The sequence below is a fragment of the Bacillus rossius genome, chromosome 1 (genome assembly GCF_032445375.1).
Source record: "Bacillus rossius redtenbacheri isolate Brsri chromosome 1, Brsri_v3, whole genome shotgun sequence".
NCBI lineage: Eukaryota > Metazoa > Arthropoda > Insecta > Phasmatodea > Bacillidae > Bacillus > Bacillus rossius.
Window position 1 is genome coordinate 259,489,975 of NC_086330.1, and position 226,143 is coordinate 259,716,117.

Sequence of the window (226,143 nt, forward strand, 5' to 3'; positions counted from 1 at the left end):
TTTTTCCTAGCCTAAGTTAATTCTAAGTGTGTAGGGGAGGGTCCAGGTTAGGGGAGGACCTAGGTGTGTCTCAGGCCGAAGCCTATACACTCTACCATGCGGGTTTTTAACCATGCAGGACAAGGGCGCGTGCATCATGTGCTTATTGGGGTTTATTGGCCAGCCATGGCTGCGATTGGCGCCATGACTGACGCCCCATTGGTCGCCTAGCTTAAAAGCTAGCTAAGTGTGACCCAGGTAAAACCTGCATAGACACAGGGAAAACCCTGGGCCGGTTCATGCGGGGATCAATTAACATGCATTAAGCAAGCAGGTAACTACTGGACAAGAGGAAGAAGGGTCCAGGTAAGAAGAGTTGGAGGGGCTGAAAAATCAACCTTGGTGGAGTTGGGAGCTTGGGCCTTGCGGCCCGCATTTAAGTTGGGAGCTCCTGGGTTATTATTAGCCAGGGGCGCATGCGCCCCCAGGGGCGGGCGACTTTACGTCAGCCCAGCCACAGCTGCCCAGGCAGCCACAGTTAAGACAGAGTGGGCAGACGAGCCAGTAAACCGGCTCGAACTGCTGGCTCTCGGAGCGAAAGGCAGCCCGACGTTGCGCCATCTTCATCTTCCTTCTTCAGGTCAACAGCAGTACTTCTCAAGCCAGGGTGGGGGGAGGGACCCAACCTCGCCACCCAAAATCCCCGAGACGGTTGAAGGTCGCGCCGCTCGAGGCTACTGCTGCCACACCTACAGCAGCCCCAGCTGGAGGTTCCTGATGTCTTCCTTCAGAGTTCCAATGCATTTCAATTCCGTTGCGCGCGCAGCAGTTCACAGCTCCGCAAGTTCCAGCCCGCAGTTCGTCTACACTTCGCATTTTTTCAGCACCTCGAGCTCCCCTGCGGGCCTTCGCCGACGAAGCTGCTCCCTGCCACGCGCCGAGCTGCATTCAGGCTACCTTTCACACCGACAGCCGTAATAACGACTCCACAGGCCGGCCATTGGTCCGCGGACTGCTATTGGTTATTCACAGCCACCCCAGCGAGATTGCAACTCTCGGGCTGGGCTCCCGTATCCGCCACCCGCGGGACGCGGTCGGTAGCAGTTGGCGCTGCTAGGCCGCCCCCAGCACGCACACAAAACCAACACGCACTGCCAGCCTTCGGTTACCCAATAGGTCGCAGGGAACTCCCAGCCAACAGCCCGCGAGAGAGATGCGCACGCCCCGAGAGACGACCACCGACGCATCTGCGCGCAGCCGAGGCCAGACCCCAACACCGCGGTTGCGGACTGGCGAGAAAATTCCGCGCAGATCGACACTCGTATTCTGGCAGCTCCAGATTTAAAATTAAACATACTATTTTTAAGTATAATATTAAGAATTAATTAATAGGATTCTGAGACCATGTGCCTGACCACGTCCTGCGGTGCAAATAAGCAACATTGGACCAGCCAATGATTGACATGCCCAGGCTGGCAGCTCAATGTGTTGGATCCACCACTCCCCAGTACACTAGCTGAGCTGTAACCCAGCAACGAGGCCCGACAGACATAGACGCACGACACGGTAAGCCAATAGTGCCATCAGCTTTGTGCCGAGTACATTGGAGTGCGTGTCCGCGTAGCTTTGGCTACAAAATTTACCCATTATTTTTTAGAAAAGAGTATTTTTTTAATTTTATAAGTGAGCAGACTCACCAATGGTTTATAGGTGTTGGACCATGTGTCTGATCACGTCCTGCGGTGCAAATAAGCAACATTGGATTAGCCAATTATTGACATGCCCAGGCTGGCAGCACAACGTGTCGGCATACATGGCTGCGGCAACTGGGGCAACCTGGGTGCTGCGGACATATAATTATGTCATTTAATATACGCATATTTTAATTATTAAGTGAGCAGGCTCACAGTCGTTTAATAGGTGCCTGACCATGTGCCTGACCACGTCCTGCGGTGCAAATAAGCAACATTGGACTAGCCAATGATTGACATGCCCAGGCTGGCAGCACAATGTGTTGGGCATACATGGCCGTGGTAGCTGGGGCAACCTGGGTGCTGCGGCCATATAATTATAATTATAGTTGTAATTTGCATTTCTCTCTTTCAGCTAACCTGGCTGGCTGGCAGCCTGGCGGGAAACGACGAAAGTCGCCCCCTAAAAACTAGTCATGCCCAAACCAAAATGCGGACAGAAATGTCCAAGCGCCCGCCCTTGCTTAGTAGATATTTTCTACTCTTCCAACTCTTCTTCCTGAGCCATCCTTCTACTCCCGTAGCTAACCCGCATGTAATTAATGCATGAATTTTTGCATGCCACATGTAAGTGCCCAGGGTTTTCCCTGTGTCTATGCAGGTTTTACAAGGGCCCAACTTATCTAGTTTTAGTCTAGAATAGTCAGTGAGGGGAGTTAGTCATGGCGCCAATCGCTGCCATGGCTGGCCAATCCCCTCCTAGCACACGATGCATGCACCCTCTCCCGCATGGCTACCCCTGCATGATTAGAGCGTATAGGCTTCGGCCTGAGACGCACTTAGAGTCTGTCCCTAATCCAGACCCCTCCCAAACACACTTAGTTTTAATTTAGGTTAGGAAAAAAAAGAAAAAAAAAATCTCTCGTCGCTGTCTTCACTCATTAGGAGCTGTTGACAGTCCATCGGGCATTCGGCGAAGCTATGTTTAAATTCTACTTAACATTCTTGTTCGTGCGTCGTTACAGCGTCACTCGGTATACTATATATGGCCAGTCATATTAGTTACGTTCAGTTTGTGTGTCCCTGTTAGTCTGTCTATTTTTCCATGGTTAATTTTTCTTCGTCGAGTGTCTTGCTACCTTGTTCATACAAATTATATTTCAATGGCTTACCCCGTTTTCACGTATAAGATTGTGTGGGACTCAAGCGATGGCCAGCGACGCTTCAAGCCACACTTACACTTGCTAGATGATTAAGAGCCCTCTGCTCAGCCTAGCGGTCCGCTGTTTGTCGCTGTTAGCATTTTCTGTCAACTTGTTCTTCTGTGCCCGATGTCTTATGAATATTTAGTAAATTGCGACGCGTCGCCTATGCTTAACAGTTGTGTAGGCTCTTGCCCGCTAGCCATGTACTCCGCCCATAAATGCGTATATAGTCTTTAAGTACTGTTAGCTAAAACATATCAAGCTTGTATTTGTTCAAGACTTTATACGGAAGTTATTTTGTTGTAACATAACGTTTTAAGAATTACCGTATAAGAGCTTATAACAGTATTTGTTACACAGTTTATCTTAAAGTAATTTGTAAGCATTTGTTATTGTTATGTTAAAGCTGTTAAAAATTGTTTATAATAAAAGTCTATTTTTCCTAGTAAATACTTATCAGACTCCGCAATACTTAGGTACTATAACCTATTTGATTTCTTGTAGTGACATGTCTACTGGAGTTAGGCCGTGTGTCTAGTGCCTAGGCCTGGCTTCAAGTTCTGCGCAACTCTGCTGTTGCGGCAGTCTAAGCGTATTTGTGTTCTGATTTCATGGCATCGAGCGGTCCTACAAGCGGTGTTAGCTGGGTGTACCGGCTACACCGCGAGGAACTGGTTCGTTATTTGGAAGAAAACTCGCTCCTCGTCGAGCCCGGTGATGCGGTGGCGGACCTCCGCGCGCGCTTAGTTCGCTTCATGCGCCAGGTGGCCGAGCCGTCTAGCGGCGCTGGGGTGCACACCATTCCTGAAGTAAGTCCCGCCTCTGACCCATTCTCGCAAAAGCTGTATTTTTCCGTATTGAAATCCTTACCTACTCTTGAAGGCAGCGACCTTAAGGTTGTTTTAGAATTTTTTCTTCATGCTGAAAGACTTTGCAAATTTAGTCTAGTACCGATGGCATCCCTTATGAAAGGATTATTAACTAAGTGATCAGGCATTTACGTAAACCGACTAACAGATGCCATCATTCAGGGAACGGACTTTCACACTTTTAAGTCCTCCATTATTCGCACTGTGTGCCCACCTCGCGTCATGGACGCTTGCATACGCGAGTTATGTTTTCAGATTCCAACGACCAGATGAGTCAGTCACTCAATTTATTGATAGTGTCCTTGCATTCTCAGGTGTGTTGGAAGTGGGGCATAGCGAGGCGGATTTAGTCCAACTTGTGTTAGGAAATGTAGCACCGCGTGTGCTTAGTTTGTCAAGCATGCTCTCTCTCTCTCCCCCCCCCCCCCCCCACCACTTTAGAAACTCTACGTGCTTGGGGCAGCGAACTTGAGGCACGCCTGGCAGCCGCAAATAAATATTATAGTGAGTTTGCTATGCAAGCGCAAGTGACACACAGGGCCCACGGAAATCATAGTGAGGCGCGCCCCCATAAAGTATTTGCCGCACCGACGCGAAATCGTGAATTAGGGACTAGAGCCGTAGACAGTGGGACGGCTCCTGTGCACCGGAAAGAGGGAAAGAGGAACGAAAATTTCCCGCGACGAAGTATCCTGGGCTGTGATAAGTGTGAGGAACGCCCACGCTCCGACAGGCGTAACTTGCCAGGTGTAACAGAGCCTGCGGTGTGTGCGGCAGACAGTCGTGACGCGGCCGCGAGGCCCGCGCGCCTAGTACAGGCTGCCACAAATAATAAACACGCACGCTGCGCAAACTGTTGCCTGTTCGGTCATTCTGTAGATCACTGTGATAAACCACACGTTAACCTTAACGAGCGCAGGTGTTTTTCATGCAAGGATGTAGGGCATTACAGGAACAAGTGTCCGTCAAACTGGCATTGACAGGGCGGAAAAGGGGTCGCTTCTGTCGTTTTATTAAAAAATCCTCTTCATCTAACTATTTACATTATTTGCCACTCCAAATTCATGATCAGTTTTTCTCAGCCTTGGTCGATACTGGTGCCACGCGATCAGTAGTTAGTGATCGCTTTTTGCAGAATTTAGTAAATATGTTTCCTCGCTTATTTCCTCAGCGCAGGTTTATCGCCGACACACTTAATATTTGCGTCGCAAACGGTGAATGTTTGCAGTCTAAAGGTGGGTCTACACTATATAACAAAAACATGTTATATTTGTAACATGTTATACAACAAGTTATACAACTTGTTTCATAGCATGTTACATAACAAGTTAAATAATAAGTTATATAACAAGTAATACAACTTATTTCATAACATGTTACAAATTTTTAAATATGTATACCAGTGTGGACAAACGGCCAACATGTTATACAACAAGTTATTTAACTTCCTTTGATCTTTACCGACACTGCATGGGAAACATATAACTTGTTTTATAACACATATTTTGTTATAAAACATGGTGTTATATAACATTTTTCTTCACGTTTTCATAACAAGTTATATAACTTTGTTGTATAACTTGTAATATAATTTTCATTCTTTTCATTTTGTAACATGTTGTATAACTTTGTTATATAACATTTTATAACTTGTTTTGCTATACAGTGTAGACCCACCTTAATAAATCCGTGGTGATCCATTTCAAAATTAAACATTTCTCGTGGAGTTGGAAGTTCGCTGTAGTTCCGAATATCTCTCCCGAATTTATTATAGGACTGGATTTTTTAGGTAAAGGTGGGTCTACACTATATAACAAAAACATGTTATATTTGTAACATGTTATATAACAAGTTACACAACTTGTTTCATAACATGTTACATAACAAGTTAAATAATAAGTTATATAACAAGTAATACAACTTGTTTCATAACATGTTACATGTTTTTAAACATGCATACCAGTGTGGACAAACGGCCAGCATGTTATAAAACAAGTTATTTAACTTCCTTTGATCTTTACCGACACTGCATGGGAAACATATAACTTGTTTTATAACACTTATTTTGTTATAAAACATGGTGTTATATAACATTTTTCTTCATGTTTTCATAACAAGTTATATAACTTTGTTGTATAACTTGCAATATAATTTTCATTCTTTTCATTTTGTAACATGTTGTATAACTTTGTAATATAACATTTTATAACTTGTTTTGTTATACAGTGTAGACCCACCTTAAGACTCAATAGTGTTTTGGACCTCGGTCGTCATGAATTGCGCTTCGACTTTGCTCCCGACGTAAAAATTCCTTTACGGTTTGACACCTCGTGTAATTTTGTGGTCGAATGTCGGGATGTTAATGAGTCTACACGTCGTTCAACCATAAAAACCATAATCAATAAATTTTCAGATGTCATTACGTCAAAAATAGGTAACTGTGACATATTGCCGTACAGGTTCTACTTAAAGGACGAGACTCCTGTGCGCAGTAAATATTATAAAGTTTCTCCACCTAAACTACAAGCGATGCGCGATATTGTAAACAAGTTACTTATAGCTGGAGTCATTTCACCTTCAACTTCTAATTTCAGTACGCCTACGTTTTTGGCGCGTAAAAAAGATGGTATCAGTTGACGCATGGCACATAACTAAATCCCTTTAAATCAAAAGATTGCCTATGATGACGTATATCCTCTCCCGACTATAGAGTGCGCCTTACAACACCTAGGAAAAGCTAATTATTTTTCGGTAATTGACTTGAACCGGAGTGTTCACCAGTGCCTGCTAGACCCTGCTTGTCTTAAATATACCGCATTTTTCACGCCCTTCGGGCACTTTAAATTTAACAGCATTCCGATGGGTGTAAGTTTTGGTAGTAAAGCCATGAGTAGAATACTGGACCACATTCTTTCAGACCTCAAGTATAAATACGTTTTTAATTATATCGACGATATTATCATCTACAGTAATACTTTCCAAGATCATGTGCAGCACATTACTGAGGTTCTTTCACGCCTACGATCAGCTCATCTTACTGTAAACCCTAATAAGATTGAGTTTTGCCAAGCTTCAGTTAAATTTTTAGGTTTTGTGATTTCACAAGGAAATTTAATTATGGATCCAGAAAAAATCTCCCCTATAGTTCAGTTCCCCAGACCGACCAATCTTAAAGGCGTTCAAAGATTTTTAGGTATGATTGGCTACTTCTCGAGGTTCATTGAAAATTTTGCCGCTTTAAGCACACCCTTAAATTGCCTGCGCAAAAAGAATGTGCCTTTCACATGGGGCTCAGAACAAGAGAAATCTTTTGTCCTTAAAGCGTTGTATGACAGTTCCCCCCATTCTAATTTTGCCTGACTTTGAAAAAATATTTGCTGTTCAAGTCGACGCTTCGTCTATAGCTCTGGACGCAGTATTAGGACACTTAGAAAATGACAAAATCCGACCTATCGCATACGCCAGTCGCTCCCTTTCAGAATCCGAACGCCGCCTAGGGGTATACGAAAAAGAAGCCTTAGCATGTATGTTTGCATTAGAAAAATTTGAAAGTTATTTGGACTCACGTGAATTTGATCTCTTTACCGAGAATAGAGCTTTGAGTTGGTTATTTAACCACCCGCATCAGTTAGGAAAGTTAGGCAGATGGATTTTAAGATTATCCAGATTTCGTTTCACTATCCACCACGTTCAGGGAAAGGACAATATATTTGCAGATTCACTGTCCCGTATGTTTAGTCCTGAGGAATTTAAGCAGACAGAAACAGCGCCTATCCATCTAGAACAGATCGTTTCTTTTAAACTACATCCGGAATCATATTTCAATATTAGAGTGTCAGAGCCAGGATTCATTGTGTCAGGACATTCTCAAAGACCTTAAAGCAAATAAACCCGTGCCTTACATACAAGAACAAGGGTTAATTTATTTCACAGGTACAACAGGTAGAGCTCGTCGAGCTGTAGTACCCAAGCTATTGAGACCGATGGTGTTAGCATATTTTCATGCCTCTGTTTTGGGTTGTAATTTAGGTATTGATAAAACGTATCGACGTATTGCGACGCATTTATTTTGGCCAGAGCTTCATGCCGATGTGCGCCAATAGGTCCGCACTTGTGTTAACTGTCAAATTTCAAAACCCCCTCACAATTCCAAAATGGGATTATATGCAGCTGATCCTCCAGTGGCTCCTTGGCAGGTCATCCACATAGATATTTTTGGTCCGCTTACCCGATCAAAAAAAGGAAACATGTGTATTTTGGTGGTGATAGATATTTTTTCGAAATTTGTAATTCTGCTTCCCCTCAGAAACATGAAGGCCGATTCTATTATTAAAGCCTTATCTGATCATGTTTTTAAATTGTTTGGCCCCCCAAGTGTAGTAGTCTCAGATAATGCTCCATACTTTCAATCTGGTACTTACAAGAATTTTCTCTTTGAATGGGCAGTCAAACCCGTGTACAGTTCTCCTTACTTCCCTCAAGGTAACATGGTAGAACGTGTTAATAAGGTTTTGAAGGGCATTTTGATTTCTTTTTATCGCACTGATCAGACTCTATGGGACTTAGCATTCATAGATTATTTAATATTCAATAGGGTTGACCATACATTTTCACATATCCCTCTGAATGGTTAGAGTTGTTTTCATTCAGTGCATGCAGAATTTCCATAGATATTCAAAATTGGTTTGCATACGAATTACATGACATTGATTTGACATTGTCTTGGCATATGTTTGATAGGTAAGCAAGTTCTGTGCCGTTTCTCGAGTGAAATCTCTTATTTTATTAACTATATGTCTGTAAGCTAGGGTAAACGCTCATTTTTTAAGTATTAACGAAATTTTTATACAATAGTTTTAGTTGTAATTAGAATTTTTAAGTTTAAGATATTAATACTGTGTTTACTAAGAGAGATATGATTTTATGCTTACATTAACTTTTTTAAAATAAAATATGTTTTTATCAAAATATATTTACAAATAATTTTGACGGCACTTCACTTAGAAGGAAAAATATACGTTCCTAGAGGCAATTATTTCATATAAACGACTAACAGTAATTTTTTTTCAGGTTATTAAAATGTTTTCGCATTTCTACCGGCAAGGTTTAATTTTGGCAATAATCAGATTCGGCTTTAATTATTCATTTTTTTATTATTTATCTTTTTTTGTTAAATGACATCTTACGTCTCCAAGGAATCTATGTTTGAGAGACAATGTTTATAAGGTGTGACGGAAATGCACCTTAATAAATAATATAAATTATCCGCAAGAACCACGATAGCAAAGACTGCTTTATGTATTCTCTTTTTAAGTACAACTTGAGGGTTTCAATTTTTTTAAGGGCTAATTTCTGAATCCGACTCATGATGCCAGGCTTAATGAAACAAATCTCACAGGATGCGTACTGAGCTTAAGGATTAACTGCTTAAATTTTAAAACTGCTCCAGATTCATTAAAGAGATGAACTACGAATGGTTTGAACGAGCCAGTACCAATGCGTATTAAAATAAGTTTTATGGTTTCCTTTTTAATATAAATAATAAAATGTGATATTTCAAGAAAGTTTTTAAGTATAATAATTTTTGGTAAAATACTTTCATAGTGCTAGCAACATACAGACAGTATTAATCATAAAATTCCGACGTCACTGGTGAAGTCCCAATGAGTAGCGTTCCCGACGCGTAGAAGCACTCCAGTTCTGTGCCTAGAGCAGAGCACGGTATAGAGCTGTCTGCTCCCCATGGGGCATCGAGTCCACTGTCTCCCAAGATGCGCGCTTGCTGCGTCACTGCGACACACTCTGCTGCTGAGTGTTTGTTATCGTGATGATATTGCGGTAATCCAAAAGGACCGGACGAAATCTGTAAAGTCAATTGTTACGAATGTCATTTGTTTACGTGCGAGCCTGCAACCACAGCCAGGTAAGGGTGCAGAGTGCCACAGAAACTCCAACAGCACAACACGTTGGATTGCACAGTGAAGGAAGGAGCCCTAGTATTCGATACAACCAACCAGTTTATGTTTCTCAACCAAATCATTAGTTCACATTAATACATAGGTGATTAAGTGATCAGTATACATTTGAATGTTACATCGTATTAAATATTATTTGTTTATTTAAAATTATATATTGTATCTAATTTTACTGTCCTGGTTACAAAATCCTATCTTATTTGTTGCTTTAGTGTAGCCAACCGATTAGTAGCTAGGAGACCTTAATCACTCCTCATAAATAGCCGGTTGTCTCAGTTCTCATCAAATGCATTGTAAGCAATCTTTGCCACTTAGTTTGGTTTACCATCCTCCTTCAGGAAAGGACAGCAAATTTTTGGGTACGTGTTTTCATTTCATCTGCATCATCTATAAAACTGTAGTTAAAGAAACACTTTTAGTACAGTTGCAGTAAATTTAAAATATTTTACGTTGCAGTACTTTTTAAAATAAAGTATTTTATAATTTTATCAAAATAAACACTCATGCAAACAAGTATGAGCAGCATATTCATGCTGGGTTCAGGATAGACCAACCTAAGTCATTGTTTTCTTACTTGAAGTATTAAAAAATTGATTTAAATGTTAGGATTTTGAAAAGGATAAAAATAAATTAATATTACTTTTATGTTATTTTTTATTATCTGCTGTGTGTTTAATAGAGATAATGTATATATTTATAATTAAAATTGTTCTGAGGTGTTTCACTTCATACCAATATATACCACTCGGTTAATGGCGTGCTTGATAAAATTAGTCTTGATAGTTTCAACCATAACATGCTTATCAAAAAAAGGTGTTGTTTTAAGGAGAAAGTATTTATACTTTTTCCAAATATCTTTCATAAAGCATGAGTTTTTAAAACGGAAACATTGTATATATTATTTTTGCTTTATACTTTGTCGTTTTTTACAAAATACACTTCTGTCATTATGGAGTTATGCACATGAGTTAATTTTTAAGAACACTTTTATTATTAAACACATGAATTATAAACATATTAACGTATTACGAATGTCTTCTCCATATATCTAATTATAACCAGTGTCAACGTTATTATTTATTTAGTCGTTTAAAAACATAGTTGGTTTTTTGGCTCTAAAATTAATAATAAAAATAAAAAATTTAAATTTAAACAATGCTAATTAAAAATAATCTACTTAAAAATTCTGTTTGACTAGATTTTCCTAGTGTGACAAAAACATGCCACAGGTTTACACCACAAGTATATCAAAACATGATTATACAACTGCATAATAAAATAATAACATACATTATTTGTATCCAGTTTTATGATGATAATAAATATGTATAAATACATTTTAAATGTAGTATTGGGTGTTATTTTATTAATGAAATTATGCAATATTAAAAAAATTAAATTGAAATCTGTATTTATGCTAACTCTAATTCATACATGTCATTGAAGATGTGGATATAAGTTGAACCTTATTTGCTAAACATTCAGGGGCACTAAACACTATATTGCGTTACTTTATGTTATAACCTGGTCATTTTGCACGGTTCTTAGCTTTACCCGAGAAACACCACGAGGAGGTGACCGTACTTAGTTCCTCATATTTTTTCACTGGTCCTCTATTAAGACGTCATCTCTTGTAACCTTAAGAGCTCTGTTTTAATTTAAAATTAAGGTTAACTGAAATTTTGAAGAAGGTAAGTGAATTCGATTTTACCAAAGTTTTGGCTGTTGTGACGCTAAATATATGCAAGATCACTATCTGGATAGTATATCTAACATTAAACGGAAACTTTCTTAAACCGGTGAAACTATTGGGAAACTCTAAGATTATATATATGTGTGTGCGTGTGTGTGTTTTTTTTTAAGGTAGTTTCGTGTATTTAAGCAAGGTTCTGATTTTTAAATTGCGTTAGTTTTAACATAAAACTGTAACACACGTCACACAGTTTAAAAAAAAGTTTCCAAACACAGCAAAACTTTGTCTATAAATATAAGACATGTATTACAATAGACGTATGTCCGTAAAAATTACACTTAATCTCTAGATCCGTTACGGAGAAAGAATAGATATATTGGAAACCCTTTTTTAAAATGCCATAATTGTAAGGTAAACAAATGACCACTATTTATTAATTTGAGCTGTCTCTCTCTTTCGATCGTTTATCTGCTTGTCAACCTGACGTGTGAACGAATGTAGTTTATGCCCTTAAGTGGCAACTAATGTACTATTTTTGGTTTTCCTATATTTTCTCGACAAAATTTCGTCGGTTGCTCGTTTATTTTTGGTGTTAAAACTAATGAAAAAAATGTGTGTCATAAAGCTCTGCAGACACTCCTAAGAATTAATTTTGCTGTGAAAAGTGAACAGACCTCAACACAAACAAGATGATTAGATCTCCCATCAAGACTCGCAAAGATGCAACACCGCAAACGGACAGTCCAGACAAGTCTTCGACTCGCAATGATGCAACATTGAAATCCGACAGTCAATACAAGTCATTGCAACAAAACAACTCACTCCTTTATTCACCGGTAAGTTGTTCTAACGCTCCAAAAATGTATTGGGACTAACAAAAGATTAATTTTGCCAACAGTACACTGTAAAAAAAACTATACTCATACTCACTAGTAAATTGGATTATATGATTAATGAAGTTTCAGAACTGAAAAACGAAAAAAAGTGTTCTCTGCGCCATGATGTAGAGTGTAAATATTTTGGCGGCGTCAACGTATTATTGTGAATCATGTGACTCGAATAAGAGTATTATTGAAGTAAATGTGCCTCCTCCGATAAAATATGTTCAGCCGTGCGGCTGGCAGTCGGCAGGCTATCACGAGCGATACATTGCCCCGACAGGTAGCAACGACTCTGCTCACCCAACAGTTGTCCAGACAGCAGCACACCTCCCCTCCAAGACAGAGAGCAGTCACCGCCTGTGACCGGGTCAGCAAGAGTAGATGCCCAGGATCAGCCTTTACCTCGTAAGCGGTCTCAGCTCGACACAGTGACATTTTAAAAACCGTTGTAAAGCCTCTTAGAGGAACCAAGTTTTTTTTTGTATCCCGTTTTGACCTGACGTGAATGAAAAAGAAATAACAACTTATATATTTATTTATTTATTTGTAATTGTAACATGCCAACTAACAGGACAAAGCCTTTAATGGTTGGCACACAATTAGACAAAAATCACTCACAATAATTAACATAAATGAAAAACACAAAACAATACAATATAATACATATAAAAACAAAACACACATAACGAAGACAATAAAACAAAATTAAAACGTTACAATTTAGACAATACAGAACTAAAACACACATGATTATTAAGAACTAAGGAAAATAATTGAAGTCTTTATCAAATTTATTAAAATTGGTTATTAGCCTAAAGATAAGATCATTATTTCTATTAACTGTACATAAGTGTAAATTAAACGACTGTTAAAAGGGGGTACTCTTAAACCGGTGTTGTCAAGTATATATTTACAGTTCAATTTGTTAGTATAACAGTTTTTAATGAAAATAGAGTCAAGTAATTCTCTTCGACTTGAGAGAGATATCAGATTGGGTAGAGGAAGATGTTTTTGATTAATAATATTTATTAATTTATTCTGTATATTTTCTATTTTCATATTGTCGCACAGATTGATGTTGTTCCAAATTACTGAGAAGTATTCTAGTTTTGACCTAATTAATGCTAAATAAAGTGAGAGGATAGAATCAGTTTTTGTAGTATAACATGTGACATATTTAATTAAAGCTAATGTTCTTCGGGAACTAGAAATTAAATGTTGAACATGTTGGTGAAAGAACAATTTAGAATCTAGAATGATACCTAAATCTTTGAGAGAAGAGGATTTTTGAATTAAGGTGTTGCCTAATTTATAATCATATTTGATAGGAAGGTATTTTCTAGTAAAGGATATTATTTTTGTTTTGCTTTTGTTGAGGGTCACAAGATTTGCTTTACACCAGTTATTAATTTCATTAATGTCAGTTTGTAATAATAAACAGTCATTAAAAGAGAAAATTTTTCTACTTATTTTTAGATCATCTGCGAATAGAGTGCCAGAAGAATGGTTCAGAATTTGACAACACACAACATACTCAACCTTGAACAGCTTCAAGTCACGAAGATGCGTACGAGGCATGCTTCATATTAATCCTTTCACATTGCTGTTGCCGAACAAGATGTTGAACGTATCAACGACACAGTGTTCTGGCCCAACCGGAAGTCTTACTGCCCTTTCTACGAACAACTCCAGCCTGACCAAATCGACAATCATCGCGCAGCTCAACTCGACCACCCAGTCGCGGCAACGGAAACAAGTAAGAACGTAACTCCTGTAACCCTGGCGCCTCGGTACGAACTTCCTGCTAAGTTTATCGGAAAGCTGAAGAGACTCACAGCTAAATAAATGGCTGACGGCAAGATTGAACATAATCTTTACTAGCAGAATGTTCGTGGTCTGAGAACCAAATCATCCACTTTTTTTAACCAACTTATGTGCAAACAGCTATCGCTTTATATGCCTTACAGAAACAAGGTTAAAAGAACATTCATTAATTTCACATTATTATACTCCCATTTATACAGTTTACGGCAATGATCGCAACTTAGGAGATACGGGAATAAGTAAAGGTGGCGGAGTCTTTACCGCAATAGATATTAACATATTTCCGAAAACGTCAATGAGATATGATTTAATTATTGATGAAATCGAATCAATATGTGTTAATATATTTTTACCATCTGGTAACAAAATTTTTATTGGTAATATTTATTTACTCCCTAACATAAATCTGATAATCTTTAAAAACTATTTTCATTTCTGGAATCAAAATTATTTTTACATTTGAATAAAATAATACTTGTTAGAGACTTCAATGTTCCGTGAATTAAGTGGAATAATAGACATTTTCAGGACATTATCTATTACCACACAAAAATAAAACTCAATACCTTCTAGCATTCACTAAATTTTTTATCTTATACGACTGTAAAGAGGTAAAAGAGCATACAGCCTGAAAGTTTCAGCCTATATTTACCTCACCACGGTCATATAAATTGCTTATGCGTTGTGTGGCTATTATTAAAACTCTAGTAAATCGTTTAATCATATTATGAATCCTCATAAAATTAGTATTAATGACTTATTAATACAGTAGCATGTAAAAAATATTGTAATTTACTTGTAGGAATATAAATCATTAATTTCTATATATGATATTTTATGAGTACATGATTTCGAATGTGAATTTATAGTGAATTACTTTGAGTTAGTTTTTTTTTTTTTTAGTAGTAGTATTTTCAAACTGTTGTGTGTGATTGCTTATAAAGACGAGTCTACACTGCACTTTTTTTTGTTTGTGTCTTTGTTTTTATATTTCTTATAATTTTACAATATTTATGTTGTTTGTATTTGCATGTGTTTTATGTTTGTATAGCGCTAGCCTATTTTGGAATTACTTCTGTTGGTCGGCACTTAATAAATGTATAAATAAATATAAATAAATATATCCTGTACGTAGCATTTTGGTTGTGCTAATACACCGGAAATACACTTCCAAGGAGCATGTTTAAATCCCGGTACTGCTAACATAACGGGTTTCCATGGTTTCCAGTGACCAGTCTAGGCAAATGCTGTTGCTGACTTTTTCTAGGCCAGGGCGGATTTCCTCCTGAGGTACCTTGCTTGTGTTGATGAGTCGCTAGTGACATAGCTGTGGAAGATTATTCAAAGCCAAGAAATTATAAGTATTATATATACATTGTATATGTGTTGACTATTCTAAAGTTATATTTGCACCGATCCGATCATCATAAACGTTTAAATTAAAAATATAGGAGTATGTGTAAAAACTGTCTACCATGCAGAAATGCCAGTGAACATTGGTAAAGAAATGCATCTCTTTATTGCAGTGTTGTTTACAAATACAATGATTAATAGTGTACGCAAATGAGTGAAAATTAACTAAGTGACGGTACCTACACAACATATCATATGTATGGTGTCTCATGTACAAGAAAAAGAATGTGGCGAATAATGAGTTCGTAATGAATTGGTTGAGATATTTAACTAAGCAGTAGTAAGGCAAAATAAAATGCGTAGGGTAAAAAGAACCAGGTGATGAAGACATATTTGAATAAGAGATTTTATTACAAAAATTATTGTAAAGGTGCGAGTAAAAAATAATTAAGAATTTTTCAAATACCGTTTTTAAATTCTTCGTCCTGCGTAAATGTTTCGTTAAACAAATGATAATTCTTAGGAACTTAGATTCTAACAATTTTGTGAATACATAAGCTATCTCCACTTTAGTTTTGAAGAATGAGTGTAAATTTAAAAAAATGTATATTTGCTAATTATGGTAGCCATTGCAGTTGTGTTGGTGACTGGGTTAAACTTTTGACCTAGCATTGTATGATTGACAATGCTAATCATCAAAAAATAAGCGATGAATAAGGTGAGATGCTATACTAAATTCCATTACTTTAATTCCTCATATTCTAGTGTTATTAAAATTTTAAGTTGACAGAGCAGCATTTTTATCGAAATAATTTGTGAATCTTACTTTACTTCCGTATGCTGTAAGTATTAGTTTTGTATAAATGGAAACACTATTTAAGAGAAGAAGCTTGTTCTTAATTGTTGTAACAGTAATGGAAATAAAAAATCCGAATCATACATACCTCAAGAGTATAAAAAATGAAACCGGATTCTTTCAATAGAAACAACTTTTCCATATTAAAAAATATCATTAGAAGGATAAATAACATATAAATTAAAACAAATCTACTTTTAAGCAGCATTAAGATAGAAAAGGTTAGACTGAGTGCAAACTGCACAGCGCCTGAGGGTCGTTGCAGCAGTCGGTCGTCTAGCTCCCGGCTCAACGGACAGTCTGCTGGCTTCTAAGTCTCCTGACCTCGTCCAATGACACGCCCAGCTAGTGCTAGCTCCTCGTCCTAGGCTCTCATCCGTACAACAAGCGACACAGCTCCTCCAGTTGTGCAGGCCACTAGTTGCAGCAGTCTGCTGACCTCGCTCTGCAGGCCTCTGGGTCTCCTGACCTCGTCCAGTGACACGCCAGCTAGTGCTAGCTCATCGTCCTAGGCTCTCCTCCGTACAACAAGCGACACAGCTCCTCCAGTTGTGCAGGCCACTAGTTGCAGCAGTCTGCTGACCTCGCTCTGCAGGCCTCTGGGTCTCCTGACCTCGTCCAGTGACACGCCAGCTAGTGCTAGCTCATCGTCCTAGGCTCTCCTCCGTACAACAAGCGACACAGCTCCTCCAGTTGTGCAGGCCACTAGTTGCAGCAGTCTGCTGACCTCGCTCTGCAGGCCTCTGGGTCTCCTGACCTCGTCCAGTGACACGCCAGCTAGTGCTAGCTCATCGTCCTAGGCTCTCCTCCGTACAACAAGCGACACAGCTCCTCCAGTTGTGCAGGCCACTAGTTGCAGCAGTCTGCTGACCTCGCTCTGCAGGCCTCTGGGTCTCCTGACCTCGTCCAGTGACACGCCAGCTAGTGCTAGCTCATCGTCCTAGGCTCTCCTCCGTACAACAAGCGACACAGCTCCTCCAGTTGTGCAGGCCACTAGTTGCAGCAGTCTGCTGACCTCGCTCTGCAGACCTCTGGGTCTCCTGACCTCGTCCAGTGACACGCCAGCTAGTGCTAGCTCATCGTCCTAGGCTCTCCTCCGTACAACAAGCGACACAGCTCCTCCAGTTGTGCAGGCCACTAGTTGCAGCAGTCTGCTGACCTCGCTCTGCAGACCTCTGGGTCTCCTGACCTCGTCCAGTGACACGCCAGCTAGTGCTAGCTCCTCGTCCTAGGCTCTCCTCCGTACAACAAGCGACACAGCTCCTCCAGTTGTGCAGGCCACTAGTTGCAGCAGTCTGCTGACCTCGCTGTGCAGGCCTCTGGGTCTCCTGACCTCGTCCAGTGACACGCCAGCTAGTGCTAGCTCATTGCCCTAGGCTCTCCTCCGCACAACAAGCGACACAGCTCCTCCAGTTGTGCAGGCCACTAGTTGCAGCAGGAGGGGTGCCTAGCACTAGGTCATCCTCGAATAATCTAAATAAGGCTATAGATCTTACGAATATAATCCTTAACCTTATAGTTTCCCCTAAATGTTTTAACGATTTCGATTAAATATTAATTTTTGTCTATTTTCATATGTGTAAAACTGGTTTTTAATATAACATTAAACCATTTTAAACATTTTTTTATGTTCATGCTCTTCTTTAAAAACAATAGTAAATACAAGTACACCTTGATGTTTATATAAAAGGTACAATGTGTATAATGTAAAAGAGCATGTTAAAGTTTCGCTGCCATACAGAAACTTTATATCCGGCTTAACAAATGGACACAACTTTATATTCTGCCGTTAAGTATATCTATATTTATCGTGGACGTGTATGTTAATGTGTGGGGTTTTTTCAATAGTTTATGTTAACTGGTTGTCAAGTGGAGAGACATAAATTTTTAGCTGATAATAGCAAATATGCATGTGTTTGTTTTGTTTCAACAGCTTGAACTAAACATATTATGAAGAAGAGTAAAAATCTACATGTACTAAGAAATAATAAAATTTTATCTTTTAGTTGTTGCTATTTAGTTGCTTTCATACTTGGTTGATTTAATTATTATGATAATATTTTGTTATTTGTTAGAAGAATATAAAGACGGTGATGATGTGTTTGTTTTCATTTTCATTTCAAGTCTTAAGCTGCAAAAATTTCACACACCAACTCCCTTACATCTAACTGCCACAGTGTTTGTATTAATCTACGACATAATTTTTAATGAGTATTGTCGAGTGTTGATGTATTTATATTTTTATGAAGTGAGTAGTAAAAAAATTTTACACCACTTTATCTGTTTTGTGAATAATCGCTATCATATTTATGAAAATTTCTTAAGGAAAAATAATATATCACATATGTTAGTCTTTTATTGTCTGCTTAAAACAAAAACCAAACTAACAAAAAAAAATCTTTAAGAATCACCTGAGTAGTATGTTTTGGGGGCTCCGTGATCAGGGTTCAGGGTGTGGAGCCGGAACCGGTGTCCGCCATCTTGGATTGTGACGTCACGGCGGCCATCTTGGATGGTTTTGACCTTGACCTTTGACCTTGACCTTGACCCCGACGGCCATTTTGGATCCGCCATCTTGGATCCGCCATTTTGGATGACGTAATTTTGTGTTCTCGAAAATTCCGGTGATTTGTTTTCCGACATCTTGGATTATGATGTCACCGTTGCAATTTTCGTTACGGTCGCCATCTTTAACTTTTTTATTTATTATACGATTTTAATGAATTTTTTTTAAAGTATAAAAAAATAATAATAAAATTTTAATAAATAATTAATAAAAAAATCATACATTAACGACACGGAGTTCGGAGTCCTCGGTTCGAACCCGACGAGTGCAAAAAAAATAAAAATGGCGACCGATCTTTCCCTCACAGTGGGTGCTGGCAGACTGACTTACCATCAGTAACAAGGTATATATCGTAAACTGATATGACGTCATGACCGCCATCTTATCTTCGATGCTGGAAGCTATCATCATTGTGTCGTCGGCGAGAGTGCGCTGACGCCATGTTAGTTTAGTTCTTATCCGCTAGAGTGCAGTAATCATTTATTACTGTGACACCCGCCATCTTGAAGTTTGGACGCCATCTTGAAAATCCGTAATTATTTAGCTAGAAATTCGGGAAAAGTTCCAAAATTCATTAAATAAATCACTCATTAATTTACATATTGATTCGATCCACTCCTGTCCTCGGTTGGATACCCGATCGATGTAATAATGTTTAATTTTATGTAAAAAATAATAATAATTTCAATATACCATGTTCAACATTCTTAAAGAGACTTTAAAACCTCTACTACCATCATCCTATCAGACATCAAGACCAACATATTGGAAATTCATAATTTTTAAGCTAGAGATGCGGGAAAAAGTTCATTAAATAAATTTATAATCTATATACTGATTGATTAGATCGACTAACGTCCTTGGTTCGATCCCTGGCCGATAACAAGCAAGTAAGATGGTGGTAGAAGAGATTGATTACACATCATGGAAAGATCCAAACATATTGGTTGACCGGCTAAGACTTCTACATGGCTCGCTTTGTGCAGGAAACTATTCGTGCATCAAAGAAATATCCTTCATACTCAAAGAACTGAGGAAAGCTGGCTACATACAATAATGGCTTCTTTTACTTGTATTTGTGTAATGTTGAGAAGTAATTAAATATTGAAAGTAAAAATTTAATGTTTTTATTTCTTGTATTCTGATTTCCGACTAAGCCTGTGTGTTTCCGCTACCGTATGTGTGATCATTCCGTTTCCTGTGTGTACTGTGTGTATACGTTTCGTTTCCTGTGTGTACTGTGTGTACGTTTCGTTTCCTGTGTGTACTGTGTGTATGTTCTGTTTCCTGTGTGTACTGTGTGTACGTTCCGTTTCCTGTGTGTACTGTGTGTATACGTTTCGTTTCCTGTGTGTACTGTGTGTACGTTTCGTTTCCTGTGTGTACTGTGTGTACGTTCCGTTTCCTGTGTGTACTGTGTGTACGTTTCGTTTCCTGTGTGTACTGTGTGTACGAACCGTTTCCTGTGTGTACGTTCCGTTTCCTGTGTGTACTGTGTGATCATTACATTTATTGCACGTAAATTGCATGTATTGTGCGTACATTGCGTACATTACGTGTTGGAGCTGATGGAGCTGTTGGAGCACTTGAAGCTAATGGTCAAATTAAGCATAGGAGCAAAATGTAGATGGATCTGATGACGCGAATTGAAGCTCTTGGAGCCTGGCGTATATTGGAGAGATCGAAATTTTTTTTTTGATCAAATGATACTCTTTTTTAATTTGTAGATTTGACTCTAGTATTATTGTAAATGGTTCTTGATTTGACTAGCGTATTATTCCATACGGTGCATGTATATAAGCGAGTTCTAGACAGCAGGACGCTCAGTTTGTTACTGACGTCGGCGGTGTAAGGATCACGTAGTTTGTTTCTTCTGGTGCATAAGTCGTGTCAATTAGCTGTTCTTGAGACCTCGATGGCATCTTTACCGTCTTTAACGTCGAACTCGGAGGTTGTACCATCGTCTACGGGAACCTTGACGACAGCTACGATGGAGAAGGTGCAGATCCCGTTGGCAACGCCGACGTCAACATTGGAGGAGATTTCAACAGATGTGATACCACCATCATCCAAAGTTTCATCATCAGCAATGGATTCTTCAACTAATGAAGAGCGTACATTGCGTCAGTGCAAATACTGTGATGCATCATTTACTATCACCTCAAATGCTCGCAGACATGAAAGAAAATAGTTGTTCTAATAATGTTAAAAGAATACAATTTCAGTGCAATAAGTGCAAAAAAATAATTTCACGTCTTGATAGCTTACTACTTCATTATAAAAAATGCTCCGAGAAAGTTAAGTGTGAGTATAATGAACATGGTTCTTGTTTTGACTCATGTGTTGTACCGGCTGATGAGTCTATATAAGTGAGACCCTGGTGATATGGACTTCAGTCCGTCTCTGGCTGCGGTAATGAACGGATCGGATAGTTAGACTTGATTAATAGACCGGTATCTAGCTATTCTTGAGAACTCGATGGCATCATTACCACTATATACACCAACCTGGATCGAAGGTCTACCATCATCAGTGCAGAGCACGATGACAACGACGTCTACAGCTACACCTGCTCTCTCAGCACAGCAGGAGATTTCGACGCGTGCAACATCTTCCGCAGAGCAGACCTCAAAGGCTTCAGAAGTTAACATGTCAGCAGTGTTACAATGGTTGTCAACATGTTCAGTGGCATTGATGAAGGAAGGAGCATCCAGCGGTGTTCCATCATCCGACTGCACGTACTGTGAGAAGATCAAAAACTTGAAATTACGGGATTATGTAATACAAGATTGTAGTAATAACTCTGAACGCATTAAATATCAGTGCAACAGGTGTTTAGGCAAGTTTGTACAATATGGAAGATTAAAACGGCACCTCAGGAATTGTGATAGACTGGCTGTACATTCATCGGAATCAAGCTGTATATTTTGTAACAAAACATTGGCAAATATTCAAAGTGCACAACGATACGAAATATATCACTGCCCTTTTAATGAAGTCGATAATTCGTCTTTGTGTGAAAATTGTGGTGTACCAATATGTCGACCTGATAAACTGAATAGACATTTACGAACATGTAAAAGACTTGGTCCATACAACAAGAAGACTGTTTGAATCGAGAAATCCACAAAACTTTAGTAATTTGTCTGTGTATTTTTTGTACTTGTAGTAGTGTTTTGAATTTGTGTAATAAAAGTTTTTTTAAAAGAACTTGTGGTGTTTTTATTTTCTCAAACCTTACACTTTAGTGGTAATTTTTTAAAATATTAAAGTTGTTTTTTTTTATCGGCCAGGGATCGAACCAAGGACCTTAGTCGATCTAATCAATCAGTATATAGATTATAAATTTATTTAATGAACTTTTTCCCGCATCTCTAGCTTAAAAATTATGAATTTCCAATATGTTGGTCTTGATGTCTGATAGGATGATGGTAGTAGAGGTTTTAAAGTCTCTTTAAGAATGTTGAACATGGTATATTGAAATTATTATTATTTTTACATAAAATTAAACATTATTGCATCGATCGGGTATCGAACCGAGGACAGGAGTGGATCGAATCAATATGTAAATTAATGAGTGATATTTAATGAATTTTGGAACTTTTACCGAATTTCTAGCTAAATAATTACGGATTTTCAAGATGGCGTCCAAATTTCAAGATGGCGTGTTTCACAGTAATAAATTATTACTGCACTCTAGCGGATAAGAACTAAACTAACATGGCGTCAGCGCACTCTCGCCGACGACACAATGATGATAGCTTCCAGCATCGAAGATAAGATGGCGGTCATGACGTCATATCAGTTTACGATATATACCTTGTTACTGATGGTAAGTCAGTCTGCCAGCACCCACTGTAAGGGAAGGATCGGTCGCCATTTTTATTTTTTTTTTGCATTCGTCGGATTCGAACCGAGGACTCCGAACTCCGTGTCGTTAATGTATGATTTTTTTATTAATATTTTATTAAAATTTTATTATTATTTTTTTATACTTTAAAAAAAATTCATTAACATCGGATAATAAATAAAAAAGTTAAAGATGGCGACCGTAACGAAAATTGCAACGGTGACGTCATAATCCAAGATGTCGGAAAACAAATCACCGGAATTTTCGAGAAAACACAATTACGTCATCCAAAATTGCGGATCCAAGATGGCGGATCCAAAATGGCCGTCGGGGTCAAGGTCAAGGTCAAAGGTCAAGGTCACAACCATCCAAGATGGCCGCCGTGACGTCACAATCCAAGATGGCGGACACCAGCTCCGGCTCCACACCCTGAACCCTGATCTCGGAGCCCCCAAAACATACTACTCACTTGATGTTAAGGACTTTTATTTTTTATGAAACACAAAAATATTAGGTATATGCCTGTATTCATTTTTAATTATTTACCTGTGTTTATTCCATTCTTGCCAACCGCAATTACAGTTTTTAATGCCTCTGTTACTAAACCACGGTACTTACATGAAAACAAGCCTAAGAATTTCTAAAAATTTATCTATTCCGAAAATATCAAATTTGAACGATCACTCTTGAATACACCGACATAAAATATTACACGGATAGTTTTTATGTAGGTACCGGTACTTCATAAATTTTAGGAAGCATTGGAAATGTCGCAACATAAATTAAGTAACCTTTCTTTTTTAATTACCATCACCGCTTGCAATATCCTCACTTCCACCCCTCAAAAAACTAAACTGTGTACGTATATAATTTTCTGGCATAAATAAAAATATAATTAACTGAAAAGAAAAATACATGCTAAAGTTTATTTAAGCAGAACGATGAAAATAATGATGAGAGGAATTAAAACAGTTAAAAAAATATGTACAATTTTCCTAACAATATCGGTTCCTGAAGATACTTCAAAGTTAAAACAATCCATGTCAATTTATGACTGCAAATTAATTTTTTCATAATTATAAGCATACAGTCAGAAACATAAGGTAAGATATATCGAGTTAATTGTCTTATTCAAGAGGCCCAACCAAGTGGTTAATATAATGCACGCCATATATATTTTACAACATTATTCCAAATAAGTAATTCATAATAAATAATTATGAAAAATACCAATTTTGAGGATACGTTTCGACTGGTTTCAGAAAAATCACGTTAGGTACTATTACTCGGTTTTAGCTATAATTATGAGCCTAGTATTACGAACCAGGGGAACAGAGTTCTTTAGGAGAGCCTTAACACTTATTAATATTTTTTAATGCATGTATGTGTATACCTATCAGGAATATATTCCCCTTAATGTAAGAAAGTGCTCAGATCTCGCCCAAACACTACCCATATTAAAAGTGTTCCACTTACGCATTTAAAACAAAACACAGATTATTATAATTTTTTATTAAATTAGAAATATATTTATTTTATATTTTTTATATAGTTCTACCCTATTAATGGAAGATACTAATGTTATTGGTATAGAAATACAAATGCATATATACTAACATTACCTACTGCACATAGAATAATTGAATGTGACCATGTAAATTAATAAAAAAATATTGTATTTGCTAACTTTCAACTTAGGTGTATTGTCTTCTGGAAAATATTCTTTGAGAGACCTCACTCTCATCAGAAGTGTTACATAAAACAAAGATGTATTTTTAGATTAAATTACTTATGATTAACCTTAGTTTAATCAAAGGGATACATCCTGATATCCAAAACAGTTCAGAAATCAACCATGCTTATATAACAACTTAAATATGTTAAAACATTGTTTTTTCTATATCAAATGAATTAGTTATAAATATTTTCTCTTTAGGCATTTCATCACAATATTCAAACTAGAATAAATAACATTAAATAAAATTCATGTATATAATACATACATAAATATTATTAATGTGTTTAAAAGGTAGCCTTTTTGTATCAGGCATACCATAAAACGTTTTATTTTGCTAAGTTAAAAAATGCCACATTACAAATCTTTATTTAAATAAAGTATACTTACGTAAACGATTTGGTGTACATATTTTGTGCATATTTTTATTGTTATAACGACCAAAAATCATATCCATAAGGCAGACACAGATCCCCAAAATATCTTGTATATATTACTTGTTTGCAGTGAAAATTATTAATGAAATAATTTTTTATTGCCTAAATAACTTTTTTGCATTGAGCAAAGTTCTAACCAAGTACGGAAATCAATCTAATTAATCAATATATTAATTAATAATTTTTTTAATGAATTATGGAATTTTATCCGAATTTAGGTAGCTAAACAATTATAGAATTTCAAGATGGCGGATAATATAGCATCAGCGGCTTACTGAAGGATTGCAGATGGGAAATTAAAGCTTCTTTAGAGAGTTTTTGTCGATAATTTATTTAATAAGTATTTTTAGCATAAAATTATTGTTTTGCATCGAACAGCGATTGAAACAGGGATTACAATCGATCGAGTCAACCAATATATTTATGAGTAAATTATTGATGAATTTTTGGAATTTTCCCGACTTACAATCATTATATTTCTAGATTTTCAAGATGGCCATCAAGATGGTGGACACACTGGTAATAAATACTAATGAATTATGATCGGTTAAAAATATATCCAATAAGGTGGCAGTGCCCTGTAGAAGATGTGTGTAGGGGAAGGTGGGCGAATTCTGCGCACTTAACTTGGGACGTATCTAAGATACGTAAATTATGTATTCAGGTGAAATGTTTTTTAAGGGTGTTTGTTTGTATCATAATCTTCGTTCATTGTAATGATTCGAAGCGCTAACATAATAACCAAAAGTCATATTAATTTTAAAATGAAATGCTGCACTGCGCAGTATTACCAGACCCAGTCGGGTAATTCTGCGCTGTATACTGGGTAATTGTGCGCATCACTAATTATAGACATAACCAATAAAATATGAAAAAAATTCCCCAAATATTAGTGCATAATTAATTATTTTAAACTAAAACACCAAACAGATCAAAGTTAACTAACATATTGATAGTAATGTTTTAAAATTGGATGATTCAAATAAACGAAAATAAATTCAATTACCACCAAATATTAAACAATCAAATAGACACAAGAAACACACGAGTTGATGATAACAATGAAGACTCCGAAATTGAATATTTGGGTTATTATTTTTAATAAAAGACATAAAAACATCACTAATAAGTTTGAGTTAGCTTATAATTGATGTTAAAAAAAATTAAAAACTAAGGTGACACACATTTTGTTATTCTTTGACACATAAATCGCATTTGTAGTCTGTTGGTGAATCCCAGCCACTACATTCTTCTTGTGTCCACCCACCACACTTCACATACCTGTGCCACAATTCATTATCGCTGCCAAATTCGTCAAAAATTGAACACACATCTAGATTCAAAGGCTCAATGTTATCATTATTTCTGTCATTACATAAATCCTTCTCGTTTATTAATTCGGTCTCAGACTCACTCTCTGATAACGTTAGTTGTCTCTTGCATCTTTTGCGTGTTAGCTTCGTGTTTTTCTTGTCTGCTTTGTTAGGCCTAGACCTACTACTTGTTTGGATTTTAGCTTCCTTCTTCCTTTTATTATTTTCTCTTTTTTCTCAATCTCTTCAAGATTTTCTTTCATAGGTGTTCCAGTTAAGACTTCTGACATTTGTTTTCTTGATTTAGGCTCTTTTGGTTTATTTGTGCTAAGGGATGCAGCATTCTTTGAGGGATCAGGCAATGGTGAAATGTCTGCCACCTTCACTTGTTGGGCATTTCCTTCCATAGACCTACGTTCTTTTCCTGTCTGGCTAGGTGTACAGATAAAAGTTACATGAACACCATCACTTTTCTCGGAAGATGACATGTCTGAAATTTCTGCAACTTTTTTAGGTATCTGACTAGGTCCAGCATCCCTTGTTCTTTCGCTTCTGTTTGTGTTATTCTGCTCTTCGTTCTCTTCAGCCTAGCCGACTTAGATTTCAGTTTCTTTACCACAGGCTTAAAACTCCATGTTCAAATGTTTATCAGGGTTAATGGGTGAAATCCCAGATACTGAAAATCCAGAAATCCCCTTTTCCATAGTTTCAACTTTTAAATATGCTCGGTTAAACAATTCGGTGAGTTCATACTGGGAAATTTCCCTGCCTACTTCATTTTGGGAAGTAAGCCTACTTTTTGATTTCAAAAAAATGAGAACACTCTCTGTAGAAGGCTGCTTTTAGCGAACTGAAGAACGTTAAATCAAGAGTTTGAAGTCTGTGAGTTGTATGGGGTGGCAGAGATAAAAGGACGATGCCGTTTTCCCTACAGAAGTTTTAGATTATAACTGAAATGTGGCTAGAGTGATTGTCCAGGATCAACAGAATGGGATCAGCATGTTGTATGAAAGACATGCCATTAAATCACTAAAAATTACATTTACATTAATTGAAAGCAATATTTAAATGCATTGGGAACCTAAAACACGCACTATTTACCTGAAACAAATAAAACTAAACCTTATCAATTGAAAACATTGAGGGCAATTCTGCGCACTTGCGCATTATTGCACTACATCTTTGCGCAGAATTACCCCAAGCACAAACATATTTAAGGCTTGCAATAATAAAATTTTAAAGTGATCAGTTAAAGTTATTATAGTGCTCAACAGGAAGAATATATGGTCAACTATTGTTGCAAATATAATTTACTACTAGAAACACACAACTATTGTACCATACCTTTGTTTATTCTTCGCCGAAAATAACAACAATTTCGATCTGAACCTACACACTGTTGTCGTAACTCGACTAACTCAATCAATGGCGTCTCCTTCCTCGCACTAAGTCCTCAATGTCACCGCCGTGTGGCAGCATTATACAGACCGACGCAGTGTACGTCAATTACGAGAAACCTCCCTGCGCAGTAATACCCGCTGCGCAGAATTCGCCCACCTTCCCCTACTACACAACACTAGCATTCCTAGTAGCAAGTATTGAAAAATCAAAGATGGCGGTTCGATCTCGAACAGGAGATGCTATTATTCCTTCAAATTACATAACCACATTAGTGTATTAAATTTTATATATCTTATTTGACAATTGTCTCGATGTCAGTGCAGTTAAAGGGGTACGTTTTCCAACTTCAAGCTATTATAGTTTCAATCACAGTGTTTACAATGTATTTTGTATTAAAACAATTAAATTAAATATCTCGATAAGGACAATAACAACATTGGAAGTTAATGGAACATCGATCTTATGTGCATGAGACAGCGTTATGCTGATGCACTCTAAGAACAAACAAAGATGGAGGTATCCAAGATGGAGGCCTCCAACAGAACAAAAAAATAAAGATGGCTGACATTATGTCATACAATATGGCGGTCTCCAACAGACGAAAACAATATGATGGCTGTGACATCAGCCAAGATAAAAGACTCCAGCAAATGAAAAAAAATTTGGCGGTTGTGATGTCATGATCCAAGATGGCGGAATCCAGAAGACGAAAACATGATGGTGACTGTGATGTCATAATCCAAGATGGTGACCTTCGTTGCCTCCTCGTTAGACGACAGGTGCGGGCGAGGAACTGTTATAAACTGAAGGCTCCCAGGTCATCGGGTCGTATGTATAGCCTAAAAGAAGGGTTTTGGAAGGTAAGGGGTTATAAAATTGGACGGGAATGTCGAAAAGTAGAGGGGAAAGGGAGGAGTGACAATTTCTTGGAGAAAAAGAGATCTGGGTATTGGTGGGGTTTATTGCGATAAAAATTTATTTTTATTATTATTATTTTAGAGAAGGGGAGGGGGTAGGTGGTGGAGGGGAAAAATTCCAATAATAATAAAAATATTTTTTGGGAAAGGAAGAGGGGGTAGTATGGTTTGGAGGGTGGGTAAGGGGGTAGTTCATCTATGTTATGGTATTAGTGGTGGGGGACAGTCTGCCAGCAGCCGCCATTGGGAAAGGATCTGTCATAATTTTTATAGTTTGCCATCACCAGGTTCGAACCGAGGACTTTATTATGTAAGTGCATTTTTTACTAAAAGTTTATTAAAAATTGATTAATTTTTTTATTGTTTTCAAAATAATTTCCCATTGAAATCTGATAATAGGTAATTATGGATTTTCAATATGGCAGTCATGACATCATAATCCAAACTATTGGCTATAACTAAACATGCAATGATGACATCATACACATCCAAGATGAACAGGTATAACAAAAAGTGCAACGTTTATAGAATCGAGTATGGCGACCATAACTAAATGTGCAATGGGGCTGTCTTTATTCAACATGTAATTTTTATATCAAACTTTTATAATTTAATTTTTTTATGAATTTTAGAATTTTTCCCGATTTTTAGCATAAAAATACGGATGTTAAAGATGGTGGCCATAACGATAATCGCGACAGTTACATCGTAATTCAAAATGGCGGCCATGTTATCTTAATTGTCAAGGTCATGACCTCGATGGCTTATGGTGGCTTGCTTTTAGGACTCTTAAGCCGCTTTTAGGAACTTTGAAACCATTGGCATTTTTGAGGATTAAAACTGGAATTTTTCCCTCAAAATAGGAATTTTTGCTTCGAAATAGCCAAATTTCTAGGAATTTTGGCTATAACATGAAGAATGTTTGAGGAATTTTGAGGAAATTTGACACCAAAATGCACAAAGTGATGTCACAATCCAAGATGGCAGTCGGCACCACAGCACCACAGTTGAAGCCTGGGCTCGGTGAAAAAATTGTATACTACTCATAATCTAACTAAAAACTAAGTGTATTGGGGAGGGGTCAGGCCCTAGCCTCTACGCTTTACTCATACTGGGTTTAAGACATGCAGGAAGGGTAACATGCATCATGTGCTAGAAGGAGATTGGCTGGCCATGGCAGTGATTGGTGCCATGACTAACTCCCCTCACTTCTAAACTCTACACTAAAAACTAGGTGAGTTTAGCTCAGGTAAAACCTGCATAGACACAAGGAAAATCCTGGGCATTTACATGCGGGATGGAAAATTTCATGCATTAAATTCAAGCAGGCTGGTTTAGGGAACCAGTAGGATGTTTCAGGAAGAAGAGTTGGACAGAGTAGAAAGAGTCTACCAAGCAGGGTTGGACGTTTGGACTTTATGTCTGCATTGGCAGGGGCGCAACAACTAAATTTCCAAAGGGGGAGGGCAATACACCTTTTTATAAAGAATCATCGATCCCCCCTATTGAAGCGGGGGGTCCGGGGGTCCTCCCCTGGGAAAATTTGTATTTCAAGGTGGAAAATGGTGCTATTTAAGCAGTTTTATTATCTAAAAATTGATTACACAGCACTTTCTTTGCCCCCGTTTGCCCCCACTTCAAGGTTTCAGAGAGGGGGGGGGGCAAAATACCCTTGCCCCCCCTGTTTTTGCGCCCCTGCGCATTGGGTTTTGGGGAGCGCATTTGTGTTCGCTTATAAATTAATTTATATAAATATTAATTTAAAATGTTGTTCGTTTACATTAATAAATCGTGAGCCACGAGTTATTTAATTAATTTATTTGTCGCAAGTTGGTGTATCGGGCTACACTCAGGAGTTGACAGAGGTTCAGGTTGACCGAGATCGATTAGAGAAATTATCCAGTCCTTGATTGCGATGCCCTTACTCAACTTTTATGCTTTCGTCGGCTACGGAGTGTGTGAGGGTGTATTGTCGCGAGCTGGTGTGTTGGGCTACACTCAGAAGTGGATAGAGCTTCAGGTTGACCGAAGTCAGTTAGATAAATTATCCAGTCCTTCATCGCGATGAAAGATCTTGACCGTCTTTCAAGTATGTACTATATGTCTACAGAATTGAAATTTGACAGGGATTTTCTTTATATTACATACACAATACCTGAGCACAAGGTTTTCCTAAAATCAGCCTTCAAGGCGAGTTACGAGAGTGTTAAAGATATTAGGGCTTTAACCTCTCCCCAGGCAAATTTTCCACCATAACCCAACTTATTGGATCGGAAACACTCCAAACCAAAAACGAATACATTTTTTAAATTTTCGAAATTTATTAAAACCCTTCCCCCTCCGAGGGGAACAAGTTGAGCCCCGGGCACATTTATCAAAATAACCCGACCTCGGAAACACTCTTTAATACGAAAAAGCAATGATTTTTTTTTTTTAATTTTCCAAATTTTGGGTCCTTGACTTTAGCCCCCTCCCCCCCCCCCCACCCTCACACACACACACACCATAAAGGGGCAAAGTTTACTCAAGGCAAATTCCCACCATGCCCCAACCTCATAGATAAAAAAACATGGTTATGACCCCTAGCTCGAAATTAGTGTTTTTTTTTACACTGACCTCCACTCCCCCTTAACATTAAGGATTTAAGTTATCAAAATACTGTATTGTCAGAGTTCTTTATATGTATGCAAAATTTCAACTTAATCGGGCGTCGAAAAGTGGGTAAAAATTTACATTAATATGACTGCTAGCAAGCTTCCCACCAGGTAATATACAATAAATCATGCAATTTCAAATTTTGTAAACTTTTTGACACAAAATAAAACATGTTTTAAAAATATAAACATCAGCAGAATTTTTTGGAATGGCGATAAAGATGAGGTGTTTATAAGTGTGACGTCGTACCGACCATGGCCTTTAAGCCCGTGCTCCGCACCGCCAGTACCGTATCCTGTTTTCGGAGCGCGCCCCTTGCCCAGCCGGATTGAGTCAGGCGAGCGCCTCGAGCGTGACCCCAATAAACAAACCAAATTAACAGTCACCGCGGCCACTGGCCTTAATTAAAATGCCCGTGAATGTCGTAAAAAGGAGAAGTCCTTCTAAAACAATTCACAGTGGGACAACATGGTAGTAAATTTACAGTCGCCAACTTGATGTCACATTTTAAATAATTAAATACATTAAAACTATTGTTAAGCCTTAAGCACCCAATTACCAGGTGCTACATTTTAATTGGGCACCTGGAACATGTTTTAACTGGTAATATAGTAAATTAAGTTAATATAAGTTTTTTGACGCCGACTCACAAAGAAGAGAAAGTTTCTCTTCCTTGCGAGGCGGCCATGTCCGGCAGTCTCGAACCACTCCGTGCCGGGAACAGACGTGTGTCCGTGGGCAGCATTCAAGTTTCTTTCATTTTATTACTTTTTATTCTGTACTAAATCTTTAAATTTAAAACCTTTCGTTAATTCACCGCTGCCCACGTCGACTCGGCGCGTATTTTGCGGAGCCGGGCCTATCCCGACCGTCTTCAGTGTGATACCGCGATACGTATCGTAGCACAAAACGTACGGTACTGGCCGACTCCAGCGAAAGTGTTTTTACTTAAGGACACCGTGCATATGCCTGCCGGCTGCACACACGTAAGTGTTTCGCCGAATTTAGGAGCCCGCTCATAGAGCACCCCCTGCACCCGTTAATGTTCGGCGCTGGCCGTCTCCAGCGAGAATCGACCCGCGTCCCGCGAGACTGCCGCGGTAACCATTGATGTCGCGTAGCGTTATGTTTTTTCTGTGTTAATCGTGTAACAGCTAGACGTCGCCAAGTGTTGGTGAGAGTGTTTTGTAGCGGGACTTTATTAAAGGTAATTCTCACCAACTCGTGTGTACTAATTTTCCGGAGTCTCCCGTTCTCCACACGGCCGAGCGGCCTTCACAGTCAAGAGAGAACCATTCAGGGTAGACTCAAGCCGTGTACCTGGCGGGGCACGTGGGGGCAGAGTACCCACGACCCAACATCAACGGCCTAGCAGTCCGCTAGCCTGGCGCCCCTCCGGACAACAAGAGCACCGCGACGCCCGTAGCTCCCGTCAGGTACCCCCCGGGCCTTTCACATAGGTCGGGTGACGGCAAATGGCGCCCTTGCGTTGGGCATAACTACAGCCGAAAATCAGACAAAGGGTACAGAAGACGGCCATTTTGGACGCACGCAGTGAAATTTGGCGCACAGAGGAGCAGCGACAAAGGGACCACCCAGAAGCGCGCGTCAACGCCCGCACCGACCCTCGCCAACTTTCACTTTCACCCCCACCCCTCCCCTTTGGGCCTTCAGCGAACATCCTTGCCCGCACACCACCCCCCCCCCCCAACCACCTTCACATCCTCGCGCTCTCCGCTTTGTGCGGCTGTCCGGGCGCTCTCGGCCGCCGCTACACACGGCTATCCGCATCCCCCCTTCGCAGTGGCCAGTCTCGGCTCTCCCTTTTGTGCGGCTGTCCGGGCGCCTCTCGGCCAGCGGCCCGAATCAGCGCGCGCGCAAACCCCCCTCACCCCTCTCCATTCATCGGGAGTCTGTTTGTAAACAGAGCCACGTGCGCGCACGAAGCGACTGTCAACACCGACGCGCCGCGCGACGCAATGGCAGACAGACTCAAGATGAACACCTGTCGAGTCTGCTACTGGCCACAGGGCAGGGACCTGGTAACGGGGAAAGCGAACCCTCTACAGACATGTAAATGCGCACCGGATAACAACTTGCCGGCAATCAAGGTCGAAGCGCTCATAGAACCGTGGCACAACAACACGGAGACAGAATTACAGGCGCGAACACCACTGGTGGAACACACACCCCTACCGAGCCGTACCACCCCGGCCATCACCGCCCCCCCAACCACCCATGCCAGCGACTGGAGCTCGCACCCTGGCCATGCGATGCACGCGCTGGACATCACCTAGGCCAAGTGTGTGTGGCCTGGCCTGGAAGACCTGGCACGAGCCCTGCTGCCACGCGGAGTGACTCTGCCAGAGTTCGCCGGAGCCCCGCACGAGGACCCAGGGGAATTCCTGACGCAGTGCGAGGCGCGCCTGACCGGGTGCCGGACGCACCAATCGGAGTGGGTAGAGCGGGTCAGCGAGCAGCTGCGAGGGACAGCTGGGAGCTGGTGGAGCATGTGGGGTCGGTTTGCCATGCCATGGGGCGAGTTCACGGACACATTCCGACACCGGTTCGACACAGGATCGCCCCTCGTCGAGTGTTCCGCCTCATTCTATGGGGCTCGGCAGAAGGACAGCGAGGCAGTGGAGGCGTTCATCGCCACTAAACTCCAATTGTTTCGCCGCATCTCGCCCGGCACCCCCCTGTCCTGGGCACTGCCCATCATCACGGGCTTAGTGAGGGACGAGCTGCAGCCCTTCCTGCGTCGCTGCCACACCGGCGGTGTAGCGGAGTACGTGCAGGAAGCACGCGAGACGGAACGCAACTTCCCGAGAGCCTGCAAGCGCGGCCCGACCACGAGCACCCGAGGGGGTGACAGCCCACCAGAAGCCCGGCGGAACACCGCACTACGGGACTCATCCTCACACCAACACCGAGGACTACGAGCCATCGAGGCGCCGCCAACCTGGCGAGCGGAGCGACCGCGGGACGCCGGAGCACGTGAGCAAGTCCCCCTGTGTCGCTTGGGATGCCCACGTGGCGAACGTCACTGGCACAGCGAGTGCCCGCGGGGATTACGGGCGCCGCGACCCGCCACACCGCCGCGCCAGGAAACGCACGTGGTACCACCTCCACCACAGCGCACCAGCCCGGCCCAGTCGGGAAACGGCCCCCGGGGGGACTGGGATTAGAGCCCCCTCCCCCCGCACAGACCTTCAACCCCGCGCCTGGCGGGGTGCGCGCCCTCCCGACCTTGGGACAGCTGGGCCGCCCACGGGACAACCTGTTCCGCATCCCCGTGGAGGTCAACGGCCGGCCAGCTGCCGCGCTCGTCGACACGGGAGCGAGCGCCATGTTCGTACGCCCCGCGTTCGTGCCCGCAGGCGCGTTGCATCCGGGCAGCGGCGAGCTGCACCTGGCTACCACCACACACACCGGGCGGATGCTGGGGCATGCTGAGATCGTGGTGAGTACGCAGGAATTGAACAGTAGTGTGTCCGCAGTAGTCGTGCAAGACTTGTGTGAGGAGGTGGTGCTAGGACTCCCCTGGTTGGACCAGCAAGATGCGGTTTGGAGCTAGGACCCCCCCCCCCCCCGCCTCAACCTGGGAAGAGCTGAGAGGTACGTGGTGTACACGCTAGGACAGACGCCCCCCCTACAGGACGCGGTGCTGACCCTGGCGGACGTGCGCCACGACGTCCCCCCTTCCTACCAGGCTGAGGTAAACAAGGTCCTCGCCGCCCGACCCGAAGTGTTTGCCGTGGACGGAACCTTGAGGCGGACCACCGTCACCGAACACTGCATCCCCACCCTGACTGATGACACAGTGTTCGACCCGCCTCGCGGCTATGGGTTTCGCGAGCAGCGAATCATCCGGGAGCAGGTGGACGAGATGCTGCACGACGGAGTCATCGAGCCGTCCCACAGCCGGTACAATGCGTGCATTGTGCTGGCCAACAAGAAAGACGGGACAAGCCGATTCTGTGTGACTTCCGGCCGTTAAATGCCGTGACCGTCAGCGCCCCGCCCCCCCAGATTAGCGTCGAGGCCGCCGTAGCCGGCTTGGGAAGGGCCCAGGTCTTCAGCACCTTGGACCTGAAGTCCAGGTACTGGCAAGTGCCCATACGACGCGGGGACCGGGAGAAGACGGCGTTCACAGTGCCAGACGGACGAAGGTTCCAGTTCAGAGCCATGCCGTTCGGCCTAAAGTGCGCCCCGTCCACCTTCCAGTGCATGATGACCCGTGTGCTGGAGGGCTACATCGGGCAGTTCGCCCTAGCATACCTGGACGACGTCATAGTGTACTCAGACACCTGGGAGGACCACTGCTGCCATCTAGCCTTGGTGATGGAGCGGTTGGCCACAAACCACCTGACGGCCAACCCAGCCAAATGCCATCTCGGAGCCGCCGAGGTCGACTTCCTGGGCCACGTGGTCAACGCGGAGGGGAACCGCCCCCAACTAGGTCACCTCCAGCAGATCGCGATGGCAGAAGTCCCGCGCACCCGGAAGCAACTGCAGCGCTTCATCGGCCTGCTGAACTGGCTCCAGAACTATATTCCGAATTTTTCACAAGTCATCGCGCCTCTGACGGACCTGTTGTCGCCCCAAGTCCGCTACCACTGGGGCTTGCCCGCCCAGACGGCATTCGAGGCCATCTAGAGCGCGTTCACCCGGTGCCACACACTGGCCCGCATCGACCCCGAGCGCCCACTCGTCCTCCAGACGGACGCAAGCGCCCTGGGAACCGGAGCCGTGCTGTACCAGGTGAACGACCACGGAGAACGGCAAGTGGTGGACTACGCCAGCGCGAAGTTCGGCGCGGCGGAGAGGCGGTACCACAGCAACGAACAGGAGTGCTTGGCGGTGGTGTGGGCCGTGAAGAAATACCGTCCACACCTGGAGGGCAGGCATTTCACCCTCCGCACCGACAATCGCTGCCTCACCTGGCTCCACACCATGCAGGGGAGGAAGGGGAAGCTGATTCGCTGGGCGCTGCTCCTACAGTCGTTAGACTTTATGGTCGAGCACGTGCCAGGCGCGGAAAATCAGCTCCCCGACCTGCTCTAACGCGAGCCAGACGGCAGACGGGAGGTGCTGGACGAGGAGGAGTGGGACGAAATCCTGCCTCCATCTCACACCAGCACGACTGCCGACGGACACCCTACCTGCACCTGCCTCACGCTCGGCATAGAAGGGGCCGAAGAACCTCCCAGTACCGAGGCCGACCTGGAGCAGCACGTCCTCACGGCCCAGCGCCGCTCGCCGGACGCCGACCAGCGCCGCGAGACAGCGCGCGGAGGAGAGCACCCCGCCTGGCAGCTCCGGGGCGACCGGGTCATGACCAGACCGCCGGGGGAAAAGGACGAGTGGAAGACCTACGTCCCACCCGAAGCGCGCGAGGCAACACTGCGATTCTACCACGATCATGACCTCGCCGGACACCCGGGCTCGGACCAGACCCGGAGAGCCGTCTGCCGGTACTACCACTGGCCGGGGGTGAACCGGGATGTCCGGGTCTACGTCCGGGAGTGTGAGACCTGCCAGCGCCGCAAGGCCCGCCGAGGAGACGGTACACAACAACAGCAGCCTCGCCAGCCGTCAACACCGTTCCAGACGCTCGCGCTGGACGTGATGGGGCCGTACCCCCGCTCGCCACGGGGTAAGCGCTTCCTAGTGGTCGTTACCGACATGTTCACCCGCTGGACAGAAGCCTACCCCTGCGGCAACGCACGGGCGGCCACCATCATCGAAGTCCTGACGCGCGAGTTCCTCACTCGGTTCGGCTACCCGGAGTCCGTCTTGACGGACAACGGCAGCCAGTTCCTGGGGGCCCGGTGGAGAGGGTGGTGCCAACAGGCACACATCATCCACCACACCACACCCTCATACCACCCCAGGGCCAATCCGACCGAACGCAGGAATCAGGATCTGAAAACTCAACTGCGGCTGCGCCTAGGGGAGGACCACACCCAGTGGGACCGCCACGTCGCCGACGCACTGTTCTGCGTCCGGCGGCGCGTGAACGCGGCCACTGGGATGACCCCCGCCGAGATGATCCAGGGGCAAAACCTGCCGCTGCCCGGCGAGCTGGCAACACACGGCGTACCGCACCCAGGAGAGCAACCGGAGGAGCGCGACGAGCGACGAACCCAGGAGCACGACGCGGCACGCGCAAGACAAGCCCGCTACAGTCAGGGAATCACGCCCCAGACAGCGCGACCCCCGGCACAACTGCGGGCCGGTGATCGGGTGTACGCCCGAGCGTACCCCCTGTCGGCAGCGCCGCGCAATTACTGCGCCGGACTCGCTCCCCGCTGGGAGGGGCCTTACACCGTAACGCGGCACCTGGGAGCGACGTCCTACATGGTGGACTTGGGCGGCCGCCGCGTGCAGAAGATCCACCGGGACCACCTGCGAGTGGCGGCGACCCCCGGGGAACCACTCCCGACCGAACCCGAACATGGAGACACGGCAGACGGACCAGACATCCCCCTTGATGCACTCCCTCCTGGAGGACTGGAGCAACAGCGAGAGGAAGCCGAGGACACAGCTCCAGACGAGCCCGAGTACCTCACCGACGGGGAACTGGACGCGGACGCACCCCACGACCCCGGCGAGGCACCCTGTCCCGCAGAAACCGCGCCACGAAGGGAGGCCCCCTAGAGTGAGCCGCCCCCGCGGCATGAAGCACTTACGGAGACTCACACCACGCCGCGCCGGCGGAGAAGGGGCCAGCCCCGCCACGCCAGGTGCCGGGTGACAGAAGTCGCGTGGGACGACTCCGAAGACCCCGCCAGAGCGACCCCTGACCCCGAACCCATCATATCCGACCCAGACGAGGATGAAGAGGAATCGCCCCCGAGCCCGACCAGAGGTGGTTGGGGGCACGCGGCCTCCCTTGCCGACGCAACTTTCCGCATCACCGTCACACAACCGTGCGAGGAGGGGGCTGGACGTCCCCGTCGGACACGACGCAGACCAGCGAGGCGGCGGGAGTTCGTCCTGAACACCACCCCGGGGCGGAGCTCACCCAGCCCGGCGCTGATACCCGAGCGGGAACGCCAGCCCTACGGACGGCAAGGCCCGACGAGCCCCAAGGGGAGTAGCCCGCGAGAGCGCCCCCGACGGGAGCGCCGACCCCCGGCCCACCTGGCCGAGTATGTCCTGGGCAGTCTCGTCATGCCGCCCCACACATCACGCGCCGTGGCACTGCCTCCCGGCCCAGCTGCCCACGCAGCGACCGAGGCGGCGATCGCCTGCGCCAGCGCCTCATGCGCCGCGACGCCGCCTCCCGGCCCAGCTGCCCACGCAGCGACCGAGGCGGCGACCGCCTGCGCCAGCACCTCATGCGCCGCGGCGCCGCCTCCCGGCCCAGCTGCCCACGCAGCGACCGAGGCGGCGACCGCCTGCGCCAGCACCTCATGCGCCGCGGCGCCCCCTCCCGGCCTAGCTGCCCACGCAGCGACCGAGGCGGCGTCCGCCTGCGCCAGCACCTCATGCGCCACAGCGCCGCCTCCCGGCCCAGCTGCCCATGCAGCGACCGGGGCGGCGTCCGCCTGCGCCAGCACCTCATGCGCCGCGGCGCCGCCTCCCGGCCCAGCTGCCCACGCAGCGAACGAGGCGGCGTCCGCCTGTGCCAGCACCTCACGCGCCATCGGCGCTAAGGCGCCACGCGCTATGGGATCGCGTTTCGAAGGGTGCCGGCTGAGCTAGGGGGTCGTAGTACCGCGGGAGCGGGAACACGGGGCGGAGACAGGCTTCCACTGGGGGGGGGCATTTGACGTCGTACCGACCATGGCCTTTAAGCCCGTGCTCCGCACCGCCAGTACCGTATCCCGTTTTCGGAGCGCGCCCCTTGCCCAGCCGGATTGAGTCAGGCGAGCGCCTCGGGCGTGACCCCATTAGACAACAAACCAAATTAACAGTCACCGCGGCTCTGGCCTTAATTAAAATGCCCGTGAATGTCGGAATAGGAGAAGTCCCTCTAAATCAATTCACAGTGGGACAACATGGTAGTAAATTTACAGTCGCCAACTTGATGTCACATTTTAAATAATTAAATACATTAAAACTATTGTTAAGCCTTAAGCACCCAATTACCAGGTGCTACATTTTAATTGGGCACCTGGAACATGTTTTAACTGGTAATATAGTAAATTAAGTTAATATAAGTTTTTTGACGCCGACTCACAAAGAAGAGAAAGTTTCTCTTCCTTGCGAGGCGGCCATGTCCGGCAGTCTCGAACCACTCCGCGCCGGGAACAGACGTGTGTCCGTGGGCAGCATTCAAGTTTCTTTCATTTTTTACTTTTTATTCTGTACTAAATCTTTAAATTTAAAACCTTTCGTTAATTCACCGCTGCCCACGTCGACTCGGCGCGTATTTTGCGGAGCCGGGCCTATCCCGACCGTCTTCAGTGTGATACCGCGATACGTATCGTAGCACAAAACGTACGGTACTGGCCGACTCCAGCGAAAGTGTTTTTACTTAAGGACGCCGTGCATGTGCCTGCCGGCTGCACACACGTAAGTGTTTCGCCAAATTTAGGTTCCCGCTCATAGAGCACCACCTGCACCCGTTAATGTTCGGCGCTGGCCGTCTCCAGCGAGCATCGACCCGCGTCCCGCGAGACTGCCGCGGTAACCATTAATGTCGCGTAGCGTTATGTTTTTTCTGTGTTAATCGTGTAACGGCTAGACGTCGCCAAGTGTTGGTGAGAGTGTTTTGTAGCGGGACTATATTAAAGGTAATTCTCACCAACTCGTGTGTACTAATTTTCCGGAGTCTCCCGTCCTCCACACGGCCGAGCGGCCTTCACAGTCAAGAGAGAACCATTCAGGGTAGACTCAAGCCGTGTACCTGGCGGGGCACGCGGGGGCAGAGTACCCACGACCCAACATCAACGGCCTAGCAGTCCGCTAGCCTGGAGCCCCTCCGGACAACAAGAGCACCGCGACGCCCGTAGCTCCCGTCAGGTACCCCCCGGGCCTTTCACATAGGTCGGGTGACGGCAAGTGTTAGTCTTAACAAATATGTCGTATGACATGATAGTGAATGTATAGACATTATCTTTACTACAAAGCTGATAACTACACTATAATGCATCATTACATGAACAAATTTTCCTCCTGAAAAAAAATTTATCTTTCAAGATATTAGTGTATCTTGATAACTACCACCATATTCATGATTCTATTCCAATTCCAACTGTGCTACCTACTACTTCAAAAGTTAAATATTTTACTCTTGGAAAGAAACCAGTGTATGATGCAATGCATTTAGTCCAATTTAAAATGTTTGGGTACAAACAGCATAATGCAATAGCTTTATTATTTGTCGATTCTAACATCTGATTGCACCTTGCAGTGTATAAAGATTTGCAGTTTGAAGAGAATGTGTTTTAATAATACTGTAATCATCATAGTGTGTAATTTATATATTGGACCACTGAATTAATAATTACTGTGCTTGTTTTCGTGTATTATTAGTAGAGCTTTTCATTTATTTAAAAAAAGTAAACTATTTAGTGTTCTTTTTAAATTTGACGTCGTACCGACGCTACCTTCAGCTGGTTCTCACCCGATCAGTGACCCTCCCGTTCGGAGCGCGCCCCAGCCACATCCGGAACGAGTCAAGTGAGGGATTCGCCACCTGACCTACGTAACAATTAAAACATAAGATGCTAATTATCAGGATATTTGTCAGTGCCATTAAATGAAATCCAGGATCTCTTCAGTGTTAATGCTTGTAAACAACAGTCTTCCATGTGACTATATTTTCAAACAGTTAATTATTAGTGATAGAAATATTAAGCCCTCAGCAAACAGTTTCCAGGTACTAATTTTTAATTAAGTACCTGGAAGGATGTATTATAAAAATTATAACTTTAAGATAAAATAAAGGTGTTGGCGCGCGGCACAAGGGGGGGGGATGAGTCCTCCCTCCCCCGCGTGGCGGCCATCTTCGGCAGTCATCGAACACTCGCGGCCGGGGCGGACGTGTGTCCCGTGAGTAGCTTACATTTTAAGTGCACCGATAAGTCTTTATGTTCAGTAAGTAAATATATCACAACCTCGCTTTACCGCTGCTCACGTGTCCCCGGACCATTTTCGGCAGAGCCGGGCCTATCCCGACCGCCTTAACAAACACCCCGCGCAACCGCGTCACGGGTTAACTCATGGTACTGGCCGCCTCCGGTAACCATACCGACCCGCGAGACTGCCGCGGAGATTAGGGTAGTTTGAGTAACGTAATCATGTAGTGCTATGTAGTGATATGTCATAAACGTGTACCAGTGCTGTGTGTCAATTGTGCATAACGGCGCATTATTAAAATAATTCAACCAACTCGTGTGTAATTTCAGTGTCACATGTATAGGTATGCAGTCTCCTACACTGCCTAGGGCGCATCCTGTATCCACTCAGTAAGCCAATCACCACCGTAAGCCGACGTACCTAGCGGGGCACGCTGGGGCAGCGAACCCACGAACCTCCTCACGGTCTAGTTCTTCCAAGCTAGCCTGGCGCCCACCGGACAACGAATCTAAAGCTACGCCCTTAGCCCGCTAGGCATTCCCCGTAACTATACCATAGGGACGGGTGGAGGCATATTTCATGGGGAAAATGGGACATTTGGTGACCATATGTTAGTCTTGTACCAATTAATAATGCAGGATAATGGTAATGATCACTGCAACAATTCTGTAAAATAATAATACTAACTATTACAATAACAACATTTCTTAGACCCAGTTAATAATACACTTGTTTCGTGGTTGAACAACAGTTTTTTTTTTTCAGACAAAGTGGCACTTTGTTGGACAGGTGATACAACGAACATTAATGGCTGCTGCATTCAAGCAACTAAAATCTAAGCAAAAAACTTTGCAGGTTAATCAAATGGCTTTAGAATTTCAAAAGTAATAATGAAAGATAATTCTCGTGCTTTTTAATACCAATTTTTTAACTGAAATCACCTGTCAAAGCAGGTTAATTATTATTTTCAAAGGAGTGCCTATCTTTCTCACTCTCTCTATCTCTATCTATGTGTGTGTTTGTTTGCGTGTGTGTGTTTTTGTGTTTTTTTGTGTTGATGATGCTGCGGTAGATAATAAACAAATGTAAACATTAGCGTTCACATGTGCCTTTCTTCCGCGTGCGGCTAAAACGTTATTTTACAAAGCTTCCACTTGGAGCGCTAAAACTTGTCCTTCGTTATTAACATTGGACTTTCCGTTCTGTTCCTTCCATTTTCTATGCTTTTATTTATTGTGTGTTGAAAATGGATAAAAGCCATGCTGCGAATAAGCGCAAATTAAAAGATTTAAATTATAGCACCGACTCTAGTAAAAATGTAGCGGTTGAAGAGGTAATATTTAAAAGTGTGCAGTTTACTTTTTGCTATTTTATTGTAGTGATTTTTCAATATTTAATGTTGTTTGGTTTACCTTAACCTTAATTTGGTTTGGTTATGTCAGTGACATTTATAATACTCTAACATGGTTGTGAAATGTTGTTTTGTTTATGTCTGCGATATTATAAAAGCCTGTGTAATCGTGCGTGATTTGATCTGAGTAGCGTCTTCGGGGAAGTAAGATTAATAACGGAAAGTTTGGTTAGATTAAAGTTACATTGCATTAGCAACACACATGAATAGAAGTTGACTGTACACAAACATAAGAGCTGCTACATTGGAAAATTGTACATGCATATGAGAACAGCACGTACTCAGTGTACAGAAAGTTGTAGGCCTATCTGTTCATTGTTATTCGCAGTATATGCGGGAAAAAATGCTAAAAATCCGAAAATACTTTTATTCTATGCTCTTTCACTTCCTCTTTTCAAATCAACCGGCGGAGATAAGAAATTCCAAATACTTTAGGGGATAGCGAATTTTTTAATTTTCATCACAATACCTGTGTATTCATGCGGCGATCACAATTGTTTCTGCTTTATGAGTATCTATTATGTTTCTTATTGGACAATTTTGTCACGAGACAGTTCCGTGATTGGCTAGTATTCAAATGAACCAATACGTGAATATTTATTTATTTATTAATGTTCTGTCGGAGGTATTGCGACGTAGGTGAAAGACTACATCATTTCCTTAATGGCAAAGGAAATGTACCCGCCTCCGACTTAGGTGGGTTTTTAACATTTCTAATTTTAAAGTTATTTTTTATTTGGATATTGTTGCGCAAGTAATAAGTAACAAAAAAATTTTATGTGAGTTCTTAATGTTCATCATTTGTCCGGGTTTGTTAGGTCAGGTCAGTTACATTATAAATACTTTAAAACTAAAGAACCATTGAAATTAAATCATATTATTTTTATGTACGCTTAGTTTGAAAGTATTCATAATGTAACTGACCTGACCTAATCGACCATTTTAGTTCCTACTGTTCATCCTTTGTCCCGGTTTGTTTGGTCAGGTCAGTTACATTATAAATATTTTAAAACTAAACAGCCATTAAAATTAATTCACATTATTTTTTATGTCCGCTTAGTTTGAAAGTATTAATAATGTAACTGACCTGACCTAATCAACCATTTTATTTATTACGCATTCACAAACACACGGCAAAATAACAAAAATGGCGTCGGCCGAATGGTTGTATTGCAAAATTAAAAAATCCGATATCTCCTAAAGTATTTGGAATTTCTTATCTCCGCCGGTTTTAATGAAAAGAGGAAGTGAAAGAGCATATAATAAAAGTAATTTCAGATTTTTAGAATTTTTTTTTTGCAAATACCGTTACTCTACATGTTCAAAATTAAAAAATTTGATATCTCCTAAAGTATTTGGAATTTCTTATCTCCGCCGGTTGATTTGAAAAGAGGAAGTGAAAGAGCATAGAATAAAAGTATTTTCGGATTTTTAGCATTTTTTTTCGCATATACCGCTACTCTACATATTTACCCAAGTGCTGCTTTTTCATAAAAAATAATGGAAAATGGTGTTGTACCTAAAATATTCCCTGAATTTACCCGAAAAGGGGGTTTTGAAGTTCCACATGGATCCTAAAAAATAAAGGATCCACGGTAATTATTGGACGTTGCGGCTTTTTTAGAATGGAAAGAAAAAAATCGGAAAACTTAGTTTTCACACACTAAACACATACCAAAATTTGCCCCGAAGGAATGGTTTTGTAATTCCTACTTGTCTGAAAAAATTAAACTTGTACATCTTTCATTATGATACCTGTGCTTTTACGTTGCCGGGGCCATTCATTGTTTACCTGCGATAAATAGGAATACCTATATGTCTTCCATATTGTATAGATGTTCCTGAATTAACCCTGAATAGTATGTTATTTGTGCATAGTATCGCTTTAGAGTTTTTGTATAAGATTTGTTGAAAACATATATAACATAGGTCTGCAAGTAAAAAACTGCATAGGATTTAAACTTGGTAAGGAAAAAAAAGTAAAAAATTCCATCTCATCAATATTTTTTTTTGTTACAGTCAAGTTTTGGTTTTTATTTAGCATAAAATTCCTAATTAACTTAACATTTATAATTATTTATTATTGAAAAAATGCCCTTTGAACTAAGACTTCTCACTTTAATGGTTTAAGAGAATAGTGCTAGATGAGGTTGGTAAAGTGGTTTTTGCGTTAGGAGGAAGGTTACATGATCATTTCGAAACAAGTGAAATTAGTTTATAGTGAGTAATATTACTGTTGAGGTTGAGCATGTTTCGACATGTCATATGGGGTAATAGGAATAAATATAAACACTGTTTTTTGATTAGATCAGGTTTCAAAAAGTTAGTAAGCTCAGTATCTCCCTGGCCATTTGAAGCCACGCTCAGTTTATATCCAGCATTCAAACGCTAGGTACTGATTTATTTCTGAAATATGGCTCACCTAGGTTGTGTATTTCTCATTGCAGCTTCTGTTATGTCTGTGGTGAATACACTGATAAAGTAAACAAAGAAACATAAGTGAGTTTATGAAGAATGTTTGTTTTGCTTATTTCAAATTGAAACTGGGAGATAAAGACAAAGCATGGGCCCCACATAAGGTGTGCAGAAGATGCGAGGAAGATCTATGTGGGTAAATATTTACTTGGGCGGTATTTCCGAAAAAAAATGTTAAAAATCCGAAAATACCTTAATTTTATGCTCTTCAACTCCCTCCTTTCATTAAAAGTGGCGGAGGTAAGAAATTCCAAATACTTTAGGAGATATCGAATTTTTAAATTTCATCATATGTAGTTGAGCGGTATTTGCAAAAAAAAAAATGTTAAAAATCAGAAAATACCTTTATCATATGCTCTTCAACTTCCTCTTTTCATTAAAAGCGGCGGAGATAAGAAATTCCAAATACTTTAGGAGATATCGAATTTTTTAATTTTGCAATACAAGACCTGTGGAACCATTCGAGCGGCGCCATTTTTGTTATTTTGCCGTGTGTTCGTGAATACGTGAATCGTGAATGCGTAATTAATAAAATGGTTGATTAGGTCAGGTCAGTTACATTATTAATACTTTCAATCTAAGCCGACATTAAAAATTATTTTGTGAATTAATTTTAATGGCTGTTTAGTTTTAAAATATTTATAATGTAACTGACCTGACCAAACAAACCCGGACAGAGGGTGAACAGTAAACTAAAATGGTTGATTAGGTCAGGTCAGTTACATTATAAATACTTTCAAACTAAGGTGATATTAAAAATAATGTGAATTAATTTTAATTATTCTTTAGTTTTAAATTATTTATAATGTAACTGACCTTACCTAACAAACCCGTAACAAAGGATGTACAGTAACAACTCACGTAAATTTTTTTGTTACTTATTACTTACGCAACAATATCAAAATAACAAATAAGACTTTATAATTAGAAACGTTAAAAACTCACCTAAGTTGGAGGCGGTAATTAAACACCGTTTTAAACAATAATTGAACTAAATAATCACGTATTAGTTCATTTGAATTCTGGCCTATCACGAACAATCACGTGACATCATTATCCAATAAAAAAATAGATACTCGTACGTAAACAAGAAACAATGGTGCACGCACGCCACAGGAATGCGCTGGTTTTGTGCTGAAATTTAAAAATTCGATATCTCCTAAAGTATTTGGAATTTCTAATCTCCGCCGCTTTTAATGAAAAGAGGAAGTTGAAGAGCATATAATAAAGGTATTTTTTGGATTTTTAACATTTTTTTTCGCAAATACCGCTCAACTACATATGAAGAAATTTAAAAATTCGATATCTCCTAAAGTATTTGGAATTTCTAATCTCCGTCGCTTTTAATGAAAAGAGGAAGTTGAAGAGCATTAAATAAAGGTATTTTCGGATTTTTAACATTTTTTTTCGGAAATACCGCCCAAGTAAATATTAACCTCTATGTGATTTAAGGGTAAAAAAGCTGATTTCGTTTTGGCATTCCTATGATTATGGTGTGAACACACACAGCCGACTGCTACTTCTGTTCAGTAGATGTGAAATGATTTAATACAAGAAATAAAAATAAAATATATTTTCGTAACCTTGACTCGGCTATTCATCCAGTGTCCCATGGCTCTTAAATACCAGTTCCACAGCCAACTTTTAATTTAGACGACATCCAGAGTGAGCCAGAGGACTCAAACACATTAGCTTCCCAGGACGAATATTGCTCAGAGTTTCCTGTTGACAAGAGACCTTAACTTTTTTCTCTGAGTGAGCTCAACATTCTAATAGGAGACTTAGGTCTTTCAAAAGATGCACTTGAATTGCTAGAATCAAGACTAAAAAACAAAAACCTGCTATCATCTGGGACCTCATTTTCGTGGTATGGGCATAGAGAGAGAATGGCTCAGTTTTCTCTTAAGAGGAAATCTGGTTTATTGTAATGATGTCCATGTATTAATGAAGCACTTTGAAATAGAATATGATTCATAAGAATGGTGCATATTCATTGATTCTTCAAAAATTAGTCTCAAAGCAGTCTTGCAGCATAATTGAAATGCATTGCATGCCTTCCTATGAGTTACTCGATTCCTATGGAAGAAAACTATAATGACTTGGCTACTATTCTTGAGAATGAAAATCAAATATCAAGAGCATCAATAGATGGTTTGTGGAGATTTAAAAATACTAACCCTGTTGGTCAGCAGGAAGGTTGTACAAAATATACTTGCTTTATTTATTAAGGCATAGTAGAGCCAGACAGATGTACTGGACAAAAACTGACTGGCCACCACGAGACAGTTTAACCCCGTGACAAAAACATCATCATTACAACCTTTGTTCCAGCAGAAAAAAGTTTAGTACTATCTCTTCATGTTAAATTGAGGCTTATAAAGCAGTTTGTCAAATCTCTGCCAACAGATGGTGATTTTTTTCTTCTTCAGATATCTTTGTTCCAAGGTCCCGAAACTGTCTGAAGCCAAGTTTAAAAAGGGAGTTTTCATTGGCCCCGACATAAGAAGACTTTTATCTGTTCCCTTTTCTTTGGAAACAATGGGAGGAAAGGGAAAAAAAGCAGCATGGGACTCTTTCAAGAATGTAATGCACAAGTTTTTGAGAAATACTACGGACCCTGACTGAAAAACCATTGTACAATGCTTGCTGGCAGCGTATAAGGCTCAAGGTGCAATATAGCTTAAAATTCATCTCTTATACTCCCATATTGACTATTTTCCTGAAAACTTGGGAGCTTACAGTGAAGAACAGGGTTAAAGTTCACCAGGATGTTCGTGATATCGAGAGACATTACCAAGGAATATGGGATGTCAATATGTTAGCTGGCTACTTTTGAATGCTCAATCGAGAAACCAGAGAAGGAAATCTGAAACTAGTTTGTAGAAGCATGAAAGAGAAGAAGAAAATGTTTCAAAAGAAAAATGAGTAGACCTAAATTTTTTTATAAAATCAGAAACCATTTTTTGATTAGTTTTAAGAAAATATATTATCTTCTAATTTTCATCGTTAACCATTTATTATAGCATCCACGCTACATTAAAATTTTGTAATTAGTATTTACCAATGGTTGTTATTCACGTTTTGCTGAATCTCCCTAGATATTGTGACTGAAAATGGCTGCTTGCACATTAGTATGACCAAATGTAAACAGTGCTAGCAGTAAAAGTATTGGGAGTAGTCTACTTTGCGATTCCATAACAATACTGATGACATAACCAAGATGGCATCACTTACATCATTATCACCCCTGCATTCTTACAGCACAAGCACAAGAATATGGGGATTTTGGGCAGGGAACTGTAAACATGCTATTTTTCACACGTTTAATTTTTTGAATATTATACTTTTTATTAACGCAATATCTATGTTTAATTTTTTAAAAATTAATGCCTGTAGACGTTACATCTTATGTCGGTATTGTGAAGTATAACAGTGTGCCTTATTTATTAGCATTCTACATGATACTGAAAAATAAAAGTTGCGGGTGGAGTAGTAAAATATGAGATGTAAAATAACTATCGAAAAATAGACTAGACCATGTGGGACTTCATTCTACTTCACGAAGAAAACATTTCTTGATATGTGATACCGAAATAATTTTATTTTTAACCATCTCTCTTTCAAATAATAAATTTTCGTATTGCATAATAATAGACTAGACCGGGTGGGACTAGTCTACTTCATGATACCAAAAAAAAAAAAATATTTTCTCTACAAGTGATGCTTTCAACTTAAATACCGGTATCGCAAAATAGACTAGACCGGGTGAGACAGTAGTCTATCTACTTCATGATACAGTGAAAATATTATGGCAAATGTCTCGCTTTTACAAAAAGAAATACTGGTATCGCTAAACAACCTAGACCTGATAGAATTCAAGTCTACATTACAGTAACTTAAACATATAATTTACCTAAGTAAATACATAATAATTACTGCATCTATATTTTATTTCACCCACTTAAACCGTAAGAATGTACAGCTAGTAAATGCTTCAGCACAGCCTTGTTGATGACGTCATAAATATCCCTACCATATCATAATGTAAACGTGTGTGTATATAGCTATGTATGTGTATATATGTATGTATAATAAGCTGACCTACATGAGTCACCAATTGTGATAAATATCCAGACTAGGATGAGAAGTTTTGAAGTGAAACACTTTCCTCACTTAAACATAAAATACCAGCACTGCTTGGGGTCAAACCAGTCATACCTTTTAGGGTGCCAGTTCCACTAAGTTCATCTAACCTAATTAAAATTTGTTTTTGTTGGTTAAGTGCACGGAAAACAGTTACAAGTTTGGCAGCCTTCTCTGTTCCTAGCCAGTTCCTTACAGTACTATGAAACCTGAATGTGGAGAAAAGACGTTCAATACCAGCTGACAAAGCTACTGCACTGTGTAACTGATGTGCCAGGTTCAGAGTTGCATGATGAGTACTTTTCTCCAAAGCCATCCACCATACTAGAGGTTTAATCTCTTTTAGTGTTACAGGACTGAATAAGTACTCCTTGAAAGGTGAACTTTTTGCCTTGTACTTAATAATATCCGGAATGGCATCTGGGCGGTATGTTAAAGCATACTCCATTGCAGAGTGAAGTTGCTCCTCACTCAATCTCTCCCCTCGAAAACGTGGGTCTCTGAGGTTAGCTAGGAGATGGGCATCAGTCACAGCTAAGTTAAATCGCTTCATAAAGCAATTTAGTTCATTGGAGACACAATCCTTATCATTTTTGTAAAAATCCTGTAGATCAAGCCAAACTTCAACTGCTTCACCAATGGTGCATTCATCACGTTGCACCTTATCTAAAGAGACTGAAAGAGTTTTGAGTTTTTTAAGTTAGTCTTATGCATTTTGTTTCAATCCAATATTACTCACTTTTGCACTTATGTTTGGTTCTATGGCAGTTCGATTTTCAGTGTAGACTTTGGCAATGATGTGCCAATTGTTCAAATAAGACAATATATAATCAGCTGAAGAATTCCAGCGAACATCCGTAGGGAGAGCGAGAGCTGTTCCAACAGCCAGTTTGTACTTTGCAGCTGCAAAGTGGGTGTTTCTGAAATACTTTGCTATTTGCTTAACATGTTCCATAATGCTGTCTACTCGCAAGTCATGTGCTAGTAAATTGAGATGAGCTGAGCAACCGTATGTTATAACATCTCCTATGTCTTTTCTTGCCATCTACTCCCTCATTTTCGCCATGTTGGCAGCATTATCAGTAACGAAACTTCGAACTCGGCAGCCATACTGTTGACAGTTTTTAATTTATTTTTCTGCTATCTGTAACAGGTACTCATAAGTATGACTGTTATCTTCAGTGTCAATGGTTTCAGTTAGATGAGTGCATTGGTCCAGCACATCACTCATGGACACACACAATTGGATTATTGTGCACATTGCTCCAACCATCCAGAGCCATGCACACAGATTTTCCGGATAGTTTTTTCTTCACCTCCATCCATTTCTCAGAGTAAATTTCATCTAGAAGTTCATTTGAAACTTGCCTTCGGTTAGGGGGTTTGTAGCCAGGGCGAAGAAGTTGAACCATTTTTACAAACTCAAGATGTTCGAAATGCCTGAATGCTGAGTTTGTACCGAATATGAAGCGAGCTATTTGCAAATCTAGTTGTTTTTTAACTTTTACTGTGGTGCATATGGTAAATCTATCTAACAAGGTAGTAGATCCATGTGGTACATGTGTAGAGGAAGAAGCCTGAGATCCTTCAGTTGAATCCTCTTCACTACTTACTGTCGAGAAAGACAGATTACTTTCTAAACTTGATAAAATAGAACTTTTGCAACCAAGTGTTGATGTTCTCTCTCTATCTGTAACAAACAAAAAGTACCCCATTGTTGTAGTTTTCGCTTTTCGTACCCTATAATATCAACAAGGGTAGAGAATGGGAGCGGGAGTGGTTTACAGTGGGGGCAAATATTCAACTTTGTTACTCGAGAGGCACAGCATTACACACACAAATGAATTGTCAGAATAATACTGTGTGGGGTTAGGGACAATGTTGATACCAATGTGCATAGCCATAAATATAACTTGCTACAACATAGCATAGTTTTTGTTCCATATCCAATCAGCTTTCTCATGGACCAACTTTTGTTTGTTTAAGTTGGCTAGCATGTGACATACATTATTATTTTTAAAGGTTGCTTTTATTTGGGATTGTAGCAATTTCTATTTGTATAATAAGGATTTATCGCTTTACTGTCACTGGTATGGTTATTGTTATTTCAATTGTAACATGTCCTTGAACAAAACAAGCAGCTGTCAATATGTGCCCGCCCAGTTAGGATTAAATTTTTTTATTAATAAAAAGTGTCATTGTGTAAATTTTATTCTACACCTACTCAAAATTGCCTAGGCAACATTTAATTTCTAACGTAGCCTACATTAAACAAAAATTTAAAATACTTATTAGCGTACATGATATCCTGTTCATTTACTATATGAAAATTTTGTGCTCTGACAAAACTCTCACATTTGTATCACTGATCACAGTCTGACACTGTGACACACAAGACTGAATGTAATGTGTACTTTTGAAAACAATGTTTTTTTTAATAACGTGGCTATGGCAGTACGGTACATTAAAATGTTTTTAAAGATTAATTTTCTCTCATAAAATTCCACTGCAACTCAACATGACCTCAATTTGGATTGTTTATAATTAATATTATTATTAAACCTGGATAGTGGCTGGCTTCGGTAACTTTCATTGCTATGAAAACCATAAACAGCCAAAAAAAAAAAGTAAAACTGTTTATGAGAAAATCAACACTTAATTTTCATACTACAATAACCTATACAATTCTTACATAAACTATAACTAAAATACTTCCTTACCGACCTGAGCCTGAGATGGTCCAGGTTGATGGAAGCATGAAAGAGAGCTTGCGGGGGACTGCTCATCAGTACTACTGGTACTGGTAGACAAAATACAAAGGTCCATTTCTTATTCTTCTTGTCTCATTAAGTTGGTGTTATTTTCCAGGGCACTGTTTCTGTGGGTAGGTCTACATTTTGTTTCAATATGATGTTTCATTCTAGCAACTAGTCCAACCATGTCTTCTTTACACAACTTACATTTTGCCCTCATAGTTTTACCAGTACATACATCTTGTTTCAATAAAATGTTGCCATATTGGATCCTTTCTTCTACCAGTTGAACTCATTATTACACTATGTCAATATACTACTTTCTTTTATTTTCACTTTTGTTGACTCTATGAAGTAATAAAATGTATCACTAACTACTAGTTAAGTCATGCTCTAACTGCCACATAAACCAGGCTGCTCAACTGTCAACAATATGGACAAAAAAATTCCCTGCATTACAGTTACCACATTTCCCTCTCAATCAGGGTTGCTACAGTCCGGGAAAACCGGGCAAAGTCAGGGAATTCCATATTCAAAAATGTGTAGCAATATACGTACCTTACACCTGATGGAACTTCTGCTGAAACCATATGTGCAAAACATATTGTAGTTGTTTTGTTTAAAATTAATATTTAAAAAAAAGTTTAACCTTAAAAAAACTCTTTAAAACATGGCAAACTGTTTTAAACAAAAAAGTTTAAAACAATAAAAAAAAATTTTTTTTTCTTTTTTTTAACTGTTTTTTTCCCAACCCTGTGTGCTATGGACGTATCCCATTTTACTCAAATACAGCCATTGTAGTTATTAAGACCAGAAATTTTGTGTGCTTGATCCTGATGTTATTATTCTGTATACACATCACTGGCGAGTACTGAATGACTCACTCACATTTTTTTTAACATCCATTTCTTGACGGTACACAAGCACAAGCATTTTGAATTTTCGAAGTACCATTTATTCAAGGCGTGGAAATTGTCTTTTATAGTTATAATTGAGTAGCCCATATGCAAAAGCCGTTATCTCCATGTCAACAAAAATGTGGATAATAGAGAAAAACGTATAGGAAATGATACAGATATCTCATAACTGTCAATGTAATTGTGAAAAATCGAAAGAAAAAAAAAAGAAGAAAAAAATTAGTTTTTTAGCCAACAAATCTGTATAATATAGTATATATGAATAGTTTTTTATTTACAAATCAATTATGCACATGACAGGTTTTGCACCTGAAACATGAAAATAACAGGTTTTGGAAATGTTATATCAGCCATTTGCAATTTCATGTCAGTTACAAAACATGTTACATCCAATGACAAATTAACACTTCTATGAATATGACACTCACATAGTTGGAATTATACATTGTAATAACAAAAATAACTCAGACTTAAGATACTGTGTTACCAAATTAATATGTTGGCATAACAACACTGACATTAATATACAGCCATTATTTGAAAACATCACTCGGAAAGTGTTCTGTCCTATTAACAGACGTAGGTACACTTAAGATATTTCAGTACCGTCGTCGTACATCAACTCAAAATCATTCATCTCATCTTCATCTGCTTCATTCCTTGCTGTGGCTGGAACATTACCTGTAGTCTGCTGTTGAAACACAAGAGTATAAAATGTGAGCTTGGCATTTTCTTCCCACTTCTCTCCAAAGTGAAGTGACAGCAATGTGCGCACATCGTGTATTTTGGCATCCTTCAGTTGCACCCCTCTCACTACATCTGGGATCTGAGAATCCCTAAATGTTTTACCCTTTTTCAAATGGTTTTAGGTTCACCACTTTCAAAGTTATAAATTGGTTCCCCTTGAACCAAAATGCTTTTTCTAGAGTGGCTTCTAGTTAACACAAGCTTCTTGGTTTTTTGAAACTGGAAGTGCCATCTTCCTGTTGGTTTCAAAATCTCCTGTGAATATAACTTCCAGTCTTTAACTGCACAGTCCTCTCCAAGATTATTTACTTTACCGAACTTATGAAATACCTGGATATACTTTTCTGGATTTTCAATAACACTTTCATGTCTGAACTGTCGTTCCAAATTTCCAAATACCCTATCTGGGGGTAAAAAAGAATGGCCGACAACTGGAAACAGGAGGATGATATCTTTCAAATGTTTCAGTGCTTCCAAAAGCATCCAATGTGAGAGCATGCCGATCATAGATAGATTCTTATTTTGGCCTCCACAGCCATCGGAAAAGAGTCTGATTCTGGTGACCTCATCAAGATCCAGGTTGTTAAGCTTGTGATGTAATGCTGATGCTATTTCGTTTGAACCTTTCGCATAAGTATCTTCTGTCCACACATAAAAATATGTGTTTGTCGTGTTTTGAGAAGTGGTTGAAACACACTCGCACATAGTAAAATTAAAGAGATACATTTGTCTTTTGTAATATGCTGCTTGGTCAGGAAGTTTAGGCAGCACTAAATTCTTCTGACAATCGTAAGTGAGGACCAACTCACCATCGGTTTTCTCCCATAGGTGTTGATAAAAAGTATCTGTCCTTTTTTTGTGTGCCATTAACTCAATTTGAAGAGTATGTTTTGCTGCCTGGTCCCTTTCATCGTTTATTTAGTTCTCGAGACTCAAGCATGTGGAACATTTATCGGTGTATGGGGCATCAAAGCTTATATTAAAATTCTCATTAAAAACAGTTCGAAAAAACTCGTATTCAACTCGCAGGTTTTTATCTGTGTTTTTATGGAGGTACATTTCCCACATTTTCTTCACATTTAACTGGCTGCTAAAGTACTGACGTACACTGTTTTTCCCCCTGCAATAATGGGACTGTATGGGCTCAAATGTTTTTATGAAATCTTTCACTGCAGTCCTTTTCAGTTCATACTTTTCAACCTGGCGGGCTCCTCCACGAGTTTCAGGAGTAACACCGAGGTGAAGATATTTCTGACACAGTCTTTGGACGCGATCACGACTCTCATTTAAAACGCTTGAAAATGCTTTTCTACAAACTTTTACATGTTTAATAATGCCTTGCCTTTGTCTTGGTAATATATAACATGTGCTTACTTGTCGTCTTGATTGTCCTTCGGGTACATGACTTCTTTTGGCTGACGAGACTGTCACATGCTGCAGGATGTAAGATTTCTTTGATTCCAGATCTGGATTTGCATAGTACTTTTGGTGGATTCTTCGTACGTCCTGCATTGACAGCTGATGACACTGAAAACGTCTCTTTATCCCATGTCCGCAGGAAGGCATAACAGGAAATCCCTTTGGGCGATGTCTGAAAAGAAAACATACCCATTGCTGTGCAGAATTATATGTATTGCCGATACTTATTTTCAATGTCTATATTTGTCGTAACAAAAATTAGCCACCATACTACATGCAGGACATAAAATTATAGCAAATGTTAGGCTGATATTAAATCACCTTCTAACTTACCTAGCCTTCTTTGCAACATTTCGTTTCCAGGTCTCCGGCCTACACAATCGTCTCTCGTCTCACAACTCACAGATTACATTAAGATTTTGGCTCCAAAAATTTTGTTGAACAGCTGTTTCATACAATGTTGTTTATCATTACCAAATACAAAGCAATAGCCAACAAAATGATGTGAAATATCATTTTATATGCAATTTAATGTGCATGTACAAGGAAACCACCCTGGTTATAACAGGTATTGCAAATGGAAACATGTTCCAGTTATCATGGTGGTCATGGATATAGCGGCTATTGGTATTGACATTTCCAATTATTGTTTTTAACAGGTTTTGTATCTGATGTGAGTCACTTAACAGGTTTTGTATCTGATGTGAGTCACTTAACAGGTTTTGCAACTGACCTCACTTTTCTCTTCAATATTTTGATGGGTTTTAGCGTGGTTTCACACTCGTTCTTCACACCATTATGAAGCCAATGAAAAGACGAATCCATAGATACTATAAACTCATTTTCGATAATTTTTGGATTTAGCGGGTTTTGCATATGCGCTACTCAATTGAAGAACTGTAAAATCAGCTATAGGCAATCTCTCTCTACACTTAGTTTATAACCTATCAATGAAAATGTTTAGAAAAAATGTCCAAGATTAACTATGTATATTTATTTTACATGTAGGGATCAGAATTGCATGGTCTATAAATAATATTATTTTGGGAAGGTTTTAAAACAAAGTTAGTTGTCTAAATTAAAGGAAAAGTGACACACTGTATCAAATTTTTGTGTTGTATTGGTGCCCAGTATATTTTACTGTATATAAAAAAAATCAGTGTTGCTAAAAGATCTTTAGCTTGGTTTGAACCAGAATTTGCAAACTTAGTTTTACTGATATGTCCTGTATGCCTGATCTGTTTTGTTCTTTCCTTGTTGCAGGCAGAAATAGATTTCACAAACACTGCAGTAGACGAAGGTGCTGATGATAGTTCAGATGCAGATGACTACTCGAGTGATAATGACTCGGGTGACGAGGGCGGTAGCAGTGAGGACGAGGGAGAAGAAGAAAAAGAAGATGAAACTGACAGCGAAAATGAAGCCACCAGTGGCTATGGAGTCGAAAGCGGGGATGATTCCGACGAGTTATCTTTCGAAGAGGATGGCATCAGTGAGGAAGACAGCGATGAAGGCATCATTAAAAACTCCACAGTGGAGAAAGGACCTGATGAGAGAAAGCAAAAAAACTTTAAACCTGCAAAAAGTTGTAATGAAAGTGTCAAAGTAAACATATTGGATAAACGGGTAGCTCTGAAAAATAAATTAAAATATGAAAATGTTGAAAAGCAGGATGCAGCGAAAGCAGCAGAAGATGATGAATACAAAAGTGATTCATCTGATGAAGAGGTAAGGATGTATAAGTGATAAAGCGAGGTGGTACAGTAGCAAGAGACAGGACTCATATTCCTGAGGAACCCGAGTTCGAATCCTGGTCCATTTATCTTGATCTCTAATTCCCATGGTTTTCAGAAATCGCTCCCAGGGAATTCTTGGATGATTCGTAACTGCAGACCACGGTTAATTGCTTTTCCAGTTTCCTTGACTTGTATGCCTCTGTTGTTGTAGAAACTCAGTACCAAATAACCACTTCCGCCTATGATTCTCACAGTGTCTCACTGATTAGTTGCCTTGTCTAAGACCCAGTCTCACCCGCTATTTGGTTGTTTAGTTTTCTTGTCATTACAATTATTTAAGGGCTTTTCCTGTAAATAAGTCACAATAGCTCTCTTGCATTTTATGTTTTGTATCAAATTTCTCAACAGATATGAAAATATTATTTACTAGCTGTAAAAAAAATCTCGTGTTTATAATTATTATCACTTCTGTGATTTACTACTGCTCAAAAATTATTTTTAGTATTTGTGACAATAGTAAATGCATGTGAAGTATTGGAATAAATAAACAGAAAAATAACTTAGTTAATAGTAATGGCAAGAGAAGGAAATAACCAAATCAGCACGTGAGGCCAAGCTTTAACTTTTATAAACTATTCCCTTTGGTTAATTAGTGCTGGAAATGTTTGCTAAATTTTATATATTAACTAGCACACCCGGCCACGTGTTGCTGTGGCTGAGTGATTTAGAAAGGATTTAAAAGAAAAATTTAACACAGATTAACATAACATTTTCAATTCTATTTTATTATTAAATACTCTGATTAGTTCTTACTATAATAAATCAAAGTTAAAGTTTAATGAAGCGCCAATCGCTGTTCAATATTTTTGGTCAACCTATCTTTTGTTAACACAAATAAACTTGATGGTCTTCCTACACGTGAACATGCTACGTATAATTGACCATGGGAGAAACATGGAAAGGTAGAATTAATTAATACTTACAAATTTGATAAACTCTGATTCTCTAGCTAATATTATTTGTTTTATTATTATATCTGTAAATTGACAGCTGATGATAGATATCAATAATTGTAAACACGTGAGAATAAAATCAAAAATAATACAAAAAAGCGAGCTACGTAGTGCATTGATGAACGAAAATGTGCACAACATGGAGAAAAATACAATTTGAATTGAAACGTAGCGCCATCTATGAAATATTTATGTCAGACAGTACAACAGTTGTCTGTAAAAAACATGATTTAAGGCGCCAACTGTTTGAGACTTCTGAAACTTACGATTAATAACACCAATCAACATTGATAATTAGTTTATTATTAATTATAAATTATTAAGACCATTAATCGAAATAAAAACCATCCTATCTCTCAAGTTGTAAAAAATTAAACATAAATGCCAATTCATCGAAATTGGTTGACTTGGTGAAGAGTTCACTGGAAACAAACATCAGGACACTGGATTTATATATATTAAGATATTTAAAGGTCACAAAAATAATACAAGGTTTTGCATCTGTGATTATGATATTTATAGTTTATTGGACAGATAATCTTAATAAAATTTACTATTTTTAAATTATTGCTGAGGGGGCTACAGTTTTTGAGCATTACGAAAATTTAGATCGCATGAGAGGAATTGTTAGGTATGTGGTGAGGGGAATCGGTAGAGGAGGAGACAGCAGGGGAGAGGTAGAAAAGCCGCAGCATACTTGCCTACTTGCATATATGTATACTTATCTGCATACTTGCATGTATTTTTTTTTTATCTGTCACCTCAGCCAAAGAGAATTATGTTTGCTGTGTCTAATTATTTAATAAGCTAGAAGTTGACTTCTGTCGCACGTGAACTTCACGCACACTTATTTTTTTCTAATGAGCCATGGTGGTCAATTCACTCACCTCCCACTACTGTATCTGGTTTTGATTCCCAGTGAATTCAATCTTGTTTTTTTACGCAAACGGGAAATGTAGCGGTGGTTGCAGTGAGATAGTTACAGCCCCAACCATTCTTTCAACGTTCCATTCTCATCTCATCACCTTACATCGACTCTAATGACCCTGATATCCATAAGGAGTTTATGTGTAATTTGTTCGTGATTTCGTAATTTTGACATTTCTTCTATACCCCAGGATATTCGCAACACAGTTGGCAACATCCCTATGAAGTGGTACGACGAATACAATCACCTCGGCTACGACTGGGATGGGAAGCAGATTTTGAAACCTCCTCAAGGGGACGCACTCGACAACTTTTTGAAGAGAATGGAGGATCCCAATTTCTGGTGAGTGCATCTTGGTGGATGCTGTCCTGCGGATGTGGATTGTAGTTCAGGGTGTGTCATTGTAGGTCACTACCCTTCCCAAATTTCCAGAACATTTTTTGAGAGGAATAAATATATATATTTTTTCCATTAAGGTGGATCAGCTTGTTGTATAAGTTTGAGATGATCATATTGACCTAGTTTTCTATTTGTACATATTTTACTATAGTTAATATTAGTGATGCACCGATTATACTTTGCCGATTACGATTACCGATTATTACACTAATAATTGCAATTACCGATTACGATTACCGATTATCAGTTTTTGCGTAAAGTTGAAATAAAAAACAATGTCTTTTACTAAATATTCCTACTTGAACGCCTTTTTATTGAAATACTGTAATCAGATTTTTATGTATTACTGAACTAGGATATGTAGTTGTAGATATAATAATTATAATAATTATTTTTCTTTAAAATGCACACAAATAAAACTCTCTAAATTTTTTTACACCTCAACTTGTAAAATAACTAAAATATAATGTAGCTTGAGAGTCCACTGTTGGTTGGAAGAGTTTAGATATTGAAATTTTTATTCAAAAACACTAGCATATTGAGGTTTTCTGGAATCAGCTTATTTCTTCTATCTGTCAAAATAGTTCCAGCAGTGGAGAATAACCTCTCTGTTCCCGCAACTGCCTCGTGAGATGAGTGTTCCACATTTTGCTTTAGATTCACTTATTAAATCCACCGAGAAAATTTTCCATATGTCATTTTTCGATCTTGAAGACGTCATTATGTTGATCAACAATCAAAATACAAAGCTAAACTACAATGTGTTTACGTTAATGGACATTGTCTACGAAAAAAAAATACAGTATTCAATATTCATGACTTACTATTGCAGTGTTGCCAACTTCAATTCTGATCATCACTTGTGCAAACATTATGGTTGCAATTTGGTATTTTATTTTAGTTACTCCCGTTAATGACTAAAAAGTAAAAACTAAATTTAAAAAAATGCCAAATAATCACCATTTCAGTTTATTAATTACTAATTAGCATCACGTGAGCCTACTTTTCTCAATCCTTTGAGAAAGGGAATAATGTAGCGGCAGTGGAATGTGAACTGATGGCTCTATTGTGTATTTGTGCGTGTTGTCCGTTCCAACCTCACATCATACATAACAAACATGGCCGACATACGGTACGCAGTGAAAATTAGTTAGGCGCATCGTTTCTACGATACCATGTCCAATTTTTTTTTTTTTTTCCAGACTTACATTTACTAATATAAGTAACATTTGCCATATTGTGAATTGTGACAGCTTTAAAAATGCATTTATTTTCTTATCTAAATATTTTATGCGAAGAAATCACGTGTGTGATTTGGCTGTGGTCATGGTAAATATTGTGACAATAATACCATTCACGACGTTAACTTAACAGGATAAATTGTACAGTAAGTAAATGAATTGAAAGGGGTAAATACTGTAAATAGTAATATGGGGCAGTTATGTATGTACAAGCACCATTCATGAAAAAGTAAATATTATTAGGCGAGTGTATCTATGTACACTCCGAGATGTTGACATTCCCTACCTTCCACGGTCATATTCGTTTTCAGCCGTTTGTAGTTTCAATTCAAGAACTTATTAAGGTTTAAATTTTTAATGTATTTTCTTTTCTTTCAAGTCGTATGGGTTTCAGCAACAAATTTTACAATAATCGGCAATCGGTTATAACCTAACCTGGTAATCGCAGATTACGATTAATCGGCATTGGGTCAATAATCGCAGTTGCCGATTAACCGGCTGCATAATCGGTGTATCACTGGTTAATATTCTGTAATAGTTTGTGTTATTTAATAATTTTATTTAGAAAGGACAAATACATTTTGAATGGTATTCACATTGATTGCTTGATTATTATTTGTGTAAATGTTATTTTCATTATTTAATTTCATGTAAATGTCATTTTTAATACTATATTTTTTTTGTGCAGTACATAGTGTGCTTGTGAAATTTCTAGTTTTGAGAGTATTGTTTTGCTAAAAAGAGGATAAAAGCCAGGTGCACGGACGGTGGCACCAAGCTGCTGAGACGTTCTGGCACTTTCTGCATTATTCTTATGATGGGAAATTCAGTAGGTGTTAACTCTGTCAGGAGGCCGTAAAACTATCAGGAGTTTGTGCCAGCCAATCAAAATTAACTTTCTAATTGTCATGTTTTTTTTTTTTTTAAAGCAATGGATCTATATGAGGATAATGTGTCCTTGGATATAAGAGCTGTATTATAATTGGTCAATGGGATCATGCAGCTGTTACTGGTTGTAGGTGGGTACTTAGCCTTGTCAGTCATTGTTCAAGTGCTGTACTGATAGATTGTGCCGTTGGGCAGCTCACATAAACCAAACTTTATTAGTGTACAGAGGTGGACAATTTCACGTCTGGCGTCGGGGCCATGCCGCAGTATGTTTTAACCTTTTTTTCTTTTTCCAAGTTTTGACTTTTAACTAGCAATTAGGCTCCAGATGTGCAGTGTAGGTCCAGGGTAGCCAGTGGGTCCACCAGGACATACAGGTAGTTCCATTGTTCAGTACCTGCTTGACGAGTCGCTTGGGACATAATTTCATAAAGGCACAGACTGTGAGGAGCGATCTGCAAGAGTGAGTAAGTTTCGTTATGTAACATCATGAAATTGTTAAATTGGTGTGTAAATCTAACAGAAGAAAATATTTTAAATAAATTTTGTAACTCATTTCTAACTATTTTATTTAAATATAACCTTGGGACAGTTGCGAGTAAATTAACTGTCAGTCAGAATCTTATACCAAATCGTCTGCATCATTAGACTCAATATTTTTCAAGGGTTTATTTGTATCTACAAGGAGCAATCATTGTCTTAACTGATTGTGAATTTTCACAAGAGTTCTCCCCAGCATGTTGTTAAAATTTCAGAGTCATTCTGACAAACGAAAATTTTGAAAGTAGCTTGTTACTAATATAGGGTCTGGGGTGGTCTAGTGTTCAGATCACTGTCCTTCCTCCAAAGCAGTCTGGGTTTGATTCCTGGCGGGATGAAAAACATGCCGGTCATTGCTGTGAGCAACTGGGTTTTCTCGGGGTATACGGGTCTCCCTCACCAATGCCTTCCATTGCTGCTGGTCCAGATTCATCACATCTTAGAAATCATCTCTCTCTTATGACTTTTATGTGGGCAAGGCATTAATGGGGTTGTTCCTTAAATTATTTTGTGATGGTGGTTTTGGATTTGAAGATCCTGTCGTGCCTCGACTTTCACGCAGTTACGAAAATCTGTTTTTTTCCTTCCCTTCTCCTTCCATATTGACATAGTCTGGCAACAAAGTACATTGGTGCGTATGCAGAATGTATTTGTCTTGTACTTAATTATGTTAAGTCGATTAGGTGACGGCCTTCTTCCAGCTGTAGATGTGGAGCTGGTAGCATGTGGCAAGAGTAATTTTCGCTGATAAGGTTAGCCTCTTAGGGCGCTGCTTTGCTTCAATGCCAGGATGGCATGTATTGTATGTCTGTTGCACCTCGAAAGGAATAACAAGAAGGATATTTTTGATTAACGAACGAATGTCCCTGCTGTGCTACTCGTCAATTAAACTCTCATCTTTACGCATCAAGCGACGTTTATTCTATCACCTGCATGCGCGTCCTGTCTGTAAAAACAAATTCTGGCTAGGTGGTTATTGCATCCAAAAATCTACTAGTGTGTCTTTTCTGGTGTCTTTTATTATTACTTCTCTACAGATTTTGATTATTCCTAACTAGTTTCAATTTTAAAAAATTTCATTTTTCAACTGCACTAGTGTACTCAGATTGTACGCTGAACAATACTGTCTACACTGTGGTTCCAGATTATCACTGACTATCTTTACTGGTTCAGTGTTTGGGTATGGGTTACGTAACATGACCACGTAACGCGTTATGTCGTTCACATAATCTTGCGCTATTTCCCACTATTTGTTTCAGACACTATAAAGTCTTGTACATATTCTCTTTAATTTGTATGCTGAAATTCAATAATTTTTCTGCACTTTTCCCCATTTACTATTCTGACTCTTAGCTTAAATGTGTTGGGGCTTTCTTGGTACATGAAAAATCAATCAAAAACTTAGCAAAGTTACTGTACTGTACCACAGTGAATTTGCTTTAATTAACTAAGTCAAAGTATTTCGTCTTTGTAGCACTTACGCACTATCTGCCTTAATTCATCTGACATCACTGTCACAGCTTCGAATTCATCGATGCGTAGGTCTCCTAGCAGCAGTCTCGTAAATGTCTCCTTGGGAACTCATTGTATCAAGCTGGATGCCATACTGTGAGAGTCAACCGAGTTACAAACACACTTAACCTCAAAAAAATGAATACTACAAGTATTATATTTTCTTTGACTTTTAAGCAAGAGAATAGCAAAAATTACCCATGTGACACATTAGCTCGCAAGCAGAGTGGTGCATTTTTTTTTTCATATACAGTGTAAACTCTTTATAACGGTACTCAATTTGACGACAAACTCCTTAAAACGTTGAAATTGCTTGACTTTGGTTGGTTTACTTTGTTTTCTATACAATAATACACTCTATATAGCGTCACGCTCACTCTATTTAACGATAACAATATGGCACTATAAATCATTAAGCAGTACTTTCTAAGTTGCCGACGTTGATAAGAACTGCAGCTGTGTACGTTCTTTTGTATGCTGTTTTGTTGTTGTATTATCTAGCATGTGGTTACTTCGACTGACAAACCGGAGATTCTAAGAAATTTTGTCTTTTGTTTTTGTATTATGAAGTTGCACATGTTTACCTCGGTCACTAGACTTTTGTCAAGTAGTTACACTTTATCATTATCGCAGTTGCTTACATGCTTTCAAACTGTAAACGAAAATCTTTGTGTATTGACGAAAAAGTTTTTTTAATACACTCAATAGAGGCAGGAGAAAAGATCAGTGATGTTGGAAGACGCTTTGGATTTAGCCGCTCTACCGTGTCTACAATATGGAAAAACAAAGAAAAAATTCTGCAAGCAGAAGAGGATGGAAAATCTGCTCAGAAATTAAAGAAACCTCAATACGAAGATCTGGATCAAGCGATGCTATCATGGTTTTATAGACAACGCCAGAATAATATCCCTTTCTCGGGGCCGATCATGAAAGCTAAGACGAAACATTGGCCGAAGATCTAGAATTAACTGCTTTCAAAGCATCAGAAGGATGGCGCAGGAAATTCAAGCAACGTCACCATATCAACTATGGTAAAATTAATGGAGAAGCACAAAGTGTTGATACGAATGTGACTCACGGCTGGATTTATAGTGTGGCCCAAATTGAAAGAAAAGTATGCTCCGAGTGACATTTTCAACGCTGATGAAACCTGAATTTTCTTTAAGTTGACCCCCGAAAAAACATTGATATTTAAAGCAGAAAAGTGTGTGGGAGGAAAGCTCTCCAAAGAGCGTATCACGGTGCTTGTAGCTGCTAGTATGAGTGGCACAGAGAAAAGGAAGCTGTTGGTGATAGGAAAATCCAAAAATCTGTGTTGTTTTAAAAACCTGGAACAATTGCCAGTGACCTACCTATAAAGCTAATAAATCAGCCTGGATGAAAAATCAATTTTTCAAAGAAGAATTGCGAAGATGGGATGCAGAATTAAAAGGACGAAAAATCCTACTTGTTGACAACTGTCCTGCTCACCCTCCTGTATCTAATCTCCGAAATATAGAGTTGGGGTTTTTCCCGCCAAACTCGACAAAGTGTTTTGCAACCAATGGATCAGAGCGTTATTAAAAGTCTCAAAAGTCACTACAGAAAGAAACTCTTGATGGAACTGGTCAAATCTGAGGGTACAACTTCTATTAATATGCTGCATGCAATAAATTTTTTATCTAAAGCCTTTGATGAAGTGACAGCAAAAACTGTCTAGCACTCTTTTCGTCATGCTGGACTTTGTATTTGTTCTACGAGTGACGAAGAATAAAAAGAACCAGAGTTTGAAAATGAAGATGACCATCCATTAACTGAGTGGGTTAAGCAGTTCAACATGCCAAATAATTTGACTGAAAATCGACAAACCTACATAGAAGTTGACGACAACCTGACTACAACAGCTTCACTGACAGATGAAGAAGATGAAACAGACGATCCTGTCCCTCCACCAAGCATCAAACAAGCCCTTGATGCAGCGAGACTATTAGAAAAATACTTTTTATGTAATCAAGGTGATCCGGCAGTATCTCAAGATATCAGTAAAACACATAAAAAAATACAACTAAAATATTGGAGCAGCAAAAAACATCAGACGAAGATAACAGTTTATACGCAATAAGTGTTGTTATTTGTATGAATATTAATGTTTGTGTATAAAATGTGTACTATATTAGTAAATACATATTATTATAGAATAGTAAAATGATATCTTTTATTTCTCTCCATTTAACAACCACTCTCTATAACACCGAAAAATGCTCAGTCCGTTAAGTGTCGTTATATAGAGTTTACACTGTATATATAATTCTTTTAATAAAGTCCAAGTTCGACAAAACAAACAGAAATATGTCCCGCTCCCGGACAATGCACATGTTCTCTTGTTACTCACTTTCCTTCATTACTGGTGAGTAGCTCGCATATGTAGAGAGGCAACTGTTAAAAATAATAGAAAACATAAAATTAATATTCATACATATTAGCCCTGGCTTGATTACAATTGCAGTGACTAAATACAAAGAATCATTACCTGTTATGATCTTACAATTATATTGCTTTTGCACATATTTATTATATGTTTCTGCTACCGGCAGTTTCAATATGCCAATTAAAATCATATTGAATATTGAAGTGTTTCAGTAAATATTTCACTAATATTGTTTCAATGAATATTTCACCACAATAAATTATTACAACTATTCAAATCAGTAGTCTCAGTACCTCACTCTTAAGCAACATTATTACTGTTACTTATTCACAACTTGGAAATGCTTATGGGTTAACTAGGCATTTTGCACAATATGTCTTTATAGAGTGACGACCGAAAAAAATTACTGTAGATAACACCCACTGTACTTGGGTGTTTACTGTTGCCACACTCGCCTGATATCATGCACCTATTTCTCCCACGGTGAAGTGCACCAAGACATCGTCACTGAAGAACTCTGTGGCCAGCGTCCGCCCTCCTTCCCTTCTCGACAGACGTCTGGACTTCAATGATGAGAACTCTGGACGAGATGACTCAGGACACATCACGAAGCCCTGGTTGATGACCACTCAATACAGGTGTACAGTTGATCCAACACTTTCCTTCGAACACTGGTAAAGTTTATGTCAGTCACAGACCTTCACTTCCGGATTCGCATCCTTTGCCCTTAGCAACCTGGCAATAACTTCGACACAACCTGTTGTGTTGCAAAAGTGTAGTTCCTTGTTTATTACCCAGCTAAGAACACACTTGTCTAGGCTGTCCAAGTTTATTAATTCCTGATCCACGGGTACGGTACTGGTTCATTGTTGCTCGCCACACCGGGAACTCGCTCGTCCTCTACTCACTCATCACTTACTCACCCAGCGAGTGAAATATGTGACCTTCACCGGCAATACTTTGACATTCCTTTGGCTTTTCTATAGTACTAAACTCTTCAGATTCCGCTGAGCGAGTTTAAAGGTTTTACTTGCCCAGTGAGTCATTTATGACAGCGAGTGCAGGCATCTTTCTCGACAATTTACCTTTGTCTCGATGACTATCTCTGGCTACTTCTCCGCGACTGGTGCTGAGTCCGGCTGAACTTATGTTAGTTGCGCTTACTGCTGCAGAGGATAAGTCAAAATATTGTTACGAGGCTGCTAGCGATGAGACTGGCCAGCCGGCGGGAGGGATGCAAGTAGCAAACGTCCCTCTCCTACCGACACGTAAATTGGATTAGCTTCCTTCCCAAAAAGTACGGGGGCACCTTCTCTGTCTCGTCTGGTATATTCTGCATTACCCTAGAACCCCGTCGCAAGATGTGGCGTATCTATGACGCAGCTTTGGGTGTTAAGTCGTGGATTCTGATGATGCAACACTTCTGAGGGCTACAAGACATATCCAGGGTGGGACTTGGCATATATATAAGAACCAACCTGCAAGAAAGAGTTTGTGTGGGATGGTGGTAATAGCGGCAGAGAAGTTGAAAGGTTGAGCGACCCCTAGGCAAGCGATAAGCAAGTGACGAGCAGGCTTTGTGTGCGAAGATTGGTGCATCGGGGACAGTATCGCAGCGCAGATGAGTGAGTACTGAGAAGCAGTGTGTTAATTAACAAACTGGCAAAAAAAAACAATAAATGTACTGAAATATTATAATTTGTTTTTCTCAAAAAAAATACAGCTTTAAAAAATTGAAAAAACTCTCATAACATGTTTGTGTCTTTCTAATTTCATTTATGAAATAACATTTTGGTATCATTATGGGGTCATGAGAGATGAGGCATAAAGCAATGTAATTCAGTGAACAATGAAGGCACTTCAATACAGAGTACCACGTTAGCCTATTAACAGTAGACCACCACTCAACCGGAATCATTGGGGGGAGGTCTATTCCGGTTATGGGAAAATTCCGGGTAAGGGGAGTTGCGGTAGGGCCGGCCTCCGGGCCGGTTGAATGACCTTCATTCTAGCAAGCTGGCAGGCACGTGTTTCTTATCTCTGTGGGTGGGTGCATGCGTGAGCGAAGAGGATGGTGAAGAGGGTTCGGGGGAGGTAGTACGACTACAGCTGCAGTGTTGTGTTACTTCTGTGTTGACGTGCTAGTGATTCACACTTCCTGGAGAGTGTATAGTCACTGCCACGCACAGTTTACATTTCACATACACAAGAATAACACTTCAAAGCATCTCATTTAAAAACACAGAGATAGAGAAATACAGGTAAATGTAGACTGTTTAACCATATATTAACGTATAAATATGTACATAATACATATTTGTACACTAAATTATTGTCTACAAACTGAAAGCATCACACGTTGGAAGTAAATGTTACTGGCTATCACGTGTGTCAGCGTGTGTAGTGGGAGTCGGTGTACATTCTCGGGCCGGCCGGAATTTTCCGTTTACTTGACATAGTGAAACAATAAAACTACTTATAGCATAAACATCTTTATAGTAATTCACGTCCGAAGCGAAAACCAGCGGTGTATTCACGCAATGCGCGGGAAAGACGGGCTATAATTAGCTCTCTGACAGACATACACGCGCGTGTTTACAAGACATGTACAGTCAGGCAAAAGCAAAAACCCCTCATTCCAGTGCAGAAATGTTTTGTAATGTTTTAATTTTTTTTTGGAAAATTAGTTCCGGATATCGGGAGTTCCGTTTGTGGGAATTACGGTTGAGGGGTGTTCTACTGTATCATTTATGTAAAATCTACCTAGGTTAAAATTGCTATGTATGTATATTACAAATGAAAGTTCTTATGAATAGCTTAGTATGAAAGTAATTAAAACAGTAATCATACCTCAAAGTAATTAAAATTAAATATTTTTAACAAAAATGTTGTTATTCATTACCTGCTCTCAACTCATGCCACTGCTTTGTGTGTCATCTCATGAACCCGTAATGATCCTAACAAGATATTTAATAGGTGAAACGAGACTAGTAAAAACAATTTATGAGAATTTTTTCAAAATTTAAAATTGTCACTTTTCAAGAAACCAAATTTGAATTATTTATTTACATTTTTTAAATTAGGTTTTTTAATTGTGTTTTATCAAGCTGTGTGTTATATTAAAGCTTATTTAAAAAATAAAAATAAAAAATTTTAAATGGAAAAATTTGAGCTTTCTACCACCAACCCTTTCTTTCAATGACAATTATTTTTGTAAATCAGAAATATGCTAAATTTGAATTTTTTTTTTTTTTTTTTAAATTTTATTTTAAGAAACTACAATTTCAAAATATCCAAAAAAAATTGTTCTTGTACATCATGTATGTAAGTTATAAACCAAAAAGCATTGAATTCTTAAGAGCGTCCGGTAGATTTTGAATTAAAAGTGTGCTGATTTGACATGAAATGGATCATCATTAAATTGATGCAATTTAATTAATAGTGTATATATTAACTAATAAATAAAACTACATAATTGATTGGGCTGTCTTTTTCAGATCTGTATTTCCAGTTGTAAAATATGTGGTTCTTCCAAAATTACAGAAACCTAAATTTTTAGATGGTTTTGGGTGTACCAATTTTTCTCTAGAATACAAATAACGCATTGTTTTAACTAAAATGTTTTACAACAAAGGCTACATACAAATAATTAATTAAAAACTTTCAATTCATGCTTGGGCTGAAATATAAATTTACCTTTTAAATTTATTAAAAACACTAAATAGAAATGTATTAAATTTATTAAAATATTTATAACTAATATTTCTTATATAATAATTTAATTTAATTTTTGGGCAAATACACATAATATAACAACATATTCTTAAAAATACTTCCTTTAACTCCTTTTTGAATTATGAATTGAATCATTGTTGTCAGAGTAAAGTGAAGTTTTAGTATGTAATTGTTCCTGCAAATTTCAAAATGTTTTCTTGTTGTTTGCAGGAGAACAGTGAAAGATCCCCAAACAGGCCAAGATGTGATCCTGTGTGATGCTGATATGGACCTCATTCAGAGGATACAGTCCCAGAAAGTACCAGATCCTGAGTTTGACGAATATGCGGTAAAAACTTTATTATCTGTAGCTTTCGTCAGAATAATGTAACTAATCATATAAATATTTATTTGTCATATATAAGGACCCAAAAAAATTGATTGATAACTGTTCTAATTCATCACTTTAAGGTTCCGCATCCCACTTCCTTCCAAACAAAAAATTTCAACATGTTTGTGGAAACACAATACAACTATTTCCTATGTGTAAATCAGTACCATTTCGGAAAGTATCGCGCAGTACATCATATATTTGTAACACAAGAAAATTTTGATACAAAAGTATTTTGATATTATTAATACATTATTTTTTTATACTACAGCACCATCAATAGTACTGATGAACCACACAAGTGTGATAGTACTGTTGCATGATGCTGTATGTACTGATTACTGTACGTGTGCCTTATGCTTGACAACTTTCCAAATTATCTGTCTACTGGGTTTGTTTGGATAGTTGTGGCTGATCCTAGTGCTGATTCCTAGGTGGGGTAGGAGGGAATGGCGTGATGAGCTCAGGGGGATACCCTCAAGATGGCTGTCAACAGTTCGTGATGGCCCTCAAAGGGATGGCTGTCCTGGCGTTGGGGTGTTGGTTTGCTTTTGGTCCTTCCTTGGTGGAGGGAGCCGGGGTTGTCTCAGCATAGTGAGTGCCGGGAAGAACACTGCAAGTCACTTTGTCTCCTCTCAGCTACAGCATGGTCTCGGGCCTTGGCGTAGACCCGAGGGGCCTCATCGGGCGAATCCCCCTCTCCCGACATGGGTCGTGGTCTAGGTTCCTTGCCCTCGCCTCTGTATGAGAAGCGACATAGACTGATGCTGGCTACTTACGAGCTCCTGGTTGTCATGACAACTGCTGAGCTGCATGTTCCTCCCTGAGGATGGTGCTGGCTAGGCCAGAAGTAGCGGCATAGGTTACTTGGGGTACCCTCTTTCCGGAAAGGATACATGTGATATTTTAGTATCTCAATTTATTACCGGATATATGTGTAGGTGCAGGGGACAGCCTCTCTTTACAATCTGATCTCGAACCGATCTCTTCCTACTAGTACTTAGGAACTCTGTGCTGCTGCCTCTAACTTTCCTACGGCTTGTAGAGAGGCAGATCCTAAGTTAGGGACGGTGCGCACTCCTCTTGCTTTGCTACTCCTTTGCCAGACTTATTTGTCACCTCGTCTGAGAGACTCTGCCACGGGTGAGCGGGCGTCTGTTTTCTGTAGCGCCATGAACTTTGAACTCAGCTGCTGGAGAGGCGCGGTGAGCTGAAGACTGCTGCCAGTGATTTCTCTCGGGCACAACTTACTTGCCTGGCCAAGGGCCACTCTTTTATACCCGTCCTGAGGCCCCAGGAGTGACGTAGGTAAGGGAGGAATTCTGGGAATCGCCTGCCTCTTGTTAGAACTCCAGGTGGCTGTAGTGCCGTGTGCACTCGGCCGGCCTGGTGGGAAAGGGTATGGTCGCCCTGGTAACGGGTGACGCGAGTGGGGCCGGGCGGTGCTTGTCGTCTGCCGTGGCTCGCACACGTGTTTAGGAAGAGCGGGACTGACGGCTTAGTGATTACAGATGTACGCAGCATTCCACACGTCAGTACCTTCATTTTGTACTGTGCTTAGCAACCAAAATACTATATGTCGTGTGTCTTTATATCTTTGGCAATTTTGAGAAAGAGGAGAAAGGCTTTGTTTACTAAGAAACTGCTGAGTGTTATGTATTTTTATACCTAGCCTGATGCCACTTTTTTTAGTTTATTATGTGACAGATAAACATGCTGTTGTGGTTCAAGTAGAGATAAATTTTTGTTCCTTGAAAACGAAAAAAAAAATCCAAAATACTGAATTACAGTATATGTTTTCTCATATGTTTACACTTTGCATTGTTGTAATTTTATATTTTAGGCCAAGAAATAATAGTTCATGGTATGAAAGTAGTACATCTTACAATGTTACATGTAGTTATTTTTAGAATGTATTGTCTAGCTGGATCCTGTCCACATGTTGATGTTCTGTTTCAGTCATGTGGAAATTAATTATTTAGTCTCTTTTTACATTCTGCAAATTTATAACCAAGTAAGTTCAATTTTATGCCTTCCCTCCCTTTTGTTTCTAAAACTGTTGGTAGATAGTTCCAGTAGCCTCACGTCTGATATTTCTCACATGTGATATGAAAATTCATATATGTATGTTATTAGCATACTGCCATACACGAAGATGTCAAAAAGTGTATTTATTGTAAGATGGACATTTAGTGAAACATATGTCACAGTAATGACAGGAAAATGCAATAAAGTGACATGGTGGGTGGCTCGAAACTCAAATACTAGGTGGCTTGTAGCGAGACAGCATGGAGACAGTGTGTGTTCCTCCGTGTGTTAAAGCCATGGGTCGAGTGGTTCTCCTCGGAGGTGATGAAGATGCCAGTGCGCAAGTTCCCCGAGCACAAGCGCTCGTTCCTGCCAAGCCGGTCAGAGAAGCACAAGGTGAGCCGCATTGTGCACGCCATCAAGATGGGCTGGATCAAGGTGAAGCCGAAGCGGAAACAGGAAGGGCCGCAGTTCTACATGCTGTGGGGGAGCGACGACGGGGCGGAGCAGATGCGCCGGATACACAACCACATCCCTGCACCCAAGCGGAACTTGCCAGGCCACGCCGAGTCCTACAACCCACCCTCCGAGTACCTGTTCGACAGTCGAGAGGTTGGTATGCGTCGTCATGTACCTATGAGAGGTGTATGGCAAAATCTCATTACATCTTAAATGAACAAACCCAGTGTTGCTACTGTTAAAGTACTGTTCATAAATGCTAAATATCTTGTAAGGATGTGTGTGTATTTATATTAGTAATTAGTATATCAATTCCGATTCTGGAACAGGCCAATTACAGTAAACTCTCGCAAATCCGTGGGTGTCGGGGATTTATGACCTTCTGATTTTTGAAAACTTCGGATTTTTGAAAAATTTTCATTAAAATACAAAAAAAAATTCTAAAAGATAAGATGGTAGTCAATGAACATGTAATACTACCACAGGACGTCATAATAAACAAGACACTTGAGAAGTTAACAGAATGGTACGTAAGCAATACCAGTATAGTCCATTCATAGTAAATGAAGCACCCGAGAAATTTTTTTTCCTGAAAATTTACAGCCTGGCCTGATTAAATTTAACACACCCATTTGTTCAAGTTGGTAGTAAATTGTGTAAAAAGTAATTTAAAGTCATCTTAAATTAAATTAATGGCACCCGAAGTCGCACTTTGATGTGAAAGAGCTAGGCGTAGCAATGTGGCGTGCGCTGAAACGGGAAGCCCCTTGATAAGGGGAAGTGAATTTAGGAGGGGCGGTTGAGAGAAGCGATACGTAGCTGGCAAGAGACTCAAGGCCACTCCCTCACAGACACACGGCCAGTCCAGTTAAACTAAAGAGAAACGGGAGAAATAAAAAAAAAATCATTTGTTAATTGTACACTAGAACCATCAAAAAATCTGAAATTTTGGCACAAAACAAAAATAATCGGGGAAAAAATGGTAAAACTCACAATAAAAGCTTATACAAAGCTATTATTTAACATGCAGCATATATTTTGTGTTGGTTTATAGTGCACTTACTAATGTTCGTATAAGAAGAGAAAAAAAAATTGGACAGTCCGTTTAAAAACACGGCAGCAGTAGCTTGTGCGACGTAAGTGGGAGTGCGAGAATCTCGTCTAGACAGGCTGGCGGCTCAAAGGCAGCGGATGCATGACGTCATACGGCTTACCTCTCCCTCCCAGACAACAAACCATCTCTCTCCCTCTCTCCAGCCCTCTAGCCATTTTCTGCGTGTGAAACTGTCAACATCCTTCCTCCCCTACTCCACACTGCATGCGACGAAAGCCAGGTTGTATAGTCCATTCCCGGTAAAATGAACATTTTTTTAAGGCCCCCCACGGCAGCCATTTACCGTTAATTTTTTGATACAATTTGTTTGTTAGTTACAGAACATTATTTCTGCTGGAAAATCTCTGAAACTTCAAAATTTCTTTAATGGAAAAATTTAGCAGGGCGGTTAGAGTATTTATTTTTACCGCAAATGAACTATACTCACCTTCCCTCCGGCCAGCATTCCCGGCGTGTGACGCATGACAACTACAGTCGTGTGCCGCGCACAGCTAGGAAACTTGTCACTGGCAACATGTTTCACACACTGACACACGGTGCCCAGAGCTTCAGGAAAACCTACGCGATTTCCAACCTACTCTAAATATCCGACTGGAGTCTGTTTACGAAAAGCATTTAAGAATTTGCTAATGCCCAACTGTTTTTTTTATATCGGATTAAGAGGAGTTAAAATGGCTAAAAGGCATGGTTTTGAAGTTTTAGGTGTAAAAAACCGTTAAACAATTTCTTGAAAGCACCAGAGGAAAAGGCATTACACCTTTATCTTTATTTTCCCACCATATAATGTTACGGTCACCGCTCAAATTTCACAGTTATCTGACGGGAACGAGATGACTGCGCGCCAGTTCAGAGCCTTTTACCGCGCTATAAATATCAGTGAGCGTCGCTCTTATCATCCACTGAGAATAGTGATACATACATCTAAACAGTAACGATCATGTCACTTCGGAAATACCCCGGATTTCTGAGAACTTCGGATTCTCGGGCCACGGACTGGCGAGAGTTTACTGTACATTGATTCCAGTTGCATCAGAGGATTATTCAGAGTTTTATGGTTTTGGAATTGAAACAGGTTGATTCTTTCCCCCTATAGGAAAATGTTGAAATTTAGTTATATAATACGGGCACTAAGCTTGACTTGTCAATACTTAAAATAAAAATTTATATGACTAAACAGGTGAGTCCCCATTAGTCTGCCAATATTGCACTAATCGGCTGATATCGCACTAATTGGCCAATACCCCACAAATCCACAGATACCTCACTTATCGACCTATTCCCCACAAATCCGCAGATACCTCGCTTATCAGCCATTACTGCACTTATCGGCCAATACCCCACTATTCTGCCGATACACCACTAATCTGCTAATGCCCTACTAATCTGCTGATACCCCACTAATCTGCTGATACCCCACTTATCGCCCAACACCCCACTTATAGTCCAACACTCCACTCATCGTCCAACACCCCACTTATCATACACCCTACTTATCATACACCCTACTTATTGTCCAACACCCTACTTATTGTCCAACACCCCACTAATTTGGGAATACCCTGTTACAGCAAAACCCCTTAATTATACTTTTCAGGGTGTTAAAAACAAAAAGGGTAAATTGAGGGAAAATTCTAAAAACCTAACATTACCTTTATATATTCCTTGCTCAACAAACACTTTACATTAAAGAAAACTTTAATATGTACTAGCATTCCTATTTACTATCAATACTCAATCCATGTCCAAGATAAATTACGTAAAAAGCGACAAAAAGTTGAATATATTATTGAAAAAAATTAATCCATAGTTTATTACATGGTTGAATTAAAAAATACAAAAAATTTGAAGTGTTTTAAAACATTTCTGAAAGTCAATTTACTCTTAAAACACACATAATTTTGAGTTTGATCTCACTTGTAGTTGACACCATTTTACTATAAAATAATACGTACGAAACAAAATATATTTTGTGTCAACTTAAAATAAACAGACGTCAAAGAAGTGACCCAAAGACAAGACAGGACTGTCAGAGTAGAGTACAGATAACTATTGTCTTTGTAGTACACATTAACCACGACAGTGCAGGTCATCAATAATAGTTAGTTTTCTCTGCGTGAGACAGTTTGTGGACCACATGCAATTGGAGAGCTATCAATATTGATAGTCGACTACGTGCACACACTCTATACAGGCATGATGCCAAACAGTGCTGGCTACATTTTTATACACGCTACACAGCGGCAATTGAACATATAATTGAAAATGTGTCTGGAAGAGAATTGATACCATATTTGCTCGCGTAAAGGCCCCGCCCGCATATACGCCTCCCCCCCCCCCCTCCCCCTGTTTTGTTAACATTTTTGAAAAAAAATTTAAAAATGTGTTTTTCTGGCTTTATCTGAGGGCAGGGCAGCTTGGCATGCATCAAACAGCAAGCCATGTATTGTGAGCGGCGGGAGGTGATTTTTTAAGCGGCAGTGTTACAGAGACTGGTATTATAGTTTGTCCGCTCTCAGTAGGACTGTCGTGAGGCATGACAGAAGTACGCAGTTAGTCGTATCTCAAACGACATAAAGATAAAGAAAGCTGGACTCGCGCACTTATGTTGATGTGCATTGTTGTCGGAGAAGAAGAGGGGAAGTGAAGGAGGAAGGGAAGTGGTGTCTGGTTGGCTGGCTAGCTGGCAGGAGGGAGGTTAGGCCACGCCTCTGCCTCTCTCCCCTCCTGCTGCAGCGCTGCCTCTCCCCCCTGCAGACTCGCTGCCGGGTCGTTACCACAACGCCGAACGTACAATAACGCCGAATTCCAAATTGACCACAACGCCGACGACCCGAGAACTGCTGTGTATCACAACGCCGAATGACCACAACGCCGAAAAATGTTGCTGCGGGAGTGCCACATGAGCAAACTGAAAACAACTAAATGAATTTATGTGTGTTTCTTAAAAGTACCTTAACGCCGAAACACCACAACGCCGAATGCCATAACGCCGAATTCAAAGTTGACCATAACGCCGAAATCCAAATTGACCATAACGCCGAATGCATACTTGACCACAACGCCGAATCCGTATTTGACCACAGCGCCGAATCCCAAGCGTGTTGCCTACCAGCCAGGAACCTAAACGCACTATTTGGAAAATTATTTTTTTTTATAACGAAAGCAGCAAAGTTTATAATCTTATCTGTAGTTGTAAAGTGGCACAACTAATTAAAATAAATTATAATTGTCAGTTATTATATGAATTGTTAGCGATGATTAGTAGCCCCGGATACTTGGTGAACGCAATAGTGATTTATAAAATCATTCCTCTCAAGCTGTCTCCTCAGTTACTGCTTCGTTATCATTTCATGATACCTTTTAAACTCACTTCCATGTATCATTATTAGCCCGCATGCCTAAGTTTCATTGTGCACTGTGGATGTACATATATAACTGAAGTAGCTATTCAAACGCTTGGAAAACATTTAAGTCTTGCAAGATGACTACATAACATAATTATGCATTATATTAAGGTGGTTTGGACGCAATAATAGTTGTAGTTTTATATTTGTACCAAACAATGTCCAACTTTTAAACATTGATTCCGGTTTTCAATGGTTTCCCGAAAGGCTAATGCTGAAATGGCGCGGTTGAGATATTCGGGAGGTTTTAGGGTCTTGAAAATAACATTTCATAAAAACCTTACATATCGCAGGGGTTTGTGAATTTTTTCATGTTAAGAATAAATCTTGTTCTAGCCGCAAATGCGTACTACTTAACTGCGATATAAATGTGTTTAACAAAAAAAATAAGCATAGTACACTTAATATTTTTTTCTTGCACCATTCGTATTAATGTTACAGATTTTATTAAAGTATAATTAGCGAACATATTTTGCGGTTTTTTTTCATTCCTAGGGGCTTCATCTTGAGCCTTGCATAGATAGAAATTAGTGTGATGCAATAAATAATAAATTAAATATTATTTACTTGGCTACTGTAAATTGTATGCACCTAATTATAAATTTATATTATTAAAGCGTAGCGACGAATTTGTAAAATAGCATGTATGTAAACTGATAGAGCTAGAGATAGGTCCCGTTCGTACGTTTACTGCGATCAAGAAAGGTAATTGGTTTGTGCAGGAGCCCAAGAACAAACTATTCTCTATACCGCGAGGGTAAACGTTGCTTCTGAAGAGCCCGCTAGAATGCGTGGGTGCTCTGCTGGAGGTGCTTGGCCCGGTGCACACGTGCGGACATTGTCCGCGCGGCGCCGCAGAAACACATTCACACAGTACGGACAAATACCGCACACTCTGAATAATGCCGACTAACGAGATGGATGTGTACAAACGTAAAGGGGAATTATTTGTGTACCTAGTATACAAATGTTTATCGGATACAACTAGCAAACATTGGGTGCATCCGTTCACCGTCTCAAGACTCCTGAGGGGCAGATTTGCAACAAGATTTTTTCCTTGTCATCTTTTTCGTCAAACGATTCGCAAAATTTACGGCACATGTTGATCCACGCACTTCTTTTTTTTTTATTACGGTCATGGTATTCTTCAACGGCTACGTTCCATATCTCTGGATAACTTTTAACTTCTGCGATGAAGAGTTCAACATCTAATATGTCTTCAAATTCACGTGATGCTGCGCAGCGGCACCGCGTGGACAATGTCCGCACGTGTGCACCGGGCCTCAGGAAGGCGCGCTGTTGTCACATACTCGTCTGTTCTTTTCCAAGTGAACGAAGATCGCCGAAAAGTCCAGAACACAAAACGTGACAACTTCGTAGTCGTCAGCGTGAATATTTATGTAAACTAAATATATGTATGTTCAGTTCGAAAGCGTAGGTCAGATATTCTATTGGGTTTGCCATAAATTTACGTTGCCGTGATGCAGTAGGTACTGTGCGTATAGTGAAACATCGTTACGTTTTTCTAGTAAGGCCTGTTCTACAATGCAACGGTAACGGAACAGACGGGACCGAAAACAAAAACGGATCGTTGTTCCGTTCCGTCCGTATTTTTCTCTTTCTAAAATTACACAGACCCGTAAGAAAAACAGCCGGTAAATAGCATGCGTGACGTCACATAAAACTAAGAGTATAAAATTAATTACTTTTTAAATCTTTGCATATATACGGTAGTATGTCTGGATATATAGTAAATAGCCATTTGGAAAGGAATTCCGAAATAATGGAAGGCATAAATCTCCTCGTCTTACGTTTAAACATTTCATTTTAAAGTTTTTCTCCATCTTGTCATATATATAGTAAATATTTTACCATGAAAATCAGCAGTTCGTTAAAATTCATCACGACGAAAAACACGCGAACAATTCAAACACAATACTTGTTTCCATTTTGTTTCTGTAAAATAAAAAATAAAAATTTAACAAATTAAATCAAAACAAATATCTTATAGTTGTAGGTATGAAAACACAAACGACTGAGCTACGGAGGCCGGCTATGCTGTCCATCCTGTCTAGTCAAGGTCACTGTGTGGAATGAGCGTTTTTTAGTAGGAGTGTGGGGGTGGTGGTGGAGGGTTAAACCAAATATTTTAGAATGACAATATAGGAAACTCGAGCCTTTTAACATGGTGAAAGCTGGCGACACCCGACAGCAATGACCCTGGTGGCTTTGCCTAAAGGAACGCCCGCGAAATTAAAATTCCCATGTATTACAATGGGAGATACCAGCACAGATTTACTCTCGTCTCTTGAAATCTTGTTGTCATCGTAAAATAAATTTACTGTCAATATATTTTTACTGAAACAGAGTATTCATATTTCAAAACAGTTACCCAATTTACAGAGCTATATTCATTTTTAAGACAATTAAATATAGAGTTACTGTAAACATAACATACAACGAAATGATGCAAATCAGAAAATCAGACAGTTTTTAATAATGAAACATACTTAACTCTAAACCTTAAATTTTGTAAATCACTTATTTTATAAATATTCCATGAAAGTTTAAAAAAAATTCCTCGAGGAACTGCTTAAAGTGAAAAAAAAAAAAAAAAAAAAACTTAAAAATTGAATATGACTTGACCCGAACCAAAATTAAGTATTTTTAATGTTGCTAATTGTAGTCAACCAAACACTTATAAAATTGAGATTGATTTAATTTATTTAACATAACCAAACACTTAAAACTAATTTACATTATTTTCATGTTGAAAATCAAACATAAAACTTTTGAAATCAATAATTTTGGTAAACTGCTTGATATACTACAGTGACAACTAAGTCATTCAGCATAATGAGTGGAGCGCAAAAATACAAATTTGAGGATATTTAAATTATTTTTAGGTAATGCTCTGGTTTAAAAATATACAATAAAAATTTAAAAACAAAATTATATTAAAAATAGGTTAAAAAAATATTTTAAAACATTGAACGTTGAAATATGTATAATTGTTTCCAATAAGGCACTATCATTTTTAAACAGTGGAAAAGGAATATTTGATGTAAACCATACACAAGTAAACATGGCAATAGCAAATGTTGTAGTTCCTATTAAGATATTTGGCTATAGTTTCAGCTGTCGGAAAACTAAAAAACGACTTCTAACAGCTAGATACATCGTAATTATTGCAACCAAACATTGCACAAACTTTTCCAGTCATTATAAATAACTTAAACAGGATAAAACAAGGAAAAAACTTCCATTCAAAATTAGCAAAATAACATTGTCTCAAATGCGCTTACAACTTATGTCCAGGCTAGGCCGCCAGAATGCACTGCTGAATGTGTCGCCCGTTTTTTTGACGACTTACCTATATTGTCCTTCTAAAATATTTGGTTGAACCATCCTCACACTACCATAAACCTGTTTAGGGACTTAATTGGGGGAGAGGGGGTGGTACGTATCCCACATTGTAAACAAACAACGTCTACCATCAACTACTAAGTACTATAACTACTATTATAAACGTTCATTTAGTAGTGTGTCAACGATGTGAGGGATATAATAGACTATAGATGATGATAATACACACAGATTTACGCAATTACTGAATGCTGGTTGTGATCTGCCATACCACTGGCGCTAAAATACTAAATTCTTCCACGCTTGATAACATAAAAAAATTAATTTTCATATTTGAATTATTTTCACCTTGTAAACACCGCTCTTAAAGTGACAATAGATGGTTAATACCACTATGCAAGACTAATTTATATTCAAAGTCATCCACCACTGCCGCGTCATAAGCTTGGAACAGTTTACCGACATCAGATTAGTCATCCCCTGGCTGAGGGGATGACACTGACATTCCGCAAAATGTTTATTCAGGTCTGTATAATTGTGGGTGTGATTGTACATGAACGTAATAGAATTGTAATTTTTTATATTAGTACTTAGTCTGCCACTTAGGAGTGTTTTTGTGTATTTGTAACATTTATGTAATTGTATCGTGTTAGCATTGATTTTTAAATAACATATCAATAAAAAGAAAGTTCATTTTAAATGTGTCCAGTGTAAGGAACGTTAGCATGCCCTCTGCGCTTTTAAAGACGTTCATAAATGAGAATGAATCACTGTAAAATCAGGTGTAGGAGTAGCGATATATATACACAAAAGCATAAAAGTGACTGCCTTAGACTTTCTCATGCCAGGTAGGCATGAATACTTATCAGCAGAAGTACGCCATAAGCACAGGCATATTGCCGTTAGGGTCCTGTACAAGTCAAAAAAAATATATGTATGTATATATGTACATACATATATATATTCCATGTACTAATTAAACTGAAGACTATTCATGGTAAATTTAACACTTCTGAGCACCTGGTTACTTTTATCTCTCGATCAATTTGTATCCTTTCACTACTTATTAATGCTTTATATTTATATTTTTCTATTCAAGATAGTCTATTTATTTTTCAACCCAACAAAAATTATATGTCCGAAACCTCCACGAAATATAATATTGGTTGTTATTCAAATAGTAGTGATTTTCAAAGTGTCTACTTTACCGTGAACGGCCTACCTTGAAAATGAACTATGCAACATGTTAGAAAAATATGAAGATATAATCTTATTAGATGATTTCAACATAAATATGTTAAAAATTTCCGCGGTGAAACAGTTGTACGCAGGAATCCTAAATATTGCGCAACGATTAAAGGTGGCCGCCTGATTGCGGGTATGTTTTTAATGTTCGAGGAGTGGGAAGGGCGGGAGAGCTAAGAGCGATACAGTCACGCGCATCAAGGTCCTAACGCCTAGAATCCACCAGGCGGTCTTCTGACATGCTGCAACATTGTCGAAGACTCCCCTCTAAGACAATTTCAGTGGGGATACTATCATTTTATGGCGAAGTATTAAATATGAAGGTTTTTTGTACGTTCCTAAACCATTTTCAAGTCAGTGAAACGTTATTTTCAAACCTAAAATTGACGGTGAAAATAACAATTTTAGCCATTTCAGCTTCCAAAAGAGGTTATTTATATAGAGGATTGTATAAGCTGGCAATGGTCTAGGAACACGTGTAACATACGTTAAGTGGTATTGGTAGCAAGTGCCGAGCACACACGCGGTACACTTGTGTGATACGTGAACTGCTGAAGCTCTGCACAGTATTTATAGCGGCCGGTCCAAACGACCACCTTAAATAACTTCACGTAACTGGATATAATAGCCCAAAGATATCACATAAATACCAGAATAACCTCGTATTTTACAAAAAATTTCGAAAACACAGCTATTATAAAAAAAAAAAGAAATTATTTCCTTATGGGTATATTTCAGCATATTGCCTATTGCACGTAATTTCATTCTGAATAATTTAATATTGGTTTTTACTGATTGTATGCTCGTGTAACATGCATATTTTGTCTTTAACAAGCTGTTTTGAGAAAAATATTCAAACTATGCTTACAACTAATGTATACAGAATTAACATTATTTATAATAAACATCGAACTGTGAATTTTTCACACTTGAACGCCTTTAAGGGGCCCGCCTATTGCAACACCCTTAAGTAGTTTCATTTGTATCCAGCTAGTACATTTTCTGAAATAGCACCCTAAACACCCCAGTTTTGGCTATTTAGACACGACCTAAAATGTGTTTATATTGTGCATGTTTTCTTGAAAGAAGTGTGTGTTTTTTTCTTAGATAAACAGCATAAAGACACTTTACTAAATCTGTAAAAAATTACTCTGACATGCTACAATGCAGTTTAGGCACATGTTTGGCGAGCTCCTTAGGGAAATGCCAGGTAGTTTTACAGTGGTTATGATTTTTTTTAAATATAATTATAGTAGGCTTATTGGTATTAAAGAATCTCTTCATTATTTGGACAGTATTATACAATTATGTATATCCTAATTCCTTTATTTTATAGCAATGAATCAAATAGTTTTTAAATTTATGCACCTAAAGTATTGTAAATATTGTTATGAAAATAGCCTAAAATGGTATAATACTTTTTTTTGCAGACAAATGGTGCACTATTTGCAAAAAGCGTACATTAAAAAAAACTTTATGTGTAAATTACGAACTACAAACTACTCACTTATTGAGACAAACGTTTAAGACGCTCGTCCACTCACAGGTGACTTGTGTGAATGAGACACTAAATCGATATACCGCCCTTATCCTCGGTGACTCCAACTCTGAGTCGCCCTTTACGCACAAGCAATTGAACGAGCATGCAGCGTGTACCTACGGGACTTTAAGCGGTAACCCTATACTTTTTGTTATAACTACGTAATTCAGAATCGAATAATATATTAGTACCTGCAAGAATGGAGGTTAGCTACAGCATTAGCATCCCACCTAGGCGATCCGGGTCCAATTTACTTCCAGATTTTCAACGAAAGTTGGCAATTTTTTTCGGGATCTCGTGTTTCTCCTGCCTATCATTCCCGGCGCTACTTCATATCTAATTTATTTCCTCAAATCAACTCAAAGGAGCTGACATTTCAAAAGGCCGCCTACTCTTCTTGAAACCCTTGTAAAAACGTCGCATTTGCGAAATAAAACACATTCAACTTGATCTTGAACTGTAAAAAAAAAATATACATATATTATTTCAAAAATATATTTCATTTCGATCAATGTTCCATTTGCCCTATAAAAAATAAGAAAGTGTTATGTTTTAACTAGGGTAAAAATCAGTACTGATATTGAATGTAAAAAAAAATAAACATGTTGCCTATATAATGTTTAGCTTCACAGTTGCAAGAGAGTGCGCTTATCTTACGAATACAGTATTTCAATGCCTGGCAGGTAGGCATGGTTTCGGCGTTATGGTCATATTGTGGTTTCGGCGTTATGGTCATATAATGGTTTCGGCCTTATGGTCATATAATGGTTTCGGCGGTATGGTCATATTGTAGATTAGTTGTTTTGGCATTCGGCGTTATGGTATTTCGGCGTTGTTGTACATTTAAATTCTCTTTCAGTATATTTAGTGTCTTTCTTCTGAGTTTGTTTTTGTGGCAGTACTGCAATGACATTTTTCGGTGTTAATGTATTTCGGCGTTGTGGTCATTCGGCGTTGTGGTACACAGCAGTTTTCGGGTTGTCGGCGTTGTGGTCAATTCGGAATTCGGCGTTATTGTACGTTCAGCGTTGCGATGCGTCCCCCTCGCTGCCTCTCTCTCCCTCCTGCCGCGTCGCTGCCTCCCCCACCCTCCCTCATTAGAACAAAGACGCACAACTTGCCAGTCGTTCTGCCAGCTGTTTCATTTAATCAAAATTTAATTGGCGTTTAAATAAGTTGTGGCGGTATTTCATTTTGCTTTTATTAAATGTTAGTTTTTCATACCTAAAAAAAAGAAAAATCTTATTTTTCCTACAAATTCACATATAGGCCCCCTCCCCTTTTTTGGACTCTAAAATTTGGAAAATAAAAGGGGGCCTTTACGCGAGTAAATACGGTACATCATACAACTTTGTATTAATGTTAATGAAATACATAGATGGTAATTTCCTATAGAATAATTAGGCCTGTGCAAATATTGAAATTTTCAAATACAAATATTATAATAATAAACTATTTGTATTCAATTCAACCTCGAATACTATCACTTCGAAATAATGAATATTCATTTCCTAACGAATATTGGACATAGCATACCTCGTGAGTTTGTCTTATGGCAACGTTCAATGTTGAGGTCAAGTCATTTCTGCAATATAAATACCCTTTTTTAATGGTTTAATGAGACTTCATAATCAAAAACATGATCAATAAAATAAGCAATGTTTTAAACATGCAACAAGTATTCAAAAAAAATTTTCACTACTATCTCGCTAAACAGTAATGGAAAAATCATGTAAACATTCTAAAACTGGCACATTAGTGATATCAAACTTGAAAACAAAATATTATTTGTATTAATTTCATCATACGCACCAGAAGTGGGGAAAAAAATTAAAAAAAAAGTCAACAACAATAGACTACAACGCCACAAAACACGGACGCTCCATTGAGATGGGCATGAAAAGAAGTAATTGTCAGAGTTTCAACGGCTTATAAATCAATAGTCACAATCGATGTAACACCAAGTGGTACAAGCTTACCGTGTTTTCTCGCATAATCGTCACACATTTTATTCTAAAATCAAGTATGAAAAGAACGAGTAGAGCAATTATGCTAAAAAAAAAAATTTTTGTTAGGTAAAGTTATTCATAAAAATCCCGTTCATAGAAAGTACATTTATTAAAATAAAAAAAAAGTGGAGTATACAAGAGCATGCCAAACAATTTATATTAATAATTCATTAAACAAAAACCTTTCTTCAACTTTATATAGAAAACCCAAACTGTAACGTGATCGCAGGCCACTTGAATTTGCGACGTGGACTAACAGTATTGCCGTAGTACACATTTACCACGAAAGAATGCGGGCTATCAAATGTAGTTAACTCGGCACTCGACAGAGAGCGCGCGCTGCATGCAGTCGGCAAGATATCGATATTCGACTACGTGCGCGCACTCTAAACGGGAAGCAACAAATAATGCCTACTAGTGCTGGCTACATGTTCATAAGAGGTACACCACGGCGACGCAGACGATCAGATAAAGGAAATAACGTTTAAAAAGTCTTTAAAAGAAAATTTACACATCAGACAACTTCATATTTCCGTTAATTAAATAAGTAAGTGGTAATTTCCGAATAAATATTAGATTTCTACTTTAAAATCCATAGTTTTATACGGAAAAGATACCTACACAAAGCGCTCGGCATCTAATAGCGGGACCAAAAACATCATTCGACGTTTAAGCGAGAATTTTTTTGATCCCATTTTTGACGGCCAAAAATATATGTGCGACGATTACGCGCGTGCGACGATTATGTGATAAAAGAGGGTACTTGCTGTATGTGTGTGTGTGTATGTGTGTGTGTGTGTGTATGTATGTGTAGGTGTATATATGTATATATATATATATATATATATATATATATATATATATATATATATGACGAAGCAGACGTTGCAACTTAAAAATACAGTACACTCCCTATTTAACGCGGTTGTCGGGGGACATAACTTTTACCCGCGTTGTTGCATAACCGCGATGTTTCGATGACCAAGGTCAAAAGGCATAAAACACCACCTGTGTTCTAATAGGTCGGCAAGCACGCACAGTATAGACGGCCCGCCTTTGTGCGGACTTTGCATCCGCAGTTTTCACTAAACGCGGGTGAAAAAATAAAAATAATAAATTTGAAATATAAATATTAAATGTTGAATTTTTTTTTATTTTTCCGCATGCCGCCCACAGTTTGTCGCACGGCCTACGAGCGCGCCACACGCCGCCATACACATGTGTAGCACACAAGCTGCTGCCAGTCTTGTGGTGTCACTGAGTGTCCGTAACAAAGTAAGTGCAGTGTGTGCGGTTACACACAATTCTGTGGTCAAAGTCTTCTAAATAGAAAGGCCGTAGTGATACTTCAAACCGAATATGAATCGCAAAGTACCGAGTTTGATTGACAAAATAAAAATTCTAGATTTACTTACAGTAGCGTGTCTTTTGCAGAAGTATGCCGCAGATACGGGAAAAAACGATTCTAGCATTCGTACAATATAAAATAAAGAATCCTCTATCGTGTCAAGTGGTTAAACTTTATTATCCATGCTTACAGTAAATTATAAATGGTCACATTTGGAATACAAAAATTGCGCCAAAATAATTTTAGCGCAATCAGTGGCGCCGTATTAAAAAGTCTGTTTAACTTTGTCTTTACTTATTCCATCAAACGCTGTGTCAAGTTGCTGAGTGTGTGTGGCTCGGATCGGCAAGTGTTATATTCCCCAGCCTCTGGTTAAAAGTCGGGAGGCCGCTACACATAAACATTTCCGGGGCTTGCTTACTACCTCACGGCAAAAGTGGTACAGTATGGTTCACGTAAGTATTGGACCACTGGGAATTCCTTGGCAAAGATTAAAAATACGCTAGCTGATTTACTTTACTATTTAATGTTAAAACATTATACCAAAGTAAAAAGATGAACGTGTATAATACAATGAATTACCCAATAATATTATGTCTGTAGGTTCAAGTTGTAACAAAACATTTATGTCTCCGCTTGTCAACACACGTGACCACGAGAAGTGTGCAGACGGAAATGAGTGAACTACTCAAGGTCACCAGACTTCCCCCCTTTCGGCTTAATCATCGCCCCTCTCATCACTGGCGCTTATATTCCACCCCTCTACCAGGGTGTCTTGGTCGCATATTCTCGGCTCGCCTCTCCTCTCCCAGCCGCGGCGCCTCTCCCCTCCCAGCGCTTGCCGTCAACCAAACCTATCCAACATCAATCCCCAGCCGAGTCACGCTGGATAATGTCGCTGGACGTTGAGCTTTATCGGGTCCCCTGTCCAATGCTCTATTTGTGGGTTAAAGCAATGTTAAGAACTAGTGTTTCAGAAAATAACACTGGGCTGGATTGGACTATAATTTGAAAACACTACAAGATAGAGGAATAATGTATGGAGATATCTTGTTTAGAATTTCACTGCGGACATTTTCTACGCCTAGGCTTTTTTCTGCCTGATGCTTAGTTTGTGAGTTACAACGCAAAATTATCCTAATCGGCTGTCAACCATTTATTCCATTTTTATTACAGTAGAACCTCGTTAATCCGTGACGCGCTAATTCGGGAATCGGATAATCCGGGACGAAAAAAAAGTGCAGAAAAAAAAGAGAAGTTAAAATTGTCAGCGCTTAAAAATGTCACGCGGGCAGGCGACCAGCAAACACTGCAAGCCTTCGCGTGGGCTGCCAAACTCTGCAACGCTGTTTTACCGACCCTTTGTGTCGTCCCCCTTTCAGCTGTCACATTTGTCACTCTTTAAACTTGAGGGGGATGTCCTGACTTCTGCTTCGGTCTCCCTTTGTTTGTTTCCACCCGCCAACGCAGGGCAGGCGCCTGGCGAGTGACATGTCTGGCTGGCATTCGGCTGGACGAAGGGGGAGGGAGGGGGGGGGGGGGGCTACCCAAAATTTATGTGTGCAAGTTCAGCACGATCTTATCTTTCTCTCTTCCGCTGTTGTAAATGACCGTGAACTAATGGCTAGGCAGTGCCGTATTTTTTTTAAGCCGAGACTAATTCGAAGGAGGCCCTTACCATGAACGGATTATCCGGGTTTATTACTTTTTTTTTTTTTTACAGGATTTTAATTATCCGGGCATCGGCGGGTCCCAATTAACACAAATAATGGAGAGTTTACTATTTTTTATCCATCTGCTGCCAAGGCGCAGTAAGCCTCGGGAGATGTTACATCACATGACCTTGGCCTTAAAAAAACCCAGCTGCATGCCGGTGTCTGAGAAGCTTGACAAGACTTTCCGGGCTTTTAATCGCTAGTCCGTGCAATTCGGTAATCCGTGATTATCTCGGTCCCGACCATCGCGAATTAACGAAGTTCCACTATTATTATTATTATTATTATTATTCATTTCTGATTGGGGGACATGGTTTGACCCGCGATATACCCGATTCCGCGATCAATCGGGGCGCGGTATACCGGGAGTTTACTGTATGTACAAAAAAACTTAGTGGTTTAAGTTTCAAGATTAAATTAGCAAAAATGAAAACTCATAACTAGAGTATAAATATGTAGATATGAGCTTATTGTATCACCAATTTGGAAATACATCATTTAAAAAATTAAAATTAATGTTTTTCGTAAAATAAATTTCAATGGATTTCACGGTATTTTGTAGTTCACGAAAATTCTCAGAGTCAATATGCAGAGTAGCAGGTTGTAGAAAGTAAAGCGAATAGGAACTGAAATGAATGGTTGGTTGGTTGGTTGGTTGGTTGGTTGGTTCGTTGGTTGGTTGGTGTTGGGTTTGGTGTTGGGTTTGGTTTTGGGTTGGGTTAGGTTAAGCAAGGTTAGTTGCATAATTTAATACAAAAAAAAATACATTTTATTATTTAAATATTTTAAAAAAACATTTTCCATAAATTGTAGTTGACATAACTTAACCAACCTTTTGCTTAGTAATATTTGTCTAATTTTCCAGTAGTTATTACATGATGTGAAAAAAAAATGTTGCTGTATTCTATTTCTCATTGTTACTATTCAAATTCAGTATTCATATTCGCGAATAATTTTATATTCGTATTCATATTTGATTCAAACGAAAAAAGTGAATTTCGCACAGGCCTATGAATAATAGATATTAAGTTTCACAAGGATATGAGGAATGAACAGGAACAAGGTGTGATTCCGTCTGAATATAATATCTCCATATTTATTTAAGGAAACTTATAACAGATATTAAAATGTGTTAAAATACAATTTCAATTACATAATTAAAGAGCTTTCATATATATTTAAAAAAATATGGGCCGGCTCTAAATTAGATTATAAAAGGTTTCATTAAAAATACATAAACCAATAAAAAATACAAATATGATCAAACCATCCCAGTTTATATTCTTAAAGTCCAGAACAGAAGTTTTTATAATTAATTCCTCTGAACGTAGTAATTTAAAGAATATTCCAAAAAAAGGTTTTTAGATTCTGTAGCACCGGAGGTCGGTGGTTCGCTTCCCGGAGTTCAGTAGTCATCCTGGTGCCAGGGCGCCTGTTTGTTGAAGAGGAAGAGTGTGAAAATGCTAAGCCTGCATCCAGGCTCTTGGACCCTGTCTGTGAACAGTCAGAATCAAACATGATCAGAACTAGTACACAGACAGTTAGCAAACTGGGCATAAAATGCCTGCAAAAGATAATGGGAGGTTGGGGAATAACGCTGATAGTAACTCACCAGACAGGGAAGTTGGCTTCTAGTTTCTGAAGCATAGCAAGTCCGGATCTGAAGATCGCGGATACGCGGCAGGCGCAGACGTTTCCATCATTTAAAAAAAGAAATTATTTAAAATTAATAACTATTATGCTGAGTACTGCAGAGACGGACTAAACTACAGTAGAATCTCGTTATAGCGAGCACGGTAATAGCGAGAACACGGATATAACGAGGTATTTTTGAGGAATTTACGGCGCGATCGCTTGAAGCGCACATTTGTTATTTGTCTTCTTATCTCCACCTCTCTCGCTCGCCACTAGACATCTTGCCGTTGACGCCTGTCACGTTCTTCAGCCTTGCAGTCGCCACCTAAGTGCGTGGCTTTAAAAATAGAATCCCATCCTTTCTTTCTTTTATCAAACTTCCGTTAGTTATCTGTGCCGTGTGTAGACAAAGTTTGAGATTGGAACAGAAACAACGTAAGAAAGAATTTTTTACGAATTAGAAATATGTATGTTTTTTGTTTTTATAATCGTGTATTTTCACGTTTTTTTTTTTGTTGTTATCTTAAAAGAGATAATATTAAAATGCCGCTCTAATGAGATTTAATTGTTTCTTGGTTAACAAAAACTATTAATCATCAAATATTGTTAATTGTTTATATTCTATTTGTTATTATTTACGCAACGTCATACTGTACGCGTACGCAATACGACTGGATTCGTTGCTGCAACATAACATAGCATGTTATGCGGTATCAGAAGTAACGATAGTAACGAGTACTAATTGTTATAGTAACGAATACATACGGGTACGCATTTTTCGTTACTTTTACACCTCTAGTAGGCACTACCGTATTTATTTCCGAATCGCTAGGGCAGTTTTCTTGTAACTTTTGTTTCGGTCAGTTGTTGGGGTATCTGTCCGGGAAAGGGGTGGTGATGGTTTGAGTTTAATCCCAAATTTATTTTCTAAAAAAGTTGACAGGTTTCTTTAAATGAAAAAAGTATAGTTTTCCAGCGACTATTTCGTTTGAGCGTACGTGCGTTGCCGCAGCCGCACTCCTGCTTTTTTGTAAGGAATTAAATCGTCGCACTACACTAGCACCACCTGTTAGCAACATACCGAACCAACATGGCCGCCAGCAGACAGCCCGCGTCGACGATAGATAGCAGGACAATGCTGCGTCGGCCGCGGGCTGAGATGCTATACTTACGTGGCGTGGTAGGGTATTCTGGTTATTTTGACGCAATCGGTGATCGCATCCGTACTTATGGGGTATCGTTTTAAAGAGAATTCACACATCTGCTTACAGAAATTAAGATTTCGTTAATATAACCTGTTATTTTCCAATTATACAGGTTTAAACACAATTTTTATGCTATTTTCGGTTAATTTTAATTTTTGGGGGCCAAAATTTGTCCAATTCAGTTATAGCGAGGACACGGTTATAGCGAGGATCAAACCCGGAACCGTGACACCTCGCTATAACGGGACTCTAGTGTACTTATAGAAGAAATAGGGATAGCATCCCTTGTCTAATCGACTACATTGTCGGTTGCGGCCGGACAGAAGTCTTGTAATGCGTCTCGTCGATCAGCCGATAATCGCAAACAGTCCGTCTGGAATCGCGACGCGAATTGTCCGCGGAAGGGCCGTGTCTCTTAATTAAAAGAAAATGCTTAATCCAAAAGTTGGGGGGGGGGGGGAGAGACTAGGGCGTCCGGACCGAAAGGTTCCGAAGTTCTCCGATTGGGAATCACAAAATACTCTCACTTCGATATCTCAATGTTGGTAGCACTGGCCAATTTTAGCGCTACCTGTCGAGGGGTGTTTGAAACAAATAGGGATCGACTCGCCCGAGATGTTTGCTACAGCCTGGGGCTAATGGCGCAGTCGGTGCTGCTCTCTGGCGGCCTACAGGGGAAGGTAGCTGGGAGGTTAGCAAAGTCGCTACCAGATGTCGCGGGCGTCAGCTCCACGAGCTGGCAACAAGAGAAGAAATTACTATTTCTGCCGCTAGATGTTGTGTGTGGTCCATCTTTGCACATATTTTTTTCTATGGCAAACCGTCCTTGAAGTCGGCCACTGCCTGGCGGGGTTCACGTCTGGGCAATGATCCAGGGCTAAATTCTGAGAATTAAGATGGGTAGCTGTGAGGTGGGGGTGGACAAAAAACGCAACGAGGCTGGGAACGGAGGTCCACGGGATACTCATTCGTGCCGAGACTCGCTAGTTTCAGCGGGTCTCTAAGAAATAGAGCTTGCAGGCCAGAAGCTGCTCTATGCAAATTTAGTCATGTAGGGAATTAATATTACAAACCCCGGACGTGACTGTAAGCGGGAGAAATGTCAAACGGGCTGCCAACGACGTCTTAGACTTGCAAAAGATCAGATTGGCCCCTGAGAAAATGTGCCACGTGCTCCTGGCGCAAAGTTTAACTATGTAGAGTACACCAGCCTAACAAAGTGTAAATCACCCAATTGTAACCAAATTATATAAAATTAATTTAAAATTATAAAAAACAATTAAAAAAAAAGAAATACCTAATTTCCGGCACAATCTTAAGGGAAAATATTAGGACCGAAACATTTGACTGTATTTGATAGGAAATTGTATGGTGCGAGAATATCTTAAATAAGTTTTACATCAATTAAACTAATTATTAAGTCGTTTATGAAAAGTGAACAGCGGGAAGAAAGTAATGTCCACGATGTAATTTAAGGGAAAATTTTGCATTACATCTAATGACATGTAAATAAAACTGTAAGGAAATGTTAATTGCAGGAAAATATAAACGGGTTTCTCTATGAAATGGGAGAAATATGTTCAATAATGGTATTTAGCCTATTCATCAGAAATTTTGTTTGATTTAATAGAAGTTTTGTTTAGTTAACAGGGTAATGCCGATTTTTCATGAAAATGATCAAATTTTACAGTAACAAGTGTTATTAAAACATTATTTTATTACAAGTGTCAGTACTACACAATTCCATAATTTTTTTCATATTGTAAAAAGCATAGTAGAATTCTGTTAAATGTTTCTCAAGGAGGCAAAAGGAGAAAATATATATATATATATATATATATATATATATATATATATATATATATATATATATATATATATAGTAGGAAAACATTATAAATTAACACGTATCAATGTTTGAACTTTTTAACTATAGACTCATCTAGCTATGAAAACAAATTTAATGAAAAAACAACTAAGGGGTACTCTCGATGCTCGAATTGGCTTAAACCAAGAAAAAAATTTTTGTTCGACACTGCCACATTGCTATAAAATTGTCTGGTAATTCATGATGACAATTAGAGTGAAAATGCTTATGTCCAGTGGATTCCTGTCTACGAATGTAATAAAGTAGTGGTGCACCGATATGACTTTGCCGATTACCGATTCGATTACCGATTATGAGAGCAATAATCGGCAGATACCGATTCAGTTACCGATTATAATGAACAAATTTTTTCAAGTGTAATAATGCACAGAAAAATTTTTATTCCAATGTGAATTTAATAACAAGATTAGGTAAAATTGAGAATACAGTTATAATAACAGTATAAAAATTTATAAAATAACTATTAAGTATTAAGTCATTGCAAAGTGTAAATTAAATAAACTTCTATTTATATTTGTTATTGTAAACAACTTGAACTACAGTCTAATAATTGTAATTTACAATGGGTAAGTTTTTGTTGCGGGAAAACTAGCATTATTATCGACTATCACATAAGGTTGCATATCTTCACAAATCATTTAAGCTATAAACTGTCAGTTCTAATGCTCTTGGGTCATTCACATGTTTGTATATATGTATATATTTGTATTAATTGACTTGTTCTATATCCCGGAGTCCTTACTTCCATATGGGATCTACAGAACAAAAATTGAATAAATAAATAAATAAAAAGTACGGTATTTTCTTTTCCATGGTGTCTGTTATTTTTGTTTGAGCCAATTTCATTACTTTTCTTGGAACCCCATCTGTATCACAATCATCTGTGGTTACATTAGCACACTTCTCCACTAATTTATCAGGATGCATTTGCTTGATGTGGTTCCATAGGTTAATAGAAGTTTATCCCTGCTGATTGGTCAGTCCACTACCACCACCACGACGAGAAATTACCGTTTGACAATGAAAACATGTTGCTTTATTTTGTTCACTTGAGTTTATAGAAAAATGTTACCACACTTCACTTTTTTTCTCCCTACTCGCCATCTCACTATAATTATAAAAAATGACACAAAACCAATTCTAGCACATGTGATTTTATTTATGTTGACTGAATATATAAAATTATAAATACTTTTTCACTTTTCACGTCACATACAAATAACATTACAACGGATAATGTTACCAAAGACGCCCATAACGAGTTGGTAAAACGCAGTGATAAACTCTAGAAGGTATCGGGACAGCAATTTTGAACCGCTACTACGACTCGAAAAAATCTATTGTCATAGAATCCACTGCAACTGCTTGTGGCATTTTGATTGCGTGCCATCTATTTTACGTCTCTGGCTATAGGTAATGTACAAGGCCACTAAACAAAAGACGAAACGTAAATAAACGTGTAGGAAAAATGTATTTTTTATTGTTCGAGGCAATGAGATTTATTAAACTTAACGAAATATCTGTTTTCAAGATCTGACGGAGTTAGATGAATTTTGTAATTTATACAAATATTACCGTATTTCATGCTAAAATGTGTAACAAAATATTACACTGTAAAAACCTACTTAATTACGCCGGGACGTAGATAATCGGCAAAGTAATCGTTAAGATGATTACGATTAATCGGTAAGTACCCATAATCGCCGATTACGATTAATCTGTATCTGCATCAGTGCACCGCTATAATAAAGTCAACTCTTGTCAGCAACAGTATATGCTTTATTTTTAAGCTATCATGAAATGGTTGGCAAACTAAAATATGTAGGACTACATTCATACCTCCATCTGAAAACACACCAAAATGGCAGGGAATTAAAGAATTTATTTTGTTTTCCAAGATGAACAATATATTAGTGTCCAAATTTAGCATACTATAGCAGCTAACAGATAATCTAGCGTACAGTATGCAGTCATATTTATAGCAATGATCAATTTCCTTTCAAACACTTCTTGTCTAAGTTGTGTGCTTACCGTCCATATAGACCTCGCTGTAAATGAGATGCTAAGTCCAAGCGGCAGGGTTTGCAAGTGCAGTGTGTGTGGCGGTTGCAGCTGAAGCGTTGGCACAAGCTGCAGGCCAATCCGTGGAAGAGGAAGCTGCACTTCATTCCGGAGAAGTATGGCAGCCTGCGGGAGGTTCCTGCGTACCGGCGCTACACCCGTGAGCGCTTCCTGCGCTGCCTCGACCTCTACCTCTGCCCACGCGCTAGGAAGATGAAGGTGGGACTTTCCCAGGATGCAGAGCACCCTGCCTTTCTGTGTTGTAGGTCGGATTTCTCGAGAAACAATCTAAACAATTTAAAATTGAATATTCTTTATTTCAAAGTATTAGTATTGGAGGTTGAATAGACCATTTCTCACCAAACAGTACTGTTTTCAGTAAACTGGTCATGAATTTTACAGGTAACAATTCATCGAATCACTCTGTATATTTAGTATATATTTAGGGATGGGCCGGTCGAATCCAGGATTCGTCGAATCCCTCGAATCCAAGGGATTCAAGGGATTCGACGAATCTGCGAAGATTCGGCGAATCTGCGAGGATTCAAGTAACTATTTGGCGAAAACCACACACATTAGTAAACATTCAGCCAAGAACAAGAGAAATATGTCCGTAGATTTAACCGTATTTACTAGTGATGGGCCGAGACTCGAAAATTCGAGTCGAGTCGAGCGAGTAGCATCAGCTCGGCTCGGCTCGGAATTCGAGTTTATTTTACTCGACGGGGCGAAACTCGAAAGGAAATTCGGGTAAAATTCGATGATAAAATAAAATAAAATTGAATTACAATAAATTCTTAATATCTCCTAACGTGACTTCGGCCGACACTAAAAATTACGTACGTAAGACCGAAACACGTACTTACAAACAATGACGACAATCGGCCATATTATTTATATTTTAGTTTTACATATTGCCAACTAAACATGTGTGACCACATAGCAAAAAAGACGAACACATTTTTAATAAACAAAACACGAATTAAATTTTATAATCATAATATCTGCAGAAATATTACTTTTTTTTTTAGTGAATCCGTGCTACAATCGGCGCAACGTTACAATAATAAATTAACGGTAGCGTTATATTTGTGTGCATGTTTGCGACTGATACGCCACCAATCACGAAATGGCATTTAAAAAAACTTTGCTCGACTAATTTTAGGAAGTATAGGTTGGCGAACATGAATTTTTTTTCCGTGTTTGTTTACACTATTACGTTCGGCGAGATTGCGTTTTGTATAATTGTTTGCTATCCAAGTTAAGTGGCAAGTTAAAATTAATTATGAAGTATAAATTATTTTATAAAGTGTAACTATTCAATACAAATACAAAAGCATGTATTGGTTGGAAGTGCCAGCTTGCGATTGGCCGGCAACGTAACGGCGTTAGTGTTGTAGCAATAATCTTTAAATGTATTATATTTGTTATGGGAACGTTTATTGTAATGTTGCGCCAATTTTAGCACGGCCTTACACTTCCCATAAGTGAAAGTTTTCAAAAATGTTCTAATGATTGTGTGAAACCCTAACCTTCGCGCCAACAAGCCTAAATTATATTCAATGTTTTTTATTGACTCGTGAATGCTACAAGCCGCAGCTAACTCGTTCGGTTCAAAATAATGTAAATATGTAGTTGAGCGGTATTTGCGAAAAAAAATGTTAAAAATATGAAAATACTTTTATTATATGCTCTTTAAATTCCTCTTTTCATTAAAGCCGGCGGATATAAGAAATTCCAAATACTTTAGGAGATATCGAATTTTTTAATTTTCACAGTTGGGCGATATTTGTTAAATAAAATTTAAAAATTCCGAAAATACTTTTATTCTATGCTCTATACCTCAATTATTGAATTGTATTATATCAGTTAAGAATTTAACCTAAATGAATTATTTGTATTAATACTTGTATTTTAAATATATTTGATTAAGTGGGCCATGATATAACAAGACAACCATCTAAGGACTCTTAGCAATAAAGTGCAAATATTCAAGCTCGACTTAAGTGTCAAAGATTCAAATAAAAATTCAGACTTGAATCGACTAGACTTGAATTTATGATCTACAAACTCGACTCGAATCGACTCGAACTAATTATTGTAAAATTCGACTCGACTCGACTCGACTTAAAAATTTGCAGGTTCGTACATCTCTAGTATTTACCCGTATATAATGCGATGATTTTTATCAAAATATCCAAAACTGAAAGTGGGGATCGCAGTATAACCGCAAACCTTCATCTTTGCCGCTCAAAGAATGTTTTGAAATGACGCGGCGCGGCGAGACAACTGTGTCAAGGTCAGGGCCGGCGCCAGAAATGCGGGAAAAACGTGATGTGTTTTAAGGGATAATAGTCGCACATTTTATAATCAAACCGTGCATCAAAAACACATTTCGTTAAAATTAAAACAGAAAAACGGAACTCGGACGAAAGACGGAATTAACGCATAATTATCTTCGTAGTGCATACTAACGAAAAAATAGGTAGTTTACTCAGTACTTGATAAAGCGTGCGCGGGGCATTCAATCATCGGCGATTTATCGATAGCCCACTACGTGCGCGCACTCTATACGGGAATCAACGTAACCAAACGTGAATGATGCTAAGATGCAACAACATAATTCAACACGTTTGAAAATATCTTTAAAAAAATTTCCACTTTAAATCAGTAAGTGGTAGTATTCAAACTAATAATAAATTTCAACTTGTAAAATACATAAAACGTTTGATATGGGAAAATAACTTTATTGACATCCTGGAGAAAAATAGTGTATATCTTAATGTGAAAAATGGCAGGATTAAAAACTTTTTCCCGTGTTTGCAATATGATCTGTGGTGATGACTGTTAATTGTCACGATTTGGGGTTATGTTACGAGGGGAAAAAACGTAAATAGCGGAATTGATTGTTACATATTTTACCTGTAGTAGGCCTACTAAGGCTGTGTTCCAAATAGGTAAATATTAGGGGTGTGCGGGAATAGGTTTTGGTACTGCGGGAAATTTTCGGGAAAAATAAATTATTCCCGCGGGAAACGGGACGGGATCGGAAAAATTAAAAAAAAAAAAAAAAAAGCAAATTTTTAATTATGATATGAGAAGATGGCCATTTAAACATTTCTTGCAAATTTAGTTTTTTTTTTTTTTTGCTGCTATTTCTTTTGTCTGCTTCACTTGCCTTTTTTTTCAGCGGCGACTTCATATTTTTTAGCATCCTCAAATTCTTTTTTTATAGCCAGACGTGCTACCATGTTCGCATCTCAAAAAAAATTTCACACGAGACACACTTTGCCAGGGATTTACTGTCTGTCAGACGTTCAAAATACTTCCAAACACTTTTAAGTTACAAGCTGATCGGTTGCGACATCCATTATTTGTAGGCTGCTAGTTTGTTTTAATATACAACGGCATCGAAAATAGGAACATATACTTTGCACAAGCCGTATTAACATAACGTCAGCCGACAAAGCCCGCCAAACTAAACAGTAAACAACTATTTTTTTTCTCCCAAAGCAAAATCATAGATGTTTAGATACTCGTGAGCAGTGGTGTAAAACTACGTGATTTCATATTTTTCAAAGTGCCATTACAGTTCTCTACATCGCCACTGCTATCAAGTAATGAGAACGGTTACGCTTCGTTATGTAACGCAAGTCTAGTATTTCTTATATCTTTGGCGAAAAGGTTGGATTGCGCATGTGTTTTGTTTGTGTCTAAGGACACACCGTGGTTTTAGGTTAAGTATTTGATGGTGATGGCAATAAAGTTATATAACTGACTATTCACGTATCTTGCAAATTTGTACCCTTGAAGAAATATATTTATGAACGCATACAATAGGTACTCCATGTACGTATTTTTATATTCCAATTAGATATGTGTAAACGATTATCATAATTCACTGCACACCACAGCTGTCGCTACGATCGGCATACGTTTAAAATATGTTTTGCGTTTAAATAGTACGGAAACCCTTCAAAATTGTACGAATCCATAAAAAATATTGTTGTTAAAACAGTTTGAATTGATAGAAAACATTTTCACATGATTGGTAAACATTTGTAAATTTTTAAACAATTTCCCGAAAAATTCGGGACTAATAAAATTCCAGCCCGGCATTTCGGGAAGCCTATTTTCCCGTCTTTTTTCCCGAAGCGTCGGGATCCCGCACACCCCTAGTAAATATGCGTGCTCACGTACTCGCTCTCGGAAGTGACGTCACGAGAGTGTTGTTCCATATAGTCGAGTGCGAGCACGAGAACGAGTGCGCATATTGAGTGCGTTTGAATGCATGCTCGTTGCGTACTCTCGTAACCATTGTTTGTTTACGTTTACGTCTGGACTATTGATCTAAAACAATGGCAAATGAACAATGCACGTTTCATTGTAAGTACCTGTTCGTAATTAAACAACATCCGATGTCTTCATGTGTACCTCCAGTACCAATCATTGCTGCAAGGATCATGTTATAATTAAGGTTATGTTACCCGTCTCCTGTTTATTGCCTGGACAATGCGACGTAACCGTTGCCGTCGTAAACGTCTCTGTTGTTGGTTTACTACCATTAGGGCCGCAATTGCTCCAACTGCGTGTTCCATTGTCACAAATCAAAACCTACACATAAACACACATCGCCGCCTACCACATGGGTGTGTTTACTTTGGAGTATGGTTGTGTTTCAAATGGCGAGCACGCATGGAGCATGCACTTTGTACGCAAGGAATTGTGGGTGTGAGTATGAGCACAAGTGCAAGTGCGAGTGCGGATTATTTGGAACACAGCCTAAGTGTACATCAGGCATGTTCCATTATTATGGTTTTTAAATTAGGCTTCTGTGCTCATTGAATGTAACTATCTTAAGTACCTGACTTTCATATTACTTAAATTAACTCATGAGTAGTGTTAAAGTAGGTTTTTTTTTTTAAATTTTTTAGGTCATATTAACTAGCATCGCATGCCCATATTTCATCAAGTAAGTTCTTTGTATTTGTTTTATGCCTTTTTTAATGGAATAATCTCAGTGTTTTAGGTTCATTTGTACTAGAAAACAGCAATTTGAATAAAAAAATTTTTTTTTAATAATTTTTTTTTCATGGATTCGGATTCGATATTCGACAAATCCTTAAAGGATTTGACTAAGTATAATGATTCGGCCAAAAATAGGATTCGACCCATCCCTATATATATTTGGTAGTTTAGTATACTTAGATCACTTATGTATAGTGATGGGTCGATTCCGATTCCGGAATCGGTCGGTTCCACCGATTCCAGTATAATCGTGGGATTCAGAATACAATGATTTTGGAATCGACCATAAACGATTCCTGCATTGTTTTTAAGTTTGCAAAATGCATCTGTTACGCAATGTAAAAAAATATTTAAATGCATGCAAATATAATTTTTAAACTACATAATACAATCTTTTTTTACCGGAACTGATTTACGAATTACGGTGATTAACGTATTTATTTACTTGCACCACCATTTTCCCTACAGTACAAATGCAGTATCTACTTTCCTGCTTTAAGCGAAAGCATTTTTCGGAAATTACGTTTGCAGCAGCACTGCATTTAATAGTAAACAATCAAAAATAATTAGACAAAACCATAAATGTTTAAAGAAAATTATGTAAATGTAAACGGCAAGTAAAATAATGTAAACGTTAAATATTCGATCATGGCAGCTACATTTGCAGTTGTAAACAACCTAATTTTTTTTGTGCTACCTGCCATGGTAAACCATACGGCCATGAACAAAATCTTGGTGACGTGAACGTGAAAATTAAGATGTTTCACATCTCTGCACTTTAAACTTTAAAGAATTAAAATGAAATAATTTTTGAATGAGATTTTACCCAAATTCACAGTGGATTACTGCGACCATATTAAAATAAGTTTAAAAGCAACATAACCAAATTGCTGTAAATCTGCGTTCTTGTGCGTGTTATAGCGATGCTTGTTTTACATTAGATATATTTTGGAAAGGCAGTTGGCTAATCTGAATTTCCAAACATTGCTGCTGAAACATTCATAAATTTTTATTACCAAACATAAACAATCCTTTGAAAGTAGTTGTGTTAGTTTAACAAAATTGTTTCCGATAAATTTCTGAAATGAATTAAATGTTAACACGCGATTATTTGAAGAGATTAAATATTTTGTGTAAGAAAATCTCACCATAAAATGTGGAAATTTTGAGATGCTAAAACATGCACAGAACTTTCTTAAGAACCGAAAATTTATTTTCTCTTTACGGTTGTTAAGAACTGCAAGACTGGTTGTATTTATTCTTTTCACCAAGCGAGATAATTAAGTTCTAGGTAATATATTAAAACGTAAGCATCTCTGACATTTTATTTTAGTGTGGTGCATATTTGTTTCTTGTCATTTGAAAAGTGAACACATGACCATTATTGTCTATAACCAAACACATTTTTAATAGGCTTAAAAATAAGGTGATGTGCCAATACTGAAACACTTTGTCTGGAATGTTGGTTTTTGTCTGTTAAGCGTATTTATATTCAGCACCATTCGTAAGATTTTGGTACAAAGTGTCTTGCTGATTTTAGAATTTTTATAAACCTAAGAAATTAATTGTAGTGCAAGTATTCTCCTTTGTAAATAGCACTCTATACCCATCAAAAAATTCATCTGGTTGGGTAGGGGAGAAAGAGAAAGAGAGAGAGGGGGGGGAAGAGTGAGATGGTGGCAATTTGGGGGGTGGGGGGGGATTGGAAATTGATTGAAAGGAATAACTGTTTGTTTACAGGATAAAACTGGTAGCAATTCACTTATCTTCTTTCAATTTTCCTGGCTGCAAAACGTTACGCAAGGAATAAATAAATAAAAATATTTGAGGCAGACAAATCTTTTTATTTTGGTCAGTCTGATAGAAAAAGATAATTGCCTGTGCTGTCACATAAACATTGCAATGCAGTTACTACCCTTGGCGGGATGGAGGGAAGGAGAGTGGGCTGGCATCCAGTCTGTTTTTTTATTATCTAGCTTAAATACATTTCAGAGCGTGTCAGGTATTCAAATTCTTATTTCTTACATTTGTGGCCTAATTTTTCCACCACATCTATAAGTTTTCTTCTTTGCGCTAGGCCACGCTTTGAACAAAACCAAACATGGGCAGCTACTGCTTATGAATGGAATCTGCATGACTGAAAGCCACATTTATATTCTCTCATATGTAGAGTAAACAAAAGAGTAAATGAAATACATTCACTAAAATTTATAAAAACTTGTTTCCCAAGTATCTGGATTGATGATGCCTCAAAACTGTCAGCTTTCACACAGCATTATGCGCTGTTAAACAGACACGAATATATCTGTATCAGTGGCTTACAGCTATAATATATTTGTTTACCTTCTTGTAAAAACTATAAAAGGTTTGCCATTAAGGCAGGCGTTAGTTAACCCCGGTCCTTGATAATCGCTTTGATTGTAGTGCGGAAATAAGAAGGGTCCTGATGGGGGGGGGGGGGGGGGGTGAGAAGAGAGAATGGGTCTCTCTCTTTATCTCTACATCACCACCACTCCCCCCTCCCTGGTTATCCTAGAAATAAAGCAGAACAGGAAGCAAAGAAGTACCGGCAACACAGTGTCGTATGGCTTACGTGCCAGTTACCTATAACACGGTACACAAACTCTTGCCTTGTTATCTTCCAAGTAGATTCAAAATTGTACAATCGATAATATCTTATACGATACCAATTTTCGGGTATCTGGCCATCAATAGTGTATAATCATTTTAGTGGTTTGTTAGTTTAGGTTTCTGGAATAATCGAGGAATTATTGTTGTAAAACGTGCCGTTTTTTGATTTTTCCCATAAATAATTATTTTTCACTTTATAAAATTCCTTTTCTGGAGCATGTAATTGGTATGATGAGAGCCGCATGTTGTGTCGACTGCGAAGGTAACATGGAGCCCCGTGTGTTGGCAGCTAATGATTGAGCCTGAAGACCTGGTGCCACAGCTGCCCAGCCCACAGGACCTGCAGCCCTTCCCCACGGCGCAGTCCCTGGTGTACGAGGGCCACTCCGACCTGGTGCGCTGCGTGACCGTCGAGCCGCGTGGCCAGTACCTCGCCTCTGGCTCCGACGACCTCACCGTCAAGAGTGAGTGTCTCGTGCTTAGATTACATTACCCAGCTTGTTAACATTGTTTTATATACTATTTATAATTAGAATAAGGTTTAATATATTTTTAATTATACCATGTGTTTATTTTTCTAAGACCGTAGAATAGTGTCGTTTGATGGTATTTTTACAATTTTACACATTCTGAAGGGAAAAAATATCTATTCTAAACATTAATCATTATCTCACATGAGAAACTGTTAGTAGCAATCAGTCACTATAAATAACCAGTAATTTCTTTAATTATATCCTATGGTCAAACAGAGCCAACACTTTTAATATTAATCAGTATAAAAATAATTATGAAGAAAAAAATCACAAATTAAGATGATGTCTTTCTGTTATGTTTCCTTAAAAGTAAGAATTGAATGTTATTATATGGTTATGATCTTGATGAAATACAAAACGAAAATTAATTTTTTAAATTCTTATTTCATATTTTTGTTTAAAACGTTTATGCTTTTGGATACATCTTGCAACTGAGCACTCTGAAAGGAGGACAGTGCTAATAGCAGTTATCGTGCATTGGAAAGAGTACCTATTAAAATGCACACTGCAATCTAAGGATCAGACATGCTGTACCTTGTTTTCTCGCATAATCGTTGCACTTTTTATTCTAAAAACAAGTTTGAAAAGTTGGGGTGCGATGATTATGCGGAAAAAAAATTTTTGTTAGATAAAGTTATTCATAAAAACAAAACAAATTCATGGAAAGTACGTTTATTTAAAACATGAAGTATAAGAGAGCACTGCAAACAATTTAAATTAATAAGTCATGCAACAAAAACCTTTCAACTTCAGATAGAAAAATAAAATCTGTGATCCAAATGCAAACCGAACGAATGCGTAACTATCGCCGTATACACACCACGAAAGAGTGCGGGCTATCAGATGTAGTTAACTCGGCACTCGACAAAGAGCGCGCGCTGCATGCACTCGGCGAGATATTGATATTCTGCTACGTGTGCGCGCTCTATACGGGAAGTAACATAACCAAACAGAGAGTGCGCGTTGCATGCATCGGCAAGCTATCGATATTGGGCTACGTGTGCGCGCTCTATACTGGAAGCAACATAACCAAACATTAATGATTGCAACGAGCGCTAGCTACATTTTTGTAAGCGGTACACCGCGGCGACGCAGACGAAAAGATGAACAATATAACGTTTAAAAACATTTTTAAAAGAAAGTTTACACATCAGACAACTACGTATTTCCATTAATTAAATAAGTAAGAGGTAATGTCCGAATAAATATTAGATTTATATTTTAAAATACATTGTTTTTTACGGAAAAAATAACCACACAAAGGGCTTGGAATCTAATAGCGGAACCAAAAACATCATGCAATGTTTATGCGACAGGGTTTTTTTTATCCAAATTTTGATGCCCAAAAATATGGGTGCGACAATTACGCGAGTGCGACGATTATGCGTTAAAAGAGGGTATTCTATAGCCTATAGATGGGTTGAGCGTACTGTCTTATCAACACCAGGGTTTTTCAGTGCCGGTGGAAACTGACTAGATGCTAATGGAGCGTTCACAGAATATTCGGGTAGGGGGAATATGGTAACATCCTGAGAAAACATACCAGCACACAGCAACGTCCACCAAATTTCTTACTTGTGGAACAACCTGGTGCAACCCTGCCAGATTCGTACCCAAATTGTCTTGGAGAAAGGCAATTGATCTGACGACTCAACCACTGTGACTCCCTCTAGTCCCAAGTAAACTAATAATGTTCAGCTTTTTACCGTATTTACTCGCATAATGTCCGCAGTAATTTGGCTATATTTTGGACAAAAAAAATGGGGTGCGGACATTATAAGGTGAAATCCGAAAAAAAAAAAATTTCCTCAAAATTTTACATGTTTTGTGTAGAGTAAAAAAATTGTTCTCTCATAATTAGTTTACTAGTACCCTGATTTAACGTATGCTCACGGTTCCGCGGATTGGATTAGTAAAATTGCTGCTACGTAAAATTGGCACCCTTCCCTCGGCCCAGTTGAAAAATATAAACGGCGGCACGCAGAGCGCTGGTGACTGGCGACCCTCCGCAGCGGACGTGAGAAATGTGACAGGTGTCGAGATAATGGGTGCCGGCGATTAGTGGAAGACGCCACTCATTTTTTTTTTCTTCTCTCACTCGTGTGTGCGCTCTTACGTTCAGAAGCCGCAGCCAGCCTACACAAAATAAACGCTTTGCGTGAAAAGATATTTTTTTAATCTTTCATTGAGATGGCCACTAACGGCACGGGGCAGATGTCTAATGTCTGCATTAGCCGGCGCCGGCGAGCCTCCCTCCCTGTCCCTTGCCCACTGTGTGTATAAGAAAAGTTACCGGCAGACGTCAGTGCATGTGAGTCCCCTCCTGCCTTGCTTGACTGAAGCAGGGGAAGGAGTGCAGAGCGTGGAAAAGGCTGAACAGGAATTTTTAACAAAAAAAAAGCAGAGCCTTGTCTTCCTGACATGTAAGAATTTATGTATGTCCATTCTGTTACAGCTGCTTCTCATTGTCAGTTGTGCGAACGGTAACACTTGATACTCCCTTCTGACTTATTGTCGTACACTGTGGCATATCAAAATAAACTGGGGTTTGGTCCGCATTACCTATTTGCGAAAGCAGGTAATCGTGAGTTTTTCTCTGCCTAATAACGAATTGCTGAAATTGCAGCAATTTTTCATTGTATTCCTTAGGCAACCTTTGGCTCAAGGATGTTCTGCGTCGCAGAGAAAGGTTTTCTCTCCTCATAAACCGTGTGCAGACCTGCCAACTCTCACGATTTTAGTGTGAGGCTCACGATTTTAAGGTCCATCTCACGCCCTCACGCCAAAATAGTGTTCCCTCACGATTTTTCGGGGCCCCAAGATTTTGTTTGTAAAAATTACAAAACAAGTTTTACGAAAGCTTACAGTAACGAGTTTCCATCAATAATAGAGTCACTTAAAAAAGCAATTTTGCGTTTTGTAGCATGTGCCGTGCTGATTTTTCTATCTCGCATAGTGGAAGAGGAGACGTGAAACATGTCGCTACAAAAAAAACACAACTAACAGGTCAAGTGTATTGCTTCCAATAAAAAAATTAATTTTGCTGTGAACAGTGATAATAGTGTTACACGAGCAGAATGTTATTTTACATCTTTTTTAGTTGCGGCCCTGCATGATCACTACACGACAGCGCTAAATTATGTTCAACTAAATTAAATCTGCAACCTATAATTTGTTGAAATAAATTTTGAAGCAGAGACCATGTAACATGTGTACAGGTATGCACTTAAATTTAAAGATTCTCATTTGTTATTTTTTATATCTAACCTGTATTTATGGGCCTGAAAATTTTTATCGAGGACCTCATGATTTTTTTAATTTGAATGTTGGCAGGTCTGGTGTGACCCATCTACGACTGGCCTTGAATTCTGTATCTGGTATGTTCAAACAACGAGCAATTTCCCGGACCTTCACCTGTACCATTTCATGCAAGACTACGCAGGCATTATTTATTAACTTGCAGATGAAGTTCAGAACTTGAGCATCAAGCTCTGGAAACTTTCCAGTCTTTGGCCCCCGAAATGCATGTCTCATTGCATTTGTTGATTGTAACTGTTCTTTCATTTTTCGCCACTGCTGCACACTTTTCTCTTGGATGTCAAATTCACGTTCAGCTGCCCTGTTTCCATGCTCTTCAGCAAAACTAACGACTTGCAACTTGAACTGTGCAGTGAAGGACTTGTAGTTCCCCATCACATACCTACACTAAAAATAGTCTTGAAATAACTCCTGCCCTTAAAGTAACTACGTCGGCACGGGTCCACTGCGTTTACAGTTATTTTTATTACCTAGTAGTCCAGAGACCTTTCCCTTTCCCTCTCCCAACGAACCGTGGTGGGAGTATTGAGAAGGTGAAACCGTGCGCGTATACCCCCACCACTTCTCCGCTACCTCCCCTACTTTGTGACGTAGTGTGAGTTGCAGCTGCTTTGTCCGCGCGTCTGTGCGTGGGACGTTTACTGGCTTGTGCTATATATAGCCCATCCCTTTGCAACTCTCATGACATCGCAGGCAGCTGCGCAGTAGAGTGCGAGTTTCTGAGTCCAGACGGTTCACCACGCTACAAACCCTCTCAGTGACCGCTCCGGAGAAATGAACAACTCAAGGTCAAAGCATTATTGACAGCGTCAGTAAATTTCCATCCCGTTACTGTGCCTTTCAGGGGTGGCCAAGGTTGCTTTGTCTGATGCAGATTTTTTAAAATTCCATTTCAAGTATTTAAAAAGAATTGTCAGGACATTATGTGATGGCGGACATTATGCGATGGCGGACATTATGCGATGGCGGACATTATGCGATTAAATACTGTATTTTTTTCAGTTAACATTATAAAATATTTGTCTTTACGATATTACTTAATTTAAATTTATATGTTATATTTGCAGTTGTGCGAATATTTGATTATGTTATTGATAGTGGAAAGTTTTTAAAGTTAAATTGAATTTGAGTCGGTAAACAAGCATTTACATAGCATATACAAACAATTTTTTGCTAGTTGAATGTCAATTATGTTCTTTAGTAAGAAGAAATAAGATATTTAGACCTTTCATAAAATTTATAAATGTTAAGCCTGATATTCATCCAGGTGTATGCAATGAATGCCAATGTAAGATGCCTAGGGATGGTGATTTTTCGTATTCTTGAAATAGATGCGAAAAAATGCTAAATTATATTTTTTTCCGCTATAAAATGTGAAATCTAGACTATTCCGTGATAAATGCGAAATCAAGGTAAAAAATAGTGGTGCACCGATGCGGATACCGATGAATCGTAATCGGCGATTATGGGTACTCCCCGATTAATCGTAATCGGCGATTATCTTAACGATTACTTTGCCGATTATCTACGTCCCGGCGTAATTAAGTAGGTTTTTACCGTGTAATATTTTGTTACACATTTTAGGACAAAATACGGTAATATTTGTAAATATTAGAAAATTCATCTAACTCCGTCATATCACGATTACAGATATTTGGTTAAGTTTAATAAATCTCATTGCCTCGAACAATAAAAAATACATTTTTCCTACATGTTTATTTACATTTCGTCTTTTGTTCTGTCTTTTGTTTAGTGGCCTGTAGCCAGAGACGTAAAATAGAGGGCACGCAATCAAAATACCACAAGCAGTTGCAGTGGATTCTATGACAATCAATCTTTTCAAGTCGTAGTAGCGGTTCAAAATCGTGGTCCCGATACCTTCTAAGAGTTTATTACTGCGTTTTACAAGCTCGTTATGGGTGTCTTTGGTAACATTATCCGTTGTTGTGTTATTGTATGTGACGTGAAAAGTGAAAAAGTATTTATAATTTTATATATTCAGTCAACATAAATAAAATCTCACGTGCTAGAATTGGTTTTGAGTCATTTTTATATAATTATAGTGAGATGGCGAGTAGGGAGAAAAAAAGTGAAGTGTGGAAACATTTTTCTATAAACTCAAGTGAACAAAATAAAGAAACATGTTTACATTGTTAAACGGTAATTTCTCGATGCAACCTTATGTGATAGTCGATAATAATGCTAGTTTTCCGCAACAAATTTACCCATTGTAAATTACAATTATTAGACTGTAGTTCAAGTTGTTTACAATAACAAATATAAATAGAAGTTAATATAATTTACACTTTGTAATGACTTAATAGTGTATTTTATATATTTTTATACTGTTATTATAACTGTATTCTCAATTTTACCTAATCTTGTTATTAAATTCACATGGGAATAAAAAAATTTGTGTGCATTATTACACTTAAAAAAATTTGTTCATTATAATCGGTAACTGAATCGGTATCTGCCGATTATTGCTCTCATAATCGGTAATTGAATCGGTAATCGGTAAATTCATATCGGTGCACCACTAGTAAAAAACATAAATTTCGTCTTCCACTCTACACAATTTATTTACCGATTGTATTTCGTTTCAGTTCAGTATCAAAAGAAACCATCATTTTATGGCGTATTCAGCACAAGTATCTTATTGTCAGGTCATTCACAACTATTGTTCGTAAATATTGAATGAAGAATGGCCATCCGTGCCTCGCGATTGTAAACAAAGCAAAGAACAACTAGCTGGAAGATTGTCCGTCATCTTGCAGAGTACAAGTTTTTAGGCCACCATATTGCGACATCTCTGCTTCGCCACGCTGACAATTGTATGTCCCATTTTCTGGCTGTGTTTCTCGTGAAAGCCGCGTTCTTGTGTAGTCTGTGGAAGGTTCTGTGTTTACAAATACGTGCATACTCGTGAATGTGTTGTATACTGTTATTTCTCGTGGTAAAAATGGGACAATATGTCATTTCCATTCGCGATTGCATAAATGAATACAAAAGTGAACAGTTCTACTAAAGTGATACGAATATTTTAATGTGCAATTTATGTAATTGCCGTCTGGAGTGAAAAAAAAAAAAAGATGTACTTGAAAAGCACTTTAAATCTGAGGGACATCAGGCTGCAAAAAAAAGATTCACCGAGAAGTCGGATGAAAGAAAAAAGTCGGTAAAACGACAAGCAACTGTTTCTGGCATGATCGAAAACCAAAAGAAGGTGAAAATTGAAAAAACAAAAAAAAAACGAGTTTCGATAACATTATTTGTGCACTCTACATCAACTATGGCCATGAACACGGCTAAAAAATATTTATTGTAATTTTAAGTATTCAATTTATTGCACTCATAAGTGCTAAAATGTTGTTTGGAAACCTGCCAAGATAGGCTATCTTTGTAGTTGTGCTAGATCTTTATTTCTGTGGTTGTTAATAATTAATATGTGTATTATTTAATGCTTTTTAAAAATATACTTTTCTTCAGTAATGTAAAATGAGAGAATTGGCTAAATCTTGTTTTTTTTAAAAATGCTACAAAATGCTCAATTTCATATTCAAAATGCTAAATGTTATTATTTTAAATGCTATAAATCACCATCTCAAAAGATGCCCTATATTTTTCATTTTTTGGAAATAGGCCTGTGCAAATACCAGTTTTTTTAGTTCGAATGGAATACAAATGTCAAAATTCAAATAGTAAAAATGGTTGTAAACCACTCAAAAAAAAATTTTTTGCTTCATATAACAAATACATAGAGTAATAAAAGGTAAATACATATGTAGTTGTATAGAAGCTTCTGGGAAATTGGACAAATAATACTGACTGAAAGGTTGGTTGAATTAAGTGAGCTACAATAATTATATTTACAAAGTTTGCTAAAACATTAAAATTTAAAAAATGTTTTATTGCCGCTAACCTAATCTAGCTAACTTTTACTTTAGTTTGTATTTGCCCTATTACGTAGAACCAGCTTCTACTAAAATTCATCCAGAATTTTTACTGAACCACAAAATACTGCAAAATCCAATCAATTTAATGAAAAATGTGATATATATATATTTTTTTTAATGCTTTATGCATGAAATAGTGATTAAGTAAGCTCATATTTACATATTCAAACCCTAGTTATTCACAAATTTTTGTTGGTAAAGGCAGCCAGTTAAACTGTATTTTAGTTCAGCAATATTACGAACATCATATTATCTGCCCTTTTCTCTGGAATCTGGAACCATTATTTGCAATTGTTTATTTTGATTTTGAGTTGGTGTCTTTTTTGTCATAGATACATACAGCAAGTAACCTGCTATTGTCTCTTATAGTGTTAGATTGATTGTGACTATCTATTCGTAACCAGTAGAATATCATTATTTCAAAGTGTTACTATTCAAAGTGGAATTGACTGGATTGCAGAATTCGTATTCAAAATTTCAAATATTCGCACAGGTCTACTTGGAGTATAAGGCAACCTCATAGGTAGTGGGTCTAAGAGAATATTGAACATAAGATATATTCAATATAAACATAAAGTATGTTTGAATAAAAGATACCCTGTTTTCTCGCATAATCGTCGCACATTTTATTCTAAAATCAAGTTTGAAAAGTAAGGGTGTGACAATTATGCGTAAAAAAAAAAATTTTCTTGGGTAAAGTTATTCATGAAAACAAAACCCATTCATGGATAGTACGGTTATTTATAAAGTTAATGTTAAAACAGCACTCCAAACTATTAAATTAATAATTTAAGCAACAAAAACCTTTCTTTTACTTTAAATAGAAAAACATAATCAGTGACACGAACGCAAGCCACTTGAATCTGTGACGTGAACTAACGCGTAACTGTCGTAGTACACGCTTGCCACGAAAGAGTGCAGGCTATCAAGTGAAGTTAACTTGGCACCTGACAAAGAGCACGCTTTGCATGCAATCTGCGAGATATCGATATTTGACTACGTGCACGCACTCTATACAGACAGCAACATAACCAAACACGAATGATGCCAACTAGTGCTGGCTACATGTTTATAAACAGTACACCGCGGTGACGCAGATGATTAGATAAAGGTTATAACGTTTAAAAGAAAATTTACGCGTCAGAAAACTTCATATTTTCGTTTATTAAATAAGTGGTAATGTCCGAATAAATAAATTTAAAATACGTCGTTTTGTACGGAAAAGATACCTACACTGGTACACCGCGGCGACGCAGACAATCAGATAAAGGAAATAACATTTAAAAATGTCTTTATAAGAAAATTTACACGTCAGACAACTTTGTATTTCCGTTAATTAAATAAATAAGTTGTAATGTCCGAATAAATATTAGATTTCTACATTAAAATATATCGTTTTATACGGAAAAGATACCTATACAAAGCACTTGGCATCTAATAGCAGGACCAAAAACATCATGCGACGTTTACGCGATATGTTTTTTATCTCAATTTTGGCGGCCTAAAATATGGGTGCGACGATTATGCGAGTACGACAATTATGCAATAAAAGAGGGTAACTTTAACTGTACAATAACATTAATTATAAGTAGAGACCCTATTTTTTCGCAACGCTAAACTAACCGCGAAATTCACTTATTTCCAAGGAAAATGCTAAAAATTCATTAATTCCAAATTTTCGCGAAATGGACCGATTTTTACCCGAAATCCTGTGGAAATGCTTCTTAAACGTAATATTAACGTCGCACTAATAACACATTAACTCCGAATAATAAGTTTATTATGTACTGGAGCTGGACGGTCGTCTGTGGCACGTCAACAATAATATTAAAGCTCCGTTCCTTAGATAAAGATGTAAAAAGAAAGTAAGCAAACTTCTATCGTGTGTAGTTTCGTAAACATCACTAAATGGATCTGAATGTGGATTAAATAATGGTACAGCGAAACCCCTTATTTACGTTACCGTTATTTACGCTATATTCTTCAGGTCCCGTTTAGTTCCCATTTAGTCCAATACAATACTTTCACGCGAATTACGTCTCAAAAAAGGAATCCATCCCGCTGTTTACGTCATGTAACAACCATTAACAACCAGAAAGTACCGTAGGTACTTTAAGAGTAGATAAGATTTGCTAGTAGGCCTAAAAACATCGTGAAAAACCTAACGTTTATAGTCGGCAATAAACATTTTAAATCGCCAAATATATACATATTTTATAACATGACAAGTTGCTTTTATTTCTAAACATGTAATAATTTAAGCCTTGGCGTGTAAAAGTCCAAGTAATAATAGCAGGAGACAATCTAAAATGCACGAGGGGAAAAACGTAAACTCACGAATGTATAAACGTGGCTAATTGTTAAGTTCTGATACTGTATTTATGTCACAACTTAGCCGAAATACTGGTACGAGACATAAACTTCACAAGATAAAATGAGCGGAGTCTTGGTAACTGTTTTATACGTATTTTATAGTTTCGGAAATATTGTACAGTTGACGCATATTTTTTAAACTAACAATTTATTTCTGGGGATCGCAAATAATTAATTATTGGTATCGAGACATCAAGATGAACGTAAACTTGAACATGTCACGGCAGCGAGAAAACTGGTGCGTATACCAATAAACTGGTATTAGAACTGGACAAAACTGGTACACGGGAGCTTATATTTTTTTCTGCTAAGCTCGCATCTATTGGCTGGCTGCTGATTGGTCACGAGTCTGGGCGGAGCGTTGAGTGAGTTATACTGCGCATGCGCAGCTCAGAGAACAGAGAGAGCCAGCCGGCGGCGTAGCCGCGCCGTAACAACAACTGATTGATTACAATGACCTTTCTCCGCCCACAGCGTGCTATTGACGGTAAATTTCCATCAATTTGCGGCCCTTTTTTAATTTTTTTTTACTGTGGTGCAATGCGTATGTGTAATGTAGCCCGTATTTGTTCTGAACGCTGAAGAATGTGACTGTATTTTAATTAACTTTAACGTATTTTTTACTTTTTCCTTTATTTACACTTTTTTACTTTGTCCCCATGAAAAGTGCAAATAAGGGGTTTTGCTGTAGTTCCATTTGCGCCGCTAGATAGATCTGAAGGTAGATGGCTTAAGATGTGCAGACTATTGTGCATCACCTTCGTCGATATTGTATCTATGGGCTACGTAAACGGAAATAAAATATTGTAAAAACAAACAACATTGACTGCGTGGATACGGCAGACAATAAAGTAGTGTAATCGTAATCATGCCAAAAATTGTGTCCGTGTTTCAGCGTGCACAAGAATTTGAAAGTGAAGGTTTTTATGTATTCGATAAAGCCAAACGTATCCTAATGTGCAAATATTGTAACCAAAGAATTGAATGGCAACGGAGAGACACCTGCGTGAAACACTGCACTAACAGTGTAACACACAAAGAAAAAAGGACGGCTGCTTTAAGTAGTGGGTCAGGAATTAAACGGCAGTTGTCTGTGCTCGAGTGTGCTTCTACTTCAGCAACTAAGACGGCAAAACTTGACAAGAATGAATTTATTTGTGCAACGACGAAAGCTTTCATGAGTGCGAATGTTCCGCTAGAGAAATTGGATCATCCATCTCTAAGGGAGTGGTTTACTACATACATTCAAGGATCAGGTGATTTACCCAAAGCAGAATCACTACGGCAGAATTATGTTCCACTTGTACAAGAGCAACAAGAATATCATATTAAAGAATGCCTTCGAGGAAAGAAAATTGCAGTGTTCTGCGACGAAATACTGACAGAAAAGGACAATGTGTATTCATAGTACTGTTAAAAACAATGGCAGATTCTTCAGAGCAAAACCTTTTTATTGGATCTGTTTCTGTCTTGAAATCATCTACAGCGACTGAATGCTCAAGGGCACTTCTAGACTGTTTCAGAAAATTTGAAGTGAAGTATGACGACATTGTCTGCATTGTGAGTGATAGTGCACGCTATATGACGAAGTGCATTAACTCAATGAAAGTTCTTATATCAGAAGAACTGTTACATGTGCAATGCTGGGACCACAAACTCAGTATTATTCAGTCTTTATGGCCACAAGCACTGCCGGAATTGAATGAATGCATTGTGAAGACTAAGCAGCTGTTTCAAAATACTACTCGCAAAAGGAAACACAACTATGTCACCTTCCTGAAAGAAAAGTATCCTGAGGGGGAGGAAGCCAGCAATCTGTTTCCATCACCCATACTGACTAGATGGAATTCATGGTTTTTTGCAGTTAAGTACATTGTTGATTATCTTGTTGATGTAATGGAATATGTTGTATCCACATTAGATCTGTCAGTTCCAGCAGTTGATTACTTCAAGAGTTTGTCACAGTCTGCTATTAATGTTATCAGTTGCCAAGCCACTTTTGTAATTGAGCATTTTGAGCAACTCTCAAATTACATATAGAACTGGAATCTGGCAAGAAACCATTGGTGCATAAATTGTGCGGCAAACTTGGTGACCTCAAGAACAGTTTTGAGTTGCTGGCAGATGGCATCATGGGTGACAAGACCACAACAATCATCAAAACACTTCCGTCTGTTCGGTCAGGTGAGGTGAAAGCTCAGTTAAGGAGCCTAGGTGCAAAGTGTCTCACAAAATTGAATGAGTTAGTCTTGAAAGATCCAGCTCGTGAGTGTTTTAAGAGCTTAGGTATTTTGTTTGACTTGCGCAATATTATCAGTAATATTGCTGACAATAAACTTCATGCTTTGACACAAAAAGTACCACTGCTCAAAGAAAACAGTAAATTAGACTTCCTGAAAGGGTACAAAGCACTTCAAGAATCAATGAAGAAGCAAGACTCTGGAAGCATCCTTGATGTTTTCTTAGGACTGAAGGAGGAGCATCCAGTTTGCAAAATAATATGTCCTCCTCCACACCGTCATCATTTTCGTAGCGAACAAAACACATAAACTCTGTCAAATTAGATACATCCGTAGACTCGTCTACTTGAATAGAAAGAAATTCACTTTTCTGCAATTTTTCTTTCAACTGGTTCTTGCAGTCTTCAGCCATTTCAGTAATACGCCTCCCCACTGAATTATTTGACAATGGAACATTGGACAGTTTGCTAGCTGCCTCCGGACCAACCATTGTTGAAAGCATGTCTTGAGCGGCCGGTAGAATGAGATCTTCAGCAATCGTGTGTGGCTTGCCTTTCTTCGCTATTCGTAAAGCTACTTGATACGATGCTAGCAAAGCATTTTTACTCACATTATTGCTACTCAACTGAGACACCGAGTTTTTCTGACCGACTAGAACAGTTAATTTTCGCTCAAAAAAGTCCACTGGCTTGTCTTTCAAACTTGAATTTTTAGTTTCCAAGTGACGAATCATCTTGGATGGTTTCATACTCTCGGCGGATAACAACTCACTGCACACAACACATTGTGGCTGATTCCCGAGCACTGTAAATCCGTACTTAATATAACAGTCATTGTACTTTCTCATCTTAGCCTTTTTTGTTTCGTTCTTATCGTGAGAAACTGAAGGCCCCGCACGTTTAACAAATTTATCCATGACAGAATAAACGCAAACAATATGTGACCGAACAAAACACTATTAACGCACCAAACGACAGTTCGCTCGAGCCACTGCACTCTCCAGTGCTTTGTTTATCTCCGTTTTCCATCACGGCTTTGTGTGCTATCTTTTGGGGACAGTTTGAACTACTTCTTCATATATTTCAGCTCCGATGGCTCGGTGACTAAAAAAATATTTGTTATACACATATTATTATTTTTTTTTAATTTATAAAAAAATGTAGCACAATATTTATATGTTTTAATTTTATCACTGTACCAAAAATGTTTAAGGGGGTCGCAGCAAAAATTAGTATCCAAAAGGGGGTTGTGGAACCAAAAAGTTTGGGAACCACTGATCTAGAAAAATGGGCTTTCAGAATGTTTTTTAACACACAGTGTTTGGGAAGGTTTTTCAAGAAAAAAATTGACTACGCATTTTATTTTTTTGCAGCTGAATTCGGGCACTTGCATGAAATATAATTAATCCGTAGGAAGCGCAATGGTTTAAAGTATTGATGTTGAAGATTTGAAAAGATTTATTGATATAGTGTGAGAGAATGAGCGAGTTCAGTGAGAAGAGTGCGGGAGTGGCCACATGACGTCTGCGCAGTTGCGGACAAAAAATAATCCATTCCGCCTTCCCATGGCGAAGGATGAGTGAAAGAGAAAACCTGCTAAACCTTCCCCTACTCCGGGCACGATAGAACCGTATCGGCTGTGTGTTAGAGGGAGAGGGAGATAAAACCTTTGAGGTTCTGTTAATTCCTCCTAGATGGCAGTCCGCAGAGCGACCGCCAGCAACACCCTTCCCGTATGAAGGCCATCTCGCCACTGACGAGCTGGAACTAAGTTCCTGACCTCCCTACATAGTAACAGTCACCCACATAGGCATCTAGACTCTTTAATGATCATATGATAAAAAATTCATTGTTTTCGGGCCTGTGACCGTTTTTTACCGTGCACCAATCGCCTTAAAGCATACAGCAAGTGCAAATATCAACCCTTAAATACATAAAAACGGTAAAATATCATTAGAAAGACTCTTTAAGAAATATTTACATTCATGAAAATAGTTTAAAAGAAAAATATTTAGCTAGGAGGGCAGGGGTCTTGCAACGTTACAACTTCTATGTTAAATAAATTACTTCCATTAAATTTATTATTTAAATGATTACGTATTTGTCGTAAGAGTTAAGTTTTAATGGAAAATGATTATTAGTTGAATGATTTTAATTGCATTTTGGTGCTTTGTGGTGTGTTAATTTGGGTTTCAGTGTTGTATGATGTTTATTCATGTTTTTCTGTGTTGTTTTTGTTTTATCACAATCCACTATATTATATTGTCCCTATTTATATCATACATTTTTCGTGAGTTATTACATCGCGAGACGTCTCATTGAAAGAATGTGTTTGTTTACCTTTCCCGCATGATAAACGATCTTATGCGAGGTAACAGAAATGTACCAAAAATACCCATAAATCAAAATCATAGATTTCAAAATTTGGTTCAGGGATGATTATTTCAAAGGAACCGGAACAGAAAGATCAGGGAACCGCAAGCTCTAATAATAAGACTACTTCGAGTGAACAATTACTTTGAATGGAAGACTCTGGACTGGCATTCCAGACGGCCCAGGTATGGAATCCTGGTCCAACTGTTTAAATTGTGTTGTTCCGAAGTCATTCCAAACAAATGTTGGCAGCAAATGTTTTGTGGATGCCAGTGACCAATGTTGACTGTGAACGTGCTTTTTCAGCTTATGGAAATGTATTAACAGACAAAAGATGCAATTTGACACCATCCAACATGGAAGTCATGTAAACATCATATTTTAATTAGCATTATGTTGTTATTGTGCTTTTCATATTTTTCTGCCCTTTTTATTTTGTACTCTGGTGAGTAACTTTTAAAAGTTCTTATATAATATAGCCTACTTTTACTCTTGTGCATTTTTGTTTGTGTAAAATATGGTTTTGTTTACAAGACTGCTACATACAGCCACTTTTTTTAACCAAAAATTGTTCAATAAATAATATACAGGCCAATTTTTTTCACCACTTTGAAACGAAATATTATAAAATTCACCACCTTCATATACCGAAACAGTAAAATTTTTATACCGAAATCTGTCATTCTTATTTACCACAAAATAGGGTCTCTAGTAATAAGCATGTCTAACTATTCAAAACAAAAAAAAACTAATTTGTTAAGGAATTTAAAAATGTAATAATATCATAATGTAAAAATTATTAACTAATAAAAGTTGCAAGATTAAAAATAAGTAAACTATTTCCAATTTTTTTTCCATAAAATGTTGTACAAACTTTGTTAAAGTTCGTTATATGAAATATGTAAAAAGATTTTGCGCCAATTTTAGTTTGTTTTATTTTTCAAATATAATGCACAGACGAATCCAATCACTTTCAATGTTTTACTCATTCAACACATATATTCGCCTGTCGAATAATGCTCGCAGCTCGGGCGATGAAAATTAAAGAAAAACAACGTAGATTAAGTCTTTCTGTAACCTTTTATGGTAATTATCCGAAATCTGTGCGGCCTCAAACACGGCCGCACCTGGTGAAAACCCGCGAGCCGCCGAACGCGCCCTCAACTGGCAGCGATCGACCGAAGACTGGTGAACGCATGACACCGTCTCCTCCACGCTGGGAGGAGAAGTCACATGACCTCACCGACCAATCACACGCACACTTCATTCAAACTTACAGATACTAGCCAATAAGAACACAGCAAAGATACAATGAAAACGATTTTCGTACATAGAAACAGGGACTTCCCATTCTTGTTCTCTCTCCCACACCGTGAGACAGCAGTTATCACTCAGTTCCCACGCAGTGGGTGAATTCCCATCTTTATCTATCTCTGAGGGGAATTACTGTTTTGTCTCCCTCGCACTTACGGGCTTCTCATGCCTCTCTCTCTAACCATCACACCAGACACAGTCTCGTTTTCTAGAATTATTATGCAACACGTTAATAAAATTTAAGAACAACAATCATAATACAAATTACTTGAAAAAATTAAAATTATTTTAAAAAAACCTGAAAAAGTAGGCCAAAACTGGCAAAAATCTAGTACAGCGGCTTATTTGTGAATAATTACATAAAAAATAGTAATGATTGAAAACGTTTGTTAAAATCCAAAGTACATTCTTAAGGCGATTGGTGCATGGAAAATATTACAACAAAACTAATTTAACTGTACATATTTATTTTTGATGCTTCTTTTTAAGACATAATATACGTAGGATATTTTTAATAAACTATTTTTACTGAGTTATGTCATTTTAAATGCATTTATTTTTATTCCAAGCCAGAATTATTTAGAAAACACATAATTATGTTAAACTTAAGTATAGTTCAAGAAACGAGTGTACGAATAGGTTACTGCACCTATAAAAGTAAGAAAAAAAATTTTCATCGTCAAAATTACAGTTTAATATTGACAATTTCCATTGATCACTGCTGGACTACTTCAGGAGCGATTTAAAGAATAAATTTAAATGAAAAATGAAAACATAATTGGCAGCACACTTTTGAGTTATGTATATATTTTCATATCCTTTTGTTTTTGATACGATCCGACTCAAAACACGCCCTCTGGAGTGGCAGTTCTAGTGCTGCGTGTAAAACTCTCGCCGCCGGGAAGAATGTCCCCGCGACGTGGCGCTGAGGGCGGCGCTTGTCGGAACCAGGTAGTCCGGCGGAGCTCCGGCCGGCTGGCCGCAGCCTGCGGGTGGGGAGGGGGAAGAATGGGGTGTAGAGGGATGACGAGAGAGGAGGCCGAAGAAACAAAGGGTCTGTCAAGGTCACGCTCATGGAGCTAATATACAGTAATACATCTGGAGAGGACAAGGGAAGGCCAGCAGAGGATGCGAGGTGAAGCCGGGTATCGGCGTATTGTTCCCTGCTTCCTACGCTGGAAGAAAACTAAAAAGAGCCAAACATGCCTCGCACGGCCGAAAAATCCTCCAAACTAAACTCGCAACAGCTCCGAAACTATCAAAACAATCAAACTGAAAATTTTACTGGAGTATCTGTAAACATTTTTCCCCACATCGCTTTAATATTTTTTTCGAAACATGAATGCTTTCATTTTTTTTAAATTAAATACATATTTACTGCCAAAAAATTTTGTGAACACGCAGAGTAAATTACAACATTGAGGAAAAATTTTTGTTTGCAATTATAAGTGGGGGACACCAGCGTATGAAATAAGGAAGAAGCCTCAAATTTTATTTATATACCCCTTTTGACGCATTCAACCCCATACTTTTATTTTTACAGAGAGTTGTTGAAGTGGGAATAATTTTTCAGTGGGTAACACTACCGACATATGTCTTCGGAACGCACTTCTTTTTGTTATTATACGTCTCAAAATTTATAATTTCATACACAACGTTTATAAAAACGAATTCTTACTTACCTCATTTAATCTATTACAAACCTCTTGTAATATACGTGTATTAGTAGAAGAACCAACGTAACATGCAAACCTTAGGTAAACACTGGTAGAGAATTGTTTGGAATAACTGTAATGCTATGTATATACTGACAATGTAAGAAACTTTCAATTTTATTAATTGTTTGCATAAGAATTAATAATTTTTAAAAAATCATAGAATAGGCCTTTATAGACTGAAAACCTTTCACATATTTTCAAGTCGCTTACATAAAAGTTTTTTAATATATATAATTACCAAATATTGTTGAATATATTAAACATGTTTATACATGTTACAACACACATATAATAACAAACCTATATAGTATATAAAAAGACAAACGCCAAATTTTAGCATTTTGTATTTCTTTTCTCTGTGTGAATAAAATAACAGTTCTTAACGTAGTTGCTAATACTGTACTATATTTCTAAAAAAATTACGAAAATCCCTGTCATCGTCACCATAACAATGATAAATTTGCAAAATAATTAAGGCACATCTTTTAATGCTACGAAGCACACTCTTAAGAGAAATGTTTTAAACTTATGTTGGGATGTAACTAATATCTTAAAAGCATTGTGAAACCGTTACTTTGAGGGATACCTTAATATACCGAACACCATACCATCCTTTAATCGAGTACGATTTTCGCTTCTTAAGACCCATTTGTCTTCAAAATGCACTGTACTGTGTAAGTAATAAATCAGTCTTAAAATCAGTTAATTATTTTGTCTTCCTATTTCGTATTCTAATTGAGATAAATATCAGATAAGCATGTGTTACTTGTATCACGACATCAAGGTATTATTTATCAGTAATTACTATTTCATTTTATTTTTTTGTTAACTAATGTGCATAGGGCAGTGCACTAGACATCACTACCTGTGTGTAGTGTTGCGTTACACTTTTTAACGCATTAGAGTTTACATAAAATGATAAATCCAAAATTTTGTTTAAAAGTATAAATATCAGCGATCAATTTAATTAATGTCCAGTATAACTCAGTCAGTAAAACATTCGGAAATATGTATAGGACCTGTTAACCTAAATATTTGTTAACAGTTAAACTGAACTAAGATGTGTTAGAGTGGTTTTTTCTCTCTCCGTATATTAGAGGTATGGGACATCAAAATACGCATCTGTCGCCCATTTTTTTTAAATACAGAATTATAAACTACATATTGTGAAAACATTCTGCAGCAGTTTTTGCTGAACGGAAAAACACGGATGAGAAGACAGACGAAATGTGTTTGGTAAGTGATTTTTCGTCAAATGAAATGGAACAGGACAGTGCTTATCAGAATGAAATTACAGAACTACTTTTGTGCAAGGAAATGTATTTTACAAAGACATTTCAAGAGAAATCACCTTTAAATGAAATAGATCTTGCTGACATGGAAGAAATAGACTTAGATTTAGAGGCCAGGTCCCTTTCAAGTGACGGAATTTCTCTTGAAGGGCTGAAATATGTTTCTGGCTATATAGCTCACCATTTCAGAAATAAATATCCTGACCTTGGCACTACGTATTTCAATTCGGAGGACGATAGCTGGATACATGTACAATCAAAGGGTAACTTAAAATGTCCCACTAATGAATTTTTTGAATTAATAAAGATCGCTGAAATGTGTTTTGATAATATTCATGGCAACAGTTTGTGCAAAAAAGAGCGGATTTTTGAATCACTGACTAAAATTATTTGCGGAAATACTGAAAATAAATATCCAGAAGAAGTTACATACTGTTTTGTCAGGACAAGAACGTATATGCGTATCAAGTATTTGAACATGAAATATTTTAACGAACAAGACCAAAAACGCAAAGAAAGAAATAAGATGAGAAAAACTACCCTCTAAGATTTTTCAGTGTGATAGTTTCCACTTTCCTTCACCATAATATGTATGTTCATAATTTATTTACGATGTTTTTTAATTACTATATTTAAGAAAAGCATTTATTGTGAATATCGCAGCAATTATGTAGGGCTTAAGGTATTTATTGTATTCCAAATATTGAGTATGTCATTTGTATTGCCTTTATTAAAAATAATATATATGTTAACAATGTAACAAAATTGCGATATTTTTGTATTGCTATTGCAATTTCGTTTCTTGTAAACATTATTGTAGACTTTTTCATATTGAAATTAAATTTGCTATAGGGTTGTTTGTATTTTAATTTTACAGTTATAAGATTTTTTATATGTTGTTTACTGTTTACAAACTTTAAAAAATATTTCCTTAACCATATTTCCATTTCCATGGCAATAGTCTTGTTAGCTTTTCGGGTAACTCTTCTACATGGATGATAAGATGGTGCGACATCTAAAACATATCACACCACCTTTACATAACCATAAAACTAAGAGGTGTTTTCTTTACATAATATTAAAGCACAATGTTTCCTTGTGGCGTAGGTGATTTAGAATTTCCATTTATCTAGAAAAATGGGCTTTCAGAATGTTTTTTAACACACAGTGTTTCGGAAGGTTTTTGAAGAAAAAAATTGACTACCCGTTTTATTTTTTTGCAGCTGAATTCGGGCACGTGCATGAAATATAATTAATCCGTAGGAAGCGCAATGGTTTAAAGTATTGATGTTGAAGATTTGAAAAGATTTATTGAAATAGTGTGAGAGAACGAGCGAGTTGAGTGAGAAGATGTGCGCTCTCAGCCACATGACGTGCGCAGTTGCGAACAAATAAATAATCCATTCTGCCTCCCCATGGCGAAGGATGAGTGAAAGAGAAACCTGCTAAACCTTCCCCTACTCCGGGCACGATAGAACCGTATCGGCTGTGTGTTAGAGGGAGAGGGAGATAAAACCTTCGAGGTTCTGTTAATTCCTCCTAGATGGCAGGCCGCAGAGCGACCGCCAGCGATCCCTTCCCGTATGAAGGCCATCTCGCCACTGACGAGCTGGAACTAAGTTCCTGACCTCCCTACATAGTAACAGTCACCCACATAGGCATCTAGACTCTTTAATGATCATATGATAAAAAATTCATTGTTTTCGGGCCTGTGACCGTTTTTTACCGTGCACCAATCGCCTTAAAGCATACAGCAAGTGCAAATATCAACCCTTAAATACATAAAAACGGTAAAATATCATTAGAAAGACTCTTTAAGAAATATTTACATTCATGAAAATAGTTTAAAAGAAAAATATTTAGCTAGGAGGGCAGGGGTCTTGCAACGTTACAACTTCTATGTTAAATAAATTACTTCCATTAAATTTATTATTTAAATGATTACGTATTTGTCGTAAGAGTTAAGTTTTAATGGAAAATGATTATTAGTTGAATGATTTTAATTGCATTTTGGTGCTTTGTGGTGTGTTAATTTGGGTTTCAGTGTTGTATGATGTTTATTCATGTTTTTCTGTGTTGTTTTTGTTTTATCACAATCCACTATATTATATTGTCCCTATTTATATCATACATTTTTCGTGAGTTATTACATCGCGAGACGTCTCATTGAAAGAATGTGTTTGTTTACCTTTCCCGCATGATAAACGATCTTATGCGAGGTAACAGAAATGTACCAAAAATACCCATAAATCAAAATCATAGATTTCAAAATTTGGTTCAGGGATGATTATTTCAAAGGAACCGGAACAGAAAGATCAGGGAACCGCAAGCTCTAATAATAAGACTACTTCGAGTGAACAATTACTTTGAATGGAAGACTCTGGACTGGCATTCCAGACGGCCCAGGTATGGAATCCTGGTCCAACTGTTTAAATTGTGTTGTTCCGAAGTCATTCCAAACAAATGTTGTAGTTTCCCTGCCATAGGGCACTGCCATTTCCTGAACCAGTGCCTTTGGTCTGTGTTATTGTGTACGACTGTCTCTAATGTCCTCGTTAGCATGACTAGGGCTTAATAAAGTAATTTGTGCGAATTTTTTTTTTTTAATTCAAGTGAAATTTTGAATCAATTATGAATATGTAATTTTTTTCTTATCAAATTTTAACATACAATAAAACCTTTTTATCACGATCCATTGGAGTCTATGAAAAATTATTGTTTTTTGTTCAACTGGTTATGCATAAAAAAATTTAAATCATAATCACAAGTTATTTGTTACATATCATCACAGTGACAAAAAGCCAATTTTTCAGGAGAGCTTAATATCTTTATGTGCCATGCTTGAACTGAATGATAGCTGGTGTTAGAAAAAAAACAATAGTAAAGCATTGTGTTGGATTTTTGGCAAATTCACTTTGTGAGTCAATACTAAATGCTTACATTTTCATGGCGAAACAAAAATTTAATTTTAAAAAAAAGTTTTTTAGGCGGTGTTGTTTCTCAAGCAACAATATAAAACAATATATACTTAATGTTGCAGAAAACAGATCTAAATTTCTCAATACATCACCTTAGTTTCATGCAAATTTTTTATGAATGCTTAGCATATCTTATTGGTAGGGGAAAGATATTATGGTTTTATTTTTAGGTTAATTTCATTTTTAAAACAGGAGATTTCAATATTGTTTTTATTTTTATACATTGTTTTTATTCATAAAAAATAGTGTATAGTTAAAATATGAAATTTAAATATTTCTTAATACTTAAAACTTAATCACCAGAATAGTCTCATTGACACATGATACAATTATATAATAAAGTCATTAGTAATAAGTAGAGACCAGATTATATGAAACTGCATAGTTGGTCCATTTTCGTTGGTTATTGCATATTTTACCTAAAATCGTGTGATTATGCATATTTTTGCAATATTTCTGGATAGGATAGTTAATGATTGATAATGAACAAATTAAATGTTACGTTGTAGATGGCCGTATTGATTAGCCGCACTGTCCTTCGAATACACTTAGCAGCTTGTTTTGGTTGGATAATATTACTCGAGGTTAGTCACGCCAGTCAATTGTTTTAGAATACAAACCTCTGCTGTTTGTTTTTGTTAGTTTAACTGTTCGCAGTTGGAATATAACCATACACCGCTATCACTAGGCAATTAAATTATGCATGTTATTGTTGATGTGCTCTCATTGCACTTGTGTAGTGTTTTATTTGTTTGTGCAAAGTTTAAAGTATGCCATGCCACCCAAGAAAAATAAAGTTTTTTTTCGTGGTGAGCCGACTGTTCTAAAATATTTACATACGACGGAAGTGTTTTATATTGTCAATTTGCTAGAAAAATATTCTGTGTGCATGTCAAAACAAGTTTTCATGTCGCAGGATTACAAAAGAAAGGCCTAAAACCACAACTTATAACAGCGGCAAGTAGCAGTATTTCTACTTCAGAAGGCAAACAAAAAAATCTATTTAATATGGATTTATGTGAAGCATTTCTTGCGAGTAATATTCCTTTTCATAAACTTACAAATTCTACATACAAAAATTTTCTGCAAAAATTTTGCTTGAATCAAAATAAACCAGATGAATCAACTTTACGTGAACATTACATACAAACAATTTACCTACATGTTTTGGAAGAAATACACAATGAACTCCAGAATAGCATTATTTAGATTTCAGCTGATGAAACCACCGATAGTTCTGGCCACTACATTATGAATTTAATTGTTGGTTCATTAAGACTAGAGCCTTCTGCAGACCTGCCAACTCTCATGATTTGGTGTGAGACTCACGATTTTAAGGTCCATCTCACGCCCTCACGCCAAAATAGTGTTTCCTCATGATTTTTCGGGGCCCCGAGATTTTTTTTGTAAAAGTTACAAAACAAGTTTTACGAAAGCTTACAGTAACGAGTTTCCATCAATACTCGAGTCACATAAAGGAAGCAATTTTGCATTTTGTAGCGTGTGCCGTGCTGATTTTTCTATCTCGCATAGTGGAAGAGGAGACATTGTGAAACATGTCGCTACAAAAAAAACACATGAAGTGTATTGCTTCCAATAAAAAATTTAATTTTGCTGTGTACAGTGATAATAGTGTTACACGAGCAGAATGTTATTTTACATCTTTTTTAGTTGCAGCCCTGCATGATCACTACACAACAGCCTAAATTATGTTCAACTAAATTAAATCTGCAACCTATAATTTGTTCAAATAAATTTTGAAGCAGAGACCATGTAGCATATGTACAGGTATGTCACTTAAATTTAAAGATTCTCATTTGTAATTTTTATATCTGACATGTATTTATGGGCCAGAAAATTTTTATTGAAGACCTCATGATTTTTAAAATTTGAATGTTGGCAGGTCTGCTTCTGCTTCCTATCTGGTTGCCAGCAAAGAACTGGAAAAGATAAATCATTCAACAATCACCAGATTTGTGAATGAGGGTGTTAAAAAAATATTTTCTGAAGCTTCTGCAGATGAAAGAGTGTTTATATTTATCTCAGATGCTGCCAAAGCCAAGCCAAGTATTTTATCCCAATTTGATTATGTGACGTGCTTTGCTCATGGAGTACATCGATTCGCTGAAGAAGTACGATTCATGTTTGGAAATGTAAGAAAACTGATTTTGTCAACAACAAAAAAGTGTTACTTAAGGCACCTGCTCACATCTGCCAAATATGCCTATACTCGGCTGGGTACATGGATTGAAGCTGTACTGTTTTACAACGAACATTAAAAGGATATCAAAAGTGTACTAAATGAAGGTGCAGAGGCTATGTCAATTTGTCAGTCTAAGGAAGCATTTAACGATCCTGGTATTAAAAAAACACATAGCAGTGATTAGGACACACTTTTCCCATATACCTGCACTGCAAGTATTAAAAAGCTTGAAACTCAAGTTTTGGCGTTGAGTGAATCAATTCAGTTAATGAATAAAATCTGTCAAATGAACTCCACATTGCCAGATGTGTTCCTGTGTAAACTTAAAGAGAAGTCTGAAAACATTTTGAGAAAAAACCCAGGCTTTGAACCTTTGTGTCAAATTGATAGTTTCATAAATGGGGTGGGTGAACTTTTGCCAGAAATAATAAGTGCTAACATAGCACCCAAATTCAAATACTGCACAGTTACCTCAGTGGATGTGGAATAGTCTTTTTCCACTTATAAAAATATTTTGAGTGATGGAAGCCACGATTTTAGTATTGAACATTTGGAACAGTGCCTGATTGTTAACGTCTACAAGAATACAAAATGTTAAATAATTATTAATGTTGATATCTTACTAATTAATTATATGTGATTTTGAAGTAAAAAAACTAAAGACTATAATTTTTTTATTATTTAATGTTGCATATTTTGACACTTTTCATGCATATTTCAAGCTCTTTGTGGTTGCATATAATCCGGTCTCTAGTAATAAGCATGTCTAGAACAGATCTACTTATAAAATTTAAATTAATCAGCAGATTTTTGTATGTTTGAAAAATGTGCCAACATCACTAATGAAATAACATGTTACTTATTACTAGCTTCAAGAACTTCTTAGCATTGTAATATTAATTTTTTCCATCCATTTAGTTCATACATTTTGGTTCTAAATTAATGCTAAATAAATTAAATTAAATTAATTTACCATAGTAAATTTACCATTGTAATTTTGAATTAAGTTTTTTGAAATTGCCAAATGATTAATTTTTTTGAGTTAGATTTCAGTGTCATATGTCGCATTGGCATGCTTAGCTGTGGTGTATGGGTGGGTGGCTTTTTTTTATTTGTTTATTTATTTATTACTCTGTTTTATCACAATTCAGCATATAATATTGTTTCTATTTACTGGTATTGAATAAATTTAAAAAATATATCATATTTGGAATAGTGATTCAAATACCAAATATTCATGAATATTGACTGTCAAATTTAGTGACTCCTTATTAATAAATACCCTATTAATACAAAAGTATGGTTGTTACTCTGTGTAATACAAAGTAGTTTTTGTTCCAAGGGAAAATAATTGTGTGTAGTAAAGGATGGTTAATATAAATATCTCAGAATAATATAAAGAAATACATAGTGTGATGTGTTAACAAAAATAATATTAATGCCATTGCTTTGGTTCAGTGTAGATTGGAGAAAAAGTCTTAGGAAAAACTCATTCTTTGGTACTGTAGGGCCGCGACGTCTTGGCGTGTCGTTTTGCGGGGAAGCGGGGAAGAGTAAATGAGAGGGGAAGCAGCTGCGCGCGCACATCAGCCGCTATGCGGTTCATAGCAAAAACATCAGGCGCCACGCTCTCAGTCTGAAGTGAATAATGGAGCCCGACGCAGGACGTTCAAGATACAATAAAGTAATACATAGTGGGGAGAGGGAAATTATAAGTAGTGTAATCCAGTGTTGTGATGAAGAAGCTGCCAACAAATGTCTGCTAGTACCTCTAACAAATGCAACCGAAAGAGCTGCGCGATACACAGGTATAAGCCAAAGATCAGTTTCGCGCATCCGAAAACACAACAGAGAGACGACAAATAAAAAACAAACAACAACATTATAAGTTTTTCAATGCATTCCCCGTAATTTCACCCGCGGTTTGTTTGTTTTGCATTTGGCAATTTTCCAAACTTTCTGCACCGCTTGTTAGAATATTTTTTATCTACAAGTGTAGCCGATATTGCTACACATTATATTGCATTAGGTATATTACATGATATTATATTACATTATATACATTATATATTGCATTATATATTTTATAATATATATGATTTTATGATATATATTAATGTATATTATATTAATACATTATTTATTTACAATTTATATGTTTATATTTACATATATATATATCACTCCTTTATTTGACCGTTAAACAGCCTCTCATGTTTAATTATTCATTTCAAGCCAAAAAAAAACTGGGAAACGTTTGTTGTCAGTTGATGACTTTGATAGAAGAGTGATCAGAGACACTAGCCACGAATTTTATGCAGTAAAAAAACGACAAGGAAACTACTGCCAGTTTTGAAAGAAAAAATCGGATGGAGTTAGGGAAAGACATCGCTGCGTAAAATACTCAAAGAAATGGGTTTTGTGTGGAGAAGAAGCCAAAATAAGCGAATGCTTCTTCTCGAAAGATCTGACGTTGTTGCTTGGCGATAACGGTAGCTGACTCAGATGAAACAGTGCAGGGAGGCTGGAAAGAATATATTTGACATGGATGAATCCTGGGTTGACACTAATTTAACCTTTCAGAAATGTTGGCAAAAGAAAGGTGACGCTGAAGGTGTAGGTAATGGCAACAGGAAATGCAGCGCACAGACTGATAGTTTTAAGCGTTGGTTCTAGGCAGGGCTTCCTTCCCGGAGCCTCTCTTGTTTATAAAGCAAGCACAACAACAGGAGACTATAAAATACGCGAGGATGGTTTGTTATAAATATGGTTTTCGGACCCCTCGAAATTACTAAAATGGTTCTTTCAGAGTGCTGTTATGGAAAAAATACCAACCCGTGTGCATAAAAGTGGTAAGGTTCTTGAAGTGCGTGAAAGTGTCATGTCGATCGTCTTCACATTTCAGCCAAACCAAATGGAAAAGTAAGCATCAGCGAGGGAGTTACATGCAAGTCTTAATTAATTGTGTTTCCTACAGCAACCCACAATTACAAATTTAGTTCTTAACTTTAAAGAATTGTATAGCTATGTTTAACTATATTTAACTAAGCTGCCCAGTCGAGCAAATGGTGCACTACCTTTAAATAATAAATTACCGTAAAGCATTATCACATCTTTGTATCATTAAGATCTGCGCTGTGTTGCACCGTACGTGAGATTGTTCTCGACCAATGTTTTCGGAACGGCATGGAGACTTCCAGGCCGTTGTTATCTGCGGAGCAGACAAGGCGGGACGTGTCGATTACAAGGTCGCTGAGCTCTAGGGAGTCGACCCGCCAAGACGTCGCGGCCCTACTATATAATTCCTTTAAAAAGTAGTACAGCAAAAATATTTTTTTAGCCATAGGTGTAGCATCCTTCAATTTAATTTCACAATCCCCTGTTTGTTTTTAAAAAAAAAGATGATGATTTGGTGCTATATAAAATTGTATGCAAGTTTCTTAGGAGCATATTCTATTATATTATTTTTTTTATCTTTGTACTAAATGAGAAAAACATTATTAACTTTATTTGAATTTTATTTAGGGCTAAATATAAAAATTGGGATTAGATTTTTTGCCTTAGGAAAACCACGTTCCATTTATATTCTTATATCAACCCTTAACTTTCATTTTTCCATTCTTTTAATATATAATGTTATCCTGTAAAGAATCATGTTTAACTTATATTACCGTATAAACCCACGTATCACCCGCACCTTTTTAAAAAAAAATCAGGTTCGAAAAAGTAGGGTACGGGTGTTACATGGGTCTTGGGCCATTTTTGCACGGTGACGAAATAACGCCGGCGCGACTTGAGGTTGCTGCGATAGTCAAGAGGGGTAAGGGAAAAGGATGGGAAGGAAGCGGCAGACAGTCAAGGTCACATTCCTCACAGCGTTGTCACACTGCAGCTTCGCTGGTTACAAACGTTTGCTCCCACGCACTGTCCTATCCTCATTTACAAAGTACCCAGTGGTTTTACACGTGTGTTGGCTGCAGTATTGTAATGAATCGTAAAAAGTTGCGTTCTTTCACAGTTGTGGAAAAATTAAAAATAATCAATGAAGCAGAAGAAATCGTAACCGTGCTGCTGGGCGAAAATATGATGTCGACGAATCATGTGTGAGGGATTGGAGGAAAAGTAAAGACAAACTGCTTTCGGCCAGTGGCGATAGATGTGCGTTCCGTGGTGTGGTAGCAAAGTTTCCGGAGATAGAGGAAAAACTTTACAACTACATACAGCTGTGAGGAAGTTTAAGTCCGTTCTTGGCCGATGGCTGTGACATCATGTTATTCTTTAGTTAATTTTATTGTCTGTGTGATTTTGTACGTCACTTTTATTTAAGCCTAAATAAATGCAGTATTTGTGTTAACCTAGTTTATATTTTTATGTAGAATATGCCACATTTAGGCACAAGGTTTTTTATTATGCATGTAATAAAAATAGTTTTTATTATGCGTGGCTAGGACTCGCGTGCTTTATCGTTTATTTGTTTGAACGAGGTCATTGCCCAGCTCACGATAATGGACGCAGAAGATTGTAACTGTAAACAGCTGGGAGCTGGGCAAGGTCACGCGCACACACGGCGTGTTATCGATCGCGCGCGCCGATGCCACATTCTACTCGCTCGATGTTGCCACATTGCAGTTGCCTGCCTTCTGTATACTTTTAACACAAATGCCGAGGCTGTAATAAGTAGCATAGTACTTTTTTGGTAATTCTTTACGATTTGTTACTGTTTGAAAGGAAAAGAAATCACGACTAAATTATTTTTTTCCCATGCAGATTTGCAATAAAAACATTTTTTCCCACCATGGCATTCTAAAAATAAGGGTGCGGGTCTTACCCGGGGGCGGGTGGTACGTGGGTTTATACGGTATTTTTTTTTTTAATGAATAATTATAGAAGTGTTATTGTGTTTATTTGCTGTTTATATATTTATTTGTTTACTTGTCCATCGTTCAATGTTCGTGTCCTGTTTGTATGTTTTGTGTTTTTATTTCATGTACACCCTAGAAGTCTTGACTGTTGGTGTGCATGGTACAAATGTTAATAAATAAATAAAATTTTGTATTAACGTTAGTTTTGGTTAATACAAACCTCGTTATTACAAAGGGACAAAATAATGGTTCCTTTAGGTTGGTATTATTGAGGTTTGGCTGCATTCATGTATGTAGAATATTTCTTTGTGATAATCACAGAGCCCCGTTTGTTGTTGGTGGCAGTCTGGGAGGTGGCCACAGCCCGCTGCGTGCGCACCGTCGCGGCGGGCGGCGTGGTGCGCTCCGTCAGCTGGTGCCCCAGCCAGGCCCTGTCGCTGCTCGCGGTCGCCGCCGACCGCAAGGTGCTGCTCGTGAACCCCCGCGTGGGCGACCGCCTGGTGGTGGCCAAGACGGACACCCTTCTCCGGGACCCCCCGCCGCAGCAGGACGTTATAGGTACAGACAACGTTACTTTTGGGCCAACTCGTTTTCAAACAGTGGTCTTCCGTGTTTGTTTTCATTTTTTATGAACTCTGTTTATTCATAAAACAGCAAAATTTTCAAAAAATACACTTACAGTAAAACCTCGCTCGTACGGCCCCCGGTTCGTACGTACACCTCGGTCGTACGTACAGATTTTCGAAAGAAAAAAAAAGTTAAAAAATATGAAAAATTGTAAGAAATACGTTAAAGTTAATTCAAATACACTAGCATCCTGCAGCGTTCAGAACAAATACGGGCTACATTACACATATGCATTGCGCCACAGTAAAAAAAAATTTAAAAAAATGGCCGCAAATTGATGGAAATTTACCGTCAATAGCGCGCCGTGCGCGGAGAAAGGTCATTGTACTCGAGCAGTTGTTGTTACGGCGCGGCATAGCCGCCGGCTGGCTCTCTCTGTTCTCTGAGCTGCGCATGCGCAGTATAACTCACTCAACACTCTGCCCAGACTCGTGACCTTCCATCAGCAGCCAGCCAATAGATGCGAGTTTGGCGGGAAAAAAATATAAGCTTCACCTCCTGTGTACCAGTTTTCCAGTTCTAATACCAGTTTATTGGTATACGCACCAGTTTTCTTGCTGCCGTGACATATTCAAGTTTACGTTCATTTTGATGTCTCAATACCAATAATTAATTATTTACTATCCACAAAAATAAATGGTTAGTTTAAAAAATATGCGTCAACTGTACAATACTTCCGAAATTATAAAATACGTATAAAACAGATACCAAGACTCCGCTCACTTTATCTTGTGAAGTTTATGTCTTGTACCAGTTTTTCGGCTAAGTTGTGACATAAATACAGTATCAGAACTTACAAGCAGCCACGTAATATTCCCGACATTCCCGTTACGTTTATACATTCATGAGTTTACGTTTTTCCCTCGTGCATTTTAGATTGTCTCCTGCTATAATTACTCGGACTTTTACACGCCTAGGCTTAAATTATTACATGTTTAGAAATAAAAGCAACTTTTCATGTTATAAAATATGTATATTTTGCGATTTAAAATGTTCATTGCCGACTATAAACGTTACGTTTTTTACTATGTTTTAAGGCCTACTAGCTAATCTTATCTACACTTAAAGTACCCACAGTAATTTTTTTTTAGCAAATTTATTGTGTGTTAATTATTATTTTATTGATATAAAATATAAAAAAATGTAAACACGGGGCTTACGACACTGCCTTCAGTGTCGAGTTTTTTTTTTATTTTTACGTTTGATTTAGTGATGGGTCGAACCCCATTTTTCCCGAATCCGAATCTTGAATTTGAATCCCAAACAGTACCTCGAATCCACCCCTCGAATCCGAATCCAGATCTCAAGGGTTAATTATAAAATAATTTATAAGTTAAGAGAAAAAATTAAACATTATGCAGAATTATTTAACCCTTTAAAACTTTTATTTAAAAAAACAAGGATTTTGACACGGTCTGGATCAAGACGATTCCGTTTTTGGTCACGTATGTTTTCTGCAGTGCTGAACAAACGTTCAGAGAACACTGTCGCAGGTGGTGAACACAAATTTTTTTTGGACAGTTTTTGTAGTCTGGGTGAACACGCAGACTGAGTTTTCCACTATTCGAGGATGTTTATTTCTGGGTTAACTGTAGGATCACGTAAGAATCTGGTCACTTCATCAATTGCTCTAGAATCCGACTTGGTGGATTTAAGGCATTCAGGCATTATCTGTGAGTACAGTGATTCATGTATCCACGGAAATCGGAAAACGAAATTTAACATCCGATGGAACAATATTTTATAGTTACCAACTTGACATTTGTTTAAAGTCCCAAATGAAGATAAACGCTTTCCTGAAATATTTAATGGAAACTGAAAGGCACCATCTTGGCTTCAATGGCTTTAGTCCATAAAATTAAAAATTATAATTATTTTAAAATTAAGCCTCACCAAAGCATAGTGATTAATATGCCCAAAGTTAAAAGTGACGGGGTGTTTTCTCTAGTTTACCCATTAAAATTATTTATATTAATATTAGTTATTTTTTGTGTTGCTCAAAATGATTGGCTAAAAAATTCATTGGTTGGCCATCATGGAATTCTCAGATAATACATATTTTAACTTTGGTAGTCTGCAAAAACCAAACTTGGTCCTAAATAATTCATAAATAGAACGTGTATCAGAATATTTAAAATTGAATCGTGATTTAAATAATAATTGTATAATGTATTCATTTTTGTCATTCATTATTTCATTGTTATTACTTCATGTGCGACCGTAACTTGTGATGAAAGTCGGCATTATTGTTGTATTACTAAGTAACAGATTTCTCGGTAAAGTTATTTAAAAAAAAAACAAGATTCATATTACTAGTCTAGATCCAAAATGTGTTTTATTTTATTTTTTAACATATTCTGAGAATACATCTGTGATTTATGCCTTATTTAATACCAATGTAGCGAAAATGCATCCATGTTCATGAATATAAAGTAAGTTTCCCAAATCAGTACATGCTTCATAATTTTTTTATATAATAACGAATTAAAAGTACAATACAGTAGAACCTCGTTAATCCGTGATGCGCTAATTCGGGAATCGGATAATCCGGGACGATTTAAAAGAGCAGAAAAAAAAGAGAAGTAAAAATTGTCAGCGCTTAAAATTAACGTTCGCGGGCCGGCGGCCGGCAAACACTGCAAGCCATCACGTGGGCCGCCAAACTCTGCAACGCTGTTTGAGCACGATCTTATCTTTCTCTCTTCGGCTGTTGTAAATTACCGTGAACTAATGGCTAGGCAGTGCTGTATTTTTTTAAGCCGAGACACTAATTTGAAGACGGCCGGCCCTTACTGTGAACAGATTATCCGGGTTAATTTTTTTTTTTTTACAGGATTTCAATTATCCGGGCATCTGCGAATCCCAATTAACACGAATAATGGGGAGTTTACTATTTTTTATCCATCTGCTGCCAAGGCGCAGTAAGCCTCGAGAGATGTTACGTCACATGACCTTGGCCTTAACCCAGCTGCACGCCGGTGTCTGAGAAGCTTGACAAGACCTTCCGGGCTTTTAATTGCTAGTCCGTGAAATTCGGTAATTCGTGATTATCTCGGTCCCAACCATCACGTATTAACGAGGTTCTACTGTACCTCAATAGGATGTGTTCCAAGGAAAACGTAAACAGGCCAAGCAGCTTGTAAGCATTTAAGTTTTTAAAGTACTACATTTACATCAATATTTTTCTCTAATCCCGAATCTTTTCCCTCGAATTTCGAATCTTTCGAATACTAGAGATTCGGTGGGATTCGAGGATTCGACCGGCCCATCCCTAGTTTGATTAGCTCAAGTGTTGTTTCTGCATAAATAGGATATAATTTCGATCGAAAATACATCAGCATAATATATAGACATGGCAGGTCATTTCCCGTGGCAGCAGGACACGGCAACGGCATTTCATTTCCCGCGGCAGCGGTGGGAAAAATGGTGGGGGGTAGGATAGCTACAAATGGATGTAATTTGGCCTTGCTGGTTCGTACGTACAACTCGGTCGTATGGACAAATTTTGGAGAACCGTGAGTGTACGCAGAATCGAGGTTTCACTGTACTTGTTCAGTGACACTTACTTCACCAAAACAGTGTAATTTGACTAGACATGATGCACTTCTACAATAAAGTAATTTGTAATAAGCATGTCTAACTACTAGGAATAATACAAATTACTTAGCAAGTAATTGTGCATTTGAAAAATGTACCAATGGTGTAATGTAAAAATTAATAAAACACTATTTTTCCCAATCTATTTGGTACATACATTTTGTTACTAACTCCGAGTTAAATAATTTAATTCAGTGAATTTAATACGTATATCAAAAGATTTTTTGTAATCTGAGTGAGTTTTGACTAAATATGCTAATTAATTTCATTATTTTTGTTGCATTTCTGTGTATTAACTTTCATTTTGGTGTTACATATATGGTGCATTGACATGCTGTTCGGTATTAGTTAGGTTTTATTGCAATTCACCGGGTAATCCTGTCCCTAGTCATAGGTGGGTCGCCCTCCCGCCACCCCTTCGTAGCTCTTGCTGGTTTAGAGAAACCTCATCATTGTGTACCTACAAAAAATTGCAACAATTAGAGATAAGATTTTATGGTTGTAGGTAGGGGTATGTGGGTACCCGAAATTTTCGATTTCGGTTCGGTTCCATGAATACCCGAACTCGCCCCAATTAATTTTAATGGATTCCAAATGCTTCAAGTCCAAAAAAAACATGCTTGAAATAAGTATAGGTTATGATCACATATACATAGGGACAGGAGCTTTTCGGTGAGTAAAATTAGTGAAAAGCGGTGAGCAAAAATACCAAAAGCGGTGAGGAAAAAAAGCGGCGAAATGTATTTACTATTTAAGCATACCTTTTTTAAGAAAAATTAATGAACTCAATTATGAATGATCAAAATGTTTAGAACTAACATTTAGAAGTGAAAAACCCTTCAAACTCAAAAGCTTTTAAGGTAAGAAGATTAGCTACTCTTTCAGAATGTCAAAACTTTTAGGTTTAGAGGGAAGGTTTGTCAATAAAATATATTCCTAACTCAGGTGGTATGCTAGGCCAAAAAAGTTAGGTTTGTTTAGTATTAGGTTTTGTTGGTTCAGGTAAGTCTTATTTTATATTTGATAAGTTTAGCTTAGGTTAATTTAAAAAGCCCATTTCCAACTAGCTTAAGTTGGGTTTGGTTTTGAGAGATTCTAAATTTAAACCACTCCATGATTACAGATATTGATGTAGGCATAAATACAAACCTTCAACGTATTTCTTCATAAAGCTTAAAATACTGGGGTCCTGAAGTTTATGAAGTGAAACAAAATGATGCACTTTAGTTTTCCTTTTTTTGCTTGCTGCGCACAAACACCAATAGTATGCTGCAGTGCTACAGTAGCAGTGGAAGAAATGCGTGACTTTTTGTGCTTTTCACTGCTTATGTGCTTAACAATTGAGTCTCTACGGTCCCAGATGACTCTGCAATTACAGTATTTACAAAATAAAACTGCCTATCTGTCAAATAGAGACCATCAGAAGAAAATTCTTTGGCCCTATCTAGTGCGTGAAAACTGTCAACACGATATTTGTTCAGTTACCGCAACGAAAAGCCACCGAGCAATAATAAATGCACGCATGTGCAGTAACCTAACACAACCAAAGAAAAAAAAATTACGTACATCCATCAATTTGTTTGTTGCAGTTTAAAATTGCCTGAAGTATTTTATGATTAAGTAAATTATGAAGAAAAAACGCACTTGTAATTTTTGTTGTTATCAAAATTCACGCGTTCCGAACGCGGTATCGTTTTTATCTACTGAACACAATTGATTGTATGATTGAACAACAATCAGTTGTTCGTAAACGTTCGTGTTCTTTCTCGCATTCGCATACTGCTATTGTAAGGAGGTTAGGCACTGACCTACCCTAACATTGATTCTTTAGCGTGGGGTTTTAAGAAGATAAAAAAAATATTTATTCTTGTGTTATGTTTTGTATGGAAATATTTGTCTCTGCATTCCTTAAATGTTTTTCTATAACTCCTTTGTTTCTGTCGGTGATTTCTGGCAGAGATGATTTCTAAATTTAAGTGTAAGCCGGGTTTTGGGAAGAAGGAGTAAGGAAGGGCCGTCCAGCTGGCGCCAGGAGGTGTTTGAAAGCGTTGTGGCGTGACCTAGTTAGCTGTGATTGGCCAAGTGACGTTTCACTTTATTTGAGACAAAATCGCTGTATGCTGCCGCCATATTGTGCCGGAACTATTTCTTTATAGGTTGCCAGAAGTTATTGTAAGCTGTTAAATAATGGTAAAGTAAATGAATTTGTGGTTTAAAATCTTGTATCTTTTTTTGTTAAACTTATGTTACTTTGAAGTGTATATTTGGTTGAAGTAAGTGCAAATATTGACCGCGGAAGGATATGGAACTTTGTCTTTGGAGGGAGGGAGAGGCTTGTAACGGTGATTTTGGAAGGAGATGTGAAACATGTGGTGAAAATAAATGTTTTTCTTTGTAGTTGGGCATTATTAAATTATTACTGGAGAGTTACCCACTACACTATGTTGGTAACACGTTTATTGAGCAACGCGTTTTGTTTTGATAACTTCATGGCACGAGAAACAAATGTTGACGCTTGTAATGTTAAAATGCAAAATATAAACGGTCCTGGATTACCGTCATCTGTGGTCGTTAACCTCGCTGTGATATTATTGCCACAGAATGTGGTTTTTGTGGTTATGGCTGGAGAAAATAAATTGTTTACCTAGTTTTGTCTAGTAATGTTGTCAGCACGTTGAAATGTATATTTTTATGTAATGTTTTATTGTTTTATTTTTTATTGGTGTGCTGGTGTTACAAACGGAAGATGAATTATATCTAAATTATATGTGTTTGTGGCAATTTAAGCTTCAAATAACGAAATTGGGACCAAATTCGCGACGAAACAGTGGAAATTGCAAAATTCACATTTTCGTAAAAAAAAAAAAAAAAAAAAAAGCCCAAATTCGCGAAATAACGACCGTGATTCACAATCACGAAAAGTACCTGTCCGTACATATACACATCAAGAATTTAATGTATTTTATTTATTCAAGACAGTATAAATATTGTAATGAAATCGTACTGAATTTTCTTAATAGACAATTTGATTATTGTGTATTTTTTTTTTGATAACACCAGTTATATTCTTTTGATTCTAAATTACAGCTTGTTCATAACATCTCTGTGGAAACTTTTATGTTTTGTTCTATAGACTAAATACTCTTTGTAATCAAATTTTTTTAATTTTAAAACAAGCGTAGGGGGACAAAAAAGTGAAGGTTTTATTAAGAACATTATTTTTGGGGGGGGGAACAAAATGTTGGATGAACTAAACTGAAAAGGACTGTCAATTTGTATGTGTTAATAAATATATTTATTAATTTGAGTCCTACCCTGAAGTTTTAAAGACTCTCTATGAAGCAAGTTTAGTGAATGTGAAGTTTACACTAGTAAAGACATTAATAAGCGATTAGTTAAATGAAGAGTCCCTGGTTTTAAACTAATTATACCAATACATACTACTACAAAACTGCATCTGATACTTAGCTGCGTACTATCTGGACTGTAATAGTTTTCTTCAGTAGCAGTATCATCGTACTTCGAGTACACCAGCTTCGTATAACTACTCTGAAAGACTACAGATATTATTTCTTGAAGATATGGTATTGACGAGATATTTCTTCAAATGTATGAATGGTAATGATATAGTTTTGCTACAGGTATATGTATGTTTTGGTTTGTAATAGAGTAATATTGTGAAATATTTACAGTAGAACCCCGATTTTGCGAACACGGATTTAACGAAATCAGCGATTTAACGTAAAGGTTTTCAGGAACCATTAAAAAAACACCAATTTATTAAAATAATAATATAGATTTCCAAAAAATGAAAGTAAATAGTAATGGAATCTTATTAAAAATTACACTTTGTGGTGTCAGTAATAGAATGGAGGTACTATATATTAATATGTGCCTTTGCATCATCTGTCCAAATACGAAAAAATTAAAAAAGTTGTTCAAATTGCTTAAAAACTGCGGGCGCTGTAACTGAATTGCGTAGGTGCGTGCCATTGCGCGCGCCTGGATAGATAGACTGTCCGCGACACATGACGTCATGAAGGGTTTCTTTGTCCGCATCCCCCTCCCTGGCTTGACTCACCACGTTATCTTCCAAACACGCCCGCATAGTAACAGTGCTAGCCAATAATCACACGTTTCCAAATATTCCCTTTCCCATCCTCCAGGTTTTTTCAACTTGTGACCACGTCACACCAATACGCCATTATCATTATTCTCTAGAGGTGTAAAAGTAACGAAAAAAAGCGTCCCCGTATGTATTCGTTACTATAACAATTAGTACTCGTTACTATCGTATCACGTTACATTACTCGTTACTTCTGATACCGCATAACATGCTATGTTATGTTGCAGCAACGAATCGAGTCGTATTGCGTACGCGTACAGTATGACGTCGCGTAAATAATAATAAATAGAATATAAACAATTAACAATATTTGATAATTAACAGTTTTTGTTAACCAAGAAACAATTAAATCTCATTAGAGCGGCTTTTTTATACTATCTCTTTTAAGATAATAACAAAAAAAACGTGAAAATACGCGATAATAAAAACATATTTCTAATTTGTAAACAATACTTTCTTACGTTGTTTCTGTTCCAATCTCAAACTTTGTCTACACACACAATACCTTTAATAAACAGTAAAAAACTTTGACGACGAATTTCCAAATTATACTTTACTTAATAAACAAACATCGTTCTTTGTAACGCAAATTCATCGAATATGCTCGCGCATGCGTAAAACATACGAAAAATGCGAGTAACGAGATGCAGCCGTGTGTAACGTTTCGTTACTCGTTACTAGATGGCGCACCTGTTACTCGGTACCGAATACATACGGTTTGCTACAGCTTTATTATTCTCAGTAAGAGCTTTGTGCGCGTTGTTTAGTTTTTGGAATACGTTTTTTATAAGTGCTGCGCAGCTGAGCGAACAAAGAGAGCCAGCCGGCGGCTACGCCGCTCCGTAACAGCAGCTGACCGAGTACAATGACCTTTCTCCGCGTACGGCGCGCTATTGACGGAAATTTTTATGAATTTGCGGCCAATTTTTTTATTTTTTACTGTGACGCAATGTGTATGTAGCTCGTATTTGTTATAAACGCTGCAGGTTGCGACTGTATTTTAATACACTTTAACGTATTTCTTACACTTTAACGTATTTCTTACACTTTACATATTTTTAAACTTTTATTTTATGCCTCATTTTTCACGGTTTCTGAAAATCTGTATGTACGACCGAGGTGTACGTACGAACCGGGGCCGTACGAGCGAGATTAAAAGACGTTGAAGTTGTAAAGATGACGAAGTCTGAGATAGCACGGCAGCATAAGATATCAGCGTCGACCCTGTCTACGATATGGAAACGGTAGGGACGCGATTATGAGTGCGGGGGTCATTGAAAATCGGAAAATCGGATTTAACGAAACATCGATTTAGAGTAAACATTTTCGGTAACCATAGCACTTCGTTAAATCGGGGTTCTACTGTAGTTGTATCCAAAATTTTACTTATTTTCATTTATTTCTGTTAATTTTTGGGTAATTAATAATTTAATGTTCACTTTGATTAATTTCGTATACTTCTTAACTTTTAACTATTCCAAATAAACTTAGCATTTTCCCTAAGTAGATTTGAGAGATTTCAAAAGATTCATTGTGCTATTAAAAGGAGATAGTTTAATAAAGGTAAAAATCATTTTTTTCTTACTGAGGCGAATTACTGTTTTGGAAATATAATTTACTAGCTGCAATACCCGGTGTTGTCCGGGCTAAACACAGGGTGAAGGGGACCTTTTTCGAAATCAGATGTAGTTAGTAGAGCCAAGATTATATGGTTTTATGCGAAATCGCGAATTTTCATGCGAAATTCATCCCAAACCGCGAAAAATGTGAAATGTTTTCTAACCACAAATAAACACCTCAATATTGATTTAAATCGTTAACTACCGACTATTGGTTGATTGACAATAATTCCGTATCTGTTTGTAGAAGAAATGGTCGTCATCCAACTGCAGTGTGGTGGTTATTTAATACGTTAATTATTCATCTTAAAAAATTACAATATATCACAAAAATTGACGATTTCACGAACAAAAAAAAGATCGTTATCGGAGTTAGGTTATGGTTTTTAAAACTCATCTAGCCACTAGAGATCACGCAATATTAACAACTGACGATCGTAAACTAAAATTAACAAGTTAACAAACACAACAACGTGAAAAATCTCAGCGCCTTGTTTGCTGTATCCTTTGAAAAATACACGTGAACAAAAACTGCATTCATTAAATAAATACGTATGAAAATAAAATGAAAGCGAATATTGATATTTAATGATCACTTGATATTTAATGAAATTTCACTGTAACGCAATTTTGTGTGCTTGTTGAATAAGCAGTTTACCGTCAAGCCTTCATTTTCATTTCACACTTCACAGGCGAGAGAGCCAAAATCGTAACATAATCGAAGTTTTCAGATCGCTAATGAAAAAGCACCATATTGCAAGGATTTATTTATTTTACGATCATTAAATATTTTAAATAACGCTTATTTACCCAACCCTTCCGGAAAATAAATAAAAACATTTATTTCACTGACCTGACATAACCTAACCTTTTACTTCGGGTATAAGGCTCTCTCGCCTGTAAAAAGTAGGCTTCCCGCGGTTTATTTTTTCGCTACAACTTCAGTAAATACTAGTTTTTGGTACCTCCGGGCTTTGTTTACAAATGACGTGCATAAATGAAAGCTAAATTTCTTAATCATGCCGAAAAATAAAGCTACTGCGGCATCACGTGCTGACGAGTTTAAGAATGAGGGATTATATGTCAGTGACAGAAAAATACTTTTCTGTAAATATTGTAATTGCCGTTTGGAGCATGAACGTAAGGACACGGTAAACAAGCACATAATTAGCGACAAACATGTAAAAGCTAAACGATCCCCATGCACTTTGAAACGACAGCTTTCTATCCCAGAAGCAGGAGTGGCGCAAATATGCGCAAAAAAACAAAAGGAAGATTTAGTTCTTTGTAGCTGCAGGTATTCCTCTTGAGAAACTTGACAACAGCAAGCTGACTGCATGGATGCAGAAGCATGTAAGTGGTGCTGGTGATCTTCCAACAGCGGATTGGATGAGGAAAAAGTACATTCCCCTACTTAGAGAGAAAAAAGAAGTGGAAATCAAGCAGCAGCTCTTGGGGCAAGATGTGGTCATACTCGCAGATGAAACCACTGACAAAAGTAATAATTGTGTTTTCAACATCTTGTTTAAAATTCTGAAACCAGGTGCTGAACAAGATGTTATCTTAGGGGCTTCTTGTGTCCTTGATGCAGCAAATGCTGTTTGTTGTTCTCGGGCAGTGATTGATGTATGCTCCAAATATGAAGTCAAGGAAGAAAACATAATTGCGTATGTTACAGATAGTGCCAGGTACATGACAAAATCTGCTGGCACCCTTGAAGGTGTATTTGGTGACCACATGTACCACATACAATGTTGGGCCCATAAAGTAAACATTGTTGGGCAGATCTGGCAAAACAACTTGGAAGAACTGAACCTCTTCGTTTGTAAGGTAAAGATGGCCTTTCTTAACACCAGAAAGAGGAGGCATGCATACCTTCAATTTCTTCTCCAGAAACATGGAGAAAACAAGGCTCTGGTCAAGTTATTCCCCATGCCAGTTGTTACACGTTGGAACACATGGTTTGAATCTGTATCATACCTCGCACTCCATCTGCACGACATTGTGGAATTCTTTGAGCAGCTTAGCGAAGATAACTCTGGTGTTAAATATATCAAGGGACTCCAGAAGGAAGAGTTACAATGTCTTGAGGCCACTCTTACATTTGTGGCTCAAAACTGTAACACCTTTGTAGAGCTAATTAATTTTCTTGAAGGAACAAAGTATCCTACTGCTCATCAGTTGTGCACAAAATTGAGTAAACTGCAAACTACTCTTGATGTCTTGGCTAAGGGAATATTTCCTGAAAATGTTGAAGACATTTTGGCTGAAATGAAAACTGTCAACTCTGCAGCCCTTAAAGAGCAGTTCAAGAACACAGCTAAACTCAGTCTTATAAAACTGATTGATCTGGTGAACACTGATCCATCTCGTCAACTATTTCTGGGAATCAGCGCTCTAATGAATCCTCAAAATGTAGGAAACATTCGTGTGGAGGAAAAAGAATTCCAGAAACATATTGGGAACCTACCTTTCCTTTGCAAGGTGCAGAAGACCTCTGTAGCAACAGGCTAAATAACACTCCAAAACCTGGTTTCCCAAGACCAGAAGAAACCGCATGTGAACTATATAGACATGGTGGACATACTATGTAAAATGAAAGCGGATTATCCTGAATTTGCAGCTGCTGCTTTAAAGTTAATATGGATACCTGCAACGAATGTGGACTCAGAAAGATCTTTTTCTAAGTATTCTGTAGTTGTAAGTGACAGAAGAAGATCTCTAAAACCAGAGAATGCTGAACTGCTGACAATGGTGGCTTTTTCCTGAGCTTAATTATATTGCATTTATAGAACAAAAGTTTAACTGTAGTTTATATTTTAATTAATTTAGACTCTCTCCTGAACTCAGGAACAGTACTTACCTGCATAAGAATACTGAATATTTTAGTTGTTAATTTTTTATGTACTCTCAACATAGTATTGTTTAATATGCATATTTTAAGTCTCTAACCACAAATTATTGAAGCATTTGATCAAGGCAGCTCTGCTAGGTGTGTACATGTTATTACATGTGTTTTAATTTTTTATGACGATAAAGACGAAATCCACAATTCTTAATGACGAAAAGTCCTTTTTCATAACACCATAAAATCTTGGCTCTAGTAGTTAGTAATTGTCTTCTTAATTTGAATGTCAAGTGTGAAAATTAATTAATATCCCTTTCAGATCCCGACAGACGTTGTTCTGCCAGTTTATAGTTATTTACCTGGTCTGTATGTAATTTAGACTTAATAAAGCAATATAGAAAACAGCTGAAAAATAAGAGATTACTAATATTGAAAAGATTCCATTATCTAGCTAATGCTCGGCCTGCATTGCAATGCCTCATTCAGTTTTGTTTTGTAATATGTTTGAAGTAGTTCCACATATACAAATCATCTATCTATCTCTATATGTATATTTATCTCTATCTACATCTATATACATTTATGTATATCTCTATCTCTATTTATCTCTTTATATCTACACATATACTTCCCACTATCTCTATATATTCTATATAAGTCTCTATATAGCTCTATACATCTATAGGTATATCTCTTTATCCAGCCCATTTAATTCTCTATACCTCGCTCTATCTCAACTTATCTCTCCGTCTCTATCTCACTATATATAGGTATATATATCACTCTATTTCTGTCTCTCTTTTATATTTAAATAAATAGTGTCATGCGTGCTCACTTATACAACAAAAACAGACGAAGTGCCGCTATATAAAATTAAATAAACACATTTTTTTACACGATTCGTGCTCCAACTATTGAAAAATAGTTATACCATCTCAGTAACCTTCATGGGCGTGCGCATAACAAATCACCAAAATTTCATCGCAATCGGATGAATGGTATAGGAACGCACACGGCACAAACAAACGAAAATTAAAGACATGACAAACGCATCAAACGATGGTGCATTTAAAATTCAAGGCAACTCTACCTATTGACGAAGTTAAGAACAAAAATGTTATTAACGCGTTTATTTTGCTAGCCGCAGCGAGCTCCACTAAGCGGACTGGTCTCACCAAGGAGAAAAATATTAATTTGCCAGACCTTACTATGTGTATGATCATGTCAGACATAGAGAAATGACACTCACTCACTATTTGTATGTCTATGACCTATGATTTTTCCATTTAAAATTTAATTATCACTTCTTCACTCCCTTAGGGATGGAATTTCATCTTAATATGGGGTCTAAGTGTTAATCCAGGTTATAAGCTAGCTGTAGGCCAAATTTCATTCAAATCCATTCAGTAGTTTTTACGTGAAAGAGTAACAAACATCCATCCATCCATGCTTACAAACTTTCACGTTTATAATCTTAGTAGGATTTTCTTTTGGATTTTCATATTATTTAAGTATCTACCAGTAACCAGTTTTGGATACAATTAATACATAATTAATTTGTAATTTACTTAAAATTAAAGGATTTTTCTTTTCATTGATGAAGTTTAGAATCCCATTGAGTTAATAGGTAAAGTTTGTTATCAATGACTTGATCTGAAAAGAATACGTGTTTCAATATTGTATTACTTAATTTGAAGTTTTTAGGAAATATAACTAAATTAATTTGGCGCTAATTTCAGTTCAGTGATTATTTCGTCAAAACAGTAATTTCTTATCAGTAATATTTTACCTTACCGGGCTTTTTAATACACCAAATAAAGAATTTAATTTCAATATGTTTAATTTGCACCTTACCGTAGCATATAATTACTGGTAATAGTGCTTTGAATACTAATCAAAACTTTATAACTATATGAACGCAAGGAACATCCCGCAAAGCAAATATTTTTCCGAGATGCAATTTTGAATGTTGGATTACTCGTAGGATGAAAGCACGAACACTAACATGGCAGAATAATACTCTAATCTGTTCTCTGTCAATACTTGGTTGCACTTGCACTCGGGCAACACCAACGAACAGGAAAAGCGTCTGACTAAATAAAATAATACAAAATCAGACAAATAATTGTTTTGTTATAAAAATAAAATAAATGTTGAAAGTTAAGTACTATATTTTTTTGTATAAATAAAATACACTCTTAGGTTGTTATGGGGGACTCATTTTATAATATGTTGTTGGTACTCGTGTGTTAATATCGTTTGCGATTTATTTACCAAATTCGTATCTTGAGTTGACATAACCTCAAGTCAGCACACTAGTAAACGTGATCAAGTAGCAGTCTAGAAGAATAAGCGGTAGTTGTATTTGCCTTAACATTATTTTCTTTGAAGCGTCTGTGTATATTTTCCCACACACGTTCATGTTCGGCTTGCTTACTTGTCCACAACATCAAAGGTTGTGCCGTAAAGTAACTACTGTTTGCTGTGGTAGCCTACTGTGCTGAAGAATGAGTTCCGCTGCCGCCGACAGTGATGCTTTAGCATGTGTACAGCCGGCATCATCAAAAAGTGGTAGCAGTGTTGTATGGACTTACAGTACACTCCCGATTATCTGCGAAATTTAAGTGGCAGGGCCACCGCGGATAGTGAAAATCGCGGATAATCCACAGAAGAGCCTAAAATGGGAAACAAAAAAGGAAACTTTAATTTGAACTTTAAAATCTTAAAATGTATGTACAGTAAAAGTTACAATTAATAGTAAAAAAAAATTTAAATAATGCTAAAATGTTAGTATTTTACTGAATAATTAACATACAATACATTTCAGTAATGTAAACATAAAAGTGCTCAACCATACGACTAGAAACAAAGTGCGACAGAGACAAAAATAGCAACGCATGCAAGCCTACTGCGTGAGTTCCGAGAGGGCCTGTGGCGTTTTACTGTATACTGCACACAATACACTCGTCAATAGAGTTCAAATTTGCTCACTTGTAATAAAATACAGATTTACATATGTGCTGTATTTTTTCGTAGCATGCGCGGATAATATGGAGTTTACTGTATTTTGAAAAAGTGTCAGAATTAAAATCAAAATGTAATACATGTGGGCGTGAACTCAAAATAACGACAGGTTGCACATCAAGCGTGGCCAAACATTTAAAGTTGCACACAAAGCAATATTCACAATTCTTGCAGATGCAGATGGAAAAGCAAAAACTGACACATGTAAAAAAGGCTCAACAAACTTTACCATTATTGTTTGCAAAAAGTAACAAATATTCAGTTGACAACCTCCATGCAGTTTCCATCACAAAAAGTATTGGCAGAATGATTGCAATTGATCTTCAGCCATTCAGTATGGTTAATGACAGGTTTCGTTGAAATGATGAATTTAGTAGTACCACAATACACGATTCCCGACCGCACTACCTTTTCATGGACTGTAATTCCACAACTGTATGAAGAAACAGTTAAGGTCACATAAGAAATGCCACATGATTTTAAAAATGGTGTTGGCTCAATTTGATACACTAGAGACATGAGGACATCTCGCAGTAATGATATCTACTTGTCCTGACTTGTTATTACTGACTAGCAACTTTGTCCTGGTACATCACACATTGGGAAACATTCCTTTTTCTGGGGAGCACAGTGGTGCTGCCATTTGCAATGTATTATTGGACGTTTCAAACAAGTGGAAAATTCCCCAAGGTGTACATGTGTGTGTCTTATCTGATAATGCAAAGAACATTAAACTTACACTGTCAATAACTTTTTGGGTGCCATTCAGTTGTTTGGGTCATACCCTGCAATTAGCTGTAAATGATGGCAAAAAGGAAACTCCTGGTATGGAATCAGATTGCAAGAAAACACGCAGCATTGTGGGCCATTACAAGCGTAGCTCACAAGCCACTCAGCGTTTGCGCACACTTCAAGAACAAATGGGGAATTCATAACATGAACTCATTCAAGAAGTTGAAACACTTTGGAGCAGTGAATATGCAATGCTTTTACGTCTCTTGGAACAGAAGAAAGTAATTGCAGCTGAGCTTGCTTCTTCATGCTCAATGGATAGTTTAAATGCTCTTGAATGGAGATGATTGCAGGTGTGGTGGATGTATTAGCACCTATTTATGAAGCTACTAATGATTTGTGTGGGGAAAAGTATACCACCATTTCTATGGTTATCCCCATTATAGATGGCACTAAAGATTTGTTAGAAACTTTCATCTCAAGAGCTGAAGCAGGAAGTGACGTCTTTGCACGTAACATGCTTAAAGCAATGCTTGTGCGATTTCCTGACTACAGACTATGAGAATATGTTATTTCAATGCTTGATGATCCATGAAAAGAAGAAAGGACTACATTCTCCTAAATTGTTCATAGAGTCTGTCGATTCTGACACAAGTTTCAAAGGCATCCATAAGGAACAAACAACAGGGGCTCAAAATACACTTCAGCCATCATCATCCTCACAGTTCTCAGTGTAGAACAAATTTGATACAGCTTCATAGTCAGTGGCAGTGAATAATCCCTTACCACATGAGAGTGCGCTTGATGACATTTCAAGGTACATCAATGAGCCTGTCATCAGCACACACACTGATCCATTTGCATGGTGGAAAGTAAATCAATTCTGGTTCAGATACTTTTCAGTGGTTGCCAAAAGATTGCTGTCAATTCCCGCTTCTTCGGTGCCAAGTGAATGAATGTTTTCTACAGCCAGTAATATTATGACTTCTCGCAGGGAATGTCTTGCACCTGAACTTGTGGAGAAGTTGACATTTTTACATGATGGTCTGTAAACACCATCTCTATTACAGGCTTTTATTTACAGTGTTTTATGTTTACTAAGCTTACCCATTTTTTATAAGATAATGAACTTGACATATCTGTGTTGTTTATTGAAAAGGGATGTTTGCATAGGCCTAAGGCCTATCATTTTTAGCTTTTTGTCGAAAGAATAAGTAGCTTTAACATTTAGGTCTACGTAATGTTTTTTTTTGTAAAATCATTTGTTTAAATGTATGTTTATATAGCCTACCATAAATCTTATGTCAAAGTGTTTTATTTTGTATGTAAACTGTAGCCTATATAAATCTGTGAATGTTGTATATGAAAGTAACAAGTAGAATTTTAAAAAATTCTTATATTCAAGTTAATTATTACCGTGTTTTAACACATAATTGTCGCACATTTTATACTAAAAACAAGTTTTAAAAGTAGGGGTGCGACATTTATATGAAGAAGAAAAAAAATTTTTGTTAGGTAAAGCTATTCATTAAAACAAAACCCATTCGCGGAAAGTATGTTTATTTAAAAAGTGGAGTATATAAAAGCACTCCCAACAATTTAAATTCATAAGTCGTGCAATGAAAACCTTTCTTCAACTTTAAATAGAAAAACAAAATGCAAATGTGAGCCTGAACTAACGTATACCTATCCTCATAATACACACCACGAAAGAGTGTGGGCCAACAAATGTAGTTAACTCAGCTCTCGACAGAGTGCGCATGTTGCATGCAATCGGTGAGATATCAGTATCGATATTTGACTACATGTGTGCGCTCTATACAGGAAGCAACATAACCAAACATGAATGATGCCAACTAGTGCTGGCTACATTTTTATATGCGGTACACCGCGGCGACGCAGACGAACAGATAAAGGTTATAACGTTTAAAAAGTCTTTAAAAGAAAATTTACATATCAGACAACTTCGTATTTCTGTTAATTAAATAAGTAAATGGTAATTTCCTAATAAATATTAGATTTATACTTTAAAACACATAGTTTTATACGGAAAAGGTACCTACACAAAGTGCTCGAAATCTAATAGCGGGAACAAAAACATCATGCAATGTTTACGCGAGAGGTTTTTTTATCCAAATTTTGACACCCTAAAATGTAAGTGCGACGATTGTGCGCATGCGACGATTATGCGATAAAAAAGGGTATTTCTACAACTGCCAACTGGAAATTGAATGATATTAAATAATATTGTGTCAACTTATTTGTTTGTGAAACTATTTTTCCTTCACTAATACAAGAATAAAAAATTAATGCAAATTCTTATGATAATAAAACTTAAAAATTAAAAAAAAAATATTTGAAATTGGAATTAAATTTCAAATAGTTTGTAGAGATTCAACTCTGAATCGAATCAAACTGAAAATAGAGGATTCGCACAGCCTTAGTTGTATGTTTAGCTCAGTTTGGTTTTTCAAATGAGAGATTCCAATTAAATTGGTTTAATTTTAATAAATGCTGTTGATTTGTTCCCATATTCAAAATACTGTTGAAATATTTCCTGAGACCTTTTTTTTTCTTCTAAAACGATGTCATTTTAAAATTAAAATATTGATAGTAAGAATGTCTAAAGGAAATTCGCTTTGGTAAAATAAATAAAATAAACAAACACTTGTGTTTTTCAATACATATAATAATTTGCATTGTCAAAATAAGTAGAGATTAACAGAGACTAGAAAACTTGTGCAAGTCAAGCAAGTACTACACGCCCAAGCCAACTGTGGTCCCGGGAAAAATGTGAACTACCCAAGGTCAGACGGACCCCTCCCTCCGCCGTCATCCCTTCCGCCACACTGTCCCCTCCTTTTCCCTAGTCCGCCTCAATGGTCGAAGCGCGTCATGTCGCGGGTGGGACGGCAAGTAGAGTTGTTACCATAAGTCACGACACAGTGCGCGGATACGTATCGCTGTTCAAGTATTTCACGGATCCTTTGAAAGCGGAGCAAGGTTTCGAAGCGTGCGTGACTGTAATATAACGTGTTATTTTTGAAAGATTTGTGCAATGGGAGTGCATGACTTGATGTAAGCTTTTGGACATACGCCATTGCTTAGCACATGTATGTCTGTAGAAGAAAACTACAAAAAAACACAAATGACAAAAAACACAAATTAAGCAAAAAATTGCTGTTGTCAGGATATAACGCCACACAATACTCCACAACAGGAATATGGTCAACAAACAAAGAAAAACAAAGAAAAATGGACTAACAGAACGAAAAAAAACCACAAATGATGACAGCACAAATTATTGAACCCAAAACAATTCAGCACAACAGTCAAAATGAGACAAAAACACGACCAAACGAAAAGACGAAACAAACACAACAGTTTTCTAAAACAGAAACAAGCGACGTTTCGGGAACTGCTATCTGCTCCCGTCCTCAGGCAGAGACTCATATATATGCTGTTGCAAATGAACAAATACTTCTCAAAAGGATAAACAGCTTTTATTTTCATCATACCATAAAACCTAATAAATATAAAAACCTAATAAATCATTAATAAAGTCATTTACAAAGTGGGAAGAGCAGATAGTTTAAGGAGTGCATGAGAGAGGAGAAGACTGTAATAAAGTGAAGAATGAGGAATGGTGGAAGGACAGAGGAAAATGGAGGCATTTTACTTAGCTGACCTGGCCACAGGCTGGAAACATGATGATGATGATGATGATGAAGATGATGAAGATGATGGTGAAGAATAAGAAGAAGAAAGTGGGGAGAGCCAGTAGCTAGGTTGCTTTGCTGCAAGCATAAAAGTAACAGAATTGACACAGCCATGAATTTGTTTTATTCTTAAGAGTCCCTCAAATCTAAATCTATGAATTAAATTATATAATAAACTAATACAATGCTGATATTTTAGTTCTTCAGAAACGTTCAACCTGCTGAATTATTATTTGGAAAATTAAAAAGCATATTTAATTTACATTTTCAGGATAAACAATTTCTTTGTTATGTCACAGATGTTTCCTGAAGAGCTAAACAATTCCCAGAGCCTTGTACAAACATTTCTTTGATAGCCTCTGTAGAGGTAATGATGTAGTCCTTGCAAATACACAGGTTCTAGATTTTAATTTATAAATTTTTCTTTCTGAAATATTTTTCTTTCCAATTTTTTTCCTCCAACATCCAATCTTGTAGTGATTGGTTTGGTCCATATCTGACTTATATGGACGGTGTTATGTAAAAATGGTTCAACCCACAAACAATTTCAACTGAGTAAATTGAGCTCAAAGTTGAACACACAATAATTGGTATTGTGGCAGTGCGTTGAATGTTTGGTTGCAAGATGGCATACTAGCAAGGAATGTCGGTTAAAAAATTTTAGCTCAATTAAAAGTGTCATTTTACCTACACAATTATTTCAATAACATTTTTTTCCTTTTGTTGGTTAACTCATTTGTGCATAACACGATCCATATAATACTTTAAAAACTATCCTGGTTTAGCAGTTATGCTGCATTGTCCACTTCACAGTTTTGTTATTCATTTAAGTCAGATTGTCCAAATAACTATTAAACTAATTTCTTTTTCTGTGATTAGTTCCAGAAAGAGTTAAGACAGCCGTCCAGTGGGAAGAAGTGAGTGACGAACTGTGGAACACGGGAGTGTGTATCATCATCAACCACTTCAAAGAAGTGAAGCAGGTAATGTCACCCTTGTTACTGAACTACCTAGTTTTCAGTGTGCAAGATGACACGGCTCTTTAAAAGAGGTGGTTGTGGTTGTTGTTGTTGTTGTTGTTGTTGTTGTTGTTGTTAAAACTTGAAAAATAAATGTGCACCTAAGTACAATACGTGAGGACACTGCAACTTGTCGACCAGCCATTTAACTAACTAGCAAAAGGAGAAAAATTAGTTTTTACTAACTTGCTTTTAAACCTAACCGCATAGAAAAATAAACCATATCATTGTGTAAAAATAGACAGATACAGAACACGACTTATGGGGGTTATAAGTGTAGTTTCATAGTTAAAAAATAGGCCAGAGCTTTGTTTTTCTCTTTCTTTCTTTTCAGAAAATGGCTATTTCCCCATCGTTGAAACACCAGCTTAAGTACCACATGATGAGGAGGCTCCATTAATTGTGTTGTGTTCTGCGGCGCAGGTGGCGTGGCACGGCCGTGGGGACTACTTCGCCACGGTAATGCCGGACGGACAGAACCGCTCCGTGCTGATCCACCAGCTGTCCAAGAGGCGCTCCCAGATTCCGTTCAGCAGGACTCGGGGCCTGGTGCAGTGCGTGCTGTTCCACCCGATACGGCCCATCTTCTTTGTCGCAGTGAGTGTCGCACTTCAGAGCTCTGATCATCTCGCAGTATTCTCCCACACGAGTTGTCGGTAAACACATACCACACAGGCAGGATACTGGAGAAGTATCGGCCACGGCCCGCTGTAAGGGGTCGTCCATTAATCACGTGATGTTTTTTTAGCAAATTTTTAACCCCCCCTCCCCCTTAGTGATTTGTGGTGAGGTTTTAGCTAACCTCCTCTCCCCCCCCCCCCCCCCCCCAATAAATCACGTGTATTTTTTTGTTACAAAATATTTTTAAAAATTTCAGAATATTATCTTTAAATATAGGTATAATCTAATTTAATTCTGGAATATTAAGCACAGTGATAAAAATGTCCAGACACACATTAAGGTTGCAGGTTTATTCTCACTGGCATAAAAATAATAAAGGAAAGGCTTATATGTGATTTACGCATGTATTCGGCGCCAAAATCACAGTCTTACTGGCGACTGGCAAGCCGAGCCGGGTGGTTCATGTTGCGGCGGGCGGGGATATTGTTGCCTGGCTACGGCGAGTCAAAGTCACGCGTCACTTTTCGGTTTAGTAGAAATCTGGCGAAAAAATAAATACACGTGATATCTCTCTACACCCCCCTCCCCCCTTGTGATATTTCGTGATTTTTCCCGACCCCCTCTCCCCCCCCCCCCCCCCCCCCCAATCCTTTTCGAGCCTCACGTAATTAATGGACGATCCCTAAGGATCTGTCCCAGCCTATGCCTGGAGTGATTCCGGGAAACCATGGAAATCCAAAATCAAGATGGCGGAACCAGGACTCAAGCTCAGGTCTGCTGCAGTGCGTGTCCAGTGTCCTACCGCTGTGCGGCCTTGCTTAATTCTGTTAATGACTAGGTGAAACTTTTCAGACACAGCTTTCAGTTATAATTTACACTTCAGTGGCTGGATATTGAGAGGTAATAAGTCAAACAAACACAATGTAGCACTAGACTAACCAATCATAATTCATAACAAAAAGCAAGGTTATTTCATTTGATGCTTGTACGAATGTGAATAATAAACTATTCATATTCGATTCAACCTCAAATACTAACACTTATAAATAAAGAATACTCATTTTCTTACGAATATTAGACATTGCATAACTCGTGAGTTTGTTGAATATCAACGTTCACTTATAGATTAAATAATTTGTGCAATATAAATATCCTTTTTTTATCTTTTATTAATGGGGTTTCATAATAAAAAAAACATGAACAATAATCAACGTTTTAAACGTGCAACAAATATTCAAATTTTTTTTCACTAATATCTTGCTAAACAGTAATGGAAATATTGCGTGAACAATTCAAAATACGGAATATTTGTCATTTCAAACTTGAAAACAAAATCATATATATATTCATTTCCTGACATTCACAACTGGGAAAAGATAAATAAACGTCAGCAACCGTGACCACAACACCACAAAACACGAACACTCCATTGCGATTGCCATTAAAAAAGTACACGCCTTAGTTTCGACGTGTAAATCGATAGTCACAATCAATCTAACACCATGTGACACAGTAGCAACTTATTTGCTGATTGTAACTATGTATGATGAAACAGATGTTGCAACTCAAAATTATGTTTAAAAAAACGTAAATAATGGGTTCGGATTCCAGCTTAAATTAGTAGAAATTGTGTTTATAATATTGCTGAACTAAAATGCAGTTTACTTGGCTGCCGTTGAATCTTTAAGTATGAGTTTTTTAAGGCTGTATGACCCAAAAATATTTATTCCTGATTGTAATGTGAAAATAATATTTACATATAAAGGAGTTTTGGGGAGTGACGAATTGTCTCTAAAGCTGATAGTTTATGAGCTATGTGAGCTCAAAGTTTAGTTTGGTAGCATGTCTGGTAGTACAAAACTATAAAAGTATTTGATAGATTTGGCCAATTTTTTGTATAGTGCAACTCACATAAGTGAACAACTAAGTAATAGTATTCAAAAGTTTCATAAAATGACTGGTAGTATTTGTGCACGGTCATAAAATCAGACAATTTCACTTTAACATAAAAATGGCAACAATTCACTTAAAATAAAAACCAATATATTTATGCAATACCTACAACCATACAGTTTTATTAGAAACAATAAAAAGTGTGATATTCGTAATAGTACTTCAGATTTGTGCTACCAATTGAATGCCTGTTTTCTTGGCGCCTGGAATTCCAAAATATCTCGGATGCAACCCGCTGCTCTCTTGGCGCCGGGAAGTCTGGGACAGCCCCCGAGCTAGCAGGTATACAGCCCGGCTCCCCGCTGCGAGGTTGCCAGACCTTGGCTACTCTCTACCCAGGCTTAGCTTCCCGTCCCATACCTGCTCGTCGCGTGGTGCCCGTGTGTCAATATGTGGGTCGTTAGTTTAGCACAAGTACTGGCTGTTGATGGAGGCTATGTCAGCGTATCAACATATAACTGAAGTCGAGCGCAGTACTGTTGGCCAGCACAATAATAGCAAGTGGCGGGAAATGCGTATGAATCGCCTCACCGCATCTGTATTTGGTCATGTAATGCGTCGACGACAAACCACACCATGTCACACCTTAGTAAAGGATATTCTTTATAAGAAGGAAGTCAATACACCTGCAATACAGTACAGGAGGGTACTCGAGACTGAAGCTATTGATATGTATGTGACTCAGACAGGGTGTATTGTGAAGAAGTGTGGTTTGTTTATCGATGAGAAGCATTCATTCCTTGGTGCTAGTCCTGATGGTCTTTTAGGAAATGATGGTTTACTTGTAGTTAAATGTTTGTTTTCACTTGAGAATGTTCAACTGGCCCAAGCACTTTCTTCAACTGACCAAAATATATGTATGGAAATAGTTAGAGATGTACCAAGACTGCGCAGAACACATAAGTACTATTATGAAGTACAAGGTCAACTTAATATTTGCAACCGCGACTATTGTGACTTTGTTGTGTATGCAGGCGGTGCTATCACGGTTGATAGGATTAAAAAAGACGAGCTCTTATGGAATAATATCATGGTTCCTAAATTGAAAAAAAATTTCATGGAATGCATATTACCCGAGCTAGCTGATGCTCGCATACCCAGAGGTATGAGAGTCAAAGACCCACCTTACATAACAGAAGCTCGACAGGCGAAAAAACGAAAAGCCTCGACATAAAATCAAGTATGTACTGCTAAAGCAGATCTTTAAATCTTAAAAAAAAAAAAAAAAGGTTTCTTACCAACTCCTATTGATTTTGAAATGAGTATTGCAGGTTCATATGCGAGTGAATAGTGTTATATTCCTTTTATATCAAACAATATATAATTCAGACTTAGGTGAATTTTGGACTATGATAAAATGCGAGTGAATAATCTTATTTTCTATATATATCTACAAATTATATTCCTTTTATATCAAACTATATATACATACATATACATATGTATATGTGTGTGTGTGTGTGTGTGTGTATATATATATGGGTCTATATATAACTTACATGAATTTCGGACCATGATCAAATGCAAGAGAATATTGTTATTTTCTTTTTATATCTACCAATATATAAAAAAATACTTATGTGAATTTTAGACCACATCAGTTACTTTCGCAATAGTATTATTTTTCTGCAATGTAATTACTTGGTTTAATACACTGTTAACAAATAACTATAAAATAGAAGTGACATAATAATTATGATCTATTAATTTTTACATGGAAAAGTAGTATTTTTGTACCATAAGTTAAGAGCGAATTTTATAATTTATTACTAACAGCCAGTTTGCAATTTTAAGGTTTCTGATACAACAGATGATGAAATATTGAGACACACACACAGTGTATGACACATACTTATGAGCTGTACAATTATTTTTACCATACTGGCTTGCCTTTTAACATGGGTAAACAAACAATAATATTTTTCTCCTTCAGTGCCGCCATGATACTTAAATAAATAGAGTCCTATTATGTCAAACTCTGCCTGAACTATATTTCCTTAATTAAGCTCGGTGAGAACATGGTTTGATTGAAGAGTGATCATGTACTATTGCAGTGGAAAAAAAAAAAAAAAAAAAAAACATTTATTTTTTCTTCTGGTTAGATGTGACTGTTTTTGTTTGTTAATTGATTAGGATATTTTATTTGATTTTTTATTTTTCAAGACAATTTAAAAAACTTTTTTGCCTGCATTTTAGAATCTTACATCTATGTTGTAATATAAGGCAGATTTCTTGGATAATTTTATCATTGAGGGGTATTTTAGTTGCTAATTATGTTGCTTTGATACTTTCACACTCTTGCTAATGACATATCACGCCACATGTTTTATTGATTTATATTGATTTGAGTTCATTAGGGGACTGTCAACAAACCGAAAAGCAAAATATCAATTACGGGTACGACTTTTTACCACTTAACAACTAACGGAACAGTTAACAATTCCAGAGAAGTAATGTTGATTCTGGCTCTTAAAATATTCGCCAATGAAGAAAAAAAAACATTATTGTAATACAATATTATAATTTATTTTAAATAATCTTAGTTGCTATTTTTTTGAGAGACAGATAAAACTTCACAAACTCCTAACCTCTTAGACGTACTGTGAGCATTCTGTTCCTAAGTAAAATCAATATAATTACCAATAAATGTTAATTTATTAATTTTTTTTACAACTGTTATATGATTGTACATTTTTTTAAGTTATGCTTTTACAGTAGTGAGTTGTATAATTATTGTTGTGTGCTTGGAATATTTTTTTTGTATTTTTCTGCAGCTAGTTAATATGTAAGATATCTTACTTTTGGTGTTTAAAACTATATTAATTTACCTTAGGCACCCAATCTCATTATCATCCAGCCTCTTCTTTAAAAAAGCCATTACAGATACGCATACCCTTCACAAAATAACAGTGACTCACCATTACTCTGATAAGTGATCATATACAGTAGTCGTACTCGTTCCATCTCCCTCTGGTGCAGAAGAAGGTGGCAGTTTATATGAAGGATTCTAAAGATAAAGCTCATTCATCATCTAGTTAGTAATTATTAGGATTCATACCTGAAACTGAGAATTAGGATGACATTATTATTATTATTATTATTATTAAAAAGTTTGATTTTATTTAGCAGTAAAAATTGTAGCACTCGTTCATTTACTGTGAAAATCATAACATATATTTTGAAATAGTATATGCATACCTACTACCAAAAAATACCGTATTTACTCGTGTATAGCGCGCCCTCGTGTATAGCGCGCACCACAATTTTGGAACAAATTCCAAAGAAAAAAAATTTTTTTTCCCCATAAATAAATTTTAATAACATTTTGTGGTACCTGTTAAGTAATTACTTATGAAACAATGATTATTTACATTGATGTGTGGTGATGTGTCAGGAAAATACTTAAATTAAATACTCTTCCACCTGAAAGCGAAACTTTTGTGGCATACTGTACCATCTGAAACGACAAGGGCAAGCTAACTCTGCTGTGTAGACGGAAGATAATGAAGCGCTGTATCGTCACAACTGGTACGATGACGGGCGAAGGGAGGGAGGCAGGCAGGAACCGGACTATAACCATCAAGTAACTTGACAGTTGACAGGACTAAACACCACCACTCCTGTCACCGTTGCTAAGCTGGCGCCGACGACTAGATGACTCACCTCGCGCGCGCACGCGTGTGTGTGTGTGTGTGTGTGTGTGTGTGTGTGTGTGTGTTTGTGAAAGAGAGGCCTTGTTGCTTGTGTGTATGCGTGGGGGCTGGCCAGAAAAAAACACACCCGGCAGTTAACGACTACCACTCCTCCTTCCCGCCCACCCCCTTTTTTTTTTTCCGTGTATAGCGCGCATCCTTGATTTTTTTCCTTTACTTGAGGGAAAAAAGGGCGCGCAATACACGAGTATATACGGTAAGTTAAGAGACCAAAAAATAAATGAAATGTGGTTATCACAAGGTAATCTATTACCGGATAAATTTTGTTATTACTACAATCTTTTTTTATGAATTTGAGATGTCAAAAATAATTTTGTCGGCTTACTTTTTAAACTCCTACAGAATAATTTTCTCGAAATGTTATACTGAGAATTTAAATGGATGTATTTTATGGGTCTTACAATTATTGCTTGTAATTATGTCTATTTTCACTTTGAAATGTATTAAACAAACGTTCTAATTATGTTAAAATCATTTTCTAGGGCTGGTATATTTTTATGACTATTGTTGAACTTAGATAGCCCTATGTTGCCGAATTGAATCATATTAAAAATAACATATTTCTTGTCATAATTAAAAACAGCTGACCCGCGTTTTGAAGTTAAATATATGTCATCAATGAATTTTAAAGCTGATTATATGCCCGGAGTAAATAATATTTAAAACAGTTTATTTGACATTTGTGTTTTTTTTATTACTATATGCCATACGTTACCACTCAGCGCTGCACAATAGAGCGAAAACGTTTGTGTCTGACACTCCGGTGCATTTCTATATTTTTTTTGTGGGGTGGTGTTAATTTTTACATTCATGAAGATTTATTGCAATGTACTGTAATATCAGTGCTGGAGATACACTGAACCAATCAATTACTGGTGTGCAGTGTTTAATATGAAAACATTTTTATATACAGAATGTGAGAAAACTGCCAAAGTAAATGTTATCCTAAAACTTATTTCCCAAAACGTTTATAAACCTTGCATTGAAAAACACTGAAGAAAAAAGTCATGCCATATTTTAATTACAAGTTAGTGACAAAAACTTTCAAATTATCATTACAGGACCTTCGTTTATTCTTTATGGAACTGGCTATTCTGTACATAAAGTTAACAACCACACATAGTACAAAATATTTTTCTGGAGAACTTCATTTGCATAACTTAATAAACATTTAATTATAAGGCTCCCAGCTAAGCTTAGAGGTTTAAATTACACCTAACACATAAAAAAAATACCTTTCGGCAAAGCCTATAGGCATAAGGTAGATTTCAAAGTGGAAATGATTTGGATACTTGAATAAATTCCTGGAACATTTTTAAAACTCAATGTACATAACACCCTATTATAAGTTCACCAATATTCGAAAATTATCGATTAAACATTTTCTTGTATTCCATACACCAAAAATGTTTCTAATGTTTTTCCTCAACTCAATGCATTCAGCACTGAATGTCTAAACGAATTTAATATTGTATCTACTAAGTAGTTATGTAATTGTTTTTAACCTTCAAACTCTACTTCTCATCCTTGGCACTAATACATGTTCTTATAAAAATATAAAACCTTTGGACCAAGGTTTAAGATAATATTAAGATAAGTTTAAAAAAATTTGGTTAAACTGATACTGTTGTAATTTATTCTTTTTTAAAAATTGCAAATCCTCTTCTTATTGGTTATTTTATCAAAAATTCTTTCAGCCACAAGTTGTAGAAAAATGTTTTTGAAGTTTAATAAAAAATATGTGTTAAAAAGTATTAACTGTGTTATTTATCTTTCTGTCCTTGTTATTTTACCTCCCTGCAGTACAAACATTAATTCCATAGAGTACATGGTAAAGATGTTTTAGTTAATCTTCACGTTTCAAACCATAGTTTTTTTTTTAATTCCTTGCAGCAATGGTTTGTATTATCAAGGATATTTGGACAAACGTTTTGGTTAAATATGATAAGATTTACACACGATTTGAACGGATGTGATAGTGTTCCCACTAAGGAAGTTTATATATATATATATATAATCCCTTTAAAAATAGACATATTTGTCTGATAAAAAAAGTTCTAGACAAAGGTTTTAGATAAAAATTATGAGATTAATACAAAATTCGCACGGATCCGAAGTTGTGATTACAATGGGAGCTGTGATTTTTTTTTTGTCCTTCAACCCTTGTTTTTCAACCCCTTGCAATATTGGTTCATCCCATAAAAAATTGTTTTACACAAAAGTTTTAGTTAAAAATTATAAGCTTTACAAGAATATTCAAACGGATTTGATCGTGTTCTTACTGAGGGAGTTATGAATTGTTTCATAATTCTTCCCTATGTTTTTAAACCCTCCCAAAAGCAGTTATTCTAATCAAATATGTTTCAGCCAAAACTTTTAGATAAAAATTATAAGATTAATAAAATATTCGCCCAGATCCGAAGTTGTGCATATAATGGGAGCTATGATTTTTTTAGTCTTCAAACCCTTGTTTTTTCAACCCTCAAAATTATGTTTTTCAGTATAAAATTATCCCTGGTAGTCAAATCTGAAATTAAACTTACCTTTATCGAGTTGCCTCAAAGAATAAGCATAGCTTGTTCTTACAGCAACTACGTATTACAAAATACAAATACGGTGAGTTATTATAATTTATGAATTTGCAATTGATTTTGGGTGTTTTGACTCAGGATATGAAATCGTTGAAACTAGTTTTTTTCTTACCAAGTATGTCAAATGTAAAATATCCACAATATGGTTTGGGTTAAAATACGCAATGTAATATGAGTTATATTGAGAACACACAATACTTTCACAGTGTGTCAATTTGCGTATTTTGTAGTGCTTATTTAGTAATAAGTTACAAAATTTAAAATTGTGTGTTCAGGTTTACCTGAACCCTTTTGAAAGTCTTGCTTACTATCTTCTTTATCTTGTTTTGTATCATTCTTCTCTCTAGCAAAACTGACTTTGTACTTCGCGTAGCGCTTGTTTTCATACATCTATCACGAGAAAAGTTAAAATATTTTACAAACTTGAAATACTAATAATTTTGTTACTCTAGTTCACATAAAGCAAAAACAAACCAATTACAGGAGCAGGCAAATTAAATATTAGTCTACACCTTTTATACGATGTTAATGCACTAAAATTTATTTTTGTGGTGTCATTGTCAAATTTACAGGATGTTTACTAGACAATTTAACATTATACACAGTTATTGGCAGAGATATTTTCAAGTGTTGATTTCAAAAGTGTTCAAAAAGCTTAAATGGACAGAATATCATCACAAAAAAAACTCTATTTTTAGAACTGTTTGGTTTAAAACCAATGATTGTAGTATCTGGTAACGATTTATTGTTATGCTTGTATATAAATCAAAGCATATAAGTATATAACCATATGCAGCTGTACATTTATTTACAGCAACTACATTTCTGAAGGAAATTTTGTTAAACATTCCTGCTGTTAAAGCTTTTTTCCAAGAACCTGATACCACAATAAAACATTATTAAAAATATTTACTCGAAATATTGACTAACTGCGTGGCTAAAGTATCCATGCATTTGAATCTTAAGGAAATAAAATGCCCTGCTGAGAGTCATTTAATAAATTATTGAGTATTTGCTATGGTCTTTTATTTCTGGGCTATCCGTCCTTAATTTAAATCCGTTTAAACGTTTAGGCTTTCGCAAACAAATTATATCTTTAATATATTATAATATAGGCCTACAATCATTTCCTTATTGATTTCGTGTTCACCACTCTTTCGAAAGCTGTTGCGTTTCTCACAGAAAGCCAGCGCCTGACTCGTCTGGCAGCAAAAAGTAACGCAGACGACTGTCATCTTCGAAAGAGAGAGACCAGGGATAATGACCTCGCTTCCAGGAATGTCTCTACCAGCTAGAGTTTACGTTTGGCAACACGGCAGCCCGCCCCCCTTCTTTTCGTGGGACTGCGGGGATTATTTCACCCGGGAATGCCCACACCTAATAGAAAGAGACGTTCCGCGCAGGAGAAAGATGGAGATAGGAGCGACCTTTCTTACCTGGACAGTACCACTAGCGCAGACTAGCAGAATTCTCTAACAGTGGAGTGAACCCCACGCCGTTAAATCACTAATTTGGGAATGTAGTGGTTTTTTTATTATTATTTATTTATTTAAAAATTACATTGTGTGTGAAATTGAATTTCACATATTTTGTGGTTCGTTAAAATTTTCTGGCTCAATATGTAGAGTAGCGTGTTCTGGAAAATAAAGGGAGTAGGAACTGAAATGAAGATTTTGTTTGTTTTTTAGGTTAGGTTAGCTGCATAATTGAAAATACAATTTTTTTTATTTCTTAATTGAATTATTTTAACAAACATTTTAAATATAATTATTGTGGCTGACTTAACCTAACCAACTATTCATTGTCTTCCCATATAGCTTGCACTTACTGTTTACCTCCAGAATTACTCCATGCTACCAGTAGCGTAGCCAGGATTTGTGTATGGGGGGGGGGGGTTAATAAGCATGGTTCCCCCCCCCCATTAAAGCGCGGGGTCCAGGGGTCCTCCCCCGGAAAAATTTGGATTTTAAGGTGTAAAATAGTGCTATTTGAGCAGTTTTCGGTACTTAACTTTAAATATTGTAATGGTAAAAATATTATTAATTTTTTAATAAAAAAATTGTTTGCGTGATGAAGTAAGAAATTAATTAAAGCTATTTTAATCAATCCAAGTGCCTTATTGACGTCCACTCAAAATCATAAATCATGCTCGAAGCTCGACAATACAAAAAAAAGGAATAAAAATGGTTGGGATTCGGCAGAACTGGCCTATTCCTGGAAACAATTAGCATTAGCTTGAAGAGTTACCCAGTCACCACCAGCTTATAATTACTGTGCTGGTTAAATACATAGGTGTAAGATATTTGAAAACTTGGGACCTGTCACTACGTCACAACCTTATAGCTTCTGTTCGCGACAGGGGTAGGGGAAGGGCAGAAGAATCGGTAGGGCTCGCTTACTCTTCCCCTCCAGTGCAGTGGCAGGTGTTAGCAGTAAGACACCCAGGCTTTTAGCTAACCTGCTTTCAGATAAGAAAAAAAAATAGTGGTTAAGGGGGGGGGGGGTTAGACCCCTAACCCCCCCCCCTCCTCCTCCTTCAACTACTTTAGTCTTACCTTCTGTTGAACAGTTCTTGCATGTTTTCCTTGATTATTTACAGTACTGCAGTCTCCTCAACAGGCTTTTCTGAACACTTACAAATATTACTGTTCATAAACTTCACTGCTCTTAAACTGAGAACAAAATATGTCTTCACGCTCTAATATACACCCAATCAGGTTGTCAGCATATAGAAAAATAAGTTAAAGTTAATATCTTATCACAAATTCTGACTATAAAATTGGTGGTTGTTAATAATTCCAGTTATATTCATTTGAATTAGACAATAATATTTTCAACAACGTAAACGTTTGGCATAGCTTGATGTATGCCTGCAAGTCACTACATGTGGTGAATACATACTTAAAGTAGATACATATTAAGTAGGGCTTCCAAAAATGTTCATTTAAGCTTCAAATACATGCCCTGTCATTTTTTTGTGTTTAGTACTTCACAGAAAACAACACTGGTGATGCAGTGTGTGCTTCGCCATTTTTTTCAAGCTTTTAAAGTGTTGAAAGGCATTTGAAGGACTTACTAATGGTATATTATGGTCTGTTGTCTGGATTGTAGTCGTAATGAACTGAAACTGATTAGCAAGGTAATTGGAGTTAACTGTGAAAATATGTATAATTATAATGAATTTTAAAATGACAAGTATGTGGGTGAAAACTTATTTTAATGGACAATAAATCTGCATTAGGTTTGAAACGAGCTGCCTTTTGCTATCAGTGACTTTAATGTAGAAAGTAAGTGAATAAATTTGTGAGAACAGACTGTTAATGCAGTGATGTTATTTTTGTGGGTATTTCCTTAAATTTTAAAGAATTGTTTTATATGAATGTTACTGCCTTATTCAAATTGATTAAAATGCATTTATTTAAAGGTTTGTTCATTTCCAGACTCAGAAACATGTCCGTGTCTACGATTTGGTGAAGCAGGAGATGATAAAGAAGTTGATGTCCAATAGCAAATGGATATCTTCCATTGCAGTGCATCCAGGTATGCTGATTTGTAATTCTTTTTTTTCACTGTGAAAAATTAAAGTTTTTAGTTATACAACAAAGTCACTTTAATTTGGTGCATTCAGGACTATGGCCATGCCCAATTAATGATTTTGTCAGGTTAACGAACATCATGTTTTCATGGGAACACCGAATAAATAAATACATGTTAAATAGTGAATACAATGTTTCTCATTACCAATGGAAGCATAATCACAGAGTCATGCCGAACCTTTTGCAAGCAGCCATCATAAACTTCAACTTTAGTAGCCTGTTGTTAGACGAAAAGTGATTTTATTGTTAAAATTATTAATTATTTTACTATCCATTCCGAAATAAAAGATACCACAGAAGGGTACATTCAAGCATAAGCACCTAAATGTTTATGAAATCCAAAATATTTGGGGGTGTAAAATAATTATATAAGCATTAACTAATATAGTGTGTCATGTAACATTTCTCAAAAATTAACATCCAACGTGGTTTGTTTATGAACACTGTCATTCACATTAAGTTGTTTACAAATATTTTTGATATAACACTGCAGAAGGATACTTAAACCATTTTTAGAGACGGGAAAAAATGGTGTGATGATTTTTACGCGAATTTTCACGAAATTATGCGAATATTGTGGTAAATAACAACAAACGCAAAAAAAAATTGGCCTTTCTCGCGAAAAACTACGAAAATTGGTTATGTATATTACCTTGGTAGATTTTTTCGCGAGGGAACAAATTAAAAAAAAATCTGCGTCAGCCAACAAATGATGTACCTATGCAAACTTGCCAATAATTAATGTTAAGTAAATAATACAACGTTGGGCATACTAAGAAAATAAAAAAATATTTTGTTTCTGCAATTGAAATGTAAATACGGCGGCCATCATGGCTTCAGTCAAGATTATGGCCAGCGAAGCGGTATATAGCCAGACTGCTTGACAATTGTGTTGCTAGCAATGCTCCAGTCAGAACATGTTCTAAACTACCAAAAACGTTATGTAAATAACGAGATTGAATTTTTTAAAAATAGAGACCCAAGTGAAATTAAATTAATTAAAATTTTTAAATCGCAGTGGTACGTTTGATTCCAAAAGACAGGGATATTGGAATATTAACCATACATTTGCGCAGTTGTAACACTTTTCGATATATTGATTTAGTGATCAATCCACTATTTACTGCACGGAATAAAATCGATAAGTCAAATTCGTGTTTACGTTCATAAACAATTATTTTTGGTGCTTATAGTGTGTTCTGTGTTGTATCTGTGGAGGTTGTATCATTGTTTTCTTTCCTGGATCGTTGTGCATGACTCATGCAAACTAACACTCAATACTACCTCATGTAGCATGAGGTAGTATTGAGTGTTTTTCTTTACCGCGATGCCAAAAATTAAAGCCACTCCCAAGTCGTGTGCAGCAGAGTTCAAATCTGAAGGGTTGTATACCTGAAACAAAATTTTCTTTTGTAAATGGTGTAATTGTAGAGTGGACCATGAAAGACGTGACACTGTTGTCAAACATGTGCAAGGCAAACATCACATTAAAGCAGAGTTGCCGTTTTTACGTATTTTATCAGTTTTCACGGATATTTTGGAGTTACACCGGATTAACGGATAAGCACTTTGAATCACTGATTTTTTTATTGACGAACGCACAAATATAAATATTTACTTACTGCTCCCACTCCACTTCATAGATAACATGTCATCAAGAGACAATTCACTTTGCTACGTCGTTTCAGTTTTTCTAAGATGATGATAATTCACACTCTACCTTTTATGTCTGGAAGCATTTTTTTATTTCACGGATGAAAGTATACAGTGCATCGTAATATCTATGACAGTTGTTGTAGACACCATGTTCTGTTTCTCTCTTCTGCGTGATGGTGCGTTTGTGCATGTAACGGAACACGCCCAGTAATATTTGTGCGAAGTGATATCTGTGACGGTGTTTTTACAGTCTGTTGTTATACCATGCAATCACGATTTCTATGATGGATTGACGGAGTGTTTACAGTTTGTTGTTAATTTTAAAGTAATTGTTGCGTACAAAAAATTCGGCTTGCATCTTTGTGGAGATTGTAATTGAAATAAATGGAAAGAAAACGCAAGGCATCTTCAGATCGAACGCTGTATAAACAACGATATAAACGTGAGTGGGAAGTAGAATTAAAGTTGCTGAAACCCTGTAAAACGGTCGCTGTTGTTTAGAAATGCCAATGTTGAATGCATTGTTGCACTGCCACAACAGGGCCAAAAATTTGGGGCTAGAATTCAAACCCACTGATGAGCTGAGAAAAAAAAGCTAGGAACCTGAAGAAATGAAACAGTTGGAGTGTTTAGGCAAGAAATGCCTGCAAATATGTCTGTCTGGGCTCAATCGACATAATGGACTGTATAATTACTAATAATCACAAACTTCTACTGTCGCGCACGGCCGACCTACCGAAGCGAAAACAAACGAGGACGAACTGGTCACAAGATGGCGTGGGAGCAGCAGCGTCACGATTCCAACGCTGCGGGCGGGAAATTCAAATTCATCATTTACACCCGGCCTGAACATCCCGCCCACCTTGAAGTGTCCACAGTTCAAAACAAAGTTATTTACAACAAACATTAGTCACACTATGTACAGACCACCAACTCCATCCTCAAGAGTTACTGATTGGGGAGGGGACACAATTTCACTACAGGTCGAGTGAATGTGCCGTGAGGAGTGCGATCTTCTGCGACATGCACGACTCCATCCTTGCCAGGATACACCTTAACAATTCTGGCTACCCGCCAACGCAGTGGGGGCAGGTTTGAGTCCTTGATGAGCACTAGCTGTAGGGGTGTGCGAATATTCGTAAACACGAATAGTTGCGAATAATAACTGACGAACTATTCGCATTCGTAAGTCGAATAGCAAAATTTAAAAATGTGAATACCGTATTGGTCCGAATATAAGGCGACCTGCAGTTTCAGGAGGCCAAACAAATTTAAAAATAATTTTGGTAGAAATTAATGTGAAAATTCATTAGACATACATTTTGTGTTGATAAATCCTTTTTGCATTTATGTATACCGCATTCAACTTTCCGTTTCACTTAAGCTACGTATTACTATTTAGTAGTGTGTTAAACGTAACAAAGCAAACAAAGAATGCAGCTTGCCGGAACAAAACAAGTGGCTAGCTGCCATAGTGAAGCATACGGCCATGAATAACTTTGGTGACGTGACCGCGAATATTTGTCCATATTACTCTCTGACAGAGAGTCTCTGTCCTATGAATTTTAAAGAATAATGAATAATCTAAGATAATTATGTTGTTTGAAAGGTTTTTACATAAATAAAGAGTGGATTACTGTGAAATTATTAAAATAGCTTTTGAAGCAACGTACCAAATTCCTGTAAATATGGCGTCTTTGTGCGTGTTTGGCCATGTTCGTTTTACAACAAAGAAATATTGTGGAAAGACAGTTGGCAGCCGTGAATTTCCAAACATTACATCCAAAATGTTCTTAACTTAACATTTTCTGTTTGTAAACGTAAACAATCGTTCTGAAAATAGCTGTGATATTTTAGTACAAATATTTCCGTTAAATATCTGAAATTGAATTAACGTAAATGTCAACACGCGATTGTACACAAAGTACAAATATGATATGTGTAATAAAAGGTTGCCATTTTGAGATGCTTCAGCATTCACAATTTTACTCAAGAACAAATATTTTAATTTTCAACTTTAAACAGTTGTGAATTACTGCAATATTGTGTGGATTTATCGTTTTCCCCGTGTGAGGTAACAAAGTTTTAGTTAATATAAAAAATCGTGATCATTTTGTTAAAAATGTTTCTACTGTAGCTTTCACCTTGGAACTAATGTTTGCGGTTCTGACGTCTTGGGTGCGAAAATAAGGCAACTTCCAATTTTCTCATTTCTCGTTTATGTAAAAATGGTCGCCTTATATTCGGACCAATTTTTACATCAAATATAAAATAGATAACAATTATTAAATATTATATATGAAATAAAAATTCATTTCCTCAATAACTCGTAAAAATACTAAGTGAACTTTTTTTTTGTGGTTTCATTCACAGAAAATATCTTGTATAAACTAAATATATGAAAACCCACCATTGTTCAGTGTGGTAACATATAAACATTACAACTATTCGACTTCGAAACTATTCACATTCTATTCGAAAATTTTACTATTCGATTCAAAAATATTCGACCATCAAAATCCACTATTCGCACACCCCTAACTAGCTTTCCTTCGGTTACATTCTTTTCTCCACTGATCCTTTTTTTCTTCTGTTGGAGGTGATGCAGGTATTCCTGGTGCCATCGCTTCCAAAAGGATTGATGGATTTGCTGGATCAGGGACCATCGCTGTAACCTGTTCACAGGAGTCGAAGTAGTGTCGTTATCTGGGAGCACTTGTGGAGGCCCAAAGGTTAGGAAATGATTTGGGGTCAATGCAGATGTGTCATTGGGATCAGTTGACAGTGCGCACAGAGGTCGGGAATTTAGGGATACTTCCACCTGAGCCAAAACGGTGCATAGTTCTTCATAGGTGAACAGTTGCAGTCCTACAGACTTCAGTAGAAGGGATTTCACACTCTTAATCTCTGCCTCCCATAATCCGCCAAAGTGTCGAGCAGCGGGTGGATTGAAATTCCAGGTTGTCCCTTTGGGAGCTGCAGTCTCAACAAAGAGTTTCTTCGTGGTGGCATCAGCCAGAAATCTTGCAAGATCAGTCAATTTACGATTTGCACCAACATAATTGGTGCCACAGTCACTATGTGGGCACAGTGTCCTCGTCACGCAATGAAGCGTCGAAAAGCAGCGAGGAAGGCATCTGTAGATAGGTCAGATGCAACCTCAATATGTATGGCCTTAGTGGTAAAGCACACAAACAGGCAGATCTATGCTGAGAGAATTCGAGGTTTTCTTACCTTGGCCATGGTAACGGACAAGGGGCCACCATAATCAACACCGGTGTGGAGAAAGGCTTTAGCCTGAGACACTCTAGATGCTGGCAAACTAGCCATGACAGGTGAAACACTCTTTGGACGAGTTCTGAAGCATTTTAGGCACGCTTTCAAGCGCCAGCGAATTAAATTCCTGGCACCTATTATCCAAAACTCTTGCTGGAGTAGTGACTGTACCGTAAGGGCGCCTGGGTGCAGGAATTCCTGGTGGAACTTGTCAATGAGGAGAACAGCTAGGCGACTGTTCTTAGGAAGTAGTATGGGATGTTTCTGATCCGACGGTAAGGCAGAATTCTGAAGCCGACCGCCCACCCGTAGAATACCATCACCATCCACAAAGGGTGTCAAACTCTGAATGGCGGGAGTGCATAACTGGTTGCGTGAGTGTCTGGCAAATTCCTCAGCGAAGTCAGTTTGTGTTTCCTTGATCAAGGTCTTAAATGCAGATTGCACTTCCTTAGCTTGTAGTGGACCTAGAATTCTTGTACGGTTCGGACATGCATTATAGCTAAATCGAAGTCACCAAGACACTATTCTTTCTACTTTACACACGCAGGAGAATTTGTCCATTAACGTAGCTAACGGAGATGACTCTATGACAGTGTGAAGAACCACAGACGAACGTTTCTCAGAGTGGGCTTCCTCAGATATCGTGATTGGGGAGACAGGCCAGTTTTCTTTGGGCTGGCGAAGCCAAGGAGGGCCGGACCACCAAATTGGATGCTGTACTAATTGTGCAGAAGTAAGGCCACGCGATGCACAGTCAGCAGGATTGTCTGCGCTAGAAACATGACGCCAGCAGTTTGAGGATGTATAATCCTGAATTTTGCATATCCTATTGGCCACAAAGGTTTTCCATTGATGTGGGGATGCTTGGATCCAGACCAAAACAACTGATGAGTCAGTCCAAGCGTATACTTCTCTCATTGGCAACTCAGGGGAGTACGCTTCGATCAGAGTATGTAGGCAACGTGCCAAGAGGAGAGCTGCACATAGTTCAAGACGAGGGAGAGTCACTCGTTTCAAAGGGGCAACCTTGGATTTTGCATGTAACAACTGGGTTGAAATTACACCTGAGGCGGACACCAGGCGCAGGTACACAACTGCAGCATATCCCTTCTCAGAGCTATCAGCAAATCCATATAATTCGGTAAGGGACTGAGGATGATGCTTGTTGATGCAGCGAGGAATGGCAATGGCAGAACACGAAGACAGCTCTCTTCTTATAATTTCCCATTTTGCTGCTATGTCGGATGGAACAGGACCATCCCATTCAATGTTTACTGACCACAGGCATTGCATGAGGTGCTTGGCTAGAAGCATCAAAGGCGACAACCACCCCAACGGGTCGAAAATGTGAGCTATTTCGGACAAAATCCCTCGATTCGTGAGTACAAGTGATCGAAATTGGAAGTCATATGAAAAGGTATCCTGAATCGGATTCCAGTGTAACCCTAAGACCTTTACAGAGGAGCTATCATCAAATGAATATGTCTCAGAAGGGTGTAGTACAGCTTCTGGAGGTAGGTCATTGAGGAGTTCAGTAGAGTTGCTGGCGAACTTTCGCACCAAGCGAAAGTAACTGTTGGAGGTCTTTCCTCAGCCTTCGAGCTGACTGCAAATCATTGGTCCCTGTGACAATGTCATCAACGTAAGTGTTTTGTAACAGAGCTTTAGCAGCTAACGGGAGATCTCCCCCTTCATCCTCAGCCAGCTGATGTAGTGTGCGTAGAGCCAGGTAGGGAGCCGAACAAATGCCATAGGTATGAGTATTCAATTTGTATGTCTGTACTGGTAGATCCTCACTTGCTCGCCACAGGATACACTGATAATTTCTGTGGTCGGGATGTACCAAAATTTTACGGTACATCTGTTTGATGTCAGCGGTAAATACAATTGTGGGAACCCGAAACTGCAGCAATACATTCACAATGTCATATTGTAGCTTAGGTCCGGTTAACAATGTGTCGTTGAGCGAATATCCTGAGTTGGTCTTAGCAGACGCATCAAAGACTACCCTTAATTTAGTGGTAGTGCTACTAGGTTTCTGAACACAATGATGAGGGATGAAGTATGACTTGGCAGGAACCTCATGAGAACCAATAGGACTCATGTGTCCACTAGCTAGGTAATCATCCATGAAATCCACATATTGTTTCTTCACTTCCGGTTGTCGATTCAAACGGCGCTCTAAGGACTGAAAGCGATGAAGCGCTGAACTGTGCGAATCCCCTAGGTCTGGATCGGCCGTCTTGAAGGGCAATGTGACAACATATCTACCGGTTTCAAGTCTGGTGCATGTTTGGCTAAAAATGCTTTCACACTCCTTTTCGTCTGGTGTGGGAGTGAGCTTGACATCTGGCAGATCCTCCAGCTGCCACAAACGTTCTACAGCAGCATCTAGAGTCTCATTACAAGAAGAAACAAACAGGGATGTAATTTCAGCAGTGGGCAAGAGAGTTTCAGTGGTGTTTGTTACTCTACCCATAAGTAACCATCCAAAGCTTGATTCTAAGGCAACAGGAGTGCCAGGAGGGCCCTCTAGTTTCCTCCCTCTCAAGATATTTGGAATCAGTTCTGCACCTATCAGCAAGTCAACAGAATCGGGAAAGGCATATGAAGGGTCTGCTAACCTCAAATGGTTTAGATGATGCCAATTGTTTGTTTTCAATGGTGATGATGGGATAAGACCTGTTAATTGAGGAAGGACTAGCATTTCTGTTGAGAAGTTAGGCCCTTCCTGTCCATTAGGTCTGATCAAACATGAAACAACTCCACGTGCTATCGTGAGTGGTGTTTGGGAAATACCCTGAAGAGGCTGCAATGTCCTTCGTCGACGAAGCCCCAATCGATTAACAGCACCCTCAGAGATGAAATTGGCTTGGCTTCCAGAGTCCAACAGTACTCTGAGTTGCTGAAATGCTCCCGACGTGTCTTGAGCTTCCACCAATGCTGTGGAGAGCAACACTGTGGTGTAAGTAGATCCTCCGGAGAATGAGGACAGGACCGATGTAGGTGTGTCACTGTCCACCACAACCTTCTCATCAGGTGGCTCGTTGCTGACCTCTTTCTGCCGATGTTCAGTGCTTTCAAAATGCAGCAAGGAATGATGGCGAGAAGGACAATGACTACATGAAAGTGACGACGGGCATCTTTTCACAGTATGATGGGGCCTTAAACAGTTTATACACAATTTTTGATCCTTGACAAATGTGAATCTGTCCCTTGCGTTTCGTTTAGTGAAAACCGAACATTGGTACAGAGGATGTTTTCCATTACACCTACAGCAAGCTGAAGATGATGCAACAAAGCATGTGCCAGATGCATTGTGCCATTAACCTTGGGTTGTGCGGTTGATGACTACCTTTGAAGGCCCGGGTTTGGGATCCTGGCCGCGCCCACTGACACCCACTGCTTCTACGGATCTGCACTGTTTTTCCAGGAATACCACAAAGTCTTGAAGTGCGGGTGTTTCCAACTCTTGAACACGCAACTCCCACAACCTTCGTAAATCTCCACTAAGACGCTTCTCAAGCAGATGAAGCAATAATAGGTCCCACTGATCTATCGGTAGTCCTAGTGCTTGCAAAGCTGCCACATTCTCACCAATTGTAGATAGAAAACTACGCATGGTAACCACTCAGGTCAAGGTGGCAACAGGAACCTGCAATATGGCATCTAGGTGATGTGATATTATCAACCGCCGGGTATCGTATCTTCTCCCCAATAATGTCCATGCCACCTCAAAATTTTCACCTGTCAATGGCAGTGACTGCACTAATGACAGGGCATCGCCCTCCAAGGATAGCCTTAAGTATGCGAACCGCTCCACATTTGACAGGTCACAATTATCGAGATAAGTGTTTGAAACAAGTTAGCGAAGTTGGTCCAAGAGGCTATTTTACCTGCAAAACATGGTAGCTTAATTGAAGGTAGTGACACTCGCGGTGCAGGTGAAGAACCTTTGGAGACCTGAGTCTGTTTTTAATCACATACTGCAGTGTCAAGGATTGACATTATGACTTAGTAGCGGTCATAAAATTCATCTAACCTATTTGTGTGCTTGGCGAGGTCAAAATGTGGTTTGTCCTTGCACGTCAATTCGAGTGTCAGGTGATTCTGTTGAAAACCAAGTTTTAGGTCTGGTAGATCTCGGCAAGTGGATATAAACAGTCCCCGCTGTGAGTTGTCAGTCTCAAACTTGTTGGCTAAGGCTGCGGCTCGTAATCTGTTCTCAGCTCGCTCCAGTCGGCTAATGAGAACTTCTGCCTTTTCAGACATGACTTGCACAAGATAAGAACACGTGCAAAAACGTAAACAAATGGACGTGAACGATCACACAATTATGATCGATTGGTCGCCATCTCGAACAATCGATATAACTCGTACTGCAAGTGTTGACGTCACAGCTTCATCACCACGTCAATACATGTACATATATTTTTTTGTTTAGATGTCGATGTGCCTCCTTAAATTATCCAGGTAATACAACCAAGATTCCACGGCGCACAAAGCCGGCACAACGCACGCGACCGAATGACGACACAAGACGAGACGAAAACACGTAAACGACTAACAATTAATGTTGTAGGATCTTGAATCCGGCCCGGAGGACCAAATGTCTGGGCTCAATCGACATAATGGACTGTATAATTACTAATAATCACAAACTTCTACTGTCGCGCACGGCCGACCTACCGAAGCGAAAACAAACGAGGACGAACTGGTCACAAGATGGCGTGGGAGCAGCAGCGTCACGATTCCAATGCTGCCGGCAGGAAATTCAAATACAACATTTACACCTGGCCTGAACAACATCATAGTCTGTGTGTATATTTTTAAAGTGATTTTTGTGAGAACCTCATACTGGTACTTAACTGTTTTTATGTTAACTTATCAGTTTTTTATCTACATTCATTATTATTATTTTAAAGTAGGCCTATGCAACTGGAATGAAGAAAATGCAGATTTTTGAAGAAATATGTTTATAATACTTTGTTTTCTCCTGTGTCTAGGCTGTAAAAAAATTTTGGCACGAATGAAAAACATGTTTACAGAAATATTCTTCTTACAGGATTTTACAGGATTTTTTATAGTCTAATACAGGATTTTATAACCATTCTTGGTGGCATCCCTGCATTAAAGTAAGGTTAGGTAGTCCCGGTACCAACAACAAACGCCTTGCAACACTGGAAGAGGTAGCTATAGTTGGAAAGAAGATGAAAGATGACAGGGAAAATTTCATTTTGGAAACCACAGAAGCATTTATTTCTGCGAACATACCACTTGAAAAGTTAGACGACAGTAAATTCCATGACTGGATAAACAAAAATGTTAAGGGAGGTGGGGATATTCCTTCGTTAGTTCCCTTCGTAGAACATATATCCCCAAATTAGGCAAAAAAATTGAAAATGACATTAAGAAAGAGTTTGAAGGTAAAGTTATTTGTGTCCTTTGTGATGAAACAACTGACGAAGGTGGAAGATGTGTTTTCAACATTTTCTTTAAGAAAGTGGAACCAGCCAGTAACCAGACCACAAAGCTAGTTGCTTCCACTGTACTTGATGCTGCAAACTATGCAACATGTTGAAAAGCAATTTTGGATACCCTAGCAAAGTAAGGAATTGGATTTGATTCAGTTAAGGCCATAGTGAGTGATTCTGCTCCTTATATGACAAAATCTTTCAATAATCTGTCTGGTCTACTGGAACATGCAGTTAATTTGCAATGCTGGGCCCACAAGATGCACTTAGTGTGCAACACTTGGCAGACTTCACTAACACTGTTAAACAAAACAGTGGCAAAGATCAAGAAGGCATTTTTGAACAGCAGGAAAAGGAAATACCACTACTTATCCTACATATCAGAAAAGTATGGAATGTCCAGTGGAAAAGTAAAGGTGTTTCCAGAGCCAGTTTTAACGAGGTGGAATTCGTGGTTCTGTTCAGTAGTTTACATTTGCAGCTATTTTGATGACATCATTGAGTTCTTTGCATCATCTGGTAATTCATCAGACTATGACAACAGCGGTATTACTTGGCTAAAGGAGAGGAGCTCTGCAGAACTGCTGCAAATCAAAGTTGAGGCTAAATTCAGAATACAGCAGCCAATTGAAGAGCTAATAACTTTTCTTGAAGGTTCTTCTTATGCAACAGCACACATCCTGTGCTGTAAACTAAATGATATAGAGACAAAACTACAGTTGCTAATCACTGGACAAATCGAGCAGTTCAGCCCTTGTATGGTTTTGCTTGAGCAGTTGTCTGCAGTTAAGAAAGCTGAGGAAATGTCATCAATTAAAGCAGCAGCAGTGAAGGCACATTCCAAACTTCAAGATTTGAGGAAAAATGATTCTGCTGCAAAAATGTTTTTGAGCATAAGTGTTCTGCTTAATCCCAGAAACATTATGAAACCAATCCCAGAAAACAAACAGCTTCAGAAGGATATGAACAACATACCTTTTATCAAACAACTTGCCCTGCAAACCTTTTTAGGTTTTCATGCCATGAGAAACACAATCGTAGAAGATCTAGGGAGGCGAGATTGTTCTGAAGTAGACATGGTGAATCTGCTGTGCTCATTGAAGGCTGACCATAGTGATTTTGCTTCAGGATGTTTGAAGGCAATATGGTTGCCTACCAGTAATGTGGACAGTGAGAGATCATTCTCCCAATACTCACTTGTAGTGAGCGACAGGCGCCGCAATCTTCTGCCAGCAAATGCAATGGTCAATGACTCAATGAGTGAAGTGCAGAACAGTTATATGAATCATATAGGAGTTCTACGATTTTAATTAATGTATATTATTTTGTTCATTTTATTGAAAAAGAGATAATTTTTGAATTTTATTGACTACAGAAATTAATGATGGGAAATATTTAAGTTTTAGACTTTTTTGCGAGTAACCTAGTCATGTATGGGCTTTTTTTTTTATAAAATCATAAAACACCGAAATCCTTAATTTTTAAAACGAAATTAACAAAAATATAAAAACATTTTGCTGTTCCTAACCATTTGTACTACTTTTTGAAACTGTCCAATTTGAGAAAAATTAATGACAGACAATGACACAGTTCTGCTGCAAATCTTTAAATGTTACGTATAGTCATGCATGTCTCTTCATTTTATGACTCAAGTGGTTCTATTTTTCCCAGGTATCTATCACATTTACATCTATTTTTACCCAGATATCTACAACTTTCTTTTAAAAATACAATATAATCAGGTAATTTACACTTCAGTACAGCTTATCGCTAGTACCAGCAGTACTAAGTGATGCACTGCTCAGCAAAATTATATATCTACTTACACTTCAAATAATTGCATACCTGTTCATTATGTTAATGAATGCAAAATGTAACTTTGGTGACTTTATTTGGTACAAAGAGAACATAACTGTGTGAAAAGGAACCAAACTCAAAATGCTGAAGTATGTTTTTAAGCTAGTAAATGTTATTTTGTTAAACATTATTTATTTTGTTACTAGAGGCTTCTTTTACAAGTACATCCTCTATCCATCGTATTTCAATGATTTAGTGCACACATGTGCGGTCTTTGCTTAGTGGTGGTTGGTGCTGAAATAAAAATGCCAAACCTTTTAAAGTCAGCAGAATCATAACGCCTAAGTAAATACAGGGTGGCCACAGACCGGGAAAACCGGGGAAAAGTCGGGGAATTTGAAACTATTCAAAGGAAACTTGGAAAAGTCACAGAGATTTTTTGATGTCTGGGAATTTTTTGATGTAAGCTTGTTTCAGCATTGTAATAGTTTCTTCAATGGCCATTCATTATAAAAATGTAACTTAGCTGTATCATTTTCAAAATTGTGTGTGCATATTACCGTATTCATCCAATAATCCATGTAGAATTTTTTTTAATGTGTGTTTAAAGGCATGGTGTGGCCTTGACAATGCTGCAAGGCAACACTGCATACCAAAAGTTCCTTCAAGCTCCAATGTTAGTTAACCTGCTGTTGGTTAAATGACAACAGACATCTTGCATGTGGTTTGAAAGCGCATATATATTTGTGAAAAAAGACGTTGCAATGATTACTTAAGTTTGCGGTTGTTAGTAAGAAAATGGGAAATCATGTTATGGGAAGAAGGTCGACGTGTACGTAACTGGAGGGAAAACATAAAATTATGGCTTAACTTTTAGTGGCGCTTCACTGCATTAAACAAAACAATTTCAGTCAGCACATTACTCTTTTTTTTTTTCATTCATGACCATTTTTTTCTTCTCTTCAAGGTAAACATATCATTCACAGTTAATCCATAAATATTTTCTGCTTAATATCTGTAGACCCTTATGTTTACAATTTACTTCAAAAATTTTAATGGAATTATTGAAACTTTTAATATTATTCTTGCGGCAAGAATATAGCATGAAAAAATAACTGGTAGATGTCTACAACGGTACCTAGAATGCAATATTATTTTTACAGGAAACATTTAAGTTGTGTTATAATTTAGAATTATTATGCTAGTACGGAATAAAAAAAATTAATAGAAAGTTGAAATATTATTCTAGGGTCTATGTTTAAGTTTGGTGTGAGGCTTATTATAATCAAATATTTTTGTATATGGTCAAAATATCAGGAGTGCAATGCTTATTCAAGGAATTCTAAAGGAGACCCACTTTTCTCTAAAAAATATTAATTATAAAGTCCAAATAGAATTTTTTTTTTTACTTCCTGATATGTTTTACAATCATTTGTTAAGAGGGTGTTGTGATGCAAGTGGTGAGGTTAGGTTACATATTACAAATACTGTGATATTGTGAAAATGATCAGTTAAGTTAGGTTAGCTACATTAAAAATCCTGAGATGTTGTTTGAACAATCAGTTAGGAATTCGAATTACTAATTTAATGTAGCTAACATCTTTACTATTTTATATTGTTTTTAATTAATATAACCAACAGTTAACATAATTTTAAAGTAAATTTGAAGTAGGTAACCTAATCTGAACGTCCATCCGCACTAAGTGATTTTAATGAAGCTAACATAACCACTCTTTAAAATGTCTCATTTCTGTTAATTTACTTGTAGTATCACAATTTCCTCTTAGAGAATAATTGTAAAACATGTCAGGAAGTAAAAAAGAAGCGTAAATTTTTATTATAATTTTTGTGGAAAAATGGCTCTCCTTTAGGATTACTGCGTCATACTTTGGTACCTACCTTAATTGTCTGCTACAATTCTTTTAGGTTACTACATAATCTAATAATGTTTTTACTCTCAGTGAGTTTCGTACATGGATAATAAACACATATCACATTTATATTGCCTTACATTGAATAAAATTAAGTTCAATCTTTGTTTACTCATTTGTCTGTTGAATACTTGCACTTTGATAAGAGAACGCTGATTAATTTTTAAAAGTGAAGTAGCGTAACAGTGCAAAATTAGTGTCAAGGAAAATTATAATCTGGTCAGGGAAAACCTGGAAAAGTCAGAAAATTTCATTTCAGATTTTGTGTGGCCACTCTGAAATAAAACAAAAAGCAATTTCTGTGGATCACTTGTTTTTCCTCTGTTTTTTTTTATTATTATTTTTTATTTCATTTCTTTAATGAAATCCTAACAGTTCATCCTGAGTTCTCACTTCTTCTAAAGGCCCAAAAATGATCGCAGGATGTAGTATATCACAATGATAGTGCAGGTTGCTTTTATGTATGCTAGAAACAATATGTACTTTGATTACAATTATTTACAAATGTAACATAATTCACTACTGCATAAACACGTATACTAAACTGAAAAAAAAAATTATTCTGTAAAACATTACATAAGAGGCAGTTCTTAGTCAAACTGTTGCTATTAATAAACAAAATATCCCCTAGAGAACTAATTATTTTGACCGTATTACTGATTGTTTAGTTTCCAGTGTTTATCTGTGAGCATTCACATATTTCAGTAGTGAAGCACAACAGATGATTCGGACAGATAACCAAACAATAGTTTGATAATCATGATTGTGACTTCTTCATTGGTTTTGGAAATTTTTGGATGCATATTATATAGATCCATGTAAATACATTTTTAAATGTCTCTTTCACAGTTTTTCTAGTTTTTTGGAAGTGGATTCTCATTATCAATTAAATAAGCAAAAATTTACATTTCTGATTTTTTTTAAAAAAAAGCCTCATTTTGCATAAAAATTTGCATCATCACTAATATGATAAATGAAAGCCCCTATGAATACACACACAGATGTATGCATGCAGCCATCCTGTGTTTGAGTGAAATGCAATGTTGCTGGTGCTCCCAGGAGGGGACAACGTGCTGGTGGGCACCTACGACCGCAAGATGCTGTGGTTTGACCTGGACCTGTCCACCAAGCCGTACCAGACCCTGCGACTGCACGGCACGGCCGTGAGGAGCGTGGCCTACCACCCGCGCTACCCGCTCTTTGCATCGGGCTCGGACGACCGCAGTGTCATTGTCTGCCACGGCATGGTTTACAAGTCAGTGTCTCTTTCTCCAGCTCTCTGGTTAATAATGTAAAGATTAAAAAGTGCTACTTTTTGTTAATAGCTTTTGCCTTCCTTCTTTGCCTGTTTACTTGAGCACAGTTAAAATGTTACGCAGAAAATTTCCAACTCCCATTGTGTTATGCTAATTTTATTTTATGCCATTTCGCAAGTTAGAACAGCTTTACTGCGAAAGACCAGAAACTTTTAGGATTAGTTTGTAACAAATCAAAATCATGCCTGGCAAAGATGACGAATGTTCTGAGCACATACAGAAAACACTTTAAAAATATTTCATCGGATGCTGTAGGTAAAATGTAAAATTCTGCCTGTTTAATTTACTCAAAAAAGTTAATGGTAGTTTTCAAAAAAAAATTAATTAATGTTAAAATTTATTCTTCTTAATTTGTAAATTACAGGTCCATTCCATGTATCCACAATGTAACAGAAAACACTCACTTTTACAGAACGCTCCTCAAAGTCATATGTGCCTTCACATATCCCTAGTGACTTTGTCTAGTTACTGAAGGAAAGAGAACTAAATCCTGGTGGTTGAATGGGCCACTTGGGCTTTCACCACGTGTCTGGGGCCTAAATTTATTATTGAAAGTCCAAAACAAGAAAAACAGCAAAGGGTAATACATATTGCAGCCCTGGCACCCAAACGTGAAAATGTCCGCCTCTATGCTTTTTGTAAGCTGCCAAACAGCGTATGACACAGCTACCACATGACCACATGGAGGAGGTAGCCACATGACCTCTCCAACCTATTACAACACACCACTAACATACAAGGACTCAAAACCATACAAAATACATTACCCTCGCAGCGAGGTGTTTCTGTAAAATAAACAAACACACAGATTCAAAGTTCACTTTTAATTGGCTGGCACAAAACCCTGATAAATTTATAGTCTCTAGTGGGATTTCACGCCTGTCTTTTTTCCTTAAGAATGTGCAGAAAATGCCGAGATGTCCTTGTAACTGAAAAATTTCTGGAAAATTTGCACTGCCATGTCGCATGCCTGTCTCATCCTTTCTTTTCCCAAAACAATACACAGTCTTCTAGAAAGATAATGAAATCTAATCAAACACAAATGTAAAATGTAGGTATGAAACAATATTGAAAGTAATTAGGTAAATGCTGAAAAATGCACTTATGCTAACCAAGCAAACAAAATGAAAACCAGTAAAAATATACACTAGAACACCGATTTAACGACGGAGCGATGTTACAAATCAGAAATTTTGACATAAAAATATAAATAAAAAATTTATAAAATTATAAGTAAATAAAAAAATTAAATGAAAGTGTACAAAAAAAGAATAAAAACCTATTTCATTAGCACTCAGTTTTCCTGCTATAAAAAATTAGTATTTTACTTAAGAGGGGCGGTTGTAGTTCTCTGTCAGCTCATATCTGATCATCTTCACGTTCATGACCTTAATTTTATTCGTTAGTTTTGCTTGCAGTAGACAGCTGCATCAACACATCAGTTCATCTTTGCCAGACATTGCAGATGTTACCACTCATAATGGTCATAATCCACTCGCACAAAATCATGATAAGTCTCCTGAATTTGCAGGTGTCCTTGAAGCAGTTCCCACCCTACCATTAGACAGTCATGCTTTCTCCAGAAGTCTGTACTAATACTAGCTTTCCCGAATCAGTTCACAATTATTGGTGATGCCATTGAAACATTTTGTATGGCATAATATTCCAATTTAGCTTTGTGCCCTTATTCAACTTCAGCTATTGAATTTAATAATGAATCAGATTAGTTCTATTGTTTTTCTTGACACCTTGGATGTTACTTTGGTCAAGAGGTTGTACCAATATTGATGTGTGGACTGAAAAATACACTGGATACCTTCAGAAGAAAGGTTCAAAAAAAGTGGTGGTGGTGGTGGTGGTTGGTTTGTTTTTTTTCTTTCTTTTTTCCTACTCCCCCACGTCATGAGTCGTTCGAATTGCATAGACTATTCTAAAAAATTTGGTATGGGTCCAAGCAGATAAGTTTGCTTTGTAATCTTATGAGAGTTTGTAGATGTTTTCAAAACATGAGGTTTCTGACATAACCAACAACAGAACTGTGACACATTCATTTTTCATGTTTTTCTCCCAAGGCATTTTTTCCCCTTTACCTCTAATGTATTGTTGGGTAGCAAGTTGAAGAATTCACCTGTTGTATCCATATTAAAAACATCTGGACTCTGCTGATCATGTTTACCAGCATATGGGTCGCACATTTTAAAAAAATGTAGTGTAATTCTGATGCAAATTTATAACTTTGGTTAAAATATATATATATATATATATATATATATATATATATATATATATATATATATTATTGCAGTGTGTCATTGAGCATGTGTGTAAATAACTCTCCTGTGTTGGTTTTTAATAAATATGTTACAAGTAAGTATACATTTTTTAGTTAAAATATCTCAGCCGTGCCTAAAAAGCACTGTGAATGGTAATGGCACCATCGCCCAGCCGGTGCCAAGAAGTGACATAACTTGCTAGGCTGGCATTTGGCTGGAGGAGGGGAAAATATAAAAATTAACCAGCCAGTTTGTGTGTCTTCTCCCTGATGCTTTAAAAATCCATGAACTAGCACTGAACACAACAATCTCCACACGTCTTGTTTTGAAAGGTTTTTAAGATGCAACTTTGACCCAACAATATTGGTGGTGGGTTGGGTTGTTTTGTTTTGGGGGGTGGGGTTTTTTTCTTTTCTTTCTCTTCAGCTTTCAAACGCAATATTCTGCGACAAAACTGCAAACATCGTTGGTGCTTTGAAAGCCGCACTTCAAAGCACAGTTTTTTACGTTCTTCCAGCTCCTGCACAAATTTCTCACTGACTGTAATGTGCATGCTAGTTTTTATAAAATTAAACTTACAAAAAAGATTAACTTACTGTGTTTTTTTATTCGGGAAGAGGACTGTTCAAAAAGAATACAATAGCCAGGGAAGGGATATTATTAGAATTGGGTCGTAAACATTAGTGGAGAGGGGGGAAAAGTGGGCGCAAGAATGCCACCTCCCTCCCTACTACAGTAATAAAGTATCACAGAAAGCAGACAAAAAGACGACAGAGAGTTTAACACCAATGCCATATTTCTTACGTACCAATAAGCTGAGACACATAACTTGGAACTCTAGTGAAGACAGATGTATGGTGCAACCCAAATTATAGTTGCTACCTATACACAAGGTTGCCCCTGCATAACAAAGTTTGAACTTCACCCTTATTCATTGCTGCCACCTTGCCACATATAGTTTTTTAAACAAGATTATTGCTATCCTTAAACTGCTGCTGTCAGCTATTGATAAATTTGAAGTTGGCAAATCCTAGAAGCTATGCTAGGTAGTCTGCCTGTATCTAAATTTAAGGTCCCAAAATTTGTGTATTTGCTGCATGCAATAGATGGTACTATGCTATGGATTGTACTAAATTTCTTTTTATTTACCTCCATGCAGTCATTTCTTTTAAAATAATGCTGTATAGCATTGTCACAAATGGCTGCAATTTTATTTCAGGTTTTTAATATCATTGATAATCACATGTTGAATATTCTACTTTTTGGCAATTTCTCTTCTGGTTCCACTTGCTTTTGTCCACTTTATAAAGTATTTGTAGCTTCACTAGTAACTTTGCAGTCATCATTTTAATCTTAATAAGAACATTTAATTAATTGGAAGTAAACAACTATAGCACACGTGTTTATGAAAGAAAATTTCCCAGACATGTCCCAGAGATCATAGTTATAATGTAAATAACACTCGCATTTGTTTCATTTAAGAGTGCAAATATGGATGGGCTGTACTTGAGTTACCAACATTACCACTACAGTAAACATTAATACAATCTTCAGTCTGAGCAAATTTTTATATATATATATATATATATATATATATATATATATATATATATATATATATATATATATATATATATATATATATATATGGTTTGCTCCACTTGTAAATGCTTGTGAATGTCGACTGCTGTGGCATGAGCTCACTTCACGGAAGCTCCTGACTGGATGCGTCCTGTTTTCCAGTGACCTGCTGCAGAACCCGCTGATCGTGCCGCTCAAGAGGCTGAGCTACCACGAGCCGAGGAATGACTTTGGGGTGCTCGACCTGGTGTTCCACCCAACGCAGCCGTGGGTGTTCTCCAGTGGCGGAGACCACACCATCCGCCTGTACACCTGAACTTTGCTTCAATAAAACATGCCCTCTGCCCTCCACAACTGCTGTCTTTCTTCTCGGTGGAATTTTATCATGCTTGAACTGTCCGGGAAAACCCACTAACAGAATTCCCTCGTGAGTATTTAAGCTGCCCAAAACATGTAATAAAACATTTTGGATAGACTGACACACACCCACCCCCGCCTCCTGAGCATCAAATATGCCATTCCTTGCACCAAGTTCGTGTTCAGCGGTCTCTTGCAGGAAATTGATAAGTTTCCAAAATCAAATATAAATTTATTTCAGTAGCAGACATTTTCTGCAAAGAAGATACCCAACAAAAGCATATTCAAACACATACTGTCACCAAAACTAGCATAAACACAGCACAATGCACGGTACAAATGTATCTTTTAACATACCCTTAAGTAATTTAACTCTGATTCATAAGGGAAATGAAAGGAATTTTCATTTAAATGTTAATTTATTACTCTTCGGCCATAACTACATCCCACGCCAGAGGTCAAGAAGTTTAAGCATTACAGTACTTTGCTATCACTGTTGTGGAAATGGTTGCTTTGCGAGAGAAAGTAAGCCACAAAAGAGAACGTAAGTGCCTTCCACTGTGACAAACTCCATTAACACTCTCTCTCTGCGCTCTCCTCCTCCCTTCTAATCCACTTCTCCCCCCCTCCCATCAACTTTCCACATTCTAAAATGTTTTCCTATCTCATCTTTCACACCCATGGTTTAAGAGAGGCAGTCAAGGATAGCATAAGTAAAGCAGTTTAGGGGTAGATCATGTAGTTTTTCAACTAACAAGGGAAGTTAACTACTCATCTCACCGATTTCGTCCGGATTCACAGTACAGGACTCAACTAGAAATGAAAGTGATGCAAGTGGAAGCTTCAGATGGCTAAGTGTTTAGGAAATACTTAAACCTTTTATGTTGGCGTAATTTCCAAGTAGTGGTTGGCACAGTAGTAAGAGTTTTAATTCTTAATGTGAGGGTCGCAGGTTCGAGTCCCTGTACAGAAACTTTTCTTTGAATTAGTTTTCAATTTTTACGATACTTACGCCACTAATGAACTGAAATAATGTATAATGTATTGTATTTAGTATTTATATTTTCACATAAGGTTACCTGGCTAGCGTTGTCTCTAACGGCTGATAGTGGGACGTATATGCCTTTTTTTCTACCTGCGCTGAGAACCTTTTATTCGTGTACAGCTGCAGAGGGCTGCTCGAAGGTCAAATTAAACCAACGAATATGAAGTCCTCGTGTATGCTTTTTTTACGATTCCGTCTTGGAAAGTTCTTCACAATCCCATATTTTCCATGATTATGTGCCTGTTAATGATGCCCTATGACTAGAGACAGGTGTTTTCGGTGAAAAAATTTGCTTAATTTCGTTACTTTTTACGAGATGATTTCGGTATATTTTTCGCTATTTTATCAGTAGTTTCGTCAAAAATTTCGTTTATTTTAAAACTGCAATATGAGGTTTATACATATAAGTTCTACGTGAATGTGTTTAATATGTCATTTAATAGTAGAACTACACAGTTTCATACATAACTTTACCAAATATTTGCACAGAACAAGCAACAATTCAACAACTATGCAGAGCAAACAAAACAAATCTATAGATAGCACACATCAAAAATGAAATGAAGGTAAAGTAGGCCAAGCAAAATATTTTGAAACAAAATACTACACATACCGTAATCACTCGCGTAATGTCCGCAGTAATTTGACCACATTTTTGGCCAAAAAAATGGGGTCCGGACATTATGCGAGGAAAAATACAAAAATACAATATTTTGTGTTCTATTCAAGTCGTGCGTCTTTGTTCTAATGATAAAGGGCGGGGCAGGCAGCGACGCGGCAGAAGGAAGAGAGAGGCAACGACTCCGCAGAGGGGAGAGAGGCAGAGGCAGCGCCTTGACAGGAGGGGAGAGAGGCAGAGGCGTGTCTTAACCTCCCTCCTGCCAACTAGCCAACCAACCAGACAAAGGAGTGTTAGAATCCTTGACCCACTTCCCTTCCTCCTTCACTTCCCCTCTTCTTCACCGACAACACTCCACATCAACACAGCGGCAGCGCGCTAGACCAGCTTTCTTTATCTTTATGTCGTTTGAGATAGGACTAACTGCTTACGTCTGGCATGCCTCTCGACGGTCCTACTGAGAACCGACACTTACAAAATCACCTCCCGCCGCTCACAATACATGGCTTGTTGTTTGATGCATGCCAAGCTGCCCTGCCCTCAGATAAACCCAGAAAAACACGTTTTTATACGCGGGCGGGGCCTTTGACCGTGCGTTGTTCAGTTCAACGAATTTCCCCACCCTTTCAGAACAGGAGAGAAAGGACAGCTCAAGGTCACAGCTTTGTTTACAGAGCCGTCAACTTTCCATTCGTACTGCGTCCTTTAGGGGTGGCCAAAGTTGTGTTGCCCGCCGTAGACGACTGGTGCGGACATTATGCGAATTTTTTATTTTTTCTTTTAAGGATATATAAATAAAGGGTGCGGACATTATGCGAGGGCGGACATTACGCGAGTGAATACGGTAAATAGGACAAACACAGACAGTATTCCTTCAAGTGACAAAATGAATTTAAACATACACTTAGTCGGACATTGCCAAAGTTAACATCAGTTCCATGTTATCCGCACTCAGGTTTGTCCTTCGGTCAGACATTATATTGTTATACATTGAAAAGGACCTTTCTGAGTCAACATTGTTGGCAGGTATCCACAATGCCTTTACGGCAGCATCAACAAATTTACTATGCTCTGACTTTAACGATAAAAAAAATTGCAACAGGATCAACATCTTTACCTGACTTGCACAAACTTGAAGCCTGTTCTCTGAATACAAAATATGGCACAATTAGTTCTGTTGTTGCAAGATCTTTGAGCATAGGGATATTTTTTACTAAAAGACAAACATCATTACTTTCTATACTACATTTCATAATGTTTCTATGGTCAAACAGCTGACCAAGAGATGAAAAGAAATCTTTTGCAGTGTCAGAATCTATCAGCTGGTTCAGTTTGCATAAACTTTTTTCGCCTACAGATTTAAACAAACCTGTAAGTTGTGTCTGACTGTGTTTTGGAAGTTTGAAAAGTGCAGCAGATGTTTTTTCAAAGGAAAAGCCGTCATTAAGCAAGACAAAACTCTTAGACAAGTCATTCAATTTTGAATTGAGTGTGTGTGCCATTGGAATTTTACTACTTTCTAGTGTTAACAGTAAGTTGCAGCACTGTGCACGGTGTTCAACAAGCATTACAGCTTGACAGTGTATTTTGTTAACTTCACACGAAGCCAAAGCCTTGAAATAATTGATTGCAACACTTTCTTCTTCCACACTTACAACAAAGCCAACAATGTCATGTAAAAATTCACACAAATACTCTACGCTCTTGAACCAAGAGTTTCATCTGGTTATAACTGGGATGGGGAAAAGTTTAGGTTTGCAACTTTCATCGTTCACATACTTTTCAGTCAAAAATTGCATGTATGCATGCTTTCTTTTCCGTGTGTTCAAAAACAAGTGTTTGGTTTGTATGACACAGTTGTTCAAATCACTTAACTGTATGGCCCAAATATTTCCTACCAAGTTCAGTTTGTGAGCCCAGCACTGTGTATGAACCAGATCTTCAGACACCAAGATTCTGATGGCGTTGATGCACTTTCCCATATATCTGGCAGAATCTGACGTTATCGAAACAATGTTCCCGTAATGAATCCCTAACTTATGAACAACGCCTACAATTGCCTGAGAACATTCAGTAGCATTTGCATTTGCTAGAACTTTAACACCACCAACTAAAAGTTTTTGAACAGACACATCCCCACAGCCAAGCACTTTTATTAGGACTACGAACACACACTGTCCCTTTCTATCTGACGTTTCATCGCAGAGAATGGAAACTCTCTGATCCTTAACAGCTTCTTTCAACCTCTGTTCCTCCTCGCTAATAACCACTGGAACATAGCCTTTCCGTATTCTACTGGCAGACGGCAAGTCCCCGGTACCTTAAAAAAAATAAAAGATAGTGGTGGATAGTTAAAATGTGTTGTAAATTTTTTACTGTAACATAATTATACAAACCACAAAAATAAATACTTTTCTAGACCTATGTATGCCTTTTAAACTCTGTAACCTGTAAGGCCTACCACAATTCCGAGTAGGATAATTCACAAGATATTATTGCACAATTTATACAAACTATTTTGTCTGCATTGTTCAGGTTTTAAAAAAATGCATATATTTACTAGGCCTAATCATGTTACAAAGCACAGTACTGGAAACTGTTTCAAAAAATTTTCTGACAAAAAAGCTCAAGTCCTAACCTAAAAACCAATTATTTACGTCTATTTTTACCTGTGACTAGGTTATATCAACTTTTTCTAATAAGTGCTGTAAAAAACACGACTCGCAGCTATATGAATATTTCAAGAGTAGGTAGGCCTAACAAAATTTATTATCGTAACGTTCTGTTTATCTGCTTAAGAATGCACAAAACTGTTAAAATATTGTACGCTTTAGCACCTACCTGCAATGTACTTGTGCATCCATTGACGAAGTTTCGGGTCATCCAGTTTTTCAATCGGGATGTTCGCTTCGATAAAAGCTCGAGTTGTTGACATAATGAACTCATTCTTGTCAATTTTTGCTCTTTTTGCCGTCAACAAGGCTGATTCCAGCGAAGCTTGCCTTTTTGCACCGGATTGTTGACTTTCCTTGTTTTTGTTATGCGAGGCACTGTTTTTTATGTGTTTCAAGCACGTGTCTTTCCGTTGCCACTCTATTCTAACTTTGCAGTACTTGCACATGAGAATTTTTTGCACTTTGTCAAAGACATTGAATCCTTCGCTCGCAAACTCTGCCGCCCTGTCAAATACTGTCACAACCATTTTTAAATCAACGTTTTACAAAACGAAACCGAGCAAAAACGTTTGATTACTTCCACGCCATTTTAACAAACTGTGGCGAGTGGCGACTCTGGCGAGGCGATAGCGCGACAAACAAATACGACTTCCTAGGCTATCGAAAGTCGTTAACAATCGATTATAATCGACTGCTGTTATTGAGTCATCAAAATACGGACGTTTAGGTATTTTCATTGTTTTTTTTCTTAATTTTTTTCGTGATTTCTCTAAGTAATTGATAATTTCGCGTTTTTAAGTTTATGTATATTAATTTCGTTAATATTTCGCGCATCGCGAAAAACACCTGTCTCTACCTATGACTCATGGGCGTACCCAAGGGGGGGGTTTTGGGGGTTGAAACCCCCCCCCCCCCCCCCGAAATATGTTCATTTTTGTCAGGCATGTCGCAAACAAAAATGGAAATAAAATCGGTTTTATGCATGATTTACTACATCTATTTTTAGTTTTGATAGATCGAGACATCATGTGTACAGAACACGTCAAGAGAATCGATATTCCTCGACTCCTCCTTATCTAATACGTAGTTTATAGTTCCTCCCTCACTGGGTAGGTAGCGTTAAGTATTGAGATTTGTGTATACTGCTTGGACACAGGTTGGCGGATGGCGTTTCTGTGTTGTGTAGTGTTAACGTAAACGAATTGATGCCAAAGAGGGTCTATTCCCATGAGGTTTGCATGCCATTTAATACAATATTTAATATTATTGTGAGTAACTTGTGATATTTTCAGTTGTGGTGTTTAGTGAAAATAAATAATTATTGTATTTCTGCTTACATCCCTCATAAACTGGGGGCAATGTCGGTTCATACTTAAAATATTTTAATTGTATAATAATGTTTTAGAGTGTAGACTTTCTGGTTAGTGGTTACATAGTCATTATCAAAATTATTTCTGTATTTAACCGTATGTAACCAAAAACAATTATTATTAAAATGTATTCACTTATGGCGCCAGCTAATATTTTCTATAAAAATGTTTAGGATGGAACATTACTGCATTGGATGTGATTCGATTGGTTTGCGTACCTATTTCATTTCTATTCTTTGCTGCGTTTTTTGGTTGTGATTTTTTGATTTTTGAGATTTAACTTTCCAATACAATATATAAGAGAACAATATACAGTAAAGCATCAATATAGAAAACTTCAGTACAAAGAATACTTCACTATTAAGAACAAACCATTTGGTTGTTTTAAAAATAAGTCGATGGGATTTATTAAGGAATTTTATAATTTTATAGTTTATTATAAAGATTTTCAATACACAGACAAGTTCTAGTTTTGGTCCTTTGGAGTTTGTAATAATCAAGCCGTACTGCAAACTTCTTATATAAAATTTAATTTTTAAAGTATGTAACTTTTGTGTAGCTATTTCATGTTTCTCAGACTGTGTCTTATCAGTTAATGCATGTGTGTTTTTTTTGTAGACTTTAAAAAAGTTCAATATAAAGAAATTTACTTTAACAAACTAGCCAAATTTGGGTATGTTTGTGTTCTTTTTATTTAAGTTTAACTGTATACTGTTGCAAAATGCAAAGCTTTTATTTAAAAAATTAAAGAATACATGAAATACCTAGTTTTTCATTCTTTGTTTTTTATAAGTTACAAACATAGGTGTCATTTTATTTGGTTTGAAAATGATATTCAATTTCACATGTTAATGTTATAGTTATAATGTATACCTATACCTGTGCTATTTTGTCCATCTGTTAGATGCTATTCTTTCATTTATCATTACTAAAAATTTTAAGTTTTAATTTGAAATGCAGAATTTTCTATGAGTGAGGTGGCACAATGGTTGGCAATAAACATATGTCTTAAGACAATAATAATTTATGCAAACTCAGAAAATGAAAGGAAACATAACTAAAAGGCTAAAAAGGCACTGAAAGAAAGGTTAAATTATTGGAAAAACACATTGTAAGTGGTGCAAAAAATGCAATGTATACAAGCCCAAAAATCAAATTATTGATATTTGTGGTGATATTATTCAAGAGGAAATCGTTCACAAAATAAACAAAGCCAAGTGTTTTTCAGTCCTTGTAGATGAAACTACAGACATAAGAACAGTGGAACAGCTGTCATTATGTGTCCGATGGTTGGATGTTGATGAAAATAAAATTCATGAAGATTTGGTTACTTTTACTCCTGTAAAAGATTTGACTGGACAAGGGCTTGCAGAAACAATTACTGCAGCACTGAAACATCACGGCATCCATGATGAGTACCTAATTGGTCAAGGCTACAATGGTGCATCATCTATGAGTGGTTATTTACACGGTGCTCAAGCCTATATAAGGAAAGTTCACCCAATGGCTTTGTATGTTCACTGTAGCGCTCATTCTTTAAACCTGGCTCTTGCAGATTCATGTTCTCTGCCTACAATTCGTAACTGTATAGGTACAATTAAGTCAGTTGGTTAATTCTTTAGAATGTCTGCAAAAAATACGACCATGCTTAAAGATACCATTAAAGAACTTTTGCCTGCATCTGCACATTCTAATTTGTTGGCAATGTGTGAAACTCGATGGGTTTACAATCATGAAGCAGTGCTGCGTTTCAAAGAAATTTATGAGCCAATTGTACAGTCTCTTCTAAAGATTCAAGAATTCGTCAACAGAGAAGCATCCCAAAAAGCCCATCATTTGTACTGTGCAATAATTCAAAGTGAATTTGTTGTTGCTTTGAATACCTTGAGCAAAATATTTTCATACACTTTAGTTCTTTGTAAATTTCTACAATCTGTCAACTCCGATCTTGCAGCAGCCCTAAGATATGTTGACGATGTTGTGACCACACTTGATGAGCTAAGAGAAAATACACATGAGTTCAATTATATTTACACATCATCATCTTTGATGCTAGAAAATGTGGGGGAGGAAATTAGGAGTCCCCGTATAGTTGCCAGATCAGCTCACAGAGCTAATATTGTTACGGAATCCACACAAGATCATTTTAAGAAGAACTTGTACCTGCCTTTTCTAGATCATGTCCGAACTCAGTTAAAAGATAGGTTCCAAAAGCACAAATCTCTCTTAACATCCATTCAGAATATTATCCCATCTTACAGCAGTGATGCAAATGTAGAAGAGTTGAGGACGTGTGTTGAATTTTACAAGACGATTTTGCCCTAACACAGTATATTGGATGCAGAATTTTCTATTTGGAAAAACAAATGGATGAAGGAAGACCCCGAGTCAAGACCAGCCAATGCATTGGATGCATTTGCTACTTGTAATAAACATTTTTTCCCAAATGTGAAGAAGTTACTGCAAGTTCTAGCGACACTTCCAGTATCAACTGCAACCCCAGAACGGACTTTTTCAACATTAAGGAGGTTGAAGACTTATTTGAGAAACTCTATGGGTGAGACGAGATTGACTGGACTAGCACTTCTTTCTGTGCACCGCAGTATACAGGTGAAAACAGAAGAAGTTGTCTCGAGGTTTCTGAAAATGCCCAGGCGCATTTCTGTATCAACTTGATTTGTATTTTGTTTCTGCAAATAATTGATCACATTTACTGTCTTAAATATTTTTTATTATCTGATTGAGCATATTTCTAAATATTTCAGTAATTATTGTACACAATAATTGAAATTATTGACTTTAATTTGTAATTCCTACTTAACATTAACATGTTATCTTTTGTGTGTATGTTTTAAATGTAAAAAAATTATTTGATGTTTTATCTTTGTAAGCTATAATTGTAATTTAATGAGGTCATGTCAAATGTGTCCTAAAATGTTTTAATTTAACGTATTTATTTTGCTCATTTGTAAAGTTAGAGCTTTTTGAAAAGCAATTAACCTCAAGCTTAACTTGTTATGCATAAATATAACATTGTAGTAAAAAACACACTTTCGTTGTTGTCAATACTTTCATTATATCTGTATTAGTTGGCTAATTCTCTGTTTACTGGTTCAGGTGCTGAAAATAGTCATGTCAGTGTGTATGAAGGATATGCTGCACTGCACTGTAAAGTCTGTAAGAAACCATATTTCAATACATGCTTTATATATTTAAGAGAGCTAAAAAAAATGAAATCAGGGTTGAGAGCAAGGCAAAGTGGTAAGCTAAAACGATACATAAATTGTGTATTGTAAATGAAACCAAATTCGAAAACTGTTTTAGGTATATGAAGAATTATTTCATACGATAAAAAAAAACCTTTTGTTCTTGAGTTAATTGACTGTATTATTAATCATAATTGTGACCAGTTCAGATAAAATACTATTACATAATCAGGAACTACAAATATGCAGGTGAGAGTTTTCATTTAACAAATTATGGGAAACCCCAACCAACCAACCCCCCACCCCTCACCCCGAAAAAAAATTTCTGGGTACGCCCATGCTATGACTTTCGTTCTTAACTTTGTGAATCCTTCAGCCATCTGTAGATACCATATACTACAGTAGAACCCCATTCTTACATTACCGCTTTTTACATGTTCCTGTTATTTGCACCATTTTATTTTAGTCATATTTGAGACAAAGCAATAAATTCCCGTTGATTACAACACACCTACAATCTGCTTCCTGTTATTTACGCTGTTTGTTTATGCTATACCTACATAAATTCATTATTCCCTTGTTTGGAACACTTTTTCTGTAGCTCTTGGATTTTTCGATGTGTTCTTTTATTACAACCTGAATTTACAGGCTGCCAACACTGGCCTTCTAATAACAGACTTTGAGAAAATGTTAGCACATGATGCTAGCTCTACAATTTATAGAAATTCGGACTTTCCATCAGTAACTTATGTATACATATCATATTATGTAGTTTATATTTATGGTATTCATCTTTGTCAACATCCATTAAAAATAACGTGGTCAGTAATAAATTTAAATGTCAATAAGTTTAAAATTTGTCTTATACTTTGAGTAATTAACTGGATTTTTATCAGAAAGTGTTTTATCGAGATGGCAACTTGTAAAGGATGGAAAACATTTTAAAGCGCATGGATGAGCACAAAGGTACTTGTGTTTCATTTGCTGAGAGAGGCATACTTATTTCAACTCTGAACATAATTGTGAAAGATTGCGAACATTGAAGGGAATGCAGGTGTGGTGATAAAGTACTAGACTTGTGCGAATATCAGTTTAGTTGAAATCGAATACGTATACAAATATCAAATTATTCGCAAAAAGGAATATTGAATTTTAATAATAAAAATGAGGATCAAAATCCCACTTAAAAAAATTTTCTTCATTGTGCAACTTCTGGAAAATTAGACTAATAATACTTAAATGAAAGGTTGTTTATGTTAAGTAGACTAAAATAATTATATGGAAAATGTTTGTTTATATATATTGAAATTAATGAAATAAATAGATTTTTAATTATGCAGCTAATCTATCTTAACCTAACCAACCAATCAACCTTTAATTTAAGTTCCTATTTATTTTATTTTCCACAACTTGCTACTCTATATATCGATCCAGAAAATTTTTGCAAGCCGCAAAATACAGTGAAATCCATGGAAATCTATTTCACGAAAAAGTGAATTTTTTTTAATGCTGTATTTCCAAATTAGTGAATAAATGAGCTTGTATTTACATATCTAAACCCAAGTTATTCATGGGTTTTGGTTGTTGACTGCAGCCAGTTAAATTGTATTTTAGTTCAGCAATATAAACACAATTTCTGCTAATTTAAACTGGAATCTTAAACAAATATTTCAGTTTCTTATATATAATTTTAATCGCAAAATCTATTTCTTCATAGATATATACAGCAAGTAAGATGCTACTGTACCACATGGTGTTAGATAGGTTGTGACTATTGATTTATGTCTTTGAAACTACAATATTGTTTACGCCCGGTAACAAGCTTTCACAGTACTTTTTTCCTCTGACTCCTCTGCTGAATTGAGCCACACTCCTTGCCATTACTCTCCCCATTCAAGACATTCCATTTCCCTAGAGTTCTCACTCTTACTTCTAGGGCCTAGGCTTACCTTCACAACTCATTGCCACTGCTCTTCCCATCCTCCCATCCCACTCAATACTGAGTGCAGTTTACCATCTTCAGAAAAAAATAGGACCATAATATATCTTAAACACAATGCATGGAGGGTGATGTGAAGAACTGTACATCAGCGATGTAGCGATCATCATGCGTAGCAGACACTCCTAGTAGATAATCTATATTCTTTGAATTATTTTCATCACTTTTCTTTCATTTACCAAACCTGGAATAGACAATTTTTTTTTCCTTGAAATCCTTGAAATTTCCTTTAATTTCTTAATATACATTTGTGGTCACTTTGGAAAAATTAGAGCAAACCGATGACACCATACTCAAATATGGAACAAATTTTTGAAACAATGCAAATGCAGTATGTAAATATAGTATTCAAAAATAATAGTTCCATTTGAATGCCTAATAGTTAAACTTACCTGGTCTCTCCATGATTTGAACTGCTGCCTTGATAGTGCTGAAATATAATTGATGTCTTATACCTCGAGAGAGAGGACTTGAGGAGTGATGGAAACCTCAAGTTTAATTTGTGGTTCCAAAATTCAAGGTGGCTCTACTGAAAACCACCTCATCCTGAATGTTCGAGTTCTATGCAGGTTTTCCAATAGACTTTGGCAGCATGTCATGCAGCTTTATGAACTAAAGATCAACAAGTTGGTGAATGCCTGGGCAAATTCAGCTGTCCCAATGGCTTGGCTGAAATAGTCACCCCACAAACTGAAGATGTTTTTCACCAAAACATTTGCAGATATCCAGTCAGTTCTGCCTCCCAGGGTGTCGGATCACATGCCATCAGAGCAGAATCAAGCGCCCTCCTGAATCACTTGCTAAGCAGCTCGCTGGTCTGCATGCCCCAGTTGGCACACATACCTATGTCTTCAGGTGAATGGGATGGCCAAGCACTGCTACACGAGTTGAAATCTGTGACAACAAATGTTTTGGTGGTGCATCAGGATAATGCAATGCACCCAACTGAAGCCCCACTTAGACTTCTAAACGAAGCTTCCTTGTTGACCAAACTTCAATACTTTGCAGCATGGATGTTTCATGCATAGAGAGTTTTTCAACGTTCACCTTACATCATGGGTGATGGCTTAGCTCTTCATGAACTGAGTTGTGCTTAAATAGTTTGGTGAATCCTTCTAGTTTAATGTCAACAGAACGGCAGGCATCATTTCTTGATTCGCAAGGAGTTGTCTGGGAGTTGGTGTCCAGCTTTTTAGCTGCAGCATTCTTGGTATCCTTAAAATGCTTTGTTTCCTTGTGAGGAATCTCAGCAGACAATGGCACAAACTAGTTGGAATACTAACTAAACACACTGAAGAAAGTGTACTAATTTCTGTTCCAAGGGTACATCAGGATTTAATCTGATAATGTATGTGCTGACTAGGCTTCTGCAAATCTCTTTTTTTTTTTTTTTTTTTTCCCTTTACTTTGGTTTTTACAGAAGACCTAATAACTGATCCAAAATACTGTCACTGGGGCATAAGTTGGTGAGAGTGCATTAACGTATTTCTATGGGTGCCACCATATGGTTAAGGGTGACATGGACCCAGCTCTATTACTCAACTCAGGTGGTTTAGAAGTTGTGCGGGGGGGGGGGGGGGGGGGAGAGAGAGAGAGAGAGAGAGAGAATCAAGACATGGCCCTTTACAGTAATGCCTAGTGCAAAAGACTTGGTCCACTCTCAGTGTTGGACACATTGGATGTTAACAAACAAGTGGCTCAAGGCATTCCACACGCCTCTATACACCTCGACGCACTCCCACGTGGTCGAAGAGAAACAAGTGGTTCCAGCAGTATTCATTCATGCTTCTGTATTATAGTATACACCATAAAACAAATTCAAAAGAATGAAACTCCCTGCAGCACTGTGCATTGGCTTACTTGAAGTCTAATCCACTCCCTCAACTTGGTGGTACCTTCGCAGTTTTGTCAGTTACAATTAGGGGTTTCAATCTAGTTCAGGCCGGCCTCAAGGATGTAAGAAAAGAGTTTTCAAAAAATTCTAAAGGTCAATCCAAATTTATCAGTAGCACGCAAAGTTGATGTCTCCGGGGTGCTGGGAGCATCCAGCCTCGGGCTGTGACTAGGTCTGACAGGGAAGAGACGGCCACAGAGCGCACTGGATAGTATCCCCACACCAAGACTGTCCTAGTCCACCTGGAGACAATAAAATAAATTAAAGTTATTTATTTAAATGGATGAGTGAAAATGAAAATATAATAGCCCTTGGGGATACAAAATAAACAAATCACAAACATGTAATTAATTTAAGTTACATTACACTGACTCTACTTTCCCCTTCATCCTCCTTTGTCCTGATAGACACGGCCTAGCGCATGCAAATATACAATGCCGGTAAGTTATTCCAGGGCATGCAGAAGGGAGGGGAGGATTGTTAAGTCACATCGGGCTTTAGTACAATTAAATTAAAAAGTGAGAAATATATATGGAACCATAAAAAAAGAGGTGTAAATTGAAGTAAGATAAAAAAACTCTGTAACACATTTTCATAATCATTTAAAAAAATTTGATTGAAATTTATTTTTTATTAAACTGATTTAATACATAAAAATATAGTATACATAATTTTAAATCATAATCACATAAATTGTTATATAAAAACAATGTATGTATAATGTTGCAGAAAACAAATACAAATTTCTCAATGAATCATTTTAACTTCAAACATTTTACTTTATTTTAATTCAATTAAATTTTTTTGTTGAATCCCACTTGGTGTATCTATTGGTAATGAATAATTAAATAAACATATTTGATTTAAAATTAATCACATATCATGAATAATTTTTCGAATAAATGCAAAGGCAGATCCCTAGTATTGATTCTAACTCATTTCCTTGGGGGCGAGCCTTTGGTGGCATTGCCAGGCCATGACCTGACACAGTTGCATGCGACCCATATGCAAAAATTTCCACTTTGGGTAAAAAAAAATTAACATTTCACTGTTGTTGTATGCTTAAAAAACTAGCCTGTATTTTTTTTTTAATAAATATGTAACGAGTATACGTATATAAATTGTTTAATTTAATATCTCAGCAGTAAGTGTAAATAATCATGAACTGCGCCATGCGGCTACACAGCTAGCGGACGTGGCTGTCTGCTGTCGGGCTGTGGTGCTCTGCAAGATGGGGAATCTAAAAATAAACCAGCCAGAGAGAAAGCGGGGTAGGGAGTGCATGCATGTGTGAGTGCATGTGGCCATGCAGCAGTGTTCATGGTTCTCCCCCCTCCACCTCTCTCGTGAAATGGCACCGGTACACAATTATCACGTCTAACTCGACAGGTTTTTGTCATGCAACTGTGTCCAAAAATTGTTTATGCGTGAGATTTCATATGCTTTCTACTGCAACAATTCATTCACGACAAAACTAGTTTAAAGAACGTGCTTGTTTTTATCAAAGAAACTGACCAACTTTTTGTTCACAAGGAAATAGCCTGCGGTCTGTTCTCTCTCAGAGAAGACAGGATGGGAAAATTGGTTATAAAAATAGCATTCTTTTCCCTTGCATTTTTTGTTAGTGTTAGGGGTAAGGAGTAGGAAGGGCCATAAGGAAGAAGAAGAGAAATACGAAGGACATCAGTGCCTTTCTTATGCGCAGTAATCTGAGGCATGGACCATAAAGACTGGAGACAGTCATATGACGCGACTCATAATCGAGGGCAACCCTTACAATGAAAATGTTAGACTTTTTTTTTCCCAAAATTAAGGGTGCAACCCATACGAAGGGGTGACCCTTCTGCACATTAGGGGTAGACCCACTAAAGCTCTAATTTCAATAAATAAGATTCAGTTGTGTCTCGCCTAAAATCAATCAACTTTATTTAACTAGGCAATTAAATGTTCAAGTTTACTATTCGTCACAAACATGTATCACAATTGCTGATGAATTGACAGTTCAGTCAAAAGTCATTTGAAGGAAAATGGCTACAGTAACCTCTTCAGATAGCACCAAATATTTTTGCAGACATTATGAGAAATAACACACTCACAAAGTAAATTCTTAAATCATTTACACTTTTTCGGTGCCCAGAATATGTTGGCATCACATCCTGTCAGTAAGGACAGGGAAATATGTACTTCAGTTTTATGTAATTAAATTAGGACATTTTTATCTAGCTGCCGGAAACAAACACTTCTGCCTCCTGTTCCTTCCGGAGAAACTATTTACCTAGGGACTAGAATGTCTTGGACAATTCCTACTTAGAGGTTCGAATTCTGCGCACTTGGTGCAGTATTTACAGATGCCAACAAATATTTGAGACTTACAAACAGGAAGCCACTTCCAAATATTCTTAAATATTTTATAATGCTTAAAATAGCAAATACAAGACATAAATAAAATACAGAAACATAGTAAGAGAAACAGAAATAATTTCAAATGATCATGGTTTAAAATTCCCAATGACATCATAGCTTAATCATATATATAAGCCGTCTGTAGAAGATAAATTCTGACATAGAACAAGATGATACAGTTAACTTTCTATCCTCCTTGGCATAACCCGTCTGCTTAGTGAAGCTCACAGCGACTTGTAAACTAACAGCACTTGTAGATTGGGCGTTTCATATAAACTTTATTATTTGAGACAAGATTTTATGTGTTTTTTTAGGTAAAGTTTGTTTATATAATAAGAAATTTTGGTGCAATTATTTTTAATTATTTTATGAACTCTGTTTATTCATGAATATAACACATTTTTCAACAAATACAACAAATGTTAAAATAGTGTCACTTTAACTGATACATGATGCACTTTTACAAGCATATCTATCTACTGGGAACCATAAAAATATATCAGCTAGTATATGTGTGTTTGAAAAATGTACCAATATAAAATGTACAAAATATAAAAATTAGTTATTAATGACAGTTGCAATTAAATAAAGCAAAACATTTTTCATTCTAATCCGTACATACATTTTGGTACAAACTCCATGCTAAATAATTTACATTCATTGAATTTAATAAATTAAAGCTTGCATCTCTGTCATTTGAATTGAGTTTTGATTGATTTCATGATTTTTTGTTGAATTTTGGTGCTTTATGGTGTTTTAAGTGCATTTTGGTGTTATATGGTGTATTGGAATGCTTTTCGACGTTATTTTGGCTTTATCACAATTTACCATATAATCTTGTCCGTATTTATTACATATTTAAGCAAATTTTGCAGCTACATATATTCTACACATTATCTGCAATATTTGAGAATTTGGGCAATTACTCATAATTAGGGGCATGCAGATTTCACGAAAAGATTTTGAGACTAAATGAAAGTTAAAACACTGTAGCATCGTCTTTGTTCCGTGATTGAGTGAGTTTCTCCCAGGTACATATCGATTGTAACAACACCAATCACATTGATTCAGTGCGGAAGTAAACGCGTCCTGAGTGGCCCGTTCAAATAAGGCAACGACTTCTCTCGCAGACGGCCGCCAATCACAAGGAAGAAACCACAGGTGCGGGTATACCTTGTTGCAGTCTAATAAGTGTTCAGATCTTGTCGCGAAAAATGCCTGCCCCTACTCATAATTCAAACTTTTGTTTGACTAATTGCATCATGGTCACTTACTAGTAAATAATTTTCCATGTTTTCACAGCTGAATATTTTATAAAACTTAACTGATACTGTTCCAATTTCAAAATATTTCACTGAAAACTAGAATTACAAAAACCTTAAACTGAACATGGTGGGCAAGTTTAAGCCTTAAAGTGAACAGAAAAACTTGGAAATTATAACCTCAAAATAACCACAGGTCACATAATATTTTATAATTGTAAATAACCCTCATAAATTAGTAGCTTTTTTTTTTTCCACATTCAAAATGAGAACAAGTAACACATAACACAACCAAGATGCACACAATCACATCCATGACGCAGTTCATGTCTGATAAAGTTCGCTCCCACGCACTAACCAATAAGAAGCTCGTAAAGGGGGAGGAAAGCACAAGTTCAAGAAGTTTTTTTTCAAGCATCCCAGAGGAATAGAAAACATAATTTCACCCAGTGAAAGTTGCGATCAGAAGGCCTAGTCAGGGGTGTATTTGTGTTAGTGAGGCAGGATGATAGTTGTAACGCTCGCTGGTGTTTCTAGAATGGTATATAGCCCTTAAACGCAGTCTTCTCCCCGAGCATAGGACAACTATGAGATATGAGCTGTGACCCTAACATTAAATAGCAGAGAAATTAAGATAAAGGTGTAATGCAAGTTCCTTAAATGCTTTTAAGAATCTCTTGTGTGCGTCATGACTAAAAATTATTCTGAAAAAACACATTTGTATTAATTTCACACTTTTAAAAATACAGCTTGTAAATGAAATAAAGAAAAAGAATTATTCATCTGCCCTAAGCATATTCTTAAAAGATTTCATAAAGAAACATTTTACTCATATCTTGAGCAGTTGTCAAATTGTGTGATTATTTTCTGAAGCTCTGCACATTGTACATGTGCCCGAGTAGGCAGGGACCTTAAGATAGGAGAGAGAAAAATCATAATATTCCATCTTTTATTCAACAGTTTTTAGGTGGGCTGATCATCCTTAAGGCTGGAGTGTTTACCCGAGCATCATCACCGTGAGATGACCATGGCATGACAGGCAGATTGGGTGAGATGATGAATACCATTGCCTTACGTAGTATGGTGGTGAAGGCACAAAACACCCTGTCCTGGACCATATTTTTAAAGGAAATGTCCCATTATTTTTCTGTTATTCTTACATGAACATTATTGGAAGTATTAAAGCAGACACAAAAATACGCTGTGTGTTAAAATTAACAGATTTTAATGATCTTTCATTTCTTTTTTTTTTTCTTTTTTTTTCTTCCGATTTTTACATTTTGGTCAAAATGTCCAATTTTTTGACGGTTCCCGAGAATGTATTCGTAAAATCACTGCTTCGTTAAATCCGGGGTTCGTGACATCGGGGTTCTAGTGTATTTAACTATGGAAAGCAGAAAACGTACATGTAAACTAACATATTTTCTTTAGAGGTGGCCTGTAGGGCGACGGACTTGTCATGAAGGTTGAAGTGGGTTTAACGCAAAGCCGTCTAGCATTGTGAGTGACAGCATCCTGCCATTGTACGGCTGGTTAGCGAGTAGCGGTTTGGGAACGGGGGTTGAAATGAACTGAAAATTTCGGAAAACATCTATTACGACCCCTCTATTACGACCCTATTCCTGGGAACCGTGAGGGGTCGTTTCAGAGAGGTTTGACTGTAATTATGTGCTTTGCTTTACAAAGCAAAATCTAAAATACTGTATCTATATTAACTTATTAACAAAAGAAAGAGTTTCTCTGTCTGTCATTCGTGTCTCGTGGAGAAAGAGAGGTCTAGAGATGTGAGATTTGTTACGTAGATTCTTCTTAGTTTTATTTTTAAGATGTGTAACTCTTAGTATACACAATTTGGTTGGAGTGATTTTGTGGATGCAACGGAAGTAAAGGAACGAAAATGTGTAACCATGGTGCTACCATCTGTATCAGATGGCACAAACCAAAGTTCACAAAGCCAAAGGGAAACATTTTAGTATTAACTATTTCATGAATTTTAACAAGAAGGCGAGTATTTTAAAAAAAATACTAGTCGAAAATCAGGTCCAAAGCTTTCAACGGAGCTGTTTCATCATATAGTTTAGAATTTCAATCTGCAAATGGAATGATTCTATAGTCAACGAAGCTGCTTCAGCGAATTCTAGCAGCAGGTGCAGAAACTACATGTGATTTAAATCCAGAAATGTAGCTGAAAACACAATTTGCATATATTTATTATGATCTGCATTATTTTAAAAAAAATTCTACCTTAAATTTTGTCTCCTAGTTTCGTATTATAAGTGTATTTGCAAAATGAGAACACATGAATTTGCTTGGCACCAAGGTTAGACGTTACACATCGCTAGCACGTACTGGAAGACTTGCTCACGTGTTTTTTTTTTTTATTAATATTTTCAACAATTTTTAACCACATTGATCTTGATGACCTCCATGGCAATGGCCATTACATCGTTGATGGCTTATTCACTTTCACATACTCTTTTTGTAATCATCTGTGCCCTCATATCGGCACACTATTGTTAGTTAAATAATATGAATTGGAAGGCTTTAAAAAACAATCAATCCAAGATGGTGTTTTTGTTTTATATTTATTCTGGTTTACCTTAGTTTAAGCGATTTTTTTTCCATGAGTTGAGTTTCAAAATTTGATTAAGTTTTTGTTTTCTTTGTTCGACGCACGGCACTGGAGTACCCATTAGGAGGGTCATGTTTAATGCCTATGTTCGCCTGAAGACTGCTGCAGCAAAGTGCGGATTCATCAATTTCGAAATAATAAAAATTGGTACAGCTGAAAATCTCTTGGAATCAAGGTGGCATTTTACGCTTAAGAATGCAGTGGAGAACTTTGGTGCAGAACTTTAGATGTTAACACCACATTTAACCTGACAGGACTATGCACTCCTGAGCCCGAGGTGACCCATCAGTCACCACCCACTCTTTGCTTACTTGAACCTCCCGTCCGTTCATAGTTGTGTGTGCATCGGCAGTGTTACTAGTGCATTCTTATTGCTGTGTATTTTTTAGGGTTTATGTATTAGAATAATACATTTTATTTAATGATGCCTCATTACTAGAAAAAGATTTTATTTTTTTTAAGGCCACTTTCATTTTTTAAACAGGAAATTTCGGTGTTATTGCTTTTATTTTTCATGAAATCTGTTTATTAAAAAATATAGTATATTACTGAACAAATATGATGCTTAAATGTTCCATGATACTAATTTCTCCAAAACAATGTAGTTTTGACTGATACGTGCTATTGTTACGAACGCAGGCAAGACTGTGACACGCACCAGGTTCGGAGCTGGCTGGCGGTCCTACGCACCGTCCACTGACGTAAGGCATGCCACACATGCCTGGCCGGATTACAAGGGTCCTCCCTATCCCCCTTCCGCTCTCCTCGCACCATCCCGTTTCAGGCCAATGACCCTACTAGCGGCCTGGGAATTCTGCGGGTTTCCCAAGGCTGCCACGAGGAGTGGCGTGGAATAAGCATCGCTTTTCTGGGTGTTTCAGGCATCGGGTTGGCCAGGAATGATGCGACACATCACAACCAACCTCGTCCCTTTGAGCAGGTTGCTACAGGTATATACCGTATTTACTCGTGTATAGCGCGCCCTCGTGTATAGCGCGCACCACGATTTTTACAACAAATTCCAAAGAAAAAAAATTGTTTTTCCCGTAAATAAATTGTACTAACATTTTGTGGTACCTGTTAAGTAATTACGTATGAAACAAATGATAATTTAAATTGATGTGTGGTGATGCGTCAGGAAAATACTTAAACTCTGCTGTGTAGACGGAAGATAATGAAGCGCTGTATCGTCACAACTGGTACGTGGGCGGGAGGAAGGGAGGGAGGCAGGCAGGAATGTGACACGGAGGACTAGATGACTCACCGGTAGCAGCTGCGACAAAGCGAAGGAAGTTGAAGGGGGGGGGACTGGTGTCAACATTCTCTCTCTCGCTCTCTTTTTTATTTTACTAGCTGTGTTGGCTTTCTGTAGAGGGGGAGGTTTAAAAATAAACAAGAGACCTGCGAGCTTGCGCGTGCACGTGTGTGTGTGTGTGTGTGTGTGTGTGTGTGAGAGAGAGAGACCAGGTTGTGTGCGTGCGTGTGTGTGTGAAAGAGAGGCCTTGTTGCTTGTGCGTATGTGTGGGGGGCTGGCCAGAAACGTCACCCGTCACCGGCAGTTAACGACTTCCACTCCCCGCCGCATCTACTCACTTTTTTTTTTTTCCGTGTATAGCGCGCATCCTTATTTTTTTCCTTTACTGGAGGGGAAAAAAGGGCGCGCTATACACGAGTATATACGGTAAGTGATGACGTCAGGCTCCGCGGGAGTGCCAAGAGTTCAGAGAGTTTACAGAGTTCCACGAGTGAAGGAGTGTGACATCGGCGAAGAGGGTGAGAGACCCCCTCGACAGCGGCGTGACGAGGAAAGACGGAACCATGAGTGTGCAACTGAGTGGCGTGAGTCTGTGTGGGAGAGAACAGGCACGAGGTAAGGGGTGAATCACTGTCGAGCCTAGCTCCAGTGAGGAGTGCGAACTGTGGAACTTGACAGACATTGAGTGACTTGAGAATAAACATTTTTAAGTGCAAGTGATTGGTGAACAGACGTTTTTAAGTACAATTATTTAATAGAAATGTAAATATTAGTAATTAATAAAACTGTAATAAAACTTAAAAAGGCTGTTTCTTACAAACCCAGTTTCCCCACATTATACTCTTAACAATATAATTTTTAAATATAATGATTAGTAATAAGCACATCTAACTTTTTGGAACAATGAAAATAATCCTGTTAAGTATTTCTGAGTTTGAAAAATGTTCTAAGGTCGTAACGTAAAAATTAGTAACTAATAACAGTTGCAAGATTTAAAAAATATATTTTTCCAATTTTTTTTTTGATAAATAAATTAATTTCCTTGAATTTAAAATTTAAAAGATTCAGTTTTTGTAGTTAGCGTTAAGTTTTGATTGAAAATGCTGCTAAGTTTAATGATTTTTATTGCATTTTGGCACTTTGAGGTGTATAAACTTCAATGTTGGTCTCATATGGTGTACTGACATGCTTTTCAATGTTATTTCAGTTTTATCGCATTTCACCATATAACTTTGTCCCTGCTCATAACTATAAATTCCTAGACAAGCAATGTCATAATTAAATATTTTTATAGTTCATACGTAAATGTCTTTAGTTAATTATGTCATGTGATATTTATACTTCAGGTTTAATTACTTGTCTGTAATATTGCCTAGGCTATTTTTTTTAGTTTTTTAGCTTTTAATATTGTCTGGATTTGAGCATTTGTAACAGTCGCAATACTACGCGGCAGCACGCAAAACCTGGCCAACTATTGCCATCCCTCCCCCCACTTGACTTTAATCAATCAGAAAGGACTTTTTTTTATTTGAATCAAATATTAAATTATTCATAAATATCAAACATTTTTCTAATCTAATTTTAACATACAGTAAAACTTTTTTTTTTCCACATTTCACAGGGTTCAATAAAATTGGATCCAAAACACAGTAAAATGGAAAAGAAAGCAAAAGTAATATGTATGGAACCATAATGGAGAGGTTTAAAATCAGAGAAAATAAAAAAAACTGGAAATGCATTTTCTTAAACCATTAAAATTAATTTTACGTATGAAAATTAATTTGTTGATCCAATGGATTAGAAACATAAAAATAGAGTATTATTAATGATTTTAAATCATAATCACATAACATTTGTTACATATAAAAACAAATATATATGTATAATATCCAGATATATCTCACTAAAGCACTTTAACCTCATACTAGTTATATACCGGTATTATTTAATTTTATTTTTTGTGAATGATTTTCACTTTGTGTATATATTCAAAAAAATGTTTTAACATAAAATAATTCACAGATTTGTAATACTCGCAGTCGCAGACACTAGCGAGCTCCAGGAGCTGGTCTCTCGGCTCTGACAGCATGCTGCTCACACTGGAGCATGCCTGATGTGGAAGTTGACCACGTACTCAGCGTTGGTGCGCTGCACGCTGATTGCGAAGGGGTCAGAAGGGTGGAAGGTGAATGCGACGAGGCGGCGGGCGGAGGGCGGGGGGTTGCGGCCCAGCATCCCGGCGTAGATGCGGAACTTGAGCAGGCCGGAGTCGCGGGCGTAGAACCTGGAACAGCACAAAGCGGGCGTCTCGACAACCACGAAGCAGTAACGCATTGCACCAGCATCAGGGAGGAGCTAGAGACCATGGCAGATACCTTCCCAATTTCCCTGACTTTTATAATGTATGTCCATCTGTGATGACTTCATTTTCGATGAGACGTAAACACCTAATGCTGCAGCTGCAGCTGCAGCTGATTTGGAACAAAAATGGGAATACCACACCATCAGAAATCTCCTACGTCTAACGAATATAAGATCCCATTTTGAGTTTTTAAATGTGTACAATTATTCAGAGAAGTGGCACAGTGGTAAGACATTAACCTCACCTTCCAGAGGATCCAGGTTAAAATCCTGGTTTGGTATTCCTGATTGGATTTCCTTGGTTTCATGGCAAATGCTGTAATCCATGGCTGGTCTGTTCCCCAACACCCAGTTCTGTATCGGTGTGTGTGACCATCTCTAATAAGGCGTTAATATTAAACTAAATTTATTTTTTTTAATTTGTGCAATATCAATGGATTAATTTATGAATACGGGTGTAACTTCTCATTAATATCGCGATCATTACAGACAATTCAGTGTGATGAGGTGAGGATGACACATTAACTGAATGCTAGTTCTGTAAATGGAAGAAAGCCAAGAAAACCCACTGGCTTCAATTATCCGCTTGGAAAAAAAAAAGGGTGTAACACAATTGGGAGAAGAAGCCAGATCACCTTGGAGAAAGTCGAGTGACCCCTTTTCGACCCCTTAATTATATTTTAGTGAACCTATCTTACCCATCTAACAAATAAATTGTTATACTTATAATAGTTTTGATATAATCACTAGTGTGAATGCACGGTACTTGGAAGAAAGGACACAATTGAGTGCCTGAGAAAGAGAAGGGGCTACACCACACAATCTTCAATATCAACCTTTGTACAGTTCTTGTTAGTGCTGCTATCAGTAAGTGATATGTGGAACTATTTGGACCTGTGCATATCCCCTTGTCGGTTTATACACAGTTGAAGATAGAGAATTTCTAACGGCAGCTGTACTGTTAGACAGAGAAGGGTCCATGCCACTCGGCCAGTGGCTGGGGAACAGCTCAGCTGCTTTGTTATACTCACACTCGTGCTTGTAAACAAAACTAACTTTACTATGTAGTTGCTAACCTAAAAATGGTGACTAATGATGTGAATGAAGATGTTGGTGTATTTAGACCTAAAAAAAGTGTAAGAAACTTTGATAAATGGAAGAGAAATATGTTGCTAAAAGACTGAGGAACAGTGGTGAAAGTTATGTAAGTGATAACACTAAAAAACCATGTGACTGTGTTATGAAAAATGAAAAAACCAAACAAGGTTGGTGTGAGTTTCATACATTAATAGACATAGACAAGGATAATCTTATCATAGGTTTCATAAGTTAGGTGACTGTAACTCGCAAAATTCTTTTTTGTGGGGACTTATCAAGCAAAGTGCCTGTAATCATGCATACATAAACAAACGTACCAATACAAATAAGTCTAGGAGAACACAATCATTTAGTTATATTCTGAAAAATGGAGAAGGGAAAGATGTTTGAGTGTGTTTAAAATCGTTTTAGACACTATTTCTATCTCAAAAAAAAGAGTTGCAGTCGTAAGAACTGGAGATCGGCATAAGGAAACTGTGAGTCCTCTAGGCTCGAGTGATGAAGAAATTGAAGATGAAAATCAGTCACTCCTTTCAAGTAAGCCTATTTTACCTCATAAAGATAAACGTGGCAAACACGGTAATGTGAAAAAACTTAACGATTCTCAAACTGATTTTGTAATGAACCACATAAAACAATTTTCTCTGTATACCAGCCATTACAGTAGAAAAAAAATTCCTAACAAAGATACATTATAAGTGTATAGTCAGTAAGTAAAATATACAGAATTTACATGAAAGAGTTTAAAAACCGATCTGGTGATGTTATAGGATTACCTGTTAAATATAAAAAATATGTCTATTTTTTTAATCAAAAATTTAACATAGGATTCAAACTCCCCATATCAGACTCTTGTTCAGTGTGCGATAAATGGAAATTTAAGGAAATAGATCTTATTCCTTGTGCTGTTTGCCTTCACCAAAGAAAGCAACATGAGGTATAAGTTGCTTTCAGATGCTAAAAGCGGACTCCCAAAGTTCTACTTTTGACTATTGTGTCATAACTTATGATTTACAAGCAATGCCACTACCTAAAATTCCTACTGAAAAATTATTTTATCTAAGGCAACTGTGGGTCTATAATCTAGGTTTTCATGTTTGCAACAATATCAAAGGTTTCATGTGTATGTGGCCAGAAAACATAGTTTCTCGTGGTGCCTGTGAAATTGGGTCTTGTGTTAATAAAGTCCTATTGAACACTCAAAAGGTGGAAAATAAAAAGAAGTTGTAGTTTTTTTCAGACTCTTGCGGTGACCAAAATAAAAATATGGTACTGTTCACTTTATATTACATGTTAGTCCATATTGGTAAATGTGATGAAATTATTCATTCTTTTCTTGTTCCTGAGCACACTTTCATGCCTAGTGACAGTGACTTTGGCATTACTGAGAAAACATCCCAGAAACAAGACTACGTTTTTTTGTGTAGATGATAGGAAAAAAGGTTTTCTGAGAATGCAGAGTGTAAAATCAATTCACAGTGGTTGACATGGACAGCTAAAATTTTTTAACTTAAAAACACTGTTAGATACAGTGGCAAAAGACAATAAGAGTGACGATAAAAATAAAGCTGATATCAGAGATGCTACATCAGTGAAAGTGTCTAAAAATAGTCCAGGGTACATTTTTTTGAAATACACTTATTCAGGACTTGAGTCATGGACTAAGGTCCACATGTTCAAAAACAAACCTGGTCATCAAGACCGAAGAATCTCTGACTTAGCAATGTTGAAAGAGGCTTTGGAGAATGTGCCATACCTTTATCCTGAGGGAAGAGAAATCAACTCCCTGAAGCACCGTGACTTACTGTCCCTCCTGCCTTTCATACTTTTTTATTCAAACCTCATTAAAATAAAAAAAATGTATTAGGTTCTGTTGTAATTTAAGCATTTTTATAATCCAAAACAAAATTATCTGAACTAACACCTTACTTTTATTAAATATGACATCTAAATTTGAATTGAAATATTATTTTTTATATATATAGTATGTACGTATGCACGTATGTACGTACCATGTCATAAAAAATTCAAAACTTTGTTAAAGGCTCTCAAAGATTTCTTTGGTGACTATTAAAAAGATATAAACCTTAGTAAGCATGTATTAATTTTTTTAATATTTTTAGCACAAATCTCTCAAAAAATATTGTTAAATAAAAAAAATTTTTGAAGAAAAAATGTATTGTTGAAGGTATCTACAAATAAATCATGAACCAGATCAAGGACTTTTTCAGGCACTTTTAATTAAATTTTCTTACAACTTTTCACATCACGGGGTTATTTTTTTATGTAAAAAGCAAAATCAAACATAGTACGAAAAAAAAATACCTTTCACAGAAACTTATCAATTTTTTACAAAGCTAAAACATTTTCTGGGATGAATTCCACGTGATTTAAGTGGACTGTCTTCAACTATTTATATTTAATATGCAGCTATAAACTGAAGTAAAGAGTCAAATACAAAATGTAAGTTAGAAAAAAGCTGCTTGATGTTAAAGTTGTGTGACTTCCAACAGAGCTACTGTTTAGAGTGGTCACTCCTCCATCAGTGAAATCACAGCTGTTACAAGTGTTGCATGCAGCGCACGATGGAGTGGTAAGGTCGAAAGCATATAGCTGCAAGTGGTGGCCGAAAATAGATAGCGCTGATGTTGAGAAGGTGTGCAGTGATTCAGCAAGATCGAACAAACCCACCCAAGGTACAAGAGGTTACTTGGATTCCAACTCTCAACCACAAACCAGAAATGACGTTTTGAGGGCAAATATTTTTGATAGTTACTTATTTGTGCTCCAAGTGACCAGAAGTTAGGAAATGTACGTACATGTCGTCAGCAGCAGTAATAACTACGTTACATCAGTACGCATGGAATACCACAGGTAATTGTGTCCGACAATAATACAGCCTTTACATCAAGGGAGATGAAACAGTTTCCTGATAGAAATGGCATAAAACTCATCCTAACCTCACCATTATACCCAGCATTAAATGGGCCACCTAAACATATAGTCCAGACTATCAAAGGTACACTCGGAAATGCAGGTTCATCCACATGATCAACACCGGGAGCATTAACACGTACAAGCTCCATAGAGATGCCTATGGGTCGACAATTAAGAACTACATTGGACTAAATTCATCCTTAAATCGAAGCAAGAGGATGAGATTGTAAATGTGCCAAATCAGTGCGGAAATAAGGTAGGAGACCCGATCTTATAAGAAATCACTCTGGAAAAGCAAATGGATTTCTGGAGTAGTGATATCTTACACATGTGGTCTCTTGTAGAGATAAGTGCCTCGTCTAGACATCATGTAGATCAATTACTTTGGAGGGAGCCATGGTACTGGCTGAGAAATGAGCAGCTGTCAATCTACTGTGATAAAATTTGCAAGTGTATTATGACTTATTATTTCATGTTGCCTGGCAAGGCCAACCTGAAATGTAACAAATATCTGATCTATAGTGGTTTAGAAATTGTTCCATTACATTAGAGGTACGAGTATTATAAGTAACATTTAAAATAATAGATTTTCAAATGCAAAGATCTAGCAAAATGTACTAATATTTTTATAAAGTAGAAGGAATATGATCATATTTAAATTCAATACTAATTGCATGGATGTTAAATATAATTGTTATACTCTATCATAATTTGCCTACTAATCTATTGTTAATTGTACATGTTGTCTCATATAAGTCATTTTCTACTAACATCACTTTATACACATCACAGCCCCACAGTTAATACTATTGGCTTGACGTAAGTAGTATGTACAGGTATCCAGGTATAAATTTATCAAAAGTCCCACCTCTACTTATTGCTATTAAGGTGGCCGCCTTGCTGTGTTGGCAAACAGCATGCAGAGCTCTGGGTGTTAACGCATCATTTACAAACCACCTAATATTTATTGAAAGTGTTTGATTACAAATAGCATTAAAATCCCATTGCACTCATCTTCACAAGTTTTATTTCATGATTTTGTCTATAACATGTACTTTTTTTACAGTGATATGGGCTAAAACAGGTGTTTACACAGACTTTTTAGGTATGAAAAATTATACTCATATGTTAATGGTATATGGAAGTGTAATGAGCCTTTTTCTTTAATATTTCTAGCATTAAATTATAGCATCACCACTTAAAGTCCCATAAAGGTGGTTACCGAAGCGAAGACTGCATGTCAGTTCTGTGCCTGGTGAGTAGAGGCAAATAGACATGTGACGCGCAAGCCAGTGACACCCTTAGTGCCCCTGTGTGCCAGTCAGGTGGCCCTCCCTAAACATCATGAATTCTATTGAGTGATGTGTTCTGCTTCTCAGAAAACAATTTCGGATTACAAATTTTGTGTAAAGGTTACATCTTAAGTGGTTTCTCAAAGTTAAATAAAAATAGGTCACATTTAGGTCACGAGAGACGATGAGAGGTAATACTGATGGGATGTTAATGGAACACAGAAAATATGAATGATTGGGGAATACAGGAGTATCTCAATAAAGCCCACTGCCACATTGAAAGTTTGTAATGTTTCCCACATGCAAAAAAATTTCAGGTTCAACGCCACTGTGGATCCAACCGGATCACCTTGGAGGAAGGCGAGTCGTCTGAGCTCTCGACCACAGCTGCCCCTTAAATAAAGTTGATGGCGATGGGTTCTCAGGGGCCGCCACCTAGGTATGGACGGCGGTGGCGACGCGAAATGCGGGCGGTTACCTGATTGGGTGTTCTCCGCAAGCCTTGGGCCGCTCCATCACAGACACCCACTTGTCGTCATAGCTGAAGAGGGACAGGTCGAGGTAGGGTGAGCTGCTGTACGACTGTGCACTGATTGGCAGTTGGGCCAGCAAACGCTTGGTCGCCTCCGTGAGGCCCCCAAACCTGGCGCTCACAATCGTCTGCTTGAAGCGTTGCTGGATCAGCCTGCAATTACAACTGCTCTTTTGCACCGACCATAGTGACTTTTCCAGCATATTTTCTATCACCAGTCCACTAATGGGCTAGTGATTTGTAAGAAGAATATGCTATCCTTTTCATGTACTTTCGAATAGAACCGACTCACCCACACAGACACTACAGTATGACACTGGAAAACTGACACCCTCGTTGTTGTGGCTTGTGGTGTTAAGAATCTGTTTACATGATTGTAGTGGCATGATGTTTTCCATGTTAATCAATCAGTTTGGTCCAACTCTGTAGGCACACTGGCTTACACGTTATACCACTTTGCAAATTTGTTAAAACTAAATTCCTAGCAACAAGATATGCAATAAAATAAAATGGTAACTTACAAAATAAAACATTTAGTAGAGCCAAGATTTAATGGACTTATATTCCAAACAACTTTGTTGTTAAATTTTTAATTTTTTGTTGTTATCATATTCATTTTTATAAGGTTAAATGTATTTAATCTCGTACGGCTATATTTGACATGTATCACTTTTTATGTATCAAAACAAGGCTTTATGTTACTGGTGCTACTAAACTTAAATAACTTTTTTAGCAGTGGCTGAGGAGAAATAAAAAAAGAATTAGATTGCTAGCTTGGCATTTATTTATTTCTGGTGCTAACATGCTTCTAAATTAAATTTTACTTTATCACAGTGTCTTATTCTTACAATAATATTTATATGAATAGTAAAAAAACTCAATATGTAATTTTGAAAGCCCAATTACTTTATGCATATCCTCGTAATGGATCAGATATGGCTGATTTTTAATTACTTAACTCTTAGGCCTAGTTAAGTTTAGTAACAAAAACATTTTTATTACTTTCTACTTTTTCAATATACTTAGAAAAAACATACACTAGAAAAAAAATATATATTTGTGCACATAGTAAATAAATGTTTAAATTTTGTAAATAAATTTCTGAACCAATGGTTTAAGAATAATCATGTAGGTTGGCTATATACAGTAAGTCCTCTATTTACGTCGTACCGATTTACGTCGTTTCGGATTAACGTCGCTAATGTTTGAGTACTCATGTTTCAATTTAAGTTGTCGCCGATTCACAATAACGTCGTTTACAATGACCGTAAATCTTTATTTTAACCAAAACACCGTATATAATTCGTTTATAATTCTTTGTTTCCTTCGGTAGTTAATTTATGCTATGTAGCGTAAGCTACACGTTCACCGCCTTATCTTATCATACATCATGAGGGACGCTTCCTGCTCTCCGCTGCTCTCCGCGCGGTGATGCAATACTACCAGCCCGCCCGCTCGGCCACCCACGTATCTCGCACGTAGAAGTGTTATCTACTTCCCGCAACGACACAGCATTTTCTCCTACCCCTTCCGGCCGACCTTGGGCCGTGGCCGGCCGGTGGCATGAAACATGGCTCATTTTGCGTCGTTTCTATTTACGTCGCGGTTTTCAGGAACGTAACCCCGACGTAAACCGAGGACTTACTGTACAAGTATATGTAGAGTACTTGTACGCCTTTAACTTACATGCACATGTTAGTACTTTATACAGTCTAAAGAACGTGATTTTAAGTGCATGAATCCAATTAATGCAAACTCATTTAGAGTTTCAAACTTTTTTTTAAACAGAGCCAAACTGTAAAGTAATACTCTATACTATTAAAAAATGTGTGTGTGGAGTCCACGCGTGACAGAAGTGAAACTTTGTGTTTATTAGGCATAGATAGAGATATATTATTAGGTAGTATTTTTTGATGAACAAGAGATAATAATTGAGAATAGGAAGGTTGTGGGTATGACCTCAAATGAAAAAATGCATCTTTCCGCATCCTGTACTCTTGCTTCCGTTCACTGGCACTATTTGGCGCCTCTTTTGGCGGTTTATTCCTATGTTGCCTTTGATAATACCTCGTATCTGCTTCTGCTTTTTTATTTTAATCAGGCCTAATGTTAAAGAACTATCTCCAGCTGAATAAAATGAAAGAACAAATAAAAATCTAAATTTAAAATTTTGAAAAACCCATGACAGATGTAAACGTGGCAATCGAAAAAGAATTAAATAATTTTTTTTGAAAAAACACAAACTAAAAAGAAGTAATTAAGTAAAGAAAGTTCAAAATAAAAGCATTTTAAAAAGGGTTAATTTGTCACGAAGTTTGTCATAGAAACAACAAACTATGACTTTTCATAGTGCTTCTTACCTTTATGTACCGTTTTGTTTCTCGTACAGATAGACACAGCCATAATATCAAATATAGGTACTACACATATTCCTACCTAATAATATAATAACAAATCCAAGAAAATACGTCGGGGCTGCCATTCCCTGCCTTGAAATTAATTGAAATGTTGCATTTTTATGAGTTTGTGACTAATTGAAATTGTGTCGCGTACGTAAATAAATGTACTCTTTAATTGATATAAATTACTGCATCTCTACGAGGCACAAAATAGCTTTTCTATACTGCTATATTTTAATTTAAATTGGGAACAGAGATGGCAATATTAATTGAGCAAGTAAGTGGTAAATTGTAGAGAAATTAAAAATTGTTGTTGGCTGTGCTGTGGCGATTTTAATACTGACTGAAAAAACACTGTCTAATACAAACCATAGACCATAGTACCATAGAGTAAAGAAACACAGCGATAAATAAACAGTGCAGCCAACTACACAAAACTAAAATTCTTACTGAATTACAAATAATATAGTCCAACATAAATTAACAAAATGTATGTTTTATTTGGTTCTTTTTGTGTAAAAATTTTAATTGTTTGTTTCTATAACTCGAGGGAAAGTTTACCTGGTTATTTTATCAAAAAAAATTTTCCCGAGAATACTTTTCCAGGAAACTGACAACTTGAACAATAAGACGACACCTCTAACGACAAGCAGGCCGTCGAACCTGGCGTGGATGTTGTTGGAGGGGGAGCAGGTGAAGGGGTGGCGCGCGTGCAGCCGTGCGTTGCGGAACAGGTCGCAGAAGCCCTCGAACAGCGCCAGCAGGTCCGGGGAGGTGTTCTCGTGCACCGCCAGCACGCGGGCGCCCGACACCTCATACGCCACCAGGAAGGAGGGGCGCGAGTTGGGCTCCGCCGCCTTCAAGGTCACCACGTCCTCGCCCGCGAACTTGATCAGCAGGTGGTCCTCGTCCAGCAGCTGCATCTTCCACATGCGCAGCGCGCGAAACTGCCGGCAGCACGGCAAGCAGGGCTCGTCAGGACACAGCGCGCTGCTTCCAGGCACGCATCCACCAGCCGTGCAATAGGCACTGTTTCAGTTAAATCTCTCCTGAAAATTCTCCCCATGGATTTGAGTAAAGTTCTGCACAATTATTGCAACATTTCTTTGAATTCATTCTACATCACATAATTTTTTTTTTCAAAAAGCATTAAAGCATGCACATGTCGTGATAGGGATTTATTTTACCTCCAAAATATGTGTATTTTAAGAATTTATTTTACTTGAGATACTGTTTCTTAGATTGAGTTTTCTTTACATGTGTATTGCTGTTGTTTTCCCCTACAAAAGCTAGGTAGGTAACAGCAGACCTAGGTCTCATACCATTGCCTCATTTCACTAAAAATAGAGGATGGTTGTGTTCAATTAGCCAAATTTAAAAAAAAAAACTTTACAACATAGGTAATTAAATTATTTAAATTATTTGCAAAAATGTGTTTCACATTCTGTCTAAATTCTAAAGCTCTTGCTAGTTGCAAAGTGCTATGAATTTAAAAATGTGTGTGCATGGACTCCACGTGCGACAAAAGTGAAACATTTGCTTATTAGATATAGATAGAGATGAATTATTTACATTTTCAATGGCACTATTCACATAAAAATTTATAATACTTAAAAAGTTAATTGCACCAATCAATAACACTTTTCCATATAAATAAATAAATTGTAGATACTTTTAATAAAATAAAAGAAATATGGTCAATCGTTAGCCCTTACGAAAACTGAGGGGTAGACAAAAACAAGCACTATTAAAAGAATTCTGTAGAATCACTGCTGCTTCATTTCTACCTCTTCCCTGCCGTCACCCCTTCCAGCCATTACAGCTAGCACATAGCATGCTACGCATACCTAACTAATCCCCTCCTCTCTCTGTTCCCCCACCACATGCCTAGCTATTTCCCTCCTCTCTCTGTTCCCCCACCACATGCCTAGCTATTTCCCTCCTCTCTCTGTTCCCCCACCACATGCCTAGCTATTTCCCTCCTCTCTCTGTTCCCCCACCACATGCCTAGCTATTTCCCTCCTCTCTCAGTTCCCCCACCACATGCCTAGGTATTTCCCTCCTCTCTCTGTTCCCCCACCACATGCCTAGCTATTTCCCTCCTCTCTCAGTTCCCCCACCACATGCCTAGCTATTTCCCTCCTCTCTCTGTTCCCCCACCACATGCCTAGCTATTTCCCTCCTCTCTCTGTTCCCCCACCACATGCCTAGCTATTTCCCTCCTCTCTCTGTTCCCCCACCACATGCCTAGCTATTTCCCTCCTCTCTCAGTTCCCCCACCACATGCCTAGCTATTTCCCTCCTCTCTCTGTTCCCCCACCACATGCCTAGCTATTTCCCTCCTCTCTCAGTTCCCCCACCACATGCCTAGCTATTTCCCTCCTCTCTCTGTTCCCCCACCACATGCCTAGGTATTTCGCCTCATGTGATCGGAATTTTCGAAACGGTCAAAAATTGTTACCCCCTCAGCAAAGAAAAATCACTTCAAAAATTGTTTGGGATGATATGAGAGTTGAAACATTAATAGTGGCACACTGCTGTAAAGATGCTATGTAATGGAACCTCACATAAGTTACATATCTACATTACCTCAAAGCAAATAGACTCACTTCCCATATCACACGCATGCACACTGACGAGAACAGAGCCTTTTGTTAGCTGGCAGTCGAATGTAATGTTTTCACAATGTTTTGAAAACAGGAACAACAAAGTTGGATAAAGATTGAATGGCCCAGAGGTTGTACAGCACAACAGTGTCAGCAAGTCTTCAAGAGGCTTACGGGGAATCTGCATTGCCTTACAGTAAAAGCCTTCACGAGGGATGCTAAAATGTGGCAGACATGTGTCAGCCAGGTCGTCCTAATGTCAGTGAAGAAAAAGTGTATGCTCTTGCTGGACCGTGATCGACGCCATACAATTCATAACCTGGCCCGAGAAACAGAATTAGCACATACAACTGTGCTTCACGTTCTGCAGGAACGCCTAGGCATGAGAAAAATTGCATCGCAATAGGTTCCTCACGATTTGACGGAAATGCAAAAATGGCTACGATACATCACTGCTCGTAACCTCTTGGAGCGCTATGAGCACAAAGGAGAGGCTTTCTTACGCCATATTATTACACTGGATGATAGATGAACAAATCGTATAAGCCACAACTGAAATACCAATCGAAATAAATGGCAAAATTATGCGTCATCCTGAACATTGCAAGTTCGTCAGAACCCCAGCAATATAAATGTTATGGTGATTCTTGTGTACAACTGTGATGGTGTTATCCTAACGCATACCGTTCCCCCACAGCAGACCATCAATGTGCAGTATTTAATGTTCATTTTTGGAACACAGCCTGCGACTAGCTTTGAGAAAAAACAGCGACACTTTCTGCAGAACCCACCCATCATTTTGCCGGACAATGCTCGGCCGCATGCAGCGCAAGCTGTGGCTAATTTGTTTGATCAATGAGACTGAGAAGTGCTGATACCATCTACCATACTTCCCAAACTTAAGCCCTTGTGACTTTGTCTGTATTCCTAAGATGAAAGAACCACTTCGGGGCATTTGGTTCAGAACTCTTCCAGAGATTCTTCAGGCAGTAGACCTCTCCATTCGAACCATCAACACATCAGGCGCAGCTAAAGGTATCCTACGACTTCCACATCACTGGCAACAGGTTGTACACAATGCTGGTGACTACACTGACGAACAGTAAAACATGGCAACATGTATCTCTTCTGTATCAGTTGTAAATAAATAGTTGCTACTTAAGTTCCAACCTATATTAAAAACGTGTGCATGATAGTAAAATTTTCAGAGCCTATTTGCAGAAACTAAACCCTTTCACCAAAAATCATTTAAGCAAAGAAAAGAATTTAACAAAAAGTAATTTCAAGAGGAAATAAAATGTATTAACTATCACAAATTAGTACCATTTTCCTTCCCAAAACACAAGCGATCACAGCAGTCACACCCGACACCTTGTAGCAACTACATTTTCCCACCTCAAGCAGATTCGAAACTGTGATAAGTATACTTTTTTAATTTATCTTTTTATTAAGTTATATAATTATGTGAAGGGATTATAATATAATAGGTTATAAGCAGTTTTTCATTCATATTTACAAATTTAAAATAAACCACTATTAGATCCTAAACCTTACATATCTATTTACTAAATGTATTATAGCTAGGTGATATAATATGAAGTAAAATGCCTTTTTAACGGGTAACCAAACAACATAAGTAATTATTACTTACCTAAACTTAACATTTTGAGAAATTTCCTAAAAGATATCCCTATCCCCACGGTTATGTTAGCTACTAAAACTAACCCTTCAGTACTTCAGGCCCACCTGTTCAAAATACTGGTAAAACTTGCGCAGCTCGTAAGGGTCCCCAGTCCTCTCCCTTATGTGGGCTGCTCGCCTGTACAGAAACACCAGGAGCCTGTGCTTCAAGGAGTTGATGGTGGTCTCCCTGAAGGCACGCTGGGCCTGAGTCGCAGGGTTGCCCTGGGGCACAACCGCGGATATCAGATAATCGTCGTCCTCGTAACAGAACCGTCCGATCGTGCGCACGTTGACAAACATGCCATCGAGCAGGTGAAAGATGTGTATGGTCTGGTGCTGAACGGACAGCACCGCCAGGGTGTCCTTGTACAAGTACAGACCCTGGTTGTGGGAAAGGAAGATCTTGTCCACCTTGAACGTCCTCGTGTCGCACAGACGGCCCTGCTCCAGGTCTATCAAGTGCAGCGAATAGTCCTCCAAGGGAGACCTGGGATTCGGCGTCACCGCCTCGTTGTTCGTGTAGATGTGGTGGAAGCGCGGCCGCAAGTCATCCGGTATGTACGCGGCGGAGCCCACAATCACGTACCTACCGTCGTCCGTGAACAGACTGCACTCGCGATTCAACTGCTCGCCGCTCTGCGCCACGTTGACGACCCACTTCAGCTTGAAGAACCTCTCGAACACCTGCGCGCGTATCTGGTGGCTCTGCCGGTCGCTCTTGTTGCCGACGTACTCGCCCCTGAGACCGTGCACCAGGTCCGCCGCCGCGGAGCAGCCCAGGTACAGGTAGATCTCCAACGAGGTCTGGTCCGCCGAGAAAGCGATGAAGTACTTGCCATCGGGGCTGAACTTGCGGAGGAAGCAAGGCGGTTTCTCCACGTTAACTATGGTGAAGTTTGGAAACACGTTCTGGTGGAATTCACGAGCAACATGAAAATGCGTGCCGGGCTTCTTGCAACCAAACGTTTCTCTTTTGATCAAACGAGTGACAATGTTCTGAGGAGGTATATTTCGAGGTTTTAGTGGATATCTACAAACCTCTTCAGTTTCATCTGTATCCATTCTCCAAAGAATGCAGTTGCGTAAACATTACAACTGTTTACAATTATTGCATTCGAAACAGACATAACCTACAAAATACGACAGCGTAATTGTAGCAGCACATACTTTAACGCTTTCGCCATAGATAAAAGATATTGTTTAAGGGCGCGGTTACACGGGAGTCTGAACCAAGGACCTTGAGTCTGAACTACTTCAGGTGAACATGTTCAGCTGTTGAGTGCGGTTACACACAGTCTGAACATGTTTCGTTCGAGGCCATTTCTCATTTAACTTAAACAGGTTGGCAAAGTAGCTCAGATCGACATATCTTCTACATTAGCCTCTGATTGGCTGGTTAGAATATAAACAGTCTTTTGCAGAAATTCTAGATGGAAAGTGTTTCTGGCACAAGTTCGAGTAATATTTTACCGAATGCAACAAAAAAACCAACAGATAATTATACATATTTTTTAATTTATCCTGACCTTAATTTTCTTAAAACTGAGATAGGTACTCTCGCTCAAAAAATAATAAAAAATAAGTTTAAAAATTTTACTGTGCATGTTTGAATTCCCGATTTGTAAAAAAATATTGAGCAATATGTAAACACATTTCATTTCTGCTGATAATGCTGTATAAACAAGTGAGAAAATCCCACGTTTTCTGGATGCAATTAAAAAATAGAGATCAACAACACAGTCATTCGTTGACAGTAGACAATCGGTTTTAGAGCTAAACACACTTTTCAGCAACTACCGTGTAACCGCACACTTTCGCGTTTGTAAACGTGTTTACTTAAACATGTTCACCTGAAGTAGTTCAGGGTCCCGTGTAACCGCGCCCTTAATCTTAGACCATAGATAATATGTAAGGTCTAAGGTTTTAATCAGAGATAAGTAAATGGACCACATGGAAAATAAACGCTTCTTCTTGAAGCTGGCATTCGCTAAGCAATATGGCGCCTATGTACCTGAGAAATTGTTTATATTGACGCCGTTCCCGCTGCCTGATTTGAATTTTACGTGAATTAGAAATGTTTTGATTAATTTTGATTTCAAGGGCGGGGTTCCTAGCCTCGTGGCTGCAGGCAGGGACGCGTTGGCAAAGGGCTCCCCGGGCTGTTATGGCCTCCCAGGACGCCTTATTAATAAAAACACACACGTACTTTTAGCTGGTTTATTCCGTCGCACACTTTACACGTTACACGCTCACGTAACTGGTCGCTTGATCGTCGACCTAAGCTCCACGCACGCCACCCTCTATTGGCGGACTTGTTACGGCCACACGGTAACCCGGTGGCAAGTACGTTGATAGGGGTTGTTCCCGGCGAGATGAGAGTGGGAGGCTCGGGTGAACGGTAAGTCTGTTCCTACCTACGTGAAAGTCTGCGGAACGCAACGGGAAATACGTGGACGACTGGTCATACAAAACTACTTAATACAAAACACTACACTACAGTCACTGTGGTAGTCCCGGGTTCGGACCAGGTCCGGGTGTCCCACACGGGTGGTTGTACAATGGCGGCTACTCCGCGTGGTGGCTGGGGCCACGTTACGCTGGGTACGGACGCGGTGTAATCCGGCAAGATATCGCACTCGCGACCGTGGCACGTCCCAGTTAATGACTCGTCTTAAAACTTGAGTTCGCGTTTGGCGCAGTGCCACCCCGCGTGGGCGATGAACTAATTCCCGAGGTGGGATTCCACTAGCGTGAGGCGCAGGTGCCACGGGGGTCACCTAATTAATTACGTAGCACACGAAAAACCCTGTATCGGGCTGCACATTATATTGAAGGACCGTGCGAAATCTCGAACGGCCGGTTTGGGCCGACCGAGGAGCTGAGTTAAATGGTTTGACTATAATTACCTATTGCAGTGACTGGTGAGGTTGGCACGAAAGTTGAGAGCTCCCCATGCGTGGGCTGCCGGCCCTGGCGAGTGCTGGATGGCGACTGACTAACCTCCCTGGCCGCCGGGGCCAGGGGGGGGGTGAAATTCCGCGGGAAACTGCGGAGCGCGGGAAGATGATTTCGGCCAGTTTTGTGAATGATCCCAGTTTACAAAATGATTATTAAATTAACATTAATTATTAGTTATTTTACAAGTATTAGTATTTGTTTGTCTTATCAAATGCATTAACAAATTATTTAGTTGCGCAGTGCCACACCCGGCCGGGCGCTTTGCACACGTAGGGGGCCGTGACTGACGTCACGCCGTTCGGGGCACTGCACTATGTTGCACGCACGGGCGCATTCGAGGCGCGGCACTGATCAGGTGTTGAGGACACATAACAGCATGTGCTCTCAGAGGGAGCACTGACGGCGGTGTCAATATGAACAGCTGTTTTAAACAACATACATACACACACATGTTATTATACTTCTAAAACCATTAAAATAATGATTTTGGATGGTTAATTAGGGTACTATAGCTAAATTTATAAAAATTTTGAGATTGTGTGAATGGTTTGTTAGATTAGGATAGCTACATATTAAATTAGATATTCCTAAACAACCATTAAAATTATTTGACAGTATTTTTAATGTAGCTAACACTAACCTAACATAACCAACCATCCACAATTGAGGCACTAGCTGCAATAAGGGCCTTTGTGACTGAAGGCCCTTTTTTCGGAGAACACATTTTCTGAATCTACATGTTGTTTTTAGTATACTCACCAAGTTCTGTTCATTTCCAACCTCTTTGGAAGATTTTACAGCTGTTTTAATAGTTCAATGTCAAAGGCCCTTCTTGCAGAGAACATCTGGCTACTCTTCTAACTTTATTAATTACATTTTTAGTGTGAGGTTAAGATTGTTTTTAAATGATTTAATGTGATTTTTACTAGTTCTCTGTAAAAATGGATGGTGATAATATTCTTAATAATAGCAGGGAAGATGTTTTGAAAAATAATGTGCCAAAAGGAATGAAGAAGAAAGCTGAAAACAAAGAAGGCTGGAAGAGAAGTATTGCAAAGAAAAACCGTATTCAAGGCAAAGAGTATGTGTCTCTTACTTCGGGTAAAACTATTTCAAATAAACAATTTATATTCTTGAGAGCTTGTTGTGGTGAAAAGTGCGCTGAACTGTCATGTCCACCAGTTTGGCCTCGAATGGTATGATAGCACAAGCCCCAAGTGCGCCACCCATCCTACATAATCTATGGGGATGAAAGTTAGTTCGCAACCCGCCCCTAGATGGCAGACAAAGGGGAATGTAAATTAAGGAAACGTTGTCTACCTGCCCAGCCTAATTCAGGACAATTATGTAAATACCTAGTGTTGTGACAAGAAACCTGTTAATTATACACGTGAATGTAAAGAGTATTGTAATTCGAATATGTATGCACAGGTAGGGTACAGATGTGCCCTCCCTAATGAATATGTATATACATTGTATATCTACCCTGGCAGAAAGCTCTTCCCAGTAATTTCTGGGTAGATGGAGTGCGCTGGTTTCCCTTCAAAGGCATAGAATTGTTCAGGGGAATTTTTGCAAGCTATTTGAAGCAAATCAGTGCACTTTCGGCTTTATACTAACTGATTTCCTTTCAGCGATTTTAGCGAGCTGCCGAGACTTGCTGCTGCAAGTTCTTGAGTCGACCACCAGGAGTGCTCTTGTCGTAGATCTAGCTCTTAGCACCTAGATCCTCTTCTTGTGAGTGCTGTGTGCTACCGAATCGTAGCCTATAGGGGAGGTCGAGGGGGGGATCTGGAATGGATCCCCACCCGACGACGCCGAACCTGGGCGGAGACGATCTCGGTCCGAGGCCTTCGGCCGAAGCCACCATGTTGACCGACCGACCAACGCCGACGAACCCTTATGGACGACCAGCGAAAGCAACTGCATCTTCGCAACCATCGACGACGAAGCTGACCGCGCCTGGTGTGGCGGCCTCTTCCGCGTCGGGGGGGGGGGCTCTGCCTTCGCCCTCGGCACCGGCGGGGGTCCGCCCCCAGAGCGCCAACGTCAAGGTCAGCGACTCGAAACACCTCGCCGGCATCGACCTGTCCACTATTCCGACTGCTACCTCGTCTCCTACTCTGTCCGTCTACACCACTACCACCACCACTGCCTCTATCACCTCGCCCATCGTGACTGCCGCTCCCTCCTTACCCGTTCTCGTCGTTGACGCGCCTGTGGACCCCATGGACACCGCCGCTCCAGCTACTTCAGACGACGACTTTGGGTTCGTGAAGCCTCGGAAGACCACCAAGCGGCCTCTCCGCGACGTGCTCTCTTCGGATGACGCCGTCCCAGTGGAAAACCGCTACGGATCCTTATCCTCCTTGCCTGACTCTGACATCGACGACGCCGCATCATCTGCTCCTCCTCTCACCGCCAAGCCTCGTCGTACCCAGCACCCGAAGAGACATAAGACTGTTGCCGCGCCGCCCCAGCCTCAACCTTCTACATCTGTCTCCCCTCCGCAACCTCAGCCATCCACGTCTCAGCGGCCGGCCACCTCTGCTCCGTCTGCACCTAAGCCGCCTCGCATGCCACCCATTGGCATTCGCTCCTCGCCGACCGCTCAACCCTTCCTCCACATCAAACACTTGCAGTCCTTGCTCACCGGTCCACTCACCGCCACCTCCATTAACGATCGTACGTCTTTCTACACTGCTAATCCTCACGACCATCAGTTCCTCTACGACCACCTCAAGAGACATGGCTACCAGCCCTA

At 37.9% G+C, this 226,143-nt stretch overlaps 2 protein-coding genes across 2 annotated transcripts; one reads left to right on the forward strand and one right to left on the reverse strand.

Moving 5' to 3' along the window:
* Positions 1 to 42,256: 42,256 nt before the first annotated feature.
* Positions 42,257 to 185,150, forward strand: LOC134527515 (ribosome biogenesis protein BOP1 homolog). The gene is made up of 13 exons (XM_063360250.1): positions 42,257 to 42,568; positions 56,364 to 56,828; positions 58,968 to 59,119; positions 69,710 to 69,827; positions 72,192 to 72,509; positions 94,938 to 95,105; positions 102,835 to 103,009; positions 132,050 to 132,262; positions 152,876 to 152,979; positions 153,439 to 153,612; positions 165,334 to 165,433; positions 180,686 to 180,881; positions 184,959 to 185,150. Exons 1-13 carry the CDS (start codon positions 42,482 to 42,484, stop codon positions 185,110 to 185,112), a joined length of 2,424 nt encoding a protein of 807 aa, XP_063216320.1. The 5' UTR covers positions 42,257 to 42,481; the 3' UTR covers positions 185,113 to 185,150.
* A 13,546-nt stretch (positions 185,151 to 198,696) lies between these two features.
* LOC134527516 (DET1 homolog) lies at positions 198,697 to 221,670 on the reverse strand. The gene is made up of 4 exons (XM_063360251.1): positions 220,485 to 221,670; positions 216,796 to 217,079; positions 213,680 to 213,886; positions 198,697 to 207,797 (listed from the first exon to the last, which is right to left on the reverse strand). The coding sequence occupies exons 1-4, from the start codon at positions 221,481 to 221,483 to the stop codon at positions 207,608 to 207,610; spliced, it is 1,680 nt and encodes a 559-aa protein (XP_063216321.1). The 5' UTR covers positions 221,484 to 221,670; the 3' UTR covers positions 198,697 to 207,607.
* Positions 221,671 to 226,143: the final 4,473 nt, after the last annotated feature.

What these genes read in the sequence shown, in the direction of transcription:
- LOC134527515 (XM_063360250.1), top strand. Translation starts at nt 42,482, where the DNA reads ATGGATAAAAGCCATGCTGCGAATAAGCGCAAATTAAAAGATTTAAAT. An exon ending in ACCTGTTCGACAGTCGAGAG is followed by an intron (nt 72,510 to 94,937) that starts GTTGGTATGCGT and finishes TGGCGGTTGCAG; the next exon opens with CTGAAGCGTTGGCACAAGCT. An exon ending in CACGCGCTAGGAAGATGAAG is followed by an intron (nt 95,106 to 102,834) that starts GTGGGACTTTCC and finishes GTGTGTTGGCAG; the next exon opens with CTAATGATTGAGCCTGAAGA.
- LOC134527516 (XM_063360251.1), bottom strand. Translation starts at nt 221,483, where the DNA reads ATGGATACAGATGAAACTGAAGAGGTTTGTAGATATCCACTAAAACCT. An exon ending in TTTACCAGTATTTTGAACAG is followed by an intron (nt 217,080 to 220,484) that starts GTGGGCCTGAAG and finishes TGCTGCCGGCAG; the next exon opens with TTTCGCGCGCTGCGCATGTG. An exon ending in TGCGGAGAACACCCAATCAG is followed by an intron (nt 207,798 to 213,679) that starts GTAACCGCCCGC and finishes GTGCTGTTCCAG; the next exon opens with GTTCTACGCCCGCGACTCCG.